Raw genomic sequence first — 286,875 nt, forward strand, 5'->3', positions numbered from 1 at the left:
TCCACATTACCAAATAGAAAAGGTTTTCATTACTGACAACCATCATATACTTTTAGTATCATCATTGGCAGTTTCACATGAAATACTGCACTTACAACAGCTGGAGAGAAGGCATAAGTGCAAACATCCCATCTGTAATTTCAGCAATAGATCCATTTACGATGCTCCTGTGGGGGGAAAACAAAGACGAGTCAAACTCGGACTGGGACATCTCATCACTCTGTACCAGACACATCCAGTTGCCAACTCTGCAGGGATGCACAGAATAGCCACTATATTTGTCTCCTTAAAAAGCAGCATTGATTTCTTTTACTGAAGTAATAATCATACTAAAGAAACGTGTTGGATTTGTTACTCACAACGAGTTGATTTCATTCGGTATAGTCCGTGGGATCTGTGAAGCACCGACGCAGATGATCGTCTCCTTGGAGCAGGAGCATCCTGAAGGACATTTGAAATTCTTTTTAGATTCAGCTGCTCCATAAATATACAGAAACGCAAAGGCAGCCAGTATCCACTGCTTAGCACGAGCCATGTTGATTCCCGAACATTAATAGTAGTAAATCAGACCGAGGCGAGTGCAGCAGCGGCTTGTTTTAGCCGCCTTGGCGACATCCAAATGCAGCACTGTAGTGAAAAGCCCTGACACAAGCTGATACGGCTGCAGCTGCGTCCCGGAAGGATGGCTGGCTCTCATATATTCTCATAATGAGGCAAAAAACACAAAACATCGGTTTCACAATTGAAATATTATGTTGTGAAAGACTAAAAGTTATTGTGCATAAAGGCATATCATTATTGGTAAAACAGTAATTTAATAATGTATTTGGACAAATAAGCACAAAAATGACAGAAAAACACTATTTCAGCGTCATGAGGTGCGTCAATAATTGTCAAATTTATGTTAAACTTTATCATGTAACACATGCTGAATAATACAGTTTCATTTCATTACTTCATCACTTCAAAAACCTACATAAACAAAAAAACAAAAATCAACTGACAACTAGGGTAACTCCACACAGGAGCAGACCAGATACTCCTTAGTATTATTATAATATTTGAGATAGAGATAGAGATAGAGATAGAGATAGAGATAGAGATAGAGAGATAGAGAGATACAGATACAGATACAGATACAGATACAGATACAGATACAGATACAGATACAGATACAGATACAGATACAGATAGTCAAGAGTTCTTTGGGCTACTACACCAAATTCATCCCTATACAATTCCAGGTGCAGTGATCTGTGTGTGATGTGACCACTAGAGGGCAGCAGCTGACAACTAAAGGGCTAACAAAGTCTGTTTTTCTGTCGAGATGTTTTTCAGTCCTGGTCATTTCAGTCGTATGGAGATATTAAAAACACAGTAGTCTGCTACTGAGACCAACACTACACACATATGCATTTCTTCAGAGTGTATCTGAAATATAAAACCTGCTAAAACCTGCAAAGAGGAGGCACCTTTTTCTTTTTGTCTTTTTCATTTTTACAATTATACAACAACTTGATAAACATATGATGAATTAGACGGTAATAACCAATGATAACATGCTTAAGATAGTAAATACACAAAATAAAAAAAGATGACAAAACAATAAATAATACAGTTTTAATATTAAAGTATGTAAAAAATAATATCATGAAGTTCGTTGTCTCAATAGGCTTTACGTTACAAATTTATCTTGTCTAGTACATTTACTGTCTTATAAAATTGAACATAGTATCATTATTCATAGGAAGAAGTATTCACTAAACAATAGGGTTGTATAGTTGTCGCAGCAGGCCCTAACAAGGTGCTGACCTTTGCTGGAGGACCCTAGTCTATGAGCATGAGTGAAATCAAATACCCATTGCCAGAAGGGAGCAACCGTACATATCTGCCATTGCTGGCATACTTCATGGCAGCTCTGCATCTAGCATTGCTGTTTTTAGGTTAGAGTATCCCTGAAACACTCAGGACACGTGCAAGCTGAAATCAGATGAAGCCATAGCAAACATGCCCTCACTGTGTCTTTCTAGACAATCATCAAGATGTGATTAAGAAACTGGAAAGATCTATGCAGAAACCTAATTTTGTAGCACTCTTAAGTGGAGCCTTATATAAAGAGATATAGAATGACAAGATAGTGAAACATATTAGTAACAATATAAAACCTGCCTTCATAGGAGAAAATATAGCTGTTGAAAATATATTCTATCTATTTGTATATTGATAAATACCCTGTAAAGAGATAAATAATGATGCACACTAACATATATTGTATTTTAGGCTCAAACAGTAAATAGGCAGATACTCTGATGTAAGTTGGTGTGTGTCGAATCCACAAGTCCCAATGTGTAAAACTACTTTATTTAAAGTTTGGTGCCATCTGATGGTAGAATTGAGATTAATGTTGAACTTTTAACTCATAAAGTAAACTAATGCCTTTCTCTAATAAGGCATCTTTATAAGAGCTTATAATGATAACTATTTTCTAACTAGGCTATTTAAAGATTTAGTATGAGCAAGTAATACAACAACATTTAGGTTGCCAGGTTGAAAAACATATTATTGATGGTAGAAGGCAGTTTGTAATGGTTGGTGTTCTTTTCTCTTTTCAAAATTTATTTGACCAGGTGGCCAATGAAAGGAATCCCAATCCCAATGATACACAGTTATCATTAGCGCTCCTTAAGTGAATTATTATTGATTATTATAAGTGGTTTTCACTATCTTTTCCATTACACTATCTCACTTATGACACTTTCAAATCTAAAGATGACCTTTAACCCTGTGAACCATGAAACCATGAGGCTTGGAGGGGGGGGGTGTAACCTGGAGAAGTGTGGTGCATGGCCGCTGGTGACTGCCTCACAGCAGGTGTTTAAGTGCTCAGACTTCTCCATTTTCCAGTCAGGAGCTGCAGAGAAGCCAGAGCTGCAGAGCTCCCAGTGAGTCAGAAACTCACTGGGAGCTCTGCAGCTCTGGTACAGTCACATAACAGGATATCATCATGAAATCGTACATAATTAATACATTTTTGATCACCATTAACATTGTATTTTACATTTCATGGCTGTGATGACTTACAATACTCCTTTCTTTACTACATCACGTTGTACACATTAAGTATACTAAAAACTTTAAATATAATCGCAGCTGTAAATAATACTGTATTAACAAATGTAATTGTTGAACATTATTAACTGGATGATGCAGGCTATTTTAAATGGACTGTCCCATTATGTTATTGTGTTATGAATTAAAATATTTAAAAATAGTGTGCTGTTGTCTGTGTGAGTACATACAGAATCTGGGGTGTGAGATGGAAATAATTATAGTCTCAGCAGAGTTTAATTATAGCTAATTAATAGATGTTTACCTGAGTAATTTATTTGATGACTAATTGTTTTTTTTGAATGTACACAAGTGTATATTTGGTATCGGAAATATGTTCTATTTAAATACACTTTCTAGGAGATGGTTGTATATTGCATCTTACAGTTTATTCCATATTCCTTAATATTTACAGTTTTGATTCTGCAACACAATCTATCCAGCTATTATTGGTTTTTATGAGCTACTGTCTAAGTTCAAATGATTTTAACATTTTTATGACCATGCTGAAAGTACTCAGATCTTTTAAGTAAAAGCCATGTATTCACACTGTTACCCAGGTAAAAGTACAGGAGTGTGTACAGAGATATATTACATCACTGCTGGGTTTATCAGTGTGTGGAGGGGATGTCACCGTACATGTAAGGAGGTTAGTGAAGTTGAGTTCACTAAGGTAACTGCTGTGGGGTAAAAACCGTTCGTCCCCTTAAGTGGCATACTATATAGAGTGACAAAGTCCACATTATTAGGAACACGGATATGTTAGGAGGACTGGACATAGTGCTACTGTTCAGCTGTTCAGCCAATTATTCCCAGTGGCCATATTGTATTGCAATGAAAAGTCCCTCTGCGGCCCAAAAAGTGATTTCTCCATAGAGTTCAATGATAAAATACATGTCTGTAAAACAGCTGACAGGACATCTGGGAGGGGGGGAATACTGATATACACGTGCAGCGGGGCCACACCTGTGCCAGCAATTTTCATTTAAATGACTGGGTGCCATCTTTGAGTCCAGGATCCAATTCAATGATTCAATGACAAGAAGGTCCAGTATGCTTGTGGTAGGTGAAGCATCCTAAGGGTTGTATATAGGGACAATAAATGTATATTTGTCATTTACGTTGGAGAAATTGTTATTAAATACTGTAAAAGTCTACAACAATCCCAGTGGTGCACAGTCCAGGTTCTGTCAGAGATTATCAAACATTTTCCAGTAGTGCAGGCGCACACACGTCAGCTCTGTGAGTGACAACTGTCAGACCAACACTTGTCAACTCTGAAACTATGTTACTGTAAAATCAACACTTGTTAACACTGAAAGATTTGCTGCGTTACTGTCCCACATATCCTCTGCACTGAGTTATTGCACTGGGTTATTTTTAGAGCAGATACATATTGTGTATCAATTCTCAGCAGTGATCGCGATCAGTATCAATATCTGATGTGTGAGGGCGAAAGTGTGGGTTGAAAAGGTCTTCACATGGACTGCTCCTGGTGTTGATTAATGGCGCTCATGATTCAACACCTGCTGTTTTAATGTAGCCACTGTAAGAAACTGATCTCAACATGCTTGCCTGTGCGGTGTAGCCATTTTAAATAGCTACCTAAAATTATCAGCTTTGTGGAGGTCTCTTCCACCTGTTTCTGTGTTCATGGTTTGCCACAGAAAGAGAAAAATTCTGTAGCTCCGACTTTGAGAAAACAGCGACGACACATGTAGCACGATTTGCTCAGTAGCACGGTCACAACATGACCACTACTGCAGGGGCATGTGAAGGCCTCAAGTGTTTATGATTTTTCTAAAAACAACTTTAAAGTTGTTGGGTTTAACACTTGACTAAGGACTTAAGTTATAGTATTAACGTTATGTGCTTTAACAGTAATTATAGTTAGACTTTATTGGTGTGAAATTCAATCTTGAGTCATGATCTTTCTTTGGTTTACTGCTGTTTGGCTTGGCTACGCCATATATGGTTAACATTCTTCATCCATTAGGTAAATGGTTCAAAAACAGTGGCACAAGTATTCATGTCTTTGACATAGAAGATTCACTCCTTATACAAGTCATGAAATAAACTAATTTTTAGGTAAAAATACAGATGCAAGGTACTTGTTCTGCAAAAAGTGGTAGCCTATATGATTAACATACAATATGTACTGCAATATTAAATGCTTTAAAGCTGAAGTAGTTTTACTAAGCTGGGTGAGGAGGAGCTGGTTTTAATGACTTTATATAGAGATGAGCATTTCAGTCCAGTAGTTCAGGAATTATAGATATGGCTCCTCCAAAAAGGATCACAGTTTAAGTGGGGGTTGTTAGGTGATTATTTAAAGAGAAAGAAGAAATTAGTAATGAACTCTTGTACTCTTGCTTTTTGCAATATACTGCTTTATTAACCCTTTTAAGCCTGGAACAGATCTGAGATGTGTTTTGCTTTAACAGCTATTGGCTCACAGATGTCTGAAAAAAATGACAGAGGGGCCCAACTGCACACTCTTTTTTTTGTAAAGGGATGATGGGTAAATGATGGATAATGATGGGTTTGATTCGATATGCTTATGTGCTGTAGGAAAAAGTTTTTCCCCTGAAATATGGACTGGAAGTATAAAGCAGCATTACATGAAAACCCTCAGCAAAAACACAGGTATTACTATTTTTTTTTTTAAATCAAAGTGTGGTGCTTAAATAAATGTAGTTGTGCTCTACATTGTTCAAAAACACACTATTTCTAACAGCCTGCACCACATGAATGACAAAGAGGTGTAAGTGGGATTTGAGGGTCAAAAAGGTTTTATTCTGGTGGCCTCTGTCCTTGATATTGCTGTCAGTATGCCCTCTACATGGAACAACTGTTGGCCCAACCCCTCCTTGCTGCATACCACCAGTCTGGGGCCCTGTCCAGGAACAACACTTGTGTCTTCGGTACTTAGTTCCGATAATTGGGTCATTATTATGCAAGACAGTCTGATTGAGCATCGTCTCTCATAACAAACATCCTTATTAAACACCTAGACCCAGACCTCCATTTACCTTGGTCCAACCTTCACTGAATCCCTCATTGGCCCAGTGGCTGGAAGGTGGAACAGAAAACACCGGCACAAGTCTCATAGTGCATCTGCAGATGAATGGATGAACTTATAGTAAATTCTTTCAGCTGAGTGGCACCAGCTGGTGGTGAACATTTCTCTGCACTGGAAGCAGACAGCTGTTTCAAAGAGTAGCCAGGGCACTGACGCATTCTTGTCTTCACAAATACTATTAGCGCTAATGTTATAAGGGGCCACTATTTAATCAATATTATTCAGCTGTCAAGTTGGGGAATGTATGACAAATTATCGTGTAAGTGGCTGGTTCATCTTTTCTCATGCTCTCTTGGTGTTACAATACATTTTTATACCATCTGTGAAAAGAATCAGCCAGTAGACAATAGATTACACATTATTATTGTGAACAAAATAATTCAACTTTTTAACGTGTTAGTACTTATAGTAATAAGATGATATAATTGATACTTAAGCTAGAAAACTGAACAAACCAACCACTCTTCATTTTACACTATTTTTCTCCCTGATTTCTACATGTGTGGGTAAACACAGATGTATCTTGATTTTTTGTTCTCTCTGATAAAGTCCACATCGCTACATTTGGACGTACACAGATTTAAAAAGTAATATTAAGCCACTGTCTTAACACCAGCAGCTGCTTTTCATTTCTAAGAGCCTACATCACACGAATAACACTGAGTGTAAAACTGTTATTTATACTGGTTTTATGTGACTGTTATTTTTCTATTGTTTTATTTCTGAAATTACTGTCATGTTTTGTGGTGTTATGTTGAAAATGCCTCTGAAGCACCTTGTGACTTTCTTAAAGGCACTTTAGAAAAAATTCCTCTGGAAACATGAAGTTTTTGCTGCTTTTGAACTTCAATTCCAGCACTTGTTTAAAAGATTTATGATGATTACACTTGTTGAAACTAATGCTACTATGGATTTCACAAAAAAAAATAATAAAATAAAATAAAAATTTAAAAAAATCACTGCATATCAAACAGGATAGTAGGCTAAAACATAAAACAGCAAAAGAACAGAATTAAGACAAACACCAACAAAATGGGATCTTGCATCAAAAATCATTTTAATGGAGTTCAAGAGATTAATGGAGAGGAGCTGTTCTCGTGGAAGGTGCTGAATCTTGGCATTTTTGCAATTAAAAAAATAAACAAAACAACAAAAATAAAACATCTAATGCTTGCACAGAACGCCTGAAAACTAGAGCGTCTTCACAACAGAGACGAATCATCGTGGACTCCCACCCACCCTCCCTCTCTCTCTCTCTCTCTCTCTCTCACCCTCCTCGCCCTGAGTCCTCCAGTCTCTGCCGCCTGCAGAGTTTTCCGTCCTGTGTCTGGATAACATCGTAAACGAGGACCACCTGACGGTAAGACCGGACTAAATGGAAGCAGCGGAGGAAACTCTCATTTACCGAGATGACACCGGACTTCACAGGAAGCTGCTCCCAGCGGACAAGGACAAAGGCCATGGCACCGAGAGGAAAAGCGACGAGTCCAACTATGTGGATCTGGACATGAAACCGGACGGCGCAAAAACAGTGAAAGTCACTTTCACTGGCGAAGGAAACCAGCTGTCGGTTATCAAAGGCGACAGCTCGAAGCAGGGGAATTATGGCAAGGAGAGTAAAATCATATCCGAGGACTTTGTTGAAGAGCAGTCAGAAACTCTGACCAGACTTCCCAAGGCTGATCAGGACCCCGAGGATGAGAAGCAGCGACAGGCCGAGCTGGAGCCCAGTGACTGCAGTGAACATATGTGCAGTGAGAGTGATGAGCTCCGGTACACTGACATGTATCTGAACAGTAAAACGGAGTCCGACGACGGTGCCAGCGCGGTGCTGTCCGACCACTGCGGCTCCGACACCGTGCAGGACGAGTCTCACTATATCACGACGCACGAAATCCAGCTCACCGAGCTCGACCACGATGTAGATTACGACCTGGGGCGAGGGACCTGTTGGGATTTCGAAGACGACAACCTGGTTTATTCCTTTGTGGATTACGCGTCTTTTGAGAGCGACGAAACGCAAGAAGGGACTTTGATACTGGAGGGCAGGAGCCAGGCGAAAGTGCAGTCTAATCTTGGTGGAGCAGTTGTCAGCACGGAGCAGGAGGAGAGTGATCTTTGTGACTCGGACAAATGCGCCAGCTCGGACGAAAGCGTGTGCAAAAACCAAAGTGAGGACGTAAACGTAGGGGAAATTCATTTATCGATAAAAACCTCTTCCAGGGCGGTGAACGAGCCCGTCAGTATCTTGGACAGCAGCGCCCCTGACTACCCAAAACGCTTTGGAGACAGGAGCCACTTCTCTTTTGTGAGCTCTGGCGCCAGAGCGGGGTCCTTGTGTGATAGGACCCAATATTTCATCCCTGCTCCGGGCCGTCAGCACCTGGCGTCCAAATTGAGGCGGAAAGATATTAACGAGTATTCCAGCGGAGCGTCCAGCTCCATCAGTGAGTTGGACGACGCTGATAAAGAGGTGCGTAATTTAACCGCCAAGTCTTTCCGGAGTTTAGCGTGTCCATACTTCGATGCCATTAATCTCAGCACTTCTAGCGAATCCTCCGTGTCGGAATATGGACTGAATAAATGGTCTGCCTATGTGGACTGGAACTATGGAAACATATCACAGGGAAGAGAGCAGAGCGTATTTGCGCGTAAGACTTCAAGCGCAACACTGGAAATGAATAAGACCGGGGCCGGTGACAAAAACGGTAAGTCCGTCACCGGCACGAATGCTCCCCAATCCAAAACGTACGAACTGGACAAGAGAACAGCTTCTCAACAAACTTCCCCCTCCGGCAAAAACATCGAGCTGCAAGAGCCTGTTGAGGCCACTGAGCGTGGAGTGACGCTGAATCTTCCCTGCAGCGCCGAAGCACCTGAAGGAGCGAGGCGTCCGAGCTACTCTAAAAGCACGTCCAACGAGGCGGCTGGGACCGTGTTTGCCAGAGCAGGGTGCGAGATGCAACATCATCACACTGACGGTACAGGGGACACGCACAAAAGGGCGATTTTTGCATCGAGTCTGTTGAAAAATGTAATTTCCAAAAAGATGCAGTTTGAACAGGAACGCAAAATGGAGAGGGGCGAAATTTGCGACACATACCCGGCACCCTCCACGTTAAAAGATCAAGATGGGACGAAAGAGCAAAGTCTGGGAAGAGGCTTGCAAAGACAAACCTCGGAATCGGGCTCTGGATTGATTGTGGATTGTGCTGATGAGCAAGGCCTGGAGGGAAGCGCACCCAGTTCCTGTGAGCCTGCAGTGGAGCAGAAAAACAACAAAGCAGCAGAAAACGAAGAAAAGGAGCCTCAGAAAACATCAGTCAGCCACAGTCAGAGTAGTGCCTTTAATTCACTGAGGGTGGATGAGCCAGAACCTGTAAAAGAGGCTCAGCCCACAGCTGGAAGTGACACAAAGACCACTGCAAAAGAAGAACTGGACACCAACAGCAGGCTGACAAAGCTGCTTTTTGTTCCGAGCTGCCAGCGCCTTTCAAAAAAGACTTATACAGAAGACTTGACAAACCAGGCACCTGTCAGAGGCACATCACAGAAATATGAAAAACAGTTCAGAACAGGCAATAATGAAAATGTAGTAGGCAAGGAGGAAAACAAGAATGGGAGGAAAGCGCCTGAGATAAAAATATGTCTCAGAAGCGTGAAAGAAAATAAAGGATGTACACTGAACATTGCTAGTTTGTTAACCCCTAAAATCAGTTACAACACTGTTAACACATTCAGGGCAGCAGGTGATGCTAAATGCCACATTTTATCTGCAGCGGATAAAATTCCAAACTTCACAGTTAGAGACATAAAAGACACGAAATGCAAGTTTCAAACACCAATATATCATGTCAGGGATGTGCGTAAGTTGGTAAAAAGCTCTTATCGCTTTGTTTCTCTGGATAACAGAAGCAGAAATTGTTCTACAGCAGCTGAAAAACTTGAGGAAAAGACTAAAAAGGAACCTGGGAAACATTTATTGCCATCTCCGATAGTGATCAAATGCCACTCTGTCAAAACAAATGTTAAATCGCAAACGAGTGAGGCAGCGCAGAAACAAGGGGAAGCAGGCGTCCTCTCCGAAACACCCCAAAGTGAAAATACACCATCACATTGCACGAGCAGTAGGGTGCCACCTATTGTGTCCAAACAGCTACACTCTGATCACTTAGAAATTCAACAAAATACCGAAACCAAACTGATAAAACAGAGACAGGACAAGTTCCCGGGTGAGACAGCAGAGAGGAGACATGAGCCCATAATACCAAAACAGGCTGCTATAGAGAAGCTTAAAGCTGCAGTCAAAACAATGGAGCAGCTTTATGATTTTGGTAGAAATGAATGGAAACGGAAAACTCACACTCCACAGCCCATCACAGGCAGCCACGTGCTTTCGCTTATAACCAGTGAGGAGCAGGCCGCAGAGGAGCTAGAGATGCCAAACAGGATTCCTCAGTCTTTGGCAAATAGCACAGAAAGAGGCAAACCACATGATTTTAAAGGAGCTGTGAAGATTCTACATGTTCCATGTAGCAATGACACGTTTAAAACACAAGCACAGAAAAGTACAACATTTAGTAACAAGAGTGTCCTTCATTTTGGCAACGGCGATAAAGCAAGTGTCAGTGTTAGTTCAGTTAGTAACCCTGCTCCACAAAGCTCTGCACTGCAAACATCATCGACTATGAAAAGCTCAAAGACACTGGTGGCTCCGCTGTCAGTGAAAATAGAGCCGCAGAAACACAGCCAGGTGGAGCAGGGAAAGGTCAAAATCAGTCCCGCTCATCCTGCTGTCACACAGGGCTGCTCAGACTCCGAGAACTATTTAACCATACAAGGGCTGGGGTGCACAAATGAAATCAAACTGCCGTATCGAGAGCCTGCTTTAAGGGAGGGGAATTCAAATGTCAGCCAAGTCACCTACACAGGTGACAGCAACGCACCTGAGCAGAAAAAGTCTCCATTAATCATGGAGCTCCCAGCTACAAGCATCTATCATCATCCTGCAACAGCTACAACAAGGCCGCAAACTCATCAACAGGTGTTGTGCATCTCTCCCTCTGTCCCAACTGTGTCACCATCCCCTTCTGCTGGAGAGACAGTCCCACAAACTCAGCGCAAGATGCTCTTGGACCCCACTACAGGACATTATTACCTAGTGGACACCCCCATACAGGCCACCACTAAGAGACTATTTGACCCTGAGACAGGTCAGTATGTGGATGTACCCATGTCCCATTCACCTGTGGCACCTGTCACCCCTGTTACCCCTGTGCCTCTCTCTTTGTCCCCGCTGGCACTGAGCCCAGGAGCCTATGCCCCCACCTATATGATCTACCCAAACTTCATTCCCTCACCCACACTCCCTGCTCAGGCGGTGGGCCCTCAGTCAGTGTGTCACTCTCAGGATGCAGTCAGAGAAAAGGTAAAAAACGCAATAAGTCCTCAGCTGGGAACTAACACAACAGGTGCAGAGAGCACATATTACAGCGCAACAGCAGAGGCTCCACTGCAGCTACCTGTGAGTTTGGGACATGTGACCACCGGTAGAAGCTCGGAGAGAAAACCAGTTATCAGCATCACAACACAACAAGGTCCAAGAATCATTGCCCCTCCTTCCTTTGATGGAACAACAATGAGCTTTGTAGTGGAACATCGGTGACCAAGAAAATAGAAAAGAAAATATCTCCTCATCCATGTAAGTTTGTACAAATAGCACATTTAGAATTAATAATTGATATTATTATAAATTAATAATCCATGTTATAATTAAGCGTTCTGTCCTCTCCTATACTACCTCTCTTCTCTGTGTCCATAAACTTCATTGGCATGTTAAATATTGGGTGTTAGAAATGCTGCAGACAAGTGCACTGTGGTGTATTCACTGTAACATTTGTAATAGTTAAGTTATTTACCCTTATTAGGGCCCACAATGGGGAAATTGCATTACCCACCCAAAGTGCATACACACAGCAGTGAACACACATCCAGAGCGGTGGGCAGCCATTGCTGCGGCGCCCGGGGAGCAGTTGGGGGGTTTGGTGCCTTGGTCTCACCTCAGAGTCCTGAGACTCGAACCCACAACTTTCAGGTTACAAGTTACACGTCTGACTCTCCATCCATTAGGCCACGACTGCCCAATATGCCATTGTAATGCAAGTTTGCAGTTTATTTAGGGGCTGGAAAGACTGAATGCCGTTGAAGCAGAAGTAACTTCAGTTATGTCATAAAAAACACTTAAAAATAGTTTTATTTGCATATGACCCTGAAAAAAAAAACAACAAAAAAAAAAAAAATTGTGTATGCCAATGCACTTTAAGTAATATTTTGAATAAGATCTTACCATGTAGTCTAAATTTTGTCTAGAGGTGGAACTAACAACTGTTTTAATTATCGATTAGTTTTTTGATTTATTAATAATTCACTTTTTGAAACATCACAAAATTGTCAAAACTTCATAGATCCATAACCTGGCAATTTCAAATGTCTCCAAAATGCCAAATACTCAAAATATTTAGATTATATATATATAGTTAGAACCCTCAGTGGCTAGCATTTGTTATATTTTGGCATTGTCATACGTATTTGGTCATTTAAAAGGTTTTTATGGCAGGTTAACAACCCATTTTTCGACCCCAAACCTCTCCTTTAATTCCCAACTTCTAATTTAAAAAAAAGCTCACAAGACATGTGTCTGTTCAGTTCAATGAGGGGCTAATGTGAGTTTGACCTTTTGTCTGGAGGTGCAGTATTAAGGTAAATGTACCTTTTTAACACATTTATATTTAAAAAAAATAAAAATTTACAGTATATTTATACACAAGTATGTAAATAGGTATATTTGATTGTTTAAAGACATGACTGCTTTTTTACTCATTGCCTCAGGCAGCGCTGAAGTCAGACCCATTTGTTTGAGCAGTATCATGTTAATGCACAGAGCTGGGCTGGTTTGTGTAATTATGATGAAAGTAGTAATTTCTTTAGTATTGACTAATACTCACAGGAAATTGATACAGGAAATTTTTGTGGACAGAAGGAATGTGATTGTGCACTTAAGGTCATTCCCTCTGACAGTGAGGACAGTGAGCTTGACAAGACTGACAGTGAGGAAGAGTGGATCCCAGAATCAGGTTTGATAGACAGCTAGGAGGTCAAAGGTCAGTCAGTAGAGTAACCTGTGTTTGCAGGCATGTCTGTGGGTGTAGAGGCATATAGGACACATTTTAATTTGACGCTTCCTGCGTTTTTTAAATTCTATTTTTAGACACAAATTTGCCCACATTGCAACAGACAATATTTAATTATACACACAATAACTCTAATGCATATGCAGCTTCTGATGGGCATGGTGTTGCACAAATTTTAGTTTGGATGTTTTATCAAGCCCCCAAAACAATGGGGTGAAATATTGAGTATATTAAGTATTGTTCATGCTGACTCACTGTCATGCTGTCATGTTTTCCTGGGATGCTTAATAGATGGGAGAGTAAGTCTGTTTCAGTAACACATCCCTTTCTCACTATGACAAGTCCATAATGTCTGCTGTGACCAAGACATTATAATCTCTGTCATTCAAATAAAGAGATTTAATTTAAGCTTTAAAGGTTTTTACCTTATGTACAATATGATTTTTTTTTTTGTATTGTTAATGTTGCTAAAGCAGAAGCCCAGCTCGGCCTGTGCAGCATGACAGCGTTAATAGACATGCAGTCGCTTCATGACAGGTAACCTGATTCCACTGAGCTTGGGGTGGGCTTGCTAGGAGATTGGATTTTCAGCCATGGCTCACAGCAAGTCACTTGAGTTCCCTTTTCTCTGCATTACACATCGTCGGGCTATTTTGATAGTGTGAGACAAGTTTGTTTACATGGTTTATTCTCCGGGTTGCAAAGTGTCACAGCAAACTACTCCACTCAGCAACACCTTACATCAAGTTCTCCTTAATCTCTTCTAAATGTTTTAATTACTCAGATAACATTACAGTTTAGTAACGTGTTAATTCCTTGTTTGTGACATTTCATGAAGTTTTCTCCCTGCTGACTGGGCTGTAACAATCCTTGTATTATCATACTGACATAAAATAATCAGTTAGCAGCTAAAGTGTCAAGAATATCAAAACATGGGAAAAATACACAATACACTGTAGCTGCTGTAATTGGTTCTAACATATAGAAGCAGTAACTTACTGTAATTAGCCCCTTAGGAGACCAGATGCTGAACTTGGTCACAGGGACCTGGAGAAAACTCACAAGCACAGGGAGAATATGCAAACTCCACACAGAAAGGCCCCTGCCTGGTTTCGAACAAGGAACCTTCTTGCAACAGTGGTAACCACCAGGCCCCTGTGCTGCCTGCAGTTTAAAACATCCATCAATCCATTATCTATACTCTCTTATTCCTTAACCAGGGTCACAGGGATCTGCTGGAGCCTATCCCAGCTCTCTTTGGGTGAAAGGCAGGGGTACACCCTGGACAGGTCACCAGTCCATCACAGGGCCACATAGAGATACACAAAGACAAACAACCTCTCACACTCACACTCACTCCTATGGGCAATTTAGAGTCACCAATCAACCTGACATACATGTTTTTGGACTGTGGGAGGAAACCAGAGTACCTGGAGGAAACCCACACAAGCACAGGGAGAACATGCAAACTCCACACAGAAAGGTCCCTGATGGGTTTGCGAACCCAGGTCCTTCTTGCTGTGAGGCAACAGTGCTAACCACAAAGCCACCATGCTGCCCTAGTGTAAAGCATCAGTTTACAAAACATTTCCTTACACTAATAATATCTAGCAGTTACCTAACTACAGTATTTAAATAGTAAGACCTATGGATTAGTTAAAAAAAAAAAACAAAACATGATGCTTTGTGAGGTGTAAACCAAATACAGTTTAGATTGTTTCTAGTAGCAGGGATCTGTAAAGCTTGGTTTTTAAATGAATTGTTTCTGCATCTATAGTGGTCACTTCGGGACATTTCAGATTCAGCACAATGTTGTCAGACTTGGTTCAACTTTAAGCTCTACTTTGTGACCCTGAGCAGTATTTGAGTTTAAATCAACAGCTAGCGTTTTTACCACACCTCTAGTGGGATTCTAACAGATTTATCACAATCTAAAAAATAAATAGTTTGCATCAATTGTGAAGATAAATCTTGTAAAAGGTGCACATTTTCATGGCTCAAAAGAGCCATTATAGTGTTTAAATGTTGCTTATGAGACCTATGCTCAGCTTGATATTGGGTTGGTTATACATGATGTTGAGAAACTCCCTGTAGTAACCAAAATTACTACAGGGAGTTACTTCTACTGTAGATTGCTTTGCAGTCTATACATGCCTATACTATCAATGTTATAGTAAGAGGTTCTGGAAAGACAACCCACATGCAGACACTAAGGCATGGAGATGCAGTGATGAGTAAAATCTAAAAAAAGGTTTAAATAGACTTACTAGAACTCCAAGCACTGAAATCCCAAAATGCATAGCAGGCAAAATCAGGAGGCAAAGTCAGGGAACAGACAGTGGCTGGTAACAGGTAGATCAACAGTCCAAACAACCTGACAAAAAAAATAATCAAGAGGAGAAGATCCAATACAGCCAGTCAAAAATGGTCAGACAAAAAGAGGCACATGGGGCTTGAAAGCCACAACTAAGAACACACTGTAAACAAATCTGGCAAGGAGCATGTGGAAACAGGCCAATATATAGTATGAGGCAGTGATTAGTAGATGAAATGCAGGTGCGCAGGTGGGCTGGAGGAATATTAGGTGACTGGGAATGGAGGGAAAGTCCGGTGACATCTGGAGGCTGGTTGTGGAATGGCAGTTCATAGAAATGACCAAGAAATAACAGCCAGAGAGAGAAAGTATCAGGACAAAACATGTGAAAACACCAGTTGGTGACATCTTAATGTTGCACAAAACTTTGAATGGACATTTATGGGGTTTTTCTTTTCACTTTTTTCACCGCAGACATTTTGAAATGTCATGATAGGAAAAGCACAGGTGTACCTAGTGTTAATCAGAGCTCTGTACCATTGAAGTGTCCCAGTCATACTGAACAGAGCATGCAGAGTACTAGGCCATTTCAATGCATACCAGTTTACTACTGGATATCTAAAAGAAAAAAAAAATCTATTTTCTAGATTTAAGTGTTATTCGGTGCAGTTTGTGGACCTTTAAGGAATATAGGAAAGTAGAGATCATATATAGAGATATATATATCATATATCAGGGATCATATATATACATACATGCATATATATTATCTGTGGTTTTATATATATATATATATATATATATATACACACATACATATATATTATCTGTGGTTATATATATGTATGTATATACTCTGCCTTGTATGTATAAACACTCTATTGTTTCTTTCAATATATATAAATTGAAACAAACAATAGAAGTTTCTTCTACTTTTAAATACACACAACTAGCCACAGTGCATCCTCAGCTATTGTGTCAGGGCAATAATACAACCGCGAGAGAATGGGCGATACAAGTCAGCTGGGTCCATGATAGGCAGAGACCTATTAAGAGGTTGAGTAGTGGTGTGCAGTGGTGTGTGTGTGTGTGTACGCTTTGCTAGTGGAGCTGGGGCTGTTTGGGGTGGAGGGATGTGTGTGTGTGAGTGTGAGTGTGTTTGTGTGGTGGGGAAGGGGGCTAGGATAGTGATGCAGGAGGAAAAGGTCAGGCAATGTAAAGTATTTGTTGTGCTGATGCAGGGAGAGGACAGCTGCTCGGAGAGATCAGATGCTGCTGCAGCTCCAGCTTGGAAGGGAGTCTGCAGGGCTGAGATGGGGTCAACTTTTTATAGCCCCCCCCCCTCCCCTGCTTTTCCCTAAACGGGGAGCAGGAGGAGGAGACCTCTGTCGACCTACAGCACTCCTACGTAAACAAATCGACTAGTGAGCTGGCTGAATCTGGTCCGTTGGTTCAGAACCATGAGCTGCAGACTGAAAAGTCACTGCATTACAATGGCTTATTACAATGCCTTACAACCCAAACTGGACAAAAGAATAATAATTTTATATAAACATATAAACACTCACTTGGTTTACATTGCATCCATCTTACCTGAATACTTGTTTCTTTTCTTTTTTTATCACCTCTAGACATCTGATCTGAAGAATCTACTGCATTTGCCATAAGTGCAGTTTTCACCCTGCAACTCCACCGTGTGATCTACTCACAACAACAAGAATTTCTCTGTTGTGTTGTTTATTCTTCTGTGTTCTATATGCATTGCACTTTGTAGGGTAAATGCATTTAGCCAAGTTCGCTGGCTGATGCTCTGCCATTTTTCTATATGATTCAGCTTTGTAATACTTTCCATTAAGCTGCTATCTAGAACTCTGATATCTGTTGAAATGCTGCTTGGGCCCTGCAACATGTCTATTCAAAAGGAAACAAGGCCGATCTTCTATAAGAAACTAATAATGACTTTAATCTTACCATGTCTTTAAAGCGAGACTATGTAACCTTTGGAAGGAAAACAAAAACACATTTTTTCTGACCTGGATTGAGGATATTTGTTGGACAGTAGGAAGGAATACTTTCAAGAACTCCTGAACATCACTGACACATAGAGGGGTAAGAGCCCAAAAGAAATGAAAAAACTCTACAGTGGTAAGATCATAAGGGGTGGAAGAGACTTGCTGTGAGATGCTAAAGTCGCTGGCCTTTGTGGGGCTGCCTTGTCAGTGTTGCCTGTAAGATATATCTTCATGGACAGTATTCCTAGGCAAAGCCAAGGTCTGGAGATATAGTCATATGGTGGTCGCAGGACAGGACCTGTGCTTTTTGCATGACCATGACTTCTGTTGTGCACTCTCATGGTTGACCGAGTGTGAAGCAGCAGGTATTCATATTTTTACTTAGCACTTCCAAGTTTGAGGCCATAGTAACCTGCCAGAAAATGATGGATTGCATGGCACTGACTAAATCTCATGGCCTGAGAAAAGGACTTCGACAGTCTATGGTCTTGTTCATGAGTGAGAGCAAGATGGAGTGTGTGATCAACAGGTGGAAGTCCTGAACTGGTATGGTGAAGAGAAAGCTGAGCCTAAAAGGCAAAGCTCTCAATTTACCTGTTGATCTATGTTCCAACACTCACCCTGCATTAGTTTTGGATCACAACTGAAAGAATTAGATTGTATATGCAAGAGGTCAATAGGAGTTTCCAGTTATGGATGGCTAAGCAGACCTTAGAGAGGGTGGAAAGATCAGACATCTTGAGAGATCTCAGAGTAGAACTGTTGCTCTTTTCTGTTGGAAAGAGTTATCCAAAGTGATTCAGCCATCTGATTAGCATGCATCCTGGTGGCCTATTAGTGAGATAGTCCAGATGTATTAAACCGGGAGCTGGGACTGGTGTAGAATCAGAATACCCTGGAAGGATTACATTATGTTTCCATCTGACCTCAGAATGTCTCTGGATTCCCTGGGAAAAGATGGAGGACATGGCAAGAAAGGAGCATATAATAAATCCATGATGCTGTCTTTAAAGCAGGTGCTGTAACTGAAGACTATCTTGGAAAATGAAGGGGAATTCAATGTGGTATTTTCCTGTTCACCAAAAGCTACATAGTCTTACTTTAATTCACGTCATAAGATAATTGATTATGTAAAATATTACACATGATGTGTTTAATTTTTACAATTTTCAAAAGACAGGGACCACACATCTGCAAACACCACAAATTAAGAGGAAATGTTGAAACACACCAGGTTTTCTTTTACTGTAAGTTAAGCCAGATGAGGAATTAAAATAAATGTATTTCAAAAGTATATATTTTAGAGATGTCACTAAACTAAATATTAGTAAAATTATAAATACCTGACATTGATATTTGTACCCTCTACCACTATTTGTTCGTGTTCATAATACATATCTACATGTTTTTTAGGTGTCAGTGACTCGTGTTCTGCTCGATGTATATTCTGTGTCTCACAAAATGCTGCTAATACTTGCACAACTGAGGTGCTGTATTAAATGGTATATGTTTAAATTTTACAAGCATGCTCCTTGTACTGTATGATACGATGAGAGGAAAACGGAAACGCACAGTGCGTTGTTCAGTCGTAGAAGAACTGGGGACTCTGATTTAACAACGTACTTACTTCACTAAGTAAGTAGTGTTGGATCTAATGAGTCAGAGCCAGCTGAGACATTTAGAGGATAACTTCCTCTATTTGTGGTGGCTTATTTTACACTTTTGTGTAATGAGACTGGAGTTACTGCTCATGCGTCTGAGTGTGTCTGTGTCTGAGTTATGCATGGCATTTCAGCATTCTGTGGGCATACAACAAGGAGTCAAGTTATTTCACGGTAGACACGAGTGTAAAGACTGTACATGTGTTGGGTGTGTCTTTCAACTTTACACACTGTATTGTCAGTTTCTCTTGTTTAAACTCCCTGACCTCTTTAGGTTTACAATCTTTTTAGTACTGCTTTTGGGGCAGTCCAGATCTGAAGTTATTTTCTTTTTGTTTTTTGTGTTTTTTTTGGTGGCGGGGGGCCCTGTTTCCTTTTGAATATGCATAATAGGTCATTGTGCTTTACTTGACTCAGTTATACCAGTATACCATGTAGGAACAATGCAAATTGTAGATTGATATTCTTAGCATGTTTCCAATCTAAACATATATTAAAGGTATTTGGAGCTGCTGGTCAGTCTACGTACCTTAATTCTGTAAAAATACATGTTATTTTGCCTCTGTGGCATCAAATTTTATAAAAAAAAAAAGAATTACCCAGTGAGTTGATTTCATTACAAATTAGTGATTTGGAAGATTTGTGCAGTAGATTGGACATGGTTGGCTCTTTAGAGTAAATCATGTTGCAACATTTATCACACAGTTTGAGGCTGAATCTGTAAATTTGATTCATAACATCATTTTTAATAATTCTAACTTAATTTGCCCATGAGGTACTTAAGAGCAGTAAAACAGTACTTTTAGAAGTTATAAGTTCTGTTGTATAGAAAAGACATTAAGGAGATAAAGCAATAAAAGCATTCAGTCATACAGTTTGTAAATTATCAGAAGAAGAACATCAAAGAATTTTTTTCATCTCAGGTCCAAATTGAGGCATATGATCTTCTACCTCCTGCAATAAATTATGTGCTGGAACAGCATGATGCACAAAGGTAGAAGATGAGAAAACACATATTTTACAAATGATTGATTTTTGCACATTTACACCTCATTTTGAAATCCTGGGAAAAGTAACATAAGGACAAATATATTTTAACTTGTAGGCATCAATTTAACAGCTATTCTAATGTTGCCATCAACACATAACTCAGACTTCTTCATCCACATGCAATTTTATGAGTTTCATGTGAGACCTTTATCTGTGAATAATGTACTTAATGCACTTGGATTGTTACTATTTTGTCATTTACACTGACAGCGATGAATGGCTATAAGCCTTGGTGATAGCAGGAGCACTATGTGAACTTGTTAATTATAAAGTGAATCATTTTTAATTGTTCCTGGCAGGAATTTGCCCAAGGATGCACCGAAACAATTTCTTTTAAAACAGTCTTTCGGATGTCCTTCATCCAGCCAATTAAATATGGGAAAACTGACTGTATTGATGCTTGCTTTTGAAAGAGGGTTAACTGAACGTGAGATGGTTTGAGATAAGTGCATAGGTGTATACAGTATGTGAATGTTCGAAGGAAAAGAAGGAATATTTGAATGAAATGCTTTGATGGACATACAGCCATAAAGTGGAACTGTTTTGTGCCTAATATTATGTGTTGCAAGGCTGTCCCAGGAAAAAAAAAGGCAGTGGCCAGGATGATAGCGGAGAGATACCTTGAAAGTAGACATAAGTGCTGTGTTTGCACTTTCAAGCTTGAAAGAAATGAATATGATGAATGGGTGTAATGTAGACAGACAAGCCTACATGTGTTCGCAATAAATTCAAAATGCAAGCTACAGAATATCTCTGTGTCCATGAATTTAAGCCACTTTAAAGCGATTGTGTTTGAATGAGCAGTTTTGCTGCTCTCTCTATGTATATTGTTAAAACAAGAGCACCTTTCTGTAGAAATTTGCTAACACCTACTGACAACCTTATTTCCTCCATCCACCGAATTTTAAAATATTATGTGATATTCTGTGTTGGCTATACAGTATTTCTCTATTTCCTTCTATCTCCGTGACCTAATTATTGTAGTTTCCTTAAGTTTGATACATGGCTAATAAAGTTTCATAAAAACATAAATCACATATAAGGTAAATGACATGGGTCAAAGGCAAAAGAACAAATTTATGCCAACAGAAGTACACATTTGGCATCTGCCAACGTGCAAGGCAAGCTTTCTGGTGACACTGAAACATCACCCGGGCCGAGGCTTAAGTTTAACCTGACAGTTTGTTGCTGTGTTTACTTGGTTGCCATAGATGCAGCGAGACTGGCAGACACTGCCTTGCCCCCAGCTGCTCTCAGTGGTTTCTAAAGAATCTACATTAAGGGCCAGTTGTTGTGTTTGGATGCCAGCAGGGGCTCTGATGTCACAGCTGTGACACAAGAAAAGTCGAGATTTACTGCCTCACCTGGAACAACAAGTGTGTGTTGCATTTAGGACACTATGGTACACTTTGTCTTTGGCATATCACAAACAACAAATACAAATGTATCTATCTATCTATCTATCTATCTATCTATCTATCTATCTATCCATACCTATGCATCTATACATCTATGTATCCTTTATCTATCCTATAATAGAACATTCATAATTTTAGTTTAGCTAAAATAGTATTTTTGCCAATTTCCACTAACACTAAATACCAGAGTTTTGGACAAATTGAAATGTTGGCCTGATTATGGCAGCAGTAAAAGTTAGGGGATTGCCAGAGTTACTGCAGTTCATCCTGATGGGAACATTAATGTCTGGTGTCTGTACCATCAAATGGCTGCTGAAACCACTAATGTCAACCTGTTGGTGGGCACCACGATTCATCCCGTGGTAACCACGAACATCATGGCACTCTGATAGCTGTAGAGATATTTCAGTCTGGACCAAAGTGGCTGACATTAATATTTGCATCACTTGAGCCACACAGCCAGCATGACTCAAAAGCAACCAGTAGTGCAGCTGCATATTGCATGTAGATATAAAAACATTCTGGTGGGCCAAGCAATACTGTTTTTATATCAGCCATATTGCTGTATATGTGATATTCAACAGCTGCCATCTGGGCTGACTTAATCTTATGAATAAGTCATGTGCACTGTACCTGATGAGAGACAAATTAAAGAATGGTCAATATTAAAGCAGCATAGCTCAGGATGTCCTTACTTTCAAATGTCATACCTTTATAAACAGGCGTGTGTGTCCATCAGACTTAACAAGGACATACAGTACATAGAATACATACACACAGCCATTGTCATAGGTTATGCGTGGCTCCTGATGACAAATACACTGACTCTGACAAGTAAACTAGGCAGAGTGCCCCTTTAAAACCCCCAGAGAGTTAATCCAGCCCAGTTGTACTGTAGATACTGCACAATTGTTTTGCTGAATCTAAAGCCATAAAACAAATCACTAAGTGTTTCCAGTGCACTTTTATTGCCAGCCAATTACAAATCGAACAACCTGATCCCTACATATGGAAACAGAAGTTAAGAGTGGCTCAAAATCTTACTACCAAAACCTTTTCAGATGCACAGCAATTACAGCAACATACAAAAAAAAAAAAACATCAATTCATGTGTTGATGGGTTCATTTTTATAGATGCAATTTTCATCTCCTTTCTTTCAAGTACAATGTAAAGACTTACACCTTGTCTCTGCAGGAGCAATTAAAATAATCATCAAAATTATCAATGGATACCATCACTCGTGTTTTCCGTGACATAAAACACAAGTTGCACCTCCAGGGTAAACACGTCTAATTGAAAAACTGGAATGTTGACAGAAAGGAGCATTTCAATTCATGGGAAAATGAATCCACTGTCTCAAGTGTGATATTTACATGGACGTTTATACTGTAACCAAGTCAGGGAAAATTAGTGGTACTATTCGTGCTGAGCGTTATGCATTAAATAAAACGTGCCCATTATAAATACATTTTCAAAGAAATCCATAAAAAAGACAATGCAAGAATTCCTGATTTTAAACTAAATGTCAAATTAAATTCACTTAAATACTCATAGGAATGTAAACATTGCATGTGTGGTTAAAAAAAACAAAAAACATTCACTACGTAATAGCTGTCCCTGAATGCAATGAACCCTCTTTGAATGACAATAACATGCCCATAAGAATGGATATTTTCATGGGATCTCTACCAGCTGGAGTCGAACACCTTCTTGCACATGTTTGAGTTCTCCTGATGAAGAGGGAATTCAGAGCCAGGGATGAGCTGTTTCCTGCTCTTACGTGACACGATGCTCTTTCCTGATGACAAGCTCTCATATTTGGTCAGGTATTCACTGAAGCAGAACAGAAAGAATAGAAATTTAGGCTTATATGAACTACTCAAATACTAAAACAGCAAAGAATGATTCATCTTTTCTTTATTAGGTGAGTCTTATGGTACCTGATGGGGAAGGTGGCTTTGTCCATCTGTATGCACACCAGGAAGGGATATTCAGAGAACTGGACAGTGGTGATGAAGTCCAGTGATGCCGCTGTTTCAAAGCTGACCTCCACACCTGCTCTCATGAAGTCCATGTCCACAGTAAGATTACCAGTGACCACAAGTGCTCCTCTGAAACCACAAACAAGCAACAAAGATGAAAATATAAGAATAATTCTTTTTTTTTCTTATGTTTCATATCAAGGTGTATGCAAACCAGCTGAAAATCCAACCTTTGTAAATTTGCAAATGGAGACATGCTTTGGGAAAGATGCCAGTGTGGTTTATTCTGCGTCTATAGATAGTCAGTCAGTCTATTATCAGAGTGGAAAAGGTACAACTATGCTGATCCATTCACCTGCCTCTGCCATTCCCCTCCACACACACTCAAGTCACCCTGATGTCCAAAACCAAGACACTGTATTACCCTTAACAGTTGTCTAAACGTACGAAGAAGTGCACAAAAGAGAAATATAAACTTAACTGACTAAAATGGTGATGCAGTGCCAATACAAAATGCATCACAAAGGTTTTAGTATGGATACCAAACTTTTTTTTTTCATGCCATTGAAAATCAGGGAATATCTCTTTAAAAGCAATCAGTGTCAGGTTTTGGTAATAATACTATAAAGCCAAAAACACTGGGTTACTCCATAAAACACAGAGTTGCATGTGCCACCCTATCTTGCGCAGGAACATCGTGCCGTATTTGAATGTCAGAATTCTGTGGCTTTGCAGTTTAAAAGGTGTTTCATCACCAGACGCCATGAGCTATCTAACACCAGGGTGATGATGTGCTCCATTTTCAGTAGCTACTGTTGTGCAATGACTGTAATGTTTTAAAATAGAGGTCCAGACTTAGCTGATGTCATATCCACACGAAACCTAGAAATGAGACAGGCGTGAGGCACAATACTGAAGTATGTCCAGTGTGCCGGTGGAGTAAATGAATCAGACAACACTTATAGCCTCTGAACAGAAATCTATCAGCACTGTGGTGGCAGGGCTCAAATTCCTAAAACAACTTACCTTTCAGTCACAAAGGTTGTTTTTTTTTTTTTTTGTCTATCACAAGGGCCTTTGCCCAGCAAGTGTATTACATCATTCTGTGTATACAGTACTCCATAAGCATAATCAGTGAGATACTTTATCAACCTATGGTTGTACTAAGATTAGGTTAAAGGTTTTCTAGTGCCCCAGATACAAGACAAAAACAACTGCAATAATAAATAGTTTCTTTATTATAATGTCTGTGGAGATACCTGTTGTTGACGCTGGTCTTGGACTCTCTGTACCACAGACTGATCTCCATGCCTCCAGAAATGTCAATGGCTAGTCCTCCTTGAAACTCTGCACTTGCCTTCAGACCCGACTGCAGCTGGATGACCTGCAGGACAACAGATAAGAAAAGAACATATAAGTTATGGGTCTCGCTGCTTTTTGAGAGTAATAATTCTGATTCATGGAGATACATTTAAAGGGTAAGCATGGTGACACCATGTATCACTTGAGTCAATCTCACACACACCATACAAAATAATCACTAGATTACAAAAAGAGTATGAATGCATGACTGAAAATAGTCCCTAAAAGTTCCAGTGTTCAGTTGTTCTATGCAATTATTTTGCCTTTTTAAAAATATTATATATATTTATGACCCATTTTTAAAAGAGTTCATTCTTCATCATACAGAGTGGACTTGGGTAACACTCTTAACATTATCAAGCCTTTAATAAAAAATAAAAAAAAAAACTGCATCACTTTCTAATTAGCTCCTGTATAACTGGTCAAAAATGTTGTATCCTTGTGTCAGTTGTATGCATTTAGACCTTGGTCATATTCAAATTACTAAACTTGACTGCTGAAGTTATTAACTTGAGTCATTCATCTCTCAACTCATCTGTGACTGTACACACATACTGTTTGCTGACCAAGAGAACATGTGTTGAATGACAATAAAGGTCTTCTGTGCCTCTCAAAATGACCCATAACAACACTGATCTCCCTCTCTGCTGAATGTTTGGTTACGTGAAGTGTAGCTCCTATGTGAATGGGGTGCTAATGTGTTGCACAATAGTTCTTCTTACCTCAGAATGATCAGTTAGCAATATGAGACCCTTGACTACATTCATGGGGTCCCCGGTCATGGAGAACATTTTGGACATGAGGTCACTGTAACCCTTGAAGAAGGTGACAGGTCTCAGCTGGACATCGAACAGCAGGGCTGACATCCCAGCAAAAGACTCCAGGTCTTCCTCTCCCTCATCAGGTGTAGCAGCTATCAGGGACTCCAGACCCTGGGCCTCAATTGCCACCTAGAACACATGAGGTATATCCAAATTAACTATTTGATCTGTTCTTGTGTTGTATGTTGTGTGTATACTCATTAGTAAGTCCTTAATCCTTTTTATATTTACCTGTAATCCATGTAGCACTGCTCCATTACTAGCACCATAAATATTCATGTTGCTTCTCCTCATGATTCCAGAGCCTGAATACAGGATGTCCAAACTGTATGTGGAGGTCATATCAGCAGATTCTGTAGGGAGCAGATTTTTCATTTATTTATTTTGACTTATTTACATGCTCTGGGTAGTTATTAAACATATTCAGTTAGCATGGATGTAGCATGTAGCTGTGATGTAAATAATAATTTTATTGCTTACAACATGTAGCCCCATTGGCCACATTTTGCTTAAAGGTGCTGCAAAATGTTAAAGTTGAAGGAATAGAAATGAGAATTAAACACTTACGTGCCATGAATCCTGAGAACGCTGACGAAGAACCAACTTTCGCAAAACGATTGTAGTTATGTGAAATCATGTCTTTCATAACTTGGTTTATGATTTTGCTAAAAATACAGGAAATATAATTATAGTAAAGGTTTACACGTAAACCTTAGAATGCTTATGTTTCACTTTATTATCATTTTTCTAATTATTTTTTATTTTATTTTTTTATTATTTTGTCCATCTGGCTCTTAATAAAAATGTCTGACTTCTATTGGTCCATTGGATGTTCTATAACATACCTGGCAGGCATCTGGAAGCGGAGAAGGTCTTGGATCTTAGACACCATGTACTTGTTCATTTCATGGGGCAGGTTTCCAATAGACAGAAGCAGATTCTTGACCTCAAAATATGAAGGGTCGCTACTGAAGACGACATCAGCAGCAGCGACTCTCACATTTTTCTCATAGATCCGTCGATTCTGGTGGTAAACCCTGTTCACTGTCCTTTTAACCTGAAATGACAGAGAAATACATAGTTTTAGTTTATGTTAGATACAAAATAAATTGACATATTGCTCACAACCATGCAACAAAATTTTATACCTCATCAGTCATGAGCTTGACATCATATCTCTGCAGGGCGGTGAGAGCGATGGTGTTGTAAGCTCCGACCTCTGATTCTGCATATTTGGTGAAGATGGGAATGGCCTCAGGGAGCAGTGAGTTTTTCAGAGCCAGAAGGTACATCTGGACCTCAGACTCAACCTGTGTGTTGTCAGGGCCGTCTAAAATCAGCTTCTTCACCTGCATCACTGTCTGAGAGGTAAACATAGAGAGGCTCGTTCATCATCTGTTGTTCACTCCACTTTGAATTATACACGTACTGATCTAAAGAAACACATGTTTCAATAAGCACTGCATGTCTATTATCATTGTCTTGAGCACCCACCGGTAAGTTGCACCCTCCTTTCTGACACAGTTTGTGGACTAGGGCTCCCATAATGATCACCACAGACTCTTTGATGTCACTGCTGCCGATCTTTCCCTTTAAAATATCCTAAAATGGAAACAGTTCTCATTACAATTTGCTGAAACCATTGACTGCTGACAGCTAACTTAGGCACAGTATGATATGGTTTCACAGAGAGAACATTAAAACAAAAGAAATAAAGTGTAAGATATATGTTGAAGGCAGAAAGCATTTTGCTATATACACAATATATAGAACAAACTGTAAATAATGTGCAGGTGAAATGCAGCTTTTCCTAAATGTAGTACTAGATGGAAATAGGTCTTATATTTTCCTCAAATAAACAAGAAAAGATCCTAGTTGTGTCATTATTTACTGACAACACCACGGCACTCACAAGCAGAGCCTGGAGCATTCTTTCATTGGGATGAGAAGCAAAGCCACATGCATAGAGAAACCTCTCCTGCAGAACTAAACCTTTGGCATCAGTGAAGTTAAGGAATTCAAGCATGGCATCCAGAGATGCAGTGGTCTGGGATGAGGTCACTGCATCCACCACCTGAGGTCTGGTAGCAACAGGAAAAAGTTAAACAGAGAAATAGCTGAGTAATGGTGTCCAAAGGAAAAAAAAATAACATAGAAAAAGAGGAGGAGCCCATTTACAGAGATGTTTTGCTGGTGCTCTTTAGCACTTTGAGGATCTCGTCCTTGGATGCCTTCCTAATGCTCTGGATGAGGGCCAGGAAGCTGCGAGGAGCCGTGGTTTTCGACAGGCTCGCTGGTTCCAGCTGCTTCTGGTGAGCCTGCCAGTGTTCAAAAAGCTAAGAGAGAGAACACAGGGGAGAAGAGATTAGAAGACGTATCATTTTCAGTCAATAGTCACAGTAGCATTCAGTTTGCACTGAGTCAGCCTTGAATGCAAAAGCAATGTGTATCAATCTTGGATGCACCTGCACAAGGTAACAAGCTAAATATGCAAAGTGTTGCAGGAAGGAGCTCCAAGAAGAGTCATATGTTAACCTGGTCAGTCTGTGGTACTGTGTACTGTTTTGTCATCTTTACGTTCTCAAAATGAAAACACACCATGAAAACAAAACAGTGTTTGTGTATCAGCATATGTATGACAGTGAACAGCTACTCACTGATGGACAGCCTTTGCACTGGGATTTGACCTTTTCAGCCACGATACCAACAGCTGCCAGTTTGGCATCAATTGACTTGACAACGCCTGCAACATCTTTTCCAGCAGCCTCTAATGGTCCAGCCTCTGTACCAACCAACGTGAGGGTTTGCCTTGAGAAACAAGAAAACACAAATTTAAAAATGTGCATTTACAGTATCAGATATGGTACAACACATTAATTCTTTGTCAGAGGAATTTACCTGGACACGACTTTAGCTCCAGCAGATCTGCGAGCGTTGACAGCCAACGAGTGTGCTTCTTCAGCCACGACTGACCGAATAAAACCGTCCTCAAGTGTGAACACTGTAACAGAACTGGACTTCGTGCTCACACCCAGGACCTAAAGCGTGACGGATTGAGACGTATCGTATTAGTGATTCAGCGATGCTCATAATTTAGGATGGTGAGTTGCTCTGGATGCTGACTAACCTGACTGTGTGTGGTGAATCCAGTCTCTTCAGCCTTACACGTCTCCAGGAGCTTGGTTCTTGTAACCTGACCTTTTACTGCCTTGTATTCGACTGTGCACCTTCCAGACACATCATTCTGTTTAAAGACAAAGTCAACCGTGTTTACACTTGTTACATGCATTAACATATAATAAAATTAATTACGATGGGGGTATTACTGTGTGATTTACCTCTACTACCTTCCCGGTATTTAGCTGTACTTGCAGCAAGCTGGCCAGTCCTCGTTTCAGGTTCTTGATGATTGCAGGTTCAGCCCAGTAGGAATAAAAGGCTTTTGCCTAGAGCAGTTGTGCAAGAAGAAAACAAAATTTAAAACAGACTTTCATTCTTTTGAGCAATGGATAACAAGGCACTTTGACCAGTAGCTAAAGCTGCTTTGGAGGAAAACAAACCACCTACGTGCTGCAACTCACAAAGGCCTTCAGGGTGTCAAGTTTTCCTTTGCACACTTGTGTGGGACACTTGTGTACGGAAACATGTGTGTATGGTCATGACATCAGATACTATTTGCATTACAGACAAAATTAAAATAGGTTTTTTGAAGTGTAGATCAAAAACAAAACGAAAATAATTTGGTATTAGCACATTAACTTAAAAAAATAGCAATAAAACACAGTTTCTAAATTACATTTGACTTCTTTACTGTAATGTCGTAGCAGTCATCTGCCAAAATTGTCCATACTAATGTAGAGGTTAGGTTTTATGGTAAATTGACTCCATTATATTCTCAATGAAAACCCCTACACAGCTTTGACCAACACTGAAAATCACTGCTTGACATATTAACCTATTTTACTCTCATCAGACCTTCTTTGGCTTTAAGTCGTATTAAATAATGGATCCGAAGCTCAGTGGGTTCAAATGACAGGCTCAGTTTGAGTCAATTCTAAAAAATATATCACACCACAAATTTCTCCAATGAGGCTTCAGTCTGGTTCAGTAGTGGACTCTGTGTCCTGCTCATGAGTGCAGAAAGGAGCCAATTACATCATCCTACAGTGTTTCCTATACAGTGTGTAATTTATTCGTGGCACTCAACCACAATATCAGATAGGACCACCATAAATAGACTGTCCACAGCTACTCTGTGTATTTTCCCTACCACAGCCTGCCATCTGTATAAATAACCTAACAACACCAGGGGAGACACTGATCTATCCTGTTTCACATACACTACAGGCCAGTGTTAATCCTAAAACAAGAAAGTTTAGCTAAAAGTTCTGATTTCTGGTAAGTGTGTGAAAATATCTAACTATCTAAGTGTAGCTATCTAATAGCTACACTTCATACTCAACATTATTGATCTTGCTAATAAATTCTACTGTGTAAATAAGTTATTACTTTTGCTAGCAGCCTCTTCTGCCATAAAAAAAAAAAAGATTATTATTGCGTGCCTGTGTTGGCAATGATGCACTATTGAAAGTAGACAGTGATAATGACAGGATAACAGAGAATGAGTTTGGCTTGAGCTCAAACGCCTCATGAGCGATATGAACCAACCTGGAGCCCATTTGGAAGTCAGGCTCCACTGACCCTCTGAACCAGCTGACCTTTGCACACACACACACACGGATGCACGCATGCATGTACACACACACGCACACACGTGTCTGTCTGGTATTTCCCCTGCCAGCATCATCACTCCAGCAGGATGAAAGTACTGTGGAGCACTGGAAGTCCAAAACTGATTTTCTAACATTAGTTAGATAAGCAGCTCTCACATGTAAGACTCTAATTCAAACATGGCAGTTCAGATAATGTTAAGATCCCAAAAAATCTAAAGCATAAGAATTGCTTTAAAAAAAAAAACAGACAAGTGCTAAGAGTAGCAGTGTTAATGTTCTCACCTTTCCATTTTTCAGATGCACCAAGAAAGGTTTTGTCAGAGCTGCTAGTCTGGTCTTCCCCAAAACACTTTCGGCTGTGGATCCATGCAGGACATTTTTCTTCTGAGGTCGATGGGATGCAGGCTCGACCCGCACATTTGAGATCTTTTCACATATTAAACAAACATTAATGCACCAAAACTACTTTGAAGAAAAAAAGGAAGCATGCAGAATTTACTACCAGCTTTAGTAAAAGTGTATTTATAGTCAGAATCATTACCAGGGTTTTTCTTTACTTAATTAAAAGTTTAATAAATGTACTACATAATAACACCTGGTTGTCTCTCAGCATTTAATTAAACTGACATACCGCCAGCTGAATGAGCTGGTTATCCTTGCTGCTTGGATCTCTCCACACTAGGTTGATGTCCACATTAGTTGAGATCTTATAGCCGGCTCTGCCCTCTTTTGACCCCCTGGTCCTGTCCAACAGCACCTCAGTGGTGTAGCTGAATTTGTACAGCTGGTTGTTGTTCAGCCGGGGTCCAGCAGCAGCACCACCACCTGAAGAAACACAGGAAACACAACTGGTGAGCAAACATGAGTGGAGAAAGTGAGAGGGATCGATGTACATTGATCAACAGCTTTCGCCTCCCAGTTACAGTTACTACAGTGTTTTCCAACATGTGCGTTTCAGCAGTTCAGTAATCTTCATGTCTCTCACTGTGAAAACACAGTCATTGTTCTGAAAACGTTTTATTATCAGACCACTGAAACTTGTCCGATTTGATAGGTGGCTTTTTTTTTTTTTTTAGCATTGGACCTTTTAAAAAAGTTGCTCAAATGCAGTATCAAATGCAAAATAAAAATTAAGGCGATTCAATGTCATGGATAACCTGAAACCAGCAGACAATGAAAGTTTCCTTGCTTCAAACATACTGCTCTTTCTTTTCTATTCTTCTCCTTCTTTTCTAAAAGTATTCTTTCAGGGCATCATTGAGGTGATTTCGTCAGTGCCCGATTGCCAGGGTGTGTTCAGAGTTGGAAAAGATAAAAAAAGAATTTATCCTCTGCTCTATTAAGGTCAAGATTTCATAGATATGACATTAGGCCATGAGGGAAGCCAGACTGACGTGTCAGTATTTGATTTCACCAGTCACTGGGCAACGTGGAGCTGATTTCAACAGATGAAAATTCTGGGTCACTTTGTCTTCTGGCAATAGCATGAGCTGTTTGAGGAATATCAGAGGTTAAACATCAACAGGAATAATGTGTCTTTTTTTTTTTTCATTATATTTTAAACTTCTTGCCTATAATCTTTCACATCTTATCAGTGAGTAATGTCACCAAGCAGCACTGACAAGAAGAAACGGACATCATGAGCTCCATCACAACACTCCTTTGTGATTCCCTGACAGGATTTCTTCATTTTGAGATTTTAGAGCCACATTTTGAAATATAATTTGAAGCCTTAAAAAAAAAAAAAAAATCCCCACTTAGCTTCAACTTTGCCACCCATGCATAAACCTCCAGAGCACAGAAAAGTTTTATTTGAAGCTACAAAATAATATAGAAGTACATCTCTTCTTGCACAAAAACAAATGTATTCAGCTTTTACGTGATTTGGTAAAGACTCTAAACATGTACTTCATGTAAACATGTAAACACACAGAAGAAAAGTCTGGACAACCCATCCACTCACCTTTGGCAATCGCTGGGACACAGGAGGCTGTACAAAGAAAGAACACAACAAGAGTTAACATTGTGCGTCCTCTCCTTGCAGCCAGGTGAATCCAAACTGCCTGAAGCGGGCCAAAAAAAAAAGAAAGGCAAAGCAAGTCCGAGCTTCCCCTGTTATGTTTTATCATCAAGAGGGGAGGGCAGACTCCAAACTCCACGCTCAAGTACTAAGTACGAGATAACCAGCAAATCATTAACCTGAGCAACATAGATTTGACAGAAACTTCTGTATTGACAGATGCAGCCAGATGCTCCCTTTAAATAAAGCGGGGCAGCGGCTGCGTCTGCGCGCGGACATGTGATTGATCAATCAGTGTAATAGGAGTATCTGATTGATTCAATTCAACGTGAGACTTGACGCTTGGATTGTTGGGTTTCAAATACATGTCCTAAGTCAACAAACACTAAGGTAATGAGTTGATAGGAGCGGAAAAAGTCATAAAATTTGCGCAAAAAGGTTATATTTACCAAGAGGTGGCAGCGAGACGTCCTCATGTTAGACGCCTCTCACCTCATTTCTTCTCGGGATGAACAATCGGTGCTTTGTCGTTGGGGTTTCTGGAAGAAATGGGCAGTCTGTGAGAGAAACCAGCCCTCTAGCTCAAATTACAGCATCTCAGAAGGACCAAAAGTCTAGCAAATTTCAGTTAGAGCCCTGGAAGATGTTGCTGTCTGAATCTGTTGATTAAGATATGGCCCCTGATAGTCTCTCTCTTACAGGAGCCACTCCATCCTTAAATCACTTTCATCAGCAGATTAGGACTTACTGGTTTCCTCTGGTTAGATGACATAGATTAAAGAAAACCAAAGTTGATATTGTAACATTGCAATGAGTTTTTTAAAAGACTATATTGATCAATAGATATTAGTATTTGGGAGAAAACATATGATGTCAATGTAGTGTCCCATAATACTGAACTCCAAAACATATAGTTACAGTACACTTTTAGCAAAACTGAATAGAAAAAAAATGTAAATTCATCTGAGCAGCCAGTGGGTGTCAGTCTTTGTCTGCCGATGTTAACTGTTCTCACTTCCAGAGATGGTTTGCAGTTTGGGCAGTATCAGCCTGCTCCAAAACCTCAGGGCCCTGATTGAAAAGATGCAATCATCTGGATTACTGGACCGGCCTAACAGGCACCCTGAGGTAATTTCTGGTTTCTGCCTGTAAACCATTATTACAGGCAGATATTTATTGTGTGAAAGTTGATGTCAAGGGATCCAGAATTTCTAGCAGCTGACTGTGTGTTAATCAGTGAAATGAATTTCTATAGCTTTGCATTAGAAAAGTGACACATTATAGAAGGGATGTCATTTAGAAAGACAAACAAACCAATGTTACCCTGGATATTACAATGTTCAGAAAGAAGATATTTGATAACTAGGACACATGCACACAGTCACATTTGAGAATGTATTCCATGCTATATAATTATTCTTTTATTATTTCATTATCATTATTTAGCATTTTGGTATTAAACTATAGTGTGGGTAAATGTTTTTGAGAGGAAGGTTGATTTCATCATTAGAAACGAGTCTGCTGTTGTTTTCTGTGGCGTCTAGAAAAGGGCCGGAAGTAACACTGAGGCATTTGGCCAAAGGTCAGGTCAAAAGGTTGCAATTAATCTCTGAACAGAGATATGCTTATCAAAGCTGGATATCTAAATTGCATGCAAATCATCTGTGTTGTGTTGAAAGAATTGTATGTGTGTGTGTGTAACCTATTAATCTTTGTTGTTCTCTCTGCATGAGGTTTATTTAAAAAGAACAGTCATATGGCTTTTCCTCTCCGACCATGGCACGGCAACTCCACCTCAATCTAATCAACAAATGACAATCAGGGAACTGAAAACAGCCTTGGAAAACAAATGAAGAGCAGAGAGACGAAGCACTGCTCTCACATCCAAAACTAACCTCTGCCACATCTATGTATTTCACAACTTTTCAAAAAATCGGATGCACCTCAATGTTTTTTTTGTATGTTTTCATTACTAACATGCAATTTATTATCTGTTTATACACTAGAAATGTATGTGGATCTTATAGTTGCTGAGAAATACACTAATAAATATTTATACACATACATTATAGTGTATATAATGTTTGCATGTGTATATGTTTTAACAGGCAGCTTATAACACACTTCAACTGTTTAACCAGTTAATTGTAACAACTGGGCAAATATTAACATTTGCTTGCAGTAGAGCATTAGTGAAATATGTGGGGAAACAAACAGTAGGTGGAGGTAGTGAGTAATCCTTCACTTGTCATGGCCCAAAGCACAATTCATCTGCAGTGCTGGCATTAAACTGCACTTTAATTTCTTAAAAACTGGCATCATTGTTTAGCAGATTGATTCAATAAGCAGTGATGAGTCACTCTGTAACAGTGGGGATATTATGAAAATGTTATTAATGTTACATAATGTTGTTCCATTTGTTGTTTTACAATATTTTGACATTTTTCTTTCCAGTGGTGGATATATTTTTCTGTACGCAGGTAGAGTGTAGTCTGCATAACTTTATATCACTTGTTCTGGTAAAAAGAATGTGTGCATTTACCATTAAACAAAGTATTTAAAGTTATAGTAAAATAGAGACTGAGCTCAACAAAACATCATGTCGCAATATAGATGAAGTATACTCAAACAAATGTATACAAAGAATCACATTTATTCAGATGTATATTTACAACTTGTCACAATCTTGTCATTTACAACAATCGGAAGCACAGTACACAAACAAAGGTGAAGTTATAATTAGGAGAATGTTGAAATGACATGTATGGCACTGAATGGTAAGATCAGTAAACATCAACAATCATATGAAGCTTTTGGCAAAGGAAAAAAAAAAAAGATATTTAACACTATGAACGAGTCATACTTTAAAATAAGATTCCTAAATTCAGAAAAAAAACCAACCCATCTTAACTGCTGCTTCACTTTGACTTTAAATGAAATGGCTGCTTTTATACCCATTCTCTGCTGTTCCTTTAAAGGTTAATAGTAAATTATATGCTTCCAGGTAATGTTTTCAAAGAAGACACATAAACTGCCTTTCAGTTTCCACGTTTGCATTTTAAAAAGCTGGTTAGAGAGCATGTGTGCTCTGCTTTCAAGTACTCTGAGTGTAGGCAATAAATTATGTGTTCAGTTAAGTACCACCAGCAGAAGTACTACCATGCCATTTATTATAAGCCTTGAACACAGCTTGCATCTTAGTTCTCCAGTGAAAGCTTACTGATCAAAACAGGAAAAAAAACAAAGTCAATCAACAACATATAATCAATTAGTCATATTTCATTAAATGAACACATTAGCAAGCATTTAAAAATAGGGTAATATGAATGAATGAAACACTGAGTAAAATAAGGTGATGAACCAGAAATGGCACAATGCTTCAAATGTGCTTTCTGTCAAGCTTTTTACAGACAGGTTGAGATGAATCTGAGAATTAAACCAAGCACCAAGAAGTTAGAGATGCAATTTATAAGTTTGTATAATAAAGTGTTCCCTAGTGTGGCTGCTGCTTGACTAAAATAACAGTCCATTATGACAAAAGCTGAAAGGCTGCAATGAGCTTTGATCACTCTTATTTGAAGATTAAAGTGCTTAAGGCTGATATATATATATATATATATATAGATTTTTTGATTTAGACACATCTCCTGGTTCTCTCAGTATATTTAAACACAAACTGCAACTTTACAAAACCAACACATCCGTGATTTCCCTTCATGATAATCAAGTTAGCATATCCACTTAAACCTCACAAAATGCTGCTTTCAAACTGTGCGCATCTATATGGCATGAGTGGGCTCATCTCACAGATGGAAATAAATTAAAGCTTAAGGTCAACTCTCCGTAGCTTTAAGCAACTTTCTTTAAACATTTAACAAAGTGCTAACCAGCCAATTCACTTTAAACTAGTGGCTACTTCTACTACATTTTAATACTTAACATTAATGTAATACAGTTAGGAGAGCCAATGTCCTGTCAGTAGACAATAGGCATGCAGTGCATTTCCAGAATCACTTTAGCTTTTTTCAGAACCCTTACATGCAGTGTTTAAAAACTGCAGCTGTGAGACATATAAAACCAAAGGCCTTTTATAAATGAAGCGCTACCTCAGAAAAAGCATCAAATAGACCTTTATGTGTCTCGCTTACATGTTATGAGCCCATTCTACATCATCAAAGCAGGCTTGCCCACTGAGCTGGATGTTATCTAGTGGACCACTTTACCATCATATCTGCTTATACTGCATGTGTTTCACTTATACTGTACATGAGCTACAATGCACTTAAGAGGTTGTGCTTCATTCAAAAATAGGGCCACAAATAACTCTAAAAATAACTCTAAATTCATTATGTACATATAAATGAGACTCTTAGTTCCTGGCACATTAGCTCATTAATTTTTTATTCCCTTCATTGCTGGAGTCCAAACTGCAGAGTTGTGTGTAAAGAGAGAAAAAAAAAAACATTTCATTTTAAAGATGAGCCACAGGGGATGTGGGGTTAGTCGTTATACTGCAACATTAAAGATGAAATGAAAGAGCGCTTACCTAGTACAATTGTTGTATTTGGAGACTTTTGTATTTGGAGGTCTTAGGTAAACAAACTGCACAAAAAAATGGTAGATTTAAGAGTTTAAAAATGTAAAAAAATGTGCCAGGATTTATGCAACAGTTTCATTAGCACTTCAAACTGAGAAATCATTGCTCCCAGTCAAATTGCACTTTAGTTAATGAGCGTTTGCTACGTACCAACTTTCTCTCACGGCTTCAATGTCACTCACAAGATTCTGTGCTAAACAGATGCCAAAAATCTGAAAAGCAAAAGTTAAAAAAAAAAAAAGACGTTAGGTTCACGAAAATTTTATTAAACATTAAAACACAACAAAACACAACAGCTTTTCACCTGTAGTAATGCAATCCCAATAAAGATGCCTGCCACTACTGTCAGGTTGTCTTGAAGCCACTTCTCAAATTGAGGGACACAGCCTTTGATGTAGATGAAAGTGCGCTGCTCAGAGTCCTGGAAGAACATTAACAAAACATACTAGTCTTTATATTACGGCCTAATAATCAAGTTCAGCTCAAACCTTTTGATTTTTTACTTTTACTATCCTTTGATAACATTTAAATCTTGGAGTATGCAGTCATGTTTGGATTTACTTTGCTTTACAGCACTTGACAAAATATCTATTTTAATTATAGCATATGATTCGTTTTTCATTTTGTGGTCTCATCAAAAGCTATTTACAGTAAAACCTCTCTGAACTAATGTTACCCAGCTGTTAGCAAACACCCCGTCTGCTGTTTTCCTGCTCTGACTCATTAAAACTCCCTCATTCTGGTTTTTTTCCTCACATTTTAAGTCAAGAAAACAAACACAGCCTTTTCCTTACATTATGTTACTATGGAGTAAGGCCAAAGCTAATGATGGGGGAGAGGTTTCAATTCCCATTGCGTTGCTGCAGCATGAGTAACACAACGCGGCCCAAAGTACTGATGCCAAGCCAGCTGCTGCAGTTTTAAGAGTGAGGAATTGGGAAACATGCTGGAAGAGGAATATTGTGCCCAGGGTGGAGTAGTTGCTGAACTCATGTAGTCAAATAAAGCTGCCTGAGGCAGAATAAGCAGGAGCATTTTCTAGTCTTAATTCAGATTTACAGCACTTGCTTACTTATAGATGACTTCAGTCACTATAGTTTCAAATGTGTAATATTTACATAAAAGTATTAGCAGAAACGGAATATAACATTCATAAATGTGTTGCCATTAGAGTGTAATCACTGGAAAATACCAACTTTTCTTTGTTAGAATAAGCCTTTTAAATCTACACAGGGAGAGGGGCTCCTTTCGCAGAGGCAGCCATGTTTCACCCCCATGTTTCTACAGTAGCCCACAATGGAGAAACCAAAAACTGGCTCTAGACAATGAATTTTGTTTTAAAAGAAACAGCCACCGGGCCCTCCTTCGTACCTGGAAACAGGGGGTAAGGTGTGAGTGTTGCTCCTAAGGTTGCATTTTGCAATCTCCCCACTAGATGCCACTAAATATTTGACATTTTACACTTTTCACCTTTACAGTAAGTTATCTCACCGTTTTTGCTCTGATGTCGTATCCACACTGAGTGTTTATGACATCCTCCTGTGAAGAGAAAGGCTCATGCTTATACATTTTTCAAAAGGTAAATTCAAGTCATTTTTGTCACTGCTGAGACTAGCATGCTGGACCATGACTTTACCAGGAGTGCTGCTGTCAAGCATACTGCTGGAATGAGTTTCACCTCTAAATATGGCTCTAAATAAAATAAACCAGACCCATGTCCTTTAACTAAGATTTTGGTAATAAGAAATTATGGACTTCGGACTTTGGGTAAAACCCTGTGGTCAATGCACTTTACACTAAAGTGTCTACAGTAATAAGTGACATATTACTGTAGACAAGTGAAAGATTATAATAGATAAAATACAAGGAAAAATACATCTGTCCAGAACAGCAATGAAGCAGGTCTGATTTGCTGAAGAAGAGTGTTGTCACTGCTTTGCCTAGTGAGCAGCAGTTAAAGTATTTTTCTGCCAAATAACGACTTGGTCAAAATAACTCCTCCCAGCCGCTTTCAGCACTTTGCTGTGCTGGCAGAGTCTGAGAGGTCTAAACACTGAGGCCAGCACATCCTGTTGGAAGCCGGCCATGACCTTCTGGAGAACACAGAGAACCAAGCTATCTGTCAGAGGGAGGACATTCACAGATTCCCCTCCAACTAACTGCAGTGTAAACGTTTTATCATGTTATGCTCAAAGCCACAAAAACACCAAAATACACCCACAGGCGTGTTTTGCTTTACCATAAATGGGAGAAATCTAATAGGGGTGACATACCGCTGGATCTTTGGTGCAGCAGGAAAAGGGAACTCCACATTTCTCTCGGCTCGGGTTTGAATCCGTGCAGTTGAAGTAGATGTTCAAATTCCAGTCATCGGCTCCAAAAGCGCCACAACACTCCCACTACAAGGTTTAATAGACAACCACATCTATCAAATATGTATGAACAATGCCACACAGAAGTGAACAAGCATCATTCTCACAGTGTACAGTAAAGACAACAGTGGTGTGAAACCAATACGGAGAATAGATAAACAGTGCTCACATATTCCTGTGTGAAGTCTATCAGGTTCTGCAGGTCAATGTCGTCCCTGTAGGCCCGAATGTTATTGTTAATGAAAAAGTTAAGCTGATCCTTGATCCAGTCTTTAAAGACAAAGGCCAGGACTCCTGCTGTCAGCTCCAGGAAGAAGATTATTCCCAGGAATACAGAGAACTGAAAATATATAAACATTCACAGTTCTCTGAATTGAACAAATCTTATGTTGAAACCAAGTAAGGCCATGAAAACCTCAGAATAAGGGTTGCAGGAACGTACAAACTTGAGCAGGAAAGAGTTTTCTCGCAGAGCTCCGATGCAACCAGCAAATCCAAGGATGAACATCACGCCACCCACCACGAGGAATAACCAGACAGGGTCAAAACCCCCCAGGTCTGTGATGGACGAGATGTTGGAGAGAACACCCTGGAGAAGAAAGAAAAGGAGAAAAGACTGACAGGTTAGAGGCTGAACTCCAGTGTCTTTATGAGCTTACCCAAAGCCTGTAAAATGAAACTAATCCAATTTCTTCTAAGGTGGAGGTATATATCCTATATGGAACACAAATTTAATAATTTGACATTAGAGAGCTAAACCCATTAGTCAAGTAATCAATTATTGAATTGATAGAAAATTATTTTACTATTTTGGTAGTTCCTTTAAGCAATAGCTTGACAGAAATTCAAAGTCTGTGTTAGATCAGTCTTGCATTGCAGAGTACCCAAAGTCTGGAACCAGGGGGAAACAGCTAACCTGCCTCTATCCAAAGCTGACAAAAACCCCATCTCTAACCAGTCGTGTATTATAATGCTAACCTGACCCCAACTTTACCCTAATCCTAACTAGTTAAGGCCACCTACTCCTGGGGCTTGGGATCTATCCTTTCTCATCCTACTCTAGTTGTCAGCCACTTCTGTCCAAGAAAGAACCCAACACATTATTCTCCCATTCATCAGAGGTGCTGGTGAGTGAATTCAGTTTCAAAGCCAAACTTGCTGTTTACCAGCGATGGTGCTATGTAAAGCTAACCTGGTTAGCTGGTTCCAGCTAAACAAAGGCATTACAATATTAACAATAGTCTCATCTAAGACTTGTGAAGAAAGCACAATACCCTTTCTATCTATTACTTTAACTGTTTAAGTCATTTACTATTTAAAAAATATTTAAAAAATATTTGGACTTTTTGTGAGATCAGTTTTAACTCTAAATATTCTTTAGAGAACGTCAAGACAGACTCACTAGACTCTTCCCCTTTTTACACCCCCAGTACACAAAGCACATAAAGAACAAATCTGTGAAATTCATCAGATCTATCCAGAATCTATTGTTCCTGGAGGCATCCCACAGGAAAGCATGACATTCCTTTCTGATTCAGTAAAGCCACTGCTACGATTTTGTGCAATCACATGGGTATAAATGACAAATGGCGAATCTAAATTATCCACCCCCTTTTTTAAAAATTATTAGCAGATGGCCTTACAATTAATTATTGCATCTTCTCTCTTCACATAGACACATAATACTCACCTTTTCACTCCATGCCCACAAACCAATGCCAAGAAATGCCACTCCGAGGAACTGACACAAACACAGAAAGAGACAAGAAAGCAGGATTACTTTTGCTGTGACTGCAACATGTAGTCATCACACAGAAGCACAGAGAGAGAGCGAAACCACAGAGATTTTCCTGGCAGTGGTCCATGACTAAATATTTCTCATCCCAGCCTGCATTATTAGCAGGAGTATCCCACTTTAGAAAGCATCTTTAAACAGCTTGAATGTATTAAGATGGTACAAGTTTTCACCTAGAGAGTAAAATTTGAAAACCACATTTCAGGATTAGAAGACACTTCTGGCATTTTCAACTGTCTGATAGCTCTCTTTTGTGATTTAGGTTTAAAACATTTTAGCATTGTCTCTGGTGGAAAACTTTCAGTAGCATAAAATAAACTTGGCCCTGGCAGCATTAGAGATTTATCCACTGACAGATACACCCATGAGGATTTTGCTAATAGTAGTTGAAATCACACCTCTGGGATTTTTCTATCACTTTTTGTGACAGGTAACACCAAGAGACAAGAACAAAAGAAATCTGCTGGTTTCATTGCTGCATTTCCAACTTTTCATATCTTGGGTGAAGCCACTTTTGAATTTCAAGGTTGTAAAACTATTTGAAAAAACTATTTGTAAATCTATTTTATAGATAAACTCCCTGTGTCCTTTGTAGCTCAACCCTGACCTCACTATCACAATCCCATTGCCAAATAATTATAAAATATATAAATAATCTAAATAATCACCTTTTTTATGTTCCATAGATACTTTTCAAGCAAATGTGGCTTAGAAAAAATACCAGGAGAACGGTGAGGGGTATCATCATAGATATTTAATTAATTATGGAGGCACAACTATCTTATGTTCTTCACTTTTTGCCTTAAAGTGAGGTTTATCAGTTTCCATTACTCCAGATTCATGGATCCATGGTCACAAAAATGAAATTTTCTAGGGCCGAACAACCTAATGCCTAAATAGGTAATTCCACTTACACTAGAATACTGACAGCCTTTTTATTTTGAAATGAAGCACAAAAATTAGACTGATTATAATTATAGTTATGACCATAATTAATTGATTTGAATTTTGTAGCTTACTGGTCATTTTAGTTATTTATCAAAACACTCATTTGTTGGTTACTTTTTTTCACACATGCTAAGATTTGTTTTCTTTTGGCTGCTGCTCAGACTGAAGCATCAACATTACAGCCCTTGTGACAGCTGTAGCAGCTTTGAAATGGGACATTAACATTACAATTTACAGACTCAATGATTTGGGAATTAATGAAACAAAAAACAATAATACTTACAGGATGTGAGGATGCTTGGTGTTACACCAACCGCAGAGAATAAACATAATTTGTTTTAATGAAGTGCTGCTTTATAAATATTTAGTTTCACTGTATCTCTAGAATTAGTTGTAAAACTGATCATTTATCTGGGGGGCTTTAATAGATACAGATTTGTAGGATGCTGAAACATATTGATAGTGACAACTCTATTATAACTGAACAATAGCCCATTATTTTGCAAAACTTGTAAGACACTTTGGACATCCAGGAGGTGGAAGTAGTGGCGCTACAAGTGCCTGGGAGTAAACCTGAACAGCAGGCTGGACTGGAAGGACAACAGTACAAGAAGGGCATGTGGCTGTGTGCTGTGTACAAGAAGGGCATGAGTAGACTCGTGGTCCTTTAATGTGTGCAGCAAGATGCTGGAGATTTTCTACCAGTCTATAGTTGCAACTGCCCTGTACTTTGCTGTGGTCTTTTGAGGGAGCAGCTGCAGTAAAAGCGACATCAACCGGATTAACAAACTGATCCAGAAGGCTGGAAATGTCATTAGATTAGATTATATTAGATAAACTTTATTGGTCCACAAGGGAAATTCTTTGGTCACAGTGACATGGAGACATTGAGGGACATGAGGACACTGGACAAACTGCTCTCCATCATGGACAATCCCTCACATCCACTTCACTGGAGTATAGAGGGGCAGTGGAGCTCATTGTCCAACAGACTCATCCAGCTCTGCTGCCACAGTGAAATGTACAGGACTTCATTCATACTGTTCACAATCCATCTGTACAACTTATCCCTTTGCAACAGATAATTCAGTCATATTCATGTTTGTTATTGCACCTTACCCTCCCTGCCTGTTATATATACACACACATATACATATACAAATATATGTATATATTCTTCTATTTTCCTTTCTAGATTTGTACATATGCAAATCTTATATCTCTCCATGCATAATATTGTCTTATTTTTTTAGCTTTTTTTTAAATCTATGTTAGTTTTTATTTTATTTTGCTAGATTTTTTTCAGAAGTGTTTTCTGTGTATCTGAGCTACTGTGCCCAAGCGATTTCCCTTGTGGATTGATAAAGACCAGTCTAAGTTTATCCATCATTGTACAGAAGTTAAGTATAAACTGATTTTTCCATCCATCCATCCATCCATCCATTATCTATAGCAGCTTAGTCCTCTTTAGGGTCACAGGGATCTGCTGGAGCCTATCCCAGCTCTCTTTCGGGTGAAAGGCAGGGATACACCCTGGACAGGTCACCAGTCCATCACTGTAGACAGATTTGTCCCTGCACTTAACCTAAAAATAATAATAATGCATAAGGTGTTTTGAAACAACTACTAATATGACATCCTAGGTTTAAAGACTAAACAATGACCTGACAGGTACTATCATTTATCTAACAGTGAGGAGAAGGAGCCTGATCACATCTCCTCAGACAATGATGCTGAGAAAAACAATAGCATGCTCAGAGCTGACAGTGGCAGCAAGTGCAGGGGGGAAGGAAATCATTCATGTCCCTTATGAAAACCAGCAGAAAAAAGAAGAAAAAAAAAAAGACATGACTCTCACGGAATTAAGAGTTGAAAGCGTTTGATGATAGACAACAAAATCATGTGATGTGAGTGTGTTAAACTGAGGATACACCAGGCCTGGTATAAACAGCTCACAGTACTTACCCAGAAAATGATATTGAACCCGAAGATGAAATACTTGATGCAGCAGCTGACTTCATGAGCCTTGAAATGCTTTCCTGACATCATTTTGTCTCTCACCCGTGCTGGGAAGGAATCGCATCTATCGTGCTCTAGATCTTTGACAGCCTGGTTTTCGGGAAACACCCTTTTATTTTATTTTTTTTTTAAGGCTCAACATACGCGCCGTCAGTTGTTTTAGTGTCTAATAAGAAACACCATCCTGAGGCTCAGTTCAGCGCAATAAGAGCCGCACAGGAGCGTTTTGTTTGTTACTGTTCCTCTAAGGAAGGCGGTGTATCCCAGTGCGGATCTCCAAAGGTATAACTGAGAAATGAAACCTCTGAAGTCAAGCAGATTAACGCCGATGGTCTTCTATCTGACCCATAATCTAGACATGGCTGTTATTTGATTGACGTGTGTGGGAACCACTGAGGATCTTTAGAGGTCGTAAGAGGCGGGACTTCCTGCAGCAGAGGGTCCCGCATGCTGTGATGCGAAAGCACTTAAGAATATAATTTATTCATCACAGACTAATGAATTAAGCTTTTTAATAGAACATAAATCTATAAATCACCTTATTACACCTATTAGTCCATGGAGGCTCAAAGGGTTTAATATTTCATACACCAATTAGACATTAGGGAATAAAAGATCAAAAATTATAATAAAGACTATAATCTACCAAGTTGTGAAAGACCTCAGTATCATGACATTTTATTTTATGCTGTTTCTTTTCACAATATTGCAGTTTACTGCAGGTCATTTTTGTCATTTGTCATTTGAAGCATCTTTTTAAAATAAATTTCCGAAATGAGAAGGTGTGCCATATACTATAAATCATAAAATTGAGCAGAAACAACATATGCTTTGTTTAAAATAAATGATCAGCTCTCTAGTAAATATGTGATGTGTTAAGATTCTTAACAGTTTAATCCATAAGTAGCTTTATTGAGACCCAAACTGTTGAATGTAAAATAAATAAGCCATTATAAAATAAGCATTTTATACACTCTATGCTACTTCACTGAAAAGCACATTGAATTTACCTGTGCTGTCTTGTGTTGTACAGTTATACATAAATTGCCTTTATGATGTACACAGGGACCAGGCATGTTTAGTGCATGCTTTTAAAATCTATATATCTGTAAGTTCTTTAAAAAAAAAAAAAATCTCAAATGCATCCTGCTTTCAAGAAAAGCTGTGATTGTGTATATTCATTTATTTATGTCCATTTTCATTATTTACAAAGAAAACTGTTCTTGAGTTTTAAGTGCTGATAAGGTATAATGTAGTTGTGGAAAAACCTAGCCCCCTGGTGGCAAAACCTGCCACCTGCATTGCAGCTGTAGATGCATTGTTCCAAGATGATACTGTGTGCAAAATAAACACCACTGTTCATTTTCCTTTTAGTAGTTCATTTATTACATAAAATTACAAATATCAGTTTAGAAAACGTGATAATTTATTAAAATAAATATTATGTGCAGTATTGTCAATGCAAGCAAAAAAAAAAGATTATATTATATTGTAAGTCCATAAAAAGACATCATTCATTATTATGAGATCATTATATGTCATGACAAATACCATAGTGTAGATGGCAGCATTAAACATGATCTTCTGTTAACACAAGTTGTTTATCTGATCATACCAACGATTCACCATTATGGATCACAGCTGTATATGATTTGCAGCACAACAAAGTGTTGATGGAAACTACAACTACTTTGCTCATTTCTTTAAGATAGCATACATACAAAACTGTTTATGTTACTATTTGGCAATACAGACAGTAGTAATAACACAATATTAAAATAATTCACTCTTTAGGCATATGCTTTAATTTTGGCTGAACTCCCCTTACAAAAATATGAACAGTTTGATTTCACAAAATACTTCATGTAAAACAAAAAAAAAAACAAAAAAAAACTCACTTCAGAATCCCAGAAAAACACTTGTTTTCTTTGTAAAACATGATCCTTCATTTAAGCCTCAACATGACTCTACAGGAAGACTGAAGTAGAATAATATTATTTTAACATCTTGAGGCAGTTTTAAAAAACACCATGTACAACAATGGTTTGAGGTGAATAAGGTTCACTGATCCTTATGTTTTGCTTTACAACACCCATTTTTCCCTTTGACCTCCGCACACAGAATCTCTGTTCTTTAGTTACCTACTGCCAAATTACAGTTTTAGTTTTAGGTTAGTTTAAAACAAACAAACAAAAAAAAAAAATTAATTTGCCCCAATTTTTTAACTGCTATAGGTTACACATTACATCCATTTATTACTTTAAGGAAGTGATGTACTCTTTTATACCTTTGGGAGCACAATGTTTCTAAGAATGCAAAACAAATATATCACAAGCTTATAAACACAATGCATCTTCACTTGCCTTTGTAAGCCTTTGTAAAGCCATGTTCACAGTTGACAGAGTTTCATTGACATTTAGTCAATGTCTGGTAAAAACACCTCTGAGGAGCAGTTTAACAGTTGAGATGTACTAGTAAAAGAAATTTAGAGTGAACATTTTTAAGCATTAAAGCAAGCTCATTCTTTTGCAAATAATTTAAGTCAATATGCTCTGAGATGCTGTGCACTGCTACCAGAACATTTGTGCAAAAATCGTAATTATTTCAGTTTTGGACAATAGTAAAATATGAATGACATGTTTTTCCCAGATTAAAGTACACTGTTAGTTAAAAAAAAAAAACATACAAGCTCATACTAAACTAATTCTTCATGTGCTTTCTTCAACGATCACAGGGGGATACCGGAAATAAAATATAGCACAACCATAACAGAAAGTATGCGTTTCTTTCATGAATACCTGTCAACATAGAAATGTGTTTGCAACACATAAGGCTTTGTGTGGATTCCGGTTTCATTAACATGTAGCATCTTCTGAACCATCTTGTTGAGTTTTAATGCATTAAGCACAGTTAATGAATCCAGTGCTTATTTTCCACAGTAATGGCCAGACTGCACCTATGAGATGCTATACTTATATTTCAAAGGCAATATAACACTGTTTTCTGAGTTAATATAAAATATACAAAATCATTTTTAAAAGACACCTGAAATGCATAATACTAATACGTTCACTTGTAAAGATCCCTCATGATCCCCTTGTGCAAAGCCTGAGAATACAGGTAAAAACACCAAAAAATGTCTTGGTTTTGTTGCTGTGTTATTCAAAAAGTCACTCTGCACTATGTTAGACCAACTTTGTGACACATTCTGGCCTTTGGCAGAGTTGCATAAATACTGCTGTGCAATGATGGCCCGACCAGGAAAGGAAAAAGATAAATCCTTGTGGTTGACCAAAATACGCACCACCACGTCATCCAGTCACGAGAACACCAGTCGTGCCAGCTCACAGCCATGTTGGTGCATCTTGTTGTCATACTATTTGGATACATCCGGTTGAGAAGTGTAGCAGCACAGTCAGGGCACTTTAGGTCACCTTGATAGTAGACTTCTTGTGGACACAGAGTAAGGAGACATAGGGCACGCCGATGAAGGCCCATTTCTCATTTGGCCAGAACATGATGACGGGTCCTCGCTCAGGGGCCTCTGTTGCAACATCAAAGTAGGCGAAGCAAACACAACCCAAGTAGGATGCCAGGCAAATTAGAATGTGCCTGTAAGAGTTAGAGGAGTTTCAATGAACCAGGCTGCCTGAGAAACCGATGAGTATGAATACCAATGAGAAACCGATATTTTTGTCTGTTATTTCAGTATTTCTGTTTTCTTAAAACAAGAAAAACTCTTTTCCAGTAATGCAAAACAATGTATTATTTATTAATTTTTGCTAAAATTTTAACTTGATCCAAGTGCAACATTCTCCCTGTTAAGACACAGATAATGCAATTTATCTGGTCAGTTTTTTCTTGGGAAAAAAAAAAAAAAAGGTTGAAATTTTCTGACTGCATGGGCATATTTATTCAATTTAAAAACAACAAAAAAAAATATATAAGATGTAACACCTTAAGTTTTAACTGTATTAGTTTCTCTTTTAGGAGCATATGAGTGCATTAACTGTCAACAAATGAACACTGAGTTTTCTAAGTTAGCTGTGAGCTTACCAAGCACAGTGTAAGTAGGGAAAGTTCACAGATGACCACATTTCACAGAATATCTTGTCACTGAGCCAGCAAAGCAGAGCCAGCGCCCACCAGATCCCTGAGATCAGTCCCAGCTTGAACACACGTGAGTTTTCACACCTGCAATGACCAAACAGAGCATGTACAGGCTTGTTACTGTCTTACCTACATACAACATACATATTGTCATCAACTTTCATATTGAACAATCATAAATCATCACCATGATAAATGGTAGTCCAAATCTGTCATGAATATGTAGATGATTATGGTGCTTTATTACTAACGATATGATATAAATATTACTGTCAAATATAGTGGAAACTGTGTTGTAGAATACAACATTAAGGCATCAAACATGACATGACCCATGACATAGACAAACATAAACCACTAGAAGAATCAGCTGATGCAAATTGGAGTGTCTGTTAAATTGTTAGGTTTGTTAGCACATTTATCTTTAGATAAGAATATCATCACTGTCTTTTTGTGACCTAACGGAGCTGTAACCCAAGTAGGTATTCTGGTCTACTTCTCTGCACAATTACCTCCTACTGGACCTGCCACAGACCTATAGATGCATTAGCTAATCCAGACTCCTACTGAAGAAACTATTCATAGTCTTGTCCTCCTTAGACACCAGTTACATCAGAGGCAAACGCTGAATGCCAAAACAAAGACAGACAAGGAAGGCTGACTAATCCAAGTTGATGATGCAGCATAGTGGCCACTGTGACAGTTTGTCACCTTCCCTTCAGACACAGCATGTGATGAAGTCATAACATTTTACAAGCCTTTTAATTTGAATAACCATTGTTTTGAGGTGAAAGGAATGCTGGGATGACAGAAACTCTGTCCAGGAATGACTACAACACAATAAGATTCAGCAACCATCACTCAGCTGCAGAGCCCATGTAAAATTGTATGTGCTAGCCTAAAGTGAAGGAGCACCCCTAATGGCCTAATGGCTCTGTGACAATGAACGAGAAAAGAAAAAAAAAAAACCCTAAAAATATTGTGAATCTGTTTTCAAATGGTCGCCTGTTTACACAACCAGCAGATAAGGAACATTTGCATTCATTTGGTGCTGTGTCAGTTGCCACAGGAAGAATGTAGGGCCAATATTTACTCACACTTTAGATGTGTTTTGGTCTCCACCAACTCCGGAGTAAAATATCTGTCTCTTTAACCCTCTATCTAGTCAGTGAATTTGCTCTTTGGTGCTGAACAGGTAGTGGACAGAGGATTAATTAGAGCTTTTTTGCTCCAAGCTTCTACCTATTGCAACTAGAAACAAGATGAGAGCAAATTTGCAGGCTAGAAAACCGAAATAATGAGGTAAAAGACACTACAATGGAGCAGAACCAAACCACAAGCAGAACCAAACCGCATTAAGCTGGTCGTTTGATCTATTGTTAATGGAGATGTCTCATGGCAGTATTCAGGCCATATCTTAACAGATCATATCAGCTAAAACGAAGCCAAGCCAAATCAAACTCTGCTGGATTATGTCCAGCACTTCCTGCTAGTGATGCAGTTCTGCTGTCTTTCATGACAGGTACCGTACTCCTTGAGAAATTCACTGAAAACCAAGGTGAAAATCAGACTGTGTGAATGTTACAAGCAAACCTTAACTCTAGTCTAAACCAGCTGAGCTCAGTAACTGACTTTAGATATATATGTATAGTACAACTGCTATAAGTCAGCCAACACCCTTTTCCTGCTAGCAAACACACACTGACAAAACGAGCACCACACAGCCGGATATCTGGGATACTGTGACTATCAGCTCAAACAGATGCATGTAAGATAAGGAACATGACCAGGGTTTTTTCTTGGAGATGCATTGTTAGCGACTTCGACGACGGGTCTGACTGCTGAATGCAAAGACAAAGATAAGTCCAGCTTGTCTATCCGGGGTGGAGCCCTGCAGAGAATCTTCTCTCACTCATGGGAATAGAAAGGAAGAGGCACCATGGGATCAGTGACTACTTATCAAAGAAAACACTTAACATACAGTAGTTCGAGTAGTTGAAATTATTTCAATGTTTCACTGGCATATTCCGAACGTTACATGTCAATATTTTGTTGATATTTTTTTTGTTGATATAATATAGTTTGATATTTTTTAAATGTGAAACTACTTCTGATGGCAACCTGAAGTACACAGAGGAGAAGCTATTTGAGTCAAAACTGTTTATACTGTTAAACAACAATTCATAGTTGTAGCCATAAATGAATGTTTAAAAAAAAAAAAGAAAAAAAAAAGGTAAGTTTGGGTAATGTTTCCATTCATCTTTGTTTTCTTTACACAATGTTTTGACTTTTAGATGTATTTTCTATTTCAAATTCCACAAGCCATTCAAGACATCACAGTTCATAAGTGGGATGAAAGTCAAGGACAATGTCTGCTATTTCAATTAACACTGTATCATAAATAGCTTAACACATCCTATGTATGGTATCCACTTAAGGTTTTGCAATGAGCTTTACTCCTACACGCCCAAACAATTTTTTATGACTTGGAATGTCTTGTATCATACCTGCCCTTTATGAACACCTCAACTATTACAGCACCACCATTACTGGTATCATTGTTTCAGCACTTCCAGTTTATGTAATATTTGTAAAGGGTATCCTACACTGGACATGTTTTCATTCAACTGGAAGTGACATGAATAGGGGCCAAGAGCTGTACTGTAAAAGCAAACAACAACAAAATAGTCTGTCCTCTTTCAGGGCCAAAGTCCATCAGTCAGTGCCACAGGAATTCTCTGTCCCTTAGAACAAAAACAAGCAACCTCAAGAGATGACTGGCACTGGCAGTAATGTCAAGTATTACTTCAACAGGTTAAACAATAGATTACAAGACTGACGACAGTGAGTAAGGGTTGCGGGAAACGGAAACAACAGGACATAGCTCCACATTAACATAACTGAGGAAAACATTACACACATACACATACACACACACCCTAATGGTTCAGGAATGGTATCTTGTGTGTTTAGGGAACATTCTTTTACAGCATAAAGTCCCTGTAATTATTTGGGAAAAGACAACATGTACACGTAAGGAAAAAAGGTCAATGCACTGTAGAATAAAAAAAAATTACATGTTGATACTTGCTCTGTTAACAACTAAATTAATTACAGCAGCTGGCTTTTTGGTGCAACCTAACTTCATAAATTACCATTTTGAAGCTTGCTAGTATTTAGTAAGTACTCAGGAAGTACCTGAACTTAGTATTGAGTTTGATGGTGAATGCAGTTTGGTACTTGCATCAGCAGACAAGGTGGGCATCTCTCATTCACTAGCCTGGTTTACCTGGTTTGGATTGATTTAAATTAACAAGACCCTTCTTGGTTGGAGAAAATGTATGTCTTTTGTTTGTTTGTTGTATTTGCAACTGTCTAAAATATTTTTCCCCTGTTACAATTAGCTAAGATGTTAGTCTACTATGAGGTGAGTCTTTACTCCCAACATTCTTCAATTTTCTGAACCACTAAGTGATACACTAAGTGGTCCTGGATCAAGACTAGACCTTTATATGTCCCCACTTAGCTCTCCTGTTTGGAAAAAACATTTTCACTAACCTTTTAAGCTCAGTAATGAGCAGTGCGGTGCAGGGGATGCCCAGTGTCATAAGTGACAGTGAGTTGACAACAGGCTTAACAAAAGCCAGCCCAGTGGTGATTCCTGACAAGATGCCTATGACCACTTTAAACCTTGACCTAGATGAAGTAGAAAAACAAATCAGGATCTGCAGCAGTTTAGCAGTCTATGAAGTCCATTGTGAAACACAGAGGGAATGTAGTGATGACTGAAAAAGCACTTCAACACACTTATTCAAATAATAAACAAGAATCACTTTCCCACACTGGCTGTGGAGAATATAAGCGACAGCCTGAAGTGAAAGCACAGCCATGACAACTCTGCAACAAAGGCAAGAGAAGTAAAGACATGTGATGCAGCTTTTACTGGTGTCAGCTATTTTGGACAGGCCTATTATTAGACCGGAGAGTCATAGTAATGAACACATCATATGACAACCAAGTGGTCAAAACAGTGAGGTCCCACAGAATGAACCTGCTGAACACAAATACAGTATAACCACTTGAAGCAGATCTTAATTGATGTATGCCTTGTTGTGAAATTGATTTAATGTGAATATATATAAAGTATATTAAATAATCCACAGGTGAAACACCGCCTTTTTTCTTTTAGTTTATGAAAAATATATCTGTAATTTCGTAGAACACTGGCTGGAGCCAGCTGGAGCTCTGTAGCTTCCAGCTGTGTGTATTTCAGGCTTTTAGTCAATCTAAAAACTGCTGTGTTCCTCTGAATTCACTGACAGCTGAAGACATGCAAATCAGCTTCTGTTGTGACAAGTTTAAGTGAGTTCCTGCATATACAGAAGAGCACATAGTTGGAAACTGTGGCATTGCTTTGCTGTTGATATGGCCTGATATTTACCTTTTGGCAACACGTCTCCACTAACATGTTTAAACACTTCCACAACACTTTTAAGTTTCTATGGGCAGTTATTTTTAATGTAATATCACATTCATGAACATACCGATCCCTCCTGAACATTCTGGGTAGGTATCTCTTAGGGAACCACATTGCAATGGCACACATAAGCACCCATAAGATTGCCAACTCATCCAGCATCTGGCCAAGGAAGCTGAGGGTAGCATGAAAATACGTGGAGCCAATACCTGGCAGGACGAAAAGCAGAAACAAACAAACACTTGTCAGAAAAGAGATGTAATCGAGGCTTATTTTATGTTTTTTAAGAGAAAATATTTTTAAAACTCTATCACTGTTGGGAGCAGACAGTTTGTATCAGGAGCTAAAATCCACTATGAGCAATCAGAATAGTGGATTTTATCTAGCATACAGCTGACACATTTGCACTTCCATTTATTAAGTTAGAAAAGTAATCAAACCAATGGAAACCTGATGGAAATGCCACCAATAAATGAAACCAATTCAAACAGATTCTATGACTAAAAACAATCAATAGGAACATCAGATGTTTTATCTGACCTCAGGGATACGAGGAACAGGACTGACTGCGTAAGTCAGTCTGTGCCAAACAACTTAGCAGGCTAATACAGAGAAATGTCTGTTGTAGACAAGGGCAACAGTGGAAATGACACAGTTAATATCACAAACATCCTTCGGAAATGTTACTTTAACTGTTGGCTTTGAAATGCTTTGAAGGAACGGATCCATCAGTGCCCCACCATTATCACAGTCCAACAGACTTTCTGTTATCAACATAATCTGGTTTTATAACAGGCACTGCAGGAGAGCCCTACACTTCAACAAACTTATTACTCAAAAGGTCTGCTGCTTTCAGTCAGAAGTAATTAACATGACTACCACAACACCACTGCCAGCCAAAACAGAGTGCAGCTAATGTTTCCCATAAAAAGAGGGTTTATTGAACTCATTTATGGCATTTCTTTCTAGCAAATAGTACAAAATCGGTTTTGATTTCTCAAATGTAAATCGTAACTTATTTCCTCACTCTTCTATGTTAGTTAAGAAAATATTCTCAGTTAATTGATAAGTGAAAAAAATAATTTGTTGAAACTCTATAATGAGACTATATGTTGCTACAGATACGATTTATGCAATGGTATTGGTATCGGGCAATGCAGTCATCCCAAACTATGTCAGTGGCTTGGTCCAGATACAGCTGGCGCCAATGCCAAATAAAAGCAGCTGAATGTTGTTTTCATATTAGAACCCATAGGCCTCTCTTTCTGCTGGGGTCAAAGGTCGACCCAACTACTGATACAGTGGAAGAAAGATGAAACCATGTAATAACCCTTTGTCAGTTATGTTTTACCAACCTCCACATGCCTAAGAATCCATTTCAGATCTCCTGAGACACATAATTCAGAACAGGCATTTCAATTAAAACACAAGAAATGTTTGTTAGCAAATAAACTTGCGAAGGCTGCTTTCAATTTCCAGTTTAACTGCTTTGAAAATAAGATGTTAAACAGGGTTTATTAGAAGACATGCACAGACAAGTAATATAAAGTTACAAAGTACAGTTTGAGAAGAAATAACCAATTTTACATGTGACCCACGGTTCAAGATACCGTGATCGTAAAGTCATTCAGCTGTCTCTGAGTTTTTTCAAATATCCACGAACGAACAAAGGGAGTAATGCCAAGTTATCCTTGTTCACAGTGTTTTCTTTAACAAAACAAAAAGAAAAAAAAAACTGTGTAATCTTTTTGTCACTGTGCTGTCATTTACAGTGTGTCAATTCACATGCCTTCTACAGCCAACCAATGAATAAGCTCAGTCGTAATGAAGTGTTTTTCTGAGAGTTTAAATGATTCAGGATAACCTAGAGCTATAACAGTGGACAGTGACAGAGGGTAAGGCTAACAAAACCTACATTTTAACAGTGTTGTAGTTTAAAAATACAGCCTGACAAGCTAAAACGATCCAGTCATACTTTAACAGGAAGAAACATAATTGATACTTGGAACAACTGTAACACAACTTTATAAAGTTAATAGGTGTGATGATAGTTTGGTACAAACCCGTTTTTACATTTATGTGTTACTATATTTTTGCCACCCGGTATGGAAAATGCATGTAATACCATCCCCACATACATTTACCAGTTTTAATAAGGTTAGTTAGGTAAACTGGATGGAATTAAACTGAGACGATGAAGTTGAAGGGGTCATCACAAACTTTAAAAAAAAAGAAGAAAAAAAAAAGACGTGAATTAATGACAGACTACTTACCAACCACAACTAGAAGAATCCATATGAGGTAAATTCCACTGTTGAAATGTGTTGCATATTGGCGGAACAAGCACATTAATATGGGCGGCAAAACAAAAAACAAAATGTTGCTGATCTGCAATGATAAACAAAGAAATGCCATGAGCACCGTTGAACTGAACATAGGGACAACATGCTTGGTGTGCAGAGCTCAGTGCAACTCATTCAACACGCTGAAAGTCAGCGTAACTTACAGCTAGCTATAGTTTACCTAAGATCCGTATGACAAGCTATAATAAAGCAGCCCAGTACAAAGGAAAACAAAGCCAGAGAAGCCGTGACTGGAAACAAAACTGTATTCTGCCAAACACAAACAACACACATCAGGTACGACGAGTTTCAAACCGACCGTGTTGTAAAACTCAGCGATGCTGGGGTAAATCAGATAATTGCCCTCGCACCAGTCCACCTCGGAGCTGCCAGCCTGCAACTGGTCCCAAAATACGAGATTAACGTTACTCATGTCTGGACTTGTTTCAGACAGGACAACGCTCCGCCGTCAGCTTTGGAGATTAAAACGCTGGAGAAAAGTCACTATCTCTCGGCTCGGTGTTCACACGCTAATGTCAATGTCTACTGACTTGAGTCTTACTGTGCAGCCGGCTATGGCATAAACTACACGAACCGTCTCTGAGCTGCATTTTAAGCTTGTGTCCTTCCAACAAGCGTCGTGCTTTTCGTGACGCTGCGCTCAGTACACTGACAGCCAAAGAGTGTTAAAGCGAAGCGAGAGGACTCACTTCTGTCTGCTTCCTTCTTCGCAAAGGAAATATTGCACTTTTTAGTTCATAAGTTTACACTGAAGAATCAGCTAATAGCTAGGGTCGAAACACTTTGTTGGTTAGCAAATAATATAATAATATCATTATATAATGATATTATTATTGTAATTATTATACTATTATTTTTATAAATGTTAATTGTTTATTCGTATTTCATAGTTCCAACATATTTGCTATTTTCTCTGCAAATATTTATGTGCAATTTATAAATTTCTAGTATTTTGTAGATATTTTCTGTGATGATAAATGAAAATGATCAGAAAAATAGATAATTAACAACAAAAATATGAATTACTTGCACAAATATGGACAAGTATAGCTCAGATTAGACCCCACATTAGTGTGTATAATAGAATGTTTTATTTTACAATACATTAAACTACATAGTGCTATATCACGTAAAACCTCTATCCCAACGAGCTACAACATTCAAATAGCGTGTATATGTTTATGCATTGACAATAATAATTAGAGATTGTGACATATAGACCTATATAATCTACCAATCTTTGTATTTTTTTTACTTTTGATAAGTACGTTTTATTTGTCAAAAAGTTCAGGCTAACAGAGTCAACAAATGTAAGAAATGAATGTTATGTTTCCTCTTTGCTTATAACCTGCAGCTTCAGTCCAATCGAAAACTACGGCTCTTTAGTTATCGCGATAACATTTCGGGTCTATGTGAGACCACGAAGCGGATATCCAACCTCTTTTCCGTGGCGGACCGTCATAGGGTCGGTTTGGCAAAATGAAGGTACAATTTCATCTAAGCTGTATTCTTCTGTATATGGCTGCTTTCTTTTAAATATCGTAGCAGTAATAAACACATGGCTCTGAACCTTACTTTGGGCTAGTGTAATGTGGCAGCAATGGCTCATACTCTAAGGATGAGCTTTGATTGTTACGAGAGCTAGCGTTGTTTGTCGGCAAGTGAGCTACAGAAACATGGCCGCACATTTCTCAGTGAAGTCTCACAGGAGCACAGAGTTTTTAAACTTTGTATCTGGCGTTACCTCAGCTTGACGTCTTGACAGAGCTAGCCCTTGAAGCGATTGTTTTATCAGCTATGTTCAATGGGCTAATGTTAGCAAGCTGTGAATGTGTAGCCGGCTAGCTAACGTTAGGCCTCCTACCCACTGTCACACTCCGGTGTTGCTTCTTGTGTCAGCGACTGTTCTTTAACTCAGGTCACAGTAGTTAACCGGCGATTTTAAATGATTCCTAATAATATATCATACAGCAACAGAGCTAATGTTACCTGTGAGTGAACCCAGGCATGATATGGTGCGTTCAGTGACGACTGGACTACAACTCTTTTGCAGCTGAACATCTCGTTCCCCGCTACTGGCTGCCAGAAGCTGATTGAAGTTGATGATGAGCGCAAGCTTCGTACTTTCTACGAAAAGCGTATGGCCACTGAAGTGGCTGCTGATCCTCTTGGAGATGAGTGGAAGGTAAGCACTGATGTTCATAGCTTCACTTAGTATTTCAAATCTGTTTGGTAAGAATATGCTGTTTTGAAATGTTGCACATGTAGCACACCAGTAGACCCTTTTTGACTGGTTCATAGTCATGAAGGGGGGACAGCGTGTTGCCAAAGAAACTACAGAGCTGTTCACCAGATGCGACCAGACCATGTAACTGTGGCTGGTTGAAACAGCATGGCTCTCACACATCAAACACACAACCCAAAAGTAAAGTTTGTCTGAATTGTCAAGAAAGTAGTGAACATTTTTGCTATATATTATCAGTGAAACAGATTTGGGTTTGCCTGGTTTTGAAAACGTTACAGTTTTGAACAGTGGTAACAAACCGCTTTTCTAATCATGCAAGGACTTGGCAATAAGAAAGGAGTTTGAGGTCAAGACAGGAGGAGCTGGGAACCCAGTTGGTAATTAATGGACAACCAGTTGTACAATCAAAGCAACAGCTGCCTGTTTTTTGCTCTTTTTGATTACATTATAAGTAAAGGATAGTCCTATCTTCAGATTCAATCCTTATAAATATTGCTGCTGTCTTGGACACCAAAAAAATCTGAAATTTTAAATTAATAGGGCATGTATTTTTTGCAAACACTCCCTTTTCTTTAAGACATTGCAGAACAATTACCCCAAATAATGAAACCTGAAATAACAGGTTGTTTTTTGTACTTTTGCAGGGTTACGTGGTGCGCATCAGCGGAGGCAATGACAAGCAGGGCTTCCCCATGAAGCAGGGTGTGCTGACCCATGGCCGTGTGCGCCTTCTGCTCAGCAAGGGCCACTCCTGCTACCGTCCCCGCAGAACTGGCGAGCGCAAGCGCAAGTCTGTGCGTGGTTGCATCGTTGATGCCAACCTTAGCGTTCTCAACTTGGTCATTGTCAAGAAAGGTAATGTTCAGTGTTGCTGATGGAGCGTTTTATCCACATAGTAGCAAACTGTCCCTCAACAAATAAGTCTTGATGGCTACACAGTATAGCCTTATTTGTGATGAGTGAATCTCATTTGTGTTGTTGAATAGCACTTGTAAGGTATGTTTATGGCACACCAGTAGACCCTTTTTGATTGGTCAGTAATCATTAAGGGGGGACAGTGTGTTGCCAGAATAACCGTGGAGCTGCTTACCAGATGCGACCAGACCCAGGATCAGTGGATGGTTGAACTGCATTGCTCTGTCAATGTACATCTATTAACATGAATAGTGCAATTTGTAAGTCAGTGTGGCCTTGATTGTTTAAATCATCTTCTGATCTCGTTTTCAGGTGAGAAAGACATTCCCGGGCTGACCGATAGCACTGTCCCTCGCCGTCTTGGTCCCAAGAGGGCCAGCAAGATCCGCAAGCTGTTCAACCTGGCTAAGGAGGATGATGTCAGACAATATGTTGTGAGGAGACCCCTGACTAAAGAAGGTAAGACTAGATCTGATTTTCTCACCGGAGCCTGCATGTGTTCAATGAATCACTGAATGTTTGTCTGTGGTTTTGAATGGCCGTTTGCAGTTTGACATTGTCCTCATGACTGACTACCTCAAAGCTGATGCCATATTGGTAATTTTAAATGTCTTATAGTGAATAAAGTAATCGGGAAATCAAAACTTAGAGCCATATTGTATGAATAATGCAATACTTTGTCCCTTTTCAAAATGTGAAATGCATTTGGTTTGGATTTAATGCTGGACTGAAGGAATGGGACATGCAAATGTTTTTTAAATTTATAGATTGCAACAGCCATTTTGTTAATCTGATGGCAGGTATCAAGTCTTAAGTATTGCCTTTTATTACTCGTAGCTCAGAAAAATGTGATGGGCTTTTTTTTTTTAATCTTCAGTTTCCAAGGCGCAACAACTTTTGCAGTACATTTTAGTGACAAAATACAACTTCTATCAGTAGTATCAGTGGTTTCTCCATTCCTTTGGGGTTTTGCCTAAAGATTGGAATGTAAGAGCTGAGATCAGGACTGCTAGTAACCCAATGTACTTGCACCAATGTCATCCTTAATACCACAGTGTATTGAGCATTTCTGCAATAGTGAATGTCTGAAAATGTGTGCAGTTGTTCCAGTAATTATACATTATAATATGGCCTTTCTCTCTGTTTCCCAGCTTTTCACTGCACCATTTCAGTATTGTGTGGGGGAAGCTTTGGATTTCTAACATGGTTCAACAACGTGTAATTTGAACATTCAGTATTAACTGTACTTGCTCTTGTTGTTAGGCAAGAAGCCCAGAACCAAGGCTCCCAGGATCCAGAGACTGGTGACACCTCGTGTGCTGCAGCATAAGCGTCGCCGCATTGCCCTCAAGAGACAACGCACCCAGAAGAACAAGGAGGAAGCTTCTGAGTATGCCAAGCTGCTGGCCAAGAGGATGAAGGTATGTTTATATTTTGAGGTTTTCTTATTCACCCAGGAAATACCCAAGAAAAATAAAGCAGCTCTGTTACGAGATTTTTTTGTGAATTTTTTTTTTGACGTTGGTTTTCATGGTCCCACTGTTGGTGGCATGCATCAAACTGCAGTTAGCTAAGAAATTACAAATTCCAGGAGCTAGTATGCAATTGTGAAGCAGATAATGGGGTGCATTGAGTTGTTTTAATGCAGATATCTGCCATTTTTGATGTGTTGAAACATTTCTGACACACATTTGTTCATACAAACAGGAGGCCAAGGAAAAGCGCCAGGAACAGATTGCCAAGAGGCGCCGTCTTTCTTCTCTGAGGGCATCCACATCCAAGTCTGAGTCCAGCCAAAAGTGAAATGAAAGTGAAATAAAGTAATGTTTTGCTCAAAAAACAGACCTGTCATGTAACTCATTGAGTCCAGACCATAGGCTCTCTGTTGAATGAATGGATGCAGATTTACCATTTGAATTGTTGGCAGTTACCAAGTATCTGTATGGTAGGTGCCTAAAGGCCTAAATATATCCCAGGAGTAAATGTCTAATTAGCCAAAATATATGCTAGGATCTGCATTTATAAAAAGCCTGAGTTTAATAGTTTTCTGCTTAACTGAAAATCATTTCACTTATTAAAAGCTCTGCAATTTTCACTTTGGAAAAACAAGGACTTCTTCAAATGATACAATTTCACCTTGTACCAGAACAAGGAAAGTCTGGTCTGAGCTTTTAATACACAACCATTAGTTGACATGTATGGATCTCATGGGTTTGTGCTGTTCTCATGCAGCAAGACCACTGATTGCCAGAGAAAGGAAATTCAAATTTATGAATCTTCAACTTTTATTTAACACCAATCAACATTTTGACACCCAACATTCACCCTTATTGAGAATATGCACCAGTTGGAAAGAGCTGTGGGACATAAATTGAACACAGACATGTATCAAATAAATGTACATCAACGACGCAGACAGGCCTTAACATTGCACCCATTGTCAAAGATGGACATCTTGATAGGCTTCCTCGTTCGGCATGGAGATATACCGTGTGGGTAGACCTGGACCACATCCTTGTAAGATGAGGAACTGGCTGTATTTAGATGACTTCTAACTTGTCCCAACTGGTTTTGTTCAGTTGGTGGGTGGCATAAGTAGTACATTTGAGAGAAGAAGAAGAACACAGTCACAACCTGATGCTGCAGGTATTGAGGCAGCTCCCGGATGTTCCAGACCCATCTCAAAGAAGTGGTCTGAAGGTCCAGAATCAGCGATGAAGACCAGGGCAACATCTTCTGGACCTATAGAGCGAAGTACATAATGTGCATGAGTTGAAAGCTGAATATTTGAAGTCATGTGAGCAATTACTATTATATGCTATTGGTAAAATTAATGTTAGCAGTAACCCCTCCCCATTGCATGAACAGCCAATCATGTGATTAAGAACAAAACCTGTCAAGTTGATTTGAATAATGAATGAACTGTGAAAATATGGACAAAAAGCATATGTGGCACATAACTTGGTGTCCTAAAAATATAAACATAAGTGGCATCTGGTCATCTAACCCTCAGCAAGAAAGTGGGACAAAAAAAAAAAAAAGTCTCCATTCCCATAAACTACCCACAGCACACCTGAACAGACTGCATCTTGGCTATAAGCATGTAGTAAGTTCTTCTAAACAGTTTGGCAGTGAGAAAAATGACTCGCTCAGGGTAACTTTGGAGTGCAGGAGCCTCAAAGCCCTCTGTTGGACTGGTATCTTCTTCTAAACAGAAAGATGATATGTTGAGTGATATACAGATAACATCTACATTTTAACTGGCATGTGTATGTAACATTTTGCTGTTCCGCATCAGTAAATTTACAATAGCCTACATACTTTTATCTTCCTCTGTTGGAGGAAGCACTTGGTCCACCATGGCTTCTGACATACTCAGAGCTGAGTCCAGTCCTACACTGGCCACAGTGATGGCTCTCTTCACAAAAGACTTGTTAGTCCCATCATCAGCCTGCTGCATCCTCTCCATCATCCATGTGACTGTGTGATGAACACAGTCCATGGTTCCATTAGCAGTGACGCTCACAGCATCCTGGATCTCATGGATCTTGCTCTTGGCACTGGCAACAACCTGGGTGAAAGACAGAAGAATAAGAACATATTTCTTGCTTTTCTTTTTTTGTTTTTTTTTAAAAAATACATTAAATAAGGAATCTGCAGTTCATTTAAAAGACTAAATGGAAAACTTACTTCCTCTGTGGGTGCGTGAATCACAGGGAATGTAGTCTCCAACCAGTCAAGACTTTTACATGCAACATCATTTGCAATGGAAACTACGAAAATATTCCAGACAATGAAGCCATTACTGGATGTAATACATTCTCAGAAATACAACAAAAGAAACCTACAGTCCAGCTTAATTTGGCAAAGATGTAGACACTTTAACCATCTCCATTTTTTTTTTTTCATTAAAACACCAACTTCCAAGTTACCTCAACAATAAACACTTGAATTTCAGCTGATTCTAAAAGGTCTAATTTAGGTACTCATGCTGTTAATGTATGGTAACAGCATTTTTGCTGGCTGATCTTTTTAAGTCAATGTGCAAATTAGTTTTCACACTTAAAAGAAAGAAATAAATAAGCCTAATGTAAGTTCACTGGACCACGGCTCACCTAGAACACACTGATATTAAAGAGAAAAACAACATACAGGCCTACAGTATGACAATACAGCCTGAAACTACACAGAACATCTTCCTAACTGTACTCACTCTGGGGCTCCAGTTTAACAATGACAGGTGAAACTCTGTCACAGGCCGCAGAGCCTAAACCTGTCACACTGTTCTCCAGCACCTCACACACTGACTTCAGGTTGGGGTGGCTGCGTTTTGTGTCAGTGTACAAGACTAACAACTTGCTACAAACTGAGCTAACAACGGGCAACTTAGCCACTCTGGCAGCTGCGCTCGGCACCTTCTGCAAGAAAACAGCAGAGAAACAAACAGATAAGCTCTCATCGAGAGAATTTACAACCAAAGTTGGTGTAGTTTGAATTACAGATACGTGTCCGCGGTTTCATCTTTTCCATTGTACGCACCTGGTTGTTGTTCGTCGGCATGTTTCCACACTTTGTCAGAGGAGAAAAGTCGTTTAGTCAGTAAACGACTAAACCTCTAAATTATTTACGGTTCAGCAGGTAAACGAGGCGAGAAAATACAAAACTCAGCCGCCAAACTGCTGCTCCACAGAAAAAGGTATGCTCGCATCACGTGGTCAGCTTATTAATCAGCGCTCACCTGTTTCTCTAAGTACCACTGAGATGCTGGGTGCCTGGTCTCGCGGGATGTCAACGTTGCCATGACGTAATGCTAAACGGAAAAAACTACGTTTGTTTCCCCACTTAGTGCTAAAACCAGATGTAGTTTATTATGCATATGCTGTATGGTTAGATGTAGTTTATTATGCATATGCTGTATGGTTAGATGTAGTTTATTATGCATATGCTGTATGGTTAGATGTAGTTTATTATGCATATGCTGTATGGTTACCTGTGTTTAGTGTTTAGTCCAGCCTGACTGAACTGTTCACTGCTTGACCTGAACCCTATTTTCCTATATAAGCTATTGTACCAACAGTTCTTATTCAGAAACAATGCATAAAATGAAATTGTAGTTCAGGCTAATTGTTTCCATCTGAGGTATAAATTCTTGAAACATCTATTTTGTTAATGACAGCTTCTCGTTTACATATTTGACTACAGCCTCTTAGCTCTTTAATGACAATTTGTTTTGTACTGCCTGTGTGATGTGTGATGGATCTTGTTAAATGCCAGTATAAACACAGCATTTCAGTGAAACATTATAAAGGCTTAAGAGATCTGCGCTGTGAGCAGGATTTGAACCTACGCGGGGATAACCCCATTGGATTTCGAATCCAACGCCTTAACCACTCGGCCATCACAGCTCTTGTGTCAACGCTCTCTATGGTCATTCCAGAGAATAAATTATACTTCTCATCCATATATGAAGCTGAACCTGACTTCGCCGTTAATCGCTCAGCTTCTTGCAACAAGCGGTATTCCCCTGCGTCTGATTTCTGCTGCACACCGCCGATCCAGGGTACTGCTCACAGCATGTGAGCTGGTGACCGTGGGTGTTGTATGACAACAGGCAGGTTGGGTCCTGCCTAATTGTAGTGACCGGCATGATCTGACTACAAAGCTGGAACGAACTAATGACACAAAACCTGCAATCTTCAACACAAATCACAGCAGAGCTTGTAAGAGTTGTTCAATCCATCTTCATACCTGATCTATAGGCATCAATAACATTATTCAGTTGAATTAGTTAGAAGTATTCACCAGCTGTATTTTTTTTTATACATTACTATTTATCCTGTTAAACTGTGGGAAAATATATATTTTTATATGTTTTTGAGGACTAGAAGTTAGTTAGTTGAAGTGTGGCGTGGTAATTCTTTCAAATATGTTTTCTACCTATAACCAGATGTTTTACTGCTGTTCTGATAAATTGGCACCACAGAATTTTCTCTTGTGCCCCTGGCTACCAATGGTTACCAACAGGTTTGTCATTTAAGTGATAAACGTAGCTGAGTAACAGAACCCACCTAATGGCTCAGGGTTTAACAGGCTGCTCAAGGCAAAGTGGTTCATAAACCTAATGCGCACCGAGTTCTGTATGTGCATATTGATGAGAAAGACGGGGTGATTTTCGGTTATAGGACGTTTGGGGAGTCGTTTTGGCCCATCTTCGTAAAGGCGAGCACGCTCTGAGCCACGAGGTTCTGTCCGTGGTGCTGATGCTGCTGCTGCTGCTGCTGCTGCTGTTGCGGCTGACTGCCGCTGCAGCATCTCGGCGCTCAGACCGCGTCTCTTGCGCACAACGTGCCCACTAAACGTTTCTCCTACATGTCGGAATGCGCCAGGGAGGAGGTGTATAGCTCAAAGTCTTTGTGTGGCAGCGAAAGTCACAAGGATTGGGACTGCTTCCCGCTGCAAAAAAAATAAATAAAAAATGAGACACAGGAGAAGCACGTGTAGTGGGTGGTCCTCAGCACACTGCTTTCACGTGGCTCTGGCGAGAGCCGAGCCCGCGCCGAGCCGCCGCACCGTCAGTCCAGTGCTGCAACGCCAGGAGACAACATCAGCATGGCTGTGGAGATGGAACCCTCGGAGTAAGTGCGCTTTCCAATTGGGTTTTTATTTGTAAGCAACACGTTTACAGTTTAGACAGGATAAAAAGTAATAACGACCACCTGTGTGACAGGTTTCCTTAAATACTAAAGAGTACGTGGGTCTGTTGTGGATGACCAATTGCACATTACGCATTAAGTTGGCACATTGGATCTTGTTTATAGTATGTCACTAATTTTCTTAGGGACGTTTTACTTCGATATTTGCGTCAATTTAAAAAGTTAATTTCTATAATAAAATGTTGACAGTGTTTGTTAGGCATAACATTCGTGTTTATATGTTTAAAGAGAATGTATTTTATTATGACGCTGTAATTTTTTTCTCTGCCTGTACACTTTTGGTCACCCATGTGGCGTCTAATCAGTTGTGGAACGTCCCTTACGATCACAGATATGTTTTCATTAACATACTGTTTATTGTGGTCAGTGTGTTACACATATGCGCACTTTTGCCCATGAGGATGCTCAGATGGCTGCGTTAGCTGTGAGGTTTTTGCTGATTATGCCGAGAGAGAGGCGGGTCCAGGCTGTTTTGCAGTCATTATACATAGTGTCTGCTTCATCCACATGTGCCTGTTGATCTAATAGGCTCTCCAACCCTGGTTTGGGTGTGGGTTGTGCTTTTGTATTGGTTAGTTTTTTTTTCTGGGGAAATGTGGGGATGGAGTACACACTCATCTTGGGGTTGGTTTGTTGTGGTGGGGGGTGAAATGGGAGGGAATTTAGTTTAGGATAGTTAGTTAGCAGTGCAAGAGATCAATGTCTTTACATGAGAGTGCATGTGACAGACCATAAAGCTTAGTCCTGCAGAGTGATGTTAACAGACATGTACTGGAATACAGCAGACAGTTATGGAAATGCTACAAACGTCAACATGAAGGATTCCTTCACCTTGTCTTGTTTTGACCCGGTCAGTCTATATTATGTCTTTATTATGGATTATTCTATGGCCACAGCTGGGACAACATCTGGAAATCAAAGTGCCCAGCTGGTTGCTCAGAATAAATAGTGTGATAAAAGTGATTAACACTGGCACAATCCTGAAAAAAGCACTAAAGCTCTACCGTTTAACCTTCATACAAATAATGCCAGTGTTTCCATGTATTCAACCCACTTCTTAACACTTCTTGCACATTACTCTATACAGTCTTTCAGTTGTATCAACTTGTGGTTATAAGAATTATCCTTCTTTACTCTGTAGTGTGATCCGCCTGATAATGCAGTATCTTAAGGAGAACAACCTCTACCGAACGCTGACTACCTTACAGGAGGAAACTACCGTCTCACTCAACACAGTGGAAAGTATAGACAGTTTCATTGCAGATATCAACAATGGCCACTGGGACTCTGTCCTGCTGGCTATCGAGTCCCTTAAGTTACCTGACAACACACTTATTGACCTGTATGAGCAGGTGAGCATTGCGATGATCAGCTAATGTTTTTCTTGGCTTGGATTTTAATAAGCTCACGACAAACAATGATTTCTCCAACAGGTTGTAATGGAGCTCATTGAAATGAGGGAGGTGGGTGCAGCTCGTTCACTCCTCAGACAAACTGACCCAATGATCATGCTGAAGCAGACTCAGCCGGACAGGTACCTCCACTTGGAGAACCTTCTAACGTGCTCCTACTTTGACCCTCGCGAGGTAAGACAATAAAAGCTTTTATTTTTATGAAACTATGTTAAGAAGTGCTTTATATGGCAACATCCTCTTATACAGTAACATCCCACCCACTGCAGGCATACCCAAAAGGCAGCAGCAAGGAGAAGCGACGAAGAGCAATAGCTGAGGCGATGGTGAGAGAGGTTAGCGTGGTGCCTCCGTCTCGCCTCATGGGGCTCCTGGAACAAGTCAGTGTGAGTATGATGATCTATATTCTTCTTAATTACTGTTTTACTGACATGTGAAGGAACTTAACCAATACTAATGCTACTGTGAGACTGTAAATGTACATTGTAATCTAAAATAAATTATTTCCTTCATTTTTCCACTGTTTCTTTCTTTCACTGATGCCATGTACAAACTGTTTTTTTAATTGTGAGGATACCCTCACGAATTGTGAGGGTATCCTTTATACACTTGGAAATATTCTTGAGATTGAGTTCAGCTGGCAATAAAACACAGTTCAATAACAATAACAGTATTGTTGTGCTATTTTTTAGTATTTAAACCAAGAAAACTGTATATTTTTCCCAGGGGAAGGTTCTTGGTGAGGCCCATGTTATTTACACAAGTGCTGGCAGTAAATAAAAAGGGAAAGAAATGTTTTCAAGAGCCACCACTGACTCATTAGTCAAATCCTAATTCCATGTCATTTACTAATACAAAATGTGGAATGAAAGTTGTACCATTTGGCTGCACTATAGAAGGAAAATACTTTAGTTAAGGACGTAGCAAAGCAAGCTTGAGTAAGCAAAATTGAGTAAGAGTATTCATCCATTCATCAGGATTTGTCACTTTAATCTCTTTGTTTGTGAGTAGTTGTTGGACCACAGCACTACAGATCAACTTTTTCAAATTAACTTCACCTACAACAGAAGATTGTGCATTTCACTGTGTTTGCAATGCCATACTACAAAATCAATTTGTAATGACCAATTTACATATGCAAGTTGTCACTGTTTTGTTTTCTTAGTTTTGATGATATATTGGTAAAAGTAACTTAGATACAACAATTTTATGTTTTCTATTTTCCATCCATCATTCCCTTTTCTAGTCTATGAGAATACAGCAGTTTTCGAGCCATCTCTCCCCTGACATGACCATCGACACATCTGGCAACAAGGAGAGACACGGGGACAAAGAGTGTTTTCCAACCCAGCTGTATCGCCACATTAAGGTTGAGAATTACATATTCTGCTTTATTTCTATATAACAGTATCTTGGACTTACGGGTTCAATGTGTAATATTTAGATGCATCTATTAGAGGAAATGGAATATAGTATTCATAAATCTAGGTGTTGCATTTTTTAAATCTTAGAATGAGCCTTTTAAATCTACATAGGGTGCGGGTCCCCTTTTGCGAAGGCAGACATGTTGCAGCACCAAGTTTCTACAGTAGCATGAAACAGCAAAGTCCAATACTGACTCTATAGACAGGGGACTTTATTTTGTTTTAAAAGGGATGGTCACCATACACTTTCTTGTGCCTGGAAACGAGTGGGATATGAGAGGTACTCAGAGGTTTGCATTCTGCATTCTCACCACTAGATGCCTCTACACCTTTCACTTTTTACACTTTGCACCTTGAAATTTTGGTTTTGGTGAAATTATTCAAGTTAAGACAGTCACATATGATATTAATTTTATTGGTGAGTTATCTGTAGGTTTTTATCTCCTTTGTCCTCACAGTATACAGCATTTGGTAAACACACACACACACACACACACACACACACGCACACACACACGCACACACACACACACACACACTGGGCCATTACATTGACTTACATTAATTTCCTGGAGACTTGCCCTAATCATTACCTGCCTAACCCAAACCATAACCTAACCCTAACTTCACCCTACCCTTAAACCAAGGTTTAAAATTCAGAGATTGACATGTTGGGGACCTGGATTTTGCCCCCATGTGGAAGCCGAGTCCCCATGTTATAAACACAAAACTAATTGCCTTACTTACCTAAAGGCAGTGTTTTAGGCTCTGGCTGTGCTCTCATCATTTGCATCCAAATGGAGCCAGATGGAGCTGCCTGAGTTTCTTGTCCTTGCTTTTCTCTGCTCAAGGTTAAAACTGAGAATGGTCAGCCTGCATAACAGCAGACTGTTGGAGGACTTTATGTTTCCCTGAGGTCACTTGCTCATTGCTTGTGTTTTATTTCTCTGAGTCTCTGGACCACAGACTGTGAACTGAATAGAAAACATGTTTTCCAGGAGGTAGTAGAGAGTTGATGACTTGTTTCTTTGTTTGATCTCAATCTGCAGTTTGGGCGACGGTCACATGTGGAGTGTGCCCGTTTCTCTCCTGATGGGAAGTACTTAATCACTGGCTCAGTGGATGGGTTCATTGAGGTTTGGAACTTCAATACTGGAAAGATTAGTAAGGTAGGTATGTTTTTTTTATGTAATGCATTTTAATAAAATATTATCCATTCTCTTGAGTAACATTTTGTCAGTCATTGGTTTAAATATTTGTTTGAATAATGTTTCAGTGTTGCACTCAAATAGATTTTCTTCTTAACAAGACTTATGACCTGTTTGAATAAGAGGAAAAAATACTACTGTGGTTAAATATGACAAAAATGTATTTAGTTTCATTGTTTTTCTGTTTGGGTTTGCCTCAATGACAGGATTTAAAGTATCAGGCTCAGGACAGTTTCATGATGATGGATGATGCTGTGCTGTGTATGTGCTTCAGTAAGGACTCTGATCTACTGACAACTGGAGCTCAGAATGGCAAAATAAAGGTCAGAACTTATTATACTCTCTTATAATACTGTCAGTTGTTAATATTTTGTATATTTGTCAGCATAAACTCTTTGGATATTGTATAGCAATATCAAGAAGTTTGTAGTATTATCAGCTGAATCGATAGTCTCATTACATTGTCTCTCCCAAACGTGCGTATGTGTGTGTGTTGGTGATGAAGGTGTGGAAAATCCAGAGTGGTCTGTGCCTGCGCAGGTTTGAGCACGCTCACAGCAAAGGTGTGACTTGTCTGAGCTTCAACAAGGACAGCAACCAGATCCTCAGTGCCTCCTTTGACCAGACTATCAGGTGGGATGTAACGTCAGAGTGAACTCACAGGAAACTAGAGCTGCTGTTATCCAGTTCGGACCGAGCATGTAGTACATACATGCATATTTGCTTTGTTTAGTACACAGCTGATACCCTGACAGTAATTGATCATCAAAGTGGTAACATTACTTACACAAGCTAAGGTTGACATTTAGACTAACTGTAAAATTGTGCACACAGACTGTTATGCTGTGTGTTGGTCTTAAAGAGCCATGCAGATGGATTAAATCACATTCAATGCATTTAACTGCACAGGAAATAGAGAGATTAAGTCTAACAACAAATATTAATTTGATCTACAGATAGTAAAAACAAAAATGTAATAAGTTAATTAAAAAAGATAAATACCTTTTTTGTTTTTAAAATGAATGTGGATACTTGAATGTAGATACTTGATTTCAGAAATGATTTACCAGTAGATTTAAAAGATAAAAAAAAAAAAAAAACATTGTGGGAGCCTTTTTCAATCTTAGGAGCCTTGTTGTGGCAAAATTTTCTTGTTTGCTGTGGGAGGAAGCGAGAACTCTCACTGACCTCAGACATGATTCACAAAAGTTTCACAGCGAACACAATTCAGTTGGAAGCCAGTCAGCTCTTTTTACGTCCCACAGAGGATTAGCAAAATGTTGTCAGCAAGGCTCCAGGACTGCTAACACAACTGGCAATGAAAGAAGTATTCATCTTTTAATTTCCCCTTCAACAGCTTGGTTGTTATATTTGTAAATTACCCATTTTAATCCTTTAATGCTTATTCACTTTCTGGTAGATCATATTTTGAGGTCTGATATTTTGGGTTAAACAAAAAACACTTAAACCTAATCATCTCTATCTCTTGGCTGAACTATTTCTTCATTATTTTTTGGTGCCTGGTTATTCAGTGCCTGATAGCACATGTTGCTTGCATGCAGACTGAACCCGAATGCAGTACCACATCACACACAAACACACACTGAGTCCCCCCGATTGTTGTGGAGTCGAATATCTATTTCTGACTCCTGAGGGGCTGTGGGTTGAGTGTCTTGGCTCTGCTGGAAGCGCATGTGATGTGTGGGTGTAGCTGAGATACCATGTGCTTGGGTATAAAGCTGCAACGTGTTCCTGCGCTTGCAATTCCTCAAGCTGGGAGTATGCCTTGTTTACATACTGTAAGTCATCCTCCTAGAGACACGAGTGAATTGGTGAGCATGAGGCATTTTGTCATGGTTTAGCTAATCTGCACTCAGTCACTCCACGGGAGCTAAAAATAACACACTGGGAGCTCAGCAACACGTTTTGTCTGCTCTCAAGAAAATCCCCTCTTAAGTTGGAATAAAGATGGATTTGTTTAGGAGTCAGAGCTGCTTTTTCATTTGTAGTATTTAGCATTAACAGTTTTTGATGTCAGTCAATTATCTATTACTTAATGTCATTCTCAGAATCCATGAACTGAGGTCAGGGAAGACGTTAAAGGAGTTAAACGGCCATTCATCATTTGTAAATGACGCAGCTTTCACTCAAGATGGATTTCACATCATCAGTGCCTCATCTGATGGCACTGTTAAGGTACGGGCTCAACTTAAATGACTGTAACTGATGTCTGTGCTTCATCAATGTCATCCTGTAGCTGGGAAAGAGTTCTAAACATATCAAAATGTGTCTCTCAGTGAAATTATTCTTAATTCTTTTTAGATATGGAACGCAAAAACTTGTGGATGCGTTCACACTTTCAAACCCCTGTCCCGAACATCGGAGGTCCCCGTCAACAATGTGATTCCTCTACCCCTAAACCCAGAGCACTTTGTGGTTTGTAACCACTCCAACACAGTGGTCATCATGAGCATGAAGGGTCAGGTGAGAGCTCCCTGACTTAGTCTAGTCTAGTCTATATGGAATCATTATGCTAACATAAGCTAATTGGCTGATGACTCCAGCTTCATACTGAACACACTTAAAGCGAGTGATATCTAACTTTCCTTACATTCTTTTCCTTTATTTTGCAGGTATTAGTATGAGATATGCTAGCCAGATATTTTATAGAAGCTCAATATCTTCTCTTCTGCCTCCCCAGACTGTGAAGACCTTCAGCTCTGATAGAAAGGAAGGAGCAAGCTTTGTGTGTTGCACTCTGTCACCCCGCGGGGAGTGGATTTACTGTGTGGGAGAGGACTTAGTGCTGTACTGCTTCTCCTCTACGACGGGAAGGCTGGAGAAAACCCTGACTGTAAGCTCTGCTGCTAACACTCTTTATTAAAGTCTGTGAGAGATGGCAGGTCATCCCCTCATCCCCTCGTGTGAAATCTGATTTATTAAAAAAAAAAAAAAAAAAAGGTTTCTCAGTGTTTTTTTAACATTATTTTTTTGCCCAATTTAATACTCTGTGCCACAGCTTTTATGCAGCAACCAGAAGGGCTCTAGAAAACTAGTAAAGCTGAGGGGGAATGTTGAAATGTGTGGTGATCTGTGTTTCTCTGCACCCACAGGTTCACGAGAAAGATGTTATTGGCATCACTCACCACCCACATGAGAATCTCATTGCCACATTCAGCGAGGATGGTCTTCTAAGGCTATGGAAACCTTGAATTGTTGCCTGCATCTTACCATGGAGGACCTAGAGAGGCAATTCATTCATTTCCATTTACCTGTGCAATAAAAAGATGAATTAGTGAAACATTTGACTTAATATTTTAGTCCACCAATAAATTATACAGTAAAATAAGCAAACACACCACAGTTTCAGTTTAGTAGCTGTTCTGGAGCTTTTGAGCACATGATCTTCGTCAGCAAATGAAGCTGTCGTGGAACTGTAAAATCTTCAGTTTTTCTGATTCTGACTCTTCTGATTGATTTGTTAGGTCTTTGTTATATAAACTTCGGCAGCACTGTCTAGGTCCTCCATATTGTATACACGTCCTCATGGATCCAGCTTCACCAGTGCAGTTTGAATCCCCATTTTCATCTCTTCTGTCTTCATTAGACATGAAAATGCATGATAGTGAACTGTCGTGAAAATATTCAGAAATTAAAATGCCTAATGTTTGGGCATAAACAAACAATATCAGGTATATGATTTGTCAGATTTGATTTCTAATAATACTTTTGTAACTTTAATTCAGGTGTTAATGTTTTGTCCCGTGTTCCCTGCATGCTACCTCAGTTACACTGTGAAAAGTGGCTCTACAATAATTTTAGTGCACCTTAATAATATGCATGATAACTGATGGTAACCCCAAAGGAGCTCCAGTGACACATTCTGTATTGTGTGTATAAATTGTGTTTAATATGGTTACATTACTGTAATTATGTTGCATTAATTGTAAGCGAAGTTCTTGTGCATTGGTACATGAATGCCTGAAACAGAACTGCTGCCTCGACCAGTATTTATTTGTTATCTATCATGTCACTCTACCATCAACTGTCATTGTTGCAAATGAATGATTAGTCATTGCATTATATTTTATATATTTGTTGTTATATATATATATATTATATATAGAACACTGCCAGCCATATCAAAAATTATCAATAAAATCCAAAAATGATTAGTCGTCAAGTGTTGCTGTCATTTCAAACATACTTCATAGGTTTCAGATTTGTTCCTCTAACATTTTTATTTATAGTAAGTTTTACAGAGACAAATTTAGAATGTATGAAACATGAGGAAAAGAAACTAGGCATATCTGCAAATCGTAAATAAATGTTCTGTCATTTAAAAATCGGGTAATAGCTAACTTTACTTTAGGAAATGAATGTTTTCAAATGTAAGTGAAAGTGGACACCCCATATTACAGACATGTGCATCACAATGTTCCAGAAGTGATTCCTGCAAATTACTTACATTGACTAACATTGCATATCTAATAATTTCCTATAGTATATAGTATAGTGTATTGTCAGAGAAGACAAATCACAGTAAACATTCACATTTTGAGGCTGGAAGCACTGATTTTTTGGTGGTAATTATGCCTTAAAATGTCACAAGATATGTCATTACTTTGAAATCATCAAGATTAAGTAAAATCAAAAGCCTAAAACAGCAAAAATGTCACTAAGTGGAGTAACTAGTGTTATGCTTTTCAAGTAGATCTCCTGGTTCTCACAAAGATTAACAACACAATTTAGAAAGACCATCAAACTGCATTTAATTAGAAAACATGAGCACAAACAAATTAGAGCGTTGGTCCTAACACACATGAAATCTGAGTTGCATTCACGTGACAATAAAAGCACTGCAGGTGCTTTCAAAACAACTTAAGGAACCTAGGAGCATAGTTGTGTTTTACCATATCCAAGGCATATCTTCACAAAACAAACAAACAAAAAAAAAAAATTGCATTATCAAGTAGCTTCAAGTTAAATTACGATAAGGCTTTCAAACCAGCAAACACTTCAATGAGGTATCAGTGTGTCAAAGTCCCTCCATAATCTCCTCCAAATCGTTTGGCATTTACAATTAGGATTATAAATACTAAAAAGACACACTTAATTGCATTTAATACCAGCAAAAACCCATCAATACATTTAACTTGCTACTCTGAAATATGTTTTCGATTTAAACTCCAGATATTCATCATTATGTGCGACACAATCTCAAGAATATTCAAATTTAAAAACAACCTTTTTCTTTGACTTGGGCGCAACATGGCACATGACACTTTAATGAAAGGAAAAACATTTGCCACCAAGTCAATAAGGGCAAGTTTATAGTTACCTGTTAAGTAAAATCCCAAACACCAAGAAACCCTAAATACAGTAAGTTAAAGTATGTTCTTACTCAATTCTGACCCTTTGTTTCTAACTGCCCAGCCCATGCAGACTTATTTGGCTCATATATGTATGTAGAGATGTAAGATGGTCCACTTTCCACACAAGGTTTAGAAAACTAAAACAACTGTGTGGCATTATAGCAGACATCTGATTTCTTCTCAGATCTGAATAATTAAGCTCAACTTCAATATTAATTGGATTAATCTACATGTCAGTGGCTTAAACCTAAATACTACCCTGCTAAAATTGTTATTTTTACATCACATTGTCAAACTTATATAGGAAAAGTTTAGAAAATAGCCCTTTAAAGGGTAAAACAACTTTAATGTTTTAACTTAAGCTTCAATGCACATCTCTCCACCACAGTCTGAAGATCGGGTCATCACATGCAACAGATCGAACAAGTCGTCATCATGTGGTTCACAATGACTGATTTTGTGACACTAAAAAAATTGGTTATTTTCATATAAATAGTGGCATCAGGTTTAGTGTACTGCATGAACTGCATAAAAAGCAGGCAGTCCTTTAGAAAGAATGAAAGAAGTTTTCTTTTGTCTGAAGCCTTTGTAATACCAGCCCTCGTCTATAATCACAGTGTGACTGGAAACCGGAAATGGGGGAGCGGAGAAGGTCCCAGAGTTGAGTGATGAGTCTCATTCACCTGCATCCAAATTCAGTAGTTCAATCCTTAAGCTCTAATATACTCTACTCTGTTCAAAAGGATTTCACTAAATCAGGAGGGCATTAGGATACAGTTTTATGGTTGAACTAGAAAGAAAATTTCACAGAGTAAACAACTGTAGTTTTAAGAATGGTAATTCTAACAAAAAGTGCATAAAACTTTAAAAAAAAAAAAAAAAAAAGGTGCTTTGCTTTAGAGATGATGGTTTGGGCCTCTGGTATAACAACAGGTCAGCTGTTATTTAAGATGTATGGCACTGAACACCTTCAGAGCTGCCATAGTCATCTTCATCCATGTAGTAGTACTGATGGTTGCGTCGTCTTCTTCTCTCAACGTCACAGTCCTCCAGATCGGCATAGATGTACAGGTCGTCATCCATACTCTCTGGCTGATCTGCATCCATCTTTTCTGGGAGGTAGCGCTCCAGCTCCTTCAGCTTGTGTTTAGGGAGGAAGTCGGCTGGTGGGAACACAACCTGACAGAAACAAATAGTAAGTAAGTTAGTATGTAAGTAAATTAATAAATAAATAGGATAACTGTAGGACAGTTCACCAGCATGCCTTGACAGTCTAATACAGTTACAGAATACAGTTTTTCTTTTCTATTGGCGAAGCAAGACAAAGCACAATAAACAATGTAGACAGATGTGACAGGTGTGCTGTTCATCATAGGAGAGGAGAAGCACATTTTGTGTATATATGTGCATTTGTGTGTCAGACGGATGTACATTTACTTCCTCGTATAGAAAGGAACACATGTATAAGAGAAAAATAGAACTGTTGATTAAGTGGGGTAAAGAAAAAAAAAAAACACCTTACCGAGAAGTTAATAATAAGGCGCCCCTTCTCAAATGGTCTGCGATATGTAGGCATCCCTTCATTCAAGACGCACTTTGTGTCTCCAGGCTTAATCAATTCTCCTGTGATAATATTAATATAGTTAGACTAGATGATAAGGGGCAATTATTTTTGCATTTAAAATAGATGCACTTAGTAGTGTCCTCAAATTGAACAAAACTTGACTCTTAACTTGAGATATATTATAAAGCAATCAAACCAAGTTCACCATCTACTGTCAGGCATTAGGTCTGATAACCAACTAAACATCTGACAACGATGTGCATTTAATGATTTGGTTCACCTGGATGTGATGTGATGAGGAGAGTTCTGCTGTCCAGTGTCTGAACAGGCTTCTTGAAACCACATAAAGCCTCAACCAGCTCCAACTCCATGGACATGATCAGGTCAGCTCCTCTCCTGGTGATAAAATGACAAGAAAGCAAGCACAGGTGAGTTTACTTATCTGGATTTAAAAATGCAACATGTTCTGCTATGAGATTTAGGAAAAATGTGATGCTTCTAGTTTAAATCTTATATGTTATTTAAGATTTAAAAAGGCTTCAAAGTCATTTGTTGCTTTAAGTAATGTTTTTATTTGTATTTAACTCTACTGACTACCGGCAATCTGTGCCTCCACTTTGACTTATCTATCACCTTTATATTTAAATACAGACCAGTTATCCCCTATACACATACATATTCACAGGATATTCAGGGTGCACCTATAATCACACCATAACTGTCATTATCTGTTAGCACATCAAACATCAGTAACAAAAGTGAATTAATAAAAGAGAACACTTTACCTGGTGAAACGTGGATGTTCTCGCTGGTCCAGGACAATGATGATATCACCTGGCTCAAGTCCTGGCTCCTGGTCTCCCTCTCCATGGAAAACAATCTTCTGGCCATCTCTCATTCCTGTGACAGTGATGTTTGTACACTATTTGTTCTTCTGTAGTCCGATTTAAAACCAGCCACAGACACGTTTAGATTAGCTCTCCCTACACTCTCACCTTTGTCAATGTGGACCTCCAAGATCTTCTTCTGTCGCAGAATCTTCCGGCCTGCACATGTTTTGCAGCGGTCCTTCTGGTTGATTCTCTGTCCTTGGCCCTGACAACTGGAGCACACTGTGGACACTTGCTGGACCATACCTGGCAATAGCTGGTGCATGCGGACCTGCATGCCTGTGCCATGGCAAGAGATGCACACCTGTGCAGCACCTTTCCGACTCCCTCGACCTATCAAGAAAAATAAACGTCAGCAAGAGCAGAGAAAAAGCTAAAGACTACCTTTGTGTTAGGTTTACACTGTTTCCAAGCTGTAAACCGGTGACACAGCAAGTAAGAACTGGTTTACATTTACTAGACTGGTGTATTTTGTAACCGGACAAAAAGTCTTTATAAAGATTCCCGAGGACTGTGTGCTGAAAAGTCTGCTTGGATAATTAGAGAAGCTAAATGACAGACACTAATGACAGCATGTAAGTAACTCGCACTGAAAAAGATGTACCTTCACATCTCTCACAAACAGCATTCTTCTGGACAGAAAGTTTTCTTGTAGCTCCATTATAAAGATCTTCAAGTGTCACTGTAATCTGATGAACGATATTCTTCCCTGGGGTGGAACAAAACACTGCATTGTAAGTCAAATCACAAATTTTGTTTCTTTCAATCTCTTGCTGTTTCTATTTTACATTTACTTGTCAGGAATCGTGAACAAAAAAATTCATTAAATCCAAAGAGAAAATAAACAACAATATCATGGCAATTATAGCAGCATGGGGCTACAACTGGCTAAATGTTCAATACTGCAACATCCTCTTCAATAGAATTGGATTTGGCTCAGAAAAAAGTCAGCAAAGAAAAATGTTTGCTTTGCAGAACTCAAGCAGACCTGAGATCTCAAAACTTTAAAAACCACAAATAAAGATGCTTCACACGTCGTTTCACCCTAGTAACTCTCTCTAATATTTACATACCTTTTCTTTCTCTGTGCATCCGACTTCCTCCACCAAAAAACAAGTCAAAGATGTCCATAGGCGAAGCAAAGCTCCCCCCACCACCACCAGTCCCTCCTTCTTTTATAGCTTTTTCACCTCCACGATCATACAGATCTCTCTTCTTGGTATCTGACAACACCTCATATGCCTGTGAGATCTGCTTGAACTGTGACAGAAAACCACACACTTCTTTAATGGGAGTAAACATCTCTTAGAAAATAACATTTTATCTTTGAAATTGTCAAAAAATGTAATTACTATGCAAAGCAAATCAACTACAGCTGCTAATGTTAATGTTTTTATGTGAACAACAAGGGCTTACCTTCTCTCCTTCTTTAGGATTTTTGTCAGGGTGATATTTTAAGGCTAGTTTGCGATAAGCCTTTTTCAGTTCATCAGCAGTAGCATTAGGTGCTACACCCAGTGTGTCATAGAAGCCTGTTTCCTTGACCATGTTTGCCTTAAACAAATAACCTAAATCAAAGAAAAGGAAAATTCAATTAGCACTTCAATATTGAGTTTGAATTTAGCTCTTGAGCACTGCCTTAGAACATCAGCTCTGAGAACCAGGAGCGAGTATTGATAATATGTGAACTCAGAACACATTGGTCAGTGATAAGAGAAGAAAACAGTGGAGCAAACTGACAAACTGGAGAATTTTTTTGCTCAGCCAAAGTGATAATGCCAGTCAGAACTGCTGACAAGGAGAAAGTTGTGAATAGAATTCATGTTTTTTTGCCTACTTAAGCAGTATAGTTTAGGTTCTGATGCACAGCTGTCAAGACTGGTTGCTGATGTGACTTGTGATGAAAAAGATGTTGAATAGTAGTATTTTAACAATCATTTATATTCTTATTGCAAAAATACAGTTATATTGTGAAATAAAGAAGAGACATATACAAACATCAGGAGGATGTTTTTCTGTGTGCCAAGATTTCACAGTGCTACTCATCAGCAAAGATGTACCCAGGTATCAGGCAGCAAGTGTTGCATAAAACATACTGCTTCAAAAAAATGAAGGGAACACTTAAATCACAAACTGAATCTTGATGAACAAATTATTCAAGTTGAAAATATTTACTAAAATACATTGTATAATCTATTCAGAACAAAACTTATTTTAAATCACACTGAAAATCAAAGTGAAAAACTGAAAACAGAGTCTCATCCAAGTTGTGTCAATTTCATCACAGCAACTCAAAATGTAAGGGCAAGGGCCCCCAGGACACTTCATATGCGCTCCCAACAACGCCTGGTCATGCTCCTGATGATTTGGCAGATTGTGTTCCAGGGAATCTCCTCCCAGACCTGGATCAGGGTATCATTGAGCTCCTGGAAGCTGATGTGTGTCGAATGCACCAAGACATAGGGTCCCATAGTTGCTCAATAAGTTTCAGGTCAGGGGAACATGAGCACCAGTCAATGGCATCAATGCCTTCATCATCCAGGAACTGCCCACACACTCAACATAATACAACTCAATGCAATGCAATATAACCACAAACTGAAAATCAACACCATTCTCAATCTCTGAAGTGTTTACTAAGTCAGTACTTATTACCTTTACTAAGTGTAAAGTGTTGGTTGGGGAAATGTGCTTTAGGGTCAATTGACTTTGAACCATTTTATAGAAAGAGGGAAACAAATTCTGAATGCAAATGTCATGCAGTCAGTCAAGAAAACGAAACTTAAGGGAGGCTGGCTGCTACAGCAGGGCAAAGATCCAAACCTGCCAAGAATTATTACAAGAAGCTTTTGGAGCTCACATTACTGAAACCCTGTGAGTAGCTCGTACTAAAACCTAATTCACTAAGGAGCACAAACTTCAAATACTTCACTTCAAATACAATTACGATTTAGTTTATCTTTAATCTATGTTCAAGCTTATGTTATAAAAAGTAACAGTGCAAGATGAACGTATGAAGATAAGAAGATGTCCCTTTGCTCCATGGTTTGTGTTTACTTCTTCTGACTTAAAAGTCAACAAGATATATATAATTTACCTCAGCATCTATATCATGGCGGTGTAAATGATAAACATGAAGAGGTTCACCTATTTTTACACGCTGTTTGCTTTAATAAAGTAACGTTAGTTATTTCCCTTCATTTTCACCCAAATCAGTGGAGACAGGACTCCCGAGCTGTACGCCCACCACAAGTTTGTTTATGGTTGACGCTGAGTATTATTTCATGATAAAGCTTTACAAACTAAGCTACTAACTAATCGATGATAGTAATGTGGTTTTCAGGTCCATCAGGCCCTGCGTATTTTAGCGACTGAGGCCAAACCATGGCAGCTTGGCAAACGTTAACACGACTAGCTGTTTTTTTTAATCAATGTTAAGAAAATACAGACAAATGTGACACGGGTAAAAGCTAAATATATGGTTAAAACCGAATAATTATTTGCCCACCTTATACAAAGACCGTATCCTGACTCCTCCGGTTTCAGACTGGACTTTCGAGAATCTTCTAACCCGCCTCTAGCATACTGGCATACCACGTGGCCGAGTGACGTCGTAATCCTGCGACAGGGCAGATTACCAAAACAATCGTGGGTTGCAGTTGTGTAGCTCTATGACATATATTGTTAGGTACATACATAAGATAATAAAATGCCCATCTGCTGGCTTGTTAGTGAGGAGGGAACTCATAAACCGATTCAGCTGCCCCATCTACAAACAATCGTCCTGGGTCGAGGACCAGAAACGACAATTAAAGACATAAAGTGCTCTCGGCAGCAAGGTAACATTTCAAATTGATACATAGGCTTCGATAACAAGTCAGCAGGCTTGAATCATAATAAAAATATGTTTCGTAAATAATAAAAAATGCTTTAATTTCATTTCAATGTGAATTTGGTTGGCTGGCATCAGATTAAGGACATTTGTTTTGTCAAAGCATAAGAAAATAGTGGCTAAAAAAGCAAACATTTTCACGATCAATTTGCAATGGAGATTGGTTATATATGATATGATTGGCAACAGTACTATTATTAAGAAAAGTGTCATTTATTTATTTGCTTTTTTTTGGTTTTATTGACAGAAAACTGGTAGAAAGATGCTTGTTTTTTTTATATTATTTGTAGTCATTTTTCTCTTAAAAACAGACCTTAACCTGTGAAAATGTCATCCCTTCTCAACCAGTTGAACTGAAAGCAGAATGCAACAAAGGTTATGTCACAGTTAAACAGGTAAGGGACTTAGAAACATTGAGTTAGTGTAAAATCAATAAAACAATTTGAATCAGGATTAATGCTGAACTTAATTATATACCTCTAATCCTAGCTGCTATTTTGATTATCCCCTGCTGAGTATTTTGGCTACACAAGTTGTTAGTCCTGCCTGTAGTAGTGATCATTATAAAATCCTACCACAGATTATGGCCATTAGACAGTCATGTGCCTTGTTTCCTGTCTTTATTCCAAAGCTTGGATTAAACCCTACTTCCATAGACTCTGTGGTGGTGGGTACAGGCAATGAGGTCAAAATGAAGCCTGGGCAGCAGCTGCATATTGTCAATCAGCTCTACCCATACACTGTACAGTTTAAGGAGGATCCCACTGGCAGACAGAGTGGCACTAAAAGACCACGAGAGAATGCACCAGAGGACAAAGAAATCCAGAAAGAGGGCCGAAGTATGAAAGCACCCAAACACACAGAAAAGGTCTCTGTGTCAGTCAGCCATGGAGAAGCCACAAAAAACAGTGTAAGAAAAAGCACAAAGTGTGTGCGCACATGTATAAAAGATTTTTGTTGTTTTTGATACGTCCAAATTTTTCTCTTCTATGGATCAACCATGGAGCTGGTATGAATATGTTTTAATAAAAGGCACACTTTAACCTGATATTTTTGGCAGGAAAGTGTTGGGCACTGGAGCCAAGGTCTGAAGACTTCAATACAAGACCCAAAGATGCAGGTGGCTATTATAAAAACAACAAAAAAAACAACAACAACAAAAAAAAAAGATTTACAGATGGTATGATGCTTATTGATCGGAGATGAAACAGGATTTTCTCGCTCATTTTGACTGTTTGTCACCATTTCCATCGTTTTAGGTGTACAAGGATGATAAAGTAGTAGTAATTAAAGATAAATACCCAAAAGCTCGCTACCACTGGCTGGTTCTCCCTTGGCAGTACATTCCCAGTCTGAAGGCATTATGCAAAGAGCACTGTGACCTCGTGAAACACATGCAGCAAGTTGCTGACCAGATAGTTCAGCAGTGCCCAGATGCTGGCTCACTACGTTTCCGAACAGGGTACCATGCCATCCCAAGTATGAGGTAACTAATTACTGTTCAAATTCGGGTTGCTCCTTTTAAAATGTTTGCTTGTGGATTTTCTTCTGGATTTTCTTAGCTACGACTTAAACCTCAGGTGTCACCAAAAAAGATTTTAAATCCCTTTCTCATATGTAAACTTTTAAAAGTTCTAAATGCAGCGAAATGATCAAAAATCAGATGTTGTGTGATGATGATCCCTGCTGCTTTTGACTAAACCTTAAACTTAATCTTTTTTTTTCCATTTTAAATAGTTTCTGGCCTTTTCATTTGTGATTTCATGTCTTACTCTCTGTGTTTTTATTCTCTTCCTGCTTAGTTTTTAACAATTTCTTTTTATTCTCTTTTGCAGTCATGTTCATCTCCATGTGATCAGCCAAGACTTCGACTCTCCTTGTCTGAAGAACAAAAAGCACTGGAACTCATTCACAACTGACTATTTTATTGAGTCTCATGGTGAGAGCAAATTCAGTCTGACTTTGTTGTTCAACCTGACGATCCACTTTAGTGCAGTTTGTCCATCATAGAAAATCTGAATTTAAACAAGAATCTTTATCTGCAGATGTCATTCGGATGCTTGAAACAAATGGAGTGGTCACTGTCAAAGAAGGCACTAGTGAGTTGTTGAAACTACCTCTCCGCTGTCACATGTGCCGCAAAGAGATTTCCACTATACCAGCTCTGAAGGAGCACCTGAAGTCTCACTTTCCCAGATAAGGATGTGGCCTCAAAGAAGTTACAGTGTCTCAGAGGTCTATGGTTTCAGCAGAAGTCTCTCGGCATGTTGGACATTATTTTTGCCTGATCATTCCCAGTTACTACGTTTCACTGAGTATTACAATTGGAACACAAAGCCCGTCTGTTTAGATGGTAGTTTAATTGCATTTTCAACCTGTCGGTAGATTTAAAAGGGTTCAGTGAAAATTTATCTTGGACTTCATTTGCATATGCTCAACAAAAGGACAACATCAGGACATATTTACTGTTGTCTAACCTTTCAAACATGTTTAAATATGTTGTATGAAATGCTTTGTAAGAACAAAGCAATAGATTTTTCCATTTGAAAATAAAGAAAAGTTTGTTGTAAGTCTTCTGATAGTACATCTACTTATGAAAACATGGTGATTGTTACTGTGATTTTGAGAAGCATTTAGTGTATGTATTTAAGTTTTGCAGAGGATTTGGATGATTATTAAACAGTAGTTTACTGCATTTGATATTCTGTATTATTCCTAGGCGGGTGTTGCCAAATAATGATTGGAACCTGCTCAGGCAAATATTATTAACACAGGGCGTGAATATGTCTAAAATATTACAAGAAGGAATAAGAATAGTCCCTGTACACCCATAGATCGCCCACGTTTCCACTGCCTGTTGCTGACTAGTCCCCCTCTGTGGACTGTGTGGGTGCTTGCAGAAATGATTCGATCGACATCTACATTATTCTCTTGTTATTTTCCCTCTAGTGGGACAACATCTAGCTGTATAATCTTGATGACATTACATAATGGCATAAGATAATGATGTCATAGTTCTGCTTAACTTTACACTACTGAGAAGTCTAATCATCCAGACCAACTGAAAGCATTCAAGTGGTTTTATTCACCACAGCGGCATAGGCTCTTGACTCTGTCGCCATCTAGTGCTGTTTTTTATAGTCATGGCTACATGAGGTTTCGTTTTTTCACTAATCCGTGTATTTCTGATTTCGTTTAGCAAATTTAGGTTAAGAGGTTAACCCTGCTCATCTGATTCATTTGTGGCTTTGAACTATGCGCACCCTAATGATGATTTGATAAAAACAGTGTCAAAGAACCACGATGTAATTTTGAAAAATCAGATATCCACATAAAAAGAAGCAGATTCTGTTTCTGTAAGAAAGTGTGTTTCGCTAAAGAATAAATGAAGATGCTTTAAACCATCATTGTTGGTAGAAAGAAAACAGAGTGGCCCGTACGGGGATCGAACCCGCGACCTTGGCGTTATTAGCACCACGCTCTAACCAACTGAGCTAACCGGCCATGTTAATCGAAGTGCCTAACACTATTTCTTTCAGTATTTTATTACTGTTTATTTATACGAAAAATAATGAGATACACAAAAATGAATCATCACCCAAGTATCATTAGTTCAGAAGCAATGGATAAGAGCAACCTCATATCTTCTAGCAGGCCATGCAATGGTGTTGAAATCTACACAGCTGCATGTTATTATCTCCTTAGACTTAACTCCCTTTCACTCCCATCTGACTCCATCAGATTGTTTAGTGGGAAATGGGCGTCATCTCCTATAACTTGGAACAAATACTCCTCACTTTCACAGCTCTGGGTGCCATTCACACAGTCTTTGGCCTTGATTGGTTCCAGCTCGGTGCTGTCACTGGCATTACTGTCCTCTGTGCTCTTGCTGTCACTGGTCTCGCTGGTTTCATTGCTTTCACTGCTGGTGCTCTCACTGCTTTCACTGGTGGCAGCTGTCATACCAGTAATGTCACTGTCTGTGCTGTCACTGGTGGTATCTCTGCTGTCAGAGGGGTTCTCCACTACTGGCAGGTGTGCCTGTCCTCGCAAAGTTTTGATCCTTTGTTTTAAGGTCTTGGATGTTGAGGTGGGAGTGGCTTGTTTTATAGTCAGCTGGTTATGCAGGTCTTCTGACTGACCTTTGACCTCTGTGCTGCTGTTGTCCTCTGCACTAGGGCCTTTGACAACATTTGCAAACACTCTGACCCAACTCTGATGCAGGTGAAAAACAGTGTTACTCAACTCTAATTTCAGCTATCAAGACATACAGTAGTTTTACAAGTCAGTGGAAAATGTTAACCTCACCTTTCGGACATTCTCCTCACTGCCGATGCTGTTGTCTCTGGTTTCAATCATCAGGTCTGTCTGTAGAAAGATTTTCTATCGAGGTCAGAATAATGTCATACCCCGTAAGAGTTGGCAATTATAATAGATTTTGTCAAATATTTGATTCTTGTACCTGATCATCCTCATCTGACTGACTGTCACTCTCCTCTGAAGTCTGCATAGACATATATGATTTTAGAAAACAATACAAAATAAATTTTTTTGTCTACAAAAGTCAAATGGATAGCACAGCAAAAAATGTTAAGCTTAAACTGCAATACAGATTATATTTTTTTCTTTCCTTTCATTTTTCATTTTGTTTTGCACATTTATACCCCCATTTCTTAAAGTGGAAGTATTTGAAGTCATTACCCCGACAATAACATACTTAATGCAATAATTAATAATTAAATGTAATGACACCAAAGTGTATACAACTCACATTTTCCTCTGACGTGGACTCTAATGATTCAGACTCTGAACTCTAGAAAAAAAGACAGTTGATGAGGTGAATGCAGGTCTACTTATCATGAACTCAGTTAAATCTGCATAGATTCTTTTTGTTTCAAAATGACTCACTTGATGTGAAGTATTTTCTTCAGAGCTCTGCAGGATAAGGCAAAAATGAGCATTTAAAAGCCATAAGAAGCCTTTTATATCAAAGAACTAATAAAATAATAAAAAATAATAATTTACTCATCATTGGCATAAATGTTTACAGTACCTGAAGCTCTGAGGTGTCATTTTCAAATGATTGTGAAAGAGACAAAATTTCAGTCTAAGAAACAAAAAAAAGTAAGCACACCTCACAATATATTTAATTATACCCTTTCTCTGCAACATCAACAATCATTTAACATCCATTCAAGTCCTGGGCAAGCTATTGCAGCATAAATCGGTGCAGTATAGTAAACAGTCTGAAAATGGGAACTGTCTTGAGGTCTGAAGAACCTGTTGTTAGTTTTCCTGCTGACTGTGGCAGAATAATACAGTGTTAGTGCAATCAAATTATTTCTCTGTAAACAGGAGAATTCTTGCGCTAGCACCACTATGACTGCAATGAGCTATAGTTCAAAGACAGGGGTTACTTTCTGACAGCACTCACCATGTTTGTGTCAAGCTCCCTTGATTCCAAAATACCATTGTATGAAATCTGTCAAAAAGAAAACATATAGGGATTAGTGATAATATATAGCTGAACATTTTAGAAGGTGAGGCATCACTCTGCCGATACATGTCTAAATAAAAACTGCTGGGTAAAGATGGTATTTTATCTATGGTGCTATTATGGTGTTAACTCAAGTTTAAAATTGACTATACTGATTAATGCAATATATATCAAATGTGCATATTTACCAGCCAGTTTTTTATTTTCAAACCTTCATACTTACTGGGTTGGCAAAAATTGCTCCAATCAAGAAGAATCCTACAATGATGATCTTCATTCTGTAACACACATTTCATTCGGATTTTGAATTCAATTTAATTTGAAACAAGTTGGTTTTCTGACATAAAAATAGACACCAAACAAGCAAAGAATTCTTTCAAAGACATGAAACAATCTAAAACAACAAAATATGTTAAAGGGAAGAGCAACTAATGTGTATCATCAGCACAGGTAAAATATTTCTTTGCACATTCAAAACGTCAGGAAAAACTTAGAACATGGTTATTTAACAAAATATGTTTCAGAGCTATAAAAAAGGTATAGAAACAGAAACATAATAAAAAGATATTTAGTCAAACTGCATAGAAAAATGTGTGTTAGTTTTTTGTAATCAGTCAATAAATAATCAATTACCTTGGTCTGTTAGATTCTGGGCTGTGAGAGGTCTCAGCGGTCCTAAGCAGCAAATTGAAGAGCCCAGTGTCTGGCAGCTGAGACAGTAAAACTAGGATGTATGGCTATGCTGTAAGAAACACCAACATCTTCTGTATATAAGTAATCTCAGTTAGGATGATTGCATCACTTCCTTCCTTTCCTCCACAAGCAAAGGTGTATTTATTCAGGCGCACAATCGCTGGCATGTTGATGGTTGTACACACATGCCACAAATAGACGCACACACACTCACACACAGAGCTGTTTCATACAGTTGCTAAATTTCCTCCCCCTCTCACATCTGAAATGAAATATAGTCAAGCATGCTAAACCATAGGGTTTGTGGCATGTTGAAAAAACAAACTCACCCACACAGAGAGGAAAGAAGGGCCAGACAGAGTCATGCTTGTTTCCGGTGAAATGGGTGTTTTACTATTTACATTCACCAATTTGTTTACCAATAGTTTACCAAAAGATTTTTTTATGCTCTAGTGATGTGTTGTAAGGAACAGGTGAGAGGTAGTGCCTTGCTCATAGGTTTTTAGAAATACTTCAAAGACAAATGGAGATTCTAAACTTCTCACATTTTTTTTATAGGAGGATTAAATGTGGAACAACTTTACATAACTTTGAGTCACACAAACACATTATGGCTAAATACACCAATGATACACTTAATAAAAACAACCTGAAAACATGTTTTCTGCCACAGTCTTACATGATGTTATTCGAAAGAGAACGTGGACAAGTGCAAGTGCAGCAGAAAACCCAAATAAAGACTTGTATATTTCCTCCCTAAGGCTTATAATTGTTTCCGGGATATCCTTATATGGTCAGTCCTAAAATAAGATTACAGAATTCCTTGTTTGTCCTCACTTTGGATTTCAACCATACAAAAGAAACATGTAATTAGACTGGATGTTCCCCAGTCTGGAGCTGTTTGCTAAAACCACAGCTACCAGCCGTTGTAAGGTTCTGCTTTAGTAAGGGGAGAAGAGAGGAGAGGATGATTGATGCTTGTTGAGGCACATAGACCAGTAATCATGCCTACACAATCACTCTAATGTGAGTGTCTAGGCTACTTATATTTTTTTATAATTTATTAACTTTTTCTCTGTGCTTCTGATGCATCTCTATTATGTGACAGCGTAATTGACAGCAAAGTACTAATGTTTTAATAACAGGATACAATACATAATATAACCATTGTCTGTGGAGATTCTCAGTCGTCCAGATGAAGTTATCTAGAGGTTTCAGTCATAGCAACTGGACTCCCAGTTTTTAGGTTTCACTACACATCTGAGTAGTTTCATTGGCCTAAGAGAAAGCTGGTATGGAACCTCTAATTTATCTTTCAGGTTGGTTTCACTTCACCCCTAGCCCAATAGGCTGATTAGGTGATCTATGTAAATCAGGTGAGAGTCACTAGACCCACACTCCTGAGTTGGCTTCACTTGAATTCACTTGAATAGGCTCAATAAGTGAACAAAAGAAGTGAGCTCAGGTGAGGGCTGTTAAGATCTAATGGTAGACATGTGACCCCTCTGATTCACCGACTGGCTGCAGAGTGTCTCTCAAAAACATGTGATATCAAAGCCCAGAAAAGCCTATGGATGACCAGCGAGGTGAAACTGCTTTTCTAAATAATAAAAGAAAGTTATTATAAAATGCAACCACAGGGGGGCACAGTCCAGTGTCTTCATGTGCCGAGGCAGATGATTCGCTGTGGCGACCCCTGAAGGGAGCAGCCAAAAGGAAAAGAAGAAGAAGTAGAAAAGAAAGTTATTAAAATAGATGAATCTTGTATATGTTAACTATAATAACTATTACAGGCCTGCCTGAGGTTAGATGAAAATAAATATTTTTTGTCTAAAAGCTGCTGCTAACAATTACTTAGCTTTAGGGACACAGACCAGTGACAGAGTGACACCTAGTGGCAAAAATGATGCATTAGTTGTCTCATAAAATCATATTTCATGTGTGAAAGTGACATTAGTTTCATGCTGTTCTAAACACAATATACAATACATTTAACCAAATATTTAAAAAATGTATTAAACTTCTGGTAGTATGGACTAGAGTAGGTAAACAGTAATATAACAAGCTTAAATAAAGAACCGATTACTCCTGTGCTTATTCTTACTTATTAATAGATAACATTTAATCTAATATTTTTTAATCTATCTGAAACAATTTTTTACTTTGACCTATGGAGTGACACCTTTGCTTTTATTATTATTATTATTATTAATATTGGGAACTATAGGCATAGTACAGTATTTTGAGGGACCCAACTAAAGCTCAGTGTGGGATCTCCTTCTCTCTCTCTCTTTTTCTGTAGTCCAAAGACCCTCCCAAAGTTAGAAAAAGAATGTGTGTGTGCGTGTGTGTGTGTGTGTGTGCCTGCGTACAGCATGCTAGTTTGTGTGGACAGTGTGAGCACAGTATTTAATACAAAAGGACATCTTCACAGGTTCAGTACACAAGTTCACTTGTGTTTCTCATTTTTCTTGCAACTGCTGGCCTCAGGTAAAATCCTTTTTACTGAGACTTTTACACTGTTTTGACATGTCATTGATTAATTGGACTGTTTGTGGGTGTGTGTGCGACATGTTGTTCACTAACCAGATGGCAATTGAACGCAAGGATTATTGGCTGGGTTACACTGTAATCTCTTTGACATAAATCATAATTTAGCTCTAATGCTCTAAATGAAGTGATGCCTTCATTATCTTTGTATATATCAAGAGTGATCATTAAGATAGTGTTCTTAAATGTTACTTAATTTGTCATCACTTAGTCCCTTTGTCATATAAAAAAGCATGTCATATATAAAAGCATGTTTCATGTTTGTAAAATATTGGCAAAGAAATTAAACACATTTTATATTAAATTCTAACAGAGATATATGAGCACAGCATTAACAATGAAAAGTCAATTTGCTAAAGTCTTTACTAACATTTCCTTGTAATTCTTAAATGACAATAGATTTTTTTTTTTTTTTTTTTTTTTGAAACTAGTGAATTTTCATGCACATAGCCCACATGCCTACACTCATTTGGGCTTTACTAGGCTGAGATTGTTCTGCTGGCCAGACCCAGTAATGTCTGTTTTCTTTCTGTCCAGAGAGACAAAAAGTTTGTGTTCTTAGTCAAGTTTTTCCAGTCTAGTAGCTTCTGGTGTTTACTTTAGCGCTGAATGTGACTTTTGAGAGAGCGGCGCATCTCAGAGGCCTGTTGCTGTGACAACAGTGGAGCCAATCCCACAGCTCATGAATGTGTTGGCAGCATACAGATGCACTTTGAAAGATCGGCCAAGTTCACATCTTTGTTGTTAGGGTATAATGTACCAGTTGTCTCTCAGATATTTAATTATGTGGTGCTTCATTGTAATGCAAGTGACATGTATTTAATTTTTATTTCTGTTCAGTGTTTAAACTATTTTATTTTTCAGTGTTTTAGGTATGAGGGTCTGCTTAGTTTTATTTTGCTTACTGGCAGCCACGTTTGCCCTGTCTGTAAGTAACAAAGCTGTTATTATTTTTCTTAGTTTGACACAAAAACTTTGCATTTGAGAATTGCCAGACAAAAGATGTGATGTGATATTTTCATACGGCAGTTTTGGCATTCACCTAACATTTCTCCTCTTATATACAGGTAAAAAGTAAACCTCATGGAAAACATCATGGATTTCATAAGACATTGCATACAGCCAAAGAAAAGGTAGATCAGGGCACTAAGTACAATAAAATTTGATTAGAAACAAGTTGATGTCATACTTTAATTTAATATTTTTATTTTCTGCTGATTAAGGACATTATCACAGAGGAGGCCAACCTGCCACAGATCTCACCCACCTTAGTCACGTTTGAAGCGAGCAGCCAGGAGGAGGAAGATGAAGAGCTGAGCTCAGAGGGCAACACAAACATTGACAAGAAGGATGGTGAGTTTGAGGTGCTTGAAAGAAGAGATACAAGCACTGCAGTCCTGTTGAGTGAGGCAGAACTGGTAGATTTACTAAAGAAGGATGCAGAAGAAGAGGAAGAGTTTGAAGAACACGAGCTGGAGAAAGAAGAAGGCGAGGTGGATAAAAGCAAGGAGGAGTCTGGTGAGGCTGTGGAGAGGAATGGGGATAAGGAAGGTGATGCTGAGGAAATGAAGATGGAACACAACCTGAAAATGGAGGAAGAGTCTAAAGACTTAACAGATGAGGAAAATGTGAATGAAGAGAGCGTGGAAGATAAAGTAGAGATGGAAGTGGAGAAGATGTCCCGTGAGGACAAGACAGAAGAGTCTGCCAGCAAAACGGTCGACAAAGAAAAGAAAGTTGCATCATTAGAGGAAACGGACGGCAGCACAGAGTCAGAGATCCCACTTGATCTTGACTATGTGGCTGATAATGGAGTCTTACCACCTCTGCAGACACTATCAACTACAGTAAAATCCTACACTGAAAACTCCCAGCCTCTTTCCAAAATAGACGTTCCAGAGGTTAAGGAGAAGGAAACCAATGAGGAAGAACTTTCCACCATAGCTGACTATGAACAAGACATACAAAACACAGAGGCAGCAGACAGCAAGGAGGTTGTTGATGAGGAGAAGATACAAGAAGACAAGAATGACAAGGAGAGAGTTTCAAAAGTTACATCTAAAGAAATGAATCAGGATGTGGATCCTCAAGAACCAACGAGCAGTACAGAGCTTGAATCAGGATCCCGAGTGGCTGGAAAGGAGGAAGAGAAAAGTAAAAAAGAGAGTGGAACTAACACCAAGGGAAAGACAAGGAAGCAAAAGAAGAACCAGAGGACAAAGAACCATCCTCCACAGACGGAAGAGCCACAAGACGGACAGAACCAAACACAGCATGATCTTCAGGGGTCTGTGAGCAGCAGCACTGACAACACTGTCCACAAAGCAAAGAGGAGAAGGGCAGGAAAATGGGTAAAATATACCTGATTTGTTTGTGGATGTTCTGTAAATCAGCTATAATGAATATTATTTTTTAAAATTAACAACAAATCACATGACATTAACCAAGAGAATTATCACCTGAGACTGCAGCTCCCCACAGCTTTATAGTGTCTTTTTAGTTTTTTTTTTTGCTTATGTGGAAATAACCAACCGTTGTTAGCAAATTAGTCATGACAACAAAAAATGACATATGACAATGGTGATCTCCAGGTTTTTATTTAACCTTTAATTTTTCTTTGCATCTGATGTGATGCCATAAATAAAACATAAGCAGTAGAAACATTTCAAATGTTTTCCCTAACTCATTTAATTGTTTCCTGTGTACTTTTCCAGGGCCCTTTAGTAGGAGTAAATCCAGTGCAAATAAGAGCCACAGTGGATCTCTACCCCAGGTCCAGGTCTTTTCTCGGTGGAGGCATACATCGCCCAGAATCCCCTGCTGGTTGGTTAATTCAGCAGTTGCAGCAGTCACAGTTCTACCATACTAACTAATGCACTATCTAATAGGGGAATCTGCTGACTGCATGAATACTGCCGCTCTGGTTCACAGTCACTACCACAACACAGCTCTGCAGGCTTATGTAGTGAATAAGACAGATCAAGTTGAATTTAATCACTGTGCAAACTCAAATGGCAATGGAATGTAGAGGATGGTTATAGCTCATTGGTTTCGAGTCTTCACAGTATAAACTAAAAGAAATCATTCAGTAAGAGATTTAAAACACTTAAAATTCACACAAAGCAAAGGTCATTTCTGTGTTTGTCTTTTCCTCTAGACCCGTGTGATAATTTCCACTGCAAACGTGGAAAGATGTGCAAACTTGATGCAGATAATAAGCCTGGGTGTGTGTGTAAAGAACCGTCAGAATGCCCCCCCAGTGTGAATGAGTTTGAACACGTAAGTATGCAAAATCTTTTGATGGCTAAACTGGAACATTTGGCTACTTTTCTGATTTTTGCATTAATCTTCTACAGGTGTGTGGGACAGACAACAAAACATATGATACATCATGCGAACTCTTCGCTACTAAGTGTAACCTGGAAGGCACCAAGAGAGGACACAAACTTCACCTGGACTACACCGGGCCATGCAAATGTCAGCATTAACTACTGTATGGTTTGAGCAAAATTATTTTAATGTAGTGAAAGAAAAACAATTTGACCTTTCTCTTTTACTCTTTCTGTCCTTGTCTCTCTCAGTAATACCTCCGTGTGTGGAAAATGAGCTGGTCCAGTTCCCGCTGCGGATGAGGGACTGGCTGAAAAATGTGTTGCTTCAGCTCTATGAGCATGACTCCATGTCCCCTGGCTTCCTTACCCCAAAACAGCGTTTTAGAGTAACACACACTACTCAGAATGAATATATTTCACTTGGATTCTCAGGCTTCTTAAAAGGATTAATTTTAATCCTAAGAACTATTCTAATTATTTTTACATGTTAAAGTCAAATATACAGTAAAATCTCTGTGCAACTATTTAGTTATCTGCATCTCACCAATTAATTAATGAACTAGTCAGTCCTTTGCACCTTTTGGACTTGGAATAAAAATTAACTTCCATTCTATAGGTGAAGAAAATCTTTGAGAATGAGCGACGTCTTCATGCTGGTGATCACTCAGTCGAGCTTCTCGCAATGGACTTTGAGAAGAATTACAACATGTACATCTACCCGGTGCACTGGCAGTTTGCTCAGCTGGACCAACACCCATCTGACCGGTAGCTCTTCTTCTGTGTTTACATTTATTTTTAATCTGCTCAACCATTATACATTTTAAATGACAGAATATATATGAATGCAGAAACTACTGAATTACAATGTAATACATTGACATATTGCATCTCGCATAATCAGTATCCTAAAACTCAAGTGTCTGATTTTAGTACAGTCTTGTTGTATAAATACATATAATGCCCACAATGGAAACTTAATATTTATGGTCCATTCGCTGCAGGTTCTTGTCCCACTCAGAGCTGGCACCACTCAGGGTCCCCTTAGTGCCGATGGAGCACTGCACCTCTCTCTTTTTCCAGGAGTGTGATGCTGACAAGGACAAGCAGGTGTCATTTAAAGAGTGGACTTCTTGTTTTGGTATCAGAAATGGTAAGAGCAGCCGCATTTCACTAACATACTTATTGCATAATTGCACCTGAACACTTTTCTCATCACTAATATACACTGATACTGACTTTAACCTTTAGCCCATTAGCTTTGTTTTCATTTCCATATAGACAACACATTCATAGTAAACATTTTCAGCATATAACAGAGCTGGGAGGATCATTTTTTAATATGTGACACTACATTCTGATTTTTTCTCATTTTACAGTATACTGAAACAAACATATTACATAAATTATCTTTGAAGTTTTTTTTTTGGTTAGATTACAATTTAGTTAACCTGTTATTTAATGGATTGCTATTATTTCAAATATAATGTAAAACTTAAAAATTGTTTGCTTCTGTAGTGGGTCTTCAGTCAAAATACATTGTCAGGTTATTCATTATTTCATTTATTATTGTCATAATAGCAATGAATTTCTGTAACCTTGGAGACCATATGGCAAATGCTATTATTGCCTTTAATTTTGTGTCCTATTAATGCGTGCCATGTATTTTCTCCACAGAGGATATGGATATCAATCTGCTTTTCTGAGCTTAATTTTGTATCTTTCCTACAATATGAGCTTGTGGATGTTACTCCATCAACACAGCTTGAGACAGAATCCACCATGAACTTCAGCTTTAAAATGGATTCGACAAGCGCAGACGAAAGGAGACTCATTTTACCTCCTGCTATAAAACCCAAGCTGTGGTGGTCATTGCTGTCAATTTGTGTCAGTCTCAGCTTAGACATATGGATCTTTGTTCTCTAATTTAGACAAAGCTTCTTTGACACATTAATTAGAATACAAGACAGAAATGTGTGTAGCTGGTTTGAAACTATTATCAGATGCAAATAGTCTAGAGCAGCTCATCGTAGAGAAGGCATTGTGGAGTATACAGTGTCAGACTTTAAAATGGTTTGTGTGTTAGAGACAGATGTTAGACAGAGCTACTCTTTAAATTAAGGTTGAATAGATCATTTCACATCCTAATGTGGTACTAGTAAATGTTATTCAATAACTATGTTGCTTACTTTAGTAGCAAATGTTGTAAATGTTTGTCCTTGCATCTCATATTTTATTGTAGCTGTAATTAAAGGTTTACAAACAGCAACTGACTTTTCAGTATCGTTACACAGAATATCATATCAAACACTATCCTTAATGATCATTTTTGCCTCGTTATTGTCTTGAAATAATGTTATTTTAACATTTTAGTGGGTCACAGTCAACCCCACATCAGTTTCTGCTCTAATGTGATGTTTTATTTGTTGGTCAGTTATACTGATGCCACCATATGAAAACAAGCCTTCTGTAACAATGGCTATGAGAATGTAAGTCACTGATAGCTAGTTTAGGTTTGCCACATAATCCTGAGTAATAGATCTCTGTAAGGTAACAAAGCAAAAAATAACCTACGAGCTTGGTCATGATGATTACAGTGACTTGTTGTTTTGAGTGAAAGTGCTGGATTCTGATTGGGCCTTTCGTGGTGATCACTGAATCTGACGCTCTCTATATAAGCCGAGAAAGACACAGCATTCACCTGTCGACTGTCTGCTGTCACTGAGATCAAACATGTTCTGCATACTGTGGCTTGTCGTTCAGACCTTGGCTGTTGTGGTGGAGGGTGGTGTGTCTTCAGGGAGTGGTGAGGCACTTGCCAAAGGGGGAGTGAATAATAATGGAGGAGCAGCAGCTGGCAACAATGCCAACCCTGGTGCTCAAAATGGGGTTCCACTGAATGGTGAACCTCTTGTGGCACATTTAGTCCAACTTGGTGGATCATTTTTTCTTCAGCCAGTCGGAAACCCTGTAGGCCAAGCTCCGCTGCAGCAGTTAATTCCCATCGCTCTCCAGCAAAGTGGGGCATTTCTTGTTGGTCAAACAGGCGGAGCCAATGGGAATCCACAGGGACAGGTGGCTCAGGCTGTCAAGGGTGGGCTGTTCGTTGTTCTGTCACAGCGAAATGCAGGAGGAGCCCCACAGGGTGCCGTGTTTACTCCAGGCCAAGTGCAGCTCATCCCGTTGGTCAGGCTGAATAACCAGCAACAACCAGCAGCAACCGGCGCTGCTGGTGGTATTGCAGCTGGCAGAATGAGATTTCAACGTTCAGTGGCAGCTCGTCTCAGGAGGACACAGTCTCCAGTGATAAAGGGGATGGAAACTGAAGAGGAGGAAGATTGCTCTGGGATGGACCTGGAGGAGAAGCAAGCCGAATGAGATGACACAACTATCAAACATCACACACATGTCCTGATTCATTCTTATGCTATCCTGTCTTACTACTATCTGATCATGCTTGAATGTTAACTTTATAAATAAATGTCTGAATAACTAATAAGAAATAAATGATTTGAATCAACTGTTGGCTCTTTGTTGAATCTTTAGTGAAATATATATCAATAAAGTATATATTTGAGCTTACAACATCAAAATATGCCTATTTAAGGGTGCTTGAGCAAAACATTAGAGTCATGGGTGTAGCTCTACCCATGCAGTACTACTCTAGCAGTTATTTTTGTGTGAAAGACTAGTGTAAATATGTGCAAATATCTATTTATAGTATGCTGCTTGCAAAATGGTCATTTGGGTCCCTGAATATTTAAGACATCCTAAACACATTGCCCATATAATGGTAGGATTCACTGAGTAATGAATTCTTGTCTGACTGTGACATAATGAAAAGAAAACATCTAAACTTTCTTATATATCGTAAACATCATATTAAAAAAATACAACAAACTGCTCACATTTACATCATTTTATTAGAAAATACCACTTGTCTTGACATTAAACTAAAAACTGGAATAAATATGTTCCTTAATTTGACCTGCATGACAGTGTGTAATTAGTGTAAAGCTCCAGACCAGACTTGCAGCGAGGCTGTTTACCTGCTCTGCTGTGGGCTGCCCAGTCAGCAGCAAAAACCTTTCCCAGACAGCCTCAGCATGTGATAACATACTCAGACAACCACAGGGGAATGAATGTAACGGCTCCAAACGTCTTTAGAAAATGTGCTGAGGAAACGTGACAGACTGTGCCTATCTCTGTCTGTCATGAGCATTTCACAAATTAAGAGGTCTACTGTTGCCTTTGTGGCCATTGAGGTTGAGTTGTATGACATTCGTAGACTCATTTTTTTAGGGCTGGGGGAAGTGCAAATCTAGCTGAGACAAATATAACCTCTTGACATATAGTTAGGCCTCATCCTTCAAATTAAATTTAGGCCTGCTTTAAATTACAGCAGTGGGGAACATGTGGTATGAACTTCTAAATGTATAAAATCACAAGTTTTCATTCTTAGCTGCGTTCCTAAAGTCACAATCAGCGTGCTCCTCACTGGGTAAAATATTTACTTATATGTAAATGCACATATGTGTTTTTCATGGTTTCTCCTTTAAAAGCACTTGATGATGATGATGTCAGGTGTTTGCCTGCTGTGACCACAACCCACAACATTAAAAGATTCATATTGGTTTTTAGTTTAGTAACTTCCAGAAACCTCTGCAAATCCAACCCAAGTCACTGAATCCCTCTGTTTTTGCTTGTGGTCACTCAGCTGCATTTGAGAACAATGTTAGATGGTTGAATAGAGTGAGGTGTCTTTGAAAATAGGCAACTCACTGTGTATGACTTCTTTAAATCTCGTATTGTCAGAAATGAAGATGTCACAGGTTCCAATGACACACACCGATGACAAATATAGTTTGTGAACAAGTCAGTGTTCTCTTTTCTAATTGGCTCATAATAATCTCTGGGACTGATAAAAAGGTCTTCTACAATCAGACAGCAACTATAGTCCTCCTTGGCACATAACATTTGAAGGAAGAACAAAATTCAGAGGTGTGTTTGGTGCATTTTTTTTATAATACTGTAATCTGATATCACCAAACAATATCTAATGTTCTTTTTTTTTTTTTTACAGATTTAAAGCGGCAAAATGAAGCTTCTTCTCTTTACAACCTTTGTAACCCTCATCTGTTATGTGAGTAGAATCCATCCATCTATCTATCTATCTATCTATCCATCTATCTATCTATCTATCTATCTATCTATCTATCTATCTATCTATCTATCTATCTATCTATCTATCTATCTATCTATCTATCTATCTATCTATCTATCTATCTATCTATCTATCTATCTATCTATCTATCTATCTATCTATCTCTCTATCTATCTAACATTTTGTCTCTCTACCAATTGCAGGTCAATGCTGGCAAGGTATGCCACCATTCAGACTAGTAATTTTAATGCCTGATTAGTGCCATATTGTGCTATATCCAAATCAGGTAACACACGTTTTTCCTCCATGCAGAGGGCAAGGTTGCTTGCAGCAGCAGCAGCTATGAATGGTGGATTGGCAAATGGAGCAAACCCTGCGTTGATGGCTGGAGGCCTGAACCCACCTCTAGCAGTTGGTGGTGGGGCTGGTCTCATTGGGCAGCCCCAGCTTGCCCAGGTCAGACCAGCACAATGCCATTTTAGAAACTGCCATTTGGAAAAAATGGAAAATGATGCTAAGGCATTAACCAATGTGTGAGATTTGATGAAGACATGTTTAGTCTATATATTCGTTTCAGCTTTATGACATATCAGTATTATTCTAAACATAATTTCAATAGTGAACAAAGATGAAAATAAGATTTTAAAAAATTATTACAAAACCTTGAGATTTTGTGGAAAACAACAAAATTACCTTAATTAACAAAATGTATGTGCGTTGCTTAACAGAATCAACTTGGTTAAAGATTCTTGTGTTTTTATTGGGTGCCAAGTGTACCACAAGATGGCGCTCTCCTGTTGGCTAACTTGTTAGTCCCTGATGTCTTTGTCATTAGAACATAAAAATATTTTTGTGCCATTTTAAGCCAAAATGGTTGGAATGGTTTTAAAGTCAGCTATTCAGTATTCTTGACTATCTAACATAAACAAAGATCTGAGCTCACTTTCTTTTTACCTTTTACAGTTTGTTCCTTTTTCTGCTTTCGCTTTACCGGCTCCTGTTCCCAATGTGTACCCTGTCCCTGCAGTCAATCCAGTAAGTGTGGCACATAGCTGTGTTAACACCAGTATTCACATAATATTTATTTATACATTAGAATACCAGACAAAAAGATTTGATTTTCACTTTTCTTGTTTAGTACCAGGTTCCTTACATGGGTGTCCCTCAAATGGCACAAATGAATCTTCCTCAGCAGCCTATGATGGTAATAATATTATAAAACATAATATTTATGTGTATAGTACCTTTCAAAACCACTGTTCTAAAGTGCTTTATATAAAACACACGCTAAAATAAAAAGTCAAAAAACACTGAATTTCCCTCCACAATATAGTTTATGATAGTTTACACAGTGATTTGTACAAGTTTAATACAACACTTGAAACACTATGTCTTGCTTTCTTGCTGTCTTTGTTTAGGGGATGGCGGGTGGTGCCGTGCCACAGCAGCCTCCCATTCAGCCTGATTCCCTCAGAAGATTCAGGGTAAGAAACAAGCAAAGCTTATGCAAATCTATTACATGGGAATACTCTGAGCAATACTTTAGCTAATAGTTGTTCCTTGGCCATACAGCGTCAGATTCTGAAACAAGGCAACAACCTGAAATCTACTGTGGATACTCAGGTAAGACTGTGTAATTCACAAGCAAAACATCAGATTAATGTGGATATGGTTCATAAAAAATCAGCAGTGTTTTTTTTTTTCATATTGCTGTGAAAGACGACTTCTCTTGGTTTCACTGAGCTCTTTATTTTTCTCAGATTCCACCTCCTACCGACACAACAACAACAACCCTGTGTGATGAGGATGAGCATCATGAGGAGAATTAAGTTGAGACTGCAATGTGACAATACAACTTATATGGTTTTGGGCAGCAGTCACCAATGATGGAAGTTTTGTGTATTATGTGAACTTTCCATTAAAACCCTATTCAAAATTAACTTTGTTCGATATCTGTGGTGATTGATTTTACACCAACATATGCTACAACCAAGCTTTTGTTATAATAAAATCAAAATACAATTTACACTGGACATCCATTGCCATCTAACAGATAACAAGCATATAAAAACAATGTACATTAACATATCACATGAAATCATAACCCTAACACTTGACACCATCCATCACAGCAAAATCTCCCGTATTAGATCAACACAAAAATATTTATATGTGAAAAGTGGACACATATAAGCACTTTGTTACATTTACACTCTCAGAGTTGATTTCGCAATATTTGAGTGTGATAAGGTTCTTGGTTTATTTGCTGTGCTTGAAGTGAACACAGTAATTACACGAAACAGGCTTGTGGGCTTACAGTATATAACTGATCCAGATGTGAGCTTTGCAAGGGTGATGTGAATACATACGAACTTTTCAAGACATCTTGACATGTTACAGTAGAAGATACATCAGTGCATTTAAAACAGAAAACAGATTGAAACAAAACAAATCTAATCTGGCATTCACGGAAAGAGCTTTCTGTCATATAATGTATTCTCCAAAGACCCAACTTTGATTTTTTATACATTGTTAATATCTCTAGCTATCTTGGATTAACAGGACCAGAAAAATATAAAACTAAACAAAAAAAACAAAAAGTAGTTTTTGAAAAACATAATTATTATCATGATTTTATAGCATATCGCAATAAAGTCATCAGTGTGTAGCAAAGTACAAAACTCATCTCCTGGTTTTTGCTGCTATGCAAAAAAAAAAACTGCAAACAATGCAACATGTCTAAAAGCCTTATGATTTGTCCAGTATACACCCAAACATGCTTTTCTAGTTTTTTGCTGTGTATGTCTTTAACATTAATCCCAACCCAGTCAACCATTAATACCCATGATTTACCAACTGGATGTCGGTGTCTACATTTCTGAGCATGATTAAGAACTTGTGACAAATGTCTGATAATAATCTCCCAGCTCCTGTTTTCTTTTTTTTTTTTTCATGACATGTCAAAATTTTTGTGGGTCTTACCAAACGTTTGTAATTACACACTGAATCACAAGACTTTAACATATGCACATAAACTTTACTTCAGAGAACATATACAAAATGCCTTTCTGTACACCTAAACTATGAATTGAATACTGCTGAGTTCTGTAAAAGCAAGAGTAAAGGAAAAGCTGATGATTTTGTACTCACTGTATACGGAACTGATTAAGTTTTAAATTGTTAATAGCTTGTTAACAATTTGAAATAGACCATGTCATGATGTTTAGAGACATGACTTACCCCTAATAACATACTTACCTGACCTGTGTTGTAAGTGTCTGAGTCTGATGCAATAAGAAATGTCTGTCACACTGACCACACATTGTCTGGATGCATTGGAGGTGGACTACAACAGCTCTCATGGAGAGAATTTAAAAGGGACTGAGAAAAGGTGAGGACGCAGGCACACTGAAAAGGAAGGAAGAACCAGAGAAATGGTAAGATGAGCTAGTGATACTCAGTGATTTATTATTTACATTTTTTTTCTGTCTTAAAAAAAAGATTCAAGATTTTATAAGACTGACAGAATTTTTTTTGTGACTTTGTGACATTTTTAACACAGAAAATCATGAAGCTACAAACCACCCTTCTGTTGGTCTGTTTAATGAAGACGAGCTTTACTCTTCCAGTAAGTTACATTTTTATGTTATTGTATTGTCTATTGCTTATACTGTATCACCTCAAACGGCAGCTAATTATTGTTTTTTTAATGTCTTTTACAGGTACAGATTGGAATTATTGCAAGCAACAGCAATGAGGTGCATAGCTTTTATATGTGTTTGTTGATAGCCAAGTTGAGTTTCTTGTCTTTTGTTACCAAATCTAATACTAATATTTTTGTGTATGCAGATCTTGAGACTGAATGGACTAACTCTTGCAGCTCTTGGACAAACGCAGGTATTGGAAGTGCACAAAAACAATTTTTGCCTCTCTGTTTGAGTTACATGATTTTAATATATCAACTGAACCAAATCTCCTTCTTCTCCAGGGGTCTTCAATATTACCACAATATGTGCTGCAGCAGCAGCAGCCTGAAGTGCTGCTCACTCCACAGGTGGTGAACTTGAACCCACAAGTGGCTGGTCCTTTTGGTCCCCAAGGACCCCAGCTGTTGTTCCCCAATCAGGGCAACCAGTTAACACCTATGTTTGTCCCCAATGGGCAGCAAGAGCAGCTTGGGCCCCCACAGGACCCCAATGCTCCAAATGTCCCTCAACAGGCCCAAAACCCTGTGCAGGTACAACAAAGCATCCATCAGAGTTATGGTCACTGGAGCTGCTCACATTGAGATGGAGGTTTTAATAATTCTTCCAAATCTCCTTTAGATGTTTCCACAGTTTCAGTACCCTGCTTACGGATTTCCTCAGTTTCCCAGGCAGCAGGTATGAAATAAAATGGATTGACTTCAGATGTCAAATGTTTTTATTTAGATGCTAGCTGCAGATTAAAACTACTTTGATTAATTGCTCTTTCACAGGGTTTCCGTTATTTTGTGCCTCCTTATGGGTATCCCCAGCAGAGGAACAATGTGGTGCTGCAGCCCAACAATGGTCAGCAGAACCTGGAGAAAACCACACAGAGACCACAGCTCCCTCTGCAGGTGAGACTAGATGACAAAGACAAGAAAAAAGGTCATGGTGTTTCTCTGCTTATAGAACAAACAAACTCAAGACATATTCCCAGCTTTAAACATTTATTTTAAATATAGGGCTATTTGTTTGTAAATTTACTTTTGAGTGTTCAGTGCACATTTCAGGTCAAATGGGTCAAATATTTACAAAACATATTTATGATGAAAAACAAGCTAAAAAAATCTAAGTTGTGTCTAGATCCTGTTTTTCTTTGGCAATTCGACTGATGTTTTAGGACTTCTGCAGACAATTACTCAAAGACAAGAGTTAATGATAATAACATGGCTGCAGATGTGGAGTCATGACTGTATGGATGCGGTGACTGTGATGCAATGAGCCATCTGCAATAGCTACCGCATAATGTCTGTCTGGCCTAGCAATGGCCTGCCTATCACAATCGTATCCAAGTGCTGAGCGATGCATTTTGTTGGTTGTCCTTGTAGGTTTAATTTCTCAATACATCCAATGTAATTTTCTTTGCTTCAAGATGTATTTGTTTCTGTTCACTGTTATTTTAACTCTTTTTCTTATTTCTTACTTAGGCCATTTTTGTAATTTTTGTTTTTTATGTATGTTATCCCACTTTAGCAAGCTTTCCAGCCGAAGCCACCGACAGAAAGAGTGAGTACACTACCTAACCTTTTTTTTTTTTTTTTTTAAATTTCACCAATAAACCAAGGAAATTGTGTGCAACAGTAAAACCTGATTGCTGGGTTCTTTCTGTGTCAGACCTGGCCACTGGGGACACAGAAGGAGTCTACTACGATTCCTCCTGCACCTCGTGGTGACACATCTGGCCCTGGGACTGACGAGGTATGAGTTTATAAAATGACACTCAACTTTTGAACGTTTTATACACTCTTTTATATGCACACATACACACACAACTATGCTCTCTGTTATATGGCACTGTTATTTACTGTGCAGCATATGGTTTTAAATACTTTCAAAAATTGCTTTTTTTTTAATGTTTCTCCAGGGCAACTCTAACTTCCCCTTCCTATTTGAGCCTTAGACGTCACCTGGGAAATAACAACAAGGCGATTATAAACAAAAATGAATTTCCATGTGTTTGGCTGGAATCTCCTCATTCTCCTGCACAGTTTGCTGGAGGGTGCCATTCTTCCAAATGCAACTTACTGGTATTCAACTCTTTGTATAATAAACAGAAACTGTCTCGCTTCAGGAAAATGGTAAAATAAAGAACTTTGCCAAAGACAACTGTTTAAGAATTTTATTGTGGTACACAGTAATGCGGTTTAACAGGAAAATGCTGAAATACATGAATGATGTTCCTAGAATATACCACAGAGAAATCAATCATAATCTTTTTTATGAAGTTGGAGAATAAAACTCAGAGCTGTTGGTTTCTTCCTGGGAAATTTGTGAGAGAAGAAAAATAGTTAGCATCAGTCAGCAATTTGATGTTCAGGTAATTAAAATTAGTCAGTGCAATTTTATTAATGATTTCACCTCTTATAGTTACCAGTCAGCTACTTCTAGATTGTCTTTGTCTCAAGCAAGCTCACCAAGGTTCTTCATAAAAATAAGAAAATTGTTCAAATTAACCACACAGACCTAATCCCATGTTACCTAAATGTCAAATTACTTTAAATCTGACTCCCATAAAAACTGTCTTAAGAATCTAAACAAAAAGGCTTGTGGAATGGTTGTATGAGAGTGAGAATAAGAAACATAAAGTTAATATTTTAATAATGAATATTATATATAACAAGAATTCATACATATACATGGTAGCAAAATGTCTGTACTTACTGGTTTTCAAAACCCCATACTCAAGGGAGACCTTGTTCTTCAATAGGAAAAAGAGAATTTATGATCAGACATACAGTATTTATACAATAATACACATAATGCACAGTAAACAATGACATCATTCTGATTCTGTAATGAGCAAGAAGATTACCGGCACTTTGGTGCTATAGGTGAGTTTCACATATTGCTGAAATCAAGATGAAGAGATACAATGAAACTCAAAGGTGGTTGCCTGTCTCTACAGTGAAACTAAATCTCAAGCCAAGCAATATTATCTGCAAAATATATAAATAAAAGCTCACACAAACCAGTCAGATAATAGTAACTAAAGTTTATAAAATAAAGTTATGGTGTACCCCGTTCTTTGGAGGGCCACGTTTTCCATCCTGTAAAACAATAAGAGTAAAAATCAAACTGGCTGAGCTTTGATAACGTAATCATTGCTGCAGTGATTAAATTACTTTATACCTTATGATGGTGATGATGATGATGATGATGATGATGAGGTCCTTTCTGATCAAACTATGGATGAATTGTCAGTCATTAGTATTGATAAAGTATTATTTTCCTCTTTCATTGTTTCTGCTTTAATAATCTGTAACTGTGTCAAAAGGCATTTTAGTCACCCACCTTCTGCATCAGAAATATGGTCTCACCCTGTAAAATGTTCATACTGAGGGTTAGAGGACCCAGAGCATTTCGCATGGTGGTGTAGTCTATGACATAAATTAAATAGTTACTTAAAGAAAGTTAAAGTTTACCTCTTTCAGTGGAAGACTGGTGACATTCTAGGTGTGAAAACCAAATGATTAATTCAAAATCTAAACACTGATATTTAATACTCACTTATGAAAAACACACAGTAAACTGTGTGCAATAATTAAAAAAAAAATACCTGCAATGCCACATTGTCAACCTGAAAACAAATTTAAAGCAGAAGAACACATGAGTTTTGAACACTGCTTTATTGAGAGTGTATAATATTATCATATTGTGAGACAGTAGCAGACCTACCTTGAACACAGGGGAAAACACCATGTTGCCCTAAAAGAAGAAAGATGCAAATTTGTGTCATGTTTTTATAATAATAATGCAGATCAATAAAGTTTACTAAGTATAGAAAGCACATTTCCAGAGAAGATACCACAGTTTTTCACAATAAAAGGCAAAAGCTGTATTACATAAAATACAGACATCCAAGACAATACAAGAATACAAAAGAAATGAAATAAATCATGAAGAAAACAAATATAACACATTTTAAGAAGTGGTTTTTAATCTGCTTTTTAAAATACATAAATAAATAAAATTTAAATTGGTTCCCTCCAAAACACATGGCCCCAAGCAGACCTTTTCTCTTTTGTTCAAAGGCATCAGAAGTGACATCAAGGTTCATTTTAAAAATAATGTAGTTGTTCAGATCTTTCACACAAGTCTGATATCATGTTACTTAATGTCAGCAAATATGTTAAAATGATCTTAAGACTGATTCCCATTACAAGGCAAAAGTAAAACTGGGTCTAAAGTCTGAGATGGCACAATCACTGGTGTTTGAAAAGGTGCAGAAACTAAACAAAAAGCCTTGAGTAAAGGTTGCATGAGAGGAGGGATAAACAACATAAATTTGATATTTTAATGAGGAATATTATATATAACAAAGATTCATACATGGTAGCAAACTGTCTGTACTTACTGGTTTCAAAACCCCATACTCAAGGGAGACATTGTTCTTCAAAAGGAAAAAGAGAATTTATGATCAGACATACAGTATTTATACAATAATACACATAATGCACAGTAAACAATGACATCATTCTGATTCTGTAATGAGCAAGAAGATTACCGGCACTTTGGTGCTATAGGTGAGTTTCACATATTGCTGAAATCAAGATGAAGAGATACAATGAAAGTTGTCTGTCTATACAGTGAAACTAAATCTCAAGCTAAGCAATATTATCTGCAAAATATATAACTAAAGCTCACACAGGCCAGACAGATAATAATGAATAAAAACTATGAAATCAAGAGATTTTAGGATTCTTTCACTGAATTTTGACAAACAGTTAGTCTACCACATTCTCCGGAAGGCCATGTTTTCCATCCTGTAAAACAATAAGAGTAAAAATCAAACTGGCTGAGCTTTGATAATGTAATCATTGCTGCACTGATTACTTTATACTTTATACCTTATGATGATGATGATGATGATGATGATGATGATGAGGTCTTTTCTGATCAAACTATGGATGAATTGTCAGTCATTAGTATTGATAAAGTATTATTTTCCTCTTTCATTGTTTCTGCTTTAATAATCTGTAACTGTGTCAAAAAGCATTTTAGTCACCCACCGTCGGCTTCAGAAATATGGTCTCACCCTGTAAAATGTTCATACTGAGGGTTAGAGGACTCAGATCATTTCGCATGGTGGTGTAGTCTATGACATAAATTAAATAGTTACTTAAAGAAAGTTAAAGTTTACCTCTTTCAGTGGAAGACTGGTGACATTCTAGGTGTGAAAACCAAATGATTAATTAAAAATCTAAACAGATATTTAATACTCACTTATGAAAAACACACAGTAATTTGCATGTAATAATTAAAAGAAAATACCTGCAATGTCACATTGTCAACCTGAAAACAAATTTAAAGCAGAAGAATGATTTTTTTCCAGCAGTTCAAGCACATTTTAAGTGCATTATGTTATCACATTGAGAGATGACAAGAGACCTACCTTAAATATAGGGGTGAACACATCCTAAAACAAAAGAAGAAGCAATGGTATGTCATGTTACCATTTTATGGTAATATAGATCAAATTACATGATTTAGCAGTGAGTAAATAAATTTTATTTATGGAACACCTTTCCAGTTCTTCACAATAAAATTCAAAAGTAGTATACAAAATATACTGACACAAGATAAATGAAAGGATATAAAACATAAAGAAAAAATAAATAAAACACACATTTTCGGACATGGTTCTCAAGCTGTTTTTTAGAATTAGAACATTTTGTTTGGGTTATGTTTCTTTATTTATTTTTCTTTAAGGACATTTGCATTTTATTGTGAACATACCATTGCAGGTTTCTTCATGTTGCCAAATGGAGGTCCTCTTGGCTCATCGGGCTTGAAACCAAAAGCCTGCGCAAAACAAAATAAAGTGCTGTAAATGGACAGAAACATTTTGTTCATGTTATTACAAATCAGTATTAGCTGTTTAGTGGAAGTTAATAAATGACTCCTGCATCTCCTTAGGTTGCAAATACATTTCTTTTGCCCATTGGTCCATTTTATATTCAAATCACAGCCTATGTTATTTTCCACAAATATCACAATGTTTGTTTGTAAACTGTATATTTTGTGGTAGTATTACAATAATTTTTTGTGATTTTCTGATGTAGGTATGTGGGTTATGCCCAAACATAAAGAGCCATCTTCACAGACAGACACTCTTGCATATTTTAGTACCTGACCATCAAATCATAGAGCAAAAACAACTCTACAATGCAATGTCATAAATGTTATAATATATATGACACTGGGTAACATTAAATATCTTATAACATTATATATCTTGTTCTTATATGTCTTGTTATATTTTGTTTGTTCAAACTTTCCCAAAACAAATCTGTAAATGCAACAGTCTGTGGTTTAGAGGAAGGTAAATGATGTAACTAATTACTGACCAGCAACATTTTATCTGTCTACACAGTTCTTTGTGAAGTCATAATTTCCAGCTGTTGCTCAACAAGTTGCACAACATAATTTATAATAAAAAATTTTGTGGTACCGCTTTGAAAAACCTAGTTACTATGTCAGTTGGTTCTTTCAAAAGTTACTACTATTATTAAAGTCTTAATATTAGTAGTCACATCAAAGCAAACAAAATAATGCATAAAAGTTATTGTAAATACGTGTCTTTTGTCCTGGGCATCAGCTCGAAAAGGTTTCCCTGGCTGATGGTTGTCGCCAGTCCCTTTCTTTGGTCCCTGGGGCTTTCCATTCCCTGGTCTTCTAGGGGGTGATAGGTCACGTGGCTACACAAAGCAACAAAGAGACTAGAATCACTGAATCAATGAGACGAGAGTTAACGAATAAATGTGAGACTTACACATACCCAGACTGACTGCCCAGAGCTCTCTTCCGGCCAGACTACATCCGATCCTCCGTGTCCATCTTCTGGGGCTTGCTCCTCATCACCAGACTAAACAAAAATGTAATTCAGTGACATACCTTGCAAAGGAAAGAAGCAACTCTGGACCTGTGTGTGTGTCCATGTCTATGCTCTGTTACCGTAGAGCCTTCATCCACTTCGGGTTCACCTGCAGGTAGAAACATTTCATCGTTCCTCCAGGAATCAGGCTAAGAAACAACGACAAATAAAAATTTTAAATGGCCAGTTTAAAACAACACTAGTTCGAATATATATATATATGTATATTTACTCACATGAGCAGCTACTGCTGACAGAAGTAAAGCTGCAATACACAATAGCTGCATTGTTTCTGAAGAACCTGCAGGAAAAAAAAAAGTTTTTAGTTACAAAACAAACAAAAAAAAAGAACCTAACTGAATGATTCCTTATGCCAGACCACACTCTATTTCATAGAGTACTTACAGTTTATCACCTCCTCTATGTTTCTAGTCACCGGCGCTGTGCAGGTATATGTGTGTCCTATTAGGCACTGGTATTTATATCAGTCACCAGCTATTTAGACACACCACACATTTCTTAAAACAAAATATCTTCATCATGCTTAATTATGTCCAAAGCAAGTTGCTTCATACATTGTTTGCTCATGTCTTTGCTAATTGGCTTTAATCCTGTTTCTTAACAACAGTACATGGTGACAGCAACGTGACTGGGAGCGGTGCTCAGTAATAATGAAACAAACATTGGACATTGGAAATATCTTCTGATTATTAGTGAACTGTATCTAAATGTGAATGACTCATATTTGAATGGCTTAAGCCAGCACAGCAACTCATTTCTTAAAACAAGGATGCAGGCAGAGATGCTTTTTGGGGTGTTGGCTGTTACTTGCCTAACCCACTAAGGCATTTGATTTGTAATCATAAGACTAGGTATTTTCATGTGTGGCATCTATTTACCAGTTTGCTAGAAGAGTGGAAAATAAAGAGACTGAACCTACATAACATAACAGCGATACTATAACATGTTTTCTAACTGCACTAAACTGCATTCAGACAAATGTAACTACCTATTGCATAGTATTTGTTCAACAGGTGTTGATTTGATCTCTGATTAGGAGCCACACCTGGAAATTTCTTAATATTTGCATTTCCCAACAATGTCATGCTATTTACTGTGTAAGTGCCATCCGCTCCTGAAACTGTATATAAGACCAGCTCAATATTCAGGACACTACAACAGTCTCCTCGACCTCTAGCAAGACAGTCTGCTCTGCCAGGTTGGTGGTATGGTCATTTTGTTATTCATTTTGACCAAATGTTCAACTCTGTAAAATGTTATGTATTTAATTTTTTTTTATACAGGTGTGATATCTGAAACCATGCTGAAGGTAGTGTTTGTGCTTGGCTGCCTCCTGAGCCTCGCTCTGGCAAATCGCGTAAGTGAAACATTCTTATAATCAATATCAATAACAGTGTTAATATTATTTTCTTATTTGAATTGATGGCAAAATCAAATTTGCAACTTGTGGATTTTCCACAGAAGTACATGGGTCACAAACGACATGACCATTCTGGCTCGGACTCTGGCTCCAGCTCCGGCTCCGGCTCCAATGAGGTGAGCATCCTCTCTATCCTCTTCAATTAAACATTCAATACACCTGACTGTCTGTTACTGTCATTTCTCTGCTGTTTTTTGACAATTACTGTTTTTGAAGCGTGCTGCAGAAATTCCTGACCTGGTGAAGTGGTTCCAGCTCTTTTTGTCTCTCTTTCCACCGCAACAACCTGCCACTACACCAGCTACAACTGCACCAACTAAAGCAGCTGCTTCTACTACAAAATAAAAGATTCAGCCAGAAAACAATAAGTAGATGAAAACCAGTACTGAATGCTGTGGATTTTGGTATTATGTCAATTTGTCACACAGAGAACAAAGAACTGTATTGTTTTTCTCTTAAAATCTAATGTTGGCTTAATCAGTGTTTTACTCTAAATGACTTTATTCTTCAAAATAAACTTCATAAATGGAAAATATGTGGACTAAATGCTTTTTTTCTTAAAATACAGCATTACACATTTTCAGAAACATTTTAAATATTAAAAGAGTTAAAACAGAAGAAGTCATCATCATATAAAGATTTAGTTACATAAAATTCATAACGAATCATAATAAAACAAAGCACATGAATCATACAGTGTCAGCACCTTTAGTGTTTCCTAATACCTCTAAGCCTGGCTCTTGTGAGGACTGTGGTCAGAGTGAGCCACCACAAAAAGTGTTTCACCACATTTTCCACCAAATATAGAAATACAACATTGCAATTCACTTTGACAGCTGATTGGATGACTAAGGGGTAAGAATATCTTTAAAAACTGTGACCGGAGAGCTGGAGAACCACTGCAATTCTGCATTAGACACGAGCCTTGGCTAATATTAAAATTCTACCTTAAAATTCTTTGATTCAAGGTAAGACTTTTTTCTTTACCTGAGGAGATTGTTTTCTTTTTTCTTACTAATGCACACTATGTAAAATTAGTAGCTGATGGTGACTTTTTCTTTTTCATTTGCACTACAAAGGACTGCAGATTATCTCAGCTATGAAACTGCTGGTTTTGATTTTATGCTTCACAGTTTTATGCTCCTCTGCCCCTGTAAGTATATCAAACCAACAAAATACACAACCTTCAAATTCGTTTGAGTCACGTGCTGTGTTACAGTTTTTCATTAAAGGAGGTTTAGTGTGAAATGTTTTGTGTTCAAAGGTCTCTGAGCAGAAGATACGAGTCAAACGTTCTGATTATAGTGATGAGGTCAGTATCTGGATGCCCACTGTCAAACTGAGATTGCTACTTGTGCTAGAAAAATACAGCTCTGTATATTCTGTTGGCTTTTGTTTTAATTGCTTTGTTTTTTCAGATAAATCATTACTACATGCAGCCTCAGATCCAGCCAATGCACATCCCCTTTCCAGTGCCATTTCCAGGGCCTTTTGGTTTACCTTTTCCCATCCCACCTAGTCCTCCACTGGTACCTCCTATCTTCCCTTCTCTACTGGTTCCTTTTCTTGGAAAATGAGACTAGAAGGTGGTGGAGAGCTGGTTTTAATGCAACTTAGTACAAATGTGATCCAACTGAAAAATGATCAATAAAACAATAAGTGTTTGACATCCATGTGCAGTATTTTGTTTTTCCTTTAAACTATTTTAAACTATTTTAAACTAAGCTAAACTTTTCCTTTAAACTAAAAAAACTTAAACTTAATTCCCTTATTAGTCCCACAATAGGGAAATTCCATTACCACCCAAGTGCACAAACACAGCAGTGAACACATAAACACACTGTGCACACACACCCAGAGCAGTGGGCAGCCAATGCTGTGGCACAGTTGGGGGTCCAGTGCCTTGCTCAAGGGTCTCACCTCAGTCATGGTATTGTGGGTGGATAGGGTGCTGGCTATTCACTCTGCCCACCGACAATTCCTGTCGGACCGGAGGCTCAAACCCGTGACTTTCAGGTTACAAGTCCGACTCCCTATTCATTAGGCCACAAATGCCTCTTTGCAGAACATTTCAGAATATTATTTTCAATCATAAAGAATGTGACTGTGAAGACAATTCAGCTCCGCTGGGAAGGAATTGGAAAACAATTCACCATTACAGTTTCTGCTAAAAAAGAAAAAACAACTACATTTTCTAACATTTTGTGTTCATCTAGGCAGATTTTGTAACTTAACACAAGAACTCACTACTGTTTAAACCAGTTAATAATTATATACTGAATACATAAGTTGAATCAGACAAAAAAAAAAACATTCAGCTACATAAAAGAATGTTTTGTATATTTTCCAGTTATTCAGCACCACAGGTTAGTGTCACATCAGATAATTTAATAATAGATAAAAAGTATATCATCATGCTATATCTGGTGTCTCTTCCCTGCAATTAAGTTATGATTTGTAATCACTGCTGCGTCTTCCTGAAACAGTATAAATACATCCTCACAAAGCTTTATTCTGACAAATGCTATAAGCCTTGCTGCTTTCTTGTTAGTATTAGTAATAAATATCATATGTGCACAGATATAATTAAAAAGAATCAAGTCCTTTATGGGAGGAAAAGTTTACTTAGTTAATTTAGAAAAGACTGCAAACCAGTAATTTAGTGAATTTATTAATTTATTGGTTTATGTGCATCACATAAATTGAATGTCTTATTCATTGTTGAATAATGTCTAAGATAAATCAGCAACATGTGTCTCAGCAAATATGACAATAAAACATCAAAAAATAATACATTTAATAGTTAAAAGTCAAAGAACCAACTATGCAATCAGGGTGGCACCCAGCATAAAGCTGTGTACATGAATCCGGTAAACCAAGGGTCCTCAAGGGCCTCTGCCCTGGTTATTTTTCAGCTATCCCTGCCCTTCCAGCTTTTGACTAAGTGAACACACCTGATCCAGGAAATCAGCAAAGGATAGGGCAGGGATAGTTTCAAACCAAACCAAACAAGCGTGACAGTGGCCCTCAAGAAACAGGGTTGGCTACCCCTGTTTCACCGTTTCCCAACATCAATGAGATTAGCTCTAGGTTTGGCAACAGCAAGTTTTAAAATACATAATTTCATCACATTTCATGCCCTTATGACAAATGTACAATCAAAACACCTCTGACAGCTGATTGGATGACTGGAAGCGAAATTCTTCTTTAAGAAGAGGTGACCCTGAACATGCAAGCACGTCCAGAAAAAATCAGCACCGCATTCACGCTTAACTGAAGGTAAGACTTCCATCTCTGGGTACTATTCCCAGTTTAAAGTTTAAAGGGTTGCAACTGCAATAACTGAATTATAATATTGTTTTTTTTCTGTTTCTGTTTCAGGAAAGGATTCTTGCATTTTTCAGCCATGAAACTGCTGATTCTTGTTCTGTGCTTCTTAGCCTTAAGTTATGCCTTTCCTGTAAGTACTGTATTTGTTGTGTTTGACCTATAACTATTGTTAAAGGCTTTGTATTTTATGGTACTTTTAGCTCAAATAGAAACTGAGTAATGTAAATTTATGCATGACAATAAATTTGTCACTCTTTAAGGTCTCTGAGGACAATGAGCGTGTCAAACGGTCAAGTAGTAATGAGGTCAGTATCCCAGCAAGAGGTACCTTTATTGTAAAAAAATGCAATTTTCTGCATAACACTAAAAAAATATTTTCTATGTTTTCCAGAAAAGAAAATTTAAGCTTCCATCGTTCTCGTCTGGTTATGCACCCAACCCATTACTTGAGCAATTGCTGCAAATTTGGTTGGCAAGGGCTGCCAGTGGAATTCTTCCTCCTCTTCCTCCTTTTCCCACTCTTCCTCCATTAAGAGGAAAATGATACAAATGGAAGACACATAAAAGCTAAAGTCAAGATATGCTCCTCATTTTTTCTTGACTAATACTGAATAAATAAATCATTAAAAATAAAAAATATATATATCAAAAGAGCATGTTTTTCTTTTCATCAAGGATGTGAGCGTTCTGCTATTACTTACATAACAGCACAGGTGTGCAGAAATAAAAAATAAAATAAAAGAGGGATCTCTCTTTTTCTCACTAGTTATTTATAATCATATGTTTGTGTAAAATAAAACCCTCAGCAATATAGTTTAAGCAATAAAGTTTTAAAAATTTTTATATTGACATTTTAACTTTCTTATCTCAGAAACCACAGTAGTAGACAATAGCTCCACAATGCACATGTGCATTCGATTACCCAGCTAAGCTGTCTACAAGTCAGTTCACAGTGTATAGACATGTTAAGTATCAAGGATGTGCCGCATGGCGGCAAAGAGATTGGCTCGCTATAGCACCTTATATAAATTTTCTGCATTGACACTAATATAATATAATATAATATAACTTATAATAAATTAACTTTTTGCAGATGTAAAGTGATGTTATGAATTAAGTGACAGCTGGTACTACTAATTTGCTAACACTAATTTGCTTGAAGAGAGTAATGTGTTTTTGCTAGTGAGAAATTTTCTAATCCCTACAATTTCCCATACTGGAACAAAGGCAAAATATCACACAAAGGACAGCAAGTCTCAGCTTTTTTGATGCCAGGGGAAATCTGTAAGAACTCCAGCCAGGGCCTTTCAGCATAAATTTTAATACCTAACCCAGAAAAACAATATTTATTCGGCAACGTATGATTATAAATATAAACAGAAATGGCAATAGCAATAGAGTTTTGATTTTTGATAATGAGCCTTTAGATCCCCCGATTTGTTACTTCCCAATAAATCCAAACATGTGCAACAGTGAATTGCACATGTGATTTCAGAGCTGAATGCTAAAATGATGACTCTCACATCAGCTTTGAGAAAACATGTGAGCTGACTATCCATACTGTGTCCCTGACAGATGAGAGCAAACACTGATGCAAATACCCTGACCTTGGAAAATCATGAAATATTTATTATCCCTTGATTGTGAAAGATCTTCCAAAAATAAAATAAAATGTTGTTTTAAACAAACAACTACATTCACTGGCTACTCTTAAAAGAAATTAAAATGAATTTAAAATACACATTTCTTAGATGACAAAGGAACATAATATTTAATATAATACAGTATAATATAGTTCATAAGTGATTGAGTGCATTGAGTGCAGGTACTGAGAAGGCTACATGCTCTGTTAAGGCAAGGCGATCTACAAATGTGTTCCACAGAACACAGTGTGCAGTTCAGTTTCTGGGCATCAGAAAAAACCTTCTGGATTCACTTTTTGTTTGCTGCAGTGCAGCTGCTGAGCAGAAATGCAATAGCTCAGTATTTTGGTAGAGCAGTTATATAAGAACAAGTCTCAACAACCAAATAAATAAAGACAACAAACGAACAAGAAAACCCATTTATTTTTATCTTGATCATGGACCCGTCACCTTGTCTGCCCTTTAGAGTTATGCAGGTAAATAACCAGCAAATACCTTAGTATATTTATCCATTCATTATCTATACCCGCTTATTTCTAACCAGGCTCACAGGGATCTGCTGGAGCAGATTTTTTTGGGTGAAAGGCAGGGGTACACCCTGGACAGGTCACCAGTCCATCACAGGGCCACATAGACACAAACAACCTCACGTAATCACTTTTACTGCTATGGGCAATTTAGAGTCACCAATCAACCTGACATGCATGTTAGGTGGATTGGTACACAGGAAGAACATGCAAACTGGTGGGTTTGCCTTAGTATATTTCACTATAAATACACTGAATAGTTGTTGGACAAAGTCTGAAGACCAAACAAGGACTATCATTTTTAAATATTTATAAATATTTAAATATTAAATATATATAAATAATTATCAATGATTTATCAATAATTATGAAAGAGATGTACGCAAACAACATCAAGCTGTTTACATAAAACATTTAGCTATTTCCCAACAGCAATGAGATTAGCTCTTGCATGGACAATCGACAATATTTTTTAAAGGATTATCTCTCAAAATACAGTTTCATCACATTTCAACCTTGTCACACCTTTCCTGTAAGTGCGCATGTGCGGCTGCATGTTTTTAAGTAACTTTTATGGAGCTTAAAAACAGGCAATACACATTTATGCTGCTGTTTTCCAATATATATTAAAACAGTTTAAATTAAATTAGACTTTGAGTTGAAATATACTGAGTAAAATAGATTATTTCTTAGATTATCTGTTTAAAGATGTCAATATACTGTCCAGGTGTTTACCTTACCAACCTATTTCCTCACCTTGAAATGTAAAGTGGAAGGTTTCCTAATAACAGTCATTTCCTAACAATGCAGCTTGATAATAAGATTAAATCTGCTCCTGTGCTTGTGTATAAGAAGAGCTCACTGTTCAGAGCAACAGTGCCCCAACATCCTTGACCATCTGTGGCAGTCTGCTGAAGTTGTCTTGACTGTAATTTTATTTTACTGTGTTCTGTATAAGTTTGATGGGATGATGATTTTGATGACATTTTAGACCAAATATTCATCTAAACATGCCCTTTTTTCTCAACAGGTGTGAACTTTGAAACCATGCTGAAGGCTGTGTTTGTGCTTGGATGCCTCCTGTGCATTGCTCTGGCTAATCCTGTAAGTTTGAACAACAGACAGTTTCTGTGTCCTTGTACTATTATACCTTAAAAGTGCACTGAGCCTCTGTTTTTTCTTCTTTTACAGATTGAAAAGGCGCCCAAGCGACTTGCACGTTCTGACTCTTTCTCCAATGAGGTGAGTGCCTTCCCCTATCCTGTAATAAAGAATGACTACCCACTGAAAATGAGAATCACAAATATGTATGTTATAATAAATGTTTTTCATGTTCTTGCAGCAATACTACTACAATTATGCTGCTGCATTACGCCAGTATCAGCAGTATCAGCAGTATCTACAGTGGCTCCATTTTCTTAGACTCCTTACTACTACAACTCCAACTACCACTACTGCTCGTACCACTGCTAAAGCTGTTTCATAAAATCTGAAATTTAATCAGTTTGATAAGTGAATGAAGACCTGACATTGATTTCCAACTCTAAGATCTTTCTTTTGTCAGTGTGTCATGTCTAACTGAAAAACCACAACTATTCTAATTTGGTCTTAACCTGATTTCCAACATGTGGAGAAATCACTTTATTCTCTGTAATATCTAATAAACAAATGACAAAAATAAGTGTTTGTTTTCTTTAAAAAGCAGGAAATGAAACATTAACCTTTTTCCATAGAAATAATTCATCTCAGACCATTATGATGCATAATACAGTATTACAGTATTCACTCACCGACTGGGTTATTCCCTCTAAGTCTTTAGCTTCAAGAGGCTCAATTCTTTTTTATAAGCTGGTTGCTAACTTTTTATGGCTGGAAATAATGCCCCTGGGACTGGTCACATTAAACTAAAATAGCAGGTTTCTTGCCCATAAACAATGAGCTGAACAATGTTAATGAAAACCCTGTTACAAAAAATGGAGACATGGAAAAAATGGAACAAGCCAAATGGAGAGCAACAAAGGAGTTCCCCAGGATGGACTGGTATGTCATGTTTACAGAATGCAGCAAAAATAAATAAATCACCAGTAAATATTTCACCACTCAACTAGACTCATCTGTATCGCCTGAGGAAACACCTAAGTGCTGGGAACTGCTGCCACTGATGCTGCTGCTGATTCATTTTTTTTTTTTTAAATCTCTGCCTTGTTCTTCATTGTTTATTAACAAATAAGTCTTGCAGTGCCCATAAACAATAATAAATGATCAGGAATGATTTGAAGTAAAATGTCTGTCACTGTTTAGATTGAGGGAATTCTGATGCTGCAAATTCTAAAATTTTATACTTGTTTACCGGTTGATCATCATGTTATTGATGTCATTCCACTTTCACATAACCCTGATAGAATACAAAACTAATTTACCACGAGACCACAGTTTAAAAGATCAGTCAACCAACTTCAGTTATCAGAAGCCTGTTCTAGCTGTCACTATATTTCACTGCTAGTCTTCTACCAATCATCTACATTGATGCACTGAAAATGCACAAATATCACCATTGTTTAACTAATGAATAGGAAATGGGGATGAAAAAGAAAAATAGTAGAAATAAGTTCTTTTTTGTTTGTTTTTTAATTTTTTCTCATAGTACATCCCCCTTTCACAAACATCATGTCCTTATTCAGGCATGCTGAGCTTTTACAGGTCATGACGCTCTTCAACGCTCAACAGTCTATTACAGTTCAACTACAAAATTATGATGTGATCATGCTCTCAGTAATCCATTTGTTGGTTTAATGCTAAATCAATTAAATAAATTAAATGTCATTTAAAAATGTCATTTAATTTAATTTAAGTCAATCATTTAATTTAGTTGTGGGATTTATTTTTTGATGGTATTTTATAGTCTGATAATCTGGTGTGCTCACATAAAATATATTGTGGTGGTGTGTTGTTGTCTTGAAAGACATGCTATCTGGCTTCCATAACAAGATGCACTATTTGGTTTGAATGGTGTTATTAAAGATACCAATAATGTTCCACAAAAATGTTTTAATGATCAGCATGAGAGTTTTATTTATTTGTTCTATTTGCTTTTTTTTTGTTGTTTTTTTTTTTTTTTGTTTGCCATGTTGGAAAAAACACAGTAAATAAAATTTTCAGTTTTCTATTGGTTGGACAACCAAAAAGGACAGAAACTCATTCCACCACCGTAAGTTAACTTCCATCGTACCAAGGTTCAGTGTCACCAATTATTATGGCAACCTCAGTGGAAGGAGGTAAATGCACTGCTTCAAAAAGTCAAACATGCAATTTATTTTTCTCAGTCATGTTGTAGGAGTTCACAGTAAATAGTTTCCTATGAACACATTCTAGTTTTGAGATTCCCTGGTACAGTTTAACACAGTGATGACTGAAGCTGTCTCCCACTTAATGAAATCGTTTGTTTTGCCACGTTGCTCATCTAAACTGTGTCAGCAGTTGTTCCTGGTGTTGTACCAAAATCTGTTTCCTATAAAAATAGGTTTCCTCTGGTGATACATCTTCATTTCGACTTCACACAAAAACAAGTCAATTTGAGTTTTCATAGGTTGTTTAAAAAAAAGTGGTACTTTCCTGATGACAACATATTAGTTTCCCCTGGCACGGCAGGCAATCGGAGGCTGCATGCTGTTGCCTCTTTGTTATATGAGTTATTTCCATGTAGAGAGACCTGTTTTATATTACTGCGAGAAAATATGGCTCCTTGGGAATAAACAAAAAAAACCTGGGTAGTGGTGGAAACAGAGATGTGAACAGACAAGGAAGACATATCAAAAGTCACATTTTACATTTACAAAATATATATTTTTTAATGCTGTACATTTGCACAAAACATACAATTTTCTATCTTGTATATTTTTCATACCAAGCGCCCATGTCTTTAGACTTCCACAATAATTTACATTCAATTCTCCATATGTAGCTTGTCACAAAACACCTCCACAATTTGAAACTGCAATCAGGATATTTCTATCTCAGTTTATGAAGACCAGTCTGGGCTGTTTTGAGTTCTGTTGTCACCATAAGGTTGCCAGGCTACAAACAGAAAGATACGGCTGTGCATTGCCAAGAAATAGACTGTCCTCCTCTTAAAAAATGACTCATACTGTAGGTGTCCTGTGCAAACTGCTTATTAAGATCTGTAAGTATATTCTATTCTAACCTCTAGTGGCTGCAGCAAATATGAGTGGAGCAAAGGAGGAAGTTAGGCGATGCACCAAATAGAGCAACAAAGTCCATGTAAGGAGGAAGAATGGATCAGTCAAATACAAGACTCTCATACCAGAAATTACTTCTAATTTCTTCTTGGAAGCCTTAGCCATGTGCTTATTACTGTAACTACAGATGCCCTCTAACCATAAAGACACGCTACCTATTGTTTTTTTCAGCCACTAATGAGATTCTGAACAAAGTATAAATAAATTGCCCTTTGACACTTAAATTTTGGTACAACACCATGAACAACTGCTTTAGATGAGCAATATGGCAATATTTCTGCCCATCACTGGGAAATAAAAGTGTTTCAGTGTCATAGGTAGTCACAGGTAAAATCTCTGCATAACACTTGCAACAGGTTGAAACATTTAATTACAGCTATTAAAGGAATGATAAATGAGGTCTATCATGAGTAAGAGGATGACGGTATTTAGCAAGGATTGAGCAAGTATTGCTTTGCAGCTGGAAATATGGGTCCAGGCCACAGAGATTTCTGTTTCACAAGTATGGAGGTATCAAACAACATATCCATCTCTGACTTTAATGGGAAATATTTGAAAGTCGTAAATTAATTCTAAAAACATCCAAATTGTGTTAGGGCATGTTGATGGTCTGCACTGAAATTCAAATACTGAATTCTTTAACCAAACGGAAGTGAAGTGTTTGTTTGCGTGTCTGTAAACAGCTGTACCAACAGGGCTTAATGGTTAATTCAGCTCAGCATGTGTCAGAAAATGCTTTAAATCTATCAGGCTTTTAGACTGGATGTGGCCACCACACAGTCTAGCCAGGTAATGAAACTGCGTTCACGCCTATTTTGGTTTTGTCTCCTGATGCTTCCACAAGAACGACCACGTCTGGGATGAAGTAACACACCTTTTGGAGTGTGACAGCACTGTGGACACGCCAAGGCTGTTTAAAAGCTAGTGAAGTTTCCTGAAGGAACCAGCTTGAAGTTAGAGAACACAAGCCAGATATTTAAGCCATTATTAAGTTGTTTACACCTGTACTCTACGGTGCCACGCAGTCAGCTCTAACGATCAAGGGATTTGAATTACTGTTTGCTGTGCAAGATGAAGTTTTTTCTTCTGATGGTTTTCTGCTTCATCAGTCCCCTTGTTGCTGTAAGTACAAAATTATCATTATATAGTCCATTCTTGCTATAACGTGTGTGACTTATGAATGAGATCACACTAATGCAAAATCTTTTTCACAGAATTGTCATCATTATAGAAGTGATTCCGGCAGTCATGAGGTAAGAATGAATTTTCATCACCATAATAGTGAGTCTGACAGTGATGAGGTAAGAATTAAATAAATCATTTACTGTGTCAACTATAGTGAGAGCACACCAAAAGCCAATCCTTTTTTCAAATAATTTTTTTTTGTGTGTTTTTCATTGTCTTTGCTTTGTCTTGCTGCAGAGAAACTACTCAAGGTTTAGGCCCAAGGTGTTTCGTCCCTCGTCTTCCTTCCCTTTCTGGCCTCTGAAACCCGCTAAGCGTCCGCATCCACCACCTCCACCTCCACCTCCTCCTCCACCTCCTCCTCCACTCCCACCTCCACCCCCACCACCAACTCTGAAACCGACCACCAAACCAACCAAAAGCCCAACCCCAGAACCAGGCACGTTGCCCCCACCAGGTCCTACTACCGTGAAGCCGCGAGGAGACAACAGGTGACCTGTGACAATCTGTAAAATAACTGATTAAATTACTTCACTACTCCAACAACAAAATAGTAATAAGTGATGGAAATAGATACTGTGTTTGTGTGTGTTTGATGTTTGTAGTATTTTAGGATTTGAAAGTCATGTTTCATTGACTTTTACAGAAGAATAAATGAAACTGCTTGTTTTCACATTTCAGTATTGGCTCAGCAACCTTTCCACGTTCCTATGTATTTCTCTGCTCATCACTTTCCAAATCATGTGCAGCAGTATAACATCTTGTTCAACTCTTTTCCACATCAAATCAGTCTACAGTCTATATGAAAATATAAAGGATATAATGATATATATGATTTGGAACATATAAAATAGAAACAGGTATTTTGTGAAGATGTAATTATGAGTTTTGGGGGAGGTTGGTCCTGGAGACACCTGTGGGAGGATTTTCACGTCACACTACTGTAATATCCACTCAGTGGGTGCAGACAGTACTATCCCTGGATCAACACAGCTCAAGGAAGGGATGAGTGTTGAGCCTGTAATACCCGACTCTCTGCTTCATCAGTGAAGTCTGTTGGATTGCACTTTTTATCATGACTCAGGCACTTGACCAATATTTTCCTCACTGCACTGTCTTTTGCTGCATTTATTTACTGAGACTCTGACAAAAAAATATGTACCATCACATTCACATTCTTTCAAACACACTGTACACTTTCTTAATATACAACTGAATCACGGTTCTTTCATGTATTTTGCTTGTGCCCAGTCAGTGGGTTTTGCACCTTCATTATGAATGTAATTGTATTTCTAAGTTTGTTTGTCATTGTTAATTTAGCCATGAATTTATATGAGTCATTGGTCCAGTATCCATCATTAAATTTTCAATATGAATAAATTATGGTCTGTGTGATAAAAATGTCTTTTTTTAAATATAACTTATCCTCATAATGGCCTTGTTACACTAAATGAAGCAAAACTATAAAGTCATATTGGATTGAAAATGATGTACTGTAATTAAAGAAAAAGGTCCTCTCAGTGAGATAAAGTCTTCAAAAAACTGTCTCCATCCTATAGTCAACATTCAAACTTATGTGGCTATCAAAGAAAGTACAAAATCCATCCATCCATCCATCTTCTATACCCGCTTTTCCTGTTCAGGGTCACGGGGATCCGCTGGAGCCTATCCCAGCTCTCTCTCGGGTGGAAGGCAGGGGTACACCCTAGACAGGTCACCAGTCTGTCGCAGGGCCACATATAGACACACAAAGACAGACAACCTCACACACTAAGTACAAAATCAAACATGCAAAATAATTATAAAGGAGGCTCCAGAGACGGTTTGAATGTTTTATGGTCTGAGTCAAAAAACCATAGTCTGGTTGAAAAGCTGTTCTTGCAAATGTGTCCAATTTGCAGCTGGAAATGCAATGTAATATAGAGAACATCTAGATATAACACATTTGAATATGCAAGCTACTGTTGGTGAGTTATTAAACAAAATGTATTTTATTATAGCACCCCATTAAGGCTGACATGTGTCAATTAAGATGCATTTTTATTGATTTGTAAGTTGCATTAATTTTTTCAAAATTATTTATCTCCTGCAGTGTTTGTGTCTTACCATTAAGAGTGAATTGACTGTAATTCATATTTCCAAAATGTCTACCTCAAGTATTTTTTAAATGGTTATTTGTGTGGTTATTATTTTCATTAATATTCTAGGTGGGATTTCTTGTAAACTGTCAACTTGTCAATTTATTACAGATATGCCAAGGACCTTTATCAGACATAGCATCTACGTATTAGTGCCACATACTACAATTATTCTAGTACAGCGATGTGTTTTATATTATGATTTAAATGACCTCTGAAGGACTGGTGACCTGTCCAGGATGTAGCCCTGCCTTTCACCCAAAAGAGAGCTGGGCTAGACACCAGCAGATCCCTGTGACTCTAAATAGGAATACACTGATATAGATGATGGATGGATGAATGGATTTTAATGACTGAAGGTCTGTGACTGAACCCTTAACAGGCCCACCTGCTTTTCTGCAATTTCCAATGCACATTAAACAGATTTGGTTTGACCATAATTACAAAGGTGAGACTCTGACACATCAGTCACACCCACAAGTGGTCTGAAAAGGGTTGGGTTCTTATCTGTTTGTTTATTCATTTCTTAGACATGACGGCGGTATAATTGAAGAAAAACAAGCAGTTTAGCGTATTCAGTGGATTTTCTTTGGTTTTTACACCATTACTTCATTCACACTAAAAGATTACAAAGAATTTGTCTGTTTTTTTCTGGTGTGTGATTGGTTGTTTCACCCTGTGAGTGCTGCATAAGTCTCCTTCCATGCAGCTTGACTGAATTACTCCAAGTGCTCTAAGTGGACATTCCTTGACGTCTTTCACTGATCTTGTGGGAACTGCTTCAAAACCATATAGATTCTTGTTTTGCCTTTATTTTGAAAATGATCATTGTACTTTTGTTGTCATCTTTTACCATAATGGTATCTGCAGTACCAGTAAGTAGACATATTTTTTTTAAAATGATTAAATTTTTTCTCTATCATTCAGTTTAACATTATTATTTGACTATATTAAGTTATAACGTAAGTCTATATACGATCTGCTGTGACAATGATCACTTTGCTTTTATACTTTCAGGTCCGTCCTAATGTTTTTCTTCACTTGTTATCACAAAGAGAACCCACTCAAGCTCAACGAGTTCAACCTGTTGAAGCTACAAACCACAAACCACAGACACTAGCCAATGTGGAGCAACCACAGCCTGGAGTCCCACAGCCAATGGATCCCCAAGGTAGCCCCCAGACTGTTCCTTCACTACAGCAATACAGCTGGCCTCCACTAGGAGGCAGTCCAATGATCGTGCCGGTGCAGCCGAGTGTCTATGGATTTCTGCCTGCTAACCAACCAGCACTCCCACAGCAGCCACTGGTAGGACATAATGAGAAATAAATAACAATAATCTGGAGCCACATATATTGCAGAAACAACACTAAAACAAAGGCAATGCATTTAACACAACTTTAAAGCTATTTTCCCAATTTCTCATTTGTTATTGTCTTATTTAGGACAATAATAATTTCAAGTGAATTTTAAGTTTGTTTTGTTGCTGCTTACAGATTTTCCCTCATTATGGATACCTCCCTTTGTTTTCATCACCACACACAAATCAGGTGGTAAGATTATTATTAAAGAAAAGACTAAGACTGTGATTGGAGACAGCTCTGTGCACTGTGCTAATACTGACTGTAAAAACTGAATATTCTTTTAAGCAAATCCCAGCTTGAAAGATTTCACCTGGGGATATTTCTACTTTGCAGTTCAGGGTTTTATCTGTTGATGCTCTTAACTTTTACTGTGTAGGATACAACTTGACAAAACCTGAAACTCTTTCACAACAGGCAGAGTTGTGGTAATAAAGACATTTGTTCTATTCAATATGTTGGTTGATTTATAACTCATATTAAAACTTAGATGCTGTTTTGTCTTGTATGTGACTCTCTGTGGAAAGTTATAATGCAGTTGTAATCTTTTGTATCTGAGGTGTGATTTATGCGAGCATTAGAATTGCATTTTTGTTTTGTCTTATTGCAAAAAATTGTTGTGTTGAATGTCTTCATTTTCATTGATTTTACCTTTTTCCTTCAGTTCTCCCCATATGGGTTCCCAGTGATTCGTGATGCAGCTTTTCCACCCACTCCGGAAAATCCAGCTCCAAACAGCCCAGTGTTACCTGCAGAAACACCCTCTGGAACTGCTCCTTCAAGAGACACACTGCAGACAATGCAGCAACCACAGGTGCCTCTGCTGTGTTTTATTACAAACTGACAGAACGGCTCATAAAATGAAAGACTGCACTTTCTACCACAAAATATGGAAAAAGGGAAACTAAAGGGAATATAATATAGTTGCATGATAATGAGACTGTTTCTCTTTCATCCACAGAATCCCCAAATTGTATACATGGTCCAGCAACCTATGGTAAATACAAATTGTTAACATAATTCATTCCTGTTTTCCCAGTTTTCCTTCTGATGGTGTTTTATATGACATGTGCTGTCATTTTTTCAATAGAGCTCTCCACCTGGTGCTCTTAGCTCAGAGGAGATTCAGGTACAGTAACAGAGCCAAGATTTTTATCTTTATCTCAACTTGTTTGAACAATCTGCTTAGGGAATTTGGTGATGATGATGATTTACTGTACTGAAACTTTCCTCTCTTTGTTTCAGATGGCATCTAAAATGAACCAGCTGGGTGTGTACATGTCCACAGTTCTTACAAACCTGCCCGCAGGAGCTGGTCTGCCTGTAAACCAGGCTGCTGGGCTCTCGAACCCTGAACAGGAAGGCAACGTGCCGAACATTGGGACACCATCAGCCGGAGTCTCACAGCAGGGGTTGACTGGCTGTGGTCCACAGCCAAACGCTAACAGTGTCCCTGTAGGTTTGGAGAAAGCGGCACAGAATGTGGCCACAGTCCAAACACCTGTTCATCCCAAACCCCAGCCCGCAAAGAGAAACCACATCTGACACTGCAGTCACCAGCAAGCTCATATCAAGACAAGAATACACATTACTAAAGTAAACTGTAGAGTAACAATGTGCTAGCATTTTGGTCACTGTGGACATTGTTTTTCTTCTTTTTAAATAAATAACAGAAAAAATAAACATAAAGAAAGATAAACCTGAAACTTTCCCCTTCTATGTTTTCATCCTTACCTGAAACCCGCCTTGTGTTTCTTTGGCTTCCTGGCAGCAAAGACAAGCTATGGACAACACTGACATGTTGAGAGCTGCCACACTGAAGTCAAATTCTTTGTGTGTTTAACATACGGTACTTAGCCAATAAAGCTGATTCTGACTTTTATCGCCTTTTAAATTAACAGTGTAATCAGGCAACATATCCAGAAGACAAAAAGTAATATTATCAGAAGTTGTGTTTCTGAAAACCTGATAAAATAAATCCAATAGTGTGTTTTGGTCTTCACAAAAGGAAAATAGTTGGTTCTTACACTGCTAACTCCTCTGCCCACTCACCAGCTAGTTACCAGTTGTGTCTGTCTGCTGTTTGATGGTGAGCAGGATTATCACAGCTTTGTACAGAAATCACTTCACTGCAGCAGCTGAGAGGAGTGAACATGTACTAAAACTAGAACATTAAGCATGTTGTTTGAATCAGCAACTTAAATAACTTAATAAAAATAATCAATTCAGTTCAATTTTTGCTATAATCTTGAATATGCATTCTTCTCTGGATAAATTTGACTCTTATTTATGTACAAACCTGGCAACCAATGACCCATTTTCTTTGTAAACTTTCTCCACTTCTATCCCTTCAATTTAAACCTGCTAAATCCTCCTGCTGCCCCTTTGCTCCGGCTATTCCTGTTGCTCCTCCTGCCCCAGCCGCACCCTTTAAGCATATCATTGTGGATGCTGTTCCTGTACGAATAATTACGAATTTGAATTTTGAGTCATTTGAGTTTAATGAACAAGCAGTAAGACTTCACCACCACCAGCTGTCACCCCTATAGATGGTTTGATTGATCATAGAGTACATTAATAGCTTTACATCACTGAAGCTGGCATGGGAGTGAAAATGAATTGACATGGTGATGAAGGCAACAGGTTAATGCTAATAAATGAGTGTTTCACCAGAGAAACAGCCTTTCAGCTGTCTTCTGTGGTGATGTTATGCAACGTGGACTCATCAGACATGTGAGAGACTGTCCTCACTCCTGACCGGCTCATCAGAAGCCTCTATCATTTCAGCCAACACAGAGGTAATGATGATGATGATGTTGACAAAAAAAAAAAAAATCTGAGTCAGCAAGATGCACACACAAGTGCAAGATGCACATACAGGTACACATACAGGTACACATACACATACACATACAGATACACATACACTATACATCACTGTACAGTACATTTCAGTAAAATGTTGCCCTGCTCTTTTATGAAAATCCTGTGCTATGGTTGAAATATTATTTAGAGAATAAGAACATACCTCCTTAATCAAAACTGCTGTGTTCATGCATCATAATAAATTAAAGAACTCATTCATTCTCTTGTGGTTGTTACTTTAAGTACCTATATATAATGAATGTCATATATTGCAATATAAGTAAATAATTAACCACACTTAGCATTTTGTTATAAGGTAATAATGAGCATCTGTAATGTATTTGCAAAATCAACTGATTGCTCACAATTTAAAGTTCCAGTGACATGCATCCAATAACCCTGGAAGAAGAAAAAAAGTGTTAGAGTTTCTAACTCTATCTTTATGCACACTTTCAAGTTTCACTTTTATCCTCTTTGTGAAGTTCTTTACTTTTTAGATGTCATCATTTGGAAAGACAATTAATATGCAAGTAAGAGGAAAATAATGTTACATTCAATGTTATATTCAAATAAGGAGTTGCTATAATTTGGCCATTTATGCCACATTACAGATGCAATAGTACTGGTGTGATGGCAGAATCAGAAACAGGTGTGTCTGTGTGCCCTGCTCTAGACAGTGTAATCAAACAGAGTCTAGTATTACTACATGGACTTGACCACTGGTCATTTAGTAAAGCTGCAGACTAGACACCTGTACTGTACCTACTCATTGGGTATCATCACTCCCATCAGCTGTGATTGGCTCTCAGGGCAGCAGGCACCCTATATAAAGCCAAAGTAAAACTGTGAAAGATACGATCAACTGGCATCAACATTCATCACAATCTCCAGTGGTGTTTTTGTTGTGGAAGGTGAGTTGTGAAGAACTTTAACATAAGTTCATCTAGCAGCCATCCACTGCAACTTTAATGTGATTGATTTGTAATGAAGATTTTTATGTTTGTAGATATTGGACACCTTGCAAAAATGAAACTGGCCATCCTGTGCCTCTGTCTGGCTAGCACAGCCTCAGCTGCACCAGTAAGTCTGAATTAAATGAGCAGACAAGTTCAGTTTGATTTGAATATTATGGTAATTGCTTTATCTAACTATTTGTTTCCTGCTTTATTTTCAGTCCATCTTTCATTACATGCCTCACTACACAGGACAAAGACAGCAGGTACCACCCTCGCAGGTAGATCGTGTACTTAGGTTGTGTGTGTAGTTTCTAAGCTTCTCTGCTCTGAAAATGCAAAAACAAATGCTACACAGCCCATTCTGGGACAGATATGAAGCACTGTAGAAACACTGCTGTGTGCAACTGACCTTTTAATGATGATTCTGACAATTTTGCATCCATTCAGGCAAAAAGTCCCTTCACAGCTGGTCAGCCTCTCCCACAAATTGGAATTCCTGGTGCTTACAGTGTGGAAATAGTATGTCTGAAGTTTTTTTTTTAATTTTTTATGTTTTACTCCATATGTCAGCTTAATTTAAAAGATTCAGTTTTTTATAAAATGCTGTTGTTGTGATTACAAATTTTGTTGGAAGAACACTTATGTATATTTGCATTTCTTGAAGATTTATCCCCACAGATATCCTGGTGGTGCAGGTGGACCAAATGCTGGCCAGGTAAGCAACCACACATTGCACAGGAGCATGTTCTCTTGTGGTAAAAACTTCAGCTACTTTCCACCTCAGTAACCTTCACTGATGTTTTTTCCACTTTTTTCTTCCAACCTTCTGCAGCCCTTTCCCTCTCATGGTTTTATCAAGTACTCCATTCCTCAGCCACCTGGCAGACAGAGTGTTGAAGTTGTGAGTGATTTTTTTTCCTTTGCCTTTTTCAGATTACAGAGACTATTAGGACTGAAACCACTTCAGTTGCTGCTGATAAGAGTATCTATGACAAGCATTTACTGATGTTTTTCTACTCTTGTGTTGTTTACATTTGCAGTACTACCCCTATGACTTCGTTCAGCAAAGGGTAAACATTTTAAACTGTGAGATATAGGAAAACTAAAACTATATCTCAATGATGTAAAAATGAAATTACTACTATATTATTTTACATGCACAAATCCAAATAAATGTGTTTACTTTTGTTTCAGATAATACCAAACATGCCTCCTATGTCAAACAACCCCCAGGTGCCAAATATGTGACATTTCGTTTATTCTGTTTTATTATGGCTCAACTGTTTTTGTTTTCTTGCAGAGAAAATTTTATTCACAACCTACTTTTTTCACAGGTTCTCTCATATGACTATCCTTTTCAAAATGGCCCCCAGCAAACCATGAATGTGAGAAAAAACAAAAATCATCTCAGTGTGTTTTGAAAATGTTTAATTGATTGATTGTGGTTGTTACTTCACTTTTTTCATTTTTTTTCTGTTCTTTTTTTAAGGTTCCATCATTTGATGCCAATCCCCTCCCATCCCAGGATCCAGTTCCACCCATCCAGCAGGACCAACCCATGCAGACAAGACAGGTATCTATCTATCTATCTATCTATCTATCTATCTATCTATCTATCTATCTGTCCATCTGTCTATCTGTCTGTCAGTCTGTCTGTCTGTCTGTCTATCTATCTGTCCGTCTGTCTATCTATCTATCTATCTATCTATCTATCTATCTATCTATCTATCTATCTATCTATCTATCTTAAATAAGAGTATTTGTTTTAAATTTCTATCTGTCTTTACAGATGCCAGCAAAAGTCTGAAGTGGATGAGAGACATGAAGAAGAAGCAACAAATCCGAAGTAGAACAAATGATCCTAAATGATTAGGACTGAGTATTTGTTTTATATATGCCTATTACAATTAAAATAAAATGCTGATACTTTTTAGGAACTATGTTGCATTAGCATGTAGTCATCTGCATAAAATGAAACACGTTTCTGAGTAATTATCTTCTTCACTTTATAGTCTTCATACATTAACCTGATGTAGATCTGTAAACCTTTCAGCAGCTCTGTCAATTATCAATTGAAGAATTGGTTATTAATATTATTGTGGAAATTGAGCACTTTGCAATGCTGCATCTTCACAGTCTCTAAGAAATATGCTGCACATCTTTATTCATTTTAACTTTTCTTTAAATGTAATTTTCTTTCAAAAAATAAAGCCTACATTTTCAAGCATTTTTGACTACTCTTACTCCTCATTTAAAGATCTTTAGTTTTCCTAAAGATTTGAGAGAAGTGGGTTTTTAGAAGTTCATTTGACCAGCAGAAGCTAAGTTTTGGTGCTACTAAATTCTTCCCTCCACAAAGATCCAAAATGCTGAATTGTACAATTCCTGAAATGCATTTTAAAAGCATGCTTTACCAGCCCCTCCCTTCTCTTTAAATGCTATCAGCCTTTAAACTCTATGCTTCTTGTTTAGAGTAACCCAGACTTATATTATACCTTTAATATTTAAAGTCTCATGTCTCATAATAACCCTGATCATCTTAGACTGTTTTCATAGACTAAGTTGTATTCTCCAGAACAGGCAAGCTGACTTTTATATTTAATCAAATGTTGTATGCCTTCAGACACTGTAAGTAACATTGTGAGAGGAACACAGTGTAAACAATCCATTTTTGTTGGTGGTGTCACTCATTATACTCATCTGTTTGTGCTGTCTTGATTCTTGGACACATTTTCACCATAATCTTCTAGTCTGGTTTTGACCCTTTTTGACTTTGACTCCGTACCTTTGAAGTGGTGCAATGCAGAGCACTTTTATGTCAAACAAGATGGTCTCTAATTGGTCTCATGTATCTATGGGATGTTATTTAATGCTAAATACATACAGGCTCATCAGCATACTGTAGTAGTAAAAATAATGTGCTGCAAGTTGTGCACATGAATGATATATAAACATGGAAACTGAAAACAGCAGGAGAGAGGGGAAGATGAGGAGCTACACAAGTAAAACTTACTATTGGAATAGTAAGAGTTAAAGTACGAGTCTTAAACACCTATCTTCTATCATTTAATACAATCACCAAGCCCAGCACATGCATTAAAAGCTACATAATTTATGGCATGCCGCAACAACAAAACAGAGAAAAGAATTTCCCCATAGTAACATATGACTGTCTTAGAAAAATAAACACCATAAAGAGCACAGGGAAGATCTTCTGATCCTTATTCCCCTAAGGACAAAAGCTTGTCACAACATGCCTTGACCAATATCTCTTCAAAGACAGTCAGAGTACACATTTATCACCTGTCACGCAATGACTTCTTCACAAATTTTCTTTCCTGGAATGTTATTTTACAAACTTTTATCACTTTTATCACCCATTGCTAAGAACATGTTGATAGCAGGTTTTAAAGCCTTCATTTTACTTGCCAAACTACACTATGATGACCTTTGCTCTACTTTTGTGAAATTATGAAGTCACACAAAAAATATAAAAAAAAGAGAGGTAGACGCTGTGTATGTAGGTCTATATGCTTTAGAGTAAAGTGTAAGATGATACTATAGTGGTTTTTTGTTTTTAACTATGATAGCACCTGAAATGTGATGAGATGCCAAAACCACACTTTTCTTTAAAAGGGTCACAGGTAAAGTTTAAAAAATAGCTGTGAAATAAATGTGGTGGATTTCAAAGTACAATACACCATCTGACATGTAGAAGAGAAGCATAAAGTGGCATAAAATGGAAACAGTCAACTAAAGGACAAGCACCTAAAAACTCTACATAAATAGTCTACAGTAAATATATATATTTTTATCACTGCTCATGTGTGATATTCAGTAAGATAGAGAGTATCACCTCTTATTAATATTTAGCTGGTGTGATTGTAATGGTCACCTTGTGATGATCATCTGTTTTATGCATCCACCCATTATCCTTTCAGGGTCACAGGGGACTGGAGTCAATCACAGCTGACAGTAGGTAGAAGTACTTGGAAAGATCCAACACAAACATGGGGAGAACATGGAAACTCCACACCAAATGGCCCCAGGGTTGAACAGGATTCAATCGCAGCAGATTCTTTCTGTGGAGTGACAATATTAACCGTCAGTGTTATCTGTATATTAATTTTTATAGTTTGGAGAACACCGTGCTATTTATTACAGGAATGAGCTGCCTTAATCAATAAATAGCTTTTTATAACATTTTCCAACTTAAACTAGTGTTGGTGATGCTTCTCAGTCATTATCATTCCTGTACATGTACTTGTTATTTTTAAAGTTTGGTTTTAGGGCAAGAAAGAGAGGGTCCTGTGTATCGAGCATACTTGCACACCATGTAATTATCTGCATATGGAAACCTAATCCTACAAGCCTCTTTTTTTTCACTTCTGAAGTGTGAGGAGATTTCATGTTTTATTGAATATTTATTTTTCTGTCACAGGATGTGCAGGTATATAAAGGTCTTCCGTGTTGGAGATTAACCAGATTCCTTTCCTCCTCTGCAGCAGGAAAAAAGGTGATGTGTTTTCACAGCAAAACGATTTTACATTTTGTTAGAAACATAGTTTTGCCGATATTACGGCTCTTGGAATCAAGCATGCTTTCTTAATTTTAATTTTGAAATTTAGTTTTTTTAAGTAACCACAGCTAAATCATTTTTATATTTTGTGATTTTTGTCTAGGAAGAGCCATGATGAGGTTGTTGGTGTTCATGATGTGCCTGCTGGTCACTACCTCGGCTGTCCCTGTAAATTTTTCATGATTTTTTGATTCTTAAGTGATCCTATTTTAAACATTTAACCACTACTGCTCTTTAGGACATTGCATTATGCCGTTGAGGTTTAATCACTTCTCATTCTTAATTTGCAGGCTCCAGAGAGTGACAGCAACAAGGTAAGATTACTTTTTTTTTTTGCTTTTCTATGAAGTTTTTGTATCTGTCTGCCATGACTTGTCAAATTATACTTTTGTCATATCACTGACAGATGATAGATGGCTAACAGAGAACAAAGAATCTAAATGATTTAATTGCAGTACATGTATAGAGCTGCCTGGTATTTCTTCAGCAGGCTGCAGCACATGCAAATGAAGCCCTGAAGTGGATGGAGATGTACAGACTGTACCAGCAGCAGGTATACCCGGGGATTCACTATATTAAACAAAAGAAGAAAAGAAATGCATATAAATCATCTGTTTGTCAGTTCAGACGGTTTGTCATTAATCAGAAGTATTTAACCTGTGTTTTTCTTTTTTTAGGGAATTATTAGAAACCCCTTCCTCCCTGCTGCTGATGCTCTGGTAAGTTCGTAATTAAAAACGAAAACTAAACTCTGACATTAGTACTGTATTATTTATTAGTGAAATGTATTAGTTCAGGGTGATTCCCCTGAACACAGCAGTGGTAAGAACACATATAGTTTAGCTCTGCAACATGTCATTTGTTACACTTTAATGTGCTGCTTGAGGTAAAAGTGTTTTATTTCTGCAGGTGAATGTTGAACCAGCCAGACCAGCCGATGTCCCCCCTCCCCAAGCACCTAGGACTGTTGCACATGCATCCGAGGAGGCGACAGAGGTGAGTAAACATCGTTATATGAAACTGAGCAGAATAGTTTATTTATTCTTAATAGAAATAATTTATGTGCAGATCTCCATCTGTTTAGAATGAGATAGTTGCTCCCCAATGCATTCCAGTTCAATGGTTTATAGGATTGTGTATTTGTGCAAATGTGGCCCTTGCTTCTGCTTTATCTTAAGAAGAGTCACATTTTAAAATCTTTCTAAACACTTTAAATAAATGCAGAAAACACAATTCATAGCCATTTTCACAAGTTGTGTAGCACTTTCTTTTTCTTCCTATTTCCCGTGCATAGGATGGGAATCCTGCCTCCAAAGCTGCTGCTTCTGCTGCAATGCTGACATCCGATGAAGTACTGGAGGTCAAAAAAGTGTAGATAGTTGATGCTGAGCCAGCTGTGGTTGAAGCAGTGATAGTGGTTCACGCTGGTGCCGCTGAGACTGTAACCTCCCCCACTGGCAGTTGAGTTTGACATGGGGTGGCAACAGGTCCTGCTGCACTATATTTAGCTTCTCTTATTACTCTCAACAGAGATGAAAAGGCTGTGGTATTCTGAAACAAGCCTGGAGGAAAAAAAAACTAAATAACAGTAAAAAAAAAAAAAAAACCTATACTGCTTTTTGTGAAGCAAAACATTTAAAATGTTTTTTAGTCCAATTAAAGCTTTTCTTGATCTATTTTCTGTCTTTATTTATTTCCTTTTTCCAGTGTTTCACTGTTTCACAACACTCTTAGTAGCTTTTTCTTTACAGCAGATGTTTGTGGCTGTTATAGCCAGAAACGTATCTGTGTTACTAACAACGTCAGTGTAACACCAGGATACTGACACTGTTAAATGCAGTGGCGTCACCATTAATTTTATTATTTACATCTGTTTATTTTCTACTGTGACACTCAGAATGTCTCTAATGAAACAGGCTTATGCTCTCAAACAATGCACACATGCCATAAAAAACATGGCATTTGAAACATGCAGTCACTGCAAGGAATTGTTGTGAAAGTCTGCTCCCATTATGACAACACACACAACAAAAAACATTCGTATGAAATAAAATGCATTTCACACCCAGGGATACTTTTCTGTTCTGTTCTAAGTATAAGCTGAATGATTATTGTCATAAAACTGCAAACACTACGTCTGCCAACAGGGAGAGCCAGTGAACCACAGTGTGTTTGTAGTTCCCCATGGAGGAGGACCTCCCATTCTTAGGACACAACACTGACAGAGGTTCAGATTTTAATTTCACTCTTATGATTCTTATACTTATAAAAGGAACTGGATCCCTCTGATCTGAAATCTGTAATGCCCAGCACAATGTAATGGGATCAGTGCTGGATATGGCTGAGAGTGCTGACTGAGTAAGCTATGTCAGTGTGTCTGTGTGTGTACCTATACTTCTATTTTTGTGAGGACCATTTTGAGCATAATCCAACTGGCCATGTGAGGATATTTTGGTTGGTCCTCATGTTTTCAGACTCCTGCTTGTGGGTTAAAACTTGGTTTTAGGGTTAAGGTTAGAATTATGAAGAATTATGTTAAGGTCAGGGCTACGGATGCTAGTAATACTAGTGTGTGTGTTTGTGTGTGTGTGTGCACAGCAGCAGACTAAATCTTCTTTGTTCCCAAATGATCAAAATGAAATGTCGCAAATGAAAAGGTGTCAACATAAAATGTTTTTCAGACTAAATGAGGTTTGTTTAAACTTCACTTGCACATATCTCATCTCCTGCTGGAGTGTGCAAATAAGAGGGATGAATGACATTGCCTCTCCTCTTCTCAACCAACTCTAATCCACAAATCCTTATCAGGGTCACTCAGACTCTATTATTGGACTCAGTGCTTATAGATGTCAGTTGTCTGGCTGTATATTGCTGTTATTTTAATATCATCCTATGATTGATATAATAAATTTGCTGCCACTGGGAGTGCTCAGCTTCCAGATCTAAAACCTACACAAGGATCAAGGGAAAATGGACTTCACGTTACTTTAAGTGGAAAAGGTATGATATATTTAACTGAATGAATTATGCTTCATTGCTTTGCACAATAGTGGTTATACTGGATCTACTGGTTTGTTAATGCTTGACCTTCACTTAACTTTGAAGCTTCCTTTCCATGCACCTGTATTTGTCACACAAAGTGTATTGAGGAATATTACAATAGGTCTGATGCAGATAAAAATCATTAACCTGATTGAGGTCATAGTTAAAAGAGGTGGTGTACTGGACTGCACTATTCTGTGGCATCTCTATTTTCTTGTCCCCTCTATATTTACATACAGCACATGATTGGTTCAGAATATTAGGATCAGATAGGATTGGACTGCACTCAAGTGTACTGGTCTGCCAAATCAAGTGTATATGGAGTAATAAGCAGGCCACTTGGAACAGATCATTCCAGGATGTATTTGACTATGGTCATGCCCAAAGCTGTCACCCTTGCACAAACTTTCCACTTATGGTTTACATCTGCAGGGTACACTCCATATCTGCCGCTATGACCGCCCTTCCCCTCCTCACTGTGTCACCTCACACCTCACTACAACTTACCAGCGACAGTGAAGACCATAGTGAGGACGACATGTAAGCAGAACCTTAAAGGCATGTTTAATGCAAACAGAGGCCACGCAAAACATCCACAAGACAAGTTATTTAACTGTTCCTGTAATGTGCTGCATTTATTTCAGAAGTGTGCCTCAGTCAAATCTTCACTGTCAGCGAAATGCGAATAACAATAACAACAATAAGGAGTAAGTAGCACAATGCAATAAGTGAAGCTTTTTTAAAACTGTTTTGTCCCGTAAAAGTCGTTTCAATAAAACGTGTATACTTGTGGTAATTACTTAATGTCCAGGGAGAAAAAGAAAAAAAGAAAAAAGGAGAAGAAAGAGAAGAAGGAAAAGTAAGTGCAATGACTTCAATATTTCAAACCTTGTAGTGATATGCTATAAAAGGACGCTGATTCTGTTTTCTCCAATGTGTTATTTCACATTACAGAAAGAAGGAGGAGAAGGAAAAAGAAGAAAAGGAGGCAAAAGAAAAACAGAAAGAAAAGGAAAAGGAAAAAGAGAAGGAAAAGGAGAAGGAAAAGGAGAAGGAGAAGGAAAATGAAAAGGACAAAGATAAGTAAGTACATGATTTAGAGCAACTTTTTCAATATACTTGTATACTTTCAGAGTTTTTATCTACACTTTCTTTTTGTGTTTTAATAGGCCCAAAGAACTGTTTGTCATTAATCCTGCTGGGAATTTGTATTACAACTGGCTGTTCATCATCACACTACCAGTCATGTACAACTGGACCATGATCATAGCCAGGTGACTTCTACAAATCAGCAATTCTTTTTTTTTACACTGCAAATGTTCATATGATTCCTCTAGACTCCTTTAAGGGCTACTTACATCCTAGTCCATATTAAATCGTTATAAATAATTAGATAATTAGCTTTGGGTTGACTGTTGAAGCAGCCATGGTCTTTCAAAAGCCGATGGCCCGTTCCCTCATTGCATTTGTGATCTTAGCATCACATTAGCTGCATCAATAGCACATTGGATGTAGCGGTGAGGGAGCATTACATGATTCATTCACAAAACACACTCAGTGACCTTCTTCTTGTGCAAACAGGGCTTGCTTCGAGGAGCTGCAACACAACTACATCATTTACTGGATTATTTTGGACTTCACCTCGGACGTAATCTACCTAGCCGATATGCTTGTCAGGACCAGAACAGGTGAAAAAACAGGCACCGGTTTCAATCTGCTGAAAGCCTTGGAAAATCTATAAGCTTTTTGTAATCAGTTTTTCACATACACTCCTAGCCTGCACATGAAACACTTGACTCTTGACATGATTTAAATGTTTATGGGGGCAGTAGCCATAACAAAAATACACAACATAAAGCTGAGCAGAAGCAAATAAAAGGCTGAGAATTTGCAATCAATTTAAAATTTCCTTTTGTGTTACTATCCCTTTACTGAAGTTAAATAAGGAATCATCAGCAAAAAATAAATTAAAGACTAATTACAATGGGACATTTTCTTCCTATCAGATCCCTAAATCATTACTTATGCAGCCAACTGTTTCTAAAGGGTGCCTAAACATTTCAGTTTGAATGGCAATTATCTGTGTGCAGTCAGGGATGATTATAATAATAACAGGGTGTACTGATTACTTATTCTAACACTGATACAATATAAATAGTCATTTAATTCCAACCATTCTCTTTGTGTTTTATTTTAATTTACAAAAGACAAATTTCATACTGTACATGCTGTGTCTATAAACTTTGTACTGTTTTAAATGCAGGTTACCTTGAGCAAGGTCTGATGGTAAAGGATGAGAAACTGCTCCGGGATCGTTACGTCAACAGCTTCCAATTTCAGCTTGATGTTCTCTCCATGCTCCCCACAGACGTCCTCTATTTCTACTTTGGCCTCAGTTACCCAGAGATCCGCATTAACAAGCTACTGAGAATCGGCCGCATGATGGAGTTCTTCACGAGAACGGAAACTAAAACTAACTACCCCAACATCTTCCGCATCGCAAACTTGATCATGTACATCCTCATTATCATTCACTGGAATGCCTGTTTCTATTTCTCTTTCTCCAAATCTATTGGTTTTGGGGCTGACGACTGGGTTTACCCAGCTCTGGATAATCCTGAGGAGCCTGAATTTGGGCAGCCCATGAGGAAATATGCATTTAGCCTCTACTGGTCTACATTAACACTGACTACCATTGGAGAAACACCACCACCTGCCCTAGACTCTGAGTTTTTCTTCCATGTGATTGACTTTTTAGTAGGCGTCTTGATCTTTGCCACCATTGTTGGTAACATCGCCACCATGATCTCCAACATGAATGCTGTCCAAGCTCAGTTTCAGGCCCGAATTGACAATATCAAGCAGTACATGCAGGTAGATGGCCCTCTTTATTTTTCTATTTAACATTTGGAGCAAGACAAAGTTATCTGTTCTTTGATTATATTTTTAATAGTCTTGTTTTCTTTTCATTAATAGGTTCGAAAGGTCAGCAAAGAACTTGAACAGCGAGTCATCAAGTGGTTTGATTATCTGTGGAATAACGGCAAGGCACAGAATGAAAGTGAGGTGTTAAGATATCTTCCTGACAAGTTAAAAGCTGAACTTGCCATTCAGGTCCACATGGAGACACTGAAGAAAGTTCGTATTTTTGCGGACTGTGAAGAAGGCCTGTTGATTGAACTGGTCCTCAAGCTACGGCCGCAGGTGTTTAGCCCCGGAGACTACATCTGCAAGAAGGGAGATATTGGCCGTGAGATGTATATTATCAAAGATGGAAAGCTTGCAGTTGTTGCTGATGATGGTGTCACCCAGTTTGTTGTGCTGGGAAGTGGAAGCTATTTTGGTGAGATCAGTATCCTTAATATTAAAGGCAGCAAAGCAGGGAACAGGCGGACAGCCAACATCCGTAGCATTGGATATTCAGACCTCTTCTGCCTATCTAAGGATGACCTAATGGAGTCACTGACAGAGTATCCGGATGCGAAAAGCATGCTTGAGGACAAAGGCCGGGAGATTCTGATGAAAGACGGCCTGATAGAGCTGGACCCAGCTAATATTATGCCTGAAACCCAGGAGCTAGAGGATAAGGTCAACAAATTGTACAATACAATGGAGATGATGCAGACCAAGCTCAAGAAGATTTTGGGAAATTACAACAACAGTGATATAGCCCTGAGAGACCGCATTAAAACTCTGGAGCGACTAACAAGGGAGGAGGTAGAAGATAAGGATGAGGAGGAAGGAGAGGTGAAAAAAGAAGAAAAAGAAGTGGATGAGGAGAAAAGGCAAGAAGAAAAAGAGGAAATAACGGAAGGTGACGGTAAGAAAAAGGTAGAAGAGGAAAAAAGTGTGGAGATAAAGGAAGATTAAGCAGAAATTGAATAAAAACAGGGAAGAGGAAAAAACTGAGGATGCAGAATATGGAATGGGTGAATAGGAAAAAGAAAAGTAGAAAAAAATGAGGAAACTACAGAAGAAGATAAATGCTAAACCAATAGCTCCTGTAAAAAAAAAAAAAAAGTTTCTCAGTAGCATTTTTACCACAAGATTTTTATTACTGGATTTAAATGAAATGTCAACTTCAGTTGCTCTATTAATTGGGATTTTAATGACTAGCTAATCAAAGTCAAATGCAAGAAATGTACTGCTAATCCCATCCCTGCATTAAACATTATTGTCCACATGAGGATATTAAACAGCAAGGATTTACAAGTAATTACATTTCATACCATAGCTCTGTAGTATGTATTAAAAGTCACCATTTATTTCTGTAGTGCATTTTATACACAGTATCAAAGTGCAAAGGGTTTTACAAACTGCATAAATTAAAAAGTAAGACAAATACAGTCAGTAAATTTTAGTAAACAGCAAAGCAAGATTGTGAATAAAAGTTTGATTAGGCAGCAGCTAACAGGAAGGTCTTTACCTCAAATTTCCTCATTGTCCGAGTTTGACTGTGTCTAAGAGCATCTGGAGGTACTGTATATGTAGCAAAAATGTATTACTGAAAGCAGTTTTCAGATTTACTGGCAACCACTTCAGAGCCCTGAAAAATGGGTATAGACTGTCACAGCAGTCAAACTGTATTTATTGACTTTGTGATCCATTTTTACAGGAAAGTTATGGCCTTAGCGTGATTATGAGTCTTGAGCAGCTTAACCAAAGACAAAAAATATTTTGTTGAAAAGAAAAATATTGTGAAACCTCAATTTTTTCTGAGCACCACATCACAGATGTGTTAGACCTTGTCACTTCAAGGGTCACAAGACAAATCTCAGAGGTCATGAGATGATAGATGCTGTGGAAGTAAAACAAAAAAAAAAAAAAAAATTGCTGCAAACTTTTATATAAATATTTTGGAGTTATTTGTCTTGGACGTCAAACTTGTGTTTGCAAGAGGCTGCTGTTGCCATCACATCTCATTTTTTAAGGGAACACTGAGCGTAGTTTGACAGAATGTTGACAGAATGTTAAACAAATGTCAGCAATGATATCTACTACAAGCCACCTTTCTGCTTTATTTTGTAGCAATGAATCTTTTGTGTTGATAAAAAACAAAACTGCTCTTCACTATGGGACAGTGAACAGCACTTTAAAGCATATTTCCTGTTTCATTACTACAACAGTGAAACTTACTATTTGAAATTATTTCATTATTGTGGCTGAAGTGACTTCTTAATAGGGTTGTTTTCCACTCAAGTGAAACCAGAAGTGGGTAATGTCTAAACTCTAACAAAAATTCTACGTCCATTTATTAACAAAACAAAACAAAACAAAACAAAAAGCTCAAGATCACATGGTGGTTTAGTATCTTGGTATTGTGCTCCAATGCTCTGAGGTAGCAAAATAAAATGTATGAAGTCTTAAACTGAAACGTGTTTGTACCTCAAGGCAGAGGTTTAATGAGTGGAGAGTGATAAACCATGGGACATTTGCTTTAATTTGCTTAGAAAAGAACTTTAGAAAAGTCTATTTTCACTTAAATTGCTCATAAATCTTCCTCACTCATCTGTCATTCATATGAACATACATTACCATCTGACATTCAACAGCACTGAACAGTTTATGTTCAAAGCCTGACATCCGAGAGAAGAAAAAACATGTCGCACACTTTCTCTCTCCTCTAATAATAATAAGTGTGCAACTGGGCAAGCATGTGTCTATTGATCATCTTTTGTGTCTGTGATGACTAGATGACACCAACAGAGTCACATTTACAAGCTCTCATGCTTTAATCTAGTCAAGACAAACCCAGAAGAAAAACAACCAATTTGGGAAAACCGGCATGGCTGAGTGAATCAGGCAGAGATGGTGACAATTTTGTTGGCATTCTTGAAGGTGCATGTCTATGTAAATTTCTGTCCTCTGATTTATATTTGACGATGTTGTTCATTCTGGGAATAGAAGAATGTAAACAAGAGACATTGACGGCAAACTGTACTGCAGCAGTTTAGCATTAAAAGTTTTATTTTATAAATCAGACACGTCAAATTCGATTTTATGGTAAATTGTATTATTGTAGCAGAATGGTGTTAATGTGGTTAATACTGTCACATCACAGCAAGGAGGTTCTAGGTTTGAATCCCATTCCACCTGGAGCTTTTCTGTATGGAGTTTACATGTTCTCTGCGTGGCTTCTCTCTGGTTACACCAGCTTTTTCCCACAGTCCAAAGACATGCAGTTTGTGGTTTGGCTAATTGGTGATTTGAAATTGCCTGTGGATGTGCATGAGAGTGTGAGCGTTCGTCTGTCTCAATGTGTCATGACTGGTGACCTGTCCAGGGTGTACCCAGCCCTTCACCCAATGTCAGCTGGGATTGGCTCCAGGCCCCTGATGACCCTGAAGGGTAAGTGGTAGCTAATGGATGGATGAATGTATTATTGTATGTGACATATGATGTCAGATACGAAAACTTAATCTAATTAATTGTGGATGAAATGAATCATTTATTAGATTACAAAACAATGAGAAAGTGTCCAACATACCTATTGTACTGTAGCATCTCCAAAATGTATTAGCCTATTTTACATGTAAAATTCAAAGAATTTACAGTACTACAAAATGTTTAAAAAATAATTATCACAACGGTTTACAATCAGTTTTCTTTCTGTCAGTTATGAATTATTATGTAATTGTTTTTGCACTAGTTTGTTGTAACTTGTCTAGGTGCAAATTGTGTAGCTCTTACTCAAAATGTTAGAAATGCTGAAATCCTTAAAGAACAATGGACTTTCTGGACTTTTGTACAGACTGCCATTCCCCACCCAGTCTGCAGTTGTCCCCTGATTTTCCCTCCAGCTCTGCCTTGCACACCTGCCACTCATTTGCTTGTTATCCAGTCCTGACACCCACCACACCTGTCTCCACTTCACTCATCACTTCCCTCAGTATATATGCTACCTGGATTCTTTTGTTTCTTTGCCTGATTGTCTGTAACATCTGTTCTGTGTACTCAGTTTTCATGCCCTTTGTGCTCGTTGTATACTTTGTGTTTATTTATTTTCCTGCATTAGTGTTGTGATTCATTTCCTCCAGGGTCTTTACTCTTATTTTCATAGCAATACAATGTATTAAAGTTTTTTTTTAATTATGTGTTGAGGTCCACAGATGTGTTTAGTATGTTTTTTAAGTAACAGTATGTTTGCAACAGGATTTCTTTCTTCAGAATTTATTTGAAACTGCACACCCTAGATTATGTAAATATTAATTTTGTGTTGTCATGAACTCAATTCTGATGGCCACTGAAAATGTTTTGTCAGACCACGCACAGTGGAGTGATGGAGCACATGTCATTTATCTTGGGGAAATTGCTACCTATAAGACTGATTTCCCAGAGGAGATTTTTCTCTGTGGGAATCTAAGCCAGAGAGGATTCATTGTATTGAACAATATTAGCACAACATTCATCAAAAGTAAAGCAAAAGGGGTTTATTTTAGTTACAGAGAAGACCTGAATTCCAGCAGTAAAACATTATGTGCAGCTGAATTTTGTAAGTGTGTTACAGGATAAGGTTGTTCTAGATCTTTTATTATCAACATATCTCATGTCTTTCAGTATTTTCTGACCATCTGTCTGAGGCCTTCAGCCCCAGCCCTCTTTCAAAAAATGTCACTCATATAGGCCTATAATTTTATTTTTAATAATTGATAAACCAATTCTAGCAGGGAACTGTAGTTTTAGACCATTTGCAAAGGATTATATATACATTTGGTGCTCTGCTATCTATTCACAACAGCAGGGGATTAAGTAAAAATAATCAGCAATACTTATTTAAAAATTTAAGATATATATATATATATATATATATATATATATATATATATATATATATATATATATATATATATATATATATATATATATATATAAGAAATATAAAATATAATAATAATGCTTTAAAATATTCCCATTCTACTGAGGATTGCTATAATACAGTATCTCACAGCCACTGATTAACATTTGTCTTGGAGGCAGGACAATTTGACATCTCATGTGTTGCAAGAGGCAGTTTCTATTTTCATTTGTAAGCTTCACTAATGCCATTCATTTAATGGAGCTGTATTGACAAAAGCTGCTAACACACTGCTGACCCAGGTCTTACAGGTCATACAGCACTAATGCTGCATGTAGAGCAAGAGTCCTATATTCACAGATAATTGCAATGAAGGGATTTTTTTTTTTTATTCACACACCAAGACTAAGGACCAAGCGCTTGGTCCTCATTCTTGCCTTTAGTGCATTTACCTTTAGGGCAACAAAATCTCTGTTCATCTGCATGTAGATTACCTTAATGCTCATGGGAGGCTATATTTTGTTGAATAGAATTTGTGTCAAAATGTTTTAGCCGAACAAACATGCCCTGTGATAACCTTTAATCGATTTGTGACGGCCTGTTGTGAGTCAATCTCGCTTCGCACACAAAAACTAGAGTACAATAAGCAAAAGTAAAGCTCTCACATGATATTCTTCTTCAGAATGTAATGTTCAACTATTAATGTCTGAGGTAAGGATTAATTAGGAAATAAGGGAGAAGCAATGCTCTTTCATTAGCAAATAAATTGCTTTCCCTGGTTACATTTCAAATTGATCAAAGAAAATTGCCCCGAGCCCTGACACAAGTCACAGAGGCAGCTATGGAAAGAGCTGACGAGAACGTTGCAGCTGAAGCTATAGAACTGCTGTCCTACTTTTTTCGCAAGAAATTTGCTTTAAGAGACATCTGGAAAACGAATATCTATGTCAAAAATGTAATTACCTAATGTCATTGAAGCCTCTCCTATGCAGCTCACAGATAACAAAGCAGCAGTGAGACACACATCCCACAACTATCAATGTAAAACCATCTGCTGCTTCAACAACATGCAATAAAGAGCATGCTTAATAATTCAGCATGTATTTGCATATATGCAGACACATACTGTATACTGCATAGTCTGTACACAGACTGAACCAACTCTGAGATTGTTTTCCCTTTTTCAGTTAAATTATTGGCTCTACTTTTATTATTACTTTTACCGATGTCTTTAAATAAATGTTTCTCTCAGTTACCATTTGAAAGAAATGCAATACACCTAACATTAATATAAAGTGACAATATTCATATCTATATGAATATCCACGCATTCAATTGAACAAAATCCCTGAATATACAGTATATGCTCTATTTTCATCCATTGCACACAGTTTATTATTAAACTTTCAACTAGTCTCCATCGTAATTCTTTTGACAGTATTTAAATATCCTTGGGGACAGAACTGTAAAATTTTGACTGTCAGAAATGCATTTCAATCAGCATTAAAATGCAGGATTGCAAAGCAGAACAGAAACTAATTTGATTTATCTAGTTTGGGCCTAACATAAACTCCCCTGTTGAATCACTACAAACCAATCATTCTAACATCTTGTAATGATTCAATGATTTCTTAATTAGCACCACAGAACCATATGGATTACTTGCAAATACTTGTACACTGCAGTACAGGGCATTGTGAAAAAATATCTTCATGTTTAAGATAAGAGTGTGATATTAATAGACTTCAACTTCATTTGTTTGGTTATCTTTAGCGGCCTCTTATGTATCCACATCTCTCTGCAAATACCAATACCTTGAGATGAAGTTTATGAAGTGTGACATGGAGCAACTCTATTGCAACCCAGTGGCCTTGCTGTGTGGTGCTTCAGTATAATGCATACGCTACCATGAGTTATAATGCATACGCTACCATGAGTCAGGACTATAGACTGCAATTGCATACTGCAGTAGAGTCTATAACAGCAATAACACCCTATGGCTGTATTCTCATATTTAAAGGAATCATGAAATATACTGCTCCCTCCATACTCATTCCAATTCCTTTTTGTTTTTGAATACTGAACTAAAACTAAAGGTAAAATATTATTTTTTTAAGCCAAATCAAATGTACATGACTGTGAACCGAAACAATCCTACTGTATATCTATGAATGTGACGTTTCAAAGTACAAAATGACTGTGTCTGCTGATATAGTGGGAGAGACCATCTTTATTTGATTGATTGGATTTGATCAGCAGCGGAAGACATGTTAATGTCAACCATGTAGAGGTTACCTTCAGTACTAAAGGCTATGTAAGCAGATGAAGGAGGTTTATTTGATGCGAACAGTTTGGTGCCTGCAGGGGACTTCAGTCTGTTACTTGTGAGTGCTGGTCTGACAGGAAAGGGGAGAGGCACAGCCATCCTAGCGTGGTGTTAGAGCATTGTACATTTCTATTCTCTCTGGTGCACTATGAGGTTGATTTAAGACCTTAATAAGAGCAGAATTAAGACAGATCCACCTGAATATGATAAATGACATAGTGACATTAGTGGAAAACTTACCAAGTCTCTAGACATACCAGGTTTAGGCTAAAAAGTGTTACTGTATACACACTGCCTGCATTATTTTAATATCCTGTTTATGAGTCTTTTAAACAGGATTATCTGAAGGTTTATCGATGATAAAGGCACACAATATGGGTTTATTATATCGCTCAGAGAGAGAGAGAGAGAGAGAGAGAGAGCGGACCATCTGTTATTCATGAAGTTTAAAACAGCAAGTATCAATCAATGTCTATCACCATTTGTGCCGCTTGTGCGTCACTGGATGCGCACGGCGCCCTGTCTGCTGCTGCTGCTGCTGCTGGATGAGAGGCTGTGCGTTCACACCCACATTCAACAGGCGCTGGTGGATACTTGTTACATGTTCAGTTTCGTCGCGTTTTATTTGTTATTTTATGCTGAAAAAAAAAATGTTGAACGGTTAAAAACAAGACTGTACGGACCTTGAAAGGAAATGTCTAGTTTTAAGGATCATTATGAAACCTTTTAAGTTAAGCGCTGTGCTGCCTAAACGCAAATCCTCTCCCATCACACCTCAGTAGGTAGATCAGAAACAAAGCAGTCACTATATTCGGAGAAAAAAAAAGCGAAGAGGATGGTGGCTCCACATAACGGATCTAACAACTTCACCAATCCGTTTGTGCAGCCGCCGTGGCGCGTCGCTCTCTGGTCCGTCGCCTACAGCTCCGTGCTGGCTGTGGCGGTGTTTGGAAACCTCATCGTGATATGGATCATTCTTGCCCACAAGCGAATGAGGACGGTGACAAACTACTTTCTCCTAAACTTGGCGTTTTCGGACGCATCGATGGCGGCGTTTAACACTTTGATAAACTTTATCTACGCAGCACACGGGGAGTGGTACTTCGGGGAAGCTTACTGCAAATTCCACAACTTCTTCCCTGTTACATCCGTGTTTGCAAGCATCTACTCCATGACTGCTATAGCTGTGGACAGGTGGGTTTATGAAATGTTACAAGAACAATATGCAGTGAATCACTGTCCAATCCCAATAACGACCTTTACTTCAATTTCTTGATTCTGTCTTTTTATTTTTTTTTAATTCGAGGAATAATCATTTTAATATAAATTCTTTTTTCATCTTTGTGTAAAACCCGTTTTGGGGTAAGCTGACAATAGTATGTACACTGAAAAACCTATTGCTTCCACACACTATGGTAGGGACATGGTCAAAATAAACTATTTTAAATGCACACACGCATGTAATCTTATGATTACAAAATGACAGATTTTATAGGCCTATATGCAGCGCTTATACATACAAACATGCAAACATATGTGTCTGTCTGTCTGTGTGTGTGTCTGTGTGTGTGTGTGTGTGTGTGTACGTCGCGACGCTACTTTTGGATTGTATTTCATTATAGTGATGGCTGTTTCTATTATTATGTCCACTAGTCTCATTGTGTCAATGAGACTATGCTAAATAACAGGTCAGTCTGTATAATGCAGTGTAGTTTACCAGCACCACAAACTAAAAACTTCCATAATTATCACATATATGTATATATATATATATATACATATATATATATATATGAAACTTATTTTAATATTTTTATGTTTCATAAAGGACTGGTAATCTCCTGCCAATCAAGTTGTGATTTTGTAGGAGCCTTCACTGCAGTGAATGCCTCCCTGTGCCATCACCCTAGAGAAGATCACCTTTTTCTCGGTGTCCTTAAGCTCTCTGACTGCCTTGCCTTCTGTCACCTGCACTGGTGTTATTTATTTTCTGTGCTCTCACAAATTTTCTTTGTACCGCCAGTTCTTTTTCATTTCTGGTTTCCAGTAATGTGGTGATGCGGTCATCACTATCTGCCGGGCTTTGATACTGATCAGTGGACCGTCATACGTCACAATGTCTGAATAAAGGGATTAGACTGATTACGGAAGCATTCAAAGACCAAACACAATGAAAGCAAAATGTATGTAGAAGCTGCATGCAGGCACAGTCTGCCTACATGTATCATAGTATGTTGTGATATTGTGCGAGGTGTTTTCCTCCAGTATTTCTCCTTGACACACAAAAGGGAACAGTGCATTTCTTCAGGCCATGCTCATTTTGGTCTGCCGCAACTTCTGCGCATTTGTATTTTTGGTCTGCAGTGTCCATTCAATTCTGTCAGCTGTGTACTAAGAAAGAGAACATCGGCATGACCTACATGATGTAGATGTAACCCCCGGTCATGCTTTTTTATAACCTCAGTATGGTGCTGTCTCCGCTCTGATGTCTTGAAATGGCATGAGGCCACAGTTCGTGATCATCTGTGAATTTGTCCTTCCATCTGACTCTGTGCAGCTAAGTGTGTTTCCCTGAGCCCAATAGCAAAATATCCACAAGTTGCAGTGTGAAAGATAACTCGTAAAGCCTTCAAGGGTTTTATGACAACACAGCAGGTGACTTTTTCCATTTCTCACACCTTTGTTGTGTTGAAACTGGGTATATGAGCAACAGTTTTGTATTACACAACCTACATACAGTTTTCCTACAGGTACACTATTGTACAACCTGTAATAATGAAAACACCACTGGACACTGAGACTTTTTCTGCACTTGAATCATCGCCTGGAGTGATTGAGAGAACAGCCAATCAAAATCTTCACATTATACAATGTATTAAATATATTTCAAAAACTGAATAGAATTCAGATCAATCTTTTTAACAGTTTACATCTGCTAAACAGACACTTTCTATATGCAGAATGTACATACAGGACACATACAGTAGATCTATTTTATTTTTCATCGTACGCCCTATGGTCTTTTAAACATTTTTACTGCGATTCCTCTGCATGCATTAACCAGTAGTAGGAAGGCTCCTTTAATGATTAATGTTATGTCCATTGAGAGCTGGAGACAGAGACAAAAGGCACATATCAGTAACAATAACAATTGCTGCTGTCCTTAACGTTCAGTTACACTCATGAAGTAACTTTCTGTTTCGCTCTAACACTCTAACACGCTGGACTTTTGGTTTTTTTGCATGACAACATTTTTGAAAAATTGAAAAAGCATTTTTTAAAGGCTACCAGCAACATCGTTCTCAGAAACACTGTCCTAGTTATTGTGGACTGTCCACAGACTGCTGTGAACCATTTTCAATGGAACTACTATCTAGAGAAGAAGTGAGGTCTGTGGATTAGCCAGCGTATTGGTGACATCATTCTTGAAAAGATGTGTTGTTGTTGATAACATTTCAGTGCTGTCAGCTCCACAAACAAAAATCGATTCAATCTTATTGTACTGTAGTGACTGCAGATATCTCATGGGTGGAAATTTCAAAACCTGACCAAATAAAACCTAAAGAATCTGAATGGCTAGATACCACTACTGGTAAATGTAATTTGAGTGAACTGACCTTTAAGGATTTTTATGATACTGTGAAGTGAGGGTGGTGGAACAGTAAACATATTCCTCCTCTCATCTGAGGACATCTGAGCCAACATTTGATATTTAGCTGTGCACTTAATGTTTGGCTACTTGCGCTAGAAGTTTCATCCAAAGTGATCTCTAAACACCGGGCAGTGATAAAGTGAGTGTTTAGCTGGTAATGTCACACCACCGTGACGTGGTTTCAAAACAATACTTTGACCGAAAGCTTCCCTGTGCAGCGTAAGGCATGACAGACTCCTAGGCTGAAAGTAAAAACATGAAATGATTTATTATTCCGCTGCTGTAATGTCTGTGATCATGCCCAGTTAATGTTGATGCTTCTCTGAATGTTCTTTGATGTGTGTGGTTGGATACCAAAGGTGTGCGTGTCTGGTATCACTCACATTGTGGTGGACTTGGCATATGCTTGGTCGATACTGTTTCCCACCATGTAAATGATTGAATTTTTACGGTGATGACCTGGTTTAGGGTCAGTTTGAAGTCAGCGTAAAGTTTAATGTTCAGCAAGTGGTTGTTGTGGTCTAGGTTAGAATAAGTCTAAGGGAAATGAATGTAAGAACATGTGAAGTCTCCATGAGGATTCAGAACATACTTGTGTCTGTGTATAATCCAGTTTAGCTTATTCAAGCATCACATTGTGGTTATTGTTCAGTGGTTACAAATCAATTAAATCAGCCTCCATTGTGCAAGTGTGTTGGATTCCAACGCTGCTCTGGTACATACTTGATTGGACATGTAACAAGCTATTCTTACAACACTGTCCTCAAGGGCCAGTAAGACACTCGGAATAAATGCCAAGCAATTACTGGAGAATAGACAGGGCATCTTTGTTGTTGTCCCTCAGAAAGTTCCAGCCAGTGAGGTGACAGGGCAAGGCCTAATCTTTACCATCTTATGAAGATTGAATTAGTGTCTCTAAGCTTGTGTGGGACTCATCTATTGAAAATCATGTAGCATTCTCAGTTGGGTTCACGTCCATCTGGTCCTGCCAGTTTGGAGTGTGTCACTGTATTATTCAGTCTCATCAGTTTCTTTTATTTTTTTTATGCAAATGAAACAAAAGAAAAAAAATTGTGTATATTTCTGCTTTACAAGATTTTGTTTGCTTTATTGTCTTAGCCCTGTGGATATGAAATATTGTTTACTTGTTCACCTTTTCCTTTAAAGGAAACAATCTAAGAGCAGCTGAGAAACCATATTCACTACAAGTCCTACATCTGGTTTTAATAAATCACCATGCTGCCACTGCCATATGTAAATAAAATAAAAAAATAAAAGCTTTAATGGTTTTAATGTTTATTTAATGTTTTCATGTTTTTGAGGCTTTGAACAACAAAGAAAAAGTTTCTTTTTTACTTTCCTGTAGGTACATGGCCATCATCCACCCTCTGAAACCTCGTCTGTCAGGGAAGGCCACCACAGGAGTCATCATCTGTATCTGGAGTCTGGCAGTGGTTCTGGCCTTCCCGCTCTGCTACTTCTCCACAACTCGAACTCTGTCCCACAGGACCCTCTGCTATGTGGCCTGGCCCCGCATGGCTGAGGACCCCTTCATGTGAGTAGTCTTTGCTTTGAAAGCCGTGGCTGTGTAGCTCAGTCCTTTTCACTTTCCATTTACACTACCAGTCAAATGTTTGGACACACTTTCTCCTTTATTTTGATGGGAAATGTTGCAATAGCTTTGCTGTGAGTTGAGAGCACAAATTGTTTGCAAGTGGCAGACACTAATCCACTGTAACAGCTTGCAGAATGACACAAGCCTCAATGGGTGTTGATGTAGACTATAAAATCTATTGTGTATGAAATTACATAGGAGTGTAAATATTTTAGAAATGTAAATACACACTACCATTTTCTCCTCTTTCTTCCCAGGTATCATATCATAGTGACAGTTCTGGTCTATGTGCTGCCCTTAGTGGTGATGGGAATCACTTACACCATCGTGGGGGTAACTCTGTGGGGAGGGGAGATCCCTGGAGACTCATCTGATAACTATCATGGACAGCTCCGGGCTAAAAGGAAGGTAAGCATGCATGAAGGGAAAACAGGGATCCATTTATTCAAGAATTCAGGTATGACCTGGGGCACCCCAATTAATAGCCGTGAACACGTCGATCTCTGAACACTGCAAGTCAGCGAGTCAGGCATAATCTGACATTTTCTGCCACTGGGCAGCCTGTGGTTGCAGGTAATTATTATATCACTGCTGCTTCATAATATACTGTAAAGCAGAATAGGAAAACGACCATTTGAGATTATTTATATACTTGTCTTCAAGAAAAAACAAGAGATTTGGGAGTTTATCAGTCTTTGTTTTGCACACCAAGGACTGCATTCAGCACAAGACATCACACAACAGTCTGCCAGCTTGATACAATTTGTGCTGATTTGTACAGCTATATGTCTGTAATATAAAACATTTAAATCATTTTTTTCAAATGAACCAAAACATCCATTATCTATATTCACTTATTCCTGTTCAGGGTCACAGGGAACCACTGATACACAGGGCCATCACAGGGCCACATGTAGACGAACAACCACACACACTCACACTCACTCATATGGGCAATTTAGAGTCACCATACATGTTTTTGGACTGTGGGAGGAATCAGGAGTACCATGCAAGCATGGAGAGAACATGCTTATATTAGTGTACTGGACAACAAAAAAAGTATAAACAAATTTTCTTCACCCAAGCAAGAACTCTGCATTGGTTAATTCCCACCCATGAAGCTAAAATGAAAAATAACAAGGGCTGTTATGACAAATATGATGCCATGTTTCAGATTCATTTTTTAGTTTAATTAATAGAAAGATGAAGAACAGTTACAGGTGCGATCATGAGCAACAGCATATTGCAGTGAACAAGAATGTGTTTTGCCTGAAGTGTGTGTGTGTGTGTGTGTGTGTGTGTGTGTGTGTGTGTGTGTGTGTGTGTGTGTGTGTGTGTGTGCGTGTGTGTGTGTGTGTGTGTGTGTGTGAAGCACTGTGAACATTTCAGGGGGAGAAAACCTTGATTCTACACAACACAACCTTTTTGGTTGTCACTTGCCTTCAATCTAATGTTTGTCCAATGCCACCAGACAGGGACAAGCTCAGAAAATCAACAGCGTCTCAGGGCATTCTGAGTTTGCCTGCACTCTGAATGAGCTTTATGAAGCCAAGGTCTGTACAGCTCAGCAGTCAGGACCTCATTCAAGGCATGTTTTTACAATTAGAGTGTTTACTGCTACCGTCAAAAATGACCAAATATGAGAGAAAAAGCATCTTACCACATATTATTGGTAATAAAAAGGGAATAAAGCCAAATTAAGCATGGCACATTCTGCAGGATCACTGGCAATACAATTATAAAATCATATAATACTATAATTCTCACTCCTGCCTCAGGTTCTTTATGCAGGTCACTGTCTATCCAAGTGACTGTATCTGTATCATCCTCTGCTCTTAACAATGTAATATCACCAAGTGTTAGGCTGTAATATTTTCTACTCAATGATCTGTATGACTGTCCGCTTGACCACCTGGCATATTAGTCATGAACCGCTTTGCTTTACAAAGATATTTTTTTGAATTTCTAATTTCATGAACTGTTCTTTCTTTATTTGAGTCACAGTACAGTGCTGCTCTAATGACATGTCACTGACAGGTGTTCTATTAGCATTTTCTCTTTTTGTGACAGAAAGTTTCACACAGATAATATGAAAAATGTAGCCTTACAATTTTAGGGGTGTCAATTGAGGAAGTTTGAACAGTTAAGAGGTTTTGTCGAATGCAACATGGAACAACCCTCACAGACATTTAGAACAAAATACAAATACATTCTTGAATCAGGCCCGTTGTTTACCCATCTTCACAAGATCATGCATTGACTGTTGGTCAATAATATGAAATCAAATTATAGGAACACACACAGGGTTAGCTCTCAGGTTAAAGTCATTTTTGACAGCATGGTCATGCCATTATAGAATATCAATGGAAAACATTACTATGCTTCCAATTTTGAAACACTGCAGTATGATTTTCTTTTGGGTGTTCATATATGTCCCAGTTCCTGAGCATCCACAAAAGTGTCACATTTTCACATTTGCCATTGCTTACTTTCTCCTTTACCTAAAAATCAGCACTGGCACCACAATGGTGGTCATCATTTCTGAGTCTTCTGGTTTGAAAATGAGTCTGTGGGGAGGCCTTCTGCACAGATCAATGAACAAGTATTTTCGTCTGGGATTTTATGTGCTGTTTGTGTATTCAGGGTTTATCCATCTGTTTTCAATGTTATATTCCAGACAGACTGCGTCTTGTTTATTTTAGTACATATTTCAAAAGCAGTTTGAATGTGTGTGTGTGTGTGTGTGTGTGTGTGAAAGGTATATATTAAAACATTTAAGTATAATTTTGAAGATGAGGCATGTTCGTCTCTCAAACTGTTTCCTGTCATCACTGGTTTACAGGGTACAGTGTATTTTTCTTAGGGATAAATGTCATGCAGGTTGAGAGTTTTGTGCTCACAGGCTCTGCTCAGAGTAGGTGACAGAAAGGAGAGAATACCTCGGAGCAATGCTGTCAAGCATCACAAAAATAATGTGTTTACTTTATTATAGATTTCTGTCAAAAGTACTAAAAAAGCTAAAAAAAACAAAAAAAAAACAGGAAAACTCGAAAAGAAACGTACTTGACTTGTCTTGACAGAATAACTGAACAGTTGCTATTTTTTCAAACCCAGTAATAAATAAATATAAATAAATATTAAATAAATATTCTTAGGTTTATACTATATTTTCCGACACCCAATCCTATAAATTTATTTATTTATGTATTTATTTATTTATGACAAACATGCATATTATTCACCAAATGGGAACACAAAATTTATGGGGAAACATCCATCAATTTACATGTAGTTCTACTGCTATTGTACTGGACTGGCAGCACATTATACAGGTCTATTCATTTAGTGATGATTAATGCTTAGAGAGACATGTTCTTTTTGTTTAAGTATCAGCCCTTTTGTAAATGACTGGTGATATAACCAGAATTTTCTACAGCGTGCGTTGCTGTCGGGCATCATCAGTACTGGTGGAACGCAAGAGACTGAGACAGGAATTTATTTTTTGTTGATTGTAAGGCCGAAGGCCACTGAAATGAAATGAACTCAAGTGGGAAGTGGTAATTTCAGAAATTACTGATTGAACAGTGTCATTATTTTGACTAGCATTTCCTAGTGATTCACATTAATGACAGATGTCCTCTGCAGCCGTCACAGGTCGGCGAGCTGGTAGGTAGCAATAAAAATCTTTTCCATCATTTTCTGTCGTCTTTATTGAGAGAAAGATTCTGCAGTTCATTTTTTAGGGTTAATCCATTCTTCCACGATCACCAGGGCACAGGTGCTCTATTATAAGCTCGTGCCTGGGGCTGCGCGTTCAAAATGTCAGTCTGAAGAGCAGCACTAATGACCTGTTGTAAGGCTGCTATAAGGCTTTTTCAAACCAAATGACTGAATGACTGGCTCAAGTACCATTGATCATCCAAACTATTGATCATCCATCTTCCGTACTGCAGAGTACTATGTGTGGGTGTGTCTCTGTGTGTGTCTATATGTGTGTATCTGTGTGTAGGGATTTGAATGGATTACCTCTACAAGATCAGATTTCTGCAGAATGAAGTGTGTATGTGATTGTGATACAGGATTCCGCTAAGCTCCAGGAACAATGCGGCTGCTTTAATCCCTGTACTGGTGTCAACAGACACTTCTGTCCTAAAAGAGATGTGTGTGCCCAGCCTTATTCCATAACTCCAGATTACAGTAAAAGCAGTTTTTGAGGGTTATTCACCTTTCCCCATTATATAGTAATACAATAGCAAATAGCTAAAAGCATTTGGGAATGAGCGAAGGCCTGAAATTACAAAACCTTCTTTGTGTTCTCTTCTCACCAGCGACTCAGACAAAAATTGAACCTCTTTCTTCACCCTGATTAACGCTCCTGCTGAAACACTCATGTTTGAATAAATGCTTTGTGCTTTATTCAGGACCCTAGTACCCTGGATCTCTCTTTTGTTTTTGCAGCAGCTTTCAACTGATGCCTTTATTCATGAACCAATGCTGACTGCTTAAAACATCCATTCTTCCATCCATCCACTTATTCCTACTTAGGGTCATGGGGATTTGCTGGAGCCTATCCCAGCTCTCTTTAGGTGGAAGGCAGGGGTACACCCTGGACAGGTCACCAGTCCATCAGAGGGTCACATAGAGACAAACAACCACACTCACTCACACTCACTCCTATGGGCAATTTAGAGTCATCAATCAACCTGACATACATGTTTTTGGATTGTGGGAGGAAACCAGAGTACCTGGAGAAAACCCACACAAGCACAGGGAGAACATGCAAACTCTACTGTTGGTTGTCGAACCAGGAACCTTCTTGCTGTGAGGCAACAGTGCTAACCACTCACCCACAGTGCTGCCTAAAATTCCACAACTTGAAAACTCTTAAACATTTTGATTGCGCCTCCCTCAAAATGAAACAGAAACTCATTAGAAGGCTCCATAAAGCCAAGATGAGCTGCAGACTTGGGTAAAAATTCTCTGTTACATCCATCAATATGACAGACTCATCACTCCAGACTGTCATTGACTTTTATTTTTTGACATGATGTTATTATAAAATATTGCTTTTAAGTTAAGAAGGTCAAATATGGTACTGTACTATACCTTTGAAACTTTTCAGAGAGGTTCATAAAAACATTTCCTTATTATGCTAAAAAAAAGTAGGGTGATATTACAGTGCATTTCTTCCAAATTAAATTTCTAGCAGACAGGGTAAGATGACTACACAGATGTTTGTTTATGTATTTTTCAGTCCACAAAGTTACAGTATTGTGCTGCACAAATGTTGTGGGGAGCTAGTCAGGATGAACGCAAAGAGACAGGTATTCAGCATGATTAACTTAAAAAAATGTTAATGCTTTCATTGGCTGAGGGGAAATGAACATTTTGCAGATATATTCAGTATGAAGATTACACATAAAAAAAGGAAGTTTAAAAATGTGTCCTTGTTACATGAATGAAAAACAGATAAAATTATTTTGCTGCTGCAAATGATAAATATGAACATTTTTAGTAGACAGCACAGAGGAAGAAAAGGGTCAATTCATGAATCCTCTTCTAATTTGCTAAATCTCTTCTCCTCACTTTTTGTTTTCACTGAGTCAGTTTGTCTTTTGTATGATCACTCAGTGGCATTCAGGCGTGCAATTTGCTGAGGTTTGTCTTTAACGTATTGTGTTCCAAATCGTTTGGCGGTACTCATTTTGGCTTCAAACTCACTAATGGCTAGTCATTTACTGGATTAATGAAGGAACATTAATCTAGTGCTGGGGCAAGCCCCAAGATTGTTTTGGTCTGTTACAATTTAACTCACTATCCATTTTATGCATTAAAAAGCTCATTAGCATGTGAAATTCATTACTTTTTTTCAAAAGCAAATCAGCATCAAACTAATACGTTTTCCCTGTCAACTCCTATTTCTTTCCCATTGCTCATTTTCATTTAGATGTGAAAGACTGCGTTGATTGATAATTGGATAGCAAAATACAGTGAGTTAGTTAAAAGTGCTTACTGCCGCTTCTTTTAAGTTCTTATTTTTACACTACTCATTTGGCTTTGTAATTATGTTTCTTTATCACAATATAAGCAATACTCAATAATAGGCTAACCTTCAAAACTCTTTGGGATCTACTCATAAATCACTAATGCTTTAAATTGAACACATCCAAATACTACTACAGTTTCATGGTTTGTAAAGCCCACGTGAAGACCTATATGAGGAAATAACTAAATATGCACTATAGTTTCACATTTATAAGCTCCTTTTAACTGATTACACCTCTTCTCATATCCATCCATCCATCCATTTTCTATACCCGCTTATTCCTTAGCCAGGGTCACGGGGATCTGCTGGAGCCTATCCCATCTCTCTTTCAGGTGGGAGGCAGGGGTACACCCTGGTCACCAATCTATCGCAGGGCCACCTCGATCTTTTATGATTTTTATTATTATTTATTTAGTACAAATTAGTAATACATTTTTGAATAAATACAATGTGCCCTAAAATTGGACAAAATACACAAAAAAAAGCCCTAGAATGTTCATATAGTATGTGCATAAAGTGACGTCACATTTCTGTATGAGATACAGCAAGCAGACCTTCTTCATGTGCAAATGTAAGGCAGGCTGACTGATACAGCACACAATATATTATAAATAAAAGAAAAAACAAGCTTACACAAAGTCCAGATGGGGACGCACAGGTGGTGAAGTCAGGGAGCATGTGGAGGTTAAAAAGCAGCAGGTAAATAATCCAAACAGTGTGAGATGTTCAGGAAAACAAACAAAAGTCCAAAATTACTAGCAAGTGGTCAAAAACAGGTAATCCAAAGAGACAGGTAACATAAGGCTAGATAATAAACCACACAGAGTAGATGAACTATGACAAGCTGCAGGTGGACAGGGAAGAGTCCAGGGAAAATTAGAGAAGGACCAAAACACAGGACTGATACAGAACCGTGACAAAGTTGTATGTATTTCTTGCAAATATTTCGTTCCTTTTGCAAGTAGGGCATAGTTGATATTTTTATGGTCATGCAAGGGCACTCAAAGTTATACAGGAAATAAAATCAAATGCTTATTATTGTAACACACAGAAATCTGGATGCGAACCTCTGGTCTATAGTGTCAAAGTCCTGCCTTTTGTGCAAGCATTCACCTCAACCATCACGCAATGATTAACGTGCATTTGTATCACAACAATATAGTGGAATACACTGTAAATGTAATTTCCAGGGGACAGGTTTGAAACAACAAGAGAAAATGATGAACTGTTTGTAGTTAGTTTAGATTTTCTCCTGTTCACTGCTAGAGCTCACACTGAGTGGATTTCTGTTAATCACTGCTCATGGATACTGTCTGGTACATCATCCGATTCCTGCTATGAGCTCTTTAGGTGTGATATTCTGTTCACTTGTGTCAGTGAAGTATATTGTGCCTGGTGCACGTTTCTCCTCCCACACACTTCCTCCCAGCAAGGGATCAAGCAAATCCCTGCAATCAAGACCACACTTTGACATTTAGAGCAAAAACGCCCTTTTTTCCACAGTGTACAATTGATATGAAACAGCCTTTAGATTACTAAGACATGTTCTGTGGGCTATTTGGTTTGGACAGACCTTCTGTATTTAAGTGGAACTGAATGCAAACACTTGTGGTTCTACTCTCAGATCTGATGGAAAGGCTTTGATGACAGTAACTGCAGGGTCCAGCCAATTGCTTGAAGCTATCTCTCCTGGTTAAAAGCATATACGTTGGTATGTGAAACCCTTGGTATGTCCTAGTTATGAGACACACCTACTTCTCTGCTGTGCTTTTCTTATAACAAAATTGCCATAGTCATAATAACCATCTTGCTAAAACTGATGAAACAGGCTCGTGATTTAGTCATTCTCTCACAAGCAAATGCATTTTTAGCATGTGGTATATTCACAGCAAGGAGCAGCTGTTTTTGAGAAGCTCATTTTTGCATCTATCATTAGCGGGAACTGTGGCTATGCAAGGAGCAAAATCTTGTTTGTTTTTTTTTTTTAACATTAATAAAAAGGAATTGTCTCCCACTTCCTTAATACAGAAACAGAATAGGTATCTGCACCAGGTCATGCAGCATTAAAGCTGCACAGGAGCCTCACCTGCTGCACTGGAAAATTGACTTACTTCTTATTCATAGGATCAGATTCTGGCATTTTACTTGGTGACAAAATGTTTGACTTACTCTGCATTTTCTATTTCATATAAAATTATATATTATAATTGAACTGACTGCAGTAATTGCCTAGTTTTCCTTTTATTTGCAGCCTTTCGAATCTTCCCACTAATAAACGTTTATACCTGCTTGTTTCCACAATTGTGATCAGTCCATTATCTTTCTCAAAAATTGGTGTGCTCCTAGTGTAAAGGTTTTGCTGATTCACTAATCCACACAAATTTTTCTCAGTCAGTTGTTCAGTCACCCAATTCATACAATAGATTGTATATGAATATAGAATGTGTACAGCATTAAAAACTGGCTTCTTGGATCTGACTATGTTGCACAGCAGACCAGACCGCACAAAACACAAGGGAGATATTGATGGTTATATTAAATGCATTGATCTCAGTATAGTAGCACCAGTAATCCTGCCATGATCCACAGAATTCTTGCATAGAGTGCAATTACTGTAATTATCATTTTGATTTCTTCTCCTCTCTGCATGTTTTTGTTCCACTGGTGTTTATAGAATAGCAATCCCCAAACATCAAAGTGATAAAAATAGATTAGATAGCCTTCCTTTGAGGTCTGCTCTACCTTTCCTGTATTTGTTCTTCTTTCATTTCCTATTCTCTCTGCTCTGTCTGAGACCATTTGTGGGTAAGATTTTCAACTCCGACCTAAGCAGAAAATCATTCAAGGCTCTCAGAAAAACAATTTTTTGGTAATGTTGAAGATTACTCCTGTAACTCAGGGTTAACAGAAAATATAGGCATACTTGTATTTACATTTAATGTAAATTAAATACTTAAATAATCCTTGCTTAGTGGTTTTTGGCTTTACCTTTTAAGTGGTTTATTTTGTTTGTGCAATTAGGTTTTATTTGTTTACAGTGCTGTGAAAAAGTATTTGCCCCCTTTCTATTGGTATTTTTCAGGACTGTCTCCAGGATGTTTGCTTTTATTAAACAGTGCAGCGCGTGCATGCAATCTGCAATCAGAATAGCCTCCTTGACCTCATATTTATATGCTTGTCACATATTGAGAAAGTTCAGTTAATCAGAATGCTGCAAAATATGTGAGAATGAGTAAAGTGACTACAATACAAAATATATTAATAGACACAACTGACCAGAAATAACCAATTCTGGTCAACAGGCATATTGTATAATGTGTTCAATAAACAGGTTTTATGTTTTTTAAGACAAGAAGCACATTTCACATTGTCTGGCAGGCGGTTCCAGATCACAGGAGCGTAAAAACAAAAAGCTGCTTCCCCAAATATGGAGCTGAGTGACTGTCTATCTGACTGTTGATATTTTAAAAGAGCATCAACATCTGAATTAGGAATGAACTGACTATCAATTCTACAGAAATAATTTATATTGCTCCAATATATTTTGCATATGAGTAGAGGCTATTTGAAAATCAATTCCATATTTTTAACATTTTTATTCCTTTGTGCATGATTATGGGTTCTGGATGTGCAGCAGCTCACCTGTAGTTTCCTTTGCAAGGCCTGTCAAAACAATTTACAGTAATTTATATGCCACACTGGTTCTGGATTTTCTATAGAGTTTCTAATTGTAAACAAGCAAATATATCATCTTTTAAATCGTTTGTTGAAAATTATTTTAGTCAAAGGACTTTTATAGTTTTACCAAATGAATTTTAACTCAGCCTTTACCTTTATATACTTTGTTTGTGTTGTCATTGCTTTTGACTGATTACTCTTCATTTGGACTCTTATTCTGGACTCTGTTTTGCATTTCGACCCACACACTTGATATCGTGACACAGTTATTTTTCTTTATTCCTAGGCTTTATATTTGTGTCAGAATGACTCTCTCCTACAGTGATTTGATGTGGCAGTAATTGAATTTGTAAACTGTATGAAAACAGTATAAGTCTGTCACAAAGAAGTGATCATGTATGTTTTTCCAGTTGACAAAAGGGTACCATCACTTTATGCAAGATGTGCACACATGCTCAGACGTTTTTGTACATGCAGCCATGCTTTTCCCAACAATATGAACACAAGATATTGCTTGAAATATTTACTTTGCTGTCTGATTATCCCCCATGATGAAAAATATGCAGCTGTGGAGCAGAGGTTTTCTACATCTCAGTGTTTTGTGATGTACTCACTGCCCTAAAGCAAGTGCAGTAATGTTGATATAAACCACAGTATGAGCTCACCTAAACCTCATGTGCTTCTCACAGGCTATACTGTCAATATTGTTTATGTAGGTACGTCAAGAAGAGAATATTGTCTCACTATCGTGCACAAAACTGTGGTGCCAATGGACTGGATTTTGCAGTAAAATACTTGAGGAACAACACATGCTTGTATGCTCTGGTATTTTCAAGACTGCATTGATTTTTGGCATTTTTTTCACGGCATTATATGTGCCTCTGAAAGCATGTTTAAAAATAAAAAAAAAGGCTATGGCTATTGTTATATTCTGAACCGTTAAAATGTCAGTGACTGGCTGATAACACAGGCACAGTAAGATAGATTTGCTTGTTTATTGCATCAACATCTTGAGTGAGGGATGGCATTTATGTGTGTTTAGAATTCAAAAATACATAATTCCACTTCTACTATTATGGGACATATGGTCGTTAAAGTACATAACATGACATGACATCCAGTAGACACTGTGGTAAAGCAGACACATAGTTCAAATGCTTCAGAAGTGAGGCTAATATAAAATATCCCATGTATATACATATAATAAGTTAAATAGATTGTATTGAGTTCTCTGGCAGTCCAAATATGGACAGTTTAGACAAGACCCAAGAGCATTTAGGAAATGTATTTCTCTTCATTAAACTGATTTATTTTAGCCTATTGAGAAACTGGACACCTTCCATACAGAGAGACCTTAACTATTAAAAAAGTAAATGAACATGAAACCAAAGAGTGCAATGCAATTTCCATCAATGGTTCTGTCTGTGGGCAGCACAGTGGGTTAGTGGTTAGCACTGTTGCCTCACAGCAAGAAGGGCCCGGGTTTGCAACCCATCGGGGGCCTTTCTGTGTGGAGTTTGCATGTTCTCCCTGTGCCTGTGTGGGTTTTCTCCAGGTACTCTGGTTTCCCCCCACAGTCCAAAAACATGTATGTCAGGTTGATTGGTGACTCTAAATTGCCCATAGGAGTGAGTGTGAGTGTGTGTGGTTGTCTGTCTTTGTGTGTCTATATGTGGCCCTGTGATGGACTGGTGACCTGTCCAGGGTGTACCCCTGCCTTCCACCCAAAGAGAGCTGGGATAGGCTCCACCAGATCCCTGGGTCCATAAATAGGAATAAGCGGGTATAAATAATGGATGGATGGATGGATGGATTTTGTCTGTCACATGAACTGATCCTGTTAACATAAATTGTCTCTGGCCTGATAGCTTATTCTTCTCTGCCATAGACCTGCACTATTGCTTCATAAACATCGAATCATGCAGTTACAATATATGGCCACACTGTTGCACAGGATGGCATATAGTTAGTGTTGTTTTCGGTAAATGTCACATCAGATGTTACCAGCGTGCTGCCACCAGGGTTGACCCAGAGAAGCTATCCTGTCCACACTTTCGTCACGCAAAGTACCAAGTGTATGGTTCACCATTGTTTAGCAGCCACACAGTACTGCTTACAGCATGGCAATTGTTATGCCATAAATTTCATGAAAGCATGCACTCAAAACAAAGGGTGCCAGGACTTCTGTTTAGATTTCAGGAGGGACTCTGATGTCTGGTTTGTCTCTGGTAGCATCCCTGTCCAGGATGTCTCTGAGGTGTCCCACAGTATTATGTATCATGTCCTCAATTATCACCCAGAGACAATCTACAGCAGTTTATTTGTCTCACGAAAAAGAGACTGGGTGATTAAACTAATTCTGCACCCTATGATTTACGTCCAATGCCAGGTGAGGAGCTACAGACCAGCTTTTAATTCCCAAAACAAGCCTGCAGTTTTTTTTTCTTACCTTAAATGTAACTAACTTTACCATGTATGTGAACCTATGAAAATATTCTGATCACTACTAATAAATGTGGATGTAGGGCCAGGTGAAGTTCTTCCGTGAACACTATTTTTTCTGTCTGCTCAGAAAATGATTCTATGAAACACTTTACGACCCACTGAAACTTTGCCTGTAACCAGGGATAAGATCAATTACCCTGGTGTATACAGCAGCAGATTAGTTGTAGGACAGAACTGGCACATACTGTTTCCATTACTGTTCCAGTTGCTTTCCATTAGAGCCTCACAGCAATACATCTGTCTGTTGCCTGTTGTACCACATGTTAACAAAATGGTCAGATTCATAAATGTACTAAAACTACATGCACCACATTCTTCTCTCCAGTTTTGACTTGAAAGACAGTGATGATGGGGCAAGTTGTTTTTTTTTTTCTTTGCTGTGTAATTTTCTTTTGTTTACACACTGCTGTTCTTTCTTTCATCTGCTCCAGGAAACCTAAACACAGCATAAGAGTGACAGCTTGTAAATGCTACCCATCATTTTTTCTCTTTTCTCTTGCAGGTGGTGAAGATGATGATCATCGTAGTGGTGACCTTTGCCCTCTGCTGGCTGCCCTATCATGTCTACTTCATTGTGACGGGTCTCAACAAGGGTCTGAGTAAGTGGAAGTACATCCAGCAGGTTTACCTGTCAGTGCTGTGGCTGGCAATGAGCTCCACCATGTACAACCCCATCATCTACTGCTGCCTCAACAGCAGGTGGGTATCAACAGACTAATGCTGACAAACTACAAAACAAATAGTTGCAATTGAACATTCCCTTTTACACTGTTACTAAATGGAGACAGTAAAAGTGGAAGTGATTGTAGTAATACACAATACCAGTATAATTAAGTACTAGTACTTGTTTTAATAAACAAACAACATGCCAAAAAAGTTACATGGCATGGTTTTATTAATTAGAGACTTTGAAAAAAAAACTACTATCTTTCTGTCTGTGTTTAATAATTATTTGAATATTTGAAGTATTTGGTGTATGCTGTAGCCTTGTTGCCTTCAGAATAGGGTCACTGCCAGGATCTCATGTATTGTTGATTTACTTTTGAGTACTAAATACAACACTCATACACCTATTGGCAATTTTTTTATTTATCACTACAATCATTTACACTTGTGCCATAAAAACCTTTAGGCACACCTGAATAGAATCTCTTCTCAGATGCAAAGCCACTCCTTGGTGCAGTACTAAACATAGCATATGCTGCTTCTTGGAAGAAATACAGGAATCATGCAGTAGTCATTTACCTGAAAGTGCTGTTTAAAATTGCCTATTTGACAAAAATTTGATTTGTACTTATTTTGCACATGTAATTTCCTCTCCAATTTCCAATCCCTGCTGCTTCTCTGCCTGCCAACTTTTTCCCTCTCCCTCCCTCAGGTTTCGAGCTGGCTTTAAGCGAGCATTTCGTTGGTGCCCATTCATCAAGGTATCCAGCTACGATGAGTTGGAACTACGTGCCACACGGCTGCACCCAACACGCCAAAGCAGCATGTACACACTGTCACGAATGGATACCACCATGTTGGTGGTTTATGACCCTGCTGAGGGCGATGGTGGTATCGGAGGTGGCTCTGGAAGGAAGCACTCCTTGTCCGCAAGGAAGAGGAGCTACATCACGTCTCGCCACACAGAGATCACTGGATGCAACGGTGGCAGTGTGAAAACACAAAACGGAGGCACTCCAAATGCTCAGCCTGAGGAGTTCTCATGAAGGGCATTTCCACAGACATGCATACACTATAATACATACACACAGGCATGTGCATGTGAAAATGTTATAAACAACCATAATACATTAATAATAATACATACCAACACAGTGGAGAAGGTTGGCTTAATTTAAACATAGAGGCAGTGTATGAAGATGCAGAATATGTATAGCTGGATATTGAGAATAGGGTTAGGGTTAGGGTTGGATTACATGGATGGATTACATGGCATTCAAGGCACAGTTCCGAAGAGCTAAAGGGCTCAGGGTGCCACAGGGCCAAAGCGTCAATTTAAAGTCACTGTTATTATAGTCAAGAGTATGGATGTCCTGATCACATTTTTGTTTTTGTTTTCTTCTGGTCCTTTAATATTGAAAACAGCCAATATCATGGTCATCTGATATTTGTTTTCTTCTATATTTCCATTCACTTTGACACTGCATTTTGTTTTTCAGTATTTTGTGTGCTATCTTAAAGAATTTATAGGATATCTATGGAGAGGAATGTCCATGTGGATCTCCTGAATAAGCAGACTACTCAAGCTCAGGATTTATTTTCAACCAACAGCAGGAATTCTGAGTTATGGTTAACGTGCACAGTACCCCAGGCAGGTGCTCTGGTGGGTATGATGGGGGCCTTTATATGCCTGTGCCTGTGGGTCTATTGATCCGTAATCCATCCATGTTCGGGTGCAGACTTAACAACATACAAAGTGAGCAGTGCTTTTCTTGTACAGTGTGATGTAAATTTCAGGCAGATACATTGGAGTCTTTCTCTTCTCCAGTCAACGTTCATCTCTGTTCATACATTGGGTAACTGTTTCTTCTAAACATTCAGCTTTGATTGTGATTAGCATTTTAAAGCAGTCAGTGTACTGGTGTTTTGTTAATCATCCCATGGTTCAATTCAACACTTCTGTTGGAGTTAAGTTTGTTAGAACGGCAAGACCCTAATCTGAAAATATTTCATTGTGCTTGTAATTATGTAAGTATGTCATAATTTTCATTTCCATTTGTAAATATTAACTGTGATCCTTATTCAATACAGAGAACACACTCTGCATCCATTTTCCCTCGAAGCCCGAAATGCACAGCCAAGAGTCACCAGTGAGAGAATATTCATCCATTCATTTTCTATACCCGCTTATTCCTTAACCAGGGTCATGGGGATCTGCTGGAGCCTATAACAGCTCTCTTTCAGGTGGAAGGCAGGGGTACACCCTGAACAGGTCACCAGTCAGTGAGAGAACAGTTCATCGAAATCTGCATGGCTCCATATGTGGCTCTGAGTTTGTCTCTGAAAGTGTTGAAGCTCAGTTTGGCTCTCAGTTATGTAACTGTTGTAAGGAACATGCTTCATTGTAGCTAGAAAGTAGCCAGAGGCGAAATCCAGTATACGTTTATCAATACACAGGCTGCTGGAAAATGTGCAGATTGAAAGTGAATTATCCAGCTAGGGACTGGTGGGTCTCATCAATTTTACATTTTCATATAAGTGAAAGTAAAAGTAAAAGATGTTGCACAGTGAAGTTCTGTCATTCTATGGTTGACTGTTCTGTAATGTTAAAGAACAGAAAGCAGGATCATTTTAGTTACTGGGGGGTGTTATCCTGCTTTGCATTCATTTTATATTAACTCTCCAGTGCTGAACCTGCGCCAAGACTTTAGCTTGTGCCATATTGGGTTTGCAGTATGATAAATGCAACCATGCAGTATACAACAACACTCTACGGTTCCACCAAACTGTTGTCATTTTTTAATAATTGTATTTTTTTTATTACATTAAATATAGGGTGTTTAATCTTACATGTATGTATAATTAAAAACAAGAGGGTTACACACCTTTAAGAACGTAGGGCCACCGTGATGACCTATATTTTTGAATGCTGCAATGGATAGTTTGTTATTACGTGTGTTGTTCACTGTACATATACCATGCCGCCACACTGTTATGACCACTAATAAGTGAGAGGAAAGCTTTACTGTATGTGTTCATGAGTGTTGCTCTTTTTCAATGCTGTGAATTAAATGTAAATACAGTTTTGTATAGTTCAGTTTCACTTTCCTTATTTTTGAGGGTCTGTTTTACACCAAACATCCTTAAATTAAAGAAACTGCAAATTATTTTTAGTGTGTTGCTGGTTGCAGAAATCAGAACCATACAAAGACATTATACAGATATATGTCTTTAATTTTTATTAGCAGTTCTGAATGTCAGAGGACTTCATGAAAGTATTTACTCAAGAATGTGAAGCAATTTTGTCGTGTGCATTTCAGTGGCATGTATTTTTATGCTGATGTGTGATCATTTTATTGAAGTGGTTGAATATTCGTATGTGGTAATTAAGTAATTTCACGTCTCTGCATAAATGTCGGTGTTTTGCATGAATGTACAGGACAGCATGTGCCTCTCTGTGGCCGTTCCTTGTTGTGTCTTTAAAGAGTAAGAAGTTAATTTCAACCTGAGCCTAATTTTTTTTTGTTATCATCTTATCATCATGCAGTCAGTTCTGATTTTTTTCATTACTCCTCTGCATATTTTTGTTCCTTTAACTTTGCAGGTGGCACTGCTTTCATCATTGTTATTATAAATCAGCTCTCAGGTTGAAAATAACCAAAATTATCCTTCACAAAAATAATTAAAATTAAAAATAGAATTTCTATCAAATGACCATTATTTTTGGTAACTTCAGATAGTAATCATAAGAACTCATTGTTATTGAGAGGTTTAACCAACTATAAATTCTACTCTCTACTTCACAGGGGGAAGATTTATTTGTAGTAATAAACTGACAACTAAGTGTGTATCATATTTGGTATTGTAAGAACTAAACAAGATTTTTATTGCTTGGCTTTGGTCTGTAATGATGTATTTCCTTAATGTAGCTTTACTGCAGCAGTTTTTGTTATTGTGTGATTACAAATGATGATCAAATGTAGTTGTGACTTGTTGCAAATGCAGCTCAATTTTGATTAAAAAAAAATTAACAAATGAGTAACTACATTTTTTTGGTGTTATTTGTCAGAAACATTGCAGACTATTGTAAGAATCCAATTTTCATTAGCCCAGTTTATTTATATTTCTCAGTTATATGTCGTGTGTTATATACATTGGAGATTGAACCTTATGGGAGCAACCTACATTTATGAAAAAAAGATGTTTTGCTTCTATCCAGCTTCATAATTATTTTGCTGTTGTAAAGCCTTTTACATGGGACAGCCAAAAGATAATTAACTTGCATTGGAATATATATATACGTTTACTTATGTTTTGAGTTTAGGAACCACTGTGAAACATGAAATTGTGCTTATTAAAGTGTCATTCTGTGTTGTTGTCTCTGTCTCAATAAATTTTTACAAATTTGTCTTGTACCAGTGTGAACATCGGAGCTGAAGGGTTTAGTCAGGACCACCATCTAAAGTTCCACAATTACAATTTACAGTTTTTCAAAGATATGTCTCAACTACAGGTTCAATTTCAACACCTTTTGATTGAAGAGGAATTGCATTTGATCCAGTGTGTGGATATCAGGCTAAAGGCCATGTGAGCATGACCAAAGGCAAAAAATCAGAGTACCAGCCAGAAGGTTCTCATGACACACAGAAAAGACAAGAAAGCTAACTGAGTGAGTTATCTTTTCTTTTTCTGCTGTTCTGAGAGGAACCTAACTGAATCAAGGCTGCTGCCTTATTTGCATCTCTTTCAAATTACACCTGCAATGCTTGGATATAATGTTTCATCTGAATATTACTAGAGCGTGGCTTGCTGAATCTGAGAATGGAATTGAAAACAACATGCAATAGAGAAATGTGTATGTAACCAGCCCAGGCACCAAACCAATTAACTTGATTTTTCATTTACCTTTTTTTATATGGGACTTTTTACTTGTGATTGTTTTTGTTGAGCTTCAACCTGTTTCAAAGGTCATCAGAAATGGCTAACCTAACTCAAAATGATTATTTTTGATGTATGATTGTATGATGTATGATTTGTATGATTATAATTATAATTATCAAAAACACAAAAGGCAGAAATTGATGTTATGCTTCCATGAGCAAATATGTGACCTGTGACATTAGCCCTGTTTGGTTGCACATCTTTTTTTCATTCTTGTTATCAAAAGATCACAGTTTAGTTATTGAAGGTTGTTTATACAATAGGAATTATGGAAAAGCTAATAAATGGCAAACTGAAGCTGATGACAAAAGTTGAATGGGAGTAAGTGGATAAAACAATGGATAAAAAAGCAGTGAAGGCATTCACAGTATGTAAATACACTAGGGCAAACTCCCATGTACCCTCAAGCACCCTCGAGAAGGTATAGAGCTGGTCCATTGTTCCACAACCAGGACAAAAATTGTGTTGTTCCTCCTGGATCCGAGAATCGACCGCTGGCCGGATCCTCCTCTCCAGCGCCCTGGCATAGACCTTCCCAGGGAGGCTGAGGAGTGTGATCCCTCTGTAGTTAGAACACACCATCCAGTCCCCCTTCTTAAAAAGAGGGACCACCACCCCAGTCTGCCAATCCACAGATGTGTCAACCATGACAGCCCAACAACATCCAGAGACTTGAAGTACTTGGGGGGGGGGGGGTCTCATCCACCCCCGGTGCCTTGCCACTGAGGAGCTGCCGAACTACTTCAGTGACCTCGGCTTGGGTGATGGATGGATCAGCCTCCGAATCCCCAGCCCCTGCTTCCTTTATGGAAGACGTGTCGATGGGGTTAGGGAGATCATCGGAGTATTCCTTCCACCATCCGACAATATCCCCAGTCGAGGTCAGCAGCTCCCCACTTCCCCTGTAAACAGTGTTGGCAGCGCACTGCTTCCCCTTCCTGAGGCACCGGACGGTTTGCCAGAATCTCTTTGGGGCCGACTGATAGTCCTTCTCCATGGACTCACCAAACTCCTCCTAGAAGCAGTTTACCTTGGGAGACTCTGCCAGGGGCATATAGCCCTGGACAACGTAGCTCCTACGATCATTCAGGCACTCACACCCCTCCACCATGATAAGGTGGAGATTCAGGGAGGAGCCATAGTGTATTAAACGTATTTTATTCTACAGTGACCACTGCTAAATAAAGCAGCACATATGCAGGAGCTTGTCTCACTTTGCTTTAAAGTCCAGGCAGCTGGTTTGTGATAATGATTTGATATGGTTTATGCTGTACAGTATTCAATAAATCTGTCTCTAAAGAAAAAAAATAAATAAATAACTGAACCTTATACACTGTCAATATATATCACCAAAACAGTGTTGGATATATGCTCTGCCATATTCACATCTCATATAGCTTTTACTGCTGAAACATGCAGTGGCATGTTGTCTAGTCAAAACACGCATTGAATGTGTTCTGTTGATCAGCCCCTGTGTTGAGTCTCAGTAACTACTGATAAAGAACCGAAAAATGCACATATGTGTTTTTGAGTCGATGCACTGCAAAAATAGCAGTGTGAAGACATGATATTTTACTCCTCATACAAGCATGGATCTGCAACACTTAATAAGGCAGTTCTTACACAGCAATCCCTGATTACCGCATATGGTTTAGCAACACTGGCCTGCTGCTCTGCGTCAGACCACTTGGCAGGTCAGTCATTTTTAGAACAGCTGCTCAACCCAACCATTGTGCAGAAATAAAGGAAAAATAAAGATTAGCACTGGTGCTCCCAAATACGTTTTTTGTTTTTTTTTACTTCTGAAAGAAAACAAATTACTATTATTGCCAGTGTTTTTTGTAACGCAAAGCTGAATAGATCTGTTTCAGAGCTTAATAATTCATGGATAAATAAAATTCTTTAAATGACAGCCAATGAATAGGCAAAGGCAGTTTGCTCCTTTGTCATCATCTTGCCAAAAAGTTCATTCTTATATAACTGCTTGTTACTGAAGGATTCCTGTGAATTATGTGCAATCAAAACCAAATTAAATGCTTTAATGTTAAAACAAATCTAATGTTCTCATAATTTGCATTAATTAACTGCATTAACTGCGATGATATACAGTGCAAATTGTACATGATGACACTATCCACAGAAGCCTCCGGTTTTCTTCGCTTAGATGAACTTTTAACATATGTCCTCACTTTTAACAAACATTATACACTAAAACCTTTTGATATTACTTGGGTTGCTTAGTTTAATAAAAGTTAAATATATAGAATAACAGGGAATCACCACGGGACATGAACTTGCTGTGAGGTAAGTGAAAAAGATCGGTGTCATATTACTTCTCCCTCAGCTCCCAAAGCAGTGAGCATCAGCTGAAATTGAAGAATGAAGTGATGAATGAAGCGTTGAGCTCACCCTCACAGTTTTTTTTAAGTAAACATTTGTATTTTTAATGTAATGGACCTCAGTAAACACCAGCACCATAAGTAAATATTAACCTAATCCTCCGTTACTCTGAATGTGACTTTAGACATGTTTACAGTGAAATGTCAGGTTTATTTCTCCTTAAAGTACTTTGTAGATTTCAGAAGAGCAGATAGAAACACAGTCACTCAGTCACAGGAGACATTTAGACATGCCACAATAGGAAAAGCACAGTTTCAAATAATAAAATGAATGTTGGCTAAATTCCATTTAGCTGCTTCAGTTTAAGGCTTTTGGCATTGTGCATGCTGGCTCACTGTCATGGCTTACTACAAGGCTCGAATAGAACAGCATCATCATTACTGTGATTAGTAATATCCATGCTTTTACTTGTATGACAAGTCAAAACAAGTACTGGGAGAAGGTCTACTTGACAAATCCAAAATGTTCTGGAGCAGGGGCCAAGGCAGGGGGTGGCTTTCGAGGCTTAAGACCAGAATCTTTTTACGCTTTGAAAATGTTGGTAATTTCATTTCTGATTAAATATTCTTATCCACTTTTCATGTGAAAACAAACACACAGATAAGGCAGCGTGCTTATGTAAACAATGAACATTTTGACTTGTCAAACACCAGTGTAATTAATGACATAAACAATGATCCTTGTCCATTCTGATATTCCAGTTCAGGCACATGCACCAACATGAACAGAGCCATCGTTATTCGTTACACCTGTGCTTTTCCTGCTATGACAGAGATAAAATGTCTGCTGGAAGAAAGGCTATTGATGGAGAATTTTAAGTGCATGCTGTTATGTGTGTGTCTGTGTGTGTGTGTGCGTGTGTGACAAAAAGAGCGAGTGATGAAAAGCCTGAATTAAAGTGTGCCTGTCTGCAAAACACTGTTTGCAGACAAAGTACTTGAGGATCTCTTCATGAGGTATAGCACAAGAAAGAATGTTTAAACTCAGCTGAGTCCTCTTGAGGACACACACGAACACTTGATTAGAGTGGGGGAATGTAAAATAGAGTCTTCAGTTTGAGTTAAGTCTTGCATGACATACCAGCAGTCTCAAACTGTGGTGAATCCAGAGGTAATTACAGAGTAGATATTTTAGTGAAGAAGACCAAACCATGCAGAAATTCTACACTAACCAAGAAACGCATCACAAATGTGTGAATTGTGTCCACAAAAAACATAACTCTGTTGTTGCAACAGCTGGTTATTTGGACAGAATATATGTTTTGAAATATAAGTATTATGTAATCATATGTTTAAATGTGAAAACTAAAAACTCCACATTCATCAACTAAATATGATTGAATCTAGAACATACTACATAATTACACTTCCAAGATAAAATTAGAATAACAGGTCAAATTATACATTTTAGCATCAGCATCATCAACCAGCAAACATATTTGTGAAAAACAGACAGAGGGGATTTGTGTTTATCTCATTTAAACACAAATAATCCTCTATTTAATCCTGGATTTTCCAGTGTCAGCCATGCAGACAAGCTATTCGTCATTGGCCAACGTTATTGACTGTGAAAACGCTGCAACAGATACTATCCTGTTTTGTGTCAAATAAAATTTAGTTCTTAATCTTTATTTTATTCTCTATGATGGTTTGCCACAAATATTTTAAAACAATATTAAAAAGGAATCAATGATAAGGCAGTGTGAGTAAGCATCTTTCCTGTCCATGTCTAAATACGACCATAAGCTGCAAAACTGGAGATGTTACAGGCTGAAGTATCATTTATTTTCCGAATACACAGTTTTAGGTGACTCATAGCTGTGAGGTGCTTTCATGACCTGCATGGACAAAAACTGGTCAAACGTCATGCTACATTACAACACTGCTAAAAACTCAAATGAGTTTTAACTATTTAAATGATAAATTACCCGAAGCCTCACGGATGCTACCTAAAATCTCCTGTGAAGGAGATTCAACAGAAGCCCAGTGTGGATGCGCTTATCTAACACAGCACACACTATTGTGATACAATTATAGGCACAACTGAAGAAAATCAGTTCTGTTTCCTTTTTCTTTTTTGTGCTAATCTTTAACAGGAGGAAGTTTTGGGCCTAAGCCAGTCGTTGATTAATGCACTCATTTAGTGAAGAGAAAACAGACTGGAAAAAACATTGTCAGCGGTGTTGAAGTTTAGAGATTGGAGGGGCTCCTGTTAAAAAGCATTTTCAGTGATTTTATTGGGTACTGTCAGTTTTCTAAATGGCCTGTAATTCCTACTTACTAAGCATCTAAATTGTAGTTTAAAGATAATTAATTATTAAAAGCAGTTTTCAATGTGTTTTTGGAAACAATCAGCCAACTCTGGATGGACTCCAGCAGATCCCTGTGACCCCAAATGGGAATAAGCAGCTGTAGATAATGGTTGGATGGCTGGATGGGCATTTAAAGATATTACTTTTGAACAAAAGAACTCTAACATCAATGATTTTTATAACTTTTGAAGTGAATTATTTACAAAGTCACTGAAGCCAAAGTAACAGCAGAAGAGAACATTTCTAAATATTGTCTGGTGTCCTCAGCAAGGATGGGAAGATTAACTGATTCATATTGATGGACACACAGGCACAGTGCAAATTGAGCAGCCGTGAATGGATGCAACTTTGGGTCGATAAAATCTGATCTATATGATTATTAGAAGTTAGATTATTATGCATTTATTTAAATATGTGCCTGACCCAAAAATGTGATATCTTTATATTCCTCCTAAATTAGACCAGCATTATGTTAATGTCTGCCGTGGCTGAGCACAACAAACATGGGTGAGGCTGAGCATATTGAGAAATCTGCTCCTCCCTGGTGAGTTAGTCTAGAAAAGTGTTAAGCATAGAGTTTTTCATATTGCACTTAATTATTCTTGTTAATCCTGAGCATCCGTAATTTTGCGAGCCAGGTGTGTACTGTAAACTTTGAAAACAGACAGAGACCACCTTGTGAAAGTGTTTGTGAAAAGGTCTTAATTTTATTTGAGTAGTAAATAATTAAACTCTTGCGTAGCCACATTCCTTTGCATCATTCAGTCACATTATATAGCTTTCAATTGCCCTGCGTTGAATCAGATTGTGTTGCACTGGTAGTTACTGCATATGTATCTTTGATGTATATTGAGATATGTTGATATATAGTATATTGAGACATTGGGTGTTTTGCCCATCAGTGTTCTTGATTGCATCAGACTTAAAATTAGTGTGATTGTCACACGCTAGCACAGCAATTATGTGAAAGAGCAATGGCGATCACCACAATCATAGAGATATTAAGACCTTTTACAATAATTAAATCCATAGTGGTGCCCTTTACAGTGTGCATATGCTGAGTTGGTCCAAAATGATTTGGAATGCAGTAGAGTGTTTTATTCCATCTGTCCTTTAGCAGTATGCTTTTTAAAGTCAGCAGCACTAACTGTAGAGTCAAAATTAACCCAAATAATAGAAGTTCTGTTGTCATTCATCAGGACGTCAGACAATACTTTGTCTGTCTGTACATAGATGAGATGCAGTATGTTTTTAATGGAAGAGTAAGGGTGCCTTCACTTTTTTTTCTTATTTCCTGGATTTGTTCTCAGTTGCTTCATTATTGTTTTGCTCTAATAAAGTGAAAGTTCAAGAGCAAATTGATCTGTTCTTGTGTTTGGTTGTTGCTAGGCGGAGGCGAACCTTTCCAGTGCCCCTGTTGCCCTTTTCAGTCACGCCTGCCCAGGCAAAAGAGATTTATTCTCTCTCTCTGTCATCCTCATTATTAGCAGGGTTTGTGGTGCAGATTGTGCTTGACAGAAGTGGTGAAAGCTGGAGATGAGGTGGATGATGTTGCAGGACCCTGAGGTGAGCCTAGAAAAGACAAGGAGGCAATGAGGAAAGGTGAGTTGTTGGACGAGGTGTTGAGCTGAGCGAGCCGAGAGGTGAGTGTTAAAATGAACTGTGCAAGAGATCATGTTGGTTGTTAATGTAATGCCAGCCCTAACACTTTCTCTGTGACTCCCTAAAGTGTTATAAAAGGGGAATTGGAGTCCCAGTGTCAATCAACAAGTTGGTTGGTAGCGGGCTGGAGCTGTCTTGTTTTGTCTTTCTGGCGCAGAGACTGCTGTGTGGAATGTGGAGGAGAGCAATGATTCATGTCTGGCAGTGGATGGTTGTTGTCAACACTATCTCCTAAAAGTTAGTGGGCTGTGTCCTACATTTCTATAAACAGACAATACAACATTCACACACACCATGAATTCAGTGTTTTAAAGCTGTGCGGAACTGAGAAATTATACTGGATATGATCTCTCCCTCTCTTTTTGTCTTTGTGAGGCACTTTGGGCCACTTTTCATATGAACAAAGTGCAACAGTATATGACTTTATACCTTTACTTACTTTACCTATATATATATATATATATATATATATATATATATATATATAGACTATATATATAGTGTAGAGAATGTAGAGAGTATATCTGTCTTTAAACAACACTGAGTCTCCCCCTGTCTCGAGGTCGGGTTTTCACTCCACTTGTGTGTGTGTGGCTGTAAAGACCAATGGTCTGATAGAAAAAGCTATAACCTTGCCTTTATGCTAGACTCACATGCAACAGTCCATGTGTGGTTTAGATTTATGAACAAAAATCTAGGAAAAAAAAAATTGGATTTGTTAAACAATAATACAGTGATAGTTGCCTTTTTCAAACCTTGACCAACACTATGATTTGTAGTTTTCCTTAATATAACAATATTTATTATGAATGGAAAAATTGCATCAACTGCATTATATTTCTAGCAAATCAGCATTGATATGACGCTATGAGAAAGTAATTGCCCTATCTGTGTGTTTTTAAATTCAGGCATGTGTCTTTGTACTTACAAAAAGATAGAAAGAATCTCATTAAGTTGTCAGTGCACGTCTCCAGATATGAACACTCAGCCGTATCAGTCACTTTCTGCATTATTTCATGGAAGAATACACTCTGTCCAGTCACTGATTAGTGGTCACCACATTTGTGAGCGGCCCTGCGTGCTATAGCACACTTCATTTATTAAATTTTGATCTTTTATTTGTCTGTACTGCATGTTTATCTTGCTGCTTCTGTCGAGCTGTCTTCTGCACTTCACGAACTTTGATCAAAACTCAAGACAGCAACACTGCAATGGAATTAAATGGTTTGAAGGCTGCAGATGTCACAGTCATGCATGGCGTTACACATTAATCCGTTTATTGCTGTAGAAATCCTAAGACAAGCATCTGCTTTTCACAGAGATTAGGTTAATTAAATTTTGAATGCAGTGCATGGTCTTTTGAAGCTTATTTGAATTTGGAGAAAAGCTGTTATTGTTTTAAAGACTTCAGGTGAAGCCCACAAAGGGCTTGAGCTTGAGGCAGCTCGCTGCCAGGACCCAGGTATATGTATTTTGATTGACATTTTGCCATAAAGCTCTCTCAAAGTCTACTGCAAATCTCTTTGGTGTTACTCCAGGATAACAATCACAAGTCTTTTTTTCCTCGAGAGAAATGAAACTTCAAAAACCAAAAGAAAAAATGGTGTGGCTTCTTCTTCAGCACTCCATTCAGAATGGACCCCATTCAGGATAAAAGAAGAGAAATGTGTACACTCTCTGCTTTCCAATAGGTACATTCATCACTTTACCTACTACTATAGAGTATCATCCCTACAGGAGGTCTGTGACACTTTCTGGTCCCAGCATGTCTCTTACCAATGAAGTGGAGAGGCAGCTGACATGTGGTTTCAGGGCACAACAACAAAGCTGCAATTTATGATAAGGAAATGCTGTTATGTGGGAGGTGGTAAGGAACCTTTGACATAATTCACAGATTGTTAGTGTTCAGACTTTCAGTTCATGGGGTTTGCAGGGATAATTGCCACTGCTGACATGGAAACAAAAGACACATCAATATTTGGGTGGTATATCAATGCTTTTGAGCTCAAGCTACATGTTCTTCATTGTTCTCCTCTGTCCATTTGCTACCACTGTGTTAATTCACAAAGGCGTTTGAAAAGGAGACCTGTTCGCATGTTGTATGTTTGATGTGCAGTTTGGAAATGTGCTTTGCCACCCATTGCATAGCACTGAAAGGCTTTCAGATGAGTCAATATTAGACAACTGCCAAAAGGATATTAACAGAAATATCGCTCTCATTACTCCTTTTTAACCTTTTCTTGTGTCTAGAAGATATTGTGTGAATGAGTCAACACTTACAGCATATTCAAATTGCATTTGCTTTTCAATTACAGGTTATAAAAAATGTTTAGTGTGTAATTTGATTTAAAAGTCATTATGGTGCTCATGGAGCTGACTAGCCCTGTTAGATCAGGTAGATAAAACAAGTTTACATCATGGCTGATCACGATCATAAACATCACTATCTAGAAAATGTAATACATAAATGATTTATGGAAATGTTGGTAGGCTGTTGTTCACTAACAGAGAACACAGCAACCTGAAATGGTGATGATTGCATGTAAAGGATTAAAAGTGACAACAGCCCTGCTTCTGGCAGTTTTAATTGTAGAAGGGCTAAAGACTCTCTACAGCTACTTCTGACAACACTGTAGAAACAAGTGTGAATTTCATCAGATCAGATAATGTTCTTTTACCTTATTCCCTTTAGAAGAGGCTACATTTGCCCCAAAGACTTTCTGAACAGGAAGAAAGGTTGCTTTAAAGAGACCCTTTGTGCCAAAGTCAGTTGTTTATGCCATAAAAATCTATGAGTAGCAATTTGAAAATATTTTTCAATAGTAACATATGCATTTTAGATTAAACTGAAGCTAGCAGTGCTGGGTGGCCTTGCAATCAACTTGAAGAAGCATCAACTCTCTACCCTAGCAGGCCATTCTGCCTAACTTTATCTTATGTCCTTAGAACCGAAGGGACTGGGCAGTCTGTCAGTTCTGCATCACTATGCAGGAAGGTTTCCAAATATGGACTGTTTCTCCCTGGGTGCTGCCTTTAAAGTGTGATTGTCACGTTCATACATTAGCTGGATAGACTTGCCTGTAGCATTAGTAATACAAGTGTTGGCAGTATGAGGAGGGAGGAATTTTGTTCCACTGAGGAGAAGCATGTCTGTAGGCAGTGACTGGAATATTTAATAAAGGAAATGCAATTCTCTCAATAACATTAAAGAAGAATATTTATTAACAGCGTACATTTGAGCAAGGACTCAATAGAAAACCTCAGTGCTAAATGAGTTTGATGAATAATATCATTTACTGCAGGATGCAGTTTCATAATTGGAGTTTTGTGGAAGTCAGAATGGCTTAAATGAGAAATTAGTGATATGAGAAATGAGTGGTATAGAATCTACAAAGAAAGCTACAAATATTTGGCCAAATATAGCCATATTTTTAGTTAATAACTCTAAAACCTATGGCCACTATGGTTCTGTGTCTTAGCATCAAACATTAATACACATAGACCTGCTATAAAATACAGAGGTAGACATGCCAATTATTCGGTTCACACTATATAAAGCTGGTGACTCTAGCATGAAATTATGCCGCATTAGTGTTGCAAATAAGTAATAATGCCTCAACAAATAAACGTATTCAGTTGTATATTAACCTGAATGACATTTATTTTGGATTTAAATCAAGTCTCTGTTTAATGAAGCCTGGTCAGGTTTGTGCATTCTGACACACACAACACATCAATCTCTTGCTCAGCTAAATTAATAAGGCAACGTTTATTTTAGTTCTATAAAATAGTTTTTAGTGTTTGTAACTTAGGGGAGAGTTATAAATTCAAAAAATGCTGGATTTTTCTTGGCGGCAGGGCTGCAGAGCTTCTGAGCTGATGAAATAAAGATCGAAACCCTCAGAGTTGAACTCAGAGTTACCTGCTGACACATCTCAGTTGTTTATATCCCTGTATGGTTCCTTTACTAAAGCTTCTCTGACTGGAACATTGTGCTATGTGAATCAGAGTGCAGAGAGAGTTTTGTGGCTAACAATCATATTCACTTTCTTTGCGATGCTAGACAGCCTGTCTTCCTCCATCAGACTTTGTTTGCCCACTGAAGGATCAAAGGACTCCTTGGGTTTTCACCCTGTCAGTCATTTGTCTACCCATTTTAAAAGAAAAGAGATTATAAGGAAAGTTAATCGAATGACCATGAGCACCAATAAATGAAAATGAAATTCCCAGTAGTGTCATGTCATTGACTCAAAGTCAAACAGAGCAGCCTGATTTCATCCCATTGCATAGAGATAACATTGCTTTGCAAGGAGCACAATATATGAACGGTAAACTGTAATTTTGCATACAATGGACACACATGAGATTTCAGTCACCTTGACACTTTTCCCAATGCCTTACCCAAATCATAACCATCTCCCAAAGTCGCACGATCAGGTTGAACAAAGACACATGATCTTTTGAATATGAAAACCTGTGATTTATGTTCTAAATACAAAACAGTCCCCAGAAAACTCTTGGCATGACACACTCTTAAAATATAATTTCTTGAGAATTTTTTTTAAACAACTGATAAATGTGAGGACTAGGGTTGGGAACCACTGCCTTAGGGCACCATCCACTGACTCATTAGGAGCGTGCCCAGATGTTCCTCCAAGTGCATACATGTACACAGGGGCCATACACACTTCTAAGTCACATGCGTTACTTTGGTTTCAGTTTGATTTTGAATATAGCCCTCCATGGGTTAGTAATTTTGGTTTCCAGTGAATGTTGTCATTTCATTTGTTCTGTTGACAGTGGACATTAGTAGATTAATACAAAATGTGGCTGCCGAAGACGTCTATGCAGAATTTTGTTGCCCACTTATTCCCTTAACATCCATTTTAAAAAGCTTAAAATATACTCCAAGTCTAATCATTTTAATTTGGAATCTATTCACTGAAGGCTCCAGCAGATCCCCATGACCCTAATCAGGAAGTAGGAATCCATCTACTGAATTTGAAGTGCACATTTGTTTTTATGAATGAAAAAGACTGTAATTGTTATGATGCCATAAGTTATTGTCCCGGTGCCATGGTGATACAATATCTGTGTGTTGCAAATTCATGGCAGAAAAATCTGATTTCCATTGGCTTAAATACTCATTATCAGTATATAGCCCTTTATCTTAAGTTCATGCAGATACAGCGAGGTTCATGTTCTTTTTGTATGATACACCCCCTGATAAAATGTGAGAAATAATGTGCAGGATCCTATTCTGATGTTTCACATTTGTAGCTGCATATGGAATGACAGAACCATAAATCACCTCAAGTTTCTAAGTGATTACAATCAGAATGATGAATAGATGCCTGAGTAGAACACGGTGACTTTTACACAGAGATCCTTACAGACAGGAGAGAAGTTATGTTAGTTAGCTATGTGTGGAAGTTGATCCGAAGTTGAACCAAAAAAATCACCCCTGTTGTTTTCTACCTGTTTGTGTTTTTGTGCATACATTTTTCAAGATATGTGCATAATTTTGTTAAGCTTGAGTGATTCAAAACCCAAAGGTTATTGTTGAAAGAAACACAGCTGAGCAACTTTAAAACCTCCTCCCCTCCCATGGCCATCTTGGAGCGTGACAATTTTGGCCTCTTCCCCACACACTGCAGGAGATGTTATAGAGATCCAGACAGCCTGGTGGCTCACAGAGGAAATTTAAGTAGAACCTAGAGGACAATATATTGAATTGTAAGGTGGCTTGTGAGGGTATCAGCGTACTCATCCTGCTACCAGTGTGGCAATAGGGGATTACAGCAAATTTTGGTGCTTCCAAAAATATCTTTAGTCACTTTTCTGAGAGCGTATACAAGATGGTCATTGCAACTTTCAGCCTTGAACCTCCCAGAGCCACATGATGACAATAGTCTTTGAAATAAGTCACTTTTTCATTAAAAAATTTAAGAAGTGAAAACACTTCTAATTAAAAGTTCTAACTGAAATTTCTCTGGAGATGTCTACAGCACTTATGGTACAAACACCAGCTTTATTTTTATAATAATCAAACATATTAGAACATTTAAACAAAATGGGTGTAAAACAAAACTCATTTATGGAATAGCCCTTGTCAACCCATGAGATGCTCATACGGTACATTGGTCATATTTGTATGTATGAATATGTAGCTTTTCAAAGTTGCAAGGAGTATGCATGACAAATAACTTAGCTTACGCCATTATTAGTATTACACCTAATATTTAGACAGGCAAAATGTCGATATTCTTATTTATATCTTTAATCTTTAAACCTGAGGTCTTTCTGTGTGGAGTTTGCATGTTCTCTGTGTGTCTGTGTGGGTTTTCTCTGGGTACTCTGGTTTCCTGCCACAGTCTAAACAGTTGACCCAGTGTCTTGGCAAGTAAATAAGCATATTTCCCAAAATGACAGTCTATATTGTAGTAGACTGTAGAAAAGTTATTTACTGTTTCCAAGTATGCACTAAAGCAATTCATGCAGTGTAAACTTAAACGTCAACTTAATTATGCCCTTAATCTTCCTTTCAGTTTTCATAGTACTGAAGCAGGCATAAGTACTTGTTTGAAACTATCCTGGCAAAATTGTACTGTGATGAAAATACTGAAGAAATTAAGGCCAGAGTACAACAGATGGGATTATTTATTAAAGCTGGTGATAGATTTCTGTTTTGGCCAGGTTTCGAAGTTGGAATCAGAGTCAACATATTTCACGCTCCAAATCACCAGGCACTCCTTGAAATAAGCCCTAGTGTAAACTACATCTACTGTATGTGACATTTAGGTGGTAATTTCACTGCAGCAGGAGAAATACAAACAATCAATCTTTACTCACTGTTGTCATATTACTGCACTGATAGAATCAGCCTCTGGCAGATTGGAAACTGTTGATGGGATTTTCCAGACAAACGACGTCAGTTCGCTTTACAAGGCTACTGCTGGGTTCCTCAACAAGACACTCATCCATCAGCCATGCTGTCTATTACATAACCTATTCTCTCTAAAATCTTTTAGCAACAGAGATCATCAGAAATGTAAAGTCTGATGTTTTTATAAGTGAAACAGACTAAAATGAAAATAATAAAATCTCAAAGTAATAATGTGGGCGTGCAGTTCAAAGCATGCAATGTCATTTATAATCCAGAAGCTAATTACTGCAAACATTATCCAATAATCCTATTACCAAATAATTACTAAAGCCAACATATTTACTACAGTTGACCCAGTGTGTATATATTTTGGTTTTGAGGTGTCTTTATAAACTTAAGCACTATAAAACATAAGGGTCAACACACTTTATATCAAAATGTACTGGAAGTGATTTTAAAGCTGCAATCATTATTTCCATCAGCAATGAGTGAGGTGACTATGTGTAATGTGAAATGGTTCACTTAGAGTGACAAACACAGCACTGACTCTGCAGTGTTACTTTAACTGTCAGTGTTCTAGTATCTTTCAGCTCATTGTTTTGGTTTTATGGTCTGCAACCTTAACTCTTCCTGCTCTCATTATTGTCATTTACCGCCACAACAGACTAGACGTCTTCAGTGAAAAATCCCTGATAAATTGTGTGTGCTACCTACTCAGCTCTAAATAGCTGACATAGTTAATAGGTAGTGAGCATAGTGGAGCATTTATTACAACTAATATAGTGCAGGCGTTGTCAGTCTTCATATAGCTAACGTCCTGCTTTTCACTGTTCATAATTACTGTGGCCACTAGACGTCACCTAGCAATTAAACATAAATCTTGGCCCTAATAAGCTGCAGCACAGCCGAACGATAGGGCTGCTATTCAGGGGAGTACAGTCTCCTAAAGAAGGAGGTCAAGTTATGTTTAAATTGTAATTGCATGTCAGTGTGAGGAAAAAGCTTTGTGTTCTTCTAAAAATATGGAAGCTATTTAGGTACTTCATCTTAGGAGATGTCATAGCCTCCTCATGTATAATAACATCTTAATGTTTTATGTGATAAAGGGGATTGCTCTGTGCATTAATATTACCTGTCAAAGGTCAAAATATGAACCAAACCTTCAACTAAAATAGCCTAATGCAGTGATGTTCATACAGTAGTCTACAAGTCAAAAATAAAATATAAAATATGCTAAATTGCTCTTCAAATCTCTTTTAATGTCTAAGAACATCCCACTTAAAGGTAAAAGTATTTCCTGATTTAAAACATAGGGCAGGTATACACAAACAGGCAGGTATACTTTAATTATTTATTCATTTGATTTTCATTGACAGTCATATAGAACCTCATTAGGCTGTGTCAAAATTAGTGACTGCTATCTTTAGTTTTAATACACCTCTCTTTTGTGACAGATGTGACTTTAGCAGATCAAGATGCATTAACAGGCTCTTAGAGTAAAATTAATTACAACATTTCAGAGGAGAGAGAGAGCAGAGAGGAGAGAGAGACATTTCAGTGCAGTCTGAACAAAATGTGTATGAATAAAAAAATACTTAAATATAAATCTTTGTCATATAGCATTTTTTGATGAAAAATCATTGGCAGTTTGCTTATCAATTTATTTCCATGCATCTGTATGCATCTGGACTCAGTTTGCTTGTAGACAATATGTCTCAAATATTGATAGACAATAGTAATTTGCCACAGAAAACTGAGCAGTTTGTTCACTGCTTGAATTTACAGATAAACAGTAAATTAAAACACACAATACGGTGGAAATGGAAAATATATGTATATTTTTATTTGTATTCTTTAAATACAAAGAAAAAGGAAAATCACCAGCTTCTGAGCAAGTTTATAGTGGTGTTCTGCCCAGTAATATTCACTAGTGTGCCTATACTTTCCAGAGAAAGGCATCAGTTTAAATTTGTCAGAAGCAACTCTGGACTTCAGATTAGTTGATGTTAGCCCCTACCAGCCACAGTAAATCTGTCAAACTTATTGACACATTGCCTCAGTTGTCGTTTTTCTACCTTTTCCCAAACTAGAACATTGTGATAACAATGTAAAAAGTGTCGCTCTCAAGCTAGGGACTGTAGTTTAAGTACTGTTAATGAAATGTAAGAGCTCCATGTGTACTGACAGGGTCTAAATGAATAATCTAAAGCGTGCACAAAGTGACAGCTTGTTTTGGATTAAATGGATACATAGCCTTAAGGAAGAAAGTGCTCTCATTTTTTCCTACTACTCAATCAGTAAGTTATTAATGGTTTGGTACAAGTCACTTTTAATGCAAATTCTGTGCTGATGCATTATTTGTTCAAGGGGCACTCAAATAATTTAGTTTTGTACTTTTACAGGAGACATGTGAATCCTTTTCCAGCCTACCTTTTTTCTGTAATGCAACCATATCCATCCATCTATCATCTGCTGCATATCCTGATACATCCAGGGTCGTGGGGGGCTGGAGGTGCAACCATATCATGAGCATAAAAGTTCATTCTGGGAAAATGAGACCTTTCAACTCCCAAAACTTTCATCTCATACCTTGATCAGTGTGCTGAGGTCTGTGCCATTATCCAGGTTCGGAAGATTCTTTGAAACTTTTTCTTTAGTAGATAACAGACGTTTTGCATTTTGGTGTACCCAGATGAAAAGGGAATGGATGTTTTTGCCTTTATATTTGGTTTAGACAACACATTGTATAAAGGGGTCTTTTTCAAACATATTATTATCTCATAGTTGACAGAGCTCTTCTAGTACAACAGGAGACAAAATACAACAGTTTTCACATGCAGAATCGGACGCCCTACTCCCCATGATGTGCAAAGTTATATTTATGTATAAATCAGTGGAGTGCCTCAAAACAATAATTATACGTGTCACACCAAATATAAAAAAATATGACTGCCATTGTAAGATAGCAGATCAAGTGTCAGGTAACAATGGCTGTGGTAATGTGATGCCAGTCAGTAACATTTGTTTTGAAGAAATGCATGAGATTTTCAATAGGCCCAGGAGATCGCTGAACTCCAAAACAAAAGTGCATGTCTGGTATAATGGAAAGTCTTGCAAGTGCTTTGAATGGGGAAAACTGGAGACTGCTTCTCCCTGAAGCTAAAAATCAACCAGATATGTGGACAAGGGAAGACTAAAATGGAAATCATAGTGAAAAAGAATGCATACTAGAAATGTGTCAGTATCATTTTAATCAAACATAGACATTTTTTTATTGAGTGCTTCTTGCCTGCTGCCCCATATGTTTTTTGTTTGTTTTTAATGTTGACATTTTGACTCAATGAACAATAAGTGAAAACGAGTAATACAGCTTTTTAGAGTAGGTATACAAAGCTGTAATGTCCTGCTTCAACAAGTGATCAACTGCATACCAAGATGTAACAGGCGAGGCACTTACTCTGTCTTTGCATATTAATGGCCTCTGATTGAAGTGCATCCCTTGGGTGTGTGTCAAACTGACTCCCAACCCACTTATCTGTGGTGACGAAGATAATGACAGGGACCTCAGGCCTCCTTAGCTGTGGGGCTGGTCAAGATTTGGGCAAATAGAAAATTGTTCATATATATCTTATAAATTGACACATATTTGTTTCACAATTGATTATTAAAAATTACACTTCACATTAAAAAGTGCAGGACAATGAAGTCAATGAACATACCTAATAACTCCTATTTATGGAGAAAATAGCACTTAAAATGAAAAAGGGCACTTTAATATCATATTATATATTTGCATCTCTCTAGACAACAACTGGCTTATAATACACCTATCCAGCATTACCCAGATTCTCATTGTTATACTAAGGAATAACAGCAGTGGAAACTAACTGGTATTAAAACATAAAAATTGTTCGAGACAGGTTTAATCATCAAAAACAATGAAAGTTGGATTTAGATTTATAAATAGACGCTGTGTTTCTTGTTGGCTTCTGGATGAAATGAAAAATAAAGACGCTCTTTCTTGACCTTGGAAAAGAGCAGCTGTGAAAATCCTGAGGTTTATTTGGTACCTGTTATGGAGCCTTGAATTATTCAACACAGCCTTCATCAACAGGAGTTTAGTCGGGTGTCACAGAAATTTAGATGTTTACTTTATAGACTTCTTGTACATGACAGCTTAAAAGTTTGAAATGGAAAACTAAAAGCTTCCTAAATGATAACATCAAACTTTTATATTTTTCATATTTACAAACCATTAAGCTTTAGTGATAATTAAACTGGGCTCATGTAAAACATTACTTAGGTTTCAAAGGCCATTTTTCAAGGCTTTCCAAAGATACTTTATCAACAAGATTGTTCACAGCTGCCCAGAGCTGAAAGGCACATGATGCTTGTTTACATTATTTTTAAAATACTGTTTGTATAAATAAATGAGGAAGAAGACGAAGAGTAGAAAACAAAACAGACAATACACGTGGCTGTTATAATTAATATTTTTTTCCATCAAGGCAAAGTATCTTTGAAAAGGCAGTTTAAAGAACTGAAGCAATGCTAAAAAAATGTACTCTCTCGCAGAAAAAATAAATAAATAAATAAATAAATAAGCAACATTGTTTTTGGTGAATGTGATTCTGTTTCATAACTTCGAAACCGTCTCGGGAAACCACACAGTGGTGGGGGCGTAAAAACCAAAGCCGTCAATGCGTAAAACCTTTCCCTGCACTCTCTTGCTCTTCTTTCGTCTTCTCAAATCACAGCTGACGTCATACGTACTTTTTGGTCGGGAGCCAATCGCAGGATAAACGGAAGGTCACATGAGGCGCTCTCGTGATCGCTGAAGATCCAATGTGTCGGACGTGAACTGAGGGTGCGTATCCAAAATAGGTTTTTCCAAAGCTCTTTGTGTGTATAGTTTTACTAGCGTGGGTCTGTAGACACGGCGTCTCTGCGACCAAACGTATTTCAAACCTATTTAAAACTATCCAGCTGCTCGACTTAAAATGTTGAAATTTTAATATTGCAATTTTGACTGAAACCGCTGATATCTGAGTTTTTCAATAACACTACAAGATCCATTTGTCTGCTGACAAATACTTTATGTATTTTACTCTGAGACTGTAAAGGGATATAGTCCTGCAACCAAAACCTCTCAAAAACGATTTCAACAAAGGCTGTACTATCAACTACTTGATGTTGTTTCTACCTTAATAGACTGACATACAATTTTGCAGCAGTGGGATTAATTGGAAGCTTAATGGTATTAGACTGCACTAGTTTTAGCTAGATGTGCTTACTAAGAAATGTTGTAATGATGGATTTAGACTTAAAACAGTGCACAATGTACTGAGGGGAAAAAACTGTTTATTACTGAGCTGCTGGACTGTCAGTGTGGTGAGGCCTTGCTTGTTTTGCTGAGGCGTGTCCAACATCTGTCCCACATAAAAGCACTTGTCTTTCAGCGTCAGCGGCTGTCTCTTCTCTTTGTCCAAGTCTTTAAATCAAAACACAGCATCTTTTCAGCAAGACATTTCAAATTGATCTTTTTTTTTCCCCTCTTACTGTCATTTTGTGCTAAAAGGATTTGAGGACAATATTTGATTACAATAATTTGTGGCCAGTTTGGATACCAATGGCTCTCTGGTCCTCTCTAATCAGTCTGTTGGCTGTCAAGGACACAGAGGCACATACCAAAGAAATCATTACTATCCAATTTGCAATTCTCTATTGTCCAACTCATTATCTCCCCTGTCAGGGTCCCTTTAAACACAGGGGCAGCTACTTATTCACAGAGGAGAAAGCTCTTCCTGGTGTTGCTGTTGTCAAGTAGGTCAGCTCGACTCATCTGTCGGCGTCGATGATTCCTGTGTCTCTGTTACAAGGCCTTTCGGTATGCTACCCCATTGCCCTGCTGTCATTAGTTGGTTATCTTCCATTTCTGGGGCAGAGGTCCTCTCACCCAGCCACACCACTGACCAGTCATCACCCGCAGCCTCGCAGGGACTGGCTCAAAAATCACTGTGTAAAATACCATTAACCTAGTAAATATTTGGCAAACGTACTGATTGTTAGGCCAGTGTACACAAAATATGAAATACAAATAGTAAATTCTACTGTTTGTGCAATGAAACATTTACACCACAAGAGGCCAGATTCTGCAGAAATACATTTATCCTAAAGAAAACGAAACAACAAAGCTAAGAGGTGATGAAGAAACACACATTAGACACAATATGTACACTGTATGTGCCACATTGTCCACACAGTTTAATACAGGTGATAAGCCATCTGAGCATGCACCTGTTCTCATCCACTTGCTGTTATCCTCTTAAATTCTACATTTGTATGCAATTTGGGTAACTCTGTTTGCTCTGCCGAGAGCAAGCCCAATTTTATTGTTATCTAAATGACTCCTGCTGCTTTCATGTTTGATAATCCTCTCAGCAATATTCTTGAGAACCTGAAAGCCTGTTTTGTTAACTGTGCCATACTCTTTGACTAACACAAACCTGGAAGTGAAAAAAAAACCAAAAAAACACCCACTCTATATAAAATCTGTGATGATACGACAGTACCTGCAGCAGGTAGGCACCGAGGCACTTAGTGACAAATCTTTCTACAAAATTTGTGTTTATGGTGACTCCTGTATGAAAGCAATACCAACTCCTGCCAACAATGAGCAAATGACAACAGTAGGTCTACTTAGCAAATAGCTGACAAATAAGCAGCTGGTCTTATTTCCCATCGAGTATGTGCCACCTACTTGCATTTCCAGAAGCTTTATATATATATATATATATATATATATATATATATATATATATATATATATATATATATATATGTTATGTTATGTAATGATTACAATCAAAGAAATTCATGTGGTCTGTTCAGAAATAGTATGCTAATTAGATTATGCAGACTTAGTAGCAGGTGTATGTGGTAGAGAATTATGCAAAAAAAAACAGTATTATGATTGGTACTGCACGGGTCGTGTATATCAATAAACACCAAAACAAATACTTCCTGAAATAATACAGAGTTCAAGCAAGGAATTGCTTGCAATCAAGCCACCCAGAATAGCACAAAGTGTTGCACAGTTGGAACATTTTATACATCTCTGATTTGCTTTGCAGAGGTGAAAAATGTGGAAAAAAATAAATATGCGTAATTACTAACAGTCCACTAATAGCTTCTTCAGATACAGATTCATCATGCTGAACTGGCTGAGGGCAAACTGCCAGATAACTGGCAACTGCTGGCCACACACTACTCTACAATATCTAATAAACCACTGTTGCTTAATCATGATGGCCCTAATTAAAATTAAATAATTTGGATACTTTTTGAAATGTGTAGCTGTTCTTGATTCTTGATGTGCTACAGCTTGAGCATTTAAAATGATGCAGTACTAGTTTATCTATGATGGCAATACATGAGTACTTTCAGTCATTAATGTATATGGCTGTGACATCTGTTTGTTGGAATTATATTCAGCCAGTCAGTGACCCTTATAATGCAATCAGTTAATGTGTTTAGCATCTTTTTAAAATTTATTTTTAAAAATTAAAAATTCCATTTTGAATCAATAAAATGTTTGCAAACATTAAGCATTCTTTCCCAATCACACATTAAAATACATTAATGCTTTCTAAACTCATTTATAATAATAATTATTATCACGGTGCTTTTCTCATCACAATGTCCCTGTTGTTATTTGTTCAATACTCAATACTTACTTTTGTGTGCTTGTTTTGATCACAGCAGCAGTGACGGGAGCACTATGGGCCGCCTGGATGGAAAAGTGATTGTGCTGTCAGCTGCTGCACAGGGGATTGGACGTGCTGCAGCAATAGTAATGAGTTTAAATAAGAATCTCTGACTAACATATTCCATACCACAGAGGAAATTTGTCTATTTAATATCATAGGGTGTACAGACTGAAAGCTGTGTGTAATTTTCTGTATGCAAACAGCATACATGCTGACCTTCCATGATATATTTTCTGTACCAACATGCTGAGTCAATAATGGTGAGCCAAAACGTCTGTGTTACAGAAACACTCTATATGTGCAAGTATTTTGTGTCTGCTGAAGTTTGTTTAGTTATTTATCACATTTAATTGGATAAAAGCCCACTGAAGCAAGCAGTTTCTCCAGAGAGTTCTGACCAGCGCAGCAGCATTATATGCTCAAACATGTCAGTACAATGGTGACCATATGCTAAAGGATAAATAGGCTAATATGCAGAACGCTAAAAGTAACTAAAAACAGAGACAAATTAGTAAAGGAATCATTTATGATGGAGTTTATAATATCCTTGAAATTATTTTGGGATACAAATTATGGGATACAAATTATAATTTCCTTTTGCAAACTATTCCAAGGAGCTGGTTTTACAGCACATAAAAGCTTTCTTTCTCTTGTCTAGGGATATACTGTAGATAATATAAACTTATGTTTGGAAGCTGAACTTTGTGAAATAAGTTGCAAAGATATGAGGAGAGTTTGTCTACAATGGCTATATAAATCAAAGGCGTGCTGGTGCATCCGTGTATAATGAGTAATTGTAATGAAGAGCTGTTAAAAAAGTGGCAGCTATCAGCCCTTCCTGGCTGCCAAAGAACTAATAATCAAAAATATCTGAAATGAAACCCAAACCTGAGACTGACATGTTAAAAATAGCAGAGCTATATAAAACTGAATCATTGGCATAACGATATGCAGTAAGTTCCATTTGCATTAATGCGAAAAATAGCAAACAAAAGTAGGTCCAGTACAGAACTGTGGGGTAAGCCAATAACAACAGAAAGCCAGTTTTATCTGAATCCATTAACTTCCCCACAATTAACCTGATAGATAGTTAGTAAAGCCAGCCTATACTGCTTGATCAGCTACCCCTGTGTTGAGCAATCAATTATCCACAGTAACAAAGGCTTGAGAGAAATTACTATTAAAGCTACACAGCACTGATTCTTGTCCAAATCTGCAGTGAGTGTGATACAATGGTACAATTTTATTCCATCTTTATACTAAACATGTTTATCAGGGTGAAAAGCTGAAATCAACCAAGAAATATACAAGCTGTTTTAAATCCATTAATAGATTTTACATTGCATTAAGGTTATAGATTTTATGTTGTGCATGTTTACAACATGTTATCTGCCCATATATATGCACTTCAAATACCTGTGCTGTATAGTGATTCTTGAGATGCAAACACCGGTTCAGGACAATACTACTATTCTTACCAAAAAGATAGGAAAACACTCGATCGTCTCACACACATACATATCCATTCGTTTCAAGTGATGTGGAGTGTGTGACACAGAGCCTTTATTACAGGGATTTGTGTTTTTTGTAGTGCAGACAGTTACAGAAAGGTCTGTTGCATGTGCTGTAAGATGTCAATTGAGCATTTGTATTTAGACAGTATTGTTGATGTCGTCACCTCTGTGTTTAATGAAGCAGTTACTCCATCAGCTATCACTTGACTGCAGAATTGGAATTGAAACTGGGAGTTGAGAGATTAGGTTTGAAATTAATATTCTGTGTCCACAGATAGATCTGGTTGTCAGCTAGACCTAATTCAGTCAGATGGAGGGACAGTGTGCATTCAGGCACCAATTCAGATGTTATGTTCCTGCCATTTTTTCATAATCAAATGCTTATTTAACTAAAAGGCCTAATGTATTTTTTAAAATTAGCTTTGCTTGAATCAAATGTTCATATTAAAATATTATTTCTTAAAGGGAATTCTCAGATGCTAGTGTTGGAACATTATTGAGACATTCTGCAACCCCTTGGAACTAAATTAAGGTTTTTTGTTTTTTTTTTACTATAGGCATTTGCAAAAGAAGGAGCTAAGGTCACAGCCACAGATATTAATGGAGAGAAGCTGAAGGAACTGGATGGCATCCCAGGTAAGAACTTCTACTGGTCTGCAGCTGCCACCTGCTGGGCAACCAGTGCGTTACAGCCGTGATGTCTGCCAAAGTGTTTTCCCCTGCTTTCTCACATTCTTTCATTACTTCACTACTTACTTTCATTTCATTACTTTCATTACTCTGCTGAAGCTATCAACTGTGAAAAATGTTAGTTATGCAGAGCTTAAGGTGACGATTTTGAACGTACTGTTTTGTCCAGATAGAAAACCAGCAGTTACCAATACATGATGGAGTGTGCTAAAGAATGGGTGAGCGTTCTTATTAAAGCTCCATAACTAGATGAAATCATACTTGATCGAACATGTGCCCCTAAAGATGGGTATCAGGCCAGAGCTGTCATAAATCTTCAGGGCCCTACACCTTTCTTCTCTTCCAGTCATTCACTAGAGTTGGTTGCAACCATATTTTTCAGTGACTGCTTTAGGCTCCATCCTTTTATACGCAAGTCACTCAACAGAGGAAAAAAACTGCCATCAAATCACTACATCCAGACTCCGCTGGGCAGACCTCAACTTTCCAGCCACGCTCTTCTGCCTCCATATCTGAGCTTTTTCTGCTCGAAGGCCATTTCCACAGCATTTTTCCAATGAACTGTAAATTCCACAAAATACACAATTTGCTGTGTTTATGACCACAGCACAAGATCTGGTGTTGGACTAGTGCTGACAAGCCCTTGAGGGACCTTGAGCTGACTTCCTAAATCTATTCACAATTGCCAGTCTCTCCCTGCCTTTAGTTGTCCTGACCTTTGCCTGTCCAAAGATACATCCTTCCTGCTTCTTTTCAAAATCTCCCTCTTGTTTCTTCTTCTCATCTGTTGAGTTTACCTCTAGATGCTTACTTTCAGTAGTCGGTGCTAGACACTTCCAACCCTTGGTTATGTCCTCATGCGTATTGCCCTTGAACCAGGCTTGTTTTACACCCTGAAAGGATGTGCATGAAGTTTAGATACCCCTGAACATAGAGGGTAGGCTGGATCTTTACCTACCTATCTACCTACCTATCTACCTATTCAGATTTTGGGGAGATGATAGCACATCATAAGTTGCATCTAGCGTGATTCTAATCCTACTGTACCTGCCTCCATGTCCTGCACTTCTCTCCAACTTAGTTTCTTTCTTTCTACACTTTCCCATGTCATCCGCTGTTCTCCTTGTCTGCTGTGTATGATACACTGCCTTGCCACATCTACCGGCCTCTTCTTTTCTCCTAATCTCCTCAACAGCCAGCTTTCCCCTGTCAGCTGCTGATACTTTACTCCAAATAACCTGTGATGTAGGCTACTTATACCAAAGCCACCAGGACCACACTGTACATGCTCATATACTCCCTGCTGAGATTGTTGGCCCTTTGTGCCACAATGCAACATCCCTGGATTCTGACAGTGTTATTTCCAAGTTAGATATCGAAATAGCCAACTCATTGCTGCTCACTGATCTGCACAATGGTACTACCATATGGCTATAATCAGCAAACTGAAGTGATAAAATGCCTAGAGGATGGCTGATTTGGTAGAAATACATACTCTTCCAATATTTGTTTTAATTGTGACCAACCATAAGTAAATTCAGGCAGCAGAAAATTGCCTATTCTAATCCCTTCTTGACGTGGCTTAAATTGGAAGTGATCAATACGCTTCCCTCTCTCAATGCTTCCTTTCAGCTCAGAACCAAATACCTCAACACTAGTTGATTTCAATTGAGCTGTTTATGGTCAGCAGGAAAAGACAGTTGTACAAGGTAGCATTCACATGTAAATGTCTGTAATTGTGTGAAAGTCTATAGTAACTCATCTAACACAGACAATTTGCTAATGGCTATTGAGTTCTGGAGAAGTGGGGGAAAATAATATAAGTGTTTGCTCCATCATAAACTATTTTTTTTCCAGTATTAAGAGAAAGTCATACAAATTAATTTGTTTTTGTAACCAGTATACATGTCATTTAAACTGATTTGGACTTATTCCTCTTAATCAACAGGGATCAAGACCAAGGTTGTGGACGTGACTAAGAAGGACCAAGTGGATGCCCTGGCCAAGGAACATGACTATGTAGATGTGCTGTTCAATGTTGCTGGGTACTCCCCCCCTTCACATAATGTTAATATTTTCCTAAATTATGGAATTATTGAAAACTCATAGAAAAAAAAAATTCTGCTTATAGTGCCAACATGCGGTCTCCACGCTAAGCACATTTATCCATCTCCTGCTACAGCTACATTTCCAAAATCCCTATATGTCTGAAAGGTTAATCTCTGCTTGACCTTTTTGCAATCTCCTTAACAAAGGTCTCTAAATTGGCCCCTTCAAGACACTGTAAAGTAACAAGGGGGTTAACACAACATTTTCCTAACTTTCCTTTAATAATTACTATTTGAAATGAATCTCTTGTGCTCGTCTGTGTTTTGTGATTAACATATTAGATGTTTTACATTTTAAGCTCATCCCATATATTTAGATGATGTACATAATACTGTCTTATATAATATTTTGACACCATTTTAGCTATATTCAGGTTTATTGGTCATGCACTGTATGCAGGTTTGTGCATCATGGCTCCATCTTAGACTGTGAAGAAGCTGACTGGGATTTCACAATGAATGTGAATGTCCGTAGCATGTACCTCATGTGCAAGGCTTTCCTTCCTAAGGTGACCTTTGCTCACTTTACCATATGTGTAACACTGTTGAGTGCATGCAATACGTGCTGTTGTAAACTGAGTGACATATGCTATTATTTTGTTCCCATGCTTTGTCTGATTGGATTAGTTGTATTACACTGAGCCTTTGACATGATGGGCAGCAGTGACTATCCAGTAACTAATCCAGCTTTAGCAGCAAACTAGCCAAATTGTTTCTAAGGGGAAATTTAGCCTGGATCATAGCACATTTGTTGATTTGTTACATACTTGTTACTAAATTGCAGAATTTTAATTACATAATTTTAATTTTATTCTACCAAGTATAATCTAGGTATATGCTACCTTAATTTATTTTTTCATTGTAGATGTTGGCAAAGAAGTCAGGAAACATTATAAACATGGCTTCTGTTGCATCAAGCATAAAAGGTAAAAAAAAAAAACAAACATCTAAAAACAAATATTATGTTGAAGTAAAGGGACAATAAGTTTAAAATGTGCATCAAGATCATCATGTGAATTTTCTTTGTAATCCTCATCATCGTAGATTGCTCTGCATGTGTGTGCCTGTGTGTGAAGGACATATGTGTTTCCTCAGGTGTTGTGAACCGATGTGTCTATAGTACCTCCAAGGCTGCAGTGATCGGGCTCACCAAATCAATAGCGGCTGATTTCATTGAGCAAGGCATTCGTTGTAATTGTGTTTGTCCTGGTAAGTTTAGAACAACCTGCAAAAAACTGTGCCCTTTTATTCATCTCCAGGTATTACACATTGGTACTATAGGGTTACTAGCATGTAATAGATAACTGTATTCTGTAGACATTCTTGAAAGCTAATTAAATTCATGTCAGAACATTTAAAGATGTTGTGTATTTCAAAGCTATACAAGCTGGATAAATTCTCTGTCATGTTGATTTACCTATTAAAATACTCTAAATAGTCACAGACTATAGTATATACAGTCTCAGTATTTAGTACTGTAGGCTTAGTTGGTCAGGCTTGTTCTGTTGTATTCCTCAGGGACTGTTGATACTCCTTCACTGAGGGGTAGGATCCAGGCCCAACCTGATCCAGAACAGGTACTGTAGGTTCTGATTTATAGTAGGTTCTACTATTTTTCCATTTTTAATGTGAAAATAATGAATATGTGAGTAATTAAACCTTAATGGTGATTTCCAAAATAAGAAATTGTGATGACTGGTTATTGAAGATACTGAATGCTACAACTCTTTACTCCTCTCTATAGGCTTATAAGGATTTCATGGCAAGACAGAAAACTGGCAGAATGTGCACAGCTGAAGAGGTGGCGTACCTGTGTGTATACCTTGCCTCAGATGAGGTGAGTACAGTGAAAAAATGTCATGTACTATATGTGAGTGCTATATTGATACACAGGAGAAGTGGGTTCAGTTTGAAAGCTTAACTCTAATGTAAACTTCGATGTTGTAACAATGTCATTTCAGACTTACAGTAGTTGCTGCCAATTTCATATATATCTTTTGGGTCCTCCACAGTCAGCGTATGTGACCGGGACAGAGCAAATCATCGATGGAGGATGGAGTCTCTGAGAAACCTGTGGCAGGCTCCTCATGGCAATAGGCACTTGATTTTATCTTGATTCAAATCTTTGAGCTGCACATTTTGAAAAGTACTTTATAAATGAAATGATTCTTGTTATTACATCTGTAAATGCAAGCAAGGTGTCCACAGTGTCATCAGTTTTGATTTTGCCTGTTAAGTTTAGAACATTTTTTTCAGAAATGTTCCTACTGCTGTCTGACATGTTAACAGACTTTCTAATAAACAATTTCACAGGTACAGTGCATTCATAAACATATTCTGTGTTATTCACTCTTCAGACTAAGCTTTGTGAATTTCTGTGTCACTGTATTTGAAAACGTCTTCAGCAATACACTTGAGTGTGTTTTCCACCCCAACCCCACGACCAAGCGCTCCTGTGTGGGGTATGTAACCTCCTGGCCATCGCTAATCCGACTCATTCCCGTTCCCCAGCTGCTCGGTCTGACAGAGGAGTGTCTGAAACGCGGCCTCTTGACAGTTCACAAGCGATGACACTGTGAACATGAGGTGAGCTGCTTTTTCTTTTCATAATAACGTTGCATATCTGATTCTGTCAGAGGTGGGCGCTGTGACAGAATCCGGTGCGTTTAAGTGGGATAGGAGACACAGATGCAACCAGTTACCGGCGAGGCGTCCAATATCGGACAGAGCTAAAGTGGGGATAATAACCACGTGTCAGAGTTGGATCTGAGCGTTTATTTACAGACGTTCATTGCTGTCGGCTGGTTTTGCGATAGCACACGGAACTGTTTAGCGTTGACATTGTTTTGTGTAGCTATAACGTTAGTAGTTTAGTTACCTTACAGCGACCTCACTGATGTTACTAACAATTCAGCCTGAAGAGACTGGGCCTATTACATGTCCTGCCGACGCTAACTTAAAGATGGGTTGTAATGCGGTTACTGTCGCTAATAATATAACGTTATATATATACAACTATACAATATATAAAACTCATACGGAGTTAGCTAACGTTAGCTGTTAGCTCCTGGGATGGCATGCCAGTGTCCGATAATGGATCTACTGACCATTGGGTTATTGTGGATTTGCCTCTTCGGTTTACTGATGACTGAAGCGATGGTTTCAGTTCTGTCTAAACCAAAAATGTTCTGTAACGTAGATGAGCAACGACATGAGTTTTGGCTTTGACAGGTTCATAACTTACCTCTGCGTCTGCAGTAACCTACTTGTGCCAACACTTAACTACAGGTGCCATATGGCCGAGCTGTAAACATTGATTAGTGTGGTCACAACTGGATTAAGCAGCGTCTGTCGCCATAATCTGAAAACACTGTAGTAATGTTAGTTTACTGAATAGTTTTTTCTAGCGTGTCTTTTCATGTAACTCTACTGAGAAAGAGTGGATCAGAGAGTGTAGTGGTTTTTAGTTGACTTGTTAAAAAAAAGAGCTACCAGCACACAGTAACCAGCATGTACCACATTAGGCACATAGATCCTCATTTAAACAGAGGTCATGTGGCCTGAACCCTGGTTAGTGTGATTTAACCTCATGGCCTGAGCCAGTACAATATTTGCTCAGTTTAATGAAACCTATCCTAATGTTTGAGCTCAACCTTATTTCATATCATGCCAAGTTCCAGGCCTGTATGAGCACCACTGTTTTCCAATATAAAGTTCATGGTGATTTGTTTTTCTGCTGATAAAACCATGTTGTACAAATAGGCTGAGACAAGCCCTGGGTATATAGAAGTGAAGGAACTGCTTATCAGTGGCTAGCCTCACCCCTTCAGCTTCATGTGCTGTGACAGAGAAGTGTTTGGACTAGGAAATACTGGAGCTTGTTGTAATGGAGGACACTCAACCCAAATCTGCTACACCAGAACCAAGTCCTGCACCCAGTCCTCTACCCAGTCCCTCACCCAGCCCACTGTTGGACAGAACTGGTCTTCCTGCAGCAAACCATGTAGAGGTAAAGCGATTTGCTCATAGCACTCTCTTGCACCGTTCACGCCAGTGTAACCTTGTTTATTTAGTGTTTACTGCCTTAATAAAAGTTAAAAAAATTGTAAGCTATATATAAGTGATGTGGTTGCTGTTATGTGGTGCTATTCCACTGTCTCACTCATTCATTTCAAATTGAACATCTATTTCCTAGTCTTTGCACAAATACTGCATTCATATTTGTGTCACCTAATGTTCTGTGTAAGATAACTTAGGTGCCTAAGCTGAAAGAAGAAAGCTAGAAAAATGATCATGTTTATACAGGCATGGTGTTTGGGCAGCTAATAAAAACATGTTGTCACTGACGTGTCTTTCTCCATGTCCTGAAACGTTTATCTCCAGCACCTAAATGTGAACCAGATCCAGGTCGTGGTACGACGCTGCTCTACGCCGAATGTTACAGAGGAGACCACCTATTATATTCCACGAAACCCTGTGGTAGATGCTGGCACAAACACAGACCCACCAGTGGTCTGCTGCCCCTTGCTCCACAGAATTTGTCCATGTCCCCCAAGAGGGCTTCTGGCCTCTCTCATTACCAAATGTAAGCAAATAGGGGGTTTATGTCAAGACAATTCCACTCTTTCACATAATATTAGGAAAAACTGCAAATGTAATGACTTTTTTACATGCATGATAAATGCAACTGTGTATATTTAAAAATGGAAATCTTATCTACAGTATCTTGCTTCTTGTGAGATGTATAAAGCCATGATCTCGTCTCCTCCCTTCTCTGCAGTCCTTCTAGCAGCTGTGCTCTTTGGAGTGGTGTGGTCTATCACCGAGGATGAATGTCTTCCAGGGGGAAACCTGTTTGGCATCACAATATTATTTATCTGTGCAGTCATTGGGGGCAAATTGGTGGCTCTCATCCATCTGCCCAAACTTCCACCATTCCCACCACTCCTTGGTAAGGCAGATAATTCACTGCTTATGCTTTATATGCTGATGTGTCTAAGCACACCTTTATTTTATGTTACACGGATAGCAATACAGTTCACGAGCACCCAGACTTTAAACTTCCTATTTGTGAACAAAAGACTATAGAATTGTTATTTGATATTCACTGCGTATTTCTGGGATCTTAGGAAGGCTGAGGTGGTTATCAGTGTAATTTATCCCACTCCGAAGCATCAGCTAAAGAGGCTGGCTTTAACTAACAGACTGACTTCACATGCCTACAAATAGGTAGCAGCCCTACCCTGACTTTATTTTATTGTTATATATATATATTTATATGTATGTTATAGTGCATTATGTCAGTTTTCAAAGAAGCCTCTGTTTTAACTGCAAGTTTTATGCTTCAAAGCTGAAGCCTTTAAAAGAATTTAACTTCAAATGTCTTATTTTATGACCAAACAAGCACTGTACTAACCTTTGTCACTCTTGGCATTGATTTCTGTTTTACCATGTTACCCTCTTTGTCAGAAGTTTTAGAGTAAGTTTGGATGTTGTTGAAACATGCTGAGCCCCAGTGTTTGAGCACTGTAAGTTCAGAAAGTATCGGGTGATCTTCATTCCTGTTCTGTAGCTGTGTGAGAGGCAGCCTGAAAGAACAAACTGTGTTTTGTTAAAGGATAAAAAATAATAAAAAGATTATCTTTCCTTTCTCACGCTGTCTGCTGTGTTTCAGGTATGCTGCTGATGGGTTTCCTGCTGAGGAACATCCCAGTTGTAACAGAAGGGGTATATATTGACTTCAGGTGGTCCGCTTCACTAAGAAACATCGCTCTGGCTGTCATTCTGGCCAGAGCTGGTCTAGGCTTGGACCCAAAGGTATACCTCATACACAGCTGTTGAAGCTTAACATGTTTAGAGAAGCATCATAATTATGTAATGCATCAGGTCTGTGCAAATGGCTTGTGTATATAAAGGCTAAAAGTATTGATGTTACTGTTTTATCATTGAGCCAAGAAATTCTGGAAATCCCTGTCAGAGTTGACGTGAGAACAAAACAATGTTTTCCGATTATTGTCTGACCTGCAGTCAAAATATACAAAGTATTCAGTTTCCAGTGTTATAAAATCTATATCAGTCTATTAACCAGTCTATTAACCAATTTTTCAGTACTTCTCTATGCACCATTACACTTGCCTGTACTTTCTGTATCTGTGTGTGGAATCTGATTAATTACTGTTACGAACTCTTGCATTATCTATGGACTGTTAGGCTCTCAGGAAACTGAAGTCCGTATGTATACGTGTAGCAGTTGGGCCCTGCATGATAGAGGCTTGCACCACAGCTCTGGTCTCTCATTTCCTTATGGGCCTGCCATGGGTGTGGGGCTTCATCCTTGGGTAACTATAACACAACTCATCCTTTGAGGAATATGTTTTATTGTTTCATGAGCATGAGTCAGATATATTTGCCATCTCAATTTCAGCATTATTTTTTGTCATTTTACATATGACATGTAACAGTGGTCCTGAGAAGGACTTTAAGGTGCTCCTTAAAATGAAAAAAGTAATTATAGAAAGGAAAGCTGTTCTTCAGGCCCTCCTGTTCAGCACAAGGAAAACACAGTATTAAAAGCATAGTGGTGTAAATAATGTCTAAGGAAATTTCAGTGCCTACCTACCCTCTGCCATTGTAGGTTTGGAGTGTCCATGTCATATGTTAAAAATAAGATATGTTAAGTTGAAATTTGAGACTGGACAGTTGTAGTCTCTACCAGCATACAAGGGACACGTTTCCTTTAATTTTTTATGGGTTGTTTAAAAATTACAGCTGAATTTTAGTAGTCTTAGAGTTTAAAAATAAGTCTGTTTAGCTCTAGCTCAGTTAATGCCTATAACCACCTATTATATAATCAAGGAATACTAAAAGAATCATAACCATCATTTTAGCAAATTGTCCCAGCTACAGTGTCTTTCCTTGTATCTCTTCAAGTGTGTTCAGAGGCTGATGTTTACCAAAGGCTTTTCTTTATTTCTTATGTCCTTATGGTAAATAATTAAACAGTCAGCCTCCTTTACATCGTAGGTTTGTGCTGGGAGCTGTCTCTCCAGCTGTGGTGGTTCCCTCCATGCTGCTGCTGCAGAAGTATGGTTATGGCGTGGAGCAGGGCATTCCCACACTGCTGATGGCTGCAGGCAGCATTGATGACATTCTTGCAATCACTGGGTTTACCACATGCTTGGGCATGGCCTTCGCCACAGGTAACCATTTTAATGTTATATGTTCAGGTTTGTGGGGAGGTGAAAGACAATGCGAAGTGCTGGATTCACTGTTCTTTTTTGAAGAACAACACTCCGGGGGAGTGGCATCCAGTGTAGCGTACCGCAGGGTAGGTCAGAACTGAGAAGCACATGCAGTAATTTATTTGCACCTTGCCAGAAGCTCAGCAGATGGTGTTAGTGTGCTCCTGTTAAAACATAAAGGCTTTCTTTTTGGATCAATCCACATTTTATTTTGCGTTTCATAAGTCCAATACACCAGAATGTAGAGCCTTTTATGGATATGTTAAACAGCATTTAATCCCCCAAGCAAGACAGTTTTCACTCTCCTACTGTCAAGAATTGTAATTATTGACACACATGTGGGCCAATTAATTCAGTTAATTGTGTTGTATTGTGTGTTTTCTTTACTGATTTTTCTAGGATCCCCGGGGTATAATCTCCTGAGAGGGGTACTGGAGGTGGCCGGTGGAATGGTTGCAGGAATTCTTCTCGGCTTCCTCATTCAATACTTTCCTAGTGTTGACCAGGTAGGTATTAGCAGGTTTTACCATTGCTTTGTCATCCTAACACCACTTGACAATCCCAGGCTATCAAGCAACTTAGGAAGAACAAGCAAAAGCTTATGAAGTGTTCCACTTTTGATTTAATAACTACATTACATAAATTAACTGATTTAATACTCTGTGGACATTTGATGAAAGACATTGGATATGGTGGAAAGCATACAGATTAAAGAATTTACTTCCAGAACAGAAGACTGTACTATTTCAGTACCAGTAATGTATTTTATGTCCTGTCACACTCAAGAAATCCTCCAGTGTGAATCAGTTGGTCACATGGAACATTTTGTATTCATAGATTTCATTACATGGAAATATTCTATAAGTGACCAATGACTTGTGTTTTCTCCTAGAAACACTTAGTGATGAAGCGTTCCTTCTTAGTACTTGGTCTATCTGTCTTTGCCGTGTTCGGCAGTGGTGTGGCTGGCTTTCCTGGCTCTGGAGGCCTCTGCACCCTAGTGCTGGCGTTCCTGGCAGGGCTTGGCTGGGGGACAGAAAAGGTAACAGCATATGCGTACGATATCTGTTGTGCAAACATTATTTGGATATTTACATATTTGTTCTTCAACTTTTACTAGAGGTTTAGTGTTTCAAAAAGTACTTAGACAGATGCACATGAAGCCAAACAAAATTATATTTAATATTTTGTGAAAAGTCCTTTGCAGTCAATTATTGCCTGAAATTTTTGTCCCAGAGAAGTTCTCCCTCTCCCAGAGCTTCACTGGAGCAGTTTTGCCTTACTGAGATCAGGTGACTGACTCCGCCTCTGGTTTTCCCTAGAATTCTCACATAAGATTCCTTCTAAATTTGTATGTGTTGAGACGGAGACGCCATAAGAGTCCACATCTACAAGATAACCCATTACATTCCTTGCTGTGTAGTGAGAGAAAAAAAAAGAGCGTTGGGGAAAAAAGTACTTCACAGAGTAACATCCCAGTGTTTCTCAACAAATGTCATAATAGTATCCTTTCTAAGATGAAAGAAGTGGGGGCACTGAATAACCCTTGGTTCTGAGACTGATTAGGCTTCACCTAATAGACCTTCTTGAATTCAATCGATTGGTTGGATAGGGACTCCCTTGGAACTTTCCATACATTTTTAACTTATAGTTTAAAATTTTCCCCAAGGGGAACAAATACGCTTTAACTGCAAAAACTCAATTGTTTTTTTTGAGGGGGAAAATTATATGAAACTTGAGGCATAAAGAATACTGTTCTCATTTGTATTTTGTACAAAGGGTTGTTAGAATCTGGTGACCTGTCCAGGGTGTACCCCTGCCTTCCACCCGAAAGAGAGCTAGGATAGGCTCCAGCAGATCCCCGTGACCCTGGTTAAGAAATAAGCAGGTGTAGATAATGGATGGATGGATGGATGGGTTGTTAGAATCCACTCACCTTGTATGAAAACCAGTGTCCAAAAATAAAACCTATCAAGGGCTGTGTAACATATAAAACCTTTTAGGATGCTTGTCACAATGACACCACATCCAAATGTTGTAGGTCTGTTCTAATGTGCCATTAGAGGTGACTGTGGGATGTTTAGGTCATTTTTCTAACATTGGCAAATACAACCCTTGCTCAAAGATTTAAACAAAAATGAATCACTATGATCACTGTTTAGTGTTGAAAGATCATCATCATCAACGAGTTGAAACTAAATCTCAAATACACAGGATTCTTTGTCCATCAGAACCATCCCACCACCTTTATCTGCTAGTCATGTGGTATTCTGACAGTGGGTTTGTGTCAGTCAGGTGTGCAGTTAGAGCCATATCAACGGTGTATTTCACTGTTGCATAAGATTGTGTAGATGGAGAGGTTAATGGAAGCATACAATTTATCTTTTAGGGATTCTTGTCTTTGAATCACTGTACTGGATTTAAAACCACAAATCACCATATGCTATGGCCTGTTTTGTAAAAAGTTGAGGTCTCCTCAAACCTCCCCTCCCTTACCTGATATTCACTTCACTTTGTCTTTATAGTGGAGCTTAGTACAATGCGTAATTAATTATTAAAACATGCAACTTCCTAATCTCCTTCTTTACTAAAATAGTGATAAAATGTCTACATGTCAAGGCACCACCTTACCATTATAGCATGTTCTTTTTGTCTTAAGGCACTTGTGGAGGAAGTCGTAGGCTGGGCATGGGACGTGTTTCAGCCTCTGCTCTTTGGCCTCATAGGAGCAGAGATTCGAGTCTCTGCGCTGGAGGGGGACACAGTTGGTGAGGAGACTAAACATGCGCTGAGTACACATTGAATTGGCTGTTACCACTGTGAGGCATTCAAATGTGACTGCATGGATGTAAATATATTTGCATAGCCAAAAAAAAAGAAGCCCTAGGAGTTGTATCTTTGTCTGTGACCTGAGTCTCTGTTAGCACACATATACTGCACTAAATAGTAACATCCATTTCCAGTTCTATGACAAACATGTCTTAGACTTTTCAGAAAAATTTGACCTCACATCTAACATTTGGGTGTGTGTCCAATATTGGATGAGAGGAGGCATAAACCTTAGGCAGATCGCCAGCCCACAAAAAAAGCAAAGAGACAGACAAATGATCATACTGACATTCACACCTATAGACAATATACAGTGCCAGTCAAAAGTTTTCACACACTTTCCCATTGAATTCAGTTCAATTCCATTGAATTCAATGGGAAAGTGTATAGTTCGTATTTTTTTCCAGATGGCACTATGCCATACCAAGATTGCACCTGCGCTTCTGATGGAGACATTACAGAAATCAGTTAAACCCTTGATATGTTTATAAGTTTAAGAAAACTTTCATGCAGCGTATTAGTTAGGTACCACCCTACCAGCCAGAATTTTGTTTCATCACTGCTGTGCACATTTCTAAACAAATGGTTAGAGGAATACTAGTGATATAAGAATAGCTGTTTATGTCCTTGTATCTCAGCACCAATATGGTGTAACATCTCAATATGACTCTTGCCTATTTGCCCTATAGGTTTGGGTATAGCCTCTCTGCTCATTGCCCTGCTGGTTAGAGTACTGTTCACCTTTGTGTGTGTGTTACGTGCGGGCTTTAACATGAGGGAAAAAGTGTTTATAGCCCTGGCATGGATGCCCAAAGCCACAGTGCAGGTATGTCAACACTGAAATACATTGTTCATTCAAGCTTCATTTTTTATGCTTAGTTTAAGATCTCAATTTCAGGTGTCTTGTCTTTTATAAAAACATTTTTGTAGTCTAATCCTGTGAACATTTCAACTATGGGAATATCTGAAGTACTCAAATATTTCTTTAATGTTCAGTGCTCTCTCTCTCTCTAAATTTTCCTAATTAGGCAGCTATAGGCTCAACAGCTTTAGACATGGCTAGAATAAAGGGTGACAAGCAGCTGCTGAAGTACGGCATGGATGTGCTGACAGTGGCTGTGCTGGCCATCCTTCTCACAGCTCCTGTAGGAGCCCTTATCATAGGGCTTTCTGGACCGCGCTTGTTGCAGAGACCAAGCAACTCAGCCAGTGCTGAGCGTGTCAAACCCAATTTATCAGCCTTTTTCCTAGGTAGGTAAACCTACTATATTAACAATTTAACTCAGCTCAGCAACCCTGACTAACATCATTTTATCATCATTTGTAGTTCTATTCGAGTAGTGGATATACATTCCCTGCAAAATGTTTCCTTAGTTTACCTTTGTAATAGCTGCTCCTACACAGGCAAGGATTTGCATAGCTTTAGGTTATTCTGCTATTTAGTGCCATCATGTTTTTGCATCCACACAATAGTAGCATTGTTGGTGCTGCACTGTAAGAATATTGGATTAACCACACAGTTCACAAGTGACTGAATGAATGAGTGTAGACCATTCTCGAGTGTGTTGTTTTGTTTGTTTGCAAGAGTACCTCTGTGCATTCTGGCAGCGTTTTAGTGAAACTCTTCTTGTTAAATAAACCTCTCTTCTATCTTTTAGGGACTGCAGTGGAAGGTGAAAGTGACACTGAAACTCCTGTCACCTATGAGAGTACACTCTGATATAACCTGTTTTCATACATCAGGACAGATGGATGTTTAAAGAGAATTCCTCTGTGCTTTCACACCTCGGACATCTGAGCCTTTCTCCAGCCACCGAGTGGCTCTCTTTGTCTCTCTAACTGCTGGTCAGCTCCTTAAGGCTGACATGCTCTAGGAACATGTGAATCACTGTGTATTTATAGACTGTGGTGGTTTCCAGGTCTCAGGCTCCAAACAAGTCACCCACATCCCAGCATCCACACCGTTATGCTGTATAAACAATATAAATGAGATGGCTTTTGTTTCTGTTCCCATATGGACATTTCACACACACAGATATACATATATCTGTATATATACTAAATATATTTGTATGTGTGTATGCATTTGAAGTATGAATATGGTTTACATTTTTTTAAGGTGGATACTGTTCCCAACTGTCATACTCACTGAATACACTATTTGCCATTTAATGTGTTTGGACTTCAAAAGGTAATAGTTATCTATTTTAATATAAATAATTTGTTTTGGACACTTTGTCCATTAATGCAGTTATTCATAGACCTCATTATGAAAATACAGATATAACTGTAAAAACCATGTATGTATAAAATGTTGCTGATTAATTAAAAAGGATGTTAATTATATACAGCAGTTATCACAATACAGAAGTTAGAAAAAAAAAAGCATGCTTTAAACCACAGACGTTACAAACTTTAACTGAGTAGTGAGAAACTGTAGAGTGGTTTTTATGCACTTTTGCAGTGGTTCGAAATGTCTGAGACAAGAGTTGTATAGGAAAGGTAAAACTCAAGTGTTTAATGGCTATGATTAAAATACATCTGGAGAAAAACAAGTAACCTCCCACACAAGCGCGCGCGCACACACACACACACACACACACACACACACAATAACTTATAAGAGAATATTTCACATCCTTGAACAATGTTAAGGATGACAGTATGTTAATATTTGGCAACCAAAATCAGAAGCAGCTGGCTGTTAAATAAAACCAAGGAATTTTAGAAAATGAAAACAGAGTGCAAAATGTTTATTAATTACCCCTGTGGCTTCAGGTTACTGAAGTCATAATGTCACCTCAAAGTGGTCCCAAAGATTTGTAATAGGTTCCAAAAGAATGAGACGAGTAAAATTGAATTAGGGTCATATCAAAAGGCTGTTTTAGAACAATGAACATACAAAAAGCAAAACTTGAACTGCACAAGAACGTTATAGAACCTAAAATACAGTGTACACACATTGGAAATGTTTATGTGTGTTAGGACCACTTCAAATGAGACTCAAACATGACACCAAGGCAAGACCAAGACTTGTTTAAACAAACAAAAAAAGAAAAAGACATGAAAACTAAAGACTGGGGAGGTGAGAGGAATTCTTTCATCAGTGGTCAATTATAGTATCTTCTTTTTGAGAATCAGCGGTCCCACGTTGTCTCCAGTTAGCTCATTGTGCTTCAAGTGTGACTTGTCACAAACAGGAAACTAAAAAGAGGAAGCAACTTAGTATTAGTAAGCTGCAGAAACTCCTCATTATCAAAAAGTGAAAAATACATAAATTACTGGCATTGGTCTTAAAATTTACATTTATTAATGTAACTAGTAATCAGCTATGGCTCTAATGGAAGTAAATTCAGCTTACAGTTTTGGAGCGCCAGCAGCGACAGTAACACACATTTGCACTGTTCAGGTCCTCGATGTCGATCTCGTTAACCACTTTTGGGTTCTCTTTCTGGATCTTCAGGTTGATCAGGCTGTCTCTCTGCTTCTTCTTCTTAGGCAGGAATGGGCGAATAGTCAGATAGCCCAGCAAAGCCAGGATACCCAGGAGAGGCAGCAACCGGAGCCAATCAGATACTGCAGGCACAATAAATACAATGGATTACCAACAAAGAATTAATTTGAGCTCTGGGATCTTCTACAACTAGATTGTAAAATCTTATTTTGCATAGGCTAAAAATGTATTTGTGATAAAACCTTAATTTAGAACTGAATCCACAAGTGTTTAAATGTTTTTCAACTAAATATGCCCACTTTTTTGTTCCAGGTTCGCTAATGTGAGGATTTGCTGTTCCACTCTGTCATTTATCAATCTGAAAACTTCAGCTTGGGAAATTATGATTAGTCATTAGCTTTATTTTATGACATTTTATATACAAAATTCATAAATATGTTAATTCACAATTTAGGAAAACTTCATAGAGTTGTTGCAATATTGAAAAAATTTAGTCAGGGAGATTTCAATCATGCCTCATATCAGCTAATTCATTAGGATTGCACAAGAAAATGATCATACAGCACATGTTTTTTGGTGTGGGCAAATATGTTTGGGTGGAGCACTTAAACATAGTGTATATGTGAGAAACACTGCTACAGTTTATGCAACACATTTACAGTTTGTGGTCTTATGGCGCAGTCTGTCAGAAATAGCTACAAATAATGCTGCATATCATGTCACTTTGCTGTAGCATGAAACATGCATCTGTCCTCATATGGTCCATCCATCTCTCCATTCATTATCTAAACCAGTTTATTCCTATTTAGGGTCACTAGGATCTGCTGGAGCCTACCTCAGCTCTCTGAGGGTAACAGATTCAGTAATGATTTCTATAATCATAAAAAAATTTGCATGCAGACTTTTGGCATATTATAGGCTAAATCTGATGCTTTCTAAAGTCTGTTGGCTGAAAGGTTAGGTTGAAGTGGTCAGTCAGCTTCAAAATAGGCTTTTGTTTCGTTTATTTAACAGCTGTATCCATTCGCTCTCCTATTTTTAAACTGAAAGTGTAAAGACTTTTTTTTTTTTTTGGGTGGCATGTTGAATCTTGTTTTAGGAGTTGTAAATAACTCTCATAACCATATATAGCATTAGGTGTATAGATAGATGAATGGGCAAGAAACTGTAGTTAATGTGAATGGGCCACATCAATGCTCATACCCAGTTCACTCAGTAAGGTCAGTATCAATCCACATTATCAGAGGCCACCCTAAATAAAATAAAGTTAAAATAATCCCACTGGATCCCCACTCATCCATGTTTTAATCTGATCAGTGAATCATTGCACCCTTGCTGTAAAATATATATAAATTCATTTACATTTCCACTTGTTGGGATTAACAGGGTATAACTTGCACAGCAGAAGACAGGTTGCAAAAGATGCTGCCAGTGCATGGTTAAGCCCCAACTTCACTGTGGAGAGTGCTGTTTTGTAACAGGCATGCTTTAATGCCATTCCCGAGCTGCTGTTTCGAAAGAACAAAAATACAAAACGACTAATAAGCGTTTTACAGTAGAGACATAGGACATACAACCGGTTTTGTAGGATGTAGCTGATATGTCGTTGCAGGTTAGCTGAAGGAAAGTAGGAAGGGAGGAAAGTGAAGAGGTCTGTGCTGAAGTGTCACCGATGAGCTCAGAAATCATCATCCGCTGACGGGCATAAGTGCACCACAGCTGCTGCTATTTACCTGTTAACCTTGCAAAGCCGCCGATCGTCTCCGGAAGCGGAAGCTTCTTGAGATAGGCTGGAAGCTGGACTTTTATAATTTTTGAAATTGTTTCTAAAACCATCTTGACTTGGTCAATTGGGCAGATTTTTTTTGTTTGACTTGGATAGTTCCTGGCGTTCGTTTATGTCATTGCGTTCATTTGTCAGCGCATCCTTTCACCGGTACGTAAACTCCTCTCGGGAAAAATGGAAAGGACGGAAAGAAAGCGTAGATATTTTTATGAATACACGTAACGACGACCTATGACAGTGGAGAATGTGACCAATCAGCGTTGGAGGAGTTGGTGGTTTCTGATTGGACAGCTTGAATTCCGCGTGACTGAGCTAGTTTTGTCTACTTCAAGTGCTGCTTGTAAAATCAGAGATAAACATACACAGCGTTGTTGACGTTCTTAGATAAATATTGTATGTATAAGGATATATTTTATATAATTATTAACTACTGGAAGTGTATTTCTCTCATGACATAAAGTCACCTTTCGACAACCACTGTTCAATATTAACAGTCATGATTTCACTTAAGTGGGTTTTCCCTCTGATATCATGCCATAATGACGACATACTGGGTTGTCGACAAAGGCAGCATCACTGTGGTTCATCCTGTTTGGCGTTCTTAGCAATTTTTGACTAATGTTTCCCATTGTCCCAGTTTTCTCATAGTGCTGGGCTATATTCCAGCATTAACAAATGCACTTAGATACAATAAAGCAAGGATTCTTACATAGTAATTGTAATTATATATACAACATTTTATGACCAGCTTCATTTCTGGCAAACTGGAGGTTCTTGTTTTCCTGTAAAAGTTATTATTATTGCCCTATAACTCGCAGGAGGTACAAAGTGACAACTTTTTTGAGTTGAGAGTTTTTCCTCTCCACTGTCACCAAGTGCTTTTTGTCTTTGTAAAGTGCCTTGGGATGATTTGTATTGTGAATTGGCGCTACACAAATAAATTGAATTCAATTGAAAAATTGTTCATATACTAACTAGCCAATATCCCCAGTCTTTTTCCTGTTAATTTCTGATGACTAGTCATCACATGTGCTATATTTTTGACTAAAATCCTGTTATGTTGGGGAGCTTTTGAGTAGTCACCATAGTAGTTAAGCTGGTTGGAAAAAGACACCTGTTGGACACTTTGGCCTTGATAGTGCTGATTTAGATATGTTAAATCTGTTATGTCACAGACACAGAGTCACTTTCCTTTTTCATTCAGTCCATACAGTTAGCCTATATTGTCATCAAATGTCTAATATTAGTGAAACGTAATTCTACTTAATTGTAGAAATATATATATATATATATATAAGTGACAAAATACAGGTAAGGCAGAAAGGCAAAATATGCTATTGGACCTTTTGTTCTATTTTCCAAAATACTGTTTTAAAGTTCAACAATTACGTTTATTAAATCTTTGTATTAAAGGGGGCAAGTTTTTCTGAAAATATCTTTGTAATTGATGCGCCCTCTGGTGCTTACAAAGGTTTTTTTCAAGTACTCTATGGAGAACTTCACTACCCAGAATTCAGTGTAAATTGTTGCGTCCTCTGATATCCCCTGCAATTATTTTAATGGTGGTATCTGTTTAATGTACTATGTTCACAACACATGAAAAAGTAGTAAGTCAATTATAAATAAATATGGAAAATGTATTATGAAAAAATTACATATTTTTAAGTATTTTCAAAACTCCGGGGATATTTGTAGTCAACTAAATTCTTTGCCGTGGGTCCTCAGTCTCCGGTGTCATTGGTGAATGACCGAAGATGTCTCACAGCAGGTTGTTTACCAGACTGCTGTGTAAGTATTTTAACAAATTATGGGTTTAATTGCTTGAAATGCTTTATAGTTAAGTTTCTGCAACACAAATATATGCGTTGGCTTCGTGGTGTACATGAGCGAGCTTTGTAGGCTTTTACAAAGCTCCCCTGGGCTGGCAGTTAGTTAGCTTCTAGGCTAATTAGCCACACTAGCCTGCCAACTGTACATGCTGTTATTACTTATTGACAGGTAGCGAACAAGCTAACTAGCTATCCTTTCGTTAATCTGTAGCTAATCTAACTTTAACTCCTTGTCAACCTGCTGCCAGGCTGGGGCAGGTGTTGTTATTTGACCTTGGCATTGTTCCTGACTAAATTTAGCGCAAATATGTACTCCGAATTGTTTTTGTAGAGTATCGTAAACTACTGTTAGCCTGTGTTTAGTTTTGATCCAGCAGCGCTTGGAAGCAGCCAGATGAGCTGCTCAGTCTGTCTGTGCAGTCTGCATGCTTATTTCTCGGTGCATTTTAGAGATTTGACATTTAAGTTTATTTCACATGAAGCTAAGGCAAGAATGTGATTGATGTGTCTGTTTAACATGAAGAGACGGCGTTAGATTATTAAGTGAACTTTGCACTATGTCATTGATAAATTGTCTGACTTAAAGGAGGCCAAAGTTCAACCACTCAGGTCATTTTTGGTGCTGTTTTTGCTTCAGCTCTACACGTGTGTAGTGAGGATACACATATGCAAAAACAAAACAGTTTACGAGTTATTTGACTTCATTTTGTTGTTTGTCTTTTACTTTGTTAATAGTGGGCAGCTTTTGTCTGATGCTTGTTCCTGCTCACATTTAATAGAGGAAAAAAACTGTTTCAATTAGTTATATAAATTAGCTTAAGGTTTCAGAACATCTGTGCTTTGGGAGACTTATCTGAATAAAGATTTGCTTTTCTAGTGAAAATAAACCACCAAGTTCACAAAGCCCTGGATGACATTTTAAAAGAGGCCTATAAATTATCTTTTTTTGTTTAATAAATTGCATAAACATTTAATTCATTATCACATTCCTCTGTTTATTGACTTTAACTGTTGATTGACAACATGATCAGTCAGCTAATCTTTGCAGCACTAAATAACTTTTTTCACTTGAAGGCATTAATATGGTAATTACAGCTTTATATACACTTAAGGTTGATGTTATGATTTTGTTATGAACTGTGTGCTAACTTAAATAAGTAAATTGTCCAGTTTTTTGGTGTCATTTGAATGATTATACATGTGTGCAAACGTGAGTGAAAGATGAAACAGACCTTTCACAGCTCTGTCCAACCGGTTAATATCCTTGTGTTATCTCACTCTGCTGGGTGTTGCGAATGTTGAAGTATGTTACTAGTTTTACCAGTTAAGTAAGATTGTTACACAATATATCCAGTTCTTGTCTTAGCAGTATATGTTCATATGCTGCCTCCCTCACTACACTTTGACCTAATTATCTTGCTACTTACTATGTAGACAGCTGTATATGTAAACAGCTGTCTATGTAAACAGCTCTTATCAGCTGCTGGAAACTGCTGTAGACTTGTTAAGACCTGAATAATATATTTCATGTATTGGTTGCAAAATTAAAACAGTGATCTAAAATGGTCAAAAAAAGGCAGAACTAGACAATAAATATTTGTAAGTTTGTCCCAATGGACCTGTCACAGTACAGGTAGTCATATGCAGTGTCAACATATAAATTGCTGTATTATTATTCCATGACATGTTTTCCATGCACTTTACAACATGTTTACAGTTTACAAAATGTGTTTGTAATATCTCTTTTTGAAATTGATAACACTGTCATAATCAGAGGTCTGGGCAGACCTTTTGCAGTAAGTTGTTAATTTCCAATCAGTCGGTATAATTAGGTGTAACGTGTTCTCGTGTATCTCATTTCCTTTTGTAGTTGCTGCCATCTGTAATTAAGCATTTTCATGGTACATCTTAGACTAAAAGTAAGAATTATTGTGGGCACAAGTGCAGTTGAAGTTAACTACATAGTGTGAAAAAAGTAATAAAGGATAGTTGCAAGAGCAAATCAATTGTTGCCAAAACATTGAAGTCTAAAGTCCAAAAGATAATATCTTGGAAGAAAAGGTAATAGAGAGCATAAATGAATCTGTTATGAAAAGGAAGGGGCTTACTGTTGTTAAATAGAAACAATTTTAAGTTTTTCACTCCCAGAAATTGTTTTTAAATGACAGATTATGTGCATTTGCGCACCTCTGACTGTGTTTGCGCTCCACATGCACTTAACTATACAGTTATTGCCCCCCCCCCCTTCAGTGAACAAGTGCATGTGAAACTTGATTCTGTAATGCTTTCATGTTTAAAATGTGTATTGATGTCACCTAAAACCTATCTGTGTTTCCCTCTTTCTCAATACAGTGCAGCAGAGTGGAGTCAGGCACTGTTATACAGGAACACGAAATAACCTCTACATCAACAAGAACACAAAGGTCATCTGCCAAGGCTTCACAGGGAAGCAGGTTTGTACTGATAACTTGTTGCTATCAGTATGTTTTTTTTTTCTTATTGCTTCACATTGGATTAGGTTACTCTAATCTTGTTGTGAAATCTCAGTTTTTTCTTACTAGAAAAGCACTCACTAACACTTTTTTGTGCGTCTAAGATCACTTGACATGAGAGTTTATTTCCATAATTTTACATTTGGTTTCCTCAAGGCGTTTACAGTTACATAAAATATGTGAATTCCAGCCAAGTTCATTTAAATCACCTAAAATCACTTGTTTGTCTCAGGACACTTTAAAAAACATACAACACCATCTGTCCTCAGTTCAGACAAGGAAAAGCTAAATTAATATCTCAGAAAAAGCAACAAAAATTCTAGACAATGAATTAGTCCCTTCTCTTGTGGCTTTAATAGTATAGAGAAAAACAATATTAACACTATTCAGTTAAAGATTTTTTAAAGTAAATAATAATTAGAATTTAGAGAGAGTTTCAGGGAAAAGGGAAATGTTTGGACTGGATCTAACGGATTCTTTTTCTCAAATTGTAGTATTAATCATGACAATATCCATGGTCTGTCTGATTGCTAAAAACATTTGATACCATGATTTTATCATCTCACCGTGATGAGAGTTGGTGCTTTACTTCAAATGCCTGTACATTAAGTTTGTTCTTGCTTTATCCCAGCTTGTTTTGAATAAAAACAGTAACTTTCAATTTACTGCATACCCTTGGTCATTATTTTAGTCAATAAAAATAACTTTGTCTGGCAGATCATAGTCCTCCCAGTTATTTTTCAGGACCATGAAAAAGCTCAAGTATTTCACTCTGAACCGTGTCCATTCAAGGAGAATAAAACTCTTCACAAGTGTGTTCAACAAGCCAGAAACATGGACTTTACAGATTTATATCCCCCCCTCTGTCCTTGCACACATTCCATTTTTCATCTTCCATTTTTGCTTCAACATAATAAAAGGTTGTTAAATATAGTTCCAATGAACACTCCAGATAATTAGAAAAGGATGAGAAATGAAGCAAGTGCTATTGAGTGCACATTGTCGTGTCTTTCTGGCTTGATAAGCAAGCCATTTCTCAAATTTATTGTCCTAACATTTGTGATAATAATGACTGGCAAAAACAGCAAAGTTAGCAGGGTAAAGGAGTGTATTACATTGGGGGAAAATGCTGATTCATAGCTTCTAATTCCTCTTAATAGGTTAGTTATAATTTTTACATTAAAGTCATTTATTTGCACTTGTAGTTAAAACCTTTGGCTACTTCATCTATATTGTTACAGCATCTTTAGCAATAATTAACTGACTACACACTAGTAGGATTTGTTCAGCTGAAAATCAATTTCCACCTCCATCATGCACTGATTTTCTGGGAAAGTACAACTGAGATTCCCTCCCAGAATACATTCTGCCCCCTTTATTGTTATTGCTGCTTTGTCTTGTTTATTTTCATTTCAAATGGGTCCTGATGGTGATATTTGTATCACACACACTATGAACAGTGAGTACTAACATTTGGCTGAGATTACAAACACCAGAATCATCTCTTTACTCTTACTATAGGTATTAACTGTATCAAAACATCACATATTATACCTTTCAAATACAAGCTTGGTAAAAATCACCTTATTCCATTCTTTATGATTACACTTAGATACACACTGTATCGTCTGCGTTCTGTATTATATTGTATTTCCATAAATGATTATGTTTACTCTTAACATTTGAAAGAATTATATTTTTGGTGTCTGTGGATATGAGTAGTTTTGATTGCACAGCACAACTTTTTTTTTATTTACCCACCATTGGATTTGTGACATTTAAAAGTCGACAGCACAGTTTAAAGTTTTACCTAATAGGCTAGATTTAAATTGGCCAGGCTCCAATTAGCATATCAGCTACATTGGTGTGTATGTTGTCAAATAAGAAACAAGAAATTAAGGTACGGAAATAATAACAATAATAAAATGTTTTTGCTCAGTCTTTAAAAAAATAATTACAACAATTCTCTTCACAAATATTTATCTTCTGAGTTTTCTAAACAAAAAAAAACCTCTTGCCTGATTTATGTTTCACCTTTTAAACTCTTAAAACTGATATTTTCATATAGTTACTTCCAGTGGTGCTTATTACCTTGACAACTTTTTAAGGTCTACTCAAAACTGCATCATACATCCACCCACAAAAATGGACAGTATGTGTTAAAACTGATGAATACAAAATACACACAAAACAATCATTTTTACACTTTTTTTATGAAAAAATGCAAAATTAGTTCACAAACCAGTGTGTCTGTGTGGGTTGAAGCAAACTAATCTACTTTATGAATGTCAGGAAAAAGATACACCAGCAGCCACAACTACTTTGTTACAGCCTGCATGGGAGTGACAACACATGAAATAGTTTTTGTAAACAATCTTTCTTGGGAGATATTTTATTGCCACTGTTGGAGAGTATTCACAGCTGCTTTTGATTGGTATTTCAAATGTTCTTTGATGAGATTAAACTAAGCTTACATCATTATTTATCTGTCAGGAACATTTTGATTTGTTCTTATTGAATATATTTAACAGCAGTTACAGTACATCCCTTAGAAGAACCATGAACTCATCCCTTTACTCAGCAGCACAGGTGATTAATCCTGGATGGCAGTATTTTTTCTCTTTCCTCTCTGTCTGTAATGATATCTCAAGGTTGATGCTGCAGAAGTAGCTCTACCCCACTTCATTACACACACACACACACACACACACACACACACTGATTCCTCTTTTCCTCTTTCCTTGTAGGGAACGTTTCACAGTCAGCAGTCTCTTGACTATGGCTCCCAGTTAGTTGGGGGTGTTTCCCCTGGTAAGGGTGGAAAGACACACCTTGAGTTGCCAGTCTTCAATTCAGTCAGGGAGGTATGTGTGACTCCTCATCATTCTGTCATTGTCCATTTTTTAAAATTATGTAAATATATCAGTACATTGAATATGTAAGGATATAAGGACAAAAAGAGAAATATGTATTGATCTGACAGTGAAACTCTAATATCTTTTGAAGCTCTGTGACGCTTTCAAGATAATCTCTGAAGTAACATTAGGTGGCACTATTTCATAACTTTAGAATTTCCATATTTAATACACTACTAGTACCTTTATTTTTCACCTCAGGCAAAAGAGGGCACAGGGGCAGATGCCACTGTGATTTATGTACCCCCTCCGTTTGCGGCAGCAGCCATCATCGAGGCCATTGACGCAGAGATGCCCCTGGTGGTGTGCATCACTGAGGGCATTCCCCAGCAGGATATGGTAAAAGTGAAACATAAGCTGCTACGCCAGAGCACCACTCGCCTCATAGGACCCAACTGCCCAGGAGTCATCAATGTAAGCTCAGGCGCATGCATGCACACATACACGTGTGTGCGCACAGACACACACACACACACACTGAGTCTCTCACACTGAACATACTTTTTTTTTCATCATGTCTAAGAGGGCTGAAAGTACAAACTCCCTCTCAAGGGTAAGGAAGTAATTCAGATTTAATGCATTAATATTCTACACAGCCAAACTAAAACCTTAAAGGAGCAGGATTTTCTTTCATATTGTTGCCTTTTTTTTTTTTTTTTTTTTTGTTACTTTGTTTTTGGTAGAGATGAATAATCAGTCAGTCATTTGTGTTGTATAACTCATGTTTTCTGGATATTAGGATATAGCAAAGTTTGCATTTTGACAAAAAACATCAAGATTTATACTTTGTCATGGGAATTTGTGGAGGGTGTTTGAATTTAGTGTTATTTATTTAAAATGAGCTGTAAGATAAAACGTTAAATAATAAATGACTTCTGCAAAGAAGATTCTGCAGCAAAGAAAAAAGTTTGAGTTTCAAGTCAACATTTCCAGTGATATAATGAAGTATTGAAGTTGAAAGCACACACATATATGTGTGTGTTACAGTAAATAGCCATTACTTTAAGTAAAATTTATTCACATTTAAAATGTATTTATTTGCAGCCTGGCGAATGCAAGATTGGGATCATGCCAGGCCACATTCACAAGAAAGGAAGAATTGGTGAGATTTCTAATTTGTCTATAAAAATCACAAAAGCACACACTTTAAATTTGTGTGTAATGTATTTGAGAATATTTGTTGAATGAGAGCTTTTTCTGTCTATAAATAGAAGGTTGCCGCCTGACTGAAGATTCTCTACCAAATGTCTTTAAATGACTGAAATACAATAGAATAGAACGAGCTCTTTTTATTCATACAAGTACCTTTGTTCCCAGATGATTTTTTTTTTTACAGTACTTGAATCCTAGATTGAGCTTTTGCTGCTGACAGCTTGATAAGCAGTTTGTACCGCTGATGGCCAGTGAACCTTTACAGGAAGTCTGTTTTATAGTAAATTGACTGCCATCATTCCCAAAGCACAGGCAGAACAGCTGTTACAGAGCTCTGTTATGACGCTGATCTCTTTTGTTTTTGCTGTGATGTTGACAACAATTCAGTCAAAGTTGAGTTGAAAATGACAGCTGTATTGAATCTCATTTATCACCCTTGATTGGAGCTATATTTAAATAGTGTTTTACAGAAAAAAAAAACATAAGCTTTTGTTTTTTTCCTCAATGTGTCTTTCAGGCATTGTGTCGAGATCGGGCACCCTGACATATGAAGCTGTGCACCAAACTACACAAGTTGGGTTGGGCCAGTCTCTCTGTGTCGGTAAGCTTGCAATGACCTGTGTGGCCTTCTTGACATATGAGAGCAGACTGATTATAAAACGGTGTATGGATTCATGAGGTTCTTTCATGAGGAATCTTTAAAATGTAGAATATGTCATGAAAGTATCTGCTGCATTTCCTTTAAAGACAGGATGATTAGTTATGGGGCTTTTTTACTAGCACTACACTACTCTGCTCTACTAGACTTGTTTTTTTAGGGGGGTTTTCCATCAGGGCATAGTACCTGGTACCAGGTACTGTATTAGTACCTCCACGGCCGAGGTTCCAAGTGAGCTGAACCGATACTAAAATGTGATGTCAACAGACTGCGTGCCACTGATTGGCAACGGTGACCATTTGTTTTTCGTTTTTATAGTCTTTAGCGAGGCAATTGGTTAACTTTACTTGCAAAACAACACCGTGGCCCTACAAGGAGGTGCGTATGCATGCGTTTGTGTCATGTATAAAGGACGTCATGGCAGTTTCGTGCTGCCATGCTAGGACGGCCCCGCCCATGTTGAGGTGGTAGCTAATTGTAATGGAAAATGACTAGAACAAAGTCGAGTCGAGTAGAGTAGAGCCAAGTAGTGCTAAAACTGTATAAAGGAAAAGTGATATTAATACCAAGCGCTCATCATCACATGCTTACATTGCATTTGAGCCTTGTTGTGAATGTTGACAAGATCCAAGATTTGAGGGACTTAAAATGCACACTATACATAACATTTCTATAAGTGTGTCTTTTAATAATTACTCCAATGACCCAAATGTAAAACCTTGAATGAATGTTTCACCTGACTTAGCAGGAATAGGAAGGCAATCTACTAGATTAGCACAGGATGCGAAAACGTTCAAAGCATGTTGTTATACCTGGTAGGTGTATGCTAAGTTCTATGATGTTTAGGTAGTACAGTAATTTCATCATCCAAGAACAGATTTAAAACAACCTGTTTTTTTCTGTTATATAATCATTGTTTTCTTCCCTACAATTCCTCACAGTCTTGTCTTTAACTTACTGATTTCCAGTGGGGATCACATGCACACACACACATGCAGCTTTATAACATAACCTAAAGCCAGGAAATTATATGGAAATATTTTTCTTTTTGCTGTCTTCGGAAGTAATTTGTAACTGATCTTATCAATCCTTTGTTTCTCTTTATTCTCACTGAAATCATCAGTAGACAGCTCCTTTCACCCGTGTTTGCTAACTATATACACTGTAAATTTCATTAGTACATCTAGATGTACTGTTATGATACCATTATGCCCAGCTCTGTTACTTCTTAACAACATAGAAAATATAATACTAACTATTTTATAAAAACAAATTCTTGGCACAAAAAAAATCTATATCAAAGGACGTGTTGGACATTCAAATTAACTGCAAAATAACTTGGCTTCATTATTATTTAGATATTTTAATTATGAACTGTTCTCTAGCCAGACTTCATAAAGCCAGTGCTGCAACAGTATTAAATATTGTAGAGTTCATTAAGGGGGTTTATTGGTGGTTCATTTAGCGACTTCTGAAGTCTGGGTATGACCTTGGGGCTACAGCAAATTACAGTTAATACAGTATTTAATATCACTGTCATCTTTGTTGCTGATAATGTGGTCCTCTAATTATTATTCATGTTTTTTGGTGTTGCTAGGTTCTTCAATGACATTTATATAAATTTAAATGAAAATTTCTCTATAAAGATTTGTCTTGTGGAGGAATTGGAAACTAATTATAGATCCTAGTTATAATTTTTTGTGGAAATTATTTAAAGGTTATTATTTGAACCTTATGATTCAGAAAAGCTTCACAAGTCATGTGCTTTGGATATAAAAGGAAAGGAAATTAGTAAAGGTTATGTTAATTAGAAAATGTGTTCCTTTTAACCATTGTCCAGTGTAACATTGTTTTGAATAGTTTGTTGCTTATCTACAGTGGCTTGGGCAAGGATTCTTCACTTTTGCATATTTTATTGTGCTTGAGATTTAAATTAAACAGCAATAATAACAACAGAACACTTTACTACTTGTATGAGAGGCCCACACTGTAGTTCCCCACCCCTTTGAAGCTACACCTTTCAGCTTATTTTTTGGCTTTTACAGTACATTACTGTTTTAATTCACTCTCACCCCTCTCGTAGTCATGTCTAGATGCCCCTCACAGCAAAAAAGCTCTGATAAACCTAATGTTTATTACCTTCCCAGTACCAAACTGCAGACAAAGGTTGGAACAAATTTGTTGCTGTTTTGTTTGCAAATGTATTCAATAAAAAAAAAAAAAAGATAATTAGGAAAGTATGCAAAAGTGAAGGCTTCTCCCAATAAATTGGAAATAGGAGCCAACATTCAAGAGTAAAAGGGATAAATGGAATACATTGAAATCACAGAGAATCAGTCTAGATACATTTCATGTCCTCATGTGAAACTTCAGGTTCAGGGTAACCCCAGTGAACTAGTGTGAACAATCTCAGCCAGATATCCAACCATATTGATATAAAGGTGCTTCCTGTTGTACTCTCAGGCTGAGCAGCCATGTGATCCTCAAATATTAACTGGAATTATCCTTTAAGAGCTGTGAGCATACAGTAAGTGTTTCCTTTGTCTCCTGCAAGGTATTGGTGGGGATCCATTCAATGGTACAAACTTCATAGACTGTCTGGAGGTGTTCCTGAACGATCCTAAGACAGAGGGCATCATACTAATTGGAGAAATTGGAGGCAGTGCAGAGGAGAATGCTGCTGAATACCTCAAAGAGCACAACTCTGTAAGGAAGTAACGCATTTGAAACCCAGTATTTCACTTCACTCTACTTGTAATATCCTCTACTGCAGTGCTTCACTATAAATATATCTGTTCATTTTAAACATGTATATTTTTCTAAATTAGCTCTTAGTCTTGCCCTTTCCAATTTATCATCTGCAGTGAACATTGGAAACCACTGTACAACAAGAACAAGGTGGAACAATGAAAGTGTCTTTTCTCTTTGGTCATAGCCTGAGGCTTTTTCTCAGCTTCGTCTGTATGATTTGTGTGTTAAAGATTGAGAATGACAAATGGGCTGAAGGTATTATTCACAGGGCATGTTCTAGAAATCTGAAAGGACGAGCAGTGAACCTTTTGTGATGCCCACATGTGATAGAGAGCAGTATGATGATGACTGGCTTATTGAGGGTAGTGCCAGAGAACTTGTAATTGACGTTTTTAACTTTTTAAGGGCCGTACTTGGCATTTCACTCCTTGCAGATGACTATTAATCTGTTAATTTTTCAGTGTGTGTATATGTTTGTTTCTATCTATGTGTGCATGCTTATGGTGCTCTAGAGCAGAGAAATGGATTTGATTTGCCATTGGCTGCTTTAATACATGCAAATCTCCACTGGTGTCTCAGGAGAATAACTTTTCTCACTCCACAAATAAAGTACAAACACCCCTTCTGCAGCACCCAATCGCCCAGAATGTTGACACCAAGGGACATTTCAAATGAAACATATGCATGAAAAAGCCCAGCTGAGTGTGGGAGTAAGCTACAGATCTGTTGAGTCAGTTTTATAGAACATCATACATAAAATGGTGTACTTGGACCTTATTTATAATAGTTGAAAAGAGTGTCGGGATGTCCGCAGACATTTTACTTAAAAAAATAAAAAACTTTATTTAAATACATTTGAATTCAAGTCACCAAAACAGTAACCTGGGGCAACTTCCATATGTGAATATTGTGTTAATGTGAAAAACTCTGTTGCAGCAGGTGAGTTCAGCCAAAACTAAACCTCTAAATGTTGTATTGCTTCAGTAAAATGGGGCCCAAGAAGAATCAGCCAATCAGAGCTTTGAGGGATCAGATTAAAAATTGTAAGATCATTTTTTTTCTTAGGTAGCTGCCTATTACTTCCATGAAAAAAAGCATTATAAGCATGTCTACAGAAAATGCGAACATGCATGAGGTTGCTGCAGCTGTTCACATAATTTCTAAGTCATTTAGTGATGCCTATGAAACATCAGTATCAATGGGACAGCTGCACTCTCACAACTCATTGTTTAGAGAAAGAAATCAACATAATATCCCTTCTAAATAAATGAAAGAATCGGCTAATGCTAAGTCCAAATGAATCACATTATAGAAAATAACTTTTCAGTCTGCTTATCAGGGCCCAAACCATAATCACATTTGAATTCAAATAGTGCTAAAATGACTAAAGTGTTTAAATCGTTTTCTGTAAAGTATTTGTGTCAATGAGGCTAAGCTGAACTACAGAAACATTTCTCAGTAGAAAGCAGTGCAGTACAGCAGCACAGATCACAACCTCCAAAATGGCCATGCAGTTGAGTCAACATCTGTAAAACATTTTGAACAAAATAGCATTTTATCACCTTCATGTTGGGGAGGCTTTATTATATAATTCATTCTGTAATATTATAATTATATCATACTGTAATTATTGTAGATCGGTGAGAGTAGATGTGGCATCACACTTTTTTTTACCACTTAAAACCAGTAAGAACACTGGCACTACCATCAAGATAGAAAATTCTTATGTGAAATAGACTAAACTATTTCAACTATGGCAGAAAATTGTGTGTTGATTGTCAAACCACATCACTCATAGTCAGATGTTAATTGTAAAGATTGTTTTTTTAAGATGCTATATTTCACATTTACTTGAAAAATTCTACCACATTGGAATCATTATGTATTGAACGCTCAGTGAAACTAAAAGTCCGGCGCCATGATTGATTTGAGTCATGCAACATTAAATATATTGAACTTCTACTTGACACGTTAGACACATTATGCCAGAAAGGTGAAAAAGTATTGATCCCTGTATCAATCACTGTTACAGTTGAGTTATTGCAGACTGTTTATCTACCGACACTTTAATAAAGTAAAATTCAAGAAAATAAGCTTATACTTCCTGCTTGGTTCTGCTGTCAGATTTTATGATGCAGGGCATATTTCAGGGTTCAGCCTTCATCAGTGTCTGCAGTGCTTGCCAACATTATGTGATCTTAAAAGGTTACCCATATCAAAGGTCTGCCTGTCATTACTGGAGTTTCACTAGCTTTCTGAATTTAGAAATAGGTTTTAAACAGAATAGGTGTATCACAATTTGCTCCATTGTTATTAAATAGGTCATTATACTTGGCAGCTAAGCTACTGTGGAGGTTTATAGTTTTTTTTGCCCTATTTCAGCCTCCTGTAGACCAAGTTGCAAGCTTAGTTAAAAGTCTTAATTCTTCGCAGACAACATATAAAAGCAGTGTTGGTTGAAATTTGAAGGAAGTCTGAGACCAGAACAGTTTCTTTTTCCTGCCTATCTTACATGCTTAAAAGGGCATATAGTGTTATTATCTCTCTTTGACTTTTTAAGTGACCGTAATTCCTCACAGTGAAGCAGGCTGTTTTGTGTTTATAGAAAAAAAAGCTCTCCTCCACTCATGTTGGCACACAGAGGTGAGGGAACTACCCTTTTGGTCTTATAATTAAGGTAATATATCTGAACTGCCAACAGTGGAAAACAAAAAATGGGTAAAGTGAATGGTAGTATGACTCCCCTCCCTGCATGTATTGTTTGCATTTAGTGTCCAGGGAAGCAGGGATTAATAGAGTAATTAATCCCCTTTCGTTTGAGGTAGACTTAAGACTTGATTTGCACGAGGGTGGTTTGTTTATTCAGAACGTGATTTGACTTCTGAATATTAAGGGGGATTTGGTGGTAGTTTATTTTCGGCTTACATTTTTCAATGCAAAGAACAGATGTTGGCGACTTATTTAGAGCACTTTAAAGCAATAGTTCCTTTCTCTGTTAATTTTCTTATTAACTGTCCACGTGTTAATGTCTCATTAGCGGTGCATTTCTTGCCAAGGTCCTCAACATTTCCCTGGCTGAATTATGTCCTGCTAGTCTTAATTATCAAAAGTCATCTCTGTTTTTTTATTAGCGGCTGCCATGTTCTTCCTGCCACAGCCAGGTTTGAATATTTAAGCTGAAATTGCGCTGCAAGTGGGTGTCTTTGAAGGACCTCGCTGGATTGCTTTTGCTTTTGAGCATGTCACATTCACTCTCTGAAATCAGTCTTCCAGATGAGCCCCAGCCTCAGCCTGAAAAGACTGTGCGTGTGTGTGTGTGCGTGCGTGCGTGTATGTGTGTGCATCCTCCACATCCTCCTCAATTATGTTGTTATTCCTAAGTATGAAATATTAGCTGCTGTATGTGCGCACAGACATACACACTCACCGTCCCTCTAGCTTGTTATGATGTTATTGCTGAAGATGAAATATTAGCTCTCTTCACCTTGGAAATGATCTTAACTGTTGAACGTAACATCCATCAATGAGCAAGCAGCATAGACAGGCGCTGAGCTAATCAGTGACTGCATGACTAATTACTATCTCAGAAATGAGATGATATGAGATGGCAGGAGCCTGAGCCCCTATCTGGTCATACACCAACCCATGCAATTAAATGGCTTGATTGACCCTTTGTTTTAATAATGCAGGCTGAGACAGAGACGGCTGGTTTGACAAGCCTGTTATCATGAGCGCTCTGTAATGAGAAGACATGGGGTGTTTAATTTCTAATGAACGAATAAAATGCACATGCAGCAAACTCTTTCACTCTTGTATAGTCCAGGCCTTAATATTTTTTCCTTCACCCTTTTTACCTAGTTTGTGGCGGTATAAACTGTACTCACATCCTCACATTTTCTCTTTAACTTGTTCTCCTTTTCTTTCTATTTTCCCCTTTTTTGCTAATTCAAAGCCTGTGGTGTCCTTCACTGCAGTGCTTGAACTTGTTCTCCTTCTCTGACCATTTTCACCTTAATTTACACTCACTCTTTCTTTTTCTTTTTCTTCTGTGTGTAGGGTCCTAATTCAAAGCCTGTGGTGTCCTTTATTGCGGGACTAACTGCTCCTCCTGGCCGAAGGATGGGTCACGCTGGTGCCATCATTGCTGGTGGAAAGGGTGGAGCCAAAGAGAAGATTGCAGCCCTGCAGTCAGCCGGAGTTATAGTCAGCATGTCCCCTGCCCAGCTGGGCAGCACCATGTTCAAGGTGAGTTCTTTCTCCCAACCATAAATGATAAAATTCAACAATAGCAATAGCAATTATGAGAATGTGTTTATATGTACTGCTGGGGTGGGCGGTGGGCAGAAGGACTACATATTCAAGTTTAAGGTTTCGTAAACTTTTGGTAGTAAAACTTTTACATGTCATTCCTGTCATATTCTATGAAAATTTCCATGTACTAATAAACAGATAAAGTATTGCCATTGTAGTATAAAAATCATTAAAGGTCGTATGTAGAAATGAAGTACAATTAAGAGTATAATAGCAATTAAAAGCTTTCTAAACAAAGTTTACAATCAAATATCCTTTTACAAGGTTATAAAAACATTTTAATGTCAAATCTCAGGTCTGAATAGGTGTGACATTTCTTTAAGGGGTGGGTGGGGGGCATTGAGGTTAAGATGGGATTTTTAAAACACTGGTAAAATAAAGAAGCACAAATTAATAAACACATGTTGATAGCAGCTGATTTGGTGCCCCTTCCTCTTTATTTCAATTTATCTCCAGGGAGGCACCATTAACAAGATGTATAAAAAGTGAAAGCGTGTATTACAGCCATTCATCATCTTATACTTTCATTACCACTGCTGACACTACTGTATGCGGATATAGATTTACATGTGTTTCCTTTTTTTTTTTTTTTACCAAAGTTTAATTCATAATCATTGTGTGTAATGATGAAAAACGTTTTGTGTGGTGGTTCAATTTTCAGCACATTGTACTCATACATCTCTGTTAATCTCATTGGCCGTTGTAATGAAAGTAATAACATGTAAGAGAAGAAAATAGACATAATGCTTTGGGTGTGGGAAGTAATGATGACTCCAGAAGCAGCTGTTCAGCTTTGGGAGAACATCTCACTAACCTGAATGAGGCACAACACAACGGGTGAGGAGATGAACAGTCACTTCAAAATATTCAGACCCTTCGCTTTGTGTAATTTGTGTTACAGATTTTATCTTAAATTGATAAATTGGTTATTTTTGCCCACCTGTCTGACTTAAGTAAAAACATGTTTTTAGAACTATTTGCAAATTTATCAGAAATTCAAATCTCTTTTAATCAAATATTCGGACCTTCTACTGTGCACTCCAGATTGTGAGCAAGTGCATCCTGATTGCTTTAATTAAATAGATTTGTGTTGAGCTGTGGCAAATTTAATTGATTTGATTAGAACCACCTCTGCTGTTTGTAGAGTTAGCCATCCAGTCAAACTGAGTAACAGTTTCAGTTCGTTACTAAGCGAGGTGACCAAGAATCCAAGGATCACTCTGAGTCTTTTCCAAAGATGGGTGAACCAGATGGAAAGACAACCATCTTAGCAGCACTCAATCAGGTCTTTATGGTAGAGTGGCACTGACACTAGAGTACAAGGCAGACAGCAGCCTGCTTAGAGATTGTAAAACAGCACTTAAAAGACAGAGACTATGAGGAAAAAGATCCTCTTGTCTGATGAGACAAAAATGTGGAAAAAGTCTGACTGTCCTTGATTGGACAAGTCAAAGCCTAGACTTAAACCTCCAAAAAGATGTTTCCCATCCAGTTGAGTGGAATTTGAGAGGATTTGCCAGGAAAATGGGATAAACTACCTAAATCCAGGTGTGCAAAGGTTGTGGAGACTTAAGAAGACTTAAATCTGTAACTGATGCCAAAGGGGCAGCTACAGTGCTCAAGACACAAGCTGAACAAAATAAACTTCTTGCCTAGATTGTACCTTCTGTCAACAATCAAAAAGGTGTGTTACATATTTTGAGTAGTTCTCAGTAAAATGAAATATCTGATGGTGGTAGGCAGTAATAATGCCCTTACTTCCAGGTGATACATCATCATATTGAGCAAACACTGCAGAATTTGCTTTTGTCCTCGGTTACATAAGCACGTCCTCACACACTATTCATCATAATAATTATTACAGATACACACTGCCATTTCAGCTGTTGTGTAAACAGGATGCAGCATGCTAGGTTGACAGCTACTGTCTCTGTTAAAATTATATTTTATTTCTAGCTTTTGAAGTTAGTGAAAATGAAATGTGTCAGGACAAATAATGCTTTTGCCTCAACTCATGTTTTGGTTTTTGTCTACCCAAATTATATGTAGTGCAATACACACCTGGTAGACAAATACATGGGAAAATTAAACCATGCAAAAATAATGGGGTTTTATTGGAAAAACAAAGTTACAGCCCTTGGGCAGTGAATAATGCAAAATAAGTTGTTTTCCTCAACAAGTAGGGCTTGACAACAATCAGCTTATGTTTGATATCTTAAATGAAAATGTCTTCATAACCATGTCCATCTAATCTATTACGACTTCTGTTTTTATTTGTATTTTCTTGCGGATCTTGACATATTTTTTAATGCAATTTTAAGGTTTTTTATATTGTGAATGTGCTCCCTGATGAATATCCATGTCCAAAAACATTGTCATCTTAATCAGGTCACTGCTAATATTGTGCAAGATTTCAGCTTCTTGTTTTGTACCCTGATTCAAATATTGTTAAAGTATGGTTGGTACAAGTACTTGATATAACCTTATAAAAGCTAAGCCCTGCCAACTTTAAACGTGTAAGAAAAACAGGCAAACGGACACAAATGTATAGATAACGAAATCTTTGGCACATAACTGTTTGTATAGGCCACCCATCACACACAAAGGCAGCTGCTAGAAATAGCATTTGGTATGTTAATCGCAATTAAATATGCAATGCTTGCTATGATACCCAACGGATTTCTCAGTGTCACTGGTGCAAGGACAAGATATCAGAAAATGCATGTTTTATCTGAGAAGGACTTAATTCATATGCAGTGTAGAATAATTATAACCTTTTACTTGTTTACAAAATTTTGGAACTCATAATCACAGTGGCAGATGGTATTATCCTATCCTGCTCAATATTCACAGTGAAACCTGCATGCACATGTATACAGATGTGTGCAGCAAACACATTTAATCTCCGGTTTCTGTTGGTTCAATAAATTCTCAACTCCAAAGAGTTGAAGGCAGCCAGACTATATTTATGATGCCTGCACTCTTCATACGTCTGACCGCAGGTGTGTCAAAGCTGTTGTCATTGCTAGCTTGTAAATGTCTTGCTTTTCTTTCACATTATGTTTTCCTCGGCTCTCCTCAGTTTGAATCCAGATGCATTTTCACTCTTCCTGCTTGAGTGGCAGCCTCTACTTTTCTCATTTCACTCCCCCTCTTCCTCTTGTCTTGTCAAGTGTCTGAGTCTGTCTCTCACACAAAAAGTCTGTGTTTTTCTTCTCCTCTCTGTCACAAACAGCTCTTCTCTTAACTTGGTGCTATGATTCCTGTCTTGTATTTTACTGTTCTGCTGCTGTAGACCAACAATGCATCGATCTACTTATGTCATGAACAACTGCCTCCTCCTTTTTCCCTGTCACTCTTTCCATCCTATCACTCTTTCTTTGTTTTGGGGGGGGGTCTATTCCTCTGCTGCTTCATTCCTAATTGCTGAAGCTTGTGCCATGTTCTCTTATACCCAGTCTGATCTCTAAACTGAAAATCAATCACTTCATCCTTCCCACAACATCGGGGTTAGAGAGGCCCATGATGCCTCCCAAGCATTTCAGATTTCACGAACATGAACCTTTTTCTTCCTAAAGGTGGCAGTAAACCTTCAGGTATCCGCAAGCCACAGAGGAGAGGGCCAACATGTGCATGCATACTTGTGTGTTATATAGACCTGATAAATGACATTTGCATTAAGTTACTTTCCCCTGTGGAATGGAAAATTCTCAGGGAACGACATATTCTATCATCCTACGGTTTGTGTGATATTTCCCAAATTGAATATGTAAATAGCAACATCCTTTTTAATGGCTGACATAATGCTTTCTCATTTATAGTCACATGGTTGGTCTGTGCTGATAAACACAGTAACTATAACCTCACATAAATCAGATCTTTGCAGATGTGTAGGCCCTCTCAATCACAGGAAGTGAGTTGTTTTAATGTTGACAACTGAACTGTCACATACATGCTACACAATTTGCACTTTCCAGGAAAAACAACAGGTTCTCCAGTGCTCCAGCAGCTTCTCTTTCCCTCCTCAACCACAGATCTTATACATGGGATCAGAACAGAGCTTTATGAATTCTGCATAAATAAATCATTGAATTCTGTCTCTCACCTCATTTCACATTGTTTCTTTTCTTCTTCCTCTCTATTGTCCTCTGTAGGAGTTTGAGAAGAGGAAGATGTTGTAAATTGTTCGAGAAGGAACCTGACCTTTTACCCCCACTCTGAAATCGAGATGAACAGCCTGATTCTGGGGGTGGATATGCCCTGCAGTGTCTGTAAACCCTGATAATTTCAACTACAATGCGCACATACGATATTTATATTGTAATTTCTACCATCAACTTGTACCATGCACATAATGAAAGAATAAATCATAGTGTCTTAATGGTATCATAAAGATCTCACTGTAAAAAATGTGAACGCTTTACAGGTGTGTGTTTTTTTTTTTCCTCTCCTCCACACAATGTCAACAGCTGCAGAAAGGATGCCATACTAACCTTGGTGATCTATTTCATTCCGTTTTATTCCTGTAAGACATATTCCATCACTCACTTCACTGGCTGTCCACATGAATAAGAAACATGTCTGATACCACTTCTTCGGCTGTGTGTTTTTTGTTTTTTTTTTTGTTTGTTTTTTTTATACACATGCCGCATTTGAGAAACAGATGTGGTCACTTTAGTCAGTGAGCTCATCTGTTTCCAGATTTCTTTTTCAGTTTTTTTTTTTTTTTTTTTTGTTTATTTTATTTTTTGTAGCATAAGGTGCATAAAACTCAGCATATGTAGGGATGACAGGGATACAAAAGATATCAAATGCTGAGTGGGTATGATGCTTGCAGGCTTTTCAGCACGTGCCAGTTCCATGTTATCTGTAGAGAATCAAGTTTCTCAAAACTACTTCTCAGTTAAATAGGCTAATGTGAATTTAAATTTTGATTTAGTCATGCTTTTATATTATTAAGACAGACAATGGCAGATTAGTAGTCAGAGGTCATTTGCTAATCATTTGCAGAGAAATTTAAATAAATTCTACTTTGCATTCGTTTGTCATGTAAAAGTGTGCAGATAAAAACTATTTAGAATAGCCTGCTTTGGCCAACTAATCTGACTTTATACTGAGGTTTCACAGCTGTAATACGTTTTAGGTAAATTGAACTGTAGGCATTGTGCTTAATACTCACTTTTTCAAGTTTGATGTATAAAGTAAAAACTAGAGGTGGAAATAAAAATATAAAATGAGTACTGACATCTCAGATTGTGAGCAGAGCAAAGTTTCAAGTTAGCCTCTAATTAAGACAAACCTCCAAGTTCCATGTAAAAGCTATAGGTTAAATTAACGCCTCATTACTGTACACAAGGTGAAGTTAGACCAAGTGGAAGAAAATGAAAGGGTACGATAAGGTTACAGTGGTTTTTGCTTCCACAGAATCGTCTTTTTAAATTAACACACTTGGAACAAAAGTGTGTAATGAAGCATATAATGCCTTACACTGGACATCTCTACAGGCTATGCTTATCTGCTCCACAGCAGTCAGCCAAGGCAGATTATTCTGTGTACACACTGTTAACAATTACTTTTTAATCTGCATTAGTGAATTAACATAATGACTGACAGTGGAACAGAAAGCTTATTTGTTTAGAGGATCAGAAGTTACTTCTTGTACTGAAGTTGCCGAGCTGTTTTCCGCTTTAGTGTGTCTCATGTAAGAGGTGAAAGAGGCCAGAGTTTCCCCTGGTGGTGTTTAGCTGTTTTTGGCTTTATCCAACTTTACTGCAATTAAGTGCAAATGGAAGTTTGTCACCAAACTCTTGAAAATTTGAACGGAAAAAGGTTTCATTGGTGGTGATGGAACTTCTATATTCAGGTTTAAGATGATTTTAGGGAAAACTCACCCACCCCAATTCAATGCTCATCACGTTAGACTAGTCTGTCCACACTGGAAAGGTGATAAAGTCAAGTATCATTTAAAAAGTTGGTATGTAGCCTCATTTGGCTCATTTTATTATCTCTGATGATTGAGTTGGAATGACTTTAAGCCACTTTGCTTACCTTCGCAAAATTTCAGTCCTAATTAAAATGTGCACATTTATAACTCAGACACAGGTAATTACAATATCTTCAATATGACATTAAAGTGGCTACAGTTTCAGTGGGACTATTGAAAATTTGTTAGTTAGGTGGTTCTGGATTAATCAAGGCCATAGGGAAAATGGATTTGATATTGGTAATTTCTAAACAAATGTCAGATCGAGCTTACTGCTTTAAAAATATCTTCTTCCTTGAGAAACTACAGCCGAATACTGTTTTAACCTCAAAAAAACAAAAAAAGAGTTTGTGTATTTGCTGAAATACTTTTCAGTATACATTTTAATTGGTCTGGAGCTGTGTGCACTAATTTTACTCCTCAGTAATATGTTTCTTTTTAAGATCTTTTTAAGTTCGCATTTTTGATAGAAGATGCTTTTTGGAACAAAATTCAAATAACCACTTTCATCTTTCTGCTTCTCTAATGAAGCAGCACTGATGACAGGTGCCCTCAATTTTGATGTCAACCTTTTGGCCAGAAGATCCAGAGATCTTTAAGCTGACTATGTACTCTCTCAGACCAGAGAGTTAACTTTATTCATAAAACCATGAATGGCAGTCTGAGAGCCACCCACTAGACCTTCAGCAAAGGCCTCATTACAAAGTGAGTGTAGACTTCAGCCAACTCAATCGTCTGAGCTGAGGAAACAAGAATATTCCTTGGAGCAGACGGCAGTCCTAATGAACTCAACAGGGTACTCTGCAAGTGTCCTTGCACACACTGCAACACCTTATGACTAATGTATTTGAGGAAGTTGTATAGTGCCAAAAGTGCTCAGTATGTAAATCAGTCATTTAATTAAATGGCTGCAAATGAAAAAGACAAGATAAATCTTATGTTAAGTGGTAAGTGACCCCTTTTGTAAGAAATTCCACACTGTGTTCAGGGACGCGTTGACGCTAACATGCTGTGTGTGGTGGGTCATTAACATTGCCATTGAAATGTAACAATACCGCTGGGTGCCACCTGCCAGTTAGGATAATTGTTGCTGTACCAAAAAGTTGTGTAATCTGAAAGCCTTACAGTTGCAGCTTGGATTTGCAGCCTTTGTTTATAATTACCTCATACAATTTGCATCCTTTCAATGTCACATATTACTCTTTTTAGCTTGAAAGTACCAGCGATCATTGTCAAATTGTTTTATTGACACCATTGATCCTTCCTGATGCTGCAAAGTCTGTTGGCACAATCTCCATTAAAGCATTGGAAAGCAGCACTAAGGACAAGAAATAAAACCAAAAGGCTTGACAGTAGCAATTTGCATGAGGCAGTATTGTTTTAATAGAATCACTGCCTTGAGATTGCTTTGGGAATTGAGGGCAAGAATGAGGACAGAGTAGTGGATGCATAGGGATCTTGGAAGAGAGCCCCATTCTGTTCCTTCCGGTCAGCTGTGGATTGGTTTCTTCTTCAGACAAGCTTTAATTGTCTGACTTATAATGATAGAAAGACACAGGACCATGCTTCATATAAAGAACAAGCTGCTGCCTTTTCATACTTGATGTTTTAATGAATTCATTCATAATATTGGCATCTGTTCAGTGACAGGAGTGAATAGAACAACCTTATTTTGAGTTTTTTAAAATCATTTTTATAAAAATCATCTTTCGGTAAACTTTGAATATCCAGCAGCCAATGAGCTTAACCAAACAAGTGTTTTTGATCTGTATGAGCCCCGCCTATTTCAAATGCATGAGAAAAGAGTCGGGGAAAATGGAAATCTGTCATGTCAGGTGACTAATCATGACTAATCACTTACAGTCACTCAAAGTAAGATGTTAATGGAGAAAATAGATTTCCGGTTTTTTATCCTTTGGAGAATAAAAAAGCTGCTTTGCATCTTAACCAAAATCTCTTTATTAAAATGTCATTTGCAACTGCAGAGTTGATTGATAATACTTTAAAAACAATTTTACATGACTTTTTCTGATGGCTTATAAAACCTGTGTTAGAAAGACCAAATTGACGATTTCTTGCAACCTGACAAATAGTTAAGTTTTATTTATTTACAGTTTTATTTCTATTTATTTTTACATTATTTCCTATTATTTATGTTTTTTATATCTTGTTGTAACGTCTTTTTATGTTTTAGGCAAAATACTTCAAATTGTCTTGTTGAATTTACAATGCAAATGAATAGGATAGTAGCTTATAAAAGGATTATAGCTCATTTGTAAAGTGACCTGTTGTAAAGAGAAAAAAAAAGTAATGTTTTGTTGCTCTGCTGCTCAGCAAAGGTATGGATTTGGAAAAAGGAGGAATGAGTTTAAATGAGTCTCCACTGGTGGCCATATTATGGTTGTAATGCTGAGCTCACATGCTGGGTTATCATGGCCCAACAGTTGGTGCTGTGGCTTCTCATCGGGATTCCTCCCAGTGGAAATGACAACAGAGTGAGCTAATCCCAAAAAGAGATGGGGTTTGATGCACAAGGGTACATTTGTCAGCCACAAATGGTGTTTGTAAAAATAGGAAAAAGACTGGCAAGAATATTAAGTCTAAAAAGCAGAATTAGGCCTTGACAGGACCATTAGAATTCCTGTCATGTCTGCTTCAGGATCATTTCATGAACAATCTGCCCCCAACGTGACCCTGTTCCATCATCTTTATTAATGCCAACATTTATTCATTTTTTTTTCCCTCCAGTTGGCCAAAAACACAAAAGCATGAGCCAGGTTACCCAGGGCTCATCCTGTTCATATTGTTCAGCTGCTATTGAATATGACATGCATTTAGCTGAGGTTACAAAAACAGGTCTAATGAATATAATGAAGTTCCTCTTTTTTTTTTTTTTTTTGTTTATATACATTTAGTTGGTTTTTGGCCAGAGGGTGGCTATATCTCTTTATATGCCATGATTAGCAGCTTTAGGCAATGCCTTAGGACATAAGATGCTGTAGAACATCAGGTACATCATAAAGTGCAGACTTACTTTCCAAAGGATCTGCTGAACCTGTGTAGAAACGGTTTCTGACTGTGTCACTTTTTTGTATTGATTCACTTCTTCTTGTTTTATGGACATTTAGAGTTGAGTTCAACCTTTTCACCTGTTTTCCTCTGCACAATCCCTCTGGGCCTTCACAAACACAGTTCCACTGATAAAGATATTGCAACTTCTATTTCACCAAACAGATGACTGAAGAGGATGATTACTGCTAAGAGCTGCCTCAAGGTGGGACATCTCCTGATTGATGTATTGATCGCATCTGAGGAGTTCCTCACAGCACAGTGGTGCATTTACCTGTGCTTTTGATAAGAGAAAGATTGAGGAACATCTCATTTTGCCGCATAATGGCTTCCTAACAGCCCAGAGTCTCATCAGAAGGCAGTGATCTCGTCCAGCAGCTCATTCAGTTTCTTAGAGCAGACTGCAGCGAAGTGCCTTCTGACTGCTGCCTATCCATCATACAGCAGATCCAGTAAATGTAGACTTAACACAATTTAAGCTCTTCTCTATGGCATTATTAAATTTACTGCCAGTGTAGGTATGGTTGGAGATCTCTATGGGTGCTTTGATAGGTGTACAAAAATCAGCTCCTGTATAACAGCACTTTGGGAAAAAGGCTGTGGGAGAATCTCCTGTGATTTAAAGGTCACAGGTTTGATGCCTCCAAAAGAAGATTCTTATAACATGACAGCCTTTTGGTGAAGCATACACATATATATATATATATATATGTATGTATGTATGTATATATATATATATATATATATATATATAGCCATACAGTTCTTTTTTATTAGGGTGACAATACTAAACACTGGAGTCAGATACCAGGCAAAGGTGACTTTGCTTTTTGTTTGCAAAATTCTCACTTCAGCAGCTTTAGTCTAGACCTTTTGAATCCAATATTATCCTGCTCATGTCAACTCTGTCTCTATATTCCGACTGGTTTTCGTAAGAGATAACCTTTGACTCGTAGCTCACTGTGCTGAAAACAACATATTTTTTTAAATGCACGGCTTTGGATTTTCTTGTTTTTACTTTTATTAATTCTGGGAAAGTCGGCTGAGCATGCTTGCTCTTTTCCAGCTATGCCCTGTTTATCATTCATGGTCCAGTTCCACACGTTCACACATGGGAGCAGCTTGGTACACCTGCAGTCTTCGACTGTTGACCATTGAGTGGCTCCAGTGGTGCAGCGGAGGTTAAGTGTCTTACTTAAGGGCACCTGGATGAAAGCAATGACAAGCCCTCTAAGGCCTGATATGACCCTCACTTTTGCTACTTACTATTCCATGTTCTTTTAAAGTAAATACACAAAATATACTCTCCACCCCCCCCCACACACACACTCCCCAAAAGAAAAGAAATGCAAAATTAATATTCATATAATTTTACATTTTTGTAGAGCATACACTTGCTGCTCTTGATGTTCTTGACCTTAGTAAACCTTCACATAGTCCGTCTCAGGCACGTCTGTTTATTTATTTATTTAGTTATTTTCTCTGCAAATCTGCCATGCTGGTACTGTCCCTGAGGTTTTGAGCCAATTTTTTCTCAACAGCAACTGCAATAATCATCTCTATGGTAACTCATTGAAAATGCTTTTGCTGAATTCAAAGCAGAAAGGACACCAAGTGGGAGCGTTACAGGAAGAGAGAGAGACAGGCTCCGAGCTTTTCATTTCATTTTCAGCTGTTTTCCAGACATCAGTTATTCATCCATGTTTTAAGTCCATCACTCACACTCCCTAAAGAATCCCCAGATCACATCAAAAATGGAATTGGGTGAATGCATTTTTTCCTGCAATTTTGCTTTATAAATCAAAAGGCAAAAAAAAAATTTAAAAAAAAAATCAAGTTGTGCTGTCAAAAATAATTTATTTCAATAACATGTTTCTATCTGAAAAGAGAGGCAGTCTCACTTGTCTTCCAAAGCAGCCTGAGTTTATCAATAGCAGTTAGAGGGAAAATACATGTTCTGGTTTGACGAAGATGTGCTATCATGTTTTAGAAGTGCATTTGCCTTATAAATCTGACGCTCACCATCAATCAGAAAGCTACTTGTAGTCAGTTTTACATTCTGGTCTGTTGTCGAGATATAGGGCTGTAAGTGGTTGTGCTGCAGTCACAGATGAATAATCTATGTGTCCACTAAATTCTGCTTTCATCCAGCTGGGAAATGAATACCAAACCAGCAGTGTTCAGTGAGGTGTGGGACTCAAATCCCTGGCTCTTTACTTTTATCTTTGGGTACAAATATTTGTCTCATGAATTTCTCTGCCAACTCTTCCCAAGATATTATATCCCCAAGATAGTGAACAGGTTTGCCTCGACATTTATTTAAATCTTTATTATCAGTTCAACGTCACCTTAAAGCTCTTAGCTCAGGGAGTATTGGATTCTTACGTTTGCTGTTGGAATATGTACACAGGGTTTCTGTGCTTGGTGTGAAATGTATTTGCAAGGAGTATGGGCAGAGCGTTGCTTGTGTTACGTGCTGTTTCAACCTCTGAGTGTATCACCCTGCTAAGATTAATTAGTACTTCAGGTCTGACTTAAAGGTCACAGCCCGGGGATCAGTCAATAGGGACATTGCTGCCTTCGAGACATCTCAGGACAAATTAAATGAAAATGTAAGGATTTAGGAGAATTCTGTGAAGCAGCAGGGTTGCAGTGAGTATGTGGTAAAATGGCTGGTGTTATATACTGGTCGGACAGGTGTGGGTTTCCTCCCTGCTATTATATTATATAGAAGCCCATTTGTGCCATAAAATCCTCATGGTAGGTCAAAATTATGAGATCTCATATTATGGCAAGAAATATTAGTCAGAGTTAGTGTTTTTTTATTACCGTTCTAAGACCAAACACGTGACAGCAAAACTGTAAGCAACGGACTAAAAACTGGGTTTAATCTGCTGCGTATTTATTTACACATATTTTATATTTACATGGATGATCAGCTGGGGAGGATGTTGATATTTTACTAGGAACACATAGCTTTACTTTCATTACTTTAACCTTAGAGTATGTACTGTATGTAGCCCTCATGTGTTGCATTTAATTACCTTGTCTTCACTTATCCTAGTTACCCAAGAAGAATGGCAAAGGTGTGATCCTGGGAAGATCCCTAATCATCCAAAATTAATAAAATCACCTCTGTGGTAAAACGAGTCAGCTGAGGCCAGTATTTTCAGCCATCCCACAGAGTTGGCAAACATTTCTATCTAACATGATCTGCTACTTACAGTTGTCATTTCCAACAGCAAAATTGACCATTTAAACATGAGAAGCTTGTTATTGTCTATCTCTGTCTAAAAGCAAGGACCACTTTCAATGATATAATGAATCTGTCCCAGGGTCCCTCTTAAACTGTATATGTATTGTCCTGAAACCAAAAGCTTAACAGGACTAGAAAAAAAATGAACTAAGGATAACATGGATTTATGAGAAGTCAGTTTTGATAAACTATCTCTCATTGTTACTTAGTAAGTTTGTTCTTACTGTACATTACGCATTTTATTTCCTTTCTTGGCAGGAATGAACTATACAGTTTATTTTACATTCATTGTGAAATAAATGACTATCATTATGTTTTCTCTGTGCTGCTACAAAACAGAGAGGCCTAAACAACATGTTTTTTTTTTTTTTTCAGCTTCTGCTATGCCCACCTGGCACTTATAATATCATAATGATGTTGGAGATAATGTTTAGCTGCTCCCAAGTCCCAAAGTGGATTATTATCTCTGCACCTCTTAACACTGACATCAAAAGACAACTCCTATTCCCCAAGGTACATCTCACGGTCTCTGAGCGTGGTTTTCTGTGGGTTTTCTCACTGTTTTTGGTGAGACAACAAGCTTCTCTCCTATGTAACAACAGTTTTGACCCAGCATGACTTGCCAGGTGTTGAATTCTTCTGGATCCCCCACCACCCACCTAAAATGTTGCATTTACACCACAAAAGGAAAATGTGAGCATCCATCTTTTTTTTTTCAGGCTTTTTAAACAAAATGGACTAATTAGGATGCCTGGCTACCATTCATACTGAGTTTTAATTTGCTTCTCACAGTGTGAAGGCTCTGTTTCACTTTACAGTTTGTTGACTGCCAATGTGTGGGAACAGACAAAAACGCTGACATCAGATAGGGACATTAATAAGGATATCACTTCTGCTACCCTGGACGCCCGCATCTAAATAATGGCCTTCAAATTGCACATACTGTGTTCTGCATAACACTCTGTTGGAGACTAAAGCAATTTGAAGGCAATCAGACAGTGACTGGAGAGCAGTACTCAGATTAGATAACTAATGCCATTATAGAAAATTGGCTGTGCAACATTGGCCTCTACGCATTGCTAATATTTGTTCCATTCACCCTTGTATAATATGTTGACATGTATTTAAGTGCAGCTGACTGCATTACCGGTTTTTGCCTGTTACTGTAAAGGAGAGAATAGTAAAATGAAGAGAAGTATGCCGTAAAGAGCATATAAAATGTCTTCTCACGAATTAATGACAGCCTGCCCTGAAAGTGACATAGGGCTTCACGCATACCGCGAGGCATACACCATTAGCAGCCTGCAAAATGGTATGAGGAAGCCATATTTTGTGTTGTGGGACTCAAAATTACAGTTTGGGGTAGCAGGGGAGGAAAAACAGAGAGGTAATGAAGAGGTTTTGTTGTGTGGGTGTACGAGCAATGAGCATGAATTGTGAATGATGAAGTGTTGAGCTGAACACTTGCTTAACAACTTAGCTGAGAGAGAACGCCTGCCTGCTGAAACTGAAAGGAATGCACTGGGTGACATCTTGTCATCTTGTTCACATTAAAGGATGAGAACTTCTTGGCATGATTATGGTTTACGCATTGAGGTTATTCATAAATTATTGAATGTTGTTATGAGTACCATCCTCTAAGGAGACTGGAATGTTTGAAATCTCTGTCTGATATTATATTCTCTCTCTCTTTTTTTTTTTTTTTCAGTTTTACAGATGTTTACGAGGCTAATTAGCTAAACTGATTTAGGAGATTACCTGGCTCCAGCAGCATCCCAGGGAAATGAGGACTGCTGAATGAAGTGCTGAAGTGTCACTTCATACAAACTTAATCATGCACCTGATTAACCTTTAAAAAGGGAGCTATTGTTACTGTTTCCACTCTTCCATTACTGTGTTATAAAAAACATAAAGCAGAGGTAAAAGCAGATATGTGATGTGATTTCCTCCTGTCCTATATTAAATAAAATTATTCCTCCGATACACCTATAACTGCAATTATTGTGGTATTGGAAAAAAAAAAAAAAACAGTATACTGTAAAAAAAATATACATCTTTTATTATTTTTTATTTTAGTTTTATCTTTTAGTTTGGTGTGCCAGACAAATTGCAGGTGTCAAAGTATTAGTTTTATACTTTTGAAGAGCATTAGCTTAAAACACTGTCGAACAGTGTTTTTAAAAGCTGTGCTGCCTTGGTCTGGTGTTTTTCTTAATGCAGCTCTCCACAATAAAGACCATATATATCAGACAGCTATTTGAGAGGGTGACATTGACAACACGTTTGCACTGTGAGTCTGTATAGGAAAGTGTTGCTATACTAAATTTAGAGTTATGGTAGTTCAGTCAGGAAGGAAACTGGAAACACTTTTTGAAGATGTTTTAATTAGCTCTTCGTACAGGGATACGTTATGGGCAACTCATGAGGAAAGCTTAAAAAACAGAATAGTCAAAATAAAAGCAAGCAGAGGCTGAGATGTCCTAACTTGTAGTCTAACTTGTAGTAGTGTGGGTGAAGTCCCAAAAACTCTGAATGCTATGCTTCACAGAATGCAGCTTTTTAGTTAGACCTATTCCTGCCTGATAAATGCTCACCTCTTCCCTGCAGCTTTCTGTTATGAATTTGCAGTCTCAGGACCAAAGCCAAGGAAATCATGATGACATTATTTTCTCAGACTTTAGAAAGGTTCTCCAGAGCCACCAAAGACATTATACTGCAAAATATGTGTGCACCATTAATTTTGAGTAAAATCAGCTACCTGTCCATGCACTAGGTCTACCTGTGTATACGTGGTATTGTTTTGTTATGTACTGTCTTTTATGGTTTTGTGGATGTTGCATTGCCTGTTGTAACTTCTGAGCATGTAATGTGTAGCCTATTGATCAGCCAATTCGAGTGCTGTCTCGCCATTCAGCTATTATCAGATTTTATCTTGGCCATAAATATGGTTGAGGAGGCATCTCCTACAACTCTCGCTATTGATAGATGTGGTAATTAGATGACGTCTAGTGGCTGCAGTAAATGACACAAGCAAAAGAGGAAATTGGGTGATGTAATACAGCTATATAGTGAGGAAAAAAATATCTGCCTTTCTCACAATAAGGAGGTGTTCAATTCCAGAGTGAAACATGTTTTTGAAAGCTTCAATGTGTAATAATTACAGAGCTATTAGCAGGAATGAACTATGGTATTCATAAGATTAATGCATAATCCCTAGAAAACACCAACTGCATACTTACACAGGAAGGGGGTCTCCTTTCACAGAGGCAGCCATGTTATGCCACCATGTTTTTACAGTAGCCCAAAACGCACAAACCAAAGACTTGCTCTGAACAGGTAATATATTCGGTTTTAAAGATGATAGCCACCAGTTCCTCTCTTGTGGGATATGGGTGGGGATGGTGGCAGGGTTTCCAACCATCCTGTAAAATACGCAATCCAATAATTGGAAACTAAAAGACCTGTTCTGTATTGAACTAATACAGGACACACTTTGTTCCGTTACATCCGTGGGAGAGAAATATTACAGGTTAGACTATAAAAATGGTGATTTGTAGGTTACAAGACCCGGCACGACATTTGAAAATGGCGACCCATGGGCATAGTCCACTAAAAAAGAAAAAGAGAAAGAAAAAGGAAAGAAATGGAAAGTGTCTCCAGTGGCCTTAAGACACATATTTTTCAGTTAGGTGCCCAGAAGACTGCATTTAGATGCCACTAAATCTTTCACATTTTACATATTGCACTTTTAAGTGCCTGAACATGGCATGGTTCTTGTGCCGAAACAGCGCACATTTTGTGCCAAGACCCAACCACATCCAAAGCAGGTGGTTTTGGTAACTTTCTGTTTAAAATGTGTATGATATCCTTTTGGGGTAGGAAGCTGTACTCCTTATTTCACCACAGCATGCCATAATTCAAACAAAGCTGATGAGTTATTCAGAAATAGAAAACATGCCAGTCATTTTGTGTAGTGTTAGCCAAGCAAGCAATGATAGTACAGAGCATATTCTAGTGTTGTACTATAACAATTAACTGATTAATCAGCCTGTCAATCAATCAAGCCAATCAATATGTTTTACAACAATAATATTAATATAAGGAAAACAAATAGCCTTTCTAAGCTCAACCGTGTTGCAGAAATGACTGACACTGCACATATCACAGCACTTAAATATGTACTGAGACAGAAAAAAGTCCTTTGATCCTACAGAATAATGTTTTATAAGAGAAAGCACACAGCACAGCTTTAAACATGTCAGAAAAACAAATGTTCCAACAAATCAGGCAGCAGAGAAAGAACGTGTTTTCTTGCTGGTTCAATTTGAGTCAGCGAGAGTTGCCAGACACCAAGCTACCCACCTGAAACACTGGAACAAATGTATCACACAGCTGGGTGCAGCACAGCTACTCATCCAGGACAATTGCTGAAATGTTTATATGTGCCCTTCTATGCTTGTTGGCACAGGTTATTTTAATATAGCACACAGTTGTTGCCTTGGACAACATAAAAATCTTAAAATCTCTTTCTTGACACCCAGCATTTACTTTATTGATATTCTATCCCATGGTTACACATACAGCACAGACTGCAGTATTTCCAGTCATTCAGCCTAAAGCAGCATGACCCATTTCCTTAAGAATCTGTGTATAATATTTTGAGTTAATCCTAATAATTTCAACTAGAGGTCCCACAAGATTATCTGACGCAGCAAAACTTTACACATTATTGATGACTCTCTGTTAGGTTATTTAAGGATAGGCTTGCAATGAAGCTTTAAATGGCACTGATGATCTACAGCTTGCATTTATTCTGTTTCTGTTTTGCAACTATTAGAGCATGTCCTCTTTCATCTTTGCAGATATACAAAAACTTACTTCCTCCTTCTTTACAAGCTTTGCCCTTTGGCTGGTACATAAGTGCCGCTGAAGAAATGCTTACTCTTAAATCATTTAGCACGTTTTGTGGATCAATGATTCCTCAACTTTGGAGAAATGACGCCTATTGGATTGATGTTTCCCAGAGCAGCACTCTGAGTAAATATATCTGCATTCATTGAGCTGCCCTGCTCAATCACACTGCTTTGGCTGCAGCACTACAAGATAGCTTGCACCCAGAGGGAGATACTGGCAGACTCTGTAAGGCGTCTTGCTGACTGCTCAAGTGCCTTTATCTGTGTATTTCCTAATGGTATAGTGCTTGCACAGACTTTTATGTTAAAAAAGAGATAATGTTCAAAGTGATTTTTTCCCTCATGACTTAATTAGTGATAATTATTCCACAGAAGTGAATGTTTTCAAACTTATCCTGACTCCCCAGTTATTCTTTTAGGTTTGCTACTGCATGATTGAAAACTTCATAAAATTGGTTCCAGTTCTGAGGAACTGCTCTGTATGAGAATCTGTTGGCATCTTTTAGCTCCGTCATTAGCAGCTAGTCTTTCATTCACATACTAGGATTCGTGTTTAATTTTGATACACCTGCCAAGTAGTCCAAATATAGACATGATGTAATCGCCTGTAAGTATTTTGTCTGGTGCCATCTGAAAAGAATAAATCTAAGCAAGTAAGCATTCTGCATTTCTGTATTTTTATTTCTGTATCCAAGGTTTCCAGGAAAGATAAGTGTTTCACTGGACCTGCACCCTCAGATTAGATGTCCTCTAGACTTCTACTGTATATCCTCTGCTGTCATTTGACAAGTAATCAATGGGTCCTTGTGAGGACAAAAACAATCCCAGAAGATTATTATAATGTATACTTCTTGCCAAATAAGGGTGGTGCCATCTGTTTTAAATTTCCACTTGCCAGGAATGAAACATTTAACAGTGTTGTTTAAATCAGTCAATCATCATTCAATCGTGACCAAGCATGTGTGTTCAAAAATGTTTTAGGCTTCATGTTTCTGACTCAGCAATCCTTGTCTTCTGTTAGCTTTTCAGCATCAGCATCAGCATCAGCTAAGGACATATTCTGTAGATGCAAAGCAGCACTGAATGCTTTTATACTCCACAGTGTGTTCTTTGTACACGGTCACAGTCTCACAAATGTTAGTTGTTAGTTATAGTAAATCTCGTCCTTTTCCCAATTTTCCCAATGTGTGTGTGTGTCTGACACATTTAATTCATTAAGCGCTATATTTCAGGTTCTTGTATAAATTATAAGATAACCATCTTAGCTTTAGGTCAGCTATGTCGTATATTTGATGGGTAAAATAATCCTTTATGTACCTTCACCCTTCTTTATGATGAGAGGCTTCTTGCCTGCATTAGTTTGGTTTTGCGCACTGGTTTTATATTGTCATTCTCAAATGCTGACTGCTCTCCCATCCATCAGCGTGCCAAGCCGGAACAGGACATAATATACCAAAATATAAAAATATCCAGTGCACACCAGGGATGTCTAGATGTTCTTGATTTATTTAATATCCACACATATCATTAAAAATGCGAACAGAGCATCTCGCATGGTAGCTTCTTCAGGCTCAAGTTATATGTGTCTATATTAAATAAATCAAAAACATTAGACATCCCTGGTGTGCACTGGAAATATTTACATTTTAGTACATTTAACTGTCAGCTGTTATTTTGTCTACCCTTCGTGCATTCAGACAAAGGTAGATTAAACCTGTTTCTCAAGAAAAACAACTTTGCCAGTGTAAAATACTGAGCCCAAAATGCATGACATAAGATTAAACCACCCCCCACCAGCTGCCAAAAGACACACGCACACACACACACACACACACACGCACACACACACACCCTCACACACACACACACCCTCACACACACACACACACACACACACACACACACACACACACACACACACACACACACTACCACTACAAGCAACAACAGAGTGTGCAGACATGCACTTATACACACACATATACAGAAGGGCATTGGATAAAAACCAATAAAAAGCTTGGCAGAAGAGGAATGTTTTGAGCCTACTCTTTAAGTGATAAAATTAGGGGCACATCTTAGGTCACCTGGCAGGCTGTTCCACAGTTTCAGGGTAAAGTGACTAAAAGCAGCTTCACCAGATTTTGATTCCGTTCTTGGAGCAATGAAAATTTCCCCTGCCAGATGATCAGAGAGGTCTGTTGCTGATAAACAGTGAGAAATGTATTGTGGAGCCAGGTCACCCTGTGCTTTATAAAGCAGAAGTGCAATCTTAAAGTAAATTCAGGAAGGTTAGAGGGAGCCAGAGCAAAGGTATAAGTAAAGGAGTGATGTGCTCAGCGCTTTATGCAGCCTCCCAGTCGTCTGGGGAAGACCAGGGAGGAGAGCAATTCAATAATCTAACAGACTGGACACCAATGCATGCGCAAAATAAAACGTAATACAGTAAAAAATATTGAGTGGAAGGAAGTTTTTGGACTTTCCATACTTAATGTCATCATTGCAGTCAGTTAGTGTTGTGACTGCTTTAACCATAATTCTGACATTGTACACCATGGGGGCTTCTATCTTCTTCAGTTCTTCAGACTGGGGGATGTCATCCTGCGAAACACTAACTGTATCAGACTCTAGCATCCTCGGGGGAAAGGTAAACTTCACTGGCTAGAATATGTGATCTACATGCCTGATGATTTACTATGACAGGTGTCCTGTGGTCAGTTCTCCACTGCTACACTCTCAGAAAAAACACTTCAAAAGTTCTTCTCATGCTCGATTGGCTCAATAACCTTTGATTGGAGTTGAAGGCAAAAAGACCACTCCTGTCTGTTGGGGCCTTCAGGTATTTTTCAGTTTTGTGAGAGAGATGGAGCATTAAAAAAAGCACTGATTTATAAAGTGCTGTTGCTAAAGGTACGATATAACCAAAGGAAGATGCACTTGTAGTCTCGTCAGCTTCATGATTTTTATACCTAACGACGATACCTTTAAAAATATACAGTGGATGCAGCAACACGTGATGTATCCCATGGGTTTGCATTGCATTTGCACAGCTGTTGTCAGAGGCCCCTAGCTTAATTTGTAATATACTTGGTCGCCTTCAGCAATGATCAATAGCTGAATAATCTCTCAGGTGTGGGAGGGAGAGGGCGAACAACCAACAATGAGTTGTCCACTAACAGACACAGATGATTCATATTGATGGAGGAGCTTTTGAAATGAACCAAAAACTATGACTCATAATTCATAATTCAATTTTTAACCAGCCCAACTATATAAAACCTCCTAAATGAAATGGCCTGTGTGTCTGTTTTTAGCAGTGTAGCTTTTTTATACCAGGCTTTTAATCTTTCATTTAATTGAGACCATGTACAGCACCGTTTAACAACTTAGCACCTTATATATACTTACCATCTATGCTGCTTATTATAGAATGGCAAACCCCAGTGTCTTACTACCATTTGCTTGTTTACCATATATAGGTTTTTTTTTTTTTTTTATCAGAATTTAATTTCCATTTACAGCTTCTCTGTGTCAGCTCCTATGCCTGACTGTCCTGAAAGATGGTTCCCTCTCTGTCAGACTATGTTTGCTTATTAGGATCACTTCATTGAAGGTTTTGATTGTTTGAAGATTTTTTTTATGACAACTACAGAACATAGAAGGGCATTCAATTATTTACCTGCTGCATCTCATAATATATCATTTAAGTCACATTTATTTGGAGAAGATTTTCTGCTGCTGAGTTCCTCTGATGGCTGTAACAAATCATTTGTGTTGATGCATTTAAGAACACTGCCACTGACTAATCCCATAAAATAACTTGCTGAGAGTCAGCTAGCTATTTCATTGGTAAGTTAATTAGATGTTCATTACAAATATTTACTTCTGAAGATTTTTTTTTTTTTAAATCAGGCGTATCTGGAACAGTGATCCCTCACTGAAGATCACATTCATCTTAGCACTTCTCTATTTGCCATAGCCACAGAATAAGAGATAAACCGTATTTTTAAAATGAAAGGCGGGATTTATCTGTGGTGGCAGTGGGTGGACAGCTGATATAAGGATTATCAGCACGACGTGTTGTGACAGTAAAATGAGCAAAGAGTGGTGGAAATGTATTAACAGTTTGCAAAGGGTAAAAAAAGAATTAATCACAAATTCATAGCAGTAGCATGCCAAATGCGATAGTGTGATAAACTGAAATAAGGCAAATAAAATGAAGCCAAAACAACTAGGGCTTTAGATAATAAATAATTTGTAGAACTGTAGGATTATGAACATGGAACTTTCACAACAGAAAATATACTAACTAGAGGTTAGTACATACTAAATTGTACCCTTGCTTTTGACTTTGGCCAAACTTACCTCATGATTTTAGCTCAGAATAAAAATGTGAGAGGACACAGTTGGTGCAATAGTTGCAATTCCTTTTTTTTTTTTTTTGTTGTTCAGTCTGTGTAGCACAATGTAATGAGTCATGTGTGTATGTTTTTTGACTTTTGTCTCTATAATACACAATGGTAAGGAAAGAAATAGTTTACCTGTGCAGCAGAGTAACATGCATCAGTGGGAATATCTCCCACCGCACTGAAATATTATTTCTCCTTCCTCCATTTGTTTTTCTTCTTTTCATGCTTGGCAGTCATTTTGTTGTGATTGCCAAACAGTGCGGCTCTGAGCGCTGTGAGAGACTCATTAAATGTCAAGATGCCAGGCACATATAGAGACGTGTTCTTCATTCTGTGTCTTTGTGCATCTGTGCATGTGATTTAGCCCTGTGTTTGTGTGGTGCATTAATGGAGTTCACACAAAGGAGAAACTATGAAATAGACAGTAAAGAAAGGAGGAGGTGTGTAATGCGTATATGATTGATCTCAATGAAAAAAGTAACAATAACAAAAAAATTGCAAATGGAATCCCTCTTTGTTTAAGCAACAGATCTTCAGGTTATAACAACAGATAGTCCTACTATACATATATGATTCAAAATTATTTAATTTATTCTATCCTGTGGAGAGAATTTGATATGATTTGCTAAGTGAAAAATTAAATAAGACACCAACAACATCCTAAGCATACATTACAGCATGTCAGGCTGTATTTTACACGACATGCATGTACCAAGACAGGCATGATGTCTTAACAATGTAAAATTTTGCTAAACTGAAGCAATGTTCATGCATTAAAATGACTCTAGCACTAGCATTTGTATCACAGAAATAGGAACCACAGCCAGAGAGATATGCTGGAATCTGAATCTTACACACCCTGCAAAAATGCCATCAGCAAGTCTGTATGGGTGTTCTTATTATACAATAATGATGTCTAAATGACCCAGGTAATAGACTTTCATGGGTATCAGAAGAGACACATATAGACATATATCCAGTCACAAATGCCTATGAAATATATATAAATTCAAGAATAGAGCTGTAACCTGATAACTTCTAGTGAATCCTCTAGTGTAAATGATCTGTTTCATATTAATGAGAATTGTTTCTTGCCTGAACCATTTTGTGCCAGCTGCCACTCTCCTTAGCAATTAATTTAATTCCATTTGGGTTGAAGAAGTGTTTGGGCAGGCTGGCGACACAACAGTAGGCAGAGGCGTCGTCTTCCGACAAAGGGCCTTTGAAGTTGCTGGGGTCCTTTAAAATAATAATGAAAAGAAAAGAGTGGAAACATTGCGCACATGCTGCTTCATATCAAAGACAATGCAGGGTGAACCTGATATTGGAGGCTGGTCTCTCTACCAAGATTTTCAATGATATTGTGAGAATCATTTGAAGTATCAAAAGTCTAAAAGATATAGTTTCTACAAATAAATCCAGATCGAGTCTGGAAGACTTTCAGTTTCTTAGCATGTATGCCAGACATAAGATATTAGTGATTGTTAAAAAAAAAATCAGATCTGTATGAAATCAGCAAATCCCTATCAGTGCTGTAATACTCTAATGGGCACACTTGTTAACATAATCCAGACGTCTCTGTAAAAGCAACTGGAGAAATGTATCTTTGCCTTCAATAACTAGTGATATTCATAAGCTGATGATAAATAGGATCTAGTAAATATTAAAAATAAATAATTATGAAGCTCCACCATCGTTATCAGATCCATTATATTGTACAGAGGTGTATTATTTTGTGATGATTATAATTTTATCTTATTTAAATGTAGTCTATTTATAGTAAGCAAAATAACACATAAGTTTGTGTTCCATGCTGAAATAATTTCCCATAATTAGATATAATATATACTGTACATTAATTTAATTTACTTATGTTTCTAATATATCCACTTGTTCCAGATAGGACATTTTTGACCCAAAAAAGAATTAATGACTTGAGAAAAGACTTTCTTAAAGTGGCCTAAAACATCCTATTTTGCAAAATTATGGTAAAACAAACAAATAATAAGATCCTGAAAGCCGCTCTAAGGAGGAATCAAGGGAAGTTAATTGAGAAAAGCAATTTATTTAGCCGATTTAAAGTTTCATAGTGAATTTAATTACCACTCAGCGAGTAATTTTCTTAAGTTTTTCTCATTTCACACAACCAGGACCATAATTCTCAAAGTTAAACACAGCATTGTAGTGTCATTTTTTCCCTTTGCCTAACAAATCTCATTATCCACTGCTTTCTCCTCCTCCCTTATTTGTCCATCCCCTGGCTTTCTTTACGTTTCTTCTCCACAGCTCAACTTGCTCACTGCAGCCAATTTAAAAGCAGCTTAATCCAGGAGAGAATACTCTTGCTGCTTTCTGTTGCATTACTGTGATTGAAGTCTGACAAGATGTAATCTAATGCAGGAAGTTTGCATGACTGACACAAGCCAGGCATGCTCCTACAAGTGCTAGCTGATGCAAAAAGCACAACAAGGGTTTACTTTGTGCCTGTGTCCTACTGTACATAGAGATTAGAACCACATGTCACGGCTGCAAAACAAGTAAATGCTTCTTGATTGCACTTGAAATCAGCTTGCAAATCAGGGGTTCTCGTGTTATTTTCTGGCCGTCGATTTTTATTGTCGTTTACATTTCATTTACATTCATATCAACAAGAGGCAACAGATATTGAACTCTTTCTGCTTGTTGTCTATCTATCTATCTATCTATCTATCTATCTATCTATCTATCTATCTATCTATCTATCTATCTATCTATCTATCTATCTATCTATCTATCTATCTATCTATCTATCTATCTATCTATCTATCTGTATGTCTGTCTATCTGTCTGTCTGTCTATCTTTCTGTCTGCCTGACTATTTATCTATCAATCTGTCTGTCTGTCTGTCTATCTATCTATCTATCAGACAGACAGATAGAAAGATAGATAGATAGATAGATAGATAAAAGACAGATAGATAGATATGACCTAGTACATAACCCCAGTATATATTAGACACCAGTTCCTTCAGGTAGTTTGTCAGAAACTTTATGTGGCTTCCTCTTTTTGCATGGGTCCCTGCATGCCTGAGACCATTAGTTAGACCTCCACGTTTTTCACCTCTACAAAGTGCAGCAGCGGTCCCAGGCAGCAGAAACAGACTCCTCTGGAGTGGACAGGACTGGCTCATTACTGCAGTCAACCACTGTTCTTATTGTTCCAGACTCTAACAACATCAAGTCTCACACACTCTCACAGGCAGATCTGCTCATGTTAGTAACAGAAAAACCTTAAACCAGGTTGCCCTTTCTCCTTGTCAGTGGGATACATTGGAGGATTTTTCTGTGCCAAATAAAGACGGTTCAGAAACAACAGCTAGCACATCTTATTGTTAGCCAGTTGTTTTTGCCAGATTCTCTGCTCTTAGGTCTGTCAGTTGGGATAGTTTTCTCATCAGTGTTTGCCTGTTCCACTGTTTTCAGAGCTGTACCTGGCTGTAGGCTCATTCAACCTCGACAATGTACTGTACTTGCGCAAAGTATCAGTGACAGGTTGGCTCGTACTTGTGATACGTATTTCAGGGTCATCTCCAATGAGTAAAGGTGACTAAGTGAGCCAACTTGACATTCAGCGATGCATGTGCATCCAGTGTTTCACTTGTTTAAAGTCATACCTGTCAAGAAGAGTTGTTCATCTTCTGCCTCCAGACTATCCCCACTGACCTAAAGAAGAGATGACTGGCTAGTTGACATGGTCACATGGCTCACGGGTGCCCAGCATCAAGGGAGGACCTGCACTGTCTGGATTTTGTGTGTTTCTGGACATAAGGAGAGGCTGAGGGGCTCTGCCTCGTTTGAGAGGAGGGCAATAAATATGTAATGCAAATTTTAAATTTATTTATTTTATTGTTTATTTTATTTTATTGTTTCCATAAAATAATTTTGCCTCTATGGTGGTTATTATTCAAAGTGCTGTTTTCTTTATGTGTGACAATCAGAAAAACACACATTACCCAACATGCTCACAACTTATATTCATCCAAGTGCTGCATAATAACTTACCGGTTATTTCCTATTTATTTAAAAAGGAGGACGTGCGTCCCTGCTGTGGCAGAGAAAATGTACTTCTATCCTGCTGAATAAAAACACAACAAAGAAATACTGCAGCGAAGACACATGGCCCCACTGATAACACCCCAAAGGTGCTACAGGTTCACAAGAATCTTCACAATAGCAGCCTTGGGAGAATGTGATTGAAGTATCTGCACCCAGAAGTTACAGTAGAACTTAGTTTTCTGAGACATTTTTTTTTGTATATTAGCTCTATTCTGATGCCTTCTTACTCCATTACTACTGTAAACACCTTTTTTCTTGCATCTTGGAATTGCTTTTATAACTCAAAATAAAATAGGGCTTAGCAAAACGAACAAACCTTTTCCATCATCCCAAAAAAACCCCATGGTCATACTTGGGCAAACATACTATATAATTTGAAGTTTGACTTATGCATTGAACTCTTGAAAAAGATAAGTGTCTTTCTGAACAAGTTATAGATTGAGCTTTTAAAGCTACAATAGGCTTTTTTTTTTTATTACAAGGTACCACTTCTTCCCTCCTATCCCCTAATGCTGGTGAGGCATCCCTATGCTGTTACTCACCCGGATGAGATGCCTCAAGAACAGCACCTAGCCTGTGGCTGAGTGGTGTAAAGACTGCAACAGATGTTAAAGGAAGCCAAGGACCATGTGGCGTAATCAATTTTTTATTTCCTGTATTTTCTTTTCGTTTTTGTTGGACTTTTTCTGTTTTAGCATCGGTGATGATTTTCTTGATTTTTATTGTCGAAAATGTGCATAGACTACATTAAAATGGAATTTCAGTACAATAATTTTTTGGAATTCATTTAATCTTAATGTAATTGTTCCTGGATGTTTCTGTGAGTATCAATGTGAATGTTAAATTAAGTCCCAGTCCTATCTCAGCTCAGTCTCCATGGCAAGCAGCTAGTAGCCAGGCACTTTCTTAACACACTCATCAGAATATGTGTATTTGGGCAGGTGCTGTGAGTGTGTGCATGAATAATACAGTGCATTTTTAATGACTCTTGTGCTCTTGGCTGGAGAACTGTTTGTGCTGCAGTGGGCGGTCTTCTGTCAACCATTCTGACATAAGATATTGACTGAATTTAAATCTGCGAGCTAAAAACTTTGCAATGTCCTCTATTACAATTACAAATCTGAGCATGTAGCATTAAAGCAACAGTTGTGGAGAATCCTGTGACACCTCACTCTGCCTGGGTGAAGTTTTAAATGATATAGAATAATAAATATCAAACTGTTTCTTATTTACACATCAAACAGATATGGACCTATGGAGCCCATCTGGTGAAAAATGCTAACTAAGGCATGGAAACAAAATAGTATGTCATGGCCTCAACTCAATAACAGGTTCATGGGAACAAGCTAATTCATGTTCCACATCCAAATGCAACAGTATATGATGTTAAAGCCACTGACAAAGGCTTTTTAATAGCACATTTTATGGCTACAGCATCTGACATAGTTTTATAGCTGTTAGTATAGACATGTAAATGTATTTTCATTCCATATCAGTCCAAAGCAACAAGCATCCCATCCCATCTCAAACATTAACAATCTCATTCCCACATGTTATGAAGTTGGGGCTACACATTGTACCATTTCATTCCCACAACTTCAAAGTTATCCCCCATCAGTGGCAGTAAGGCTTTGTCAGGTTGGTCTTCAACAGCTCCTAAATACTGTATCTGGCACCCTAGCTGCTAAATGCTTCATTATGTTCACCAGCTAGTTACTAAGTGTACGACTGCTGCTTGGTGCTAGATGGATAGTGTACAGTGGTTTTCATCTTTTTCATTCAAACAGCTACATACTGTAGTTGAAAATGAGAGCAGTGAGAGGGAACCAAACAGTAAAAAAAGCCAAAAAAAAAGCTAAAAAGCTGATGAGCTGAAAATTGTTGTAAAGCTTTGCAAAACTAAGTGGAGCTATACATTCATGTGGTAATTCTCTATAGACTACCCGCAACCCCTTCCACACTGTCACATTGGTTTTAACATTGTCATTTGGCCCATTGTTATGATAAAAACTTTGATTATAGCCACTTTAATTAATTTCCCATCCATTATTATAATTAACTCCCACAGCTTGCTAATTCATTAAAAGACACCGTTCCACCTGTGATGTACTTTGCCTTTATGAGGGCTACATTAGATGTGTTTTAGTCCGTACTGTCCTTTAGTCTTTTGATTCTATTTAATCTTTTAAAGAACGCTCATTCTAGTGCCATTACAGTATGACACAGAATTGTTTCAGATTTGTGGCTATGGCTTGTTCCAAAGTGTTTTAAAAACCAAAGGTACTAATTCATGCCTTATTTTCTCTTTATTATGCCATAACCAGCAGTAGATGATACAAAACAAAATCTGTTTGTGCATCTGTAACCTTAGTTTGGTATCTTTTATTGTCATTTTGAATTCTGGGTTGTAAAATTTACCTTTCCAAGGAGGCCAGGATTAGGAGTATAATCAAAATGTCTTTAAAAACTGAAAAACAGCCTCTCTTTGGCACATTATTTTTAGGTTTGTGCACTAAGGGGAGCAGTTGCCACAAACTTTGAGCCCAGACCGCATCAGCTCAGTTTGATTTGGGCAGAAGGACAAAGATTATTTGTAATAGCATCATGTCTTATCTGAGCAATGTGTTATAATGACATTTTGAAGACATTTGTAGCTAAGAATATTAACATCGATGAGAGCTGTGGGAAATGCTGCAACATTAACATTCATATCTTTCAATATCTGTCTGGTGACAGTGAAGAAAAGAAAAAAGAACAGCATCGTATTTTGGTGGTTTTTGTTTCATTTCCTTATTGTGGGGTTTTTATTGCTTGTCTCTAAGCAGCTAAGCCAATGTAAATCCCTAAAGGGGTGAGAAGACTGGGTTTGTGTTTTTATTGGATGCAACTGCTGTCCAAATACTATTTCAGAATGAAATGCAGTATCTATAGTAGCAGAAGGAAATATGATACTTGTAAATCAAAGTGATAGAACAGTACATTCATCTGCTATCTGCTTAAAGGACACCAGCAGATTTTTGCATGCCTTGATAGAGTTAGTGGGATTTTCTGGCACCTAGTGATTGCAGCTCTTTCTTTTTTTTTTAAAACAAGTACCAACAGGACTAATGTCTTTTTAGTGATTCATCTGGTTCAAATGTAAGCAAGATGATATATGCAGAAGACTCAGGTGCTCCTGGTGGAATGTTATAGTTAGAGAACAAGTGCACTGCCTCATTATTTATGATTTCTGAAGGTGGGTTGTCAATTACATTGTCTACAACACTTCGCATTTCCCTGGTGTCTTTCACAGTGCTTAGAGGTTTATGTGAAGAGTATTTAATTGCTCTGGTTCATGATAGACATCATTTCTATACCTATGACAATTTTGACAACATGAATGTTACAAATACTCCACTATAAGTAAACGTAATAGTAGCAGTGTGTTGTATTTAAATGTAACTAGTAACTATACAGTATAGTTGGTGCAGTAGAGTATTATATGTTTCACTGAAATATAGCGAAGTAAGTAGTAAATCAAATACGAAGTGCAAGTACTTTAAATTTTTATAAACAGCCCATTTTATGTAACCAATTATTTTACCATGTGTTGTCAAATGGTAATTCAAACCTGGCACAGCTCTGAAACTGTTTAATCAAGTCCAATTTAATATTTGAGGTTAAATGCACTTGAGAAAAATGCTATTTCATATTTTTATGGAGAAATTCTCAAACCAGATGTAGCCCAGATGTTAATACAAAAAAAGTTGAATAAATGAATATCGAAGCATTAAGATACATGTGTCCAGAGACAGAGAACCGGGACGTGTTTCACTGCTGACCTTCCTAATCTGTTTCTGCTGCAGTGGATGAAAAAAGAAATCTGACACTAGAAACAACACCTGACAACAGTCATATGGCAAGATACAGTCTGTTAACAGCATCAGAAATAATTAGGGCAACAGCCAACAATAAAATAGGTTTACATAGCTGTTCCTCGTCTTATTGCAGGGCTGTTATCCCGTCAATCCCAGACTCAATCCTCAGTCATAAAGGTAAGAGAAAATAAACATCCTAGTGTTTCATGGCTGTTCATCATTTATGGATTGCGCTAACAACTGAGGCTACTCTGGAAAAGTAGAATTCACCTGCAAATGCTGTGATGTCTTTGATTCATTTGAACCCAGCATCTTTGACAGTGCAGCAGTTGAAAGGGTGCCATACGCCTAACAGGTCTGATATGACCACAGTAACTAGAACTAATAACAATATTAACTGCTACTTTTTTCCTAGTTACAATATTAAACCGAAGAGCTCATCCATTTTTGAAAATGTAATCACACCAGAAGAGACCAACTAATGGTACCCTGCTGCAGTGCTTAGACAATACTCCCATAGTAACTGCCACATTTGTGTGACTTGATGTTCATTTAATGTTATGGTAATTTTATTGCTGTAGTTTGTGGTGTCACTGTATTGGACTGCAATGACAAAACATTATAAACAGCTTTCTATATAATGCAGTCCTGTCTGACTGACTTTTGTTGAAACATTCTGCTGCTCATTTGCCATTTCTTATTCAAAATGAAAGGACTAAATGATTGAAGCAATCAATAACAATCCATCAGTCTGGATAAAAGGATGCTTTTTTTTATTTTTATTGGTAGAATGCAAAACATGCAGTCAGTAGCCCAACAACTGAGCTGGAAAGCTAGCCCTTATTGAAAAGAAAACTCATACGCTTTTAGGATAGATTTTGTCCCCGTTTTAAATTTAAAGATTATGAAGTAATAATTTACTTTCAACCATCAAATGTGATATAGTTACAAGTTTACATTTAAGTCTTAAAGATTTTTGATATGGTGGGGAGTGGTTAGCACTGTTGCCTCACAGCAAGAATAGTCCTGGTTTGAAACCCAGTAAAGGCCTTTCTGTGTGGGTTTTCACCAGGTACTCTGGTTTCCTCCCACAGTCCAAAAACATGTATGTCAGGTTGATTGGTGACTCTAAATTGCCCATAGGAGTGAGTGTGAGTGTGTGAGGTTGTTTGTCTTTGTTTGTCTCTATGTGGCCCTGTGATGGACTGGTGACCTGTCCAGTGTGTACCCCTGCCTTTCACCCAAAGAGAGCTGGGATAGGCCACAGCAGATCCCTGTGACCCTGGTTAAGGAATAAGCAGGTATAGATGATGGATGGATGGATATTTGGTACATCAATGTAAGATATATGCAGAGTTTGAATATTTGCAGTTATTTTGTCTTTTGTACAATTAGTGAATAGTCAATTAGTCATCAAAAGAATTTTAATCACTTCAGTCACTTTTCAAATATAAGATTCATAACATAAATCTGCTGCTGCTTTAGTCAAGCTGTTTAAATATATAGCATCACTGATTAATCGAGAAAGTACCCAGACAATTTGGTCCATGGACAAATAGTCAAAGTCATTGAGATTAATGTTAGACCACATGGTGGCAGCATAGTACCACAAAGGGGTCACCTGTGCCTAACAAGCCCCGCCCCTATTTCCACCTCCACCTGGGCGGGATGTTTCAGATCTCCATGGGGTCAGATAGTGTGGAGTCACTACAATGGGGGTTAAAGGCCAGCAGGCCGAGTGGCTGCCGGTAGTAGCCTAGCTGTTGCCTGAATAAAGACGCATTCGAAGCTGAAATAAATCAGGACAGAGCCAATATAATAAACCCCGCACATGGCGCTGCTTCCACATGTCCTAAGGGGGCTCCCTGCTCGGATCCAGCAACACGGAGCTAAAGTAGCTCGGTTCGAGGTGGCGTTCCATCTCATGACGCATTTCTGGATTTAACGTGTTAACAGCTGAAACATCTCAACAAGAGCCGGCAAACAGAAAGAAAACAGAAGTGGGCCTTCACACTGTGAGGACTTAGCACAGACAGATGTATCCACCGTGAAATGAAGGACTTTTGTGTGGTGGAAACAAGGAACAGTAACTTCTAAAGGTAAGAACTGTTTCATTTTGGCTTGATGTTGTTGTTTGTTTTTTTTTAAACATGGCATAATTTGAGTGCTGATGTCTGTGATTAGGGGGAAAGATGTTAACTGAGCAATGTAGATCTGCAGCTTCCTTACTGGTTATTTTGTTGGTTATTATTCATTTAGGCTCTGAAATTACAAGTTAACTGCTGATGGAGCCGAAGAAACAAACAAACAAACAAAAAAATAAAATAAAATAATAATAATACTACTATTTAAACACCCCCTCAGTCCAGGGTGACATGGCAGGTAGACAAGGTTGTCTCCAAATTGAAAAGCCAAAAGAAACATGTTTTGATTTTTTTTTGTTTTTTGTTTTGCCTAAAAGTAAAAACAGTCCTTAGTTAATTTTTCTTTAAATGGACCCATAGAGGGTTCATGTGATTCCACCTGCTGCTGTTGCTGCATGTAGCACCTGAAAGTTGGTAGCAATGAGAATTCATATAAAACCAGTGTCTGTTGCACAGCTGTGTTTAGAGACTGTGGGGCTCTCTGTGTGTTTTCATCAGTATGGTAATTGGGTTTTGCTGTGGATATTATGTATCTGACCTAGTACTTAATCATATGGCCTTCTGTAGCAGGTAGTTGTATTTGTCATTTAGTAAAAGTGAAGACTGTTATTGAGATATATTGTAGGCCTATATGTCACTGGTTAGTTCTCTGTAATTCAAGTTCTCTTAAATGACCATAAAAAAAAAAAGGAAACCCATATCCAGCGAAGTGCATTGTCTTTTGATGTTACTTTTAATAATGCAGCATTGACCTTACGGTGTATTTATGTTTCTGGCTATAAAACAAACTATAAACATTTCTTTTTAAAGATCAACTTAGAATAACACAAAAAAAGTCAAATCAAATTCTTCAGTTCTATTTTGCATCATTTAATGTAATTGTTTCACTACTCGTATACGGATTTTCTGTCCCAGAAAGCACATTAGATCTTTTCTGGCTTCAGTCCAGCTGTACTTGACTCTATCCCGCCTGCCTTAGCTGATCTCTGGCTTAGAGGTGACCAGGTCTCAGGGGTCTGCTTTAGCCATTTTATTGGCTGCCGTACATTCTTCCATGTTGTTTGTTTTCTTGACGAGGTTCATTTTGAGGCATAATTTATGTTCTTAGTTGTAATTTTCACCTGTTTATTTCACTAAGGAGAGATTTTCTGAAGTCTTCAACTCAAGCCTCTCATTCTACAAAGAAGCTTCTATTCCTATTTATCCAGAGAGACATATTATAAGGAACGAACATAAGCAAACACTTTATTTTGCACAGCATTTTGCAAGGGGTGAAAAATACAGTCGTCCTTAATGCACACTGTTTAGTAACTTTATTTACATATTATGAGTTTGAATGCATCCCTAGTGTCATTTTCCTTTTCAGTGACATCACCTGTAGTAGTAGCTGAGAGATTTTGCATGCTTTGAGGATCTCTGCTTTAGTGCAGCTGCTGTTATCCCTTCTGACTTGCTGTGCAGCAAACTGCCAAAGTGGTCCATGCTGACAGTAGGTTAGAGCTGTGAAGAACAAGCAAAAGCAGTTTATTTGCTACTGTAAGTGCAATGTTCAATGTAATGCAGTTTTCTTTGTCCACTTTCATTGCAAAGCTGGGCTATTTTTCAATCAAGCACCACCATTCACGGTCAAGTTATCACTGTGCTGGAAAAAGAAAAAGAATCATCTCAGTGAAACTGAACGAAAACACTCTGAGTCTCATACATTTCACAAAGTTAGGTTTTACTGCAGGGCTATCGGATTAGGTATGCACCTCTGAATTTACCTACAAAATGCTGAGTTAGTCAAGCAAACAAACTCATCTCTCCTGCCTTGGATACTCTGTAACAAACTAAAGCTGTGGTTGTTCATTGGGTCAGTCCAGTAACTTTTTCTACCAATCAATTTTCTGGCAGTGTATGGTCTGCTGTTGGACTGGAAATTGTAAAATGAACAGTCTGTGGCCTCTAATAAAACTCATAACATTCTCAGTATTTACAAAGCTCATTTGTTTTTTGTTTGTTGTTTTAAGGTCACAGTTAAATATATTGTTCTGAACTTCATTATATTGATTGGTGTTTCTAATTTTTCTTTTCAATTTACATAATTCCCTTGCACTACAACAACACCTGACCTTAGACATAGAATCGAATTTAAAAAAAAATATTGAGATCCATCCATCCATCCATCCATCCATTCATTCATTCATCCATCCATCCATCCATCCATCCATCCATCCAGGGATTGATTCCCTAAATCCACTTTGATTAGCTGGTCATGTCCAAAATGCTTCTCCCACTGATCTTTTCTCTTTCATTGACAGACTTATTAATCCTCTTTTGCCAATAAGTTTATTTCTGACTATTTGCCCTGAATTTCTGTTGCTAGGCACCCAGTTGCTTTGGTATCCAGGTGTATTTTTCCTGTGAAAGACTTGTTTTTTGGTCTGACAGCATGTGTCAAAGCCTGCATACATAATAGAGAAGCAAAATCCTCACCAACCAAATGAGATTTTGTGGTGAACGTGAGCCCCCAGTTCAGTGTTGGTCAGTGACATGTTTTTGGTGTGATGGCAGCATCCATCACAAAAGGCTGATGCACAAAGCATATGCATAAGTGGCACAACTTCTTCTTTTTCTTTTGGCTGCTCCCTTCAGGGGTCGCCACAGTGAATCATCTGCCTCCATTTAACCCTATCCTCTGTATCCTCCTCACCCACACCAACTATCCTCATGTCCTCCTTCACTACATCCAAGAACCTCCTCTTTGGTCTTCCTCTAGGCCTCCTTCCTGGCAGCTCTAACCTCAGAATCCTTTTACCAGTGTATTCACTGTCCCTCCTCTGAACATGTCCAAACCATCTCAAACTGGCTTCCCTGGCTTTTTCTCCAAAACGTCTAACATGAGCTGTCCCTCTGATGTCCCCATTCCTGATCCTATCCATCCTCGTCACTCCCAGAGAGAACCTCAACATCTTCAGCTCTGCTACCTCCAGCTCTGCCTCCTGTCTTTTTCTCAGTGCCACTGTCTCTAAACCAGACAACATTGCTGCTCTCACCACTGTCTTGTCCACCTTTCCTTTCATTCTTGCTGACACTCTTTTGTCACACATCACACCTGACACTTTCCTCCACCTGTTCCAACCTGCTTCTCTTCAGTTCTTTTCCACACTCTCCATTGCTCTGGACTGTTGACCCTAGGTACTTAAAATCCTCCACCCTCTTCACCTCTACTTCCTGTAACCTCACCGTTCTACTTGAGTCCCTCTCATTTACACACATGTACTCTGTTTTACTGCGGCTAAGCGGCACAACCTTGGGTTAAAATTAATGTCAGTTCTTTTGTCTGTTTTAGTGACATTCCTCAAGTGTGTTACAATCATGTGAAAACCAGTCTATCCAAATGTATATTTTTAAGCTGTTATATGCATCATACTGTAGATAAATTCATTCACTCATGCATAGGATAGTGAAAACAGTAACAGCTGTAGAAATCCACGTTTGGCCTTCATTTGATAAGATAAACTTTATTCATCCCCCAGGGGAAATTCAGGATATGATAGGAATGCCTTTGCAAAATATTGTGAAGTAACTACTGTACTTGAAAATGTGAATGCTGTGTGTGCAGATTTGCACGTTTGAAACGTTTGATATTTAGAAAGCTGGAATCTGGGCCATCGAGGTGTGGGCACAACATACTCTATGATTACATAAGTTATTCATATCTTTGACAAGTGCTGACAGATAAATCCTATTTTAGTTGCTATTGTGATATTAACGTGAGCATTACACACGTAGCAAATAACTGCCTGAAATGCAAAAAGAAAAATCATCAATCCATTTTGAGACACTTTGCAAAACCAACTGATCAGATCACAAGTGCCTGAGTAGCGCCCTCCACCTACCCTGCACAGGCTGCAGTTAGCCAGTGAGCAATTAGTACTAGCAAACGTGCCAGCAACCGATACAAGACCGGTTGAGAGGACTGTACCAGTTTGTCCTAGTTTATGGTATTTGGGATCGCTGAGCGCGTAAATGTCAACAAAGTGAGTGTCTTTCGATGTGTAGTGTTACAGGCCCACATGTTTAATGTAAGATCCCTGATTACTAAAGTAAGAGAGTGAGAAGTCATTTACAGATCCAAACAGCTGTTGGTGATAATATATTCTGAACAGTAACTGTGTACCTATTAAAGCAGAAATACACAGAAACTGTATAGCTAAAATATACAAACATTTATGGCAAGCCATATCATCATTGAAATCCTGAACCAGGTTACCGCACTTCTCAGATTTTCCTCAGGTCTACTTTTGACTGGGTACCTGGATACATTCAGTAGGCTTTTGAACAGTTTAACTAATTTATCATTTTGTCATTTATTCCTTGAGTCTATAAAATGTCAAGTTTTTTGTTTGTTTGTTGCTTCTGGATTGTTAAGCAAACAACTCAAGACTCAAAACCCAAACTTTAATTGGAAACATACAACAACAACAGGCAGCAAGTTCTTGCCATTTTTCTGGTCTAATTAATCAATTGATGAATTTCCCGAGTTATAAAATATTGGAGTTACATTCAGTTGCTTGCAATAAACAACTCCATTAGGATGCATATGATGCATCTGTGTGCTTGATGTATGATCACAAAACTTCTTGAGCTTTAATGCTTTTTCTGTACCAAATCATTTCTTCTTTCAATAATGTCATGGTAGATAAATGATAAAAATAGTATTGATAACCCAGGTAAAATTACAACATTTAAAGAATTCATAAAGAATTACAGATAATATCACATCTCAGAAATTATGTATGCAAGAAAAATATTGCAAAGCAAAATGTCACTATATAATGTAGTCACTGGGTTTACCTGTATTACTTTTGTTGATTCGTATCTTCCATTTTAATTTATATGTCTAATTTGCATGCAAGCAGTAAACAAAAAGCGGAGGACAAAAAACGAAAGAACGGGGAAGTGCTCACCTGCAATGTGTGCTGTTTTATTTATGAAGGCTCTGCCAGCCACGATGGAGACAAATTACCTTTTAACAATGTGAAATAGAATTTTGTTTACAAGGCTACGCTTCCCCTTGCTTTTTCAAATGAGATTTTTCACAGCCTCCTCATTTGTATCTCACAGCATTATCGTCTCAATCTTTCAAAACCAATCAGTCTCAAGAGAGGAACAGGTAAAAAAAAAAAAAAAAAAGAAAGAAGAATGAATCACTGCTGTTCATAAAACAAGCCATTAGGTGTATTTATGAATGCACAACACATCAGCCACTAGCCACAGGCACCCCCCTACTCTGTCCTCCTCCAAACCACCCACCAGCTCAGTCATTTCAGTGACATACCCTCCACAATTTTATTTAGTGCCCAGCACATTCTGCAGCATGGTATACTTTCCTCTGTGAAAGGCTGCACTTGGTGAGATTTGGGAAATGTTTACAGAATCTGAACAGAGGAGGTAATAAGAGAACTGAGTGGAAATGCACTCAACTAAAACGCACCAGTATCACTGCGTCACAGACAGTGCCGTGTACGACCATTTCTAAGCCTATTTATTTCATTGATTATCTGTGTTTGGCACTAAACAAAGAATAAATAGTCGTCTTTTGTTTTTAGTAGTAGTCTTTGTTTGCAAAATATTACAAGAGATTTTGGCAGGAAAAATCCACATCTGTTAAGTCCTCTCTTTTAGATCATTTTGTTAAAGTGCCATTGTGTACCGGTGATTTTTGTTATTGTTAGATTGGCTTGGTTCTGTTTATGTGCACCCATGATTTTCCAAACAATTGTTTTTGTCTGTTTTGTTTTGTTCAGTTAACGTGTTAACATGTTAGTTTTACTGTAATATTGTGCTTCTGTGGCAACATTACAGATACACTGACAAGCAGAACAAATATAGCGTAATATATGATCTTAATGAGAAGTCCAAAGACAAGACATTCCATGCTGTATCACAGAAATTGACAATGACAAATTGATTAAAAATTCAAAATTTCAAAATGACAAATTGAGCCGTCAATGAGCGTGAATATGTGTATTTTTGTTTCATGCATGGGAACAGACCCTTCAAGCACATTAGACATCTTAAACATGCATATATTTTCATTTTAAGTGGCCTAAAGAATTGTGAGATGGCAGAGGTCTGGATTAAGATTGTGGAGGAGTGTGTTTAAAGACAATTCAGTATAACAGGACAATGAACATTTTGATGTGTTGCCACAGCTCGGCAAAGCATATCCATAATCCTGTTGCATTTTATCAACAATCTTTTACATAGCACAGCCAATCCAAAGCGATGCACATTAATATGATGAGAAATAACGACTGTGATCAGAAGCTACAGTGTAAAACAAAAAAAAAAAAAAATGCACTGAATTTGTGTTTTGACCACTAACTGCAGCCTGTAGAGGGTAGCAGATCCCTTGAGTTACTACACCCACAGGATAAAATATTTACTGGGAGGAGTACAAAGAATGCAAGTCACCAACATTCTTTAAAATTCTACACTCCTGCTCCAAGGCCAAACAGGGCCCGTTAAGGGACCCTGGAGAGAGAGGGGGAAAAAAAAGAGGCCATAGTGAACAGCATGGCAAGAAATGCTAATGTGTTAGCACAGAGTTGGATGATCCGCTTTGGGCATATCCTCACCTGATAGATAACCACATAAAAGATTTTAAGGCCCTCAGGGACACTGGTAGTCACTGGCTTCCAGACAGCTGCCTTTTTTTTTTTTTTTTTCTTTTTTTTTTTCTTGTCTGATTAGTAATCTATGGTAGCACTGGTTTTCAGCAACCTGCATTTTATTAAGTGATACCTTGTAGTTTAATCTAAATTATTTATTGCCCTGTCTGCTCATATAGAGGCACCTAATGTTTAATATCTGAGTATATATGACTAGAATGGCTAATGCAGTTATATTTAATTCTGTTCCAATATCGCCTTTGGCACTTCCTCTAAATGAATCTTACAAGAAATAAGGGACCTGAACATGGCTGTAAAACAATTGACAAAGAAAAATTGATATTTTCCACTGCAACTCAGCCTTGTCAAAAGGGCAATTGTAACTACAGCACAGCTATCTCCACTCCAGCCCCTCTCATTTCAGCGGTCTTTGTAGGAGGAACGAGTGCTGTTAAAATTTTACAACCCAGAGAAGGAGCGATGTATTGTACATTTTTTATAATCTAACAAAAAGCTTTTTGATGATAGGTGTCCAGCAGAAATGGGCCAGTATGACTTCTGCTGCTCTCTCTGTCAGTCAGCAAAGAGGAGATAACATGTGGTTTCTCCACAACTATGCGTTAATGTGCACACAGTAGTGGTGCCAAACCTGCAGTGCTGGATAAAACACCAAGATGGAAGAGGCAGCTGCTAAAAGGACCCCCACCCCCTTCCCTTCCAAGCAATAGAATAGTGCTGATGGACAAAACGCATGGCCTTCTTTTTAGCCTTGTTCCAGTCAACAGGGACAAGTGGCAACGAAGGTAAATTGGGGTCATCAAACAAAAGACAGAATTTACCAAGGAGTGATTGGTATGTTTTTGACCATCGCTGGTCTCATATAAATTCCTTCCCTCTTGCATGTATTGTCTCTCATCATCCTCATTGAATTGATACCAGATCAAGAATATGGGATTTGTGGCAGTTACTCATAACTAAATGGTAGTATCAACGGAGTTTGGCCGTAATGCAGCAACAGATATTTGTAGACACCATCTGGTGCGGAGACATTAAAGCATTTGTTTATATTAAACAGTGCCAGCAGACATGGTTGCTCATTAAGCTAATAGAGTATAACATTATCAAGTTTAGTTGTTTCATGGCATTTATGTCTTTTTTTTCTTTTTTTTTTTAAAACAGTTAAGTAGAAAGTGAGTAAATATGGTGGGAGCAGTGGGGAGGAGTCATTGCTCACTGTACAAGGTGAAAATGTGAAACTCTTCTATCTAATTATGGCACTGTGTTTCTGAACAGTTGGGCTATAGCTTCAGGGTAATGCTCGGTAAAATCTGTGCTTGAACCTTCCGTAGAAATTAGCCATTAGACAGTTACCTAGCTGTTTTAAGGCTGTAAAATATCAACAAAATTTTAACATGGATGTATTAAGAGCTAGGTATCTGCGGCCCCATTCATTCAAGTGCGAGTTCAAATAGCATATTTTATCATTAAGGACAAAGTAAAACAACCTATCATCAGAAACTAGAGCCAGAAAATATTTGTCATTTAAGTCTAAGAAAAAAATCAACTGATTTTGTTTGATTACCAATTAAAATGTCTCAATGAATATCAAAAGCTTACAAGTGCTCTACATTATTATCTAATGCCTTGCCAGTTTTATAGCATTGTTTGCGTTTTCACCAGTAAATTCCTCATTTAACTCATTATTTCCTTTTTTTTTTTCATTTATTCTGTTTTACATTAATTTGTAATGTCTTTATTATGATGATGTTTATGAATGACAGAATGTGTTTATACTATAAAAGCAAGCTGTCAAATAAGCCTGCTTTTGGAAATTGTACTGAATCAGAGGCATCATGTTGGCATCATCTACAGTTACTCTGGATAAGCTGAGATAGAGTGGTCTGACCTAGATTTTTTTTTTTTTTTTTCTGGGTTGATCACTGCTTGACTTTCAGTAGTCTTGTGTTTTGTCAGAGTCTAAAAACGACTGTTATCTGAAACTGAAGCTTACTGCTTATCCTATAAAACCTAATTCTATTAAATTGTTTAACAGTGCCTTGTATGGAACTACAGATGTAGTCTTGAGTCTCTATATGTTGACAACCAGGGATTATGAATAGGTCCAACTTGGGTTTAATACGTGTTCAGTAGTGCATGTTATGCATGGGTTTCCTGTGTGAATGTAGTATAAGAAAAGCCTTAAATACTTTAATAATCTTTTGACAGCCCAGAGATTTTTGCTGTGCTGCAGCTGACGTCTGCCATCATTGGTATGGAAATAGTCAGTCTACTTTGCTTTTTGAACTGGCACACATTGTCAGAGTTCAATTTTTTTTTTTTTTTTCACCGCAGTTCAAATAATCCCCCTTCAAGGAGAGGGCACACTGATGATGAATAACTGCCGCTTGTCATGTAATGTAATTTTTCTGAAGAACTTTATAGGATAGATAACATGAAAAGATGTGAAAGGACATCTGGCTGAGAGGGGTTGATGTCATCATTAGGAATCTGTACATATGAACATAATCTGCAATATCTCTGAGTACACTGTCGAACAGAAATGTCTAAAGCATTTATTTCCAAGAACACATGATTACACAGAGGTACATGGAAACTTATGCTCCAATATTTCTGTCTTTTCTGCTCCTCTACTTCTCAGTGCTCCCTTGCCCTCTGCTTTGTGCTGCAGTGTAGTCACTCACTGAATGGGAATGAAAATAAGTTGCACCTGCCCCCAACTCTACAGAGCACTGTTGTTTTTTGGGTTTTTTTTCCAACCTAAAATTTGAATATTTCTGTCCTTCCTTCCAGAAAGTAACTAATCCACCAAAGCAGATTAATTGTAATATGAGTGATGCATTCAGCAAAAGCCCACTGTTCATGAAGGCGGTAAAGCCAATAATACAACACTTACACTGCAGGTCAAAAACGTATGGGGTGACCTCAGTTGTCAGGAAACACACATGTAGTTTACTGAATCTGTAGAGGTTTTTGGTCATTATCCTGACTTTCTTTAATTGCCTTTCCCCCACCAATATAATAGCAATATACAGTACTTCTTCCGGTTGTACTGTATTGTCTAGATGGTGCTTCAGAGAGTGCAGTAACTCAGTCCACTGCGTTTATACACCTGTAGTTTATTTTGAGTACCGAACAAAAGCTCAGACAACTGTTGAAATGACTGGGGTTTTTTTTGTTTGTTTCTTTTACCTTTGGCATTTTGCCACTTGGTGTTATAGAATTTAATGTCAATATAATATGAAATAATTGGGGTGGAAAAATGGAGGTATTCCCAAACTTTTGGCCGGTATTGTACATGTTGTGTAAATGTTGACAGTCTCTAACATGCAGTGTTGATGTTTCCTGGTCCCTGTGCAGTTCAATATAAGGAAGAACACACACACAGTCAGCATTTGCTGAGTTTACAGTACTTCAGCATTTACCTCAGAAGGACATTCTGAGTCAATCTCCCGAGCCAAAAACATTTGGAAATCCATTACACTTTTCTACTCTGCTTCAGTAGTGATTCAGTTAATGTAGGATTTTCTGTGTTTAAGCAAATATGCATTATTTTGTTTTCTTTCTTCAGACTGTTTGTTTCTAGGAAAGAGAGGTTTGTAAACTCGGTGAAGTTTGTGTCCCTCCCCCAGCTTTCAACAAAAAATATCGACGTTATGTCACACCTTATCCTCCTTTTCATTACTGTAAATGTTGTGCAACTCGAAGTAGATAAATCAGTCGGCTTTTTCTCCATTGTTAAAACGTGTTGTTGGAGACAATGTTCAAGGCTGCGTTTTGAGAATAGGTAACACAAATACCAATCTTGTGTTCCAGTTTGCAGTTACCAAAACGCTTCATACAGTAACATATTGGTGTCCACAGAAGAAAACTAACAAAAACTCCAAATCAAAGACAGCAAGTCACAAAACAAGCTTTTTTTTATACAGTAGTGTTTCATATCACAAGTTTTTATCTGTGCTCTATATCTTGTGTTACATGAGGCAAGACAGCTTTACTACTAGTAATAATAAAAAGCAAAAAGGTTCTGTCTTCACTGATGTCATGTACTGTAAAAGTGAAGTCTCTGCCCACAGCAAGTGAATTTTTCCACCTTTTTTTTTTTGGTTCAGTTTGTGCCTACATAACAGAGTGGCAATGTCTGCAATTTGAAAGAAATAATTCAAAATATTGCACAACAGTTTTTCAGATTTGCTTGGTTGGAAATGTTGGCATGTTCATAAAAGTAAAATCTGACAAAGCGCAATGGTAACAGATGAGTAATAAACCATGATACAGGTCCAATGAAGAGACAATAAAACAAATCAGATCACTGTGGAACAATGAGTAGTAGACTACTCATTGTTCCACAATGATCTGATTTGTGATCTGATATGTTTTTCAAATGAATATATGAAACAAACATTATGCCATATTTACACTGTATATCCTGCATTTTTTATGATTTGAGGTTTGACTGGTGTACTTATTGCATCATCCTGTTGCACCCTGTCCAGTAGCGGTGCCTTAATGACTGAAGAAATAAAGCTTGGTAATAATTTGTGGTATTTCTTTTACTTGATGGCTTGTTAAAAAGTACAAGTTAGGGCCAAATATCCAAATAGTGCCAAATATCGAATTTTATGTTGCATCGCCATAAGATTAAGGTCGATCTCAATAAGAATGGGACTTTTTTTTAATTTGATATGCTAATGTTGGGGCTGCTGTCGCTGTGTAAGCCAGTACATCAGGAGTGGAAACTGTTAAATATTTTAGTTCTAGATTCAAAATAATTAATTCAAAATTAACATTTTATCTTAACATGTCCCGCAGGAGTAAAACAGAACCTTTAAATTTGACTTAAATAGTCCTTTGGTTTATATGGTGATATATATCTATCGACTGATAAGGGGAAAAAATGCCCTAGTACAAGTGCTTCAAAATTGTACTTAACCTGTGGGACAAATTGGGACTATTGATACACTACTGCTGCTGGAATGAACCTTTTCCTGAACTGGAGTATTTTGATACCTCATCTCTTACTTTATCTGCTTCCAAGATTTATTTATATTTTTTTAATGTACCTTGCATTTACTTTATGCACTAAATGTGGCTGGTCATACTTTCAATTTACTGTGTGTTCGCGTGTGTGCGTGCGTGTGTGCGTGTGTGCGTGTGGGCATGTGTGCGTGTGTGCGTGTGTGTGTGTGAGAGAGAGTGAGTGAGTTTAATGGGAACTGTGTGAAGAGAACCAGAAATCATTAAAAGTGAAGTGAACCATTAAAAGTAGCGATGACTGCATTACTGCATTTCTAGTGTTAGATCACAGCTTGCAGGAATGCAATTAAAAAAAAAAGCTGTATGGGGAAAATAATTTGTATTATTTAACAGAAAAGGTAAAAGAAAAGCATAAAATGATAATTCAAATTAGTTTTCAACCTGTGTTTCCTATGAGTAGTAATTCATTGCACCACATTACATTACTTAAATTTCTGCAATTGAATTGTTTCTTTTTCTGTTTTCATTAACTTAAATGACGGTCGCCTCGTCTGTCCGTATGATTCTTGGTCATGAGTCAATTAAATTAAATTAAATATAACCAATTTTAAACATTCTTTTCATCCCAAAACTTCATGGCAATAAAACCTTTTCTCATATATAATTTTGTTCCGTATTTTAGCCACACCAATAAATAGTTTTTAAGCATTTTGCTTTAAATTGGTTGTATGTAGTACTAACAATTATCATTATATATATATATATATTTTTTTGTATTATCCTTAAATTTAGGGAAGTTACAGCACAAATCAGTATTCAAACCAAGGTCAGGATAATTTTTCAAGTATATACTCAATGTAACAAAGAAACCTTTTCTTTCCACCCTCAACATGCTTTGAGCTCCTCTGCTTCACCTTTTATCTGCTTCTTTGGCACAGCAATTAGGCCTTTCACCGTTTCTCTTGGTTCATTGTAGCTGATGCATATTCTAACCCTTGCTTAAAGTCCAATCATTCCTTTAATTAGACACACAGGTGCAAACTGGTTGTAGACAGGGGCCGGTTTATTAAACATACGCATACACACACACACACACACCAACATGAATGTCACATCGAGGTCCTTGTCTATTAAGCTTGTTAGCTATTTCAGCCATGTTGCACTACTGTGAGGTCAGTTTGACACTGAAGGTGTCCTGCATCTGGTGCTGTACTGACATAACTGATTTGGTTTAAGTCGTTTGTAATATCTTACCAGCCTCACTAGCCAGTGTTTTCTTTGAAATCGACATTAATTCAAATGTAGATTATGCAGCCCACTTAAATCACATGTGAATCACTTTTTGAAGCTTCAAGTGGATTTTAAAGCAATGGTCAGACTACAAGTATGTGGCATGCAACCTTGAAATGTGATGGTAATTCTGAGGGGAGAGATCAATTGAGGGACTCTCATCTTCATTGTGACAGTACTTCTTACAGGACTGAGTAAAAAGTGATCAGCCGCTAGACAAGTACAAGTAAAGCGTATCTTATTTTTGAATTTTTTTTTTTTTTTTTTTTTTTTTTTTACAGTTGTAGTCCTTTGGCCTGATAATTAGACTGAATTACTGTTTCCTTTTGACAACCTTATTGGGTTTTGGTCATTTTCACTTTACTGAATTCTGAGGAGAGGCCGTTTTGCTTTAATCAGTCAATACAGACTGACATCACCATCAACCTTTAGTTGACACCGAAGGTGGGGTTGTAAGAAGTAGGGAAAGTCTAACATGTTGCTATACTGAGAAATATACTGTTTTCAGCGGTTTCTGTAATGCAACAAGAACCTGTGCAGGCGTGTTGATCTCATCCACTTTGGGATTCTAAGTTGGTGAAATACCCTTTCTGTACTCTGGAAAATATGTGGATATTCTCTACTGAATCTTCAGGGGACCCTCCCTTGTAAGTACACTAACTTGTGGCATTTCTTATCAGAAGGATGATTTTCCAGCTAAGCCCACCCTGTGCTATGACTCATCTGATTTTCTGACCTGTAGCAGGCACATTGAAGTGCTTCATGCATGCAGAGAAATCTGATTTAAGTAGTTAAGTGCTGAATGATGAAGTAGAAATGCTTTTTTCAGTGTGACTTTTTTTTTTTTTTTTTTTTTTTTTTTTTTTTTTACTTTACCTTAGATGACTTCAAATCTAGCACAGCAGGCTAAGAAGCAAATAAAATTTTCTGTCACAGATGTTACAAGTACAGACCCAATGAATATTTCTGTCTAATTAATTTTTCTGACTCTGGCACAGGTAGATGATATCCTCTGTCTAAATTTGACCTGCAAAGTTCTGATAGACCCAGCAACAAAAAGTAAAACCACATACACATTCTAGCTGTCTTTGGACGTTTCATGTAAAAAATATCAGATTTCTTTACTATGAGCACTGAGTTAGAAAACTTTGCACAGGCCTTTTGTCGTGTTTCTTCATGCATTTTAACCCTGATGTCAATGCCTACGTGTAGTTACGTGAAAGCAGGCTTTCACCTTGTGGTATAACTGCTACAAACTACAGTACATTTCTGCATGTTTAACTACACATTCTGTTCTTCTGCAGTGTTGGTTCAACATATTTAATTCATCACTAATAATGACTGATTGAACCTTTATCATACCACCATAGCTCTCTATGGACATCACATTGAGTACTTGTTCAGTTGAAAGGTTTTGTAATACAGTTGAGTACAGCAGTTTTGTAGACACAGTACCTTGGGGCACAAGACATTCCCAACCCACCAGCGTTCATGTACAGATAATTAAAGAACAGCTTTGAAGAAGTCTCCAGACATTCTTTACAAATTTGTTGAGTAATGTCATTGGGAAATCTAAAAGCAGTGAACTGTATTTCATTACTGATTGCCACAAAACGTAGGTTGAAACACTGAGACATTTTGCTAACAAATGTTTCTAAGATTTACCTCTGTAAATCTGCTTCATACGGCTGATTTCACGTCTTTCTCAACTTTGAATAAGATTTTTTTTTTTCCAGCACTGTTTTGTACTTTGTGAAGACTAGAAATTATTTGCTAGAAAATTTTGTCAGCACTTTCTCATATATACACACACATATGATATTGTTTAATGATGCTGCCTTGCCTTGAGCAAAGTCTTATCGGAGTAGAATAATATGAGAAGGGTCAACTCTCCTGAGAACGCAAAGTTAAATAAACTTTCTAGCTCAACACAAGTGTTTTCTCTTAAATGGATGTAAAATGAAATCAGACTCCTAATGAGTACACCTGCTAAGAATGAAGAAAAAAAAAAAAAAAAAAAAAGAGGCATTAGCCCTGGGACTTGCATCTATTTAGATTTCATCAGAGACCAGGGGAGTTCTGCAGAATTCACGGAGCACCTTGTGCTGTAACAGTGCATATTGCCTCTGGAATAATGCTCTTACTACAATAAACAAACACTTCTTTTCCTTTGAGTTTCAGGCTGATTACACACACAGATGTTTCTAACAACATCAACGGATATCGCTAATGATAAATTAATGTCTTCTGTGGCACCAGCCTCCCCTTTATCTGGGCTGTATGAAATTCTGCAAGTTTTTTTTTTTTTTTTCAAAAATAATTTTGTACATTTCTGTATATCTAGTATCTTAACAGCTGTGCGTCTCTGTGGCCGAACACGATTTCAAGTACATTCAGTTTTGTCTGAAAGCTGATGTTTCTGGCTGTTATCTAGACATACAGTCTGTCTGTACTTTGCCTCAGGGACCTGTCACTAGATGGAGACCTTCATCTAAAAGATACAAATATCTAGACATGAAGCCTATATGGAATACAGAGTATGAATTGTGTTGTCCAGCAATATCTCATTTAGAATTACACACATCCACAGCTCAGCTCAAAAACACTGATTTCTGTCAATAGCAACATCAGTCATTTAAAGTTGGGTCTTTTGTATCCTCATTAACTGCTTGGCTGTGTATTCCTTGGCAGGGTATTTAGACTGTGCCTGTTGCCTAGCAACAGAGCAAAATGCCCCCACACCCCCCACACACCCTGCTTTTTTCTCTAGTGCTTGGCAGTGTTAAGGTAGTCCAAAGAGCAGCAAAACAGTAAACAATTAAGTTAGTTTTTGAAGGCCAAAACACAGATCAAAGAGGAGATGAGACCGTATGTTGGATGAATATTGCACTTTGCGTAAGTGTGCAGGCTTGTGTGCGTACATGTGCATATGTGAGTGTGTTTACACTGTAGTTTTCACTGTACGCTGATAGCCTAGATGAAGAGCATCTCTTAGTAGTAAGGAAATTTGTGTTTCTTAACATAAGCATCCAAGGTCTTCCTAGATGCTTGTTACCTTTGATCATTATAGAAAGTAAGAGATATCACAATGTAGAGTTGACTCAATGAAATGCAATATATATTGTTAATACAGTGTGACATTTTCTTACTTGTGTTGTATTACTGACTTGTTGTGACCACCAAGCAAAGAGAAGCCAGTTTTCTGTTCTCCAGTCGATTTGCCTATCTATCTGTCTGACTGTCTGCTCTGTCTCGTTTCTCTCTCTCTATGAATCTATCTCACTCTCTCCTTCTCTGCCAGAACTGACACCTGCTGGCTGAGTACCAGTGATACTGACTAATAAATCCTGACAGCTTCTTGCCGGAGCCAATATTAATGCCCAGCTACCTGGCAGGCCAACCTGTGAGAGTGTTTCAATAAAGCAGTCTACCCAGGGCTTCTTATTTACCGACCACAGACCAGCAGATTAAAGCCTGGCAGGATTTTTGTCCTCTTTTCTCTGCAGTTTTGAGGTTAATTACCAGCCTGAGCCTCAGCTTCTTCTGCTTTGCCTGATACAGTCAAAATGACTTTTTGCCTACTTGAGTGATTGTGTTAGATGCCTGGCAATGTTACAGTTTTCATGAGTGCTGTCTGTTTTGTGGCTTGTGTCAACAGAGGTTAGGATGAGGTTAAACCTACCCGATGAAACATGCACTAATGCGCTTCTGTTTGTTTTTGATAAGATCTGATTGAGGTAACTCTTCATCTCATTTTACATTCCTATCACCATGTACTGCTGCAGGCCTCCTAGGTCTGCTGTTCCTCTGAGTCTCTGCCATCACAGTCAGCTCCTGAATCACTCTGCTGCAGAAAGACGTGCAGCCTCAGTTTCTTTTCTTTTTATTTTGCCTTGCCTCCACCCATCTCTGTGTTGTTTTTTTTTTTTTTTTTTTTTTTTTTCCCCCTTCATCTTGGTGTGAAGTGAGTTTCGGGATTTGGCTGATGAGCAGGAAAAGAAGCATAAATTATTTAGGCAGGGCAAGTGCTGGTATGAGTTAACATTATTCACGTTCTCAAAGTGTTTCATTCCAAAGATCCATGCTTCATTTTTAGAAACCCTCTGTGCCCATCACAGTTCCTCAAAGCTCAAGGTGATATCCAGAACTCAGATGTCACATTACTGTCATAAGACAATCAAATCCTCAAAGACACCTGATCCAATGAAGGTTTTGCTTCAAACACTTGTTAAAGGTCTAACATTTAGAGCATTCTATTAGCAGAAATGGAATATTGTATTTATAAATGTGCTGTTGCGTGTCGAGTTAAATCACTGGAAAAATACCAACCATTGCATTTTCTTAATCTTAGAGCCTTTTAAATCGTATAGGGAACGGGTCTCCTTTCATGGAGGCAGCCATGTTGTGCTGCTATGTTTCTACAGAAGCCTAGACAGGGAGTTGTTGTTTTAACCTCCCTCTGAGGGGTGCTCAGAGGGTTGCATTCTGCAGTCTCACCAGTAGATCAGTAGATGCTGCTAAATAGTTCACATTTTACATGTTGCATCTTTAAGGCTTTAGATTTAATGTTCTTCCAAACAATTACATTTATAGTTAGGTTTATTTTTCACCAAAAGCATTGCACTGTATCTATTCTAAGGCCTATAAATCCTTCCTCATAAAATATTTCTAAAAGAGAAGCTACTCCAATGATTAACTAAGAGTCAAATATAGCTGTCCATTGACTATCCATAACCTTATAATTTCTGGTTCTGATCACTGTGCTGTATGTATGAAGGTTATATTTGTTTTCAGAGGTACTCCTGAAACATCTGGCCTGGCACAGAAACAACTGCAGCAACTCATTCTGTGCTGACCTCTCTTAAATCAGCATGTACTGATGCACTATGTATGCAGCAGCATGCGTTGGTGTTCTTCACTGTATGCCATTTGTAAGTGTCATTCAAGGTGTCATTGATGATGCAGCGATAGTATCAGCATAGATCATTACAAGGTTTTACTTTGATTTGTTTGAGACATTTTGATTGAAGATTCAGTGGCATTTGAATGTAAGGGGGGAAAAACAGCCCTTTACATTGCTGAGTTCACGACACACACACAGTCTGTATATTGTTGTGACATAACGCATACCCTTGCCCATTACTTTAACCTTAACCCCCCTCCCCCCCACCTCCCCCAACTAAATGCTTAACACCAACCCTGATCATAACCTAAACCTAATTCTAATCACTTAACCCCCAAACAACCCTCTGAATTTGTGAAGGCTAAAATGTCCTCACAATGGTGAACTAGAATTTGTCCACACAATAATGGAAAGGCATACGTGTATGCACACACACACACACACACACACACACACGTACACACAAACAAGCTTACTACTGCCTTTGTCAGCAGTATTTGTGAACTCCCTCCACCGCATCACCCGCCCTCATGCTGTGTCTGCCTTAAACCACTGCAGCATGCTCCAAAGCTCTTTGGGGTGCTCAAGTAAATTCCTCTGTTGTTAAACCTTCAGGCCCCATAAAAATGCCCAGTGTAAAACTGGTTATACTTCAGCATGTACAGTAGTGACAGTCACAACTCTCCAAGTGCTTCTGTTTCGTATTGTGATATTTTTGTGTTAACTAGGCATGTTTACAAAGTGTGATATCTCCTGAATGATTTATTTTACTTCAAGGAACAAATGAATGCTTAAATATATATTTAAAACTGCAAAATATTTCTTTTGTTTCTGATTAAATGCCACACAGTGGGAGCTCTAAATAGTTTAGTGAAAAGGTCAGTTTGAAAACAACATGAGATTCTATCTTTGTGCACTAAACTACAGTTATCAGAACTTGTTTCCCACAGCAAGCATGTTGGTTAAACTCTAATATAAAATGAGTCATAGCTTAGTTAATGGCTTGAGTCTAATTGATGTCCACTTGATGCAGTAGGTTTCCACTTGACCAGCACCAACAATTTAACCTTTGGAGTTACAAAATCAAATATACCTTTTTAGGTTGATGACCACATTAGGGTTGTTTCTTTCAAATATTGCTCAAGGCTGAGCCAAATAAACCAACTGGTGTGTATCATATATGGATATGTGTTAATGTTGCTAGTATGCCTTTTTGTGGGTATAGATTTGTTTACACTGTAATATAAAGCTGGTAGTAGTGCAGAGTAAAGAGCATGTTCTATATCTCTGCAGCATCTGTACATGGAGATTGGAAATAACAGTCAGTGTTGCATAAATTCCTACAAAGAGACCTCAAGCCTTTGCTGAGATCTCTGCAGCAATTATAACGGGAGGGAGGGCCCGTGTTTCGTTTTATGTTGCCGCAGCAAGGGCTTGGAGAGCACCCACTGTCTCCTGGCATGCCGCTCCTCATCAGTGCTGCAATAAATCAATTTTCATCCTCACACCAGCCCCACCAACACTCTTCCCACCTCCTGCTCCTTTTTCTTTCCACTTCTCTACTCCCACTTGGCTCCTTCTCCTCAGCTCTTACATTTGCTGCAATGGTTCTCAGTTTTGAAAAGGGATGGGGAGAGGCTGAAGTCAACTTGATCCCCCCTTCACCACCACCACCACCACCAACAAACCCTCCTTTTCCACATTTCTCACTTGACTCAAATGAAGCTGGCGGGTGTTTTTGCGAAGGTCTGAAATATTTAGTTTGACTTGAAGCCTGTGTGTGTGTGTGTGTGTGTGTGTGTGTGTGTGTGTGTGTGTGTGTGTGTGTGTGTGTGTGTGTGTGTGTGTGTGCGCGTGTGCGTGTGCGTGTGCGTGTGCGTGTGCGTGTGCGTGTGTGTGTGTGTGTATTAAAGTGACATGAATAGGCTGTCTGTATTCATATATGATTTAGTTTTAGCAGCCACTTATTTTATGGCCTGTACACTGGTATCCAAAAGCAAAAAAAAAAAAAAAAAAAAAAATGTAGTGTGGTCTGATATTAGATTAAATGAGAGCTAGTCTGAGAGTTGTCTGTCAAGTGGAGTTCCTACAGAGCTATGAAAAGAGAGAGGAAACAGCATTCTGGTTCCCTCTTTTTAAATGTCACATGAGCTCCAGCATCCAGACAGCTGGTGAAGGAGAGCCATTCTCAGTGGCCTCTGTGTGAATGGCTCTTGGTCAGCTTTGATCTCATCTCCATATTAGCCTGAGGGCACTTCTTGATATTTTGGAACAGACACACACAAAGACACACAGGCCTCCTGGAGCATTCTTCTCGAAAAGCTTGCCTTTGTGATACCCTTGTGTATGCATAAGATTTGCTGAATGATCCAGTTAGGTAATTTTGTAGACATAGTCTGCTGTTTGTATTGAAAAAAAAAAAATTGTTAGTCTATAAATGTCAGAGAGAAAGAATTACGACAGATGCCCTTCATAGAGCCTATGAGGATGTCTGCAAATAGCACATTTTTGCCTAAAGAAGAGTCTAAAACACAAAGAAAATCATATGAAACAAAACAAATAGCATATTCTAACTTTTTTTTTTTTTTTAGAAAATAATGTTTAGTTCATTTTGCATAATAAATAAAAAATGAACAAATGTGGAGGTCATTAATTTTCTGTTGATCAGCTAATTGAATAATCAATAGGTCGATTAGGTACTCGAGACTTTGTTTTTTTTTTTTTTTTTTTTTAACTGAAATGGCACTCGGCTATGCATACTTTTTTTGTCATAAAAGTTCCCTCAGGTGTATTTTCTTCTTTCCATCTTTCAGTAAACCTTTTACTGCATTCACTAAATTATATGCTGACTCTGGTGTCTCAGTTCGACTCATTTAATTTGCCTTCACCTTAACTTATAAAGTGTAGTAGGCATTCCTCTCCTTCACTGTTCCTAAATGCTTTAGGAATAGTCCTTTTCAAATATATAACTTTTTATGTTCTTTCATATCCATATAAAAAAGAAAACTAGCAGATAAAATACTTCCAAAGTATCAATTTTGTTCCTTTTCCTCACTGCCAAATTGCATGACAATGACAGTGTCCCACTGGCAAGGGGAGCTTTATCTTTGATATAGAGCCGTGCTAACTTTTTTCTTCTACCAATCCAGCTAATCTGAAGTAAAATACATCTGTTACATAAATCCCTACACATCTCCATGAATAATAATTTGGCAGTGTTATTTCTCCAAGCTACTGGCGAGCACCTTTGCTAAACACTTAACCACAGAGTGATCGCAAATCTTCTTAAACCAACAACGCTGCTAAATTGCTTTGCCATTTGCCAGTTTCTGTCCTTTTTATAAACTAAATCTCACAGTTACAATACTTTCCCTTGCCTTTCACTGACATGCTTTGTCTACTATCGCCTCGTACATACAGGCTTTATAAAAGAAGATACTCCCACAGATTTAAGAAAAATTCTTATTTGATGACCTGTCATGAGAAAATTGGACTCTAGCAACAGAAGCAGATGTGCAACCACAAAAATAATCTATTGGTAGTAAAGCCTGGCATATAATCGATTACGTATAACTTTTAACTGAGAGTCCTACATCCATCCTGTATTCATACAACCAGCCTAGCTCAAGGAGTGAAATATCCCAATAGACTCTTTAGCACAACAATGGTAATATTCTATATAGTAAACGCTACATACAGTGACTGTCTCATTTTAAAATCCCTGTGCTGTACTGCTGTACTGGCTGTGAATGAGGTGGACAAAGTAAAATGAGCATGTCTGTGCTGTGAAAAAAGCATCAGAAATAACCATGTAGTAAACAGTACCCCTGAAATGCTTTGGTTTACTTTTTGCTGACACTGTAGAAAAATAATTGAACCCTGACCTGTCATAATGTTAATGCACTAATACAATAGTGTTAATGTTCATTGTCAACTTTAAAAAAAACACAAAGCTTTCTTTTGACAAATACCTGTGCATGACTTTATGGTGGAGACGTCTAATTTGAAACAAAGAGCAACTTAATCTTATCGGTCTTCATGGCAAATAAGCTTATAGGAGGTTACCAGGCCTGGGCTCAACGACTCTTCTAGCTATACAGGGGGAAAGCATGTTAATATTAGAGGGAGATATCTCAAAATATTGTGGTAGACAGACTTTCTGTTGTCACAGCTAACTGCTGTGCACCTCACAATAAACCTAGACCAGTGCTTTGGTGGAGTCAAGGGTTGGGGACTGTCATAAAAGAGATTGATGTCCTAAGCCCTTTATAAGATGGTGAGACCATATCAGACTACAGTTTAACCTGTATGCCTCTGTGACATAGCCAGCTTCTATCTCTGCCACAGTAGGCGCTAACATTTTGACAGGAGTTGTTTGTCAGTCCCAACCTAATGAGATTGGATCTGTTTACTGGTTCACTCGCCTGTCAGGCTAGCACACTGGTAAAAGGAAGGAAAATGTCTGTCATCTGTTCTTAGATGCTTTGGAAGAAACTCTGACTATACAGAGAAAAAGCTTAAAAGAATGATGCTCTGTTTTCACAAATGAAAGAAAAATAGCACCAGCTGCGATGCACACGACCTCTGTTTTGTTTCCTTTGTTTTGAACGATAGACTGGTTAAGATATCCATCTTTAAATTTGTGAACACCATGGTTCTCCAGAAATATCCTTTTTTTTTTTTAACCAAAGCATATGATTTGATTTTTCTACATCAAGTTACATCAACCATACAAGAAGAAAGAGCCATTGCTTGTCTAAAGCTAAAGGTCTGGTGATATGTGGTCTGTTTCCAGTTGTAATCATTAAGAGCCAAGAACATACAATACAGATACAGTCAATTATTTTGCGTCAGCTTCACATAGGTTTTCTTGCATTAATTCATCAAATGTTACCATCAGGTGAAAACAATCCACCACAGATGACGCAAACATGTTGGTGAAATCAAAGTATTGAGACATTTCAGTGCATTAGCCATTTTGATGGTTTTGCACAACTCATATCCTGTAATTTCTTATGTTTCTGTTACATTAAAATTTTAGATTTTAATATCAAATATTTTAATAGCAGTGCATCAGCTGCACACTGCCCTTTACTATAGTTAGCAGAATCCATAGGGAAATTTTGTTTAGACTGCAACTCTTTACTCATTACTTGAGCAACAGGGGTCTTAAGAAATTGCCTACAGATTTACATGCACTACCTACTCCATGGTAAAACAAGTAGACACAACAGCAAGACAGCAAAACAAGGTGAAATGACCCCCAGTGCTCCTTAACACTGCCAGGGCACTGCTGGATTTATCATGCTGCTTTTTTGCCATGTCTCAGCGGCTCATGTGCCACGCCAAAAATCCTGTTCCCTGCCATTAATCTCACTGTAAAGAATGAAAATACTTCAGACTTCTCTCTCTCTTACTCTCTCTCTGTCTCTCTCTCTCTCTCTCTGCATCTGTTGCCCTGTTTCATAAATTCCTCCATGGCCAGTGCTCTCCCTCCCCTCATGCACTTTACAGTCCTTTACACTGAAGACACTAAAGATAAGGTCTAAATATCTGACGCCATTTTTATTTTTCATCTTTCCCTGAGGGCTCTTTGTCAGCTTCTTATCAGAATGTCAGGCCTCTGCTTGAGTAAGCAAACAAACAAGCAGCAGCAGGAATGATGTATCAGAGAACTGCCACTGTGTGGGGATGAGCTGTCAGTCGCTCTGTTGAGCTAATGATCACTGTGGGTGCTGTGGGAATTGAAGGTCTCTAATTCAGGGCACATTTTTTTTACTGTTCGTGCTATGGTCTCACTCATGCATGTGCTGTTGGATTCTTTTGGATTTTGTGTGTATGTGTATGTGTGTGTCTGTGTGTTGGGTCCATTTTAGTTCTGGTCTGTTTTGTGTTCACACTGATTTTTGCAAACCAGGAGTGATCATGATGTCATATGGACGTAGGCTATGATCATGGACCCATGCAACATATAACTTACTGAATAAATAACTGTATGTATGTGATACTTTGAAAATGCGATGCACTACTGAATTTGCAACTTAGTTTGCAAATCAATCAATCAGTCTTTTTTTTTTTTTTTCTTTTTTAGCTGCTACATTCAAATATATTGACTTGATCTGCTTAATTTGAAAATGATATGGATGAAAGTCTAATTGAGAGAGTGTTGAAACTAATATGATCTACTAGACAGAAGATGTCTGGGTAAAATGGCTTTGATCAGCCTACAAAAACTTGGATTCATCTCTGGCTGAGTACAGATGCTTGTAGAAATGACTTTAAATGAACAACAGATGTTTAATAGTGAATTAAACAGATTAAATCTAACACACAAAATACATCATTTTTCTTATCAAGACAAATGTTATCCTTAGAACCAATACAGATATGCCCGACTCCAGCTCTGGCAGGTCCAACCTAGACCTGGGGAAACTGTACAGCCATCAGTCTTTGTCTCTGCTGGTAAGATTCCTGACCCTGACCCAGCATCAGAGATAGAAATTTCATCAGTCTCCAAGTCAGAGACAGGGGTAAATCCACAAAACATGCATTTCTTTCATAAAGATTGGCTCACACAGCTTTTATGATTGAAGTATGACAAAATTAGCAATGTAATGCATTGCATATACTGTAGTGATGCGGACCAGGCATGGTGGGGCACAGTGCTTTTTGCTGTCAGTGCATTGACATTCCGCATTGAGAGACTAAAAAAACGCAGCATGCCAGGCAGTGGCAAACAGTGAGAAGCTAAATATAATAATTGAATTCAACGCCAGACACAATATTATAAAGGATATCTTTTGAAATTGCTAATAACTTGTATGTGGCATTTGTGATTGATGAGGGCACAGACATTTCACAGAGTTTGTCATCATTTCATTTTGTCAATCATTTCTTAAGTTTGGCACTTCTTAAGTTTAGTTTTACGATGATTCATGATTTTCAATTTTATGTTTATGTGGATATTTACTCCTCTTTACAATGCTCTACATAACTGTTGGAAATGACAAAAAGCAAACCATTAAGTGTATATTCTGCCAAAAACTTTAGGTGCACCTAAATTTTGTGCTGGTGCACAGTGTTCCTATTAACTTTCTGTTTTCACAATAGTCAGATTTCCCTCACTCCCTGCACTGTAAAAGAAATAGAAATCAAATCAGTTCATCAATAAATACCTGCTTTCTTGCTGACAGGACAGCTGGTTCTCAGGACACTGCTGGTTAAATGGACTCTGGTGTTGGTTTGGATTGACTGGACAGGTGGGATTGAATGGACTAGGGACTTCAATAGCATTTACTTGCATCTTACCTCTTCCTTTTACAGTGAATTCTGAAGAATACAACAAATTGATTATTTACAGAATTCTGTTTGGTTTTCTTCTCCAGATTTTGCTTGGTATCAGATCAAGGCTCTCATTTTCAGGTTTGGGTCCTGTTGTTTAGTCCAGAGCTTGACTGACTTCCACACTAGGCTTAAAAAAAAAAGCAAAAAGAAACCAACCAGGCACATGCATGTAATTGCCTGGTTGACAAATTGTGTTTGAACTGCACCACCACAGGATAAGTGTGAAAGCAGCCTCACACTAGACTAGTCTTTAGACTAGTTTTAACAACTTGGCAGTTCATACAGAGCACCGGTGAGACGCCTCATTTCCTGTGCTGAACAAACGCACAGTAGTCAATCAGTGTTTCATAGCACAATGGAGGGGATGGAGTTGCTAATCAGCTGATTACTTCTGTGGAATATTATAAACCGCATACTATCACCTGTCCTGATGAGATTCCTGTCCCCCCCCCCCCCCCCCCCGCTTTGTCTATTTTGCATTTTTGGAAAGGCATTTTATTTGCAGTCCCTGTCCTCCAAACATGCATCCTATCAGAGAAATGTCAAACAAGCATGCCAGATCAGCTTAGGTTGCCTGAGTATCTTATATCTATAGCTGGCTGTACTTTCCAGTCTATAATCACAGGTGGTCTGAGTCCTTGGTTTGCTTTTCAGACTGTGATCCTTCACCTATTGTAATATCTGTCAAAGGGAAAGAGAGATGAGGGCATTGAGTGGTATAAATAGGCAATAGTTCAGCCATGAATATGTATGAAACATTTGTACCTGTCTTGCATGTACATGTTCATTTATTTCTAACATGGTGAATGTTTTAAATTTCCTGGAATATTATTCAAATCACATAGCTCTGTGAAATAAACATGTTTAAATGACTTACATGATGAGTGAAATGTGGTTGTGGTGTGTGTGTGTGCGCGTTTGTGCGCGTGCGTGTGTGTGTGTGTGTGTGTGTGTGTGTGTGTGTGGGTTTTTATATTCATATTATCCACATCCAATATTTTTGATCTAAATGTTATGAAATACAGGGCAGTAAATCATTCAAGGTAACTGTGGAAACATAATCACAGTACATTCAGAGATAAAGGATGCACCTATTTAATAATTGCCCATACCATTAGCATATGATCTGTTTTTGTTCAATTGGAGGCAGTATCATATTTAATACTGCTTTAACTGTCCTCACCATTTAGATTTGAATCACGATTTTCTTGATCTTGACTATTCTTGACCACTGAAATGTTCTCTTCATTGTTTTTTGATATATTTTTTTAAAATTATGTCAGAAGTAACATGATCCTTTCACCGTTACTGTTATTAAGTGTAATAGGGTTGGAAATGTTTGTTTCATCTTCCCCACCTTTGCTGCAAAGCTCTTCTCGAAACCAACTCACTTTATTATTGCTGTCAGAGCCTTTCTTGTCACCATGCCAAACTCATTGAATTGTTTTTATTTATTTATTTATTTATTTTATCTATGAAGTCAGTCCTCCTGTGTACAGCTTGTCATGTAGCTTAGCAGAGAAAGGGAGCGTAGGGTTTGATGCAACAGCTTTCCCTTAACTGAAACATGGCCGAATTGTAATCACGTGAGAACAAGATTCCATAGGGGTCTGAATTAAGATTGAGATCAAAAAACAATTAATTGTGCAGCCCTATTGCTGACCCAGTTTATGCCCCTGCTGGACTTTTTCTATGTATTATTCCGTACACTACTGATAAGTTTATAACTCTGGCATCACTGATGCATTCATTTGCATTTCCAGTTTCACAATTTTAGTTTACATTATTCTTTTCCCCTGAGAAAGCAACACATGTTTCTCCCCCTTTGGATAATTACAGCCTATAGAAAAATGTCAAATGCTTGGTGAGTCATGATGTTTGAGGCACCTGTTCTCAGTTTTCGAGGGAACAATTTATTTAAGACAAGGCAAGCCACAGGCAAGAACTGAGGAGAAGCTTGAAGCGGTTTATGCAGCTGTTATCATTACTATGAATTATTTTGTCAAAACTTTATAGGAAGAAAAGACAGCAGACACCTGGTCTTGTTTGTTCCACGTCTCACTACTGTGCCAGTGTATTTTTTGGATGAGTTACTGTATTGAAATGCTTGAAACATATTTTTTCATTCATGTTCTCCATCTACTTTATCATTTTTATGGTTTCAGAGAACTATAGACTTTTAAAATACTAGACTCCCAATAGTTTTTGTTGTGTAACACTGTTGTTTTTGCCCCTTTTGTTAATGATGTGTCTAATGGGCTGTGGTGTGGGTATAGTTACTATAGTATGTGTACATATATAAATAAATATCATCCCATGCATTTGTGCAATGTGTTAAGGGATTCTAAATTGGATTATGAACCTGTAATATCTGTTTACACTGCTATAGATAAATTAGAAAGTAAGTAAGCAAACACAAGTGCTGTAGTTTATGTGATTCAGTCATTTGTGTATGGTACTACAATACACATTCAGAGTATTGTTTGTGTTATCTGTCCAATCTATTGGAATCCAACAGTTTCTTATTCACAATTAAATTATTGTACACAGTGGTGTACAAAAAAACTGTCAGCAGTTTTAAGCAAATGTCACTATAATTTTGGAGAAAAATTGCAATTACATGGCTTTTGTTTTTACAGAATCCATAATCAAGAGTTTTGTACTGTATACAAACTTCGTTGGATGGATCAGTGAACATGTTACAGTTATGATTTTGTGTCAGTCTGTGCCTTTTCTTTCAAGAAATATACTCCAAACCGATAAACTCATGCCAAGTATCTTGAACTACCAAAGAAGCATCATGCTGTTTTGCATCCTCAGCTAGAAAAAAACTTTATTTTATTTTTTTTAATCCACTAAATGACAAACAGAAATGTCAGGAAATGTAAAGAAACCATCTATGTATTGTTTTACTTTCATGCAGTTTTAATCACTGGCATCTGTCTCACTTTATCTTGAAGCCAGAAGCACTACTTTGAATTGTTGCATTGCCAGGAGTGTTTGTTAAGCACTCCTTGGTGTTTACGAGCTTTAATCTCACAGCTGCTTGTCATCTTTCTGTGATATATCTCTGTTTTAAATAGTTTTTTATACTGCACTGTACATCAGCACACACTGTTAGAAAACAGCTAGAAAACACTGTCATCTTGTCTTTAACAAATGTAAGGAGTCTTGACTCACCTATTTTACTTTCAAGCAGTGATTCTTGGTATATCCAGTGTATGTGATTAATCATTATTGATTAATCTGCCACTTATTTTCTTGATTGTTCAATCATTTAGTATGTAAAATGTCAAATTAGTGATATAAGTATGACATTTCAAGTATGTAGTCAAGTATGACAAAGAAAAACAAATTCACAATTTTAGATGAGATCTAAGAAAGGGGTGGGGGGGATTGATTATAATAAGAACGGCATTTCTTGTTGGTCGACCAATCATTGCAGAGATACTGTAGTTGTATCTGTCTTTCAGAAAAGATTGGGAAACGCAGTTGTCATCTGTGTTGAAGTACAATATGTGTCGACCCAAGACTTTCTTTTTTTTTTATGTGGTAAGAAAACCCGCGTACCATAAAGTGTTCTGAGTAATATTATTATGGTTTAGGGTAGAAACACTTGATATAATACTTGGAAAGCATAAATTAGGTCGTACCATGAAGCAGAGATGTTATGTGTCTAAGATAACAAAAATGTGTCAAAGGAAACATATTTTAAAAATGTTTTCCTTTTG

The 286,875-nt window shown here is 37.9% G+C and overlaps 21 protein-coding genes and 2 non-coding genes across 29 annotated transcripts in view; 13 read left to right on the forward strand and 10 right to left on the reverse strand.

Moving 5' to 3' along the window:
• LOC113128180 (leucine-rich repeat LGI family member 2-like) overlaps positions 1-605 on the reverse strand; it is a 4,903-nt gene extending 4,298 nt beyond the window's left edge. The window contains exons 1-2 of the mRNA XM_026303291.1: positions 360-605; positions 96-167 (exon numbers count right to left, since the gene is read on the reverse strand). Of these exons, the coding sequence (XP_026159076.1) occupies positions 96-167; positions 360-535 (248 nt within the window). The 5' untranslated portion in view covers positions 536-605. The remainder of the gene's footprint in view (positions 1-95; positions 168-359) is intronic.
• Positions 606-7,502: 6,897 nt separating this feature from the next.
• Positions 7,503-21,160, forward strand: LOC113128179 (uncharacterized protein C4orf54 homolog). The gene is made up of 2 exons (XM_026303290.1): positions 7,503-11,891; positions 17,326-21,160. Exon 1 carries the CDS (start codon positions 7,566-7,568, stop codon positions 11,853-11,855), a length of 4,290 nt encoding a protein of 1,429 aa, XP_026159075.1. The 5' UTR covers positions 7,503-7,565; the 3' UTR covers positions 11,856-11,891; positions 17,326-21,160.
• Positions 21,161-22,533: 1,373 nt separating this feature from the next.
• Positions 22,534-32,939, reverse strand: mttp (microsomal triglyceride transfer protein). The gene is made up of 18 exons (XM_026304483.2): positions 32,698-32,939; positions 31,366-31,559; positions 31,017-31,160; positions 29,340-29,447; positions 29,129-29,245; positions 28,900-29,039; positions 28,659-28,809; positions 28,180-28,337; positions 27,914-28,082; positions 27,496-27,603; positions 27,150-27,362; positions 26,847-27,058; positions 26,569-26,666; positions 26,233-26,354; positions 25,903-26,130; positions 25,078-25,202; positions 23,777-23,947; positions 22,534-23,669 (listed from the first exon to the last, which is right to left on the reverse strand). Exons 1-18 carry the CDS (start codon positions 32,861-32,863, stop codon positions 23,522-23,524), a joined length of 2,772 nt encoding a protein of 923 aa, XP_026160268.1. The 5' UTR covers positions 32,864-32,939; the 3' UTR covers positions 22,534-23,521.
• A 2,452-nt stretch (positions 32,940-35,391) lies between these two features.
• Positions 35,392-44,842, reverse strand: LOC113128651 (tetraspanin-5). The gene is made up of 10 exons (XM_026304129.1): positions 44,432-44,842; positions 41,414-41,464; positions 40,166-40,312; positions 39,893-40,063; positions 39,625-39,750; positions 38,843-38,890; positions 37,656-37,772; positions 37,502-37,563; positions 37,301-37,356; positions 35,392-37,181 (listed from the first exon to the last, which is right to left on the reverse strand). The coding sequence occupies exons 1-9, from the start codon at positions 44,513-44,515 to the stop codon at positions 37,344-37,346; spliced, it is 819 nt and encodes a 272-aa protein (XP_026159914.1). The 5' UTR covers positions 44,516-44,842; the 3' UTR covers positions 35,392-37,181; positions 37,301-37,343.
• Positions 44,843-46,258: 1,416 nt separating this feature from the next.
• Positions 46,259-56,082, reverse strand: acer2 (alkaline ceramidase 2). The gene is made up of 6 exons (XM_026303260.1): positions 55,734-56,082; positions 55,346-55,460; positions 53,140-53,281; positions 52,154-52,291; positions 48,542-48,679; positions 46,259-48,097 (listed from the first exon to the last, which is right to left on the reverse strand). The coding sequence occupies exons 1-6, from the start codon at positions 55,845-55,847 to the stop codon at positions 47,911-47,913; spliced, it is 834 nt and encodes a 277-aa protein (XP_026159045.1). The 5' UTR covers positions 55,848-56,082; the 3' UTR covers positions 46,259-47,910.
• A 707-nt stretch (positions 56,083-56,789) lies between these two features.
• On the forward strand, positions 56,790-60,439 carry rps6 (ribosomal protein S6). The gene is made up of 6 exons (XM_026303262.1): positions 56,790-56,920; positions 57,489-57,620; positions 58,325-58,535; positions 58,908-59,054; positions 59,859-60,016; positions 60,303-60,439. Exons 1-6 carry the CDS (start codon positions 56,915-56,917, stop codon positions 60,396-60,398), a joined length of 750 nt encoding a protein of 249 aa, XP_026159047.1. The 5' UTR covers positions 56,790-56,914; the 3' UTR covers positions 60,399-60,439.
• A 731-nt stretch (positions 60,440-61,170) lies between these two features.
• LOC113128075 (perilipin-2-like) lies at positions 61,171-63,286 on the reverse strand. Its single transcript, XM_026303122.1, has 6 exons — positions 63,135-63,286; positions 62,809-63,013; positions 62,286-62,368; positions 61,917-62,166; positions 61,662-61,802; positions 61,171-61,337 (listed from the first exon to the last, which is right to left on the reverse strand). Exons 1-6 carry the CDS (start codon positions 63,153-63,155, stop codon positions 61,171-61,173), a joined length of 867 nt encoding a protein of 288 aa, XP_026158907.1. The 5' UTR covers positions 63,156-63,286.
• A 631-nt stretch (positions 63,287-63,917) lies between these two features.
• Positions 63,918-64,000, reverse strand: trnas-cga (transfer RNA serine (anticodon CGA)). Its single transcript has one exon. It is a non-coding gene; the product is annotated as a tRNA-Ser (tRNA).
• Positions 64,001-65,185: 1,185 nt separating this feature from the next.
• On the forward strand, positions 65,186-72,599 carry LOC113128434 (WD40 repeat-containing protein SMU1-like). The gene is made up of 12 exons (XM_026303762.1): positions 65,186-65,230; positions 66,450-66,660; positions 66,742-66,894; positions 66,990-67,100; positions 67,967-68,089; positions 69,194-69,313; positions 69,559-69,675; positions 69,858-69,985; positions 71,422-71,548; positions 71,675-71,836; positions 72,054-72,206; positions 72,466-72,599. The coding sequence occupies exons 1-12, from the start codon at positions 65,205-65,207 to the stop codon at positions 72,562-72,564; spliced, it is 1,530 nt and encodes a 509-aa protein (XP_026159547.1). The 5' UTR covers positions 65,186-65,204; the 3' UTR covers positions 72,565-72,599.
• Positions 72,600-74,107: 1,508 nt separating this feature from the next.
• dnaja1 (DnaJ heat shock protein family (Hsp40) member A1) lies at positions 74,108-80,779 on the reverse strand. Its single transcript, XM_026303852.1, has 9 exons — positions 80,690-80,779; positions 78,598-78,749; positions 78,255-78,441; positions 77,786-77,890; positions 77,287-77,514; positions 77,077-77,191; positions 76,572-76,687; positions 76,250-76,350; positions 74,108-75,906 (listed from the first exon to the last, which is right to left on the reverse strand). Exons 2-9 carry the CDS (start codon positions 78,727-78,729, stop codon positions 75,673-75,675), a joined length of 1,218 nt encoding a protein of 405 aa, XP_026159637.1. The 5' UTR covers positions 78,730-78,749; positions 80,690-80,779; the 3' UTR covers positions 74,108-75,672.
• A 35-nt stretch (positions 80,780-80,814) lies between these two features.
• aptx (aprataxin) lies at positions 80,815-83,745 on the forward strand. 2 transcript variants are annotated; one of them, XM_026302333.2, is made up of 7 exons: positions 80,815-81,020; positions 81,422-81,468; positions 81,822-81,983; positions 82,134-82,193; positions 82,333-82,559; positions 82,909-83,012; positions 83,119-83,745. In XM_026302333.2, exons 1-7 carry the CDS (start codon positions 80,891-80,893, stop codon positions 83,271-83,273), a joined length of 885 nt encoding a protein of 294 aa, XP_026158118.1. In that variant the 5' UTR covers positions 80,815-80,890; the 3' UTR covers positions 83,274-83,745. The 2 variants fall into 2 exon arrangements, with proteins under 2 accessions (XP_026158118.1, XP_026158119.1); XM_026302334.2 differs by having other exon boundaries at positions 80,882-81,020; positions 81,705-81,983; positions 83,119-83,744.
• A 758-nt stretch (positions 83,746-84,503) lies between these two features.
• Positions 84,504-84,577, reverse strand: trnai-aau (transfer RNA isoleucine (anticodon AAU)). The gene has a single exon. It is a non-coding gene; the product is annotated as a tRNA-Ile (tRNA).
• Positions 84,578-84,766: 189 nt separating this feature from the next.
• On the reverse strand, positions 84,767-87,300 carry scpp1 (secretory calcium-binding phosphoprotein 1). The gene is made up of 9 exons (XM_026303123.1): positions 87,204-87,300; positions 86,794-86,848; positions 86,508-86,555; positions 86,127-86,180; positions 85,982-86,008; positions 85,845-85,886; positions 85,536-85,577; positions 85,382-85,441; positions 84,767-85,288 (listed from the first exon to the last, which is right to left on the reverse strand). The coding sequence occupies exons 2-9, from the start codon at positions 86,845-86,847 to the stop codon at positions 84,767-84,769; spliced, it is 849 nt and encodes a 282-aa protein (XP_026158908.1). The 5' UTR covers position 86,848; positions 87,204-87,300.
• Positions 87,301-89,650: 2,350 nt separating this feature from the next.
• Positions 89,651-95,063, forward strand: sparcl1 (SPARC-like 1). The gene is made up of 11 exons (XM_026303615.1): positions 89,651-89,753; positions 90,678-90,741; positions 90,881-90,946; positions 91,037-92,164; positions 92,528-92,636; positions 92,971-93,092; positions 93,170-93,290; positions 93,395-93,531; positions 93,762-93,910; positions 94,147-94,295; positions 94,820-95,063. The coding sequence occupies exons 2-11, from the start codon at positions 90,688-90,690 to the stop codon at positions 94,846-94,848; spliced, it is 2,064 nt and encodes a 687-aa protein (XP_026159400.1). The 5' UTR covers positions 89,651-89,753; positions 90,678-90,687; the 3' UTR covers positions 94,849-95,063.
• A 6,811-nt stretch (positions 95,064-101,874) lies between these two features.
• On the forward strand, positions 101,875-103,952 carry odam (odontogenic, ameloblast associated). Its single transcript, XM_026303124.1, has 9 exons — positions 101,875-101,934; positions 102,029-102,064; positions 102,156-102,203; positions 102,295-102,543; positions 102,632-102,688; positions 102,784-102,906; positions 103,526-103,558; positions 103,667-103,750; positions 103,917-103,952. Exons 1-9 carry the CDS (start codon positions 101,875-101,877, stop codon positions 103,950-103,952), a joined length of 726 nt encoding a protein of 241 aa, XP_026158909.1.
• Positions 103,953-120,659: 16,707 nt separating this feature from the next.
• Positions 120,660-122,691, forward strand: LOC113128439 (sulfated surface glycoprotein 185-like). The gene is made up of 3 exons (XM_026303769.1): positions 120,660-121,245; positions 121,338-121,376; positions 121,546-122,691. The coding sequence occupies exons 1-3, from the start codon at positions 121,195-121,197 to the stop codon at positions 121,801-121,803; spliced, it is 348 nt and encodes a 115-aa protein (XP_026159554.1). The 5' UTR covers positions 120,660-121,194; the 3' UTR covers positions 121,804-122,691.
• Positions 122,692-124,059: 1,368 nt separating this feature from the next.
• Positions 124,060-126,361, forward strand: LOC113128561 (proline-rich protein HaeIII subfamily 1-like). 2 transcript variants are annotated; one of them, XM_026303981.2, is made up of 7 exons: positions 124,060-124,321; positions 124,464-124,754; positions 124,943-124,999; positions 125,472-125,621; positions 125,769-125,804; positions 125,898-125,936; positions 126,053-126,361. In XM_026303981.2, the coding sequence occupies exons 1-7, from the start codon at positions 124,268-124,270 to the stop codon at positions 126,350-126,352; spliced, it is 927 nt and encodes a 308-aa protein (XP_026159766.1). In that variant the 5' UTR covers positions 124,060-124,267; the 3' UTR covers positions 126,353-126,361. The 2 variants fall into 2 exon arrangements, with proteins under 2 accessions (XP_026159766.1, XP_026159767.1); XM_026303982.2 differs by having other exon boundaries at positions 124,943-124,996.
• Positions 126,362-136,416: 10,055 nt separating this feature from the next.
• On the forward strand, positions 136,417-140,341 carry cnga1a (cyclic nucleotide gated channel subunit alpha 1a). The gene is made up of 8 exons (XM_026303493.1): positions 136,417-136,789; positions 136,894-136,956; positions 137,061-137,108; positions 137,204-137,332; positions 137,419-137,523; positions 137,831-137,937; positions 138,513-139,123; positions 139,226-140,341. Exons 1-8 carry the CDS (start codon positions 136,665-136,667, stop codon positions 140,117-140,119), a joined length of 2,082 nt encoding a protein of 693 aa, XP_026159278.1. The 5' UTR covers positions 136,417-136,664; the 3' UTR covers positions 140,120-140,341.
• A 6,613-nt stretch (positions 140,342-146,954) lies between these two features.
• On the forward strand, positions 146,955-168,355 carry tacr3a (tachykinin receptor 3a). The gene is made up of 5 exons (XM_026303454.1): positions 146,955-147,564; positions 151,389-151,577; positions 151,895-152,045; positions 164,369-164,565; positions 165,245-168,355. Exons 1-5 carry the CDS (start codon positions 147,206-147,208, stop codon positions 165,576-165,578), a joined length of 1,230 nt encoding a protein of 409 aa, XP_026159239.1. The 5' UTR covers positions 146,955-147,205; the 3' UTR covers positions 165,579-168,355.
• Positions 168,356-187,522: 19,167 nt separating this feature from the next.
• Positions 187,523-197,126, forward strand: bdh2 (3-hydroxybutyrate dehydrogenase, type 2). Of its 2 annotated transcripts, none has more exons than XM_026303393.1 (10): positions 187,523-187,599; positions 190,497-190,584; positions 192,573-192,651; positions 194,654-194,750; positions 195,214-195,322; positions 195,679-195,739; positions 195,909-196,022; positions 196,332-196,390; positions 196,558-196,650; positions 196,826-197,126. In XM_026303393.1, exons 2-10 carry the CDS (start codon positions 190,513-190,515, stop codon positions 196,877-196,879), a joined length of 738 nt encoding a protein of 245 aa, XP_026159178.1. In that variant the 5' UTR covers positions 187,523-187,599; positions 190,497-190,512; the 3' UTR covers positions 196,880-197,126. The 2 variants fall into 2 exon arrangements, with proteins under 2 accessions (XP_026159178.1, XP_026159176.1); XM_026303391.1 differs by having other exon boundaries at positions 187,530-187,599; positions 190,494-190,584.
• A 113-nt stretch (positions 197,127-197,239) lies between these two features.
• LOC113128222 (sodium/hydrogen exchanger 9B2) lies at positions 197,240-207,229 on the forward strand. Of its 3 annotated transcripts, none has more exons than XM_026303388.1 (13): positions 197,240-197,399; positions 198,576-198,822; positions 199,197-199,398; positions 199,594-199,764; positions 200,488-200,630; positions 201,024-201,151; positions 201,837-202,012; positions 202,454-202,560; positions 202,947-203,096; positions 204,714-204,822; positions 205,573-205,709; positions 205,912-206,134; positions 206,542-207,229. In XM_026303388.1, exons 2-13 carry the CDS (start codon positions 198,700-198,702, stop codon positions 206,601-206,603), a joined length of 1,731 nt encoding a protein of 576 aa, XP_026159173.1. In that variant the 5' UTR covers positions 197,240-197,399; positions 198,576-198,699; the 3' UTR covers positions 206,604-207,229. The 3 variants fall into 3 exon arrangements, with proteins under 3 accessions (XP_026159173.1, XP_026159175.1, XP_026159174.1); XM_026303390.1 differs by having other exon boundaries at positions 198,679-198,822; XM_026303389.1 differs by lacking the exon at positions 197,240-197,399 and having other exon boundaries at positions 197,432-198,822.
• A 392-nt stretch (positions 207,230-207,621) lies between these two features.
• cisd2 (CDGSH iron sulfur domain 2) lies at positions 207,622-210,346 on the reverse strand. Of its 2 annotated transcripts, none has more exons than XM_026303395.2 (3): positions 210,071-210,346; positions 208,245-208,459; positions 207,622-208,087 (listed from the first exon to the last, which is right to left on the reverse strand). In XM_026303395.2, exons 1-3 carry the CDS (start codon positions 210,171-210,173, stop codon positions 207,998-208,000), a joined length of 408 nt encoding a protein of 135 aa, XP_026159180.1. In that variant the 5' UTR covers positions 210,174-210,346; the 3' UTR covers positions 207,622-207,997. The 2 variants fall into 2 exon arrangements, with proteins under 2 accessions (XP_026159180.1, XP_026159179.1); XM_026303394.1 differs by lacking the exon at positions 210,071-210,346 and adding an exon at positions 209,912-210,064.
• Positions 210,347-211,837: 1,491 nt separating this feature from the next.
• suclg1 (succinate-CoA ligase GDP/ADP-forming subunit alph) lies at positions 211,838-230,647 on the forward strand. The gene is made up of 9 exons (XM_026304382.1): positions 211,838-211,911; positions 214,305-214,405; positions 217,192-217,308; positions 217,561-217,773; positions 218,404-218,461; positions 219,029-219,112; positions 221,724-221,875; positions 225,977-226,165; positions 230,386-230,647. Exons 1-9 carry the CDS (start codon positions 211,878-211,880, stop codon positions 230,410-230,412), a joined length of 975 nt encoding a protein of 324 aa, XP_026160167.1. The 5' UTR covers positions 211,838-211,877; the 3' UTR covers positions 230,413-230,647.
• The last annotated feature ends 56,228 nt before the right edge of the window (positions 230,648-286,875 follow it).

This window comes from Mastacembelus armatus, chromosome 1, assembly GCF_900324485.2.
Source record: "Mastacembelus armatus chromosome 1, fMasArm1.2, whole genome shotgun sequence".
Taxonomy (NCBI): domain Eukaryota; kingdom Metazoa; phylum Chordata; class Actinopteri; order Synbranchiformes; family Mastacembelidae; genus Mastacembelus; species Mastacembelus armatus.

Excerpts from the sequence above, each read along its gene's own strand:
- tacr3a (XM_026303454.1), top strand. The coding sequence starts at position 147,206 with ATGGTGGCTCCACATAACGGATCTAACAACTTCACCAATCCGTTTGTG. Across the intron at positions 151,578-151,894 it reads ATGGCTGAGGACCCCTTCAT|GTATCATATCATAGTGACAG; the intron begins GTGAGTAGTCTT and ends CTTTCTTCCCAG. Across the intron at positions 152,046-164,368 it reads AGCTCCGGGCTAAAAGGAAG|GTGGTGAAGATGATGATCAT; the intron begins GTAAGCATGCAT and ends TTTCTCTTGCAG.
- rps6 (XM_026303262.1), top strand. Across the intron at positions 59,055-59,858 it reads GAGACCCCTGACTAAAGAAG|GCAAGAAGCCCAGAACCAAG; the intron begins GTAAGACTAGAT and ends TCTTGTTGTTAG. Across the intron at positions 60,017-60,302 it reads TGCTGGCCAAGAGGATGAAG|GAGGCCAAGGAAAAGCGCCA; the intron begins GTATGTTTATAT and ends TCATACAAACAG.
- mttp (XM_026304483.2), bottom strand. The coding sequence starts at position 32,863 with ATGATAAAACATAACAGGGGAAGCTCGGACTTGCTTTGCCTTTCTTTT. Across the intron at positions 27,604-27,913 it reads GAATGCTCCAGGCTCTGCTT|GATATTTTAAAGGGAAAGAT; the intron begins GTGAGTGCCGTG and ends TTTCCATTTTAG. Across the intron at positions 27,059-27,149 it reads TCAAGCTCATGACTGATGAG|GTTAAAAGGACAGTGAACAG; the intron begins GTATAAAATTTT and ends CTGTCATTTCAG.
- cnga1a (XM_026303493.1), top strand. The coding sequence starts at position 136,665 with ATGGTTTACATCTGCAGGGTACACTCCATATCTGCCGCTATGACCGCC. Across the intron at positions 136,790-136,893 it reads GACCATAGTGAGGACGACAT|AAGTGTGCCTCAGTCAAATC; the intron begins GTAAGCAGAACC and ends CATTTATTTCAG. Across the intron at positions 137,109-137,203 it reads AAGAAAGAGAAGAAGGAAAA|AAAGAAGGAGGAGAAGGAAA; the intron begins GTAAGTGCAATG and ends TTCACATTACAG.
- LOC113128179 (XM_026303290.1), top strand. The coding sequence starts at position 7,566 with ATGGAAGCAGCGGAGGAAACTCTCATTTACCGAGATGACACCGGACTT.
- dnaja1 (XM_026303852.1), bottom strand. The coding sequence starts at position 78,729 with ATGGTCAAGGAAACAGGCTTCTATGACACACTGGGTGTAGCACCTAAT. Across the intron at positions 76,688-77,076 it reads GAACATCCACGTTTCACCAG|GAGAGGAGCTGACCTGATCA; the intron begins GTAAAGTGTTCT and ends TTTTATCACCAG. Across the intron at positions 75,907-76,249 it reads GCCTTATTATTAACTTCTCG|GTTGTGTTCCCACCAGCCGA; the intron begins GTAAGGTGTTTT and ends TGTTTCTGTCAG.
- suclg1 (XM_026304382.1), top strand. The coding sequence starts at position 211,878 with ATGTCTCACAGCAGGTTGTTTACCAGACTGCTGT. Across the intron at positions 211,912-214,304 it reads GTTGTTTACCAGACTGCTGT|TGCAGCAGAGTGGAGTCAGG; the intron begins GTAAGTATTTTA and ends TTCTCAATACAG. Across the intron at positions 214,406-217,191 it reads AAGGCTTCACAGGGAAGCAG|GGAACGTTTCACAGTCAGCA; the intron begins GTTTGTACTGAT and ends CTTTCCTTGTAG.
- cisd2 (XM_026303394.1), bottom strand. The coding sequence starts at position 210,029 with ATGATGATTTCTGAGCTCATCGGTGACACTTCAGCACAGACCTCTTCA. Across the intron at positions 208,460-209,911 it reads TACATCCTACAAAACCGGTT|TATCTGATTGGCTCCGGTTG; the intron begins GTATGTCCTATG and ends TTGTGCCTGCAG. Across the intron at positions 208,088-208,244 it reads GCTGCTGGCGCTCCAAAACT|TTTCCTGTTTGTGACAAGTC; the intron begins GTAAGCTGAATT and ends TCCTCTTTTTAG.
- bdh2 (XM_026303393.1), top strand. The coding sequence starts at position 190,513 with ATGGGCCGCCTGGATGGAAAAGTGATTGTGCTGTCAGCTGCTGCACAG. Across the intron at positions 192,652-194,653 it reads GGAACTGGATGGCATCCCAG|GGATCAAGACCAAGGTTGTG; the intron begins GTAAGAACTTCT and ends CTTAATCAACAG. Across the intron at positions 195,740-195,908 it reads TGTTGCATCAAGCATAAAAG|GTGTTGTGAACCGATGTGTC; the intron begins GTAAAAAAAAAA and ends GTGTTTCCTCAG.
- LOC113128439 (XM_026303769.1), top strand. The coding sequence starts at position 121,195 with ATGAAGTTTTTTCTTCTGATGGTTTTCTGCTTCATCAGTCCCCTTGTT. Across the intron at positions 121,246-121,337 it reads TCATCAGTCCCCTTGTTGCT|AATTGTCATCATTATAGAAG; the intron begins GTAAGTACAAAA and ends TCTTTTTCACAG. Across the intron at positions 121,377-121,545 it reads GTGATTCCGGCAGTCATGAG|AGAAACTACTCAAGGTTTAG; the intron begins GTAAGAATGAAT and ends GTCTTGCTGCAG.
- LOC113128651 (XM_026304129.1), bottom strand. The coding sequence starts at position 44,515 with ATGATGTCAGGAAAGCATTTCAAGGCTCATGAAGTCAGCTGCTGCATC. Across the intron at positions 40,064-40,165 it reads ACTCTTTCCTGCTCAAGTTT|TTCTCTGTATTCCTGGGAAT; the intron begins GTACGTTCCTGC and ends ATATATTTTCAG. Across the intron at positions 39,751-39,892 it reads TAGACTTCACACAGGAATAT|TGGGAGTGTTGTGGCGCTTT; the intron begins GTGAGCACTGTT and ends TAAACCTTGTAG.
- sparcl1 (XM_026303615.1), top strand. The coding sequence starts at position 90,688 with ATGAGGGTCTGCTTAGTTTTATTTTGCTTACTGGCAGCCACGTTTGCC. Across the intron at positions 93,291-93,394 it reads CTACACCGGGCCATGCAAAT|TAATACCTCCGTGTGTGGAA; the intron begins GTCAGCATTAAC and ends TGTCTCTCTCAG. Across the intron at positions 93,911-94,146 it reads GACCAACACCCATCTGACCG|GTTCTTGTCCCACTCAGAGC; the intron begins GTAGCTCTTCTT and ends CATTCGCTGCAG.
- scpp1 (XM_026303123.1), bottom strand. The coding sequence starts at position 86,847 with ATGAAGATCATCATTGTAGGATTCTTCTTGATTGGAGCAATTTTTGCC. Across the intron at positions 86,009-86,126 it reads ATGACACCTCAGAGCTTCAG|AGCTCTGAAGAAAATACTTC; the intron begins GTACTGTAAACA and ends CTTATCCTGCAG. Across the intron at positions 85,578-85,844 it reads AGTCCACGTCAGAGGAAAAT|ACTTCAGAGGAGAGTGACAG; the intron begins GTGAGTTGTATA and ends ATGTCTATGCAG.
- LOC113128434 (XM_026303762.1), top strand. The coding sequence starts at position 65,205 with ATGGCTGTGGAGATGGAACCCTCGGA. Across the intron at positions 66,895-66,989 it reads CCTACTTTGACCCTCGCGAG|GCATACCCAAAAGGCAGCAG; the intron begins GTAAGACAATAA and ends CACCCACTGCAG. Across the intron at positions 69,676-69,857 it reads CTCAGAATGGCAAAATAAAG|GTGTGGAAAATCCAGAGTGG; the intron begins GTCAGAACTTAT and ends TTGGTGATGAAG.
- aptx (XM_026302334.2), top strand. The coding sequence starts at position 80,891 with ATGCCCATCTGCTGGCTTGTTAGTGAGGAGGGAACTCATAAACCGATT. Across the intron at positions 81,469-81,704 it reads GTTATGTCACAGTTAAACAG|CTTGGATTAAACCCTACTTC; the intron begins GTAAGGGACTTA and ends TTTATTCCAAAG. Across the intron at positions 82,560-82,908 it reads CATGCCATCCCAAGTATGAG|TCATGTTCATCTCCATGTGA; the intron begins GTAACTAATTAC and ends TCTCTTTTGCAG.
- LOC113128222 (XM_026303388.1), top strand. The coding sequence starts at position 198,700 with ATGGAGGACACTCAACCCAAATCTGCTACACCAGAACCAAGTCCTGCA. Across the intron at positions 199,399-199,593 it reads GGCCTCTCTCATTACCAAAT|TCCTTCTAGCAGCTGTGCTC; the intron begins GTAAGCAAATAG and ends CCTTCTCTGCAG. Across the intron at positions 205,710-205,911 it reads TGCCCAAAGCCACAGTGCAG|GCAGCTATAGGCTCAACAGC; the intron begins GTATGTCAACAC and ends TTTCCTAATTAG.
- LOC113128075 (XM_026303122.1), bottom strand. The coding sequence starts at position 63,155 with ATGCCGACGAACAACAACCAG. Across the intron at positions 63,014-63,134 it reads TGCCGACGAACAACAACCAG|AAGGTGCCGAGCGCAGCTGC; the intron begins GTGCGTACAATG and ends GTTTTCTTGCAG. Across the intron at positions 61,803-61,916 it reads TCCAACAGAGGAAGATAAAA|AAGAAGATACCAGTCCAACA; the intron begins GTATGTAGGCTA and ends CTTTCTGTTTAG.
- acer2 (XM_026303260.1), bottom strand. The coding sequence starts at position 55,847 with ATGAGTAACGTTAATCTCGTATTTTGGGACCAGTTGCAGGCTGGCAGC. Across the intron at positions 55,461-55,733 it reads TCGCTGAGTTTTACAACACG|ATCAGCAACATTTTGTTTTT; the intron begins GTCGGTTTGAAA and ends TTATCATTGCAG. Across the intron at positions 52,292-53,139 it reads AGAATGTTCAGGAGGGATCG|GTCAAGGTTTAAAGTGGTCA; the intron begins GTATGTTCATGA and ends TACTTCATCTAG.
- odam (XM_026303124.1), top strand. The coding sequence starts at position 101,875 with ATGAAGCTACAAACCACCCTTCTGTTGGTCTGTTTAATGAAGACGAGC. Across the intron at positions 102,065-102,155 it reads TTGCAAGCAACAGCAATGAG|ATCTTGAGACTGAATGGACT; the intron begins GTGCATAGCTTT and ends TTGTGTATGCAG. Across the intron at positions 102,204-102,294 it reads CAGCTCTTGGACAAACGCAG|GGGTCTTCAATATTACCACA; the intron begins GTATTGGAAGTG and ends CTTCTTCTCCAG.
- LOC113128561 (XM_026303981.2), top strand. The coding sequence starts at position 124,268 with ATGATCATTGTACTTTTGTTGTCATCTTTTACCATAATGGTATCTGCA. Across the intron at positions 124,755-124,942 it reads CACTCCCACAGCAGCCACTG|ATTTTCCCTCATTATGGATA; the intron begins GTAGGACATAAT and ends TGCTGCTTACAG. Across the intron at positions 125,937-126,052 it reads TTAGCTCAGAGGAGATTCAG|ATGGCATCTAAAATGAACCA; the intron begins GTACAGTAACAG and ends TCTTTGTTTCAG.